At 49.9% G+C, this 275,459-nt stretch overlaps 10 protein-coding genes across 25 annotated transcripts in view; 5 read left to right on the top strand and 5 right to left on the bottom strand.

Moving 5' to 3' along the window:
• Window positions 1-5,510: 5,510 nt before the first annotated feature.
• On the bottom strand, window positions 5,511-23,062 carry CCDC102A (coiled-coil domain containing 102A). The gene is made up of 9 exons (XM_066583738.1): window positions 22,984-23,062; window positions 19,853-20,623; window positions 19,335-19,513; window positions 15,068-15,176; window positions 14,551-14,667; window positions 14,256-14,465; window positions 13,828-13,998; window positions 9,999-10,102; window positions 5,511-9,186 (listed from the first exon to the last, which is right to left on the bottom strand). The coding sequence occupies exons 2-9, from the start codon at window positions 20,396-20,398 to the stop codon at window positions 9,063-9,065; spliced, it is 1,560 nt and encodes a 519-aa protein (XP_066439835.1). The 5' UTR covers window positions 20,399-20,623; window positions 22,984-23,062; the 3' UTR covers window positions 5,511-9,062.
• A 17,112-nt stretch (window positions 23,063-40,174) lies between these two features.
• On the top strand, window positions 40,175-83,130 carry LOC136582744 (adhesion G-protein coupled receptor G1-like). Of its 5 annotated transcripts, none has more exons than XR_010787211.1 (15): window positions 51,703-51,970; window positions 55,718-55,787; window positions 61,564-61,986; window positions 68,190-68,268; window positions 69,095-69,209; window positions 69,296-69,418; window positions 69,499-69,615; window positions 70,143-70,176; window positions 70,266-70,366; window positions 73,357-73,478; window positions 77,615-77,880; window positions 77,962-78,070; window positions 78,148-78,416; window positions 80,716-81,637; window positions 82,060-83,130. XR_010787211.1 is itself a non-coding variant. In XM_066583977.1 (14 exons), the coding sequence occupies exons 1-14, from the start codon at window positions 40,580-40,582 to the stop codon at window positions 80,859-80,861; spliced, it is 2,064 nt and encodes a 687-aa protein (XP_066440074.1). In that variant the 5' UTR covers window positions 40,175-40,579; the 3' UTR covers window positions 80,862-83,130. The 5 variants fall into 5 exon arrangements, 3 of the variants coding, with proteins under 3 accessions (XP_066440074.1, XP_066440073.1, XP_066440075.1); XR_010787210.1 differs by having other exon boundaries at window positions 80,716-81,854; window positions 81,919-83,130; XM_066583977.1 differs by lacking the exon at window positions 51,703-51,970 and adding an exon at window positions 40,175-40,669 and having other exon boundaries at window positions 80,716-83,130.
• A 4,163-nt stretch (window positions 83,131-87,293) lies between these two features.
• LOC136582904 (uromodulin-like) lies at window positions 87,294-93,903 on the bottom strand. Its single transcript, XM_066584205.1, has 9 exons — window positions 93,751-93,903; window positions 89,894-89,972; window positions 89,612-89,803; window positions 89,335-89,531; window positions 88,737-88,906; window positions 88,417-88,659; window positions 88,176-88,329; window positions 87,965-88,079; window positions 87,294-87,453 (listed from the first exon to the last, which is right to left on the bottom strand). The coding sequence occupies exons 1-9, from the start codon at window positions 93,760-93,762 to the stop codon at window positions 87,311-87,313; spliced, it is 1,305 nt and encodes a 434-aa protein (XP_066440302.1). The 5' UTR covers window positions 93,763-93,903; the 3' UTR covers window positions 87,294-87,310.
• Window positions 93,839-119,775, top strand: DRC7 (dynein regulatory complex subunit 7). 3 transcript variants are annotated; one of them, XM_066584203.1, is made up of 19 exons: window positions 93,839-93,965; window positions 95,378-95,504; window positions 95,574-95,748; window positions 99,157-99,282; window positions 99,443-99,637; window positions 104,171-104,329; window positions 104,497-104,703; window positions 105,916-106,044; window positions 106,157-106,214; window positions 107,915-108,043; window positions 108,114-108,223; window positions 109,301-109,403; window positions 109,473-109,699; window positions 112,381-112,596; window positions 116,018-116,128; window positions 117,108-117,224; window positions 117,362-117,556; window positions 119,292-119,431; window positions 119,581-119,775. In XM_066584203.1, exons 2-19 carry the CDS (start codon window positions 95,383-95,385, stop codon window positions 119,669-119,671), a joined length of 2,610 nt encoding a protein of 869 aa, XP_066440300.1. In that variant the 5' UTR covers window positions 93,839-93,965; window positions 95,378-95,382; the 3' UTR covers window positions 119,672-119,775. The 3 variants fall into 3 exon arrangements, with proteins under 3 accessions (XP_066440300.1, XP_066440301.1, XP_066440298.1); XM_066584201.1 differs by having other exon boundaries at window positions 93,907-93,965; window positions 117,108-117,218; XM_066584204.1 differs by lacking the exons at window positions 117,362-117,556; window positions 119,292-119,431; window positions 119,581-119,775 and having other exon boundaries at window positions 93,906-93,965; window positions 116,018-116,170; window positions 117,108-117,218.
• A 10,746-nt stretch (window positions 119,776-130,521) lies between these two features.
• On the top strand, window positions 130,522-140,593 carry KATNB1 (katanin regulatory subunit B1). Of its 3 annotated transcripts, XM_066583253.1 has the most exons (20): window positions 130,522-130,624; window positions 130,815-130,952; window positions 131,033-131,163; window positions 131,994-132,111; window positions 133,384-133,484; window positions 133,873-133,914; window positions 133,989-134,072; window positions 136,748-136,863; window positions 136,941-137,012; window positions 137,249-137,399; window positions 137,469-137,656; window positions 137,745-137,842; window positions 137,916-137,966; window positions 139,095-139,171; window positions 139,311-139,460; window positions 139,532-139,681; window positions 139,763-139,839; window positions 139,911-139,985; window positions 140,195-140,311; window positions 140,383-140,593. In XM_066583253.1, exons 2-20 carry the CDS (start codon window positions 130,913-130,915, stop codon window positions 140,513-140,515), a joined length of 1,971 nt encoding a protein of 656 aa, XP_066439350.1. In that variant the 5' UTR covers window positions 130,522-130,624; window positions 130,815-130,912; the 3' UTR covers window positions 140,516-140,593. The 3 variants fall into 3 exon arrangements, with proteins under 3 accessions (XP_066439350.1, XP_066439349.1, XP_066439351.1); XM_066583252.1 differs by lacking the exon at window positions 130,522-130,624 and having other exon boundaries at window positions 130,780-130,952; XM_066583254.1 differs by lacking the exons at window positions 130,522-130,624; window positions 130,815-130,952; window positions 131,033-131,163 and having other exon boundaries at window positions 133,389-133,484.
• Window positions 140,594-140,665: 72 nt separating this feature from the next.
• On the bottom strand, window positions 140,666-169,760 carry KIFC3 (kinesin family member C3). Of its 5 annotated transcripts, none has more exons than XM_066583247.1 (19): window positions 169,643-169,760; window positions 158,543-158,630; window positions 151,936-152,369; window positions 150,713-150,757; window positions 150,035-150,142; window positions 149,705-149,926; window positions 148,958-149,131; window positions 148,547-148,694; window positions 147,647-147,777; window positions 147,461-147,572; window positions 147,055-147,236; window positions 145,609-145,713; window positions 145,396-145,526; window positions 142,088-142,211; window positions 141,871-142,000; window positions 141,550-141,779; window positions 141,054-141,188; window positions 140,904-140,964; window positions 140,666-140,823 (listed from the first exon to the last, which is right to left on the bottom strand). In XM_066583247.1, exons 1-19 carry the CDS (start codon window positions 169,676-169,678, stop codon window positions 140,798-140,800), a joined length of 2,622 nt encoding a protein of 873 aa, XP_066439344.1. In that variant the 5' UTR covers window positions 169,679-169,760; the 3' UTR covers window positions 140,666-140,797. The 5 variants fall into 5 exon arrangements, with proteins under 5 accessions (XP_066439344.1, XP_066439345.1, XP_066439346.1 ...); XM_066583248.1 differs by lacking the exon at window positions 169,643-169,760 and adding an exon at window positions 160,414-160,571; XM_066583249.1 differs by lacking the exons at window positions 158,543-158,630; window positions 169,643-169,760 and adding an exon at window positions 158,396-158,487.
• Window positions 169,761-181,549: 11,789 nt separating this feature from the next.
• CNGB1 (cyclic nucleotide gated channel subunit beta 1) lies at window positions 181,550-229,946 on the bottom strand. 4 transcript variants are annotated; one of them, XM_066582534.1, is made up of 41 exons: window positions 229,611-229,946; window positions 228,715-228,830; window positions 228,452-228,491; window positions 226,668-226,710; window positions 226,474-226,585; window positions 226,205-226,229; window positions 226,083-226,125; window positions 225,717-225,840; window positions 225,595-225,622; window positions 224,858-224,987; window positions 224,489-224,582; window positions 218,148-218,184; window positions 218,046-218,070; window positions 217,936-217,953; window positions 215,837-215,900; window positions 215,281-215,302; window positions 211,285-211,389; window positions 207,764-207,868; window positions 203,049-203,205; window positions 202,652-202,684; window positions 202,307-202,348; window positions 196,202-196,249; window positions 195,495-195,588; window positions 195,053-195,095; window positions 193,254-193,410; window positions 192,955-193,020; window positions 192,570-192,730; window positions 192,294-192,488; window positions 190,855-191,063; window positions 190,664-190,714; window positions 190,496-190,582; window positions 190,362-190,426; window positions 190,160-190,282; window positions 189,905-190,046; window positions 189,086-189,245; window positions 188,835-188,932; window positions 188,663-188,746; window positions 188,415-188,533; window positions 185,288-185,434; window positions 184,303-184,495; window positions 181,550-182,464 (listed from the first exon to the last, which is right to left on the bottom strand). In XM_066582534.1, exons 2-41 carry the CDS (start codon window positions 228,820-228,822, stop codon window positions 182,261-182,263), a joined length of 3,801 nt encoding a protein of 1,266 aa, XP_066438631.1. In that variant the 5' UTR covers window positions 228,823-228,830; window positions 229,611-229,946; the 3' UTR covers window positions 181,550-182,260. The 4 variants fall into 4 exon arrangements, with proteins under 4 accessions (XP_066438631.1, XP_066438632.1, XP_066438633.1 ...); XM_066582535.1 differs by lacking the exon at window positions 229,611-229,946 and adding an exon at window positions 229,393-229,411; XM_066582536.1 differs by lacking the exon at window positions 229,611-229,946 and having other exon boundaries at window positions 203,049-203,202; window positions 228,715-229,206.
• Window positions 229,947-236,308: 6,362 nt separating this feature from the next.
• SPMIP8 (sperm microtubule inner protein 8) lies at window positions 236,309-242,066 on the top strand. Its single transcript, XM_066582731.1, has 7 exons — window positions 236,309-236,483; window positions 237,328-237,484; window positions 238,495-238,556; window positions 238,629-238,803; window positions 241,340-241,401; window positions 241,567-241,631; window positions 241,703-242,066. The coding sequence occupies exons 2-7, from the start codon at window positions 237,337-237,339 to the stop codon at window positions 241,737-241,739; spliced, it is 549 nt and encodes a 182-aa protein (XP_066438828.1). The 5' UTR covers window positions 236,309-236,483; window positions 237,328-237,336; the 3' UTR covers window positions 241,740-242,066.
• Window positions 242,067-251,705: 9,639 nt separating this feature from the next.
• Window positions 251,706-264,433, bottom strand: ZNF319 (zinc finger protein 319). Its single transcript, XM_066582653.1, has 2 exons — window positions 264,202-264,433; window positions 251,706-253,563 (listed from the first exon to the last, which is right to left on the bottom strand). The coding sequence occupies exon 2, from the start codon at window positions 253,470-253,472 to the stop codon at window positions 251,814-251,816; it is 1,659 nt and encodes a 552-aa protein (XP_066438750.1). The 5' UTR covers window positions 253,473-253,563; window positions 264,202-264,433; the 3' UTR covers window positions 251,706-251,813.
• Window positions 264,434-274,518: 10,085 nt separating this feature from the next.
• The window catches only part of USB1 (U6 snRNA biogenesis phosphodiesterase 1), a 4,024-nt gene continuing 3,083 nt past the window's right edge, over window positions 274,519-275,459 (top strand). Inside the window, exons 1-3 of the mRNA XM_066582694.1 lie at window positions 274,519-274,629; window positions 274,912-275,063; window positions 275,148-275,331. Of these exons, the coding sequence (XP_066438791.1) occupies window positions 274,952-275,063; window positions 275,148-275,331 (296 nt within the window). The 5' untranslated portion in view covers window positions 274,519-274,629; window positions 274,912-274,951. The remainder of the gene's footprint in view (window positions 274,630-274,911; window positions 275,064-275,147; window positions 275,332-275,459) is intronic.

Here is a 275,459-nt window from a genome sequence, read left to right as displayed (position 1 = left end):
ACCCTAAAATACAGGATGTATTAGGCACTATATACACCTGGTACCTATATATACAGGGTGGATGAGGCACTATATACACCTGGCACCTATATATACAGGATGGATGAGGCACTATTTACACCTGGTACCTATATGTACAGGGTGGACGAGGCACTATATACACCTGATACCTATATATACAGGATGGTTGAGGCACTATTTACACCTGGTACCCTAAAATACAGGATGGATGAGGCACTATATACACCTGGTATCTATATATACAGGATGGATGAGGCACTATATACACCTGGCACCTATATATACAGGATGGATGAGGCACTATATACACCTGGTACCTATATATACTGGATGGATGAGGTACTATTTACACCTGGTACCCTAAAATACAGGATATATTAGGCACTATATACACCTGGTACCTATATATACAGGGTGGATGAGGCACTATATACACCTGGCACCTATATAAACAGGATGGATGAGGCACTATTTACACCTGGTACCCTAAAATACAGGATGTATTAGGCACTATATACACCTGGTACCTATATATACAGGGTGGATGAGGCACTATATACACCTGGCACCTATATATACAGGATGGATGAGGCACTATATACACCTGGTACCTATATATACTGGATGGATGAGGTACTATTTACACCTGGTACCCTAAAATACAGGATGGATGAGGCACTATATACACCTGGCACCTATATATACAGGATGGATGAGGTACTATTTACACCTGGTACCTATCCTGTTTCCCTGAAAATAAGACAGCATGATTTTCCAGAAGTTTTGATAATGCAAAATGATTTTTCAGGCTTTTTGAGGATGCTTGAAATATAAGCCCTACTCCAAAATTAAGCCCTGCTAACAGTTAATTTAAAAAGTCAATTTAAATACTGTCAGGGCAGCTATACATGTAAAAAAGTTAAACCTTTTTGGTTTAAAAAATTAATATAAGACGCTGTCTTATTTTTGGGAAAACAGGGTATATATACAGGATGGATGAGGCACTCTGTACACCTGGTACCTCTATATACAGGATGGACGAGGCACTATATACACCTGGTAACTATATATACAGGATGGATGAGGTACTATATACACCTGGTACCTTTATATACAGGATAAATGAGGCACTATATACACCTGGTAACTATATATACAGGATGGATGCGGCACTATTTACACCTGGTAACTATATATACAGGATGGATGAGGCACTATTTACACCTGATACCTAAATATACACCTGGTACCTCTATATACAGGATGGATGAGACACTATGTACACCTGGTACCTCTATATACAGGATGGATGAGGCACTATATACACCTGGTACCTCTATATACAGGATGGATGAGGCACTATATACACCTGGTACCTATATATATATATATATATATATATATATATAGGTACCAGGTGTATATAGTGCCTATGTAGGATGGATAGGGCACTATATACACCTGGTACCTATATATACAGGATGGATGAGGCACTATGAACACCTGGTACCTCTATATACAGGATGGATGAGGCACTATATACACCTGGTACCCTAATATACAGGATGGATGAGGCACTATATTCACCTGGTACCTATATATACAAGATGGATGAGGCACTATATACACCTGGCACCTGTAGATGATGCACAATATACATAGAGGGGGCGTTATACATGTTTTATGATATATGATAGAGAGGGTATTACATATGCCTCGCACCTATAGAGTATATACAGGATATACATGGGTGTGGGCACTATATGTGCACCCATAGAATATGCGTGAGATATTAGACAGCAGGCACTACATGCACACTTGGCATCTATAGAGTATATACAGGTTACATGAAGGAGGGGGCACTATATACAAACCTGACACCTATAGTTTACATAGGATGTATAGGGGAAAGAGCAATATATAATCCCCTTACCCCTGTAGAGTATATGTGAAATAGGTTAGGGAGGGGCACTATATACACACCTGACAATACAGAATATATAGGGCAGTATATACATCTGGACACCTATACTGGATGTATGAGGGAGCACTGCACGCCTCATACACATAGAGTAGGGGCACTAAAGATAGATAGACACACCTGACACTTATAGAATATACTAGGAGACACACCGGTGCGTTGTCTGTGTGTATATACTGGGTAATGTACCAGTGCGTTGTGTATATATATATATACGGACAGCGACTGTGATTTTCTGCTCCTGGGGGAAAAAATTGCAGCATGTTCCTTTTCTGTGCGGGCTTTACACGAACATTGAAGTCAATGGAAGCTGTCCGACCTGCAGCCCTACCAAAATGGACATTACAGAACCCCCGCAGTGCCCGCCTCGTCGCCTAATGACGGCACGGGAAAACGAAGCGTTTGAAAAAAATATATCAGTACTGCGCATCTCTGACAAAGCGCCGGACGGACCGTCCGCAGTACAGAAGACAAGAAACGACCAGTATGCGCAGACGCCGACCGGGCACAGGGTCCGATTCTGCAGCGGGATCCGGAACCGATCCGTTCGTCTGCAGGCGGCTTGGATTTCTGATCACTGATACAATGAGGTCCGCGTCCCAATCCTATACAAGGACAGCGTAACTTACAACAGACAGACAGTTATCATCCACAGTGCAGGGAGGAAAGTAAGTGACCCCTATGCAGGGCTGGATTGGAAACCCAAAGTGGCCCTGGAAAAAATTTTCAGACTGTCCTCATGTTGTGGATTGGGCCAAAACAAGCGGCCAATGGGGCAAACACAAGTAGGCAGATTGTCCCAGGCCACCATGACTACTTCAACCGCTCACAACTTGACTCTGCAGAATCTGACAGACATCTTTGATTCTTCGTTTTCCAGACCTCAACATAATTTCCCTCTCCATGCCGCCCCAGGCAGTAATATCCAGTTTTGTGCTCTCTATAGGCCCCACAAAGCAATTGCCACATTGCTCAGTAATAACGCCCCTCAAATCCCCATTTAGTAATAATGACCCTTATATACATTAACCTCTTCCCACTGCAGCCCTTTTTTTTTTCTCCTCCCCAATGTAAAAAATCCCTAACCTTTTTTGTTTTCCTGTTACACGGCCTCATGAGGGCTTGTTGGTTTTTGTGGGACGAGTCGTAATTTTCAGTGTTGCCATTTAGTGTACCGTATAATGTGGGGACAAATGGGAAAAAATGCAACTGCGCGATTTTTGGTGAGCATTTGCTTTACGACATTCATGACACAGTAAAAACAGCGACTTCTCGTTCTTTCGGTCGCTACGATTACACTATACAAAATTTATAGTTTTTTAATGTAAGGCTGAGCTGCATAAAAAAAAAGAAAAAATACATCAGCTCTCCGGCGCTGTCATCTCCCCGGAATCTCCCCCGCAGTTGCTTCAAGTCTCCTGCAGAGCTTCCTGGTCGAGACTTTGAAAAGCCCCGCCTCCAGGAAGCTGTGCCTCTGATTGGCTGGGCCAACGCTCGAGAACCAATTAGAGCCAGCACTCGATGAACCGCTGTGATTGTTTCATCGAATGCTGTCTCTGATTGGCTGAGCTGCGCGTTCAGGAACCAATCACAAGCAGAGCTTCCTGGAGGCGGGGATTTTCAAAATCCCAACCAAGAAGCTCTGCAGAAGAACTTCAAGCAACTGCCGGGGAGCTTCAGGGAAGATGCTCGGAAAACTGACAGCGCCGGAAAGGTGATGTATTCTTTTTAAAAAAGTTTTATGCAGCAAGGGCTTATTTTATGTAGGACTTCCTACTGTAAAAGTTGCATCACACCGCATGAAACCCGCATTTTTTTGTGCGACGCAACATATAGGAAGCCTCCATAGGGAAACATGGACTACAAAAAAAAGTTGCGGCAGTATAGAGCATGCTACGATTTTGTAGTGTCGCGATGTCGCAGGCTACACAACATTGTTCGTGTGGAGGAACCCCTAGGAAAGCCTGGGCTCCACCTACAGGCGGTCTGTAGCACTGCCGCATCACGGCCTAAGGTATAAGCCAACTACATGAATCTGCTGCCCTGGGTGCCACTCCGGTCTCACACAGCGGCGCCATGGCAAGAGGAAGGCAATGCCATTTGCTGTGCCTAGGATTTGGCGTGAACCGTAAGATCATCACGCGGACGGCTAATGTCGCTGGATTATTCAAAAAGTAACAAATAGTTTCTCCTGCTTCTGAGCGATCATTCCAAAGTGACGCAGCGGCCCCCCGGAGCCGAGCGCACTGCCGGCAGATACAATGTAGCCCGCATCACTGGCTGATCCGATGATCGTGCACCTCCCACCGCTTCACATTAAGCCGGGCCTGATGGGAAACCGCTGTGGCTGTGGATCGGAAACGGTTTCCAGTATCTGTTGGACAAGTTAGAAAAACCAAAATGAAGCCAAACTTAAAACAGGATTTTTTTTTGATCCCGTAATCCGCAAATTAATGTGTGATGACGCATTCAGATCCAACGAGCGCCTAAACTCGCTGCATGGGATTCATCTGTGCTGCTTGTGCAAAACTTTCTTAGCAATCATCAGACTGACGACCTCATTGAACTTGTAAGGAACACCTTAGCAGCGGCTGCCGGAGGTCGCTCACAATTCACTTCTTCCATTCTTATCTGGATATGTTGGGTGCCGTGATGATGAACCGAGGAAGACTTCACCGGGATAGTGGCAGCATGGAAGAACGATATCAAGGCTACCTCAGCCCCAACGTGATGGCGACCGCAGCCGTCAACAGAAGCTGGAAGCCCTTGTGATCAGTCTGTGCCTTGTGGAAAGACTCAAGGGAACTTCTTATTTACACCTTTTATTAATGTGAAGACGTCTCTGTAATGTCTCAGGTGTGAAGTGCAGTGTAGTTCTGTCCGGCGGCCGGCTAACGAGCCTGAAACCAGCTTCTCTATATAAACAGCCAGAACCGACTAGAACTGCAGAGATGTCTATGGAGAAGGGAGGGGGCCGAATCATTCTGCCCACAGATGACTATGGAGAAGGGAGGGGGCTGAATCATTCTGCCCACAGATGTCTATGGAGAAGGGAGGGGGCCGAATCATTCTGCCCACAGATGTCTATGGAGAAGGGAGGGGGCCGAATCATTCTGCCCACAGATGTCTATGGAGAAGGGAGGGGGCCGAATCATTCTGCCCACAGATGTCTATGCAGAAGGGAGGGGGCTGAATCATTCTGCCCACAGATGGCTATGGAGAAGGGAGGGGGCTGAATCATTCTGCCCACAGATGTCTATAGCAAGGAGAGAAAAGGCTAGACATTAATAGAACATCTGTCCGCAGCGTTTTTCAGGCCCAGTGGTGTGAATCCGCACTAAAGTAGATGTGGCGCTGGGCTCTAAGGGCCATGACCCTCAGCCGGACACACTGGCTTCATCATCACTTCCTGCTTGACCCAGCGGTGTAAGAGAAGACTCTGGGTGTGAGATGGCGCCCCCCATACCCCTCAGCAACAGTTTCCTGACACCACACGGGACGCACAGTCTATAAAAACAAGTTTATTTCCATGAACATAGCTGAACTTACAGAAAAGTATAAAAATAATCTTAAATATAAGGCACCATGCAGAGCACCCCCCAGGCTATAGGGGGACTCTATGAAGGGGGTCCTTCCTAAATCAGTTCCTGCTGACACTAAATAGAATACTGCAGAACAAGCGACATCCGCTCGTACAAATCATCTGGAGTCACATATGGCGCCAAGGCTCACCCAAAAGGGTGACCGAGGCCTTCAGTCATGCAGGTGCCTCCCATATACATAACTGGGCGGAGAACCCTGTAGATAGTGTATATTTACCTATATATGGGTCAGACATAGAATAACTCGTACAAGGAATAACTGATGTAGATTCGGGGATTACGAGATGAAGCCACCAGAAAAAACGGTGACCTACACAAATGGGGGCCAATACTCCACAGCGGTCGGAAGGTGGAAGTACATATTAGTGGTTCTAGAGTGCCAAGGTTAGGTTTATTCACCGAGGGGGTCATACAGGCCATTGTATCATATGGAACACCGTACGTCCACGGGTGAAGTATTCATCAGAGAAGACGCTGTGATCGCATAAGTCAGTTACAATCTGCTAGGTGTCCATTGGGGCTCCTTAAAACGGGACGACTATTGAGTGCAAAAGCGCCCAATAGTCTTCCCAGAAGTAGTCGCTCCTGCACTTCACACAGAAGTGATGATCACTCAGAGAATGGAGGGGGAGCAAGTGAGCTGGAGATTGCTCTGGGCCACCCTCCTCCATGCACAGTAAACAGGCCGTCGTTCATACATGACCCACGGACGGTTTTGCCCTAATGTCCACAGGCAAATTAGAATTTTAAAATCCGCACGGATGACCCGCGCCGATAGGGATGCATTGGGCACCTGCAGGTAATTAAATACCTGCAGATGTCATTTTTCCCTGACGCGCGGGTCGCACGTGTCGGAAAACACCCGCAGCATGCTCTACCTTCGTGTGGGTCCCCCGCGGCTTCCATTGAAGCCTATGGGAGCCATCCGGTCCCGCAGCAAATCGGCAGCTGTTAACTGTGCTGTGCCGCGGGACCGCGGAAAAACCAGCATTCAAAAAAAAAATTTGCACGGCGCACGTGTGTGGCACGCTGCCAGCGTGGTGAGCATATCTGCCAGGCCGAAGAAAGGAGATCCGTCCGCGACAGATGGCAGATCCGCAGCATCCGGACAGGTGAGTATACAGAATTTTCTGGCCTCATGTCTGCAGGAAAAGAGGGACCTGCTGCGGGATTCTGCATGCAGCCCGAATTTCCCCCGTGGACACGAGGCCTTACACAGGATACTCTTCGTTTGATTTTCATGCCTCCACGATCCGGACAAAAAAATTATCATTCGTCGTTCAAATTCCCGCGATTCAGCAAGATAATCGTTTAGTGTAAAAGGGCCGTCATCGTATACTCATCAACAGTCTATAGATCCATTATATACCTGCTGGGATTCTATAGTCCATCATACACCCATCAGCAAGCTGCGGTTTATTATAGACCGATTACAATATGTTGGCAAAAGTATTGAGACACATAGAAGTTGATGAAATATCCATCTGGTGTTGGGCCTCCGTTGGCCTCCATGACTGCAGTCGCCCTCCGCGGTTCCTTTACACCAAATCCCCATAGATGTGTGGAGGGATTTGTCTCCATTCCTCAAGGAGCTTCGGATAGTGCTGCAGGGGATGATGGGTATGTTGGACGCACGGATACGGCGTTCTGGTTCGTCCCGCTTGATGGGATGAGTCTGCAGACGTTCTGCTCTTCCCCGCTGCGTGCCGTATGCCATGGCGCTCGTCATGTTGGTGGAGACACGGAGCTGTACCAGAGTATTACCACAGGGGAGGTGATGCCACATCGTCCGGGATGTCTCTGTACCCAATGGTGTTGAGGGTGGCCTTCACTATAACTAATGGCCCTCGTCCTTCCCAGCAGAAACCTCCCACCATAACAGAACTGCCTCCAAACTTCACTGCTGGGACGATGTAGTCACATAGAAACTGCCCTCCAGGCAACCGCCACATCCATGTGCCACCATCCGACCGGAAGATGGTGTCCTGTGATTCATCCACAACACTTGCTTCCACTCATTTAAAGGCCAAGAACGATGATCCAAGTATCAACTGCTGTCATGTTGTGTGCAGCCGCTCGTCCGTGGTAACCCTTTACATGCCGTTCTCTACGGATGGTTCCGGTGCTGATGGATGTGAGACCCCCCCCAAGCGAGGGCGGATGATGTGTGTGATGTCTTCACAACTCCTACAAGGCTTCGCTGTCCACGTTCTGTCAGTTGACCAGTTCTTCCTTAACGTGGCGGCACCGCACACACCGGATGGTCTCCATCTCCCAATAACATGACCAACAGTGGTGATGTCCCGTACTGATTGGCTGGCAGGTGACATCCCACCACCAGACCCCATTGGAAGTCTGTCAACTCTAAACCTGGTGGCCTCTGATGGTTTCTGTACTGGGATCTGCCTATGCGATCCTCTCCTTTATACAATGGATATAAAAAGTCTGCACACCCCTGTAAGTTTTTGTCATGCTAAAAAATCCAACAAAGATGAACCATTTCAGATTCCCCCCCTTCCCGTGTGACCCGTTATCGGTACAATCCCATTGAAAAGCAAACTGAAATCAATCCTTAAGTGTGGAAAAAATTACACAAATCTGCCCCCCCGACAACTAACTAATAACTTGTGACTTTATGGCAGCATTCAGTATTTTCGGGTCGGTGTCCATCATCAGGGTACATCTTGACTTTGCAATCTTTGCCCTCTCTTCCTTGTTCACATCCACTGTACCTAATGGTCACACATCCAATTTGCATATCCCCTTCACCTGGATTTGGGGTGGGAGGGGGGAGAAGAGTGCCAATACTTTTGTCAACATAGTGTATACCTGCTGGGATAGTATGTCATATGCCTGTCAGAGGTACATAGTGCATTATAGAGCTATCATATACTGGGTGTCTATACTACACCGTACCTTATATTCACCTATTGGAGGTCTATTGGACCATAGTGGATGTGTTTAGCATTCAGGGGTATGTAGTCCATTATATGTCTATAGCATACCTGCTGGGAGTGTACAGTCCATTAAATAGTTCTATACCTGAGGTCCATTATATACTCAGTATATGGTCCCAGAAAGCTGGAACTTGTTATGAAGATGAAGAGGCCAGTCCTGCGGCTGTCAGTGCAGGTGTGCTGCGTACCTGCCTGCACACACCTGTATTCTTCCAGTGATGAGGTGCATCATGGGTAGTGGTCATACTGGGACTAGAGGTGCAGGACCTGTGATGGGAGGGTTGAGGGCTGCAGCTATCCCAGCTCTCCATCGGGTATTCTAGCACCTGGGCACCAATGGTGCAGATCAGGGTATGACGTGAGCAGAGCCGGCCGTCCAGCACTTGTGAGCACCAATGATGGAGCAGGTGGACAAGACGCTGACAAGGTGCTGCTGGTAAGAGGTATAGGCAATTACTGGAGACCGTCTGTACACGTCCTGAGACCTTCACAAAGCCACGGCTACGGCACTTGGATCTGAAGATCATCCTCATCGAGGTCACTTCCCGTCTCCCCGGGGTCATCCTTCCCAAACCGAGAGGTGCGCAGCTTCCCGAAAAGGGGAGGGTTCTGCTGCCGCCGTAGCCTGCGGGGAGACAGACAGTCATTAAGTGTCCTCGCGGGATGGAGAGAAGATATACATAATGACCCCCTCAAGCAGATAGCTTCCTAGTCGAGAGACCCCTCAAGTGCTGCGTCTATAGGATAGTGCTATACAGTCTATATCCTGTGTATATATGAGGGTATTGATTGGGTCTATATCATCTACATCCGATGCATATGAAAAGACATCAGCCGGATCTATATGGTCTATATTCTGTGTATATATGGGGCTTATCGGCCAGTTCTATATCCTGTATGTATAGGATATCTGACGACTCTATACAGTCTATATCCCGTTTGTATACAGGACATCAGCCTGTTCTATATCCAGTATGTACCCGAGGACGTTGACTGTTCTATATAGGCTATAACCCATATGTATACGAGTACATCCACTGGTGCTATATAGTCTATATACTGGGTGTATAGGACTTCTGCAGTTTCTATATAGTCAATATCAAATATGTATACAGGAGAACATCAGCCTGTTCTATATCCCATATGTATATAGTCTATAGCCTGTGTATAAGCATATTGGCCAGTTCTATATAGTCTATATCCTGTGTATAAGGATATCGGACAGTTCTATCTAGACTATATGATGCATGCTTATAATGACATCAGCTAGTTCTATATACCCTATATTCCTTATATATACACGAGGACATTGCCTATGTGTACTGAAGGAAATCGTCTGGTTGTATATAGTCTTTATCCTCTTGTATATAGGAGGATACTGGTAGCGTGCTACATGCTTCAGCCGACACGCACACGTATGTCGGTTCCCGTACATACCGGGACTGTAGATGCTCCACTTGAACCTGCAGGTTTTCGCTCAGCTCCGTCTGTTCATCGAGGGATCGCTGTAATTTTCGCATCTGATTTTGCGTCTCATCCGCCTGGGAGAAGACGAGACAGTCAGCCGGAGAGCAGACGAGGGAGCAGACAGTCAGCCGGAGAGCAGACGAGGGAGCAGACAGTCAGCCGGAGAGCAGACGAGGGAGCAGACAGTCAGCCGGAGAGCAGACGAGGGAGCAGACAGTCAGCCGGAGAGCAGACGAGGGAGCAGACAGTCAGCCGGAGAGCAGACGAGGGAGCAGACAGTCAGCCGGAGAGCAGACGAGGGAGCAGACAGTCAGCCGGAGAGCAGACGAGGGAGCAGACAGTCAGCCGGAGAGCAGACGAGGGAGCAGACAGTCAGCCGGAGAGCAGACGAGGGAGCAGACAGTCAGCCGGAGAGCAGACGAGGGAGCAGACAGTCAGCCGGAGAGCAGACGAGGGAGCAGACAGTCAGCCGGAGCCCAGACGAGGGAGCAGACAGTCAGCCGGAGCCCAGACGAGGGAGCAGACAGCCAGCCGGAGAGCAGACGAGGGAGCAGACAGCCAGCCGGAGAGCAGACGAGGGAGCAGACAGCCAGCCGGAGAGCAGACGAGGGAGCAGACAGCCAGCCGGAGAGCAGACGAGGGAGCAGACAGCCAGCCGGAGAGCAGACGAGGGAGCAGACAGCCAGCCGGAGAGCAGACGAGGGAGCAGACAGCCAGCCGGAGAGCAGACGAGGGAGCAGACAGCCAGCCGGAGAGCAGACGAGGGAGCAGACAGTCAGCCGGAGAGCAGACGAGGGAGCAGACAGTCAGCCGGAGAGCAGACGAGGGAGCAGACAGTCAGCCGGAGAGCAGACGAGGGAGCAGACAGTCAGCCGGAGAGCAGACGAGGGAGCAGACAGTCAGCCGGAGACCAGACGAGGGAGCAGACAGTCAGCCGGAGACCAGACGAGGGAGCAGACAGTCAGCCGGAGACCAGACGAGGGAGCAGACAGTCAGCCGGAGACCAGACGAGGGAGCAGACAGTCAGCCGGAGACCAGACGAGGGAGCAGACAGTCAGCCGGAGACCAGACGAGGGAGCAGACAGTCAGCCGGAGACCAGACGAGGGAGCAGACAGTCAGCCGGAGACCAGACGAGGGAGCAGACAGTCAGCCGGAGACCAGACGAGGGAGCAGACAGTCAGCCGGAGACCAGACGAGGGAGCAGACAGTCAGCCGGAGACCAGACGAGGGAGCAGACAGTCAGCCGGAGACCAGACGAGGGAGCAGACAGTCAGCCGGAGACCAGACGAGGGAGCAGACAGTCAGCCGGAGACCAGACGAGGGAGCAGACAGTCAGCCGGAGACCAGACGAGGGAGCAGACAGTCAGCCGGAGACCAGACGAGGGAGCAGACAGTCAGCCGGAGACCAGACGAGGGAGCAGACAGTCAGCCGGAGACCAGACGAGGGAGCAGACAGTCAGCCGGAGACCAGACGAGGGAGCAGACAGTCAGCCGGAGACCAGACGAGGGAGCAGACAGTCAGCCGAAGACCAGACGAGGGAGCAGACAGTCAGCCGAAGACCAGACGAGGGAGCAGACAGTCAGCCGAAGACCAGACGAGGGAGCAGACAGTCAGCCGAAGACCAGACGAGGGAGCAGACAGTCAGCCGAAGACCAGACGAGGGAGCAGACAGTCAGCCGAAGACAAGACGAGAGAGCAGACAGTCAGCCGAAGACCAGACGAGAGAGCAGACAGTCAGCCGGAGACCAGACGAGAGAGCAGACAGTCAGCCGGAGACCAGACGAGAGAGCAGACAGTCAGCCGGAGACCAGACGAGAGAGCAGACAGTCAGCCGGAGAGCAGACGAGGGAGCAGACAGTCAGCCGGAGAGCAGACGAGGGAGCAGACAGTCAGCCGGAGACCAAACGAGGGAGCAGACAGTCAGCCGGAGACCAGACGAGGGAGCAGACAGTCAGCCGGAGACCAGACGAGGGAGCAGACAGTCAGCCGGAGACCAGACGAGGGAGCAGACAGTCAGCCGGAGACCAGACGAGGGAGCAGACAGTCAGCCGGAGACCAGACGAGGGAGCAGACAGTCAGCCGGAGACCAGACGAGGGAGCAGACAGTCAGCCGGAGACCAGACGAGGGAGCAGACAGTCAGCCGGAGACCAGACGAGGGAGCAGACAGTCAGCCGGAGACCAGACGAGGGAGCAGACAGTCAGCCGGAGACCAGACGAGGGAGCAGACAGTCAGCCGGAGACCAGACGAGGGAGCAGACAGTCAGCCGGAGACCAGACGAGGGAGCAGACAGTCAGCCGGAGACCAGACGAGGGAGCAGACAGTCAGCCGGAGACCAGACGAGGGAGCAGACAGTCAGCCGGAGACCAGACGAGGGAGCAGACAGTCAGCCGGAGACCAGACGAGGGAGCAGACAGTCAGCCGGAGACCAGACGAGGGAGCAGACAGTCAGCCGGAGACCAGACGAGGGAGCAGACAGTCTGCTCCAGATGCATGAATGGCAGATCAGACTAATAACACACAAATATATAAATCACCAGTCAACAGCTGCATGACAACCTCTACGGAGCGTCTACATCAGAGAGGCTGGTTGTCAGCAGCAAAGGATGAAAAACGGTTACTGTGGCATAAGTTGTACAGATCCCATGTAATTACAATGTATCTGGGACGCCTGCAGACCCGCTCACCCTTATTTTACATTTTGTTATGTTGTGGTCTTGTTTTCATTCTGCATTCTGATAACAGATTGTTAGAAGTCTTTGTACATTAAAAAAAGAAAAAACAACATTCTGCATTGACATAAGTATTCGCACCCCTTGGTAGGACACCTGACATTTAGCTCTGCGGCTCCCATTTCTCTTGATCATATCTGAGGTGTTTCTACACCTTTATTGGAGTCACCTGTGGGAAATTCAGATGATTGGCCATAAGACCCCCCCACCTGTCTATATAAGGTCTCACCGCTCACTATGCATATCAGAGCCAAAACCAGTCCATGAGGAGGAGAACTGCCTGCAGAGCTCAGAGACAGGATTGTGTGGAGCCTCAGATCTGGAGAAGCTACAAAAACATTTCTGCTGCCCTGAAAGTCCCAAAGAGCCCAGCGGCCCCCATGATACTTACATGGAAGAACAACCAGGACTCTTCCTAGAGCCGCCGACCCCCAAACTATTATGGTGGGGGAGGGAAGACTGGTCAGGGTGGGTGGAAAGCTGAATGGAGCAAAGTACAGAGATAATGACAACCTGATCCAGAGCACAAGGGACCTCAGACCGGGCAGAAGGGTCACCTTCCAACAAGACAATGACTCTAAGACCCCAGCCAAGACCACCCAGGAGTGAGGACAACTCTGTGAATGTCCTTGAGTGGCCCAGCCAGAGCCCTGAACCCAATGGGACACCTCTGGAGAGACCTGACAATGGCTGTCCACAGCCCCCATCCAACCTGACAGAGGGCAGGAAACCCCCAAATCCAGGGGTGCAAACCTTGTGGCATCATCCCCAAGAAGACTGGAGGCTGGAGTCACTGCTTCACCAAAGTGCTGAGTCCAGGGTGTGAATACTTATGGCATCGCTGAATGGGAGTTTTTCATTTTAAAGCATTTACAAAGATTTCTACCGTTCTGTTGTCACGTTGCTAAACTCTCCGCCATGATGGGGGGGGGGGGTTGTCGGAGGTCAGTAATGCTGGTGGGTTGTGTCCATGTGAGAGGAGGTCAGTAATAGCAGATCAGACAATTTGGATCTTAGTAAATCGTGACGGCCATGTCCTCGCCCTCTGGAGGACGCCCTCCGTTACCTGGTCCTCCGCCTGCCCCAGCTCCTTCTTCAGCTCCTCCACCCGGAGGCGCAGCTTCTTCACCTCCCCCTCCAGCTGCTCCATGCGTCGGCTGGCATGCGCGAGCTCCGCTGACTTCTCATAGTGCTGCTTCTTCATCTTGGCGTGATTATGACGCAGGTCTGACAGTTCCTAGGGTTAACGGTCAATTGTAAGCAAAAGGTGACTACAGCTGAACGCAACGAGGACACCTCCAGATGGGGCAGGAAGGGATCCAGGACTGTGCAAGACCAGTCAGGGACCACTGTGTGAGCTAGGATACGTCTGGCAGGAGACGGGGGTGGCGTTGTCTCTGATCATTTGTGCACGACTATAAAATGGGACAGTTTTACAAGGACGGTGAGTTACGGTGTAATGGGGGCATTTCTTCTATATTACGTTATCCTTGCCTTGTTCTTCTCGTAGAGCTCCGCCTGGATGGACTTCAGGTCGGTGTCCAGGGCGCTGACAGTCTGTCTCCTCTTCCGGGTCAGGATCTCTTCCAGGTCTTGGATCTGAAGCCGCAGCTTCTTGTTCTCTCGTTCCAGATTGAGTTTGTCCGTCTCCAGTCTCTCCCGCCGGCCCCACTCCTCCGCGTTCTCCGCCTGGAGTCCCTCCATCTATACAGACCATACAGAAGTGTCCACATAAAAAAAATGGCAACATGACAAGGGAGTGAAAATGGCAAAAAGAGCAGACTGCTACCTCCGCCCTGAGCTCCGCCAGCTTCTTATCCATGCTGGAGCGCACCCCGAGCTCATCCTGCAGATCTTCAGAGATTCGACCCAACTCATCCTGGTGCCGCTCTCTGAGGAGGGTGACCTGGAGACAAAGGGGCACATGAGGAGCCTTGTGGGGTACGCCCGCTGCTGCCATTGTAGAGAGCCCCTCCCACAAGCAGATAACCCAGCTCACAGTCACATTCCTTTTGACTGTACATTGATAGAGCCCCTCCCATATTTTCAGATAACCCCGCCCACACATCAGTACCACTCCATGACTAAATCATTTAGTCCTTCCCCTATTATGAAACGGCCACACCCATGACTACACCTATATAGCCCCTCCACATATCATCAATTGACCCCACCCAAACATAAGTCCCATCCCTCTTGACTAAACACTGATCTAGCCCCTCCCCCATCAGATGACTCCACCCACACATCAGGCCCGTTTCCCCTGACTTAATGCCGATTGCGCCGGTTCTTTGGCGGTGTCTCACCTGGGTGACGGCCTCCTGCCTGGACTTGCTCAGCTCCTCACATTTCATCTTCCACTGGCTGATCTCGGCCTCCATCTTCTCAATGTTCTTACTTAGAATCATCTTGTCTCTATACAAAGAGGAAACATTGTAGAACGGACAGACGAGGAGCGAAGACGCCTCCCCATATGGTAATATACGGGGCCATACAGGCCTAATGACCACACATACAAAAGGTTATGTAAACACACCCTACATAGGACCTACACAGACTCTATATACACACTCTTGTAGGGCCTATATGGGATGTATGAATCTGCATATAGTGTCTAAGACCTATGCAGCCTCTATATACGCAAATTCAATATAAGACATATACAGCCTCCTGCAGAAACATCCCATATAGGGTTTATACAACCTCTATAGACACATCCCTATACACACACACCATTTAAAACCTATATAGTCTCTACATACACATACCTACATCCCATATAGGGTATCTGCATATACAGCCTATATAGTCTCTCTATACACATTCCTTATAGGACCTATAAAGCCTTATAGACACATCGTATATTAGACTCATACAGTCTCTATACACACACTATAGGGCTTTAATGCACGCACATCGAACAATATAGGATCTACGCAGCCTCTATACATATACACACAAACATACATACCATATAACACCCTTATAAGGCCTTTATATATGCACATCCCCCATAGGATATATACTGCCTCATACAGACACATACCATATGGGGCCTTTACAACCTCTATACACATCCCATAGAAGGCCTATATAGTGTGGTCTCCAAATAAACACACATCTCATTCAATACCTCTACAGCCACTAAATACACACTCCCTATATGGGATGTATGTATCTGTACATAGAGCCTGTATAAGACCGTCACACCATCTATATACACTTCCCACATAAAACCTATAACGCCTCATAATCACATCTAATATAAGACCTATACAGTCTTTATATATACACACATATATGACCTATATAGCCTAATATACCGTACACATCCAATATATTTATACATTCTCTACACACATCACATATAAGACCTATACAGCCCTTATATATCCATCCCATATAACACCTATATACACCCTTTATATAGACACATCCCATATAGAGGACCTATACAGCCTTTATATACACACACATCTCATAAGACCTATAAAAGCCAGTGACACATCCCACTTAAAACTTTAGCATGGGATGCGTATAGAGGTGGTATAGGCCTTATATGGGATGTCTCTGTATCTAGAGGCTGTAAAGTTCGTGGAATCATAGGATACTGAAGGAAGCAGCGGAGGTAATTGCTGAACCACACGCCAGAATCTGTGAAAATTCTTGGAGAACAGGAGAAGTCCCAGAAGATTGGAAAAGGGGAAATGTTGTTCCTTCCTTCAAAAAAGGGAAGAAGGTGGATCCAGGAAACTACAGGCCTGTGAGCCTGACTTCTATACCGGGAAAGATCTTCAACATATTATTAAACATTTTATATGAAAGTACTTGGATGAGAATGGAGTAATTAACCAGAGCCAGCATGGGTTTGTAACAAACAAGTCATGCCAGACAAATCTAATTTTCTTTTATGACAGTATCACCATCTGGGTCAGGGAACTGTGGTGGATATAGTATATCTAGACTTTAGTAAAGCATTTGACAAAGCATCTCATACCATACTTATTGAAAAAATGACCAAATCTGGGATTGACAAGGCAACTGTTAGGTGGATTCACAACTGGCTGAGTGATCGTACTCAAAGAGTGGTCATAAATGGCTGCACATCCAAGGGGAAGAATGTATCAAGTGGGGACCACAAGGCTCTGTCCGAGGCCCAGTGTTGGTCAGCATTGTTATAGATGATCTGGAGGAGGAAATTGATGGGAAACTGATCAAATTTGCTGATGACACAAAGCTAGGAGGGATAGATAACACTAGGGAAGAGAGAGGGGGGATTCAAAAAGACCTAGAAAATCTTGCACAGTGGGCGGCGACTAACAGAATGGTATTTAACAAGGAGAAATGCAAAGTCCTACATCTGGGCAAGAAAAATGAAGAAAGCACATACAGAATGGGAGGAATTGGGCTAAGCAGCAGCACATGTGAAAAAGACCTGGGTATACTAATAGATCATAGACTGAACATGAGTCAACAATGTGATGCACCAACCAAAAAGGCAAACACAATTCTGGGATGTATTAAGAGAAGCATAGAGTCTAGATCACGTGAGGTCATTATCCCCTTAGTCAGACCTCATCTGGAGACTTAATAGCGGTCTACAAATATCTGAAGGGCTGTCACAGTGCAGAGGGATCAGCCCTATTCTCATCTGCACAAGGAAAGACTAGAAGCAATGGGATGAAACTGAAAGGGAGGAGACACAGATTAGATATTAGACAGTGACGGGGGATCAATGAGTGGAACAGGTTGCCATGGGAGGTGTTAAGTTCTCCTTCAATGGAAGTCTTCAGAGGATGGACAGACATCTGTCTGGGATGATTTAGTGATCCTGCACTGAGCAGGGGGCTGGACCCGATGACCCCGGAGGACCTGATGACCCTGGAGGTCCCTTCCAACTCTACCATTCTATGACAAGTCTTAGACACATCCCACATAGGGGATATACAGACAGATCCCATATAGGACCTACACAGCCTCCATATACAGACATCCCATAGAAAGATTATACCACCTCTACACACACCCATATAGATACAATACAGCCTGTATATACTGCGATATACATGTCCTATATAGAACCTAAACAGCCTCTATATACTGCGATATACACCCCCCATATACTGTAGATATGATACATGTAGACTCACTAAGATGAATACACCAGACTGCTGCCTCAATGTTCATGGGCTTTACACGTCGTCCACCCCATTTGTTGTGTTAGACACTTTCTACGCCTCCCCTGATAAGTTGGTCTGACAGAAAGAGGTGTGGCTTAAAATACGCCAAAATTAGGCGTAAAATACTAGTGCGAAGTGAAGCAACCAATAGGTGGTATAAGGTGAGATAAAAGATGCGGCAGATAATTCATCCATCCTGAGCAGCTGATATGCCTGGCGCACATTTATCGCGCTGGGTGTGAGCTTACACGGTGCACCCATAACGGCACATTCACGCGGATTATACGGGGTCAGATCTACGGTGGAGTTTTCTAACGTGGATCTGACAGTTTAATCTGCGGCAGAACTCGGAGCTTGGGGGCTCTGGCACGGATTTTTATGCAAAATCTCATTCGCATTTATCGCCATTCAAAGGGCCAAATCCACCAATCGCTGCCGGACTTGTTTTCTGCGCAAATTTTTCACCAAGAGTTGACTTGCCAATTCTTTGTTTCTGCAACGTGGATTTAGTAATCTGTGCCGTACAAACAACATGGATTCTCACGGCATTGAGTAGAATCTTAAAATGTCGTAGATTTCACCGAAGAATCGGCGCCCAAATCTGCGGCTAAATGACGTCACGTCAACGAAGGCCAAAGGGGCCTCTATACAGCCGGATTATTGGGCAGACACGTTCCTCCAGATATTCGATTACCGGACAATCAGCCCATCTGAAAGGACCGATGATCGGCCAATAAACAAGTGAACGCTTATTGGTCAGCTGATCAGAGGTCCCCGTGTGACCAGCGAGACGAAGAACCGGCTTATGGGGACGAAAGATCACACTACAATTCATTCATCCCCACAAACTGAGGGCGGTTTCACATGGGCGACAAAATTGCGCAATTTTCTCGCAATGCAACAGTACTACAAACGCATGTATGTAAAGTTCATGGTTTCCAATGGTTTCCTTCACGAGCGATGTTTTGTAGGTGGCTACATTGCGAGAAAAAAAATCGCGGCATGCTCTATACAGCCATGATTAGCGATGATTTGTAGCCCGTGTTTCCCTGGGGCCTTCCCTTCTGTTGCATCACAAAAACGCCATTTTCATGCAATGCGTAAAGAAGGTAGGACTTATTTTCAGGGTAGGGCTTATATTTCAACCCTCCATCCCCTTACAAAATCGTGATATCGCACAAAGCACAGATGTGATACTGCTGCGATTTTCTCGTGGCGATATCGCTGTCGCTCGTGTTAAATCGGCCTCATTCTTGGCCCTCGTAAAAGAAATAAAATGTGCGCCGATTGACCTGCATGTTGATCGGCGCTCGTTACATCAGGCTGGATTAGTAAATCTGCTCCTATATACACAGAGCCCATATACACCCTATAGAGGCCGTCCCCGACTCACTCCCTCTCCTTTAGAAGAAGCTTCTGACTTTCGTCCATTCTCAGCTTCAGGGCGTTGATCCTGGACGCCTCCTCCTCAGTGGGGTCTCTGTCTTCCCAGTGCCGGGGTCTTGGGCTGCGGGACGAGTCTCCATTGTGCTGCTCACAGCCCTCCGGGCGCAGGTTATCTACGTCCATCTCCTGAAATCAGTAGAGGTAGGTCTGTGAGGAGGTTAGTCCTGGGGAGACGCCTCATTCACGAGTCTCCTGTGATTGCTACCAACGCTGCAGCTTGGGAATCGGTGACATCACGCCCTCCATCTACATGCATCGTGACATCACGCCCTCCATCTACATGCATCGTGACATCACGCCCTCCATCTACATGCATCGTGACATCACGGGAAAGGTGACATCTGCAATATACTGCGATCGCTCAGCGCACGTTAAGGAAAGCGAGACGCTGCAGCTTTGGAAGCAACCGCAGGAGATCTCGTTGGAGATTGCCTCTCGCACTTCCCGGGAGTTCTGTGATCTTACCTTGATCTTGAGGGGTTTCTCTGTGTCCACGTCCCGCACCGGCTCCTCCGGCTCTGGGGTCGCTTGCTCTTTGCCATGTAGTCTCTCGACCTCCCTGCGGAGTTGCTCCATCTCAGTGCAAGACTCCTGACGCTCTCTTTTCAGAGCGCTCAGCTCTTTGCTCAGGACTTCGAGGCGGTTGCGTAGCTGCACGCCCTCCTCCCGGGCCTTGTTCCGCTCGGCTCTCACTTTGCTCCACTTCTCTCTCCAGTTGGCGGTGCAGTCCGACCACCAGCGCATGGTCTTCTCCATCTGAGAGGCTCGCGCCCTGGCCTCCTCTAGCTCTCGCTGTCGGAGCTCCTCGCGACTCTCCCAGTCGCCGACAGACATAGGAACAGAAGTCTGGGGGATGGGTGATGGTGGGAGACTCTTTGGTGAAGGGGTAAGAGAGTCTGGATGTCGCACCCGCTCCGGCTGAGCACCCCCCAAACTGCAGAGGAGCTCCGAGCTCTGCAACAGCAGCGGGGAGTCCAGCAGCCGGGAGCTCGGAGCGCTGCTCTGACTCATTGTGACCGGAGGGCAGAGGCCACTAGAAGGCTGGATGACAAATGTCTGAGGGGGACAGGCTCCTGGAGACGCTGAGCCCCCTCAGACAACAGAACAAACACTACCAGCAGCCCCTCATCCTCTGTGAAAGGAGGGGTATATGGGCATCAGCTGGACACATGGAGCATCTCCTCGGGAGACGGGACTTGTATCTGGTCCTCCTTGGTGCAAACAGAAGATCGTCATCTAGAAGAAGAAGCAAAAACGTTACCAGAAAGAAGCTTTTCTAGCACATGTCTGCTGGGTACGGGGGCTGCAGAACCATCAACGTGCCCACGGAACCTCTGTCCCCCCCTATGAGCATCTACAACGGGCATCAGAACTGGAGCAATGGAAGGTGACGGCCTGGTCTGATGAACCACATGTTGCATCCTGTAGACGCCCGGGTGCGCCATTTACCTGGGGAAGAGATGGCAGCAGGATGGGAAGATGACAAGCTGGTAGGGCAGTGTGATGGGCAGTGTGATGGGCAATGTTCTACTGGGTACTTGGGTCCTGGCACCATGTGGGTGTGATACGGACCAGCTACCTAACATTGGACAGAGAAGGCCCCCTTCATGGCGGCGGGATTCCCCCGCGGCAGCGCCTTCAGTGGGATGATGCCCCCGGCCGAACTACAGGGAGTGCTTTCGGACAGGACAGAGAGAAAGGTGACAACTTCTCCTCCCAGACCTCAACAAGTCCGACCCACGGAGGACAAACCGAGCAACGTAGGGGGATCTGCTGCCCATCCCACTGGATGCCTCGGAGGTGCAGCGGAACCTCGGAGGTGCTGCAGAGTCCGAGCCTCCGGGGGTGCTGCGGAGTCCGAGCCTCCGGGGGTGCTGCGGAGTCCGAGCCTCCGGGGGTGCTGCGGAGTCCGAGCCTCCGGGGGTGCTGCGGAGTCCGAGCCTCCGGGGGTGCTGCGGAGTCCGAGCGGAGGGGGTGCTGCGGAGTCCGAGCGGAGGGGGTGCTGCGGAGTCCGAGCGGAGGGGGTGCTGCGGAGTCCGAGCGGAGGGGGTGCTGCGGAGTCCGAGCCTCGGGGGTGCTGCGGAGTCCGAGCCTCGGGGGTGCTGCGGAGTCCGAGCGGAGGGGGTGCTGCGGAGTCCGAGCGGAGGGCACAACGTGAGGCCGGGGTGTTAATGTTCCGTGCAGCGACGGCTAATAAGACCCATCTGCGTGGGGACTGGCAGCGAGGACGTCACCGCACGCCAAATACAAACATCTGCTGAGAATTCCTGCCTGCGGTTTGGCATCAGTTCTCATTATATATGGGGGCCGCGCTCCGCGGGTGACGTCACCCCACTATATATATAGGGGGGCGGCATCTCCCGTCCTGTACGGGCGTATAATGAGGAGATATATAGTACCATACAGGGTTACAGGGGGGTATATATATATATATATATATGTACTAAGTGCTGTTACAGTATACGGGGTTGTGCTGTATATAATATGCACAGATTTACAGTCAAGGTGTTCTATACAGCACTATATGGGGGGACAGGATGGGCGAGCAGCAGAGTGTACATAATGTTGGGGTGCAGTGTACATAATGTTGGGGTGCAGTCTGGGGTAGTATATAGCAGTGCAGTATATATGTTGGGCTTCAGCCAGGAAGTAGCATACAGGGGTGCAGTGTATATAATATTGGGGAGCAGCCAGGGAGTAGCATACAGGGGTGCGGTGTGTATAATGTTGGTGTATTATATAACGGGGTGCAGTAATAGAGTACTATAAAAGGGATTGCAGTGTATGTCTTGGGGTGCAGCCAGGGAGTAGCATACAGGGGTGCAGTGTATATAATACAGGGGTGCAGTGTATATAATATTGGGGTGCAGCCAGGGAGTAGCATACAGGGGTGCGGTGTATATAATATTGGGGTGCAGTGTAAATACAGGGGTGCGGTGTGTATATAATATTGGGGTGCAGTGTATATAATATTGGGGTGCAGCCAGGAAGTAGCATACAGGGGTGCGGTGTGTATATAATATTGGGGTACAGTCTGGGGGTAGTATATAGCAGTGCAGTTTATATGTTGGGGTGCAGACCAGGAGCAGTCTAGATGGATACAGTGTATATAATGTTGGCGTACTATATAAGGGGGTGCAGCTTATGTTACTGGGGTGCAGTATTAGAGTACTATATAACGGGGTGCAGCTTATGTTACTGGGGTGCAGTATTAGAGTACTATATAAGGGTGTGCAGCTTATGTTACTGGGGTGCAGTATTAGAGTACTATATAAGGGGGTGCAGCTTATGTTACTGGGGTGCAGTATTAGAGTACTATATAAGGGGGTGCAGCTTATGTTACTGGGGTGCAGTATAGAGTACTATAAGGTGCAGTGCATATCCTGGGGGTGGTATAAGGGGGTGCCGTGTATAATGTTGGGGTACGGTTTGGCGGTAGTATATAGCAGTGCGGTGTATATGTTGGGGTGCAACCAAGGAGTAGCATACAGGGGTGCAGTGTATATCCTGGGGGTACAATGTCCGGGCGGTGTCCGCCTGCCCCTCGGGCTCCCCGGCTCCGGGGCTCCGTCCTCCCGGCCGCCGCTCTTACTGACCTGTAGCCCGGATCCCGACAGCCGCAGAAACTTCCCAACTTCCCAACTTCCCGTGAGAGGCGAGCCCCGCCCGGCCCGACCGCCTCCTCCCCCGCCTCCGGGCGGCGCTGTGCCCGCTGTGGCCTCCCCCTCCGACGCACCGGCGGCGGCTGCGGGGGTCTCTGGGGGTCCCCGGGGGTCTCCGCTCGGCCTGAGAGGGTCTTTTGTGGGACTTCTTCTTATTTCCGTGTTTTTATACATTTTTAGCTGTTCCTCTTTTTCTGTAGAAAATCCGCCAATAAAGCGACCCGTCACCGCGAGAAACCGCAGCGAGAGCGAAGAAACGCCACGAAACGGCCATGTTTGTAGTAAATAGCGTGATGTGATGGCGGTACGTACCGGGATGGTGGGACGTTAGCTCAGGAGCGCCCCCACCTGTGGAGGCTGGGAGGGGGTTACACACCGGCCAACGCGCTCATGGCGGCGCAAATTATCGGCATGGGAACGAGTTTTCACAGTGAGCGCCATTTAACATTCCTCGATCTGCTGTGTCACCAGTATACCTGGAATACAGCATAGATGGCCGCACACGTATATACCGCAGGAGGCCACACACGTATATACCGCAGGAGGCCGCACACGTATATACCGCAGGAGGGCGCACACGTATATACCGCAGGAGGGCGCACACGTATATACCGCAGGAGGCCACACACGTATATACCGCAGGTCACCGCAGGAGGCCACACACGTATATACCGCTGGTCAGCGCAGGAGGGCGCACACGTATATACCGCAGGTCAGCGCAGGAGGGCGCACACGTATATACCGCAGGAGGCCGCACACGTATATACCGCAGGAGGCCGCACACGTATATACCGCAGGAGGGCGCACACGTATATACCGCAGGAGGCCGCACACGTATATACCGCAGGTCAGCGCAGGAGGCCGCACACGTATATACCGCAGGAGGCCGCACACGTATATACCGCAGGTCAGCGCAGGAGGCCGCACACGTATATACCGCAGGAGGCTGCACACGTATATACCGCAGGTCAGCGCAGGAGGCCGCACACGTATATACCGCAGGAGGCCGCACACGTATATACCGCAGGTCAGCGCAGGAGGCCGCACATGTATATACCGCAGGAGGCCACACACGTATATACCGCAGGAGGCCGCACACGTATATACCGCAGGAGGCCACACACGTATATACCGCAGGTCACCGCAGGAGGCCACACACGTATATACCGCAGGTCAGCGCAGGAGGCCGCACACGTATATACCGCAGGTCAGCGCAGGAGGGCGCACATGTATATACCGCAGGAGGCCGCACACGTATATACCGCAGGAGGCCGCACACGTATATACCGCAGGTCAGCGCAGGAGGCCGCACACGTATATACCGCAGGAGGCCGCACACGTATATACCGCAGGTCAGCGCAGGAGGCCGCACACGTATATACCGCAGGAGGCTGCACACGTATATACCGCAGGTCAGCGCAGGAGGCCGCACACGTATATACCGCAGGAGGCCGCACACGTATATACCGCAGGTCAGCGCAGGAGGCCGCACACGTATATACCGCAGGAGGCCGCACACGTATATACCGCAGGAGGCTGCACACGTATATACCGCAGGAGGCTGCACACGTATATCCCGCAGGAGGCCGCACACGTATATACCACAGGTCAGCGCAGGAGGCCGCACACGTATATACCACAGGAGGCCGCACACGTATATACCGCAGGAGGCCGCACACGTATATACCGCAGGAGGCCGCACACGTATATACCGCAGGAGGCCGCACACGTATATACCGCAGGAGGGCGCACACGTATATACCGCAGGAGGCCGCACACGTATATACCGCAGGAGGCCGCACACGTATATACCGCAGGAGGCCGCACACGTATATACCGCAGGTCAGCGCAGGAGGGCGCACACGTATATACCGCAGGAGGCCGCACACGTATATACCGCAGGAGGCCACACACGTATATACCGCAGGTCAGCGCAGGAGGGCGCACACGTATATACCGCAGGAGGCCGCACACGTATATACCGCAGGAGGCCGCACACGTATATACCGCAGGTCAGCGCAGGAGGCCGCACACGTATATACCGCAGGAGGCCGCACACGTATATACCGCAGGTCAGCGCAGGAGGCCGCACACGTATATACCGCAGGAGGCTGCACACGTATATACCGCAGGAGGCTGCACACGTATATCCCGCAGGAGGCCGCACACGTATATACCACAGGTCAGCGCAGGAGGCCGCACACGTATATACCACAGGAGGCCACACACGTATATACCACAGGAGGCCGCACACGTATATACCACAGGAGGCCGCACACGTATATACCGCAGGAGGCCGCACACGTATATCCCGCAGGAGGCCGCACACGTATATACCGCAGGAGGCCGCACACGTATATACCGCAGGAGGCCGCACAGGTATATACCACAGGAGGCCGCACACGTATATACCACAGGTCAGCGCAGGAGGCCGCACACGTATATACCGCAGGTCAGTGCAGGAGGCCACACACATATATCTCGCAGGTCAGCGCAGGAGGCCGCACACGTATATCTCGCAGGTCAGCGCAGGAGGCTGTACACGTATATCCCGCAGGTCAGCGCAGGAGGCCGCACACGTATATCCCGCAGGTCAGCGCAGGAGGCCGCACACGTATATCCCGCAGGTCAGTGCAGGAGGCCGCACACATATATCTCGCAGGTCAGCGCAGGAGGCCGCACACGTATATCCCGCAGGTCAGTGCAGGAGGCCACACACATATATCTCGCAGGTCAGCGCAGGAGGCCGCACACGTATATCCCGCAGGTCAGCGCAGGAGGCCGCAAACGTATATACCGCAGGTCAGCGCAGGAGGCCGCACATGTATATCCCGCAGGTCAGCGCAGGAGGCCGCACATGTATATCCCGCAGGTCAGCGCAGGAGGCCGCACACATATATCTCGCAGGTCAGCGCAGGAGGCCGCACACGTATATCCCGCAGGTCAGTGCAGGAGGCCACACATATCTCGCAGGTCAGCGCAGGAGGCCGCACACGTATATCCCGCAGGTCAGCGCAGGAGGCCGCAAACGTATATACCGCAGGTCAGCGCAGGAGGCCGCACATGTATATCCCGCAGGTCAGTGCAGGAGGCCACACACATATATCTCGCAGGTCAGCGCAGGAGGCTGTACACATATATCCCGCAGGTCAGCGCAGGAGGCCGCACACGTATATACCGCAGGTCAGCGCAGGAGGCCGCACACGTATATACCGCAGGTCAGCGCAGGAGGCCGCACACGTATATCCCGCAGGTCAGCGCAAGAGGCCGCACACGTATATACCACAGGTCAGCGCAAGAGGCCGCACACGTATATACCACAGGTCAGCGCAAGAGGCCGCACATGTATATACCGCAGGTCAGCGCAGGAGGCCGCACACGTATATACCGCAGGTCAGCGCAGGAGGCCGCACACGTATATCCCGCAGGTCAATGCAGGAGGCCGCACACGTATATCCCGCAGGTCAGCGCAGGAGGCAACACATGTATATCCCACAGGTCAGCGCAGGAGGACGCACACGTATGTCCTGCAGGACGCCGCACACGTATATCCCGCAGGTCAGCCAGGAGGCCGCACACTTATATTTCATAGGTTAGCGTAGGAGGCCGCACCGTATATCCCGCAGGTCAGCGCAGGAGGCTGCACACGTAAACCCTGCAGGTCAGCGCAGGAGGCCGCACACGTATATCCCGCAGGTCAGCGCGATAGGCCACACACATATGTCCCACAGGTCAGCGCAGGAGGCCGCACACGTATATCCCGCAGGTCAGCGCAGGAGGCCGCACACGTATATCGTGCAGGTCAGCACATAAAGCCGCACACGTATATCCCGCAGGTCAATGCAGGAGGCCGCACACGTATATCCCGCAGGTCAATGCAGGAGGCCGCACACGTATATTCCGCAGGTCAGCGCAGGAGGCCGCACACGTATATCCCGCAGGTCAGTGCAGGAGGCCGCACACGTATATCCCGCAGGTCAGTGCAGGAGGCCGCACACGTATATTCCATAGGGCAGCGCAGGAGGCCGCACACGTATATTCCGCAGGTCAGTGCAGGAGGCCGCACACGTATATCCCCCAGGTCAGTGCAGGAGGCCGCACACGTATATTCCGCAGCTCTGCACAGGAAGCTGCATACATATATCCTGCAGGTCAGCGCAGGAGGCGACACACATACATCCCACAGGTCAACGCCGGTGGCCGCACAGCGGACAGCGCAGGAGACCGTACACGAATATCCCGCAGGTCAGTGTGGGAGGCCGCACACATATATCCCGCAGGTCAGCGCCGGAGGCCGCACAGCGGGCAGCGGGCAGCGCAAAAGACCATACACGTATATCCCGCAGGTCAGCGCAGGAGGCCGCACCGCCCACAGTGGACAGCACAGGAGGTTGCACAGGTATATCCCACAGGTCGGCGCAGGAGGCCGCACACGTATATCTCGCAGGACGCCGCAGACGTATATCCCGCAGGTCAGCGCAGGAGGCTGCACACGTATATATCCCGCATGTCTGCTCAGGAGGTCGCACACGTAAACCCCGCAGGTCAGCGCAGGAGGCCGCACACGTATATCCCGCAGCTCTGCACAGGAAGCCGCATATATATATCCTGCAGGTCAGCGCAGGAGGCAGCACACGTATATCCCGCAGGTCAGCGCAGGAGGCCGCACACGTATATCCCGCAGGTCAGCGCAGGAGGCAACACATGTATATCCCACAGGTCAGCGCAGGAGGACGCACACGTATGTCCCGCAGGACGCCGCACACGTATATCCGCAGGTCAGCCAGGAGACCGCACACGTATATTTCATAGGTCAGTGCAGGAGGACGCACACGTATGTCCCGCTGGTCAGTGCAGCGTTCTTTACCTTCCATGGGATTTGGGAGCAGAAGACCCACCAGAGGCCTCTGTTATCTCTACCCCCCGGGCACAGCGCATCACCAGGGCTTATGAGTGTTTTGGGCTGATGGTGAAGTTCATGTGTGGAGGAGACCCCATGAGGCCACGGAACCCAGATGTCAACAAGGCAGGTAGTGAAGAGGTCCATTAACTCCTGAGATCCCGCACCTACAGATACCCCGGAGCTGTGGAGGGCATCCAGACGGGTCCACATCCTCCAGACGTCTTCTGTTTACTTGTGGGATCAATGCCACGTCTCGCTGCTCCAACGTCACCAGCTGGAGGGGTCCTGCGCTGCGGAATAAGTTGGCGCTATACAAATACAGATTATTATATATTAGCTGCTGTCCCGTGACTTTTAGCGCGTTCAGATATATTCTCACTTTGCACCATTGTGGATGCGGCATTGGAAAAATGTCGTAAAAAGGCTAAACGTGAAATTATGCTGAAGATGGTCCGAGAAACCAAACCTTGTGTGGACAGAGACCGGCTGAAGATCTGGTGGAAGCTGCTGCGCGCCTCATAGCTGATCCAGAAGAGTGTTGACATCAGGGGGACGGCTGACTGGACCAGAGCGGCGGGGGCTTATGGTGGGACCGAAGATTGGGGCGACCAGAACATGTTTAGTATCTAGTAGCCACTAAGTCCTCAGCTGTGAGGTTGTGTCCTGGCCTTACTGTCCTCGCATGGCAGTTATGAAGCAGCAGGGGGCGCTATGACACTGTTGTTGTTTTTTCCCTAGTTGCTTGTTGACTTTTCAAATAAAAATAATTGCCATAAAAGGCCCCCCTCATCACTTTTAATCTTCACTTTCTAAACTTTTATTTCTGCCTTCAGGACAACAAAGCAAGGAGCCTGTGAGAAGCAAATAGAATACTAAATACCACCCATCCAAGAAGAATATGGAGGTCATGGAAAAATCTCGTAACATCTCCATATACAGCTGAGTACATTACTTATCCTGTAAGGATCCTGAGTTACATCCTGTATTATACTCCAGAGCTGCACTCACTATTCTGCTGGTGGAGTCACTGTGTACATACATTACTTATCCTGTGCTGATCCTGAGTTACATCCTGTATTATACTCCAGAGCTGCACTCACTATTCTGCTGGTGGAGTCACTGTGTACATACATTACTTATCCTGTACTGATCCTGAGTTACATCCCGTATTATACTCCAGAGCTGCACTCACTATTCTGCTGGTGGAGTCACTGTGTACATACATTACTTATCCTGTACTGATCCTGAGTTACATCCTGTATTATACTCCAGAGCTGCACTCACTATTCTGCTGGTGGAGTCACTGTGTACATACATTACTTATCCTGTACTGCTCCTGAGTTACATCCTGTATTATACCCCAGAGCTGCACTCGCTATTCTGCTGGTGGAGTCACTGTGTACATACATTACTTATCCTGTACTGATCCGGAGTTACATCCTGTAATATACTCCAGAGCTGCACTCACTATTCTGCTGGTGGAGTCACTGTGTACATACATTACTTATCCTGTACTGATCCTGAGTTACATCCAGTATTATACCCCAGAGCTGCACTCACTATTCTGCTGGTGGAGTCACTGTGTACATACATTACTTATCCTGTACTGATCCTGAGTTACATCCAGTATTATACCCCAGAGCTGCACTCACTATTCTGCTGGTGGAGTCACTGTGTACATACATTACTTATCCTGTACTGATCCTGAATTACATCCTGTATTATACCCCAGAGCTGCACTCACTATTCTGCTGGTGGAGTCACTGTGTACATACATTACTTATCCTGTACTGATCCTGAGTTACATCGTGTATTATACTCCAGAGCTGCACTCACTATTCTGCTGGTGGAGTCACTGTGTACATACATTACTTATCCTGTACGGATACTGAGTTACATCCTGTATTATACTCCAGAGCTGCACTCACTATTCTGCTGGTGGAGTCACTGTGTACATACATTACTTATCCTGTACTGATCCTGAGTTACATCGTGTATTATACTCCAGAGCTGCACTCACTATTCTGCTGGTGGAGTCACTGTGTACATACATTACTTATCCTGCACTGATCCTGAGTTACATCCTGTATTATACTCCAGAGCTGCACTCACTATTCTACTGGTGGAGTCACTGTGTACATACATTACTTATCCTGTACTGATCCTGAGTTACATCCCGTATTATACTCCAGAGCTGCACTCACTATTCTGCTGGTGGAGTCACTGTGTACATACATTACTCATCCTGTACTGATCCTGAGTTACATCCTGTATTATACCCCAGAGCTGCACTCACTATTCTGCTGGTGGAGTCACTGTGTACATACATTACTTATCCTGTGGAGACAGTGATTGTCAGGAGTAATCAGAGAAGAGTTACCAAGATGGTGAGCGGTCTGCAAATCATGTCCTATGAGGAACGGTTAAAGGATCTGGGAATGTTTAGCTTGTAGAAGAGAAGGCTGAGAGGAGACTTAATAGCTGTCTACAAATATCTGAAGGGCTGTCACAGTGCGGAGGGATCAGCCCTATTCTCATCTGCACAAGGAAAGACTAGAAGCAATGGGATGAAACTGAAAGGGAGGAGACACAGATTAGATATTAGACAGTGAGGGGGATCGATGAGTGGAACAGGTTGCCACGGGAGGTGGGGAGTTCTCCTTCAATGGAAGTCTTCAGAGGCCGCACAGACATCTGGGATGATTTAGTGATCCTGCACTGAGCAGGGGGTCGGACCCGATGACCCTGGAGGTCCCTTCCAACTCTACCATTCAATGATTCTATGAGTAAAGAAACCTGCAGATAACTTGGACTGTGGATTGTACACATACCCCGTGAGCTCCACCGAGATGTAGGTTTGTATGCTGTGATTTTCTGCAACTGTTATTGACTTTATTGAAACGCTTAACTAAATGGACAAGATCGACTGTTCCCGGTTTTACCCCAAAATATACTCTTCTGGTGGTGGACTTTTTTATTCATCTACAAGATCCGGCCCTGGAGAAGGAACGATGGCGTCACGAGTGACGATTGGACTACAAGTAACCACCGGTTACAACCCCTGTGATCTCCCCCAGCAGTAACGTGGTCGGGTACTGAGCTACCCTTAGGGGGAGGAGATGGCAGAGCCCCGTGACAAGGCCTTTCTCTACCCCGCTGTCTCCTTGGCTGTGGACCGGCACCTCGGACGCTGCACTGGTAGATAGCCTGTCCCAGGACAGTGACTGCAATACATAATGGATCCACAGAAGGGTAGAGGTCTTGTCCCAGAACAATGACTGCAGTCCATATACGCTTGTTGTCAGTAACATCCCTCCCCTAGAAGGAGTGTATATATATATATATGTATATGTGTGTGTATTATAATACTAATCTTTATTTGTATAGCGCCAACATATTCCGCAGCGCCTACAAGACAGGGGGAACAGAAAAAAAACCACGGTTACATTTAGTAATCAGTTGATGGAAACACTAGGGGCGAGGGGCTCCAACGAGCTTACATACTACAGATAATGGGGGGATACAGAGGGTAAAGGGGCTGGAGATGTGCGCGGTATGGCGGGGTGGAGAGTGAGGGATGCTATACACACAGACAATGGTCAGGCCTATAGTGGCTGAATCGGAATGACTGCAGGGGGCGGTTGATAGTGGCTGGCAGGGATTGCAGTAAGCAAGGAGGCTCTAGTATCCTGTTGTACCGCCACTGGCTTAGATACAAGATAATAATAATAAACTTTATTTGTATGGCGCCAACATATTCCGCAGCGCTTACATAGACAGGGGGGAATACAGAAAGACAAAAGTACAAACATTACAGAACCGCGGTTACATAGTAATCAGCTGATGGAAACAATAGGGGTGAGGGTCCTGCTCCAACGAGCTTACATACTACAGATAATGGGGGGATACAGAAGGTAAAGGGGCTGGAGATGTGCGCGATATGGGGAGGTGGAGAGTGAGGGATGCTATATACAGACAACAGTCAGACATTTAGCTATGTGACGGCAGAAGCAGTATGACTGCAGGAGCGGTATATGATGGCTGGCAGGGATTGCAGTCAGTAGGTCAGGGAGCATGTTATCAGGGGGGGTACAGGGGGGTTTGTTTAGGGGATGCGGTATGCCTCCCTGTAGAGGTGCGTTTTTAGAGCACGCATGAAGTTCTGTGAGTCCTGGATCGCCCGGGTAGCCTTTGGTAGTGCGTTCCAGAGGACCGGTGCTGCTCTGGAGAAGTCTTGGAGGCGGGAATGAGAAGTTTGAATTAAAGGGGCGCTCAGTCTGGTTTCATTAGCAGAGCGGAGAGCCCGGGCTGGGTGATGGATTGAGATGAGGGAGGCAATATAGGGGGGCGCTGCGCTGTGGATGAGGGAGGCGATATAGGGGGGCGCTGCGCTGTGGAGGGCTTTGTGGATGAAGGTAGTAAGTTTAAATTGAATTCTGTATTTAACGGGCAGCCAGTGCAGTGACATCAAAAGATGTGATATAGGCATGGAGGCTCTAGCAACCTGTTGTACCGCCTCTAGCTTGGATACAAGATGTGATACGGGGGGCATTGAGGCTCTAGCAACCTGTTGTACCGCCTCTAGCTTGGATTCAAGATGTGATACAGTGGGCATAAAGGTATACAGGTTCTGTATGGTATCCTGCAGCATATCGCTCCACATTTCCTGTAGCTGAGCCTCTAGATCCTGCAAACTCAGAAGGCTGTTGAAGTTGGCGTCCCAGGTGGTCCCATATATGTTCTATTGGCAATATTCTGGCAACCAGGCAGCCACGGCAGTGTAACGATGTTGGGGGGGCTTCCTATGACCCCTTTATGTGTGCGGCCGAGCGTTATCCTGCTGCCTCTTGGAAGCACCCCCTAGCAGGCCGGTGGTGATTGGCTGACTGGTGCAATACTCACCCAGCCAACACCTGGGGAAGTGAACTCCTGGAAACCCATAGAACTACAGGTCCCAGGAGCACAACGTAACATGGAGCTGCTGGTGCTTTGTAGATGCTCCTCTCTCCTAGTTGTCTGTTGGGGATCCTGAGCCCGGTCACCTTGTGTGCCCTCATCCACTGGTCCCAACACTTCCTAACAGTCTGGTCAGATGCTCCTCTCTACTGGTGGTCTGTAGGGGGTGTCCTGAGCCCGGTCACCTTGTGTGCCCTCATCCACTGGTCCCAACACTTCCTAACAGTCTGGTCAGATGCTCCTCTCTATTGGTGGTCTGTAGGGGGCGTCCTGAGCCCGGTCACCTTGTGTGCCCTCTCACGTCCTCTGGTCCCAACACCCCTAACAGTCTGGTCAGACGCTCCTATCTACTAGTGGTCTGTAGGGGGCGTCCTGAGCCCGATCACTTTGTGTGCCCTCACACATCCACTGGTCCCAACACCTCCTAACAGTCTGGTCAGACGCTCCTCTTTATTGGTGGTCTGTAGGGGGCGTCCTGAGCCCGGTCACCTTGTGTGTCCCCATCCACTGGTTCCAACACCTCCTAACAGTCTGGTCAGACGCTCCTCTCTATTGGTGGTCTGTAGGGGGCGTCCTGAGCCCGGCCACCTTGTGTGCCCTCACACATCCACTGGTCCCAACACCTCCTAACAGTCTGGTCAGACGCTCCTCTCTAATGGTGGTCTGTAGGGGGCGTCCTGAGCCCGGTCACCTTGTGTGCCCCCATCCACTGGTCCCAACACCCCCTAACAGTCTGGTCGGACGCTCCTCTCTATTGGTGGTCTGTAGGGGGCGTCCTGAGCCCAGTCACCTTGTGTGTCTTCACACATCCACTGGTCCCAACACCTCCTAACAGTCTGGTCAGATGCTCCTCTCTATTGGTGGTCTGTAGGGGGCGTCCTGAGCCCGATCACCTTGCGTGTCTTCACACATCCACTGATCCCAACACCTCCTAACAGTCTGGTCAGTCGCTCCTCTCTATTGGTGGTCTGTCGGGGGGTCCTGAGCCCGGTCACCTTGTGTGCCCCCATCCACTGGTCCCAACACCTCCTAACAGTCTGGTCAGACGCTCCTCTCTCCTAGTTGTCTGTTGGGGATCCTGAGCCCGGTCACCTTGTGTGCCCTCATCCACTGGTCCCAACACTTCCTAACAGTCTGGTCAGATGCTCCTCTCTATTGGTGGTCTGTAGGGGGCGTCCTGAGCCCAGTCACCTTGTGTGCCCTCTCACGTCCTCTGGTCCCAACACCCCTAACAGTCTGGTCAGACGCTCCTATCTACTAGTGGTCTGTAGGGGGCGTCCTGAGCCCGATCACTTTGTGTGCCCTCACACATCCACTGGTCCCAACACCTCCTAACAGTCTGGTCAGACGCTCCTCTTTATTGGTGGTCTGTAGGGGGCGTCCTGAGCCCGGTCACCTTGTGTGTCCCCATCCACTGGTTCCAACACCTCCTAACAGTCTGGTCAGACGCTCCTCTCTATTGGTGGTCTGTAGGGGGCGTCCTGAGCCCGGTCACCTTGTGTGCCCTCACACATCCACTGGTCCCAACACCTCCTAACAGTCTGGTCAGACGCTCCTCTCTAATGGTGGTCTGTAGGGGGCGTCCTGAGCCCGGTCACCTTGTGTGCCCCCATCCACTGGTCCCAACACCCCCTAACAGTCTGGTCAGACGCTCCTCTCTATTGGTGGTCTGTAGGGGGCGTCCTGAGCCCAGTCACCTTGTGTGTCTTCACACATCCACTGGTCCCAACACCTCCTAACAGTCTGGTCAGATGCTCCTCTCTATTGGTGGTCTGTAGGGGGCGTCCTGAGCCCGATCACCTTGCGTGTCTTCACACATCCACTGATCCCAACACCTCCTAACAGTCTGGTCAGTCGCTCCTCTCTATTGGTGGTCTGTCGGGGGGTCCTGAGCCCGGTCACCTTGTGTGCCCCCATCCACTGGTCCTAACACCCCCTAACAGTCTGGTCAGACGCTCCTCTCTACTAGTGGTCTGTAGGGGGGTCCTGAGCCCGGTCACCTTGTGTGCCCCCATCCACTGGTCCCAACACCTCCTAACAGTCTGGTCAGACGCTCCTCTCTACTGGTGGTCTGTAGGGGGCGTCCTGAGCCCGGTCACCTTGTGTGCCCCCATCCACTGGTCCCAACACCCCCTAACAGTCTGGTCAGATGCTCCTCTCTACTGGTGGTCTGTAGGGGGCGTCCTGAGCCCAGTCACCTTGCGTGTCTTCACACATCCACTGGTCCCAACACCTCCTAACAGTCTGGGCAGTCGCTCCTCTCTATTGGTGGTCTGTCAGGGGGTCCTGAGCCCGGTCACCTTGTGTGCCCCCATCCACTGGTCCCAACACCTCCTAACAGTCTGGGCAGTCGCTCCTCTCTATTGGTGGTCTGTCGGGGGGTCCTGAGCCCGGTCACCTTGTGTGCCCCCATCCACTGATCCCAACACCCCCTAACAGTCTCCTAACAGAAAAATTACCAAACATGGAATTAAAAACACAACTGTTAGGCTGATTTTACATGAGCGACAATCTTGCGCAAGTTTTGTGCGTTGTGAGATGCACAAAACGTATGTGAATGAGCACTCCATTCTTTTAAATAGAGTCATGCACATGAGCGATGCTGCGAGGAAGAAAATCGTGGCATGTCCTATTTTTTTGCGGTCCTTGGAACTCATCACCCATTGATTTCAATTGGAGATTAAATACACCCAGCTCTAAGATAGTGATCTATTGGCTGCAGCAGCCCATGGTTCATAAAGCCAGCTCTAAGATGGTGATCTCTTGGCTGCAGCACCCCATGGTGCATACACCCAGCTCTAAGATGGTGATCTATTGGCTGCAGCAGCCCATGGTTCATAAACCCAGCTCTAAGATAGTGATCTATTGGCTGCAGCACCCCATGGTGCATACACCCAGCTCTAAGATGGTGATCTATTGGCTGCCGCACCCCATGGTGCATACACCCAGCTCTAAGATGGTGATCTATTGGCTGCAGCAGCCCATGGTTCATAAACCCAGCTCTAAGATGGTGATCTATTGTCTGCAGCACCCCATGGTGCATACACCCAGCTCTAAGATGGTGATCTATTGGCTGCCGCACCCCATGGTGCATACACCCAGCTCTAAGATGGTGATCTATTGGCTGCAGCAGCCCCTGCTATGTACGTCCAGCTCTAAGATGGTGATCTATTGGCTGCAGCAGCCCATGGTTCATAAACCCAGCTATAAGATGGTGATCTATTGTCTGCAGCACCCCATGGTGCATACACCCAGCTCTAAGATGGTGATCTATTGGCTGCAGCAGCCCCTGGAATGTACACCCAGCTTTAAGATGGTGATCTATTGGCTGCAGCGGCCCGTGGTACATACACCCAGCTCTAAAATGGGGACTCATTGGCTGCAGCGGCCCATAGAACATACACCCAGCTCTAAAATTGTGATCTATTGGCTGCAGCGGCCCATGGTGCATACACCCAGCTCTAAGATGGTGATCTATTGGCTGCAGCAGCTCCTAGTATATGCACCGAGCTCTCCAGGATAGTGATCTATTGGCTGCAGCGGCCCATGTTACATACACCCAGCTCTAAGATGGTGATCTATTGGCTGCAGCAGCTCCTAGTATATGCACCGAGCTCTCCAGGATGGTGATCTATTGGCTGCAGCAGCCCATGTTACATACACCCAGCTCTAAGATAGTGATCTATTGGTTGCAGCAGACCCTGGGACATACACCTAGCTCTAAGATGGTGATCTATTGGCTGCAGCAGCTCCTACAACATGCACCCAGATATCCAGGATGGTGATCTATCGGCTGCAGTGGCCCATGGTACATACACCCAGCTCTAAGATAGTGATCTATTGGCTGCAGCAGACCCTGGTACATACACCCAGCTCTAAGATGGTGATCGATTGGCTGCAGTGGCCAATGGTACATACACCCAGCTCTAAGATGGTGATCGATTGGCTGCAGTGGCCAATGGTACATACACCCAGCTCTAAGATGGTGATCGATTGGCTGCAGCAGACCCTGGTACATACACCCAGCTCTAAGATGGTGATCGATTGGCTGCAGCAGACCCTGGTACATACACCCAGCTCTAAGATGGTGATCGATTGGCTGCAGTGGCCAATGGTACATACACCCAGCTCTTTTTTTTTTTTTTTAAACAATTTTATTCAAGTTTTATAATATAGGTTGTACACAGTCACACATCGAAGAGCATACACAAAGACAAATCGGTTTTGGATGACATAAGCACGCTCTTGGGTGTGGTCAAAAAATCGCCTGGATATAAGCTGAAGTGACATTAGAAAGGGGGGTCTGGAAACCTTACATTTCAAGTAACACATTCGTGCAAGACCCCGCAAACATACACCCAGCTCTAAGATGGTGGTCTAATAGCTGCAGTGGTCCATGGTACATACACCCAGCTCTAAGATAGTGATCCATTGGCTGCAGCAGACCCTGGTACATACACCCAGCTCTAAGATGGTGATCTATTAGCTGCAGCAGCTCCTACAACATGCACCCAGCTCTCCAGGATAGTGACCTATTGGCTGCAGCAGCTCCTGGTACATGCACCCAGCTCTCCAGGATGGTGATCTATTGGCTGCAGCAGCTCCTGGTACATGCACCCAGCTCTCCAGGATGGTGATCTATTGGCTGCAGCAGCTCCTGGTACATGCACCCAGCTCTCCAGGACGGTGGACTCTGGACCACCTCTTTGGCTTCATGTCAGATGGTGGAGGAGTCATTGGGTTTGTGACATCTGACCCCACAGCGGAGGACTCTCAGCTTCCCTCTCTCAGAGCCGATATCTGATGTTGTTCACAGTAATTACTCATTAATCATGCGGCCAATTGTGTATCTGGACACAGAAAGCTTGTCTGCTCGTTATGTGGCAGCCTTCACCCATGACTACAGTAATAACCTTCTGCTGGTGGGAATGAATGGCGAATGATTAAGCCGCCCAGCGGCGTTCCCTGCCATGTGACTGCGGATACGAGGCTTTGTTCGTGGATGTGCACATTGTACGAGGTCCTTGGTGTAATTAGTGATGTGTGGATAGCGAGCGAGGGGGGGGGGGGGAGGAAAGTTCTTGGTCGCTCCTTCCTGGAATTCACCTGCAGGGCCTCAGCGTCTCCGCGTCTTCCGGATTCAATTTTTTATTAACCAAGAGGAATGTGGAGAGGAGCCAGAAAAAAAGAATAGATGGGGGAAGGGCGCGCGTCAGTCTGACCTCCACTCCCCCGCAGCGGGCAGGTGACATGAACACCTGTCAGACGCAGACTCACCTGTCGAGAGGCGGGTCATTCATTACCGGCGCCTGAGATTGGAGGCTGACCGATTACTCCTGACCGTTCGCCGTGTTGCGCTGTTTCTTGAATATACTGCTATGTGGATCATCGAAAGGCCGAATACCTGAGAAACTCGGGCGCAACTCGCGATGTGTAAATACTGGCAGAGGCTGGGAAAATTGCGCGAGATTTGTGTGTTGTGAGATGCACAAATCTCGCAGGAATATGAAACCCATTCTTTTAAATCTGGCCATACACATGAGCGATTATTTTTTTCCGCATCGCACCGCGTGCCTTTGCATCGCATCTCTTATTGTTGTCAATGAGGCCGGCGCAGCATCGCCCCACGGGATAGGCGCACGCGAGTGCGATCGAGGTCTCTCCATTGAAAACAATGGGAGACACTCTGCAATCCTCCGCCATGAACGTTAACTCCCCGCTGCGATGCGGTTTTGTGATAAAACCGCCTTACATCCGCAGGAAAATCGCATGTCGGCGAGCGCAATATCGGGCTGTTATTCTGCGATACCGGTGCGAGAAACCCGGGACGATATCACACTTACAATCCTGCAATTCCTGTTGGACGTGCGAAGCGTTTCACGCACGTAAAAATCACATCATTTCAATTTTTTTTAAAAATCGCACATAAAAATCACATCAACATGCGAGTGCGATATTTTACAACTCGCAAAGATGATATTGGGCGATTTTCAAGCAAAATTGCCCAGAAACAGGAGATTCAGCGACTGTCGGCCCGAGAAAAGAGAAATCGCTCTTGTGAATGAAATCATTGAATCCATCGTCGTTTACATGATCTGACTAGATTTCTATTGGTCAGATATCACGCGTAAAACGCGCCGTATGAATGCACAATGTTCCCACGTACCGAAAAATGGTGCATGTTGGCCGCTGCGCACAATCTGCGCCGTATTCCCAATTAAAACCGCAGCAGAAAACACGTCAAATTCCGTGATATTCGTGCAAATTGTGATTGATTTTTGATGCCGATCTGCAGCAGATTTAAGCCTTTCAATTAAATGTAGAGACTTCTGCAGTGTTGTGTACTAGAGTGCGGTGTAGTATTCACTGTGACCCCTTTATTAGACCCGCGGCCCTCTCGTGATTGGCGCTCCTGTACGGTAATTCTCCCCGTGACCCCGGAGCATAAAATTACGTGACAAGTTTTCTGTAGATCAGTTTCAGTGTGAATCCATATTAGATGGGAGAATCCAGCGATCGGAGCGACTTCCAACGAGGCCGGTCATCGGTGCTAGACTAGCCGGGGTCTCAACCGCAGGGGGGTTTACTCCTGTAACGATGTGGAGAGTCTACAGGCAATGGCGCAATCGAGGAAAACATCCCCCAAAATGGTATTCCATGGACGGAAACAACTCATCACTGAAAGGGGTCAGAGGAGGATGTCAGGAATCGTTCTGACCAACAGACTGCGCAGTCAGCTGAATACAACGCTGGAGCTCCAACTAACGTGTCCGAACGCACAACTCGCCGTTCCTCCGCACGGATGGGATATAACAGCAGACGACCAGATACAGAAAAACGAGACTCAAGCAGGCAAAAGACGGCAAAACTTGTATCACTGAGCAGCTGGTTGGATGGATCCAGATTTCTGTTGCTGATGGGAGGTTAGACTTTGGCGCAGCAGGATTGATCGCTGACCCCTTACTGTCAGCTGGTCAGAACATGTCAGCACCGCCATCTAATCTGCAGCAACTACAAGAAGCTTCTTGTCCGCAGGGGCCGATATTCCTGCAGAACGATGCCATCACCTGGTGGAATCTACACTACGAAGAATGTCCGTAGTTCTGAAGATCAATTGAGTCCAACGCTACTAGATGGGGCTGATACAGGGGCGTCGGTGTAGATTGCTGTGTAGCATGTGGAGCCGCAGCCTGTGTGTTAATGGCGATATGTAAATGAGAAGTGACTAACGATGAGTCAGTGTGTGTGCAGCACCAGATAAAGACCATCAGCCACAGTCACACATCCATGTACCGCAGGCTGACATACTGAGAACAACTAGGCTGACATAGTTATGTGAAGAGCCTGCCAGGAGGAGAGAAGAGAAGATCCTGCTAGGAGGAGAGAAGAGAGGAACCTGCCAGGAGGAGAGAAGAGAACATCCTACTTGGAAGACAGGAGAGGAGCCTGCCAGGAGGAAAGACGAGGAGAAGATCCTGCCAGGAGGAGAAAAGAGAGGAACCTGCCAGGAGGAAAGAAGAGAGAAACCTGCTAGGAAGAGGAGAACATACTTCTTGGAAGTAACTAAGACAGTAGAGGAGCCTGCCAGGGGTAAAGAAGACAGGAGATCCTTCCAGGAGGAGAGAAGAGAACATCCTAATTGGAAGAAAGAAGACAGGAGAGTAGTGTGCCATGAGGAGAGAGGAGAAGATTCTGCCAGGAGGAGAGAGGAGAGGATCCTGCCAGGAGGCGAAAGGAGAAGAACCCACCAGGAGGAAAGAGGTTTGTGAATTGCTAAAAATATAGAAATTTAACAAAGAAAGTTCTTATAGTTCACGTATGCAGCCGAGCCGTGTATCTAACCCTAACATGTGTGATACTGTCTGCTTAGCTGTGTATCTAACCCTAACATGTGTGATTCTGTCTGCTTAGCTGTGTATCTAACCCTAACATATGGGATACTGTCAGCTTAGCTGTGTATCCAATCCTGTCATGTGTGATACTGTCTGCTTAGCTGCGTATCTAACCCTAACATATGTGATACTGTCTGCTTAGCTGTGTATCTAATCCTGTCATGTGGGTTACTGTCTACTGCATCTAAGTCAATCATGTGGGATACTGTCTGCTTTGACACGGCACCCATCTGAAGGCAGGGCACATTGATGGCTCGGTCTCTGTACATGCCATGGCTCGGTCTATATGGCAGCCTGTCCTGTAGAATAGGGGTGCACAACCCCAGTCCTCAAGGCACCCGTACAGGTCATGTTTTCTGGATTTCCTCAGTATTACACAGGTGATGGAGTTATTGCCAATGCCTCAGATATTACCATAGGATATCCTGAAAACACGACCTGTTGGGGGTCTTGAGGGCTGGAGTTGTGCCCCCCCCCCCCCCCCGCTATAGTACGAGTGATGCTGTTTTGCTGGGCGTCTCGGCAGTCCTGGTTGACTCTCTCCTGCTGCCCAGCAGCTGATGGTGGTCTCCTCCTGGCACCCAGCAGCTGGTGGTGGTCTCCTCCTGGCACCTGTCATGGGTTAGGGGATGTATGGACCCTGCACACACATTTCTTCTGTGACTCAACCCCAGTCATTGGGGCCCAATGATTCTCCCCTCACCCACAATGCCAGGATTCAGGGTGTGAAAACATTCTCAGTTCCAAACAAGGAAAAATACCAGGACCCCCGGGCAGCGGCTGGGAGACCACCAGATATAGACTGAAGTCCACGATTATTATCTACAGATGGAGCACATTCAGGACTGTTCTACATTCCCCCGGAGCTTCCTGTTAGATCACTCCAAGAGCATGATGGGCAACCCTAAACAGGGGAGAAAAAGCCCAAGAGGACCTACAGAAGTGTCTACAGGCTGCAGAGACCTACAGAAGAGTCTACAGACTGCAGAAACCTACAGAAGAGTCTACAGGCTGCAGAGACCTAGAGAAGAGTCTACAGACTGCAGAGACCTACAGAAGAGTCTACAGACTGCAGAGACCTACAGAAGAGTCTACAGACTGCAGAGACCTACAGAAGAGTCTACAGACTGCAGAGACCTACAGAAGAGTCTACAGACTGCAGAGACCTACAGAAGAGTCTACAGACTGCAGAGACCTACAGAAGAGTCTACAGACTGCAGAGACCTACAGAAGAGTCGACAGACTGCAGAGACCTACAGAAGAGTCTACAGACTGCAGAGACCTACAGAAGAGTCTACAGGCTGCAGAGACCTACAGAAGAGTTTACAGGCTGCACAGACCCACAGAAGAGTCTACAGGCTGCACAGACCTACAGAAGAGTCTATGGGCTGCAGAGACCTACAGAAGAGTCTACAGGCTGCAGAGACCTATAGAAGAGTCTACAGGCTGCAGAGACCTATAGAAGAGTCTACAGGCTGCAGAGACCTACAGAAGAGTCTACAGGCTGCACAGACCTACAGAAGAGTCTACAGACTGCAGAGACCTACAGAAGAGTCTACAGGCTGCACAGACCTACAGAAGACTCTACAGGCTGCAGAGACCTACAGAAGACCCTACAGACTGCAGAGACCCACAGAAGAGTCTACAGACTGCAGAGACCTATAAAAGAGTCTACAGACTGCAGAGACCTACAGAAGAGTCTACAGGCTGCAGAGACCTACAGAAGAGCCTACAGGCTGCAGAGACCCACAGAAGACCCTACAGACTGCAGAGACCCACAGAAGACCCTACAGACTGCAGAGACCCACAGAAGAGTCTACAGACTGCAGAGACCTATAGAAGAGTCTACAGGCTGCAGAGACCTACCGAAGAGTCTACAGGCTGCCGAGACCTCTGTTCACCCTTCTGGGTGCTCTACTAGGGCAAAGACAATGCCATTCCCCAGCCCACTCACCCCCTAGGTGTCTCCACACAATTTTTGGGTGCTCTCCTTAAGGACAGACGACACCCCTATTGACCCATGTCACAAGCCAAGCCAGAAACCTACTGCACACTGATAAGGGGGCAAACACCCCGAAACAGCTGTCTGTCTATGGTTTTCTGGCTTGGTTCCCTATTACCAATCACTGTTTTACAGACTTGTTAAAAAGTCGTACATTGATTTGAAGGAATGCTGCCATCCAATAGGTGGCGCTGCAGAGGTATTGTTCCATCTTCCTTGTTTGCATAAATTACCCAGAGGAGCGTGCATGGCCTTAAAAGTCTCCTCACTTACTTTTCTCACACCCCTTCTGGGTGCTCTCCTTGGGGAGAGTCAATGCCATCCCCAACCCACTCGCCCTCTAGGTGCCGCCACACAGTTTTTGTGTGCTCTCCTTAAGGACAGATGACACTCCTCTTGATCCTCCATTGGAGAAGCACTGACCAAAGATGGTGATCATGGAAGGACACCAGGAAGAAAGACGTTGCTGGCCAAAAATACATTGTGGCTCATCGCAAGTTTACCCAAGACCACCTGGATGACCCATAATGCTCCTGGGAAATTTTCTGTGAACAGATGAGGCAAAAGGGTTAATTTTTAGCACAAATATATAACGTGAGGAAGAATAACACTGCACATCAAAACCTCATTCACCTAGGGAGCCCGGTAGAGGACACATCATGGTCCCTGCACTATGGATGATGTGTGGTACAGCTGTCAGTGTGCTGTTAGTTATATTACATAGGGGGTCACTTACTTTCCTTCGATCATCATCCACAGTGCATGGGAAAAGTAAGTGACCCCTATGATGCCACCTTCACCTCAGTCCCCAACCATAATGCCTTCTCCACCATAGCACTACTCCATCATAGCTACAATTCATTAGGTCCTCTCTCCTATAGCCCCAACCCATAGGCTCCCTCCCCCATAACCCCAGACCATGATGCCACAAGACAACGACCCAAATCACCTAGAGAATGGTGGAAAAGAAGATGATTTGCATTCTGGAATGGCCGAGTCAGAGTCCAGTCTTTCACCCTATGGAGATGCTGTGGCAAAACCTGAAGAAGACTGTGCAGTGTGCACACAAGGCATCCCAGAAATACTGATGAACTGAAACACATTTGCAGAAAGGAAGGATCCAGAATTCCTACTCAACATTGTGCAAATCTTATTTACAAGCAACAGCAAGAGGAAATGTTTGGCGGAGGTGGTGATCGCTGCTAAAGGTGGATTTACAGGTTTTTTGAATTCAGTGTTTCACTTACTTTACCTCCCTACGCTATGAATGATGAGCAGGACAGCTGTCTGTGTGTTATTAGTTACATTACATAGGGGGTCATTTACTTTCCTAGGCTCATCATCCACAGAGCAGAGGGAGAAGTAAGTGACTCCTATGATGCTACATTAACTCAGTGCCAAACCACAATGCCTCCCCCGCACCATATCTCCAAACCATAATGCCCTCTCCGCCATAGCACTACACCATGATGCCTCCTCCATCATAGCTCCAATTCATGATGCCCCCTCTGTTGTACCCCAAACCATACATTCCCCCTACCATAGCCCCAGACCATGCTGCCACAAGACAACGACCCAAAGCACACAAGTAATCACCTAAAGAATGGTGGAACAGAAGATGATTTCCATTCTCGGATGGCCAGACTATAACCCTATAGAGATGTTGTGGCAAGACCTGAGGAAGACTGTACATGCAAGGCATCCCAGAAATGCTGATGAACTGAAGACATTTGCAGGGAGTAAGGGTCTAAACAACTTGCGATTTTTGTGGTATGCGTTTTTAACATTACTAGTAAGTAAGTAGTAAGTCCTAGTGACATTCGTGTTAAAAACGAAGCAATATTACGATTGCAAGTGTGCGGGCACCCTTACAGCAAAAGGGAACTGTTTAGCGGAAGTGGTGATTGCTGCTTAAGGTGGATTTACAAGTTTTTAAATTCAGGGGTTCACTTACTTTTTATCCCTACACTAGGAATTATGAGCAGTACAGCTGTCTGTGTGTTGTTAGTTACATTACATAGGGGGTCACTTACTTTCTCCCTGTACTGTGGGGGATGAGGGGTACAGCTGTGTGTTGTTAGTTGCATTACATAGGGGGTCACTTACTTTCCTCCTGCACTGTGGATGATGAGCGGTATAACTGTGTGTTATCAGTTACATTACATAGGGGGTCACTTACTTTCCTCCCGCACTGTGCATGATGGGCGGTACAGCTGTGTGTTATTAGTGACATTACATAGGGGGTCACTTACTTTCCTCCTGTACTGTGGGTGATGAGTGGTACAACTGTGTGTTATCAGTTACATTACATAGGGGGTCACTTACTTTCCTTCTGCATTGTGGATGATAAGTGGTACAACTGTGTTATTAGTTATGTTGCAGGAACAGAGGACCCCGGACACTTGTTTCTTTTCGAAATGAGGTGTTTATTATGCCATTTCACGCCCAGCCGATATACAGCGTCTCTCTTTCTGCAGGGGGAGGAGGCTGGAAGAGCCGGGAGCAGTGCTCTGAGCTCCCGCCCCCTCTCCGCCCCTCTCCACTATTTGCAATGAGAGGAGGCGGAACAGGGGCGGGGCCAAGTTCTGGGAATTAGCTCCGCCCCTATCCCACCTCTCCTCATTGAAACTAGTGCAGAGGGGTGGTGAGGAGGCAGAGAGGGGACGGGAGCTCAGAGCACTGCTCCCGGCTCTTCCAGCCTCCTCCCCCTCCAGAGAGACGCCGTATATCGGCTGGGCGTGAAAACCCAGCCGATATACGGTCGTCTGAATGCACCCTTATATAGAAAAACTCACTTTCTCATGCAAATCTGACCGGTTCTGATTGGTTTACATGTTATCACAAACTTCTGTTCCGCCTTAATTCTCACTATTGAGCCGTCCGCTCCCGCCATCTTATGCTGCCTTTTACCTAAGATACAAATATACATTTATAAAACTAAATAGCAGAAAGCGTATTTTCATCATGTGATGACATCGTCCTATCACCGACACACTATATAGTATAAGTATACCTCCTACGTGTACAAGAAGCTACTGAAGAAGAGAATATAACTCATGGTTTATAACTTCTTTAGAAACCCTTATTCCAATCAGAAACTATGCTTTCTGGTCTTGGTTAACCCTTTACATCAAAATTTAACCATTTCCTTCCCAGGCTTAGCTACCTCCCCCCCCACCCCCACCCCCTTTGATGCTCACTACTTGCTTATAAAGTATCATCATCTTGGCCTAGGAGTCTAAACTTCACACCCCCACCCCCACCCCCACACACACACACACTTCCCCAAAATAAAAATAAAAACTTTCCCTTTATCATCAATCTTGAGAGCAATTTTTAAGATTATATTTACCACCTACGCCTCTTCCAGATGCTAACAGATGATCTAATCCCAAACGATTCTGATATTTTTCAGGGCGTATCTGATCATTCTGTTTTGCAAGTATCCTTATAGCTTTTGCCCTTTCTGGATTAAAACTCCAGACTCGGGGATCTCTCTGTGTCAGGCTATCACTGCAGTTTTCTTCCTGTTCTGTACCTGGCACTCTCCTAGCTGCCACCTCTGCACCCTGTATCATCTTTCTCCTTCCTGAACTGCTGTTGGTTCTTCAGTTGCTTCTCTACAGCTGCTTGTGTGGAGTCCGCCTCTACTGACTGTTTTGTTACTCTTTGCAACGTCTGTTACATGGTTTCCTTCACCTGCAACTTCCGAGGCCTCTTTTAGTCTCTGCTTCTGCAGTGGGCTTTTCAGGTTCAGCAACACAACTATTCGATCCCCCTGTGTTTAATCTTTGCGCTTAACATCTTGGCAAACCTTTGAGACACCGCCTTTTCCTCTGACACCTCTTTCAGGGTGCGTGTCAAGGTTAGCGCTTCTGCCTCTTTTTTACGAGCCCTTTCCTCAGCACGCTCTTGTTCAGTGGCATATCTCACAGACCTGATTTTCTCCTCAGTAAGCCCCTGTTCACGCAGCTTCTGTTTCTTCTCCAGTTTGGACACAACCTGACGTTGGTGACCAAGCTCTACAGTAATATCTTCTATTTCCTGCTGAAGACTTGTTTTAAACTTCTCAAGTTTATCACAATCAGCTGCTTTTTCTTCATACCGTTGATTTGTAGCTTCTAATTCTCTTAAAAATTTCCCCTTCTGCTCTTCAACAGAATCCAAGCATGCAGCATTCTTCTCCATTTTCTTCTCCATATCTGACACCTGAGCCTGAAGTGTTGAAATCTGTTCTGCTAGGTTTCTCTTAGTTTCTGCATCTTCCTCCAACTGCTTGAGGAACACATTTCTCCCACCCTCCATGCTCTTCAGGTGTGCACTAAGGCCAAACCTCTGGCGTGAGTAAAAGAAATGAAAAAGGAGGGTGGAGCAAGACCCAGTGAGGGTAGTGGAATATTTATGGAGTACAAAGAAAAAAAATAAAAAAAAGGAATCTATTGGAAAGCTACTTCAGAATGGTGTGCATTGACAGCATTGGGTTCATGGTGTGGGATAAAGTTAGGAAGAAAAAAAAAAAAAAAGGAGGGGGGGGGGGGAAGGGACACCTTTATGTAACCAACAAAAATGAGAATAAAACTAATTGAAAATTGAGATAAGGGGCTCACCAACAGGATGCCTAGGGGTGACACGATTCCAAAGATGTATAGAATGTGTCGGAGGTCCTGAAAATGAAGAATTGTCAGATTAGGGAAGATGTATGGATAATATATGGCAGAGGGTTCTAGCAGGGTAATTAAGTGCAGGGGGACAGTTAAATTGAACTGAGCACTGGAGGGATTTTTTTGCTCCTGATAAAGTCATACTAGGAAGGAAGGGGAAGGGGGGAGGGGGAAGGAAAGGAATTGATGTGTAAATCTAAGTTATAGGATAAAAGAGAAGTTTGCTTACCTGTGTGCAGGAGGACAGGGGAGAAAAAAAATGCTTTAACAAGGGAGCTGAGGACAAGTCAGGGGTATAAATACCTGAGAGAGAGGGCGGGAAAAATAATTCAATGTTGATAGGCTTGACTAAAAAGGGGGCGTGGTTACAGGGTGAATTTTTATTTATTTATTTCTTCTCATTTTTACATACATATACACTTATTTATTGTGTGTAGCAATCATATCATATTTCCCAATAGGCTGTACATGCACTTTAATTCTGTAGTCATTCCGTTCAGCTGAAAGCAACCACACGATTTTGAGTCCATCCGCTCTCATATTGGTATTTTACTCAGAATTGTCTTCATCCTATTTTAGCAGATATTTGTTTTGTATAAATCTCATGTTAATTTACATGTACGGATGCTCATATTCGCTCATATATATCTTATCACTGTTCAGATCGATGTTTTCATCATATATTTATTGTTCTTATTGACACATTTGTGAGACTTCATTATGTATATGAATTTTGTTCTCCCCCCCCCCCCCCCCCTCTCCTCCCCTTTCTTTGTTAATCACTCCTCCATTATCTATTTGTACTTATCACACAGTCCTATCCAGCCGAACTGACGAAGGGGTTCTTCCCCGAAACGCGTATTCCATTGCTGGTTTTTAATTTCTGAAAAATAATAAAAAAGAAGTTCTTTCCCCATCACACATTGGACTTTGATCTACATCTTCTAGTAGCTTAGAGTGTTGCGCCTCCAAACCCCTGGCGTGTCTCTTATTCCAGCAGCTTCTGAGACTCTTCACTCTGAGCTTCCATCTCCACCTGCAGTCTGTTAATCTCCTCTGCCTGGACTCCGGCACCTTCGGTGGTTTTTACTTGTGGTTTTTGAGGCTGCGTCTCTACTACATTTCTCTTGCACTCCTGTTCCCTTGATAAGTAGCCCCATCTTTTACCCCCCCAACCCCCGCCCTGTACCTATTCGGGCGTGGAGCAATTAAAGATTATGAAATTAGGAGTGTTACAATTGAATCGGGTGCAACCTGAATGGGCTACTAGTGCTTCACTTTTAGCTTTTCCATCATGTTTTCCTTGAGTCTTTCCCTAGCATCTACAGGGAAACCTGTCACCTTCACCATGAGGTTTATGCCCGTGCCACCATCCTGTCCCTATCTCCTGGATTATCCCTTCCTACAGTTAGGTCGATTGTCCACAGGCAGATCTGATTAGCAAAATCCGCTGGGTCACCCACATGGAAGATCCGCAAGTCAAGCTGTCCATAGGAATACATGGGCAGGCGCAAGTGAAATAAAGCATGCAGATTTGATTGGCGGACCTTTTTGTCTGGAGAAAAAAAAATCGCAGCCTGCTCTATTTGACTGCGGATCCCGCTCGGACGGCTTCCATTGATCCGCCACCTGTCACATCACAACACACTACATCCCCCTAAGATTCATTTTGATAACTGTTCGGAGACGTGTAGCCTGTTGTTTGCTGTGGAATACCGTCCCTGCGTGTTCATACGTACCGACTGCTTAGTATCCTCTGGATCTATATACCGACAGTAGGGGGGCCCTATTACTTGACACCCTCCACCCTGGACCGCTGTAAGGTGATCTAGCACTATTGTGTATTGGTTATTAACAACAGCCAATCAGTCAAGCTTGAATTGCATTAGTTTGATCAACCAGCCCCAAGACTGAGCATGTGATAATGTAGACAGTTTGTAGCTTTCAGCAACTAATCCTCATTCATAGTATGAGTGGGCAAGTAAACCATCCTGCCACCGTGCCCATAGACATTGCATGAGGGTCAGCATTTGGCCAACTACCCGCAGCTCTCTAGAAGGGTGCTCAGCACTCATGCGGTAACACAGAGGTGTCATGGCTGCTACCCGGTGGTCTAGGGCTCCAGACAACTTGAATCTACTGCATTTATGAAACTAAATGGCAGAAAACCTATTTTCATCATGTGATGACATCATGTGATGACATCATGTGATGACATCACCTATAGCCGACACACTGTATAGTATAAGTATACCTCCTACGTGTACAAGAAGCTACTGAGGAAGCGAATATAACTCAGGGCTTTACACTTCTATAGAAACCCTAATCTCAATCAGAAACTATGCATTCTGGTCTTGGTTAACCCTTGTCCTCAACATTTAATCATTACGTAGCTACCACAGTTACATTACATAGGGGGTCACTTACTTTCCTCCTGTACTGTGAGGGATGGGCGGTACAGCTGTGTGTTATTAGTTACATTACATAGGGGGTCACTTACTTTCCTCCTGCACCGTGGATGATGGGCGGTACAGCTGTGTGTTACTAGTTACATTACATAGGGGGTCACTTACTTTCCTCCTGCACCGTGGATGATGGGCGGTACAGCTGTGTGCTATCAGTAACATTACATAGGGGGTCACTTACTTTCCTCCTGCACTGTGGATGATGGGTGGTACAGCTGTGTGTTATTAGTTACATTACATAGGGGGTCACTTACTTTCCTCCTGCACTGTGGATGATGGGTGGTACAGCTGTGTGTTACTAGTTACATTACATAGGGGGTCACTTACTTTCCTCCTGCACTGTGGATGATGGGCAGTACAGCTGTGTGTTATTAGTTACATTACATAGGGGGTCACTTACTTTCCCCCTGTACTGTGGATGATGGTCGGTACAGCTGTGTGTTATTAGTTACATTACATAGGGGGTCACTTACTTTCCTCCTGCACTGTGGATGATGGGTGGTACAGCTGTGTGTTACTAGTTACATTACATAGGGGGTCACTTACTTTCCTCCTGCACTGTGGATGATGGGCGGTACAGCTGTGTTATTAGTTACATTACATAGGGGGTCACTTACTTTCCTCCTGTACTGTGGATGATTGGTGGTACAGCTGTGTGTTATTAGTTACATTACATAGGGGGGGTCACTTACTTTCCTCCTGTACTGTGGATGATGGGCGGTACAGCTGTGTGTTATTTGTTACATTACATAGGGGGTCACTTACTTTCCTCCTGCACTGTGGATGATGGGTGGTACAGCTGTGTGCTATCAGTTACATTACATAGGGGGTCACTTACTTTCCTCCTGTGCTGTGGATGATGGGCGGTACAGCTGTGTGTTATTTGTTACATTACATAGGGGGTCACTTACTTTCCTCCTGAACTGTGGATGATGGACGGTACAGCTGTGTGTTATTAGTTACATTACATAGGGGGTCACTTACTTTCCTCCTGCACTGTGGATGATGGGTGGTACAGCTGTGTGTTATCAGTTACATTACATAGGGGGTCACTTACTTTCCTCCTGCACTGTGGATGATGGGCGGTACAGCTGTATGTTATTAGTTACATTACATAGGGGGTCACTTACTTTCCTCCTGTACTGTGGATGATGGGCGGTACAGCTGTGTGTTGTTAGTTACATTACATAGGGGGTCACTTACTTTCCTCCTGTACTGTGGATGATGGGCGGTACAGCTGTGTGTTATTGGTTACATTACATAGGGGGTCACTTACTTTCCCCCTGCCCTGTGGATGATGGGCGGTACAGCTGTGTGTTATTAGTTACATTACATAGGGGGTCACTTACTTTCCTCCTGCACTGTGGATGATGGGCGGTACAGCTGTGTGTTATTAGTTACATTACATAGGGGGTCACTTACTTTCCTCCTGTACTGTGGATGATGGGCGGTACAGCTGTGTGTTATTAGTTACATTACATAGGGGGTCACTTACTTTCCTCCTGCACTGTGGATGATGGGTGGTACAGCTGTGTTATTAGTTACATTACATAGGGGGTCACTTACTTTCCTCCTGTACTGTGGATGATGGGCGGTACAGCTGTGTGTTATTAGTTACATTACATAGGGGGTCACTTACTTTCCTCCTGCACTGTGGATGATGGGTGGTACAGCTGTGTTATTAGTTACATTACATAGGGGGTCACTTACTTTCCTCCTGTACTGTGGATGATGGGTGGTACAGCTGTGTGTTACTAGTTACATTACATAGGGGGTCACTTACTTTCCTCCTGCACTGTGGATGATGGGTGGTACAGCTGTGTTGCTCGTTACATTGTGTTTCTCTATAGTTGTTACATTGTATCAGTAATCTGCGCAGGAATCCAGGAAGTTCCTCCGGGTTCACTAACTGCACTATTTGTTCTATTACAATAATGGCGATCTCCTGGGAGGGAAGCGACGGACGGCAGAACTCACTGAAAGTAATGGAAAAAACTCAACACGGACAGCGAGATGGAGTTGTGCAGGGAGCGCCGACGCAGGTGTGAACGCAGCCGTCTCCTGTCTGCACCCTCAGATGCGTGAAGCGCTGCGGGATATGCCGGCGCTATAGAAATAAGGAATATTGCTACCGATTGTCTATATATCCTGTGGCCATATACATTTAGTTGCAGACTCAGATTGCCCTGGGGACAGTGCTGCGACACGTATACAGTATATACAGGGGCTGCCCGTCCTCTATGTACGCAGTGGAACCTTATATCCCTGCTGTATACCAGCAGCAAACTCTGCAGTGTGAAATATCACATCGAGGTGATACTGAAACTTGTGGTTTCCAGACAGACAATGATGAGAATGTGCGAGTGATACTGATTGTGTACGGTGCATGATATTACATGTATGATATGTGCATATTACATGTATGAAGTGTATATAACATTATATGCATGTTGTGTATGTAACGTTATGTTGTATGATATGTCTATATAATTTTGTATGACGTGTATATTAGGTTACTATGATATGTTTAAGATGGTATTACATGTACAAAGTGTATAATATGTATGTTTTGTATATGATGAGTATACATAATAACTTTATATACATATGATACATATAAAACATCATATATACAACATACATATTATACATATCCCAAGCATCATATCAATATACACACATCACATATGTGTGATATGTGTATATTAGTATGATGTTTATATAATGTTATGTGTATGATATTACATGCATGTTGTGTATAATATGTGTATATAAAGTTATTATATATACCTGTATGAAGTGTTACCTTCTATACTATGTATATAGTGTGAATATAATTGGCATGTATGTATTGTCTATATAATATTGTGTATGATACATAAATGTATGATGTATATATAAGGTTATTACATGTATGAAGTCTATATTATGTTCTATGTATTTTGTGTATATAAGGTTATTATATGTATGATTGTATATGACATTTTGTACGGGTGATTCCACAGGATCGCTGCAGATGTAAGGTTGATTTCTTCATACATGAAGTGACACATCAGCCAGAATGACAAGATAGAAGAACTCTTCAGGTTTTGATGCACTCAGATGTTCCATGTGGGCGCTGCTGGCGACACCAGACGACCTGAAACACCACATGTAGTGGAATCGATAACGGAGGCTATGCCGGGCCGCGTCAGGGCAGAACGAGACGACCGACTTGTCATCTGCTGTGTCACCAACGGCGCCACGTGGAGCATCTGTAAGGGGCTCTAAACAGCCGGCACCCTTCTTTCAGATCACCCTGTATTACGCTATATGTATGATATATATAATGTATGTAATGTTGTGTGTTATAATGTATTATTTGATTATTCTCAGTAAGAGAAACCAAGTCATCTTGTGGATATGAGACCTTTTAATGGTTAACAAAAATGCATGATGTTACAGCCGCTTTCGAACGTCTCAGGGTTCTTCCTCAGGCTCTCAGGAACAGATCCGAAGATGCAGACTATGTATACACATACAAATGAGAAGGCACAGACATGGTGTGATCAGAGGCGTAAATAATGAATTAGTCCACTGATGAGGATGTGAGAGTTCTATGCTCTCTAGACTGCTGTTAGGGGGTCACCAGGCCAGCGTGTTATCTCTGCTATAGACTTCTCATAAACTCCAGTGATGCATGAAGCCTCCTGAGATGTTGATTCCTGTCTTGAGAGTTAAAGATGGTTCTACGCTTGTATTTCCAAATTCTTCTGTGACATTTGAAGTCCCCTATTAATATAGTAACCGTAATGTGCTTTGTGTTGTGTCCGTGGCTCGAAAAATGCTCGGCCGCAGGGAAGTCGGTCTTTAATCGCGTGGCGATCAGATCTCATCCTGGCCCTCAGTTTTTGTCCTGTTTTGCCAACATAAAGTCCCCAACAGGACATTTACTGCACAGGATCAGGTACAACATCAGACATGGAACATGTGAATGTCCCGGGATCTTATAGTCCTGCTGTGTGTTGGGGATTTGTATCCTGTCCGCGGTCCGTATATGTTATACTGTATGTATAATGTTTATGTCATGTTATTATATGTATGATATTTGTATGTATTTTGTGTTTGCTGACATGAAGTTGTGGCTTCTACGCTACTTGGCAGGAATTCAATGTTTTTGCTGCTAGAAGGACATCTTCGCACACTGTCTAGACTGTCTCTTACACCAGCGCTTTTTTTCCTGCACGCCACGGGCGTACGCAGCAGTATGTAATACATTGCGTATTTGCTGCGTGCCGACAATCCCCGTCCACTATCTTAGCATGTATGTGCATGTAATATGTGTTAAGATAGTGCATGCTGCGATCTTGTTTGCTCGCTGAAAAGTGCAATTGAAAGTTATGTAAAGATTGGTACCGTGTATTGAATGTGCAAAACCCACGTGCGTAATATGTGGTATATTGCGCTCATGTGAGAGAGCCCTTATTAACCTGAACTTGAGGGTTGTGAATCATTTTGCAATCAGTGATTTAGGTTTATTTGATCACGTTGCTGTTGATATATTGTAGCTACTTAGAGTATGCAGCGGTCGGAGGGGAATATTTCTGCACAGGAAGCGTTGACCTCAGAGCTGCACATATCACACCTGCGGACAAACATCAGGTTCTGTGCAGCAACATTGTACCCACAAGACAAGTCCTAGGAGGAGGGGGGGTATATAAAGTGCATAGCGCCCCCTCACTGTATGGTAGTTCACAAAGAACACATGTGGGGCAATGCAAAGGTGTAATATGTCCCATGTAATACATGACAGCAATACCCAAGTGTATGGGAGCTTTATATGTCTCCCGCCTATCCATTATCCCATGTATGGAATGAATATGGGACCACTACAACCCTCTCAGACTTTAAGAGAGGGATCATTGCCCAGGTGTGACCTCATGCATCCGGGAGGGATTATCTGATGTTACCTGTACACACCTGAGAGGGAGGAGCCTCACCGGAACCTGCCAAGACACCGCCGGGAAGAACACTATGATAGATACTAACAGCGCTGCACATATCACTGCGAAGACTGCGCTGCGGAACCCCTTGTCTTATAGAGGCGGCGTAATTTAACCCCTTCTCACCCAGAGACAGTTAAGTGTTACCTCTTCTCTTCCAAAGACTGTGCAGTTTAACTCCTTCTCTTCTAGGGACTGTGCAGTTTAACCCCTTCTCTTCTAGGGACTGTGCAGTGAACTTCTTTCTCGCAGAGACTGTGCAGCGGAAGGCATCCCCTCTCTTCCAGAGACAGCTGGAAGTGTTACCTCTTTCAGAGACTCTGCCGTGAACCCCCTCTTTTGTAGAGACCTGCCGTGAACCCCTTCTTTTGTAGAGACCTGCAGTGAACCCCTTCTTTTGTAGAGACCTGCAGTGAACCCCCTCTTTTGTAGAGACCTGCCGTGAACCCCCTCTTTTGTAGAGACCTGCCGTGAACCCCCTCTTTTGTAGAGACCTGCCGTGAACCCCCTCTTTTGTAGAGACCTGCCGTGAACCCCCTCTTTTGTAGAGACCTGCCGTGAACCCCCTCTTTTGTAGAGACCTGCCGTGAACCCCTTCTTTTATAGAGACCTGCAGTGAACCCCCTCTTTTGTAGAGACCTGCAGTGAACCCCTTCTTTTGTAGAGACCTGCAGTGAACCCCTTCCCCTCAGTCCTCCCGGCACACAGAGCTGTAATTGTCCTTGTGTCATTCACATTGTTGGTGTCAGTGAGAGACTCCCCCCCCCCCCTTCTGCAAATATTAACAAAGGTTCTTTTCTCCTCCAGCTTCAGAGCCCGGATCACCCTGGAGGATCAGTCACCATGTCCCGGCTCTTCCTGCTGCTCCTTCTGCATGGTAGGTGCTGCCATTATTCTCACATCCCTCCACCTGCACAGCAAACCCTGACCCCCTGCGCCTGCCCCAATACCTGACCCCCTGCGCCTGCCCCAAACAAGTGACCCACTCCGCTTGCCTCAAACACTGACCCCCTGCGCCTGCCCCAAACAAGTGACCCACTCCGCTTGCCTCAAACACTGACCCACTGCACCTGCCTCAAACAAGTCCGTCTCGTGATACCGTCTGCTCAGCCCTGTATCTAATCCTATCATGTGTGGTACTGTCTGCCAAACTGTGTATCTAATCCTATCATGCGTGGTACTGTCTGCTGAGCCGTGTATCTAATTCTATCTTGTGTGATACCATCTGTTTAGCCACTGTATCTAATCCTATCATGTGTGATACCGACTGCTCAGCTGCTGTATCTGATCCTATCATTTGTGATACCATCTACTCTGCCCTGTATCTAATCCTATCATGTGTGGTACTGTCTGCTAAACTGTGTATCTAATCCTATCATGCGTGGTACTGTCTGCTGAGCCGTGTATCTAATTCTATCTTGTGTGATACCATCTGTTTAGCCACTGTATCTAATCCTATCATGTGTGATACCGACTGCTCAGCTGCTGTATCTGATCCTATCATTTGTGATACCATCTACTCTGCCCTGTATCTAATCCTATCATGTGTGATACCATCTGCTCAGCCGCTGTATCTAATCCTATCATGTGTGATACCATCTGCTCAGCCCTGTATCTGATCCTATCATGTGTGATACCGACTGCTCAGCCACTGTATCTGATCCTATCATGTGTGATACCGACTGCTCAGCCCTGTATCTGATCCTATCATGTGTGATACCATCTGCTCAGCCGCTGTATCTAATCCTATCATGTGTGATACCATCTGCTCAGCCCTGTATCTGATCCTATCATGTGTGATACCGACTGCTCAGCCCTGTATCTGATCCTATCATGTGTGATACCATCTGCTCAGCCCTGTATCTAATCCTATCATGTGTGATACCGACTGCTCAGCCGCTGTATCTAATCCTATCATGTGTGATACCGACTGCTCAGCCGCTGTATCTGATCCTATCATGTGTGATACCGACTGCTCAGCCGCTGTATCTGATCCTATCATGTGTGATACCGACTGCTCAGCCGCTGTATCTGATCCTATCATGTGTGATACCATCTGCTCAGCCGCTGTATCTGATCCTATCATGTGTGATACCGACTGCTCAGCCGCTGTATCTGATCCTATCATGTGTGATACCATCCGCTCAGCCGCTGTATCTGATCCTATCATGTGTGATACCATCCGCTCAGCCGCTGTATCTGATCCTATCATGTGTGATACTGACTGCTCAGCCGCTGTATCTGATCCTATCATGTGTGATACCATCCGCTCAGCCCTGTATCTAATCCTATCATGTGTGATACCATCCGCTCAGCCGCTGTATCTAATCCTATCATGTGTGATACCATCCGCTCAGCCGCTGTATCTGATCCTATCATGTGTGATACCGACTGCTCAGCCGCTGTATCTGATCCTATCATGTGTGATACCATCTGCTCAGCCCTGTATCTAATCCTATCATGTGTGATACCATCCGCTCAGCCCTGTATCTGATCCTATCACGTGTGATACCATCTGCTCAGCCCTGTATCTGATCCTATCATGTGTGATACCATCCGCTCAGCCCTGTATCTGATCCTATCATGTGTGATACCATCCGCTCAGCCCTGTATCTGATCCTATCATGTGTGATACCATCCGCTCAGCCCTGTATCTGATCCTATCATGTGTGATACCATCTGCTCAGCCCTGTATCTGATCATATCATGTGTGATACTGACTGCTCAGCCCTGTATCTGATCCTATCATGTGTGATACTGACTGCTCAGCCCTGTATCTGATCCTATCATGTGTGATACCATCTGCTCAGCCCTGTATCTGATCCTATCACGTGTGATACCATCCGCTCAGCCCTGTATCTGATCCTATCATGTGTGATACCATCCGCTCAGCCGCTGTATCTGATCCTATCATGTGTGATACCATCTGCTCAGCCCTGTATCTAATCCTATCATGTGTGATACCATCCGCTCAGCCGCTGTATCTGATCCTATCATGTGTGATACCATCCGCTCAGCCCTGTATCTGATCCTATCATGTGTGATACCATCTGCTCAGCCGCTGTATCTGATCCTATCACGTGTGATACCATCCGCTCAGCCCTGTATCTGATCCTATCATGTGTGATACCATCCGCTCAGCCGCTGTATCTGATCCTACCACGCGTGATACTTTCTCGCACACTACATTCCTGTCATGGAAGCTCCGTGGTTCTGCACACGCCGCCTCTTGTCCTCCATAATTACAGATTCTTCTGTAGTCTAAGGGATTTTCTTGGTCGTCTCCTTCATGAAACCAGCGGCGGCTGAGACAAAGTGAGAGAGCGCTGAGCCGACTGCGAGACACTCGCTGCCCCGAGACATCTCGCTCTGACTGTGCAAAGTAAAGTGTACAAACCGAAGTGGTCTGTAATACAACACATGCCGAAAGTCTTCACACCCCCTCACTGTTGTACATGGCGTTACATTGTGGTCTGGTGTTTCCCCATCGTTCTGCTCTCAGGGCCCCATAATGACAAAGTGACAACAGAAGCCGGGAAAGGTTTCTACATATTTTGAAAATGATAACCTCCCATTCAGCGGTGCCAGAAGTATTCACGCCCTGGACACTTGGGTGAAGCTCCTTTGGCAGCAATTCCAGTCTTCTTGGTGATGCCACAAGGTTTGCACCCCTGGATTTGTGTATTTCCTGCTCTGTCCGGTTGGATGGGGGCCGTCTGTGGACAGCCATTGTCAGGTCTCTCCAGAGATGTCCCATTGGGTTCAGGGCTCTGGCCAGGCCACTCAAGGACATTCACAGAGTTGTCCCCACTCCTGGGTGGTCTTGGCTGGGGTCTTAGGGTCATTGTCTTGTTGGAAGGTGACCCTTCTGCCCGGTCTGAGGTCCCTTGCGCTCTGGATCAGGTTGTCATTATCTCTGTACTTTACTCCATTCAGCTTTCCCTTCCCCCTGACCGGTCTCCCCTCCCCCAGCATGATGCTCCACCACCAGGCTTCACTGTAGGGATGGTATTGGGCAGGTGATGAGCGGCGCCTGGTTTCCTCCAGACAGAAGTCTTAAAGGTCAAAAATTTCCATCTTGGTGTCATCAGAGCAGGGAATCTTGTTTCCGCAGTCTGAGGGTCCTACAGGGTCTTTTTGGTAACTCCAGGAGGCTTTCATGTGTCTTACCAAGACCCTTCTCCCCCTTAGTCTGGTGGGTCAGTGGCTCTAGGATGAGTCCTGGTGGTTCTTCCATGTAAGTATTATAGGGGCCGCTGAGCTCTCTGTCACCTCTGTTACTGTGGTCCTTCTCCCCCTTAGTTTGGGGTCAGTGGCTCTAGGCTGAGTCCTGGTGGTTCTTCCATGTAAGTATTATGGGGGCCGCTGGGCTCTTGGTTACCTCTGTTACTGTGGTCCTTCTCCTCCTTAGTTTGGGGTCAGCGGCTCTGGGATGAGTCCTGGTGGTTCTTCCATGTAAGTATTATAGGGGCCACTGGGCTCTCTGTCACCTCTGTTACTGAGGTCCTTCTCCCCCTTAGTCTGGTGGGTCAGCGGCTCTAGGATGAGTCCTGGTGGTTCTTCCATGTAAGTATTATAGGGGCCACTGGGCTCTCTGTCACCTCTGTTATTGAGGTCCTTCTCCCCCTTAGTTTGGGGTCAGCGGCTCTGGGATGAGTCCTGGTGGTTCTTCCATGTAAGTATTATGGGGGCCGCTGGGCTCTTGGTCTCCTCTCTTACTGAGGTCCTTCTCCCCCTTAGTCTGGTGGGTCAGCGGCTCTAGGCTGAGTCCTGGTGGTTCTTCCATGTAAGTATTATGGGGGCCGCTGGGCTCTCTGTCACCTCTGTTACTGAGGTCCTTCTCCCCCTTAGTTTGGGGTCAGCGGCTCTGGGATGAGTCCTGGTGGTTCTTCCATGTAAGTATTATGGGGGCCGCTGGGCTCTCTGTCACCTCTGTTACTGAGGTCCTTCTCCCCCTTAGTTTGGGGTCGGCGGCTCTAGGATGAGTCCTGGTGGTTCTTCCATGTAAGTATTATGGGGGCCGCTGGGCTCTCTGTCACCTCTGTTACTGAGGTCCTTCTCCCCCTTAGTTTGGGGTCGGCGTCTCTAGGATGAGTCCTGGTGGTTCTCCTTCTAAAGGATGTGAATACTTATCTCAATGCAAAATGTTAGCTTTTAATTAAAAAAAAAATTACAAAATGTTCTCCGGTTCTGTTGTCACTTTGTCATTATGGGGTCCTGAGTGCAGAATGGGGGGCACAGAAGACCACAGCATAACACCATGTTAAAACAAAAAGGTGAGGGTCCTGAAGACTTTCTGGTCACTACAGGACAGTGACCTCTCCTCTCCCTGCAATAGAGGTTAGAGGACAGATTAGGTGCTGCATATAGTTATAGATTTTATTATGGGATATCACCTCATTCCCGGTCATACCCCCCCCCCCCCTCCCCCTGGAAGTTCTCGGATGGATGAAACTTTCTCTGTGATTGTAACGTTAATATAAGTGATTACAATAACAGCAAAAGCATCATTTATTGTGGAGCACCGACCCCTTATAGGGAGGCTCTAGTACCCTGTTGTACCACCTGTAGCTTGGATATAAGATGTGATACGGGCGGGCATGAAGGCTCTAGTACCCTGTTGTGCCGTCTTTAGCTTGGATATAAGATGTGATACGGGCGGGCATGGAGGCTCTCGTACCCTGTTGTACCACCTCTAGCTTGGATATAAGATGTGATACGGGCGGGCATGGAGGCTCTAGTACCCTGTTGTACCACCTCTAGCTTGGATAGAAGATGTGATACAGGCGGGCATGGAGGCTCTAGTACCCTGTTGTACCGCCTCTAGCTTGGATACAAGATGTGATACAGGCGGACATAGAGGCTCCAGTACCCTGTTGTACTGCCTCTAGCTTGGATACAAGATGTGATACGGGCAGGTATGGAGGCTCTAGTACCCTGTTGTACCGCCTCTAGCTTGGATATAAGATGTGATACGGGCGAGTATGGAGGCTCTAGTACAAACCCCAAACTTTTATTATGCAAATGTGCACCCTGGAGTGTTAAGGGGTTAATGTTGATGGAGTATAGATGGTGGTAGATTCTGACAGTAAGGCATGCTGGGCAATTATTTAACTTAGTAAATTTATGGAGGGAGGAGTTACTGCTGGAGGGGGATTTAGGATCCTCCTTATGCTGAAATCATCTGCCTGGTGCATTATGGGGAATTTGAGGGGTTAAATAGGTTTTCGGATTTTATGTAAGTGAAGATTAATCAATATAAGTGAAAACTTCAACATGTTTCCTATAAACTTTGGGTTTCAATTCCTCACCATTTGCTAGATCTCTGCTTGCTGTCAGTGAATGAGAGCACTCTTGGTTACATTCAGAGGCCGTAGCCCTGTACATAGCTAGTCCTGCTCTCAGCTGAGGGTTCGTTACAATGCTCTGTGATATAAACACCCTGGACTCCAGCCTGATGCATGCTGCTGTGTTGAGCTCGCAGAGCATTGTCTAGACTTCAGTGGAGATGTAAATAAGTGTTCTCACTCGCTGACAGCAAGCAGAGATCTAGAAAAGTAAGGAATTGGAGCGTCAAGTCTATTAGAAAGCTGTAGACCTTTTCATCCTTCAGAGACGCCATGACACATGACTTTTACGTTAATGTCTCGCAGGATTGGCGCGGGGCACGCAAGGGCTGTCGCTCTGTGGATGGAGGACTCAGACCGGAGGTGCAAACATCCTGCGATATAGGGGCAGCTCTGGAGAAGATACGGTGACCGTGGTGGACACAGCGGAGGCTCTGGTGGTGCTTTCTCCACTTCTGCCCTCTGGTAATATCACTCTGCAGGAGCTCGCCGGGCGCTATGTATTCTGCGTGCACTGGGTTCTTGCCCTGCGCATCTTTAACTTTACGTATGGAGTGACCAAATCGTGGATCGTGCCGGCCGGCACACAGACCAGGGGTCACCTGTCCCAGGAAGCACCCCCATCATACACCTGCAACACCAACTACATGCTCATCAATGTCACCATCAATGGCCAAGCAGAGAGGACCTCCTGCAACTACAGCTTCCCCCTCCAGTACACGGACACAGGTGAGACTACACTGATGGGGACGATGGGAGTAGTAGTGAGCACTCTGTACAGACAGACTTTTTTTTTTTTCCTTTCTCTATTCTTTTTCTCTTCTCTTTCATGCTCTCTTTCTCTCCACTTCTGTTTTTCTACCTCTTCTCTCTCTTGTTCTTTTTCTTTCTCTCTTCTCTTTGCATCCTCTTTCGCTCTCTTTTTCTCTCCTCTTTCTCTCCGGCTCTCTTCCTTTTTCTTTTCTCTCTCCAGCTCTCCTCTTTCTCTTTTCTCTCTTGCTCTTCTCCTCTTTCTCTCCCTTGCTCTCTTCTTTCTCTCTCTTTTGCTCTCCTCTTTCTTCTATATCTCGTTCTTCTCTTTCTTCTATCTCTTGCTCTCCTCTTTCTCTCTCTCTCCCTCTGTCTCTCCCTCTGTCTTGCTCTTCTCTTTCTCTTTTCTCTCTTGCTCTCCTCTTTCTCTTTTCTCTCTCGCTCTTCTCTTTCTCTTTTCTCTCTTGCTCTCCTCTTTCTCTTTTCTCTCTTGCTCTCCTCTTTCTCTTTTCTCTCCTGCTCTCCTCTTTCTCTTTTCTCTCCTGCTCTCCTCTTTCTCTTTTCTCTCCTGCTCTCCTCTTTCTCTTCTCTCTCCTGCTCTCCTCTTTCTCTTCTCTCTCCTGCTCTCCTCTTTCTCTTCTCTCTCCTGCTCTCCTCTTTCTCTTCTCTCTTGCTCTCCTCTTTCTCTGTCTCTCTTGCTCTCCTCTTTCTCTTCTCTCTCTTGCTCTCCTCTTTTTCTGTCTCTCTTGCTCTCCTCTTTCTCTGTCTCTCTTGCTCTCCTCTTTCTCTGTCTCTCTTGCTCTCCTCTTTCTCTGTTTCTCTTGCTCTCCTCTTTCTCTGTTTCTCTTGCTCTCCTCTTTCTCTGTTTCTCTTGCTCTCCTCTTTCTCTGTTTCTCTTGCTCTCCTCTTTCTCTGTTTCTCTTGCTCTCCTCTTTCTCTTTTCTCTCCTGCTCTCCTCTTTCTCTTTTCTCTCCTGCTCTCCTCTTTCTCTTCTCTCTCCTGCTCTTCTCTTTCTCTTCTCTCTCCTGCTCTCCTCTTTCTCTTCTCTCTCCTGCTCTCCTCTTTCTCTGTTTCTCTTGCTCTCCTCTTTCTCTGTCTCTCTTGCTCTCCTCTTTCTCTGTCTCTCTCGCTCTCCTCCGTCTCTGTCTCTCTCGCTCTCCTCCGTCTCTGTCTCTCTCGCTCTCCTCCGTCTCTGTCTCTCTCGCTCTCCTCCGTCTCTGTCTCTCTCGCTTTCCTCTTTCTCTATCTCTCTCGCTCTCCTCTTTCTCTGTCTCTCTTGCTCTCCTCTTTCTCTGTCTCTCTCGCTCTCCTCTTTCTCTGTCTCTCTCGCTCTCCTCTTTCTCTGTCTCTCTTGCTCTTCTCTTTCTCTGTCTCTCTTGCTCTCCTCTTTCTCTGTCTCTCTTGCTCTCCTCTTTCTCTGTCTCTCTTGCTCTCCTCTTTCTCTGTCTCTCTTGCTCTCCTCTTTCTCTGTCTCTCTTGCTCTCCTCTTTCTCTGTCTCCCTCGCTCTCCTCTTTCTCTGTCTCTCTCGCTCTCCTCTTTCTCTGTCTCTCTCGCTCTCCTCTTTCTCTGTCTCTCTCGCTCTCCTCTTTCTCTGTCTCTCTCGCTCTCCTCTTTCTCTGTCTCTCTTGCTCTCCTCTTTCTCTGTCTCCCTCGCTCTCCTCTTTCTCTGTCTCTCTCGCTCTCCTCTTTCTCTGTCTCTCTCGCTCTCCTCTTTCTCTGTCTCTCTCGCTCTCCTCTTTCTCTGTCTCTCTCGCTCTCCTCTTTCTCTGTCTCTCTCGCTCTCCTCTTTCTCTGTCTCTCTTGCTCTTCTCTTTCTCTGTCTCTCTTGCTCTCCTCTTTCTCTGTTTCTCTTGCTCTCCTCTTTCTCTGTTTCTCTTGCTCTCCTCTTTCTCTGTTTCTCTTGCTCTCCTCTTTCTCTGTTTCTCTTGCTCTCCTCTTTCTCTGTTTCTCTTGCTCTCCTCTTTCTCTTTTCTCTCCTGCTCTCCTCTTTCTCTTTTCTCTCCTGCTCTCCTCTTTCTCTTCTCTCTCCTGCTCTTCTCTTTCTCTTCTCTCTCCTGCTCTCCTCTTTCTCTTCTCTCTCCTGCTATCCTCTTTCTCTGTTTCTCTTGCTCTCCTCTTTCTCTGTCTCTCTTGCTCTCCTCTTTCTCTGTCTCTCTCGCTCTCCTCTTTCTCTGTCTCTCTCGCTCTCCTCTTTCTCTGTCTCTCTTGCTCTCCTCTTTCTCTGTCTCTCTTGCTCTCCTCTTTCTCTGTCTCCCTCGCTCTCCTCTTTCTCTGTCTCCCTCGCTCTCCTCTTTCTCTGTCTCTCTCGCTCTCCTCTTTCTCTGTCTCTCTCGCTCTCCTCTTTCTCTGTCTCTCTCGCTCTCCTCTTTCTCTGTCTCTCTCGCTCTCCTCTTTCTCTGTCTCTCTCGCTTTCCTCTTTCTCTTTCTCTCTTGCTCTTCTCTTTCTCTGTCTCTCTCGCTCTCCTCTTTCTCTGTCTCTCTCGCTCTCCTCTTTCTCTGTCTCTCTCGCTCTCCTCTTTCTCTGTCTCTCTCGCTTTCCTCTTTCTCTTTCTCTCTTGCTCTTCTCTTTCTCTGTCTCTCTTGCTCTCCCTTCTTTCTTCTTTCTCTACTGCTTATGATGTGCTGTCTCTCTCTTGCTCTCCCTTCTTTCTCTGTCTCTCTTGCTCTCCCTTCTTTCTTCTTTCTGTCTCGCTCTCCCTTCTTTCTCTGTCTCTCTCGCTCTCCCTTCTTTCTTCTTTCTCTCTCATTCTCTACTGCTTATGATGTGCTGTCTCTCTCTAGCTCTCCCTTCTCTCTCTACTGCTTATGATGTGCTGTCTCTCTCTTGCTATCCCTTCTTTCTCTGTCTCTCTCGCTCTCCCTTCTTTCTTCTTTCTCTCTCGCTCTCCCTTCTTTCTTCTTTCTCTCTCATTCTCTACTGCTTATGATGTGCTGTCTCTCTCTTGCTCTCCCTTCTTTCTCTGTCTCTCTTGCTCTCCCTTCTTTCTCTGTCTCTCTCGCTCTCCCTTCTTTCTTCTTTCTCTCTCATTCTCTACTGCTTATGATGTGCTGTCTCTCTGCATTGTACTGGAGACCTTCGTTATTTTCCATTTCCTTTTTCTATGATGTCACATCTGCTGGTGGCAATTACATAATTCTCTGTACTCTGCAGTTTAGTCTCTAGTTTGGGTCCTGCGGCTGGTGGGTGCAGTGCCTCCTTCCTAAATTCTTCTCATCTTCTGCCCCCACGGATGTTCAGACTTCTTCTGCATTTAGGGCAGTGGATGCTACACACTCGCTGCTCTCCGTCCATCAGTTAGTTGCTCCCCTGCCTGTTGCTGCACCATCAACCTCCAGTGCCTGTGATTGTCCTCCTAATTTCTGTGCGGCCCTGGCCATGCGCTACATTGGTGCATTTGAGGCCCCCCTCTCCTGTGCCAGTTCTTACTGTTAATGATTTGACATTAGTGACCTTATAGTGTGTAAGACCCCCCAGTGCTGTCCCTATTGCAACCCCCTCCCTCGCTGATGTCACTATGAGACACCTGCCCCACCACTATCATTATAAGACCCCTTCCTTCATTACTGCCTCTATAAGACCCTCCTCTTCCACCTTCATCTCTATAAGACCCCGTTCCTCCACCGCAGTCCTATAAGACCCCCTTCTCTTCTGTGAGGCGTCTGCCGCTGCTCAGCACGTCTTTGGAATTGATGGTATTTCAGTTATCTGCAATCTGTGCCAAATGCCAGGCCGCCACATCCTGCCCTCCCCGCACCAGGGCATTGTGTGGGAAACTGCGGGGGAGGGCACAGGAGCTTACACTCCAAGCTGCAGTGTCTGAGCCTCCCACATCACACCCTTAAGCCTCATGCACATGGGGAAAATTGAATTGCGGATCCGTCGTTTGTCACCTGCGCGGGCGATCTGCTGCTCAGTTTGCCCATACATGTGCGTGGCGAGTCCTCTGCTCCATGCAGACACGCAGATTTTATTTGCGGACACAATGTGCCTGGATTCTGGGCAGACGGCTTCCATTGAAGTCAATGGAAGCTGTCCGTCCCCATGTCCCTTCCGCAATAAGTATTGTGGAAGTGTCGCAGGAACCGCGTCATCGCCCAGCGAGCTATGGCGCGGGGAAATCTGTACTGTGCATGTGCAGCGGCCAGCACATCCGCAATACAGAAGAAATGACAGGTAAGCAGGGTCACGGGCGGATTCTGTGCGTGCCGTGTGCATGAGCCCCAGCTGTACATCCACGATGGCCGTTCACCCAGCAGCACAGAGTATTTCAGGAGAGAAGTGTGAGAATTGGGCTTTACTCTACATTGTTACATCTGTGAAACTGGGGAATTGCAGAGCTGTGTGGTCGGATGTTATAATGGTGCGGGAGGAAGTCTGCGGGCAGCGAGATCCCTATCCGTATCCTGCTCTGCTCTGTGCAACATGTCCAAGCTGCGACTAGGAGCAAAGCAAATAATAATAATAATAATCTTCATCTGTATAGCGCCAACATATTCCGCAGCGCTTACATAGACAGGGGATACAGAAAGACAAAAGTACAAACATTACAGAACCACGGTTACAATCGTAATCAGTTGGTGGAAACAATAGGGGTGCGGGTCCGGCTCCAACGAGCTTACATACTACAGGTAATGGGGGGATACAGAAGGTAAAGGGGCTGGAGATGTGCACGGTATGGCGGGGTGGAGATGTGCACAGTATTGCGTGATGGAGAGTGAGGGATGCTATACACAGACAACAGTCAGACATTTAGCTATGCGATGGCAGGATCAATATGACTGCAGGAGCGGTTTATGATGGCTAGCAGGGATTGCAGTCAGTAGGTCAGGGAGCATGTTATCAGGCGGAGTACAGAGGAGTTTGTTTAGGGAATGCGGTATGCCTCCCTGAAGAGGTGCGTTTTTAGAGCACGCCTGAAGTTCTGCGAGTCCTGGATTGCCCGGGTATCCTTTGGTAGTGCGTTCCAGAGGACCGGTGCTGCTCTGGAGAAGTCTTGGAGGCGGGAATGAGAAGTTCGAATTAGAGGGGTGTGCAGTCTAGTTTCGTGAGCAGAGCGGAGAGCCCAGGCTGGGTGATGGATTGAGATGAGGGAGGCGATATAGGGGGGCACTGCGCTGTGGATGAGGGATACAATATAGGGGGGCGCGGCGCTGTGGAGGGCTTTGTGGATTAAGGTAATAAGTTTAAATTGAATTCTGTATTTAACGGGCAGCCAGCGCAGTGACCGGCACAGGGCAGAGGCGTCCGAGGAGCGGCTGGACAGGAAGATGAGCCTGGCTGCCGCATTCAGGATGGATTGGAGAGGGCAGAGTCTGGTGCAGGGGAGGCCGATCAGCAGTGGGTTGTAATAATCGAGCCGGGAGTAGATGAGGGCAACAATAAGCGTTTTCAGCGTGTCTATGGTGAGAAAGGAGCGGATTCTTGAGATGTTCTTGAGGTGCAGCTGACAGGTTCTGAAGGGGGAACTTGTACAGGCAGGGGAGGGGCAAAGCAAATGAAGGGGAGGGACTTGGTGCAGGCAGGGGTAGACAAAGAAAATGAAGGGGAGGGACTTGGTGCAGGCAGGGGAGGGCAAAGCAAATGAAGGGGAGGGACTTGGTGCAGGCAGGGGAGGGCAAAGCAAATGAAGGGGAGGGACTTGGTGCAGGCAGGGGAGGGCAAAGCAAATGAAGGGGAGGGACTTGATGCAGGCAGGAGAGGGCAAAGAAAATAAAGGGGAGGGACTTGGTGCAGGCAGGGGAGGGCAAAGCAAATGAAGGGGAGGGACTTGGTGCAGGCAGGGGAGGGAAAAGCAAATGAAGGGGAGGGACTTGGTGCAGGCAGGGGAGGGAAAAGCAAATGAAGGGGAGGGACTTGATGCAGGCAGGGGAGGGCAAAGCAAATGAAGGGGGGGTACTTGGTGCAGGCAGGGGAGGTGCAAAGAAATGAAGGGGATTTACTAAGTGCAGGTAGGGGAAGGGCGGATTTCATGAAAGGGGGGGACTTAGTGCAGGTAGGGCAGGGGTTGAACAAATGCAGAGAAGGGTCCCAGGGAAGAACTAGCAAGATGTTTTCTTTGTCGTAACCATGAGGAGTAATAAAAAGAATGAGTGACATGTTTCCCCTTCCCCTTATTACAGCAGATGATGGGGGTCATACTCCTTGGGTAAGTACTGATCCTTGTGCTTGCTTGCCTTGCAGATTCAGAGAATGTGGAGCACGAGATCTCGCAAGTCGCTGACTACCTGGACAAGGAGCATTTCAGTGGAAATGGACGAGTGTAAGTCACTTCCTGAGATCTGTGGTGCCGATCCTCACTTCGCGGCCTCTTCGGTCTCGCCCCCCCACATGGCGGCCTCTTCGGTCTCGCCTCCCCACATGGCGGCCTCTTCGGTCTCGCCCCCCACACGGCGGCCTCTTCGGTCTCGCCCCCCACACGGCGGCCTCTTCGGTCTCGTCCCCCACACGGCGGCCTCTTCGGTCTCGCCCCCCACACGGCGGCCTCTTCGGTCTCGCCCCCCCACATGGCGGCCTCTTCGGTCTCGCCCCCCCACACGGCGGCCTCTTCGGTCTCGCCCCCCACACGGCGGCCTCTTCGGTCTCGCCCCCCACACGGCGGCCTCTTCGGTCTCGCCCCCCACACGGCGGCCTCTTCGGTCTCGCCCCCCACACGGCGGCCTCTTCGGTCTCGCCCCCCCACACGGCGGCCTCTTCGGTCTCGCCCCCCACACGGCGGCCTCTTCGGGGTCTTGTCCCCCACATTACGGCCTCTTCGGTCTCGCCCCACACGGCGGCCTCTTCGGTCTCGCCCCCCACACGGCGGCCTCTTCGGTCTTGCCCCCCACACGGCGGCCTCTTCGGTCTCGCCCCCCAAATGGCGGCCTCTTCGGTCTTGCCCCCCACACGGCGGCCTCTTCGGTCTTGCCCCCCACACGGCGGCCTCTTCGGTCTTGCCCCCCACACGGCGGCCTCTTCGGTCTCGCCCCCCACACGGCGGCCTCTTCGGTCTCGCCCCCCACACGGCGGCCTCTTCGGTCTCGCCCCCCACACGGCGGCCTCTTCGGGGTCTTGTCCCCCACATTACAGCCTCTTCGGTCTCTTTTCAGGCTCCGCTCCTGGCTAGATACCGTGTTGTCCAAAGTGGAATTCAGTGAGGACAGACAGTATTTTGGGAAGGGTTCTCTGCGGGCCGCTGTATACAAGCTGCATTCTGCTGAGGTGGTGAGTGGAAGCGAGGTCTGCTGTGCACTTGGAACTGGCCACTGGGGGCGCCGTATAGTAATGTGCTCTCTTCTCGCCCCCTACAGCTGAGTTCTCTTCCTGATCGTCTGGGCATTTCCTTATCATTTCCAAACCAGCTGCTGGAGACGGTGGACCGCGGCGCCCGGCTGCATGTTGTCCGACTCGCTGACTCTGGAACGCTCTTCCCGGTGAGATATCATGCTCATAGTTATCACCCAGAGCGCCCTCCAGTGGGGAGACTCATGTATTGTCCTACCTCTGCACACAGGACGCTGCAAACAGCACGGTCGTCGGCAGTCAAGTGGTCGGCGTCACCCTGGAGGGAAGACTGGTGGCTAATCTTTCTGAAGACATCGTCATCACCTTCCACCATCAGCCCTTACAGGTAACTGATACGACCGGCTTAAGGTTGATGAAGACCCTGGAGCCCACCGGACCCCCTATCACAGCCACATATAAGAGCACCACCCCACCACATCCATGCTGAACATCCCCTCCCTCCCTGTAACCCCCGTCCCGATCCCTCCCGTATACATCTGGTTGTCAGCAGTGGCAGCGGCTCCGTGGTCGGCGTCGCACCTGTACAATGTGGTTTAACTGCACATGGAGCCCAACGGTCACAAGGCTGCAGATGTCACCGTTCTCGGCTCATCTGCCCCCCCCCTTCCCCGTGTGACGGGATAATATGATGGAAGGATAGACATGATAGCGCCCCAGAGATGTGGACATGGGGGGATACTGCTAAGAAACCTTTACCTGCTGGCACACTCATCCTCCCCAGGATCTCAGGGGTTAAACTCCTGTCCATAAAGGGAAGTGTATAGCATGTGTGGCCCCCCATTACTGCCCCCTATGAGCCCATTCCCCATCGCTGCAGTTATCCCTAACATCTCCCCGTCTCTTGTACCGCAGGTGAACTCCTCTCCGGTCTGCGTCTTCTGGGACGGTGAGTATCCGACGGGAAGGGGGGGTGTGCCTTGTGGCCGCATGTAGAAGGTAATGGGTAACGACGGGCGGTCCTGTCCATCCCCACAGAGTTATCGGAAAGCTGGAGGACGGACGGATGTCGCACGGAGCGCAGCGAGGAGCGCACGGACTGCAGATGCAACCACCTCACGTACTTCGCCCTGCTGATGGTGAGACATGATGAAGGATCAGTAAGGGTTCAGTAAAAGTCCAGAAATCTGCTACATCACCCCAGTACTGACCCCCGGTAATCTGCTACATCACCCCAATACTGACCCCCGGTAATCTGCTACATCACCCCAATACTGACCCCGGTAATCTGCTGCATCACCCCAATACTGACCCCCGGTAATCTGCTACATCACCCCAATACTGACCCCGGTAATCTGCTACATCACCCCAATACTGACCCCCGGTAATCTGCTACATCACCCCAATACTGACCCCCAGTAATCTGCTACATCACCCCAGTACTGACCCCCGGTAATCTGCTACATCACCCCAATACTGACCCCCGGTAATCTGCTACATCACCCCAGTACTGACCCCCGGTAATCTGCTACATCACCCCAGTACTGACCCCTGGTAATCTGCTACATCACCCCAATACTGACCCCCGGTAATCTGCTACATCACCCCAGTACTGACCCCCGGTAATCTGCTACATCACCGCAATACTGACCCCCGGTAATCTGCTACATCACCCCACTATTGACCCCCGGTAATCTGCTACATCACCCCAGTACTGACCCCCGGTAATCTGCTACATCACCGCAATACTGACCCCCGGTAATCTGCTACATCACCCCAGTATTGACCCCCGGTAATCTGCTACATCACCCCAGTATTGACCCCCGGTAATCTGCTACATTACCCCAGTACTGACCCCCGGTAATCTGCTACATCACCCCAGTACTGACCCCCGGTAATCTGCTACATCACCCCAGTACTGACCCCCGGTAATCTGCTACATCACCCCAATACCGACCCCCGGTAATCTGCTACATCACCCCAATACTGACCCCCGGTAATCTGCTACATCACCCCAGTACTGACCCCCGGTAATCTGCTACATCACCCCAGTACTGATCCCCGGTAATCTGCTACATCACCCCAATACTGGCCCCCGGTAATCTGCTACATCACCCCAGTACTGACACCCGGTAATCTGCTACATCACCCCAGTACTGACCCCGGTAATCTGCTACATCACCCCAGTACTGACCCCCGGTAATCTGCTACGTCACCCCAATACTGACCCCCGGTAATCTGCTACATCACCCCAGTATTGACCCCCGGTAATCTGCTACATCACCCCAATACTGACCCCCGGTAATCTGCTACATCACCCCAATACTGACCCCCGGTAATCTGCTACATCACCCCAATACTGACCCCCGGTAATCTGCTACATCACCCCAATACTGACCCCCGGTAATCTGCTACATCACCCCAGTACTGACCCCCGGTAATCTGCTACATCACCCCAATACTGACCCCCGGTAATCTGCTACATCACCCCAGTACTGACACCCGGTAATCTGCTACATCACCCCAGTACTGACCCCCGGTAATCCTCTACATCACTCCAATACTGACCCCCGGTAATCCGCTACATCACCCCAATACTGACCCCCGGTAATCTGCTACATCATTCCAATACTGACCCCCGGTAATCTGCTACATCACCCCAATACCAACCCCCGGTAATCTGCTACAACACCCCAGTACTGACCCCCGGTAATCTGCTACATCACCCCAATACTGACGCCCGGTAATCTGCTACAACACCCCAGTACTGACCCCCGGTAATCTGCTACATCACCCCAATACTGACCCCCGGTAATCTGCTACAACACCCCAGTACTGACCCCCGGTAATCTGCTACATCACCCCAATACTGACCCCGGTAATCTGCTACATCACCCCAGTACTGACGCCCGGTAATCTGCTACATCACCCCAATACTGACCCCCGGTAATCTGCTACATCACCCCAGTACTGACCCCCGGTAATCTGCTACATCACCCCAATACCGACCCCCGGTAATCTGCTACATCACCCCAGTACTGACCCCCGGTAATCTTCTACATCACCCCAGTACTGACCCCCGGTAATCTGCTACATCACCCCAGTACTGACCCCCGGTAATCTGCTACATCACCCCAGTACTGACCCCCGGTAATCTGCTACATCACCCCAATACTGACCCCCGGTAATCTGCTACATCACCCCAATACTGACCCCCGGTAATCTGCTACATCACCCCAGTACTGACCCCCGGTAATCTGCTACATCACCCCAGTATTGACCCCCGGTAATCTGCTACATCACCCCAGTACTGACCCCCGGTAATCTGCTACATCACCCCAGTACTGACCCCTGGTAATCTGCTACCTCACCCAAGTATTGACCCCCGGTAATCTGCTACATCACCCCAATACTGACCCCCAGTAATCTGCTACCTCACCCCAGTATTGACCCCCGGTAATCTGCTACATCACCCCAATACTGACCCCCAGTAATCTGCTACCTCACCCCAGTATTGACCCCCGGTAATCTGCTACATCACCCTAATACTGACCCCCGGTAATCTGCTACATCACCCCAGTACTGACCCCCGGTAATCTGCTACACCACCCCAGTACTGACCCCTGGTAATCTGCTACCTCACCCAAGTATTGACCCCCGGTAATCTGCTACATCACCCCAATACTGACCCCCAGTAATCTGCTACCTCACCCCAGTATTGACCCCCGGTAATCTGCTACATCACCCCAATACTGACCCCCAGTAATCTGCTACCTCACCCCAGTATTGACCCCCGGTAATCTGCTACATCACCCTAATACTGACCCCCAGTAATCTGCTACCTCACCCCAGTATTGACCCCCGGTAATCTGCTACATCACCCCAGTACTGACCCCCGGTAATCTGCTACATCACCCCAGTACTGACCCCCGGTAATCCTCTACATCACCCCTGTACTTACCCTTAATAATCCGCTACATCACCCCAATATTGACCCCCAATAATCCGCTACATCACCCCAATATTGACCCCCAATAATCTGCTACATCACCCCAAATCTTACCCCCAGTTATTTGTCCATCACCCCATCCTGGCCCCCGGTAACCTCTCCTGCTCTCCTGTTGTCCAGCGTATGTCCAGTGAGGTCATCCCGGAGGTCCATCTTGTGACGCTGTCCGTCCTGACATTTGCTGGATGCAGCATTTCTGCGGTCTCGTGCTTCTTCACAATCATCTGGATCTGCTGCTCCAGGTATTGTGTGTGTGTGTGTCTGTGTGCATGCTGACTTGTTGGGGCACCCTTACACCCCAACATTCGGAGGTGTGACATGTATGTGTGCAGTGTGTTCGGAGGTGTTACATGTATGTGTGCAGTGTGTTCGGAGGTGTTACATGTATGTGTGCAGCGTGTTCGGAGGTGTTACATGTATGTGTGCAGTGTGTTCGGAGGTGTTACATGTATGTGTGCAGTGTGTTCGGAGGTGTTACATGTATGTGTGCAGTGTGTTCGGAGGTGTTACATGTATGTGTGCAGTGTGTTCGGAGGTGTTACATGTGTGTGTGCAGTGTGTTCGGAGGTGTTACATGTATGTGTGCAGTGTGTTCGGAGGTGTTACATGTATGTGTGCAGTGTGTTCGGAGGTGTTACATGTGTGTGTGCAGTGTGTTCGGAGGTGTGACATGTATGTGTGCAGTGTGTTCGGAGGTGTTACATGTATGTGTGCAGTGTGTTCGGAGGTGTTACATGTATGTGTGCAGTGTGTTCGGAGGTGTAACATGTATGTGTGCAGTGTGTTCGGAGGTGTTACATGTATGTGTGCAGTGTGTTTGGAGGTGTGACATGTATGTGTGCAGTGTGTTTGGAGGTGTGACATGTATGTGTGCAGTGTGTTCGGAGGTGTTACATGTATGTGTGCAGTGTGTTCGGAGGTGTTACATGTATGTGTGCAGTGTGTTCGGAGGTGTTACATGTATGTGTGCAGTGTGTTAGGAGGTGTTACATGTATGTGTGCAGTGTGTTCGGAGGTGTTACATGTATGTGTGCAGTGTGTTCGGAGGTGTTACATGTATGTGTGCAGTGTGTTCGGAGGTGTTACATGTATGTGTGCAGTGTGTTCGGAGGTGTAACATGTATGTGTGCAGTGTGTTTGGAGGTGTTACATGTATGTGTGCAGTGTGTTCGGAGGTGTTACATGTATGTGTGCAGTGTGTTCGGAGGTGTTACATGTATGTGTGCAGTGTGTTCGGAGGTGTTACATGTATGTGTGCAGTGTGTTCGGAGGTGTTACATGTATGTGTGCAGTGTGTTTGGAGGTGTGACATGTATGTGTGCAGTGTGTTTGGAGGTGTTACATGTATGTGTGCAGTGTGTTCGGAGGTGTTACATGTATGTGTGCAGTGTGTTCGGAGGTGTTACATGTATGTGTGCAGTGTGTTCGGAGGTGTTACATGTATGTGTGCAGTGTGTTCGGAGGTGTTACATGTATGTGTGCAGTGTGTTCGGAGGTGTTACATGTATGTGTGCAGTGTGTTAGGAGGTGTTACATGTATGTGTGCAGTGTGTTCGGAGGTGTTACATGTATGTGTGCAGTGTGTTCGGAGGTGTGACATGTATGTGTGCAGTGTGTTCGGAGGTGTTACATGTATGTGTGCAGTGTGTTCGGAGGTGTTACATGTATGTGTGCAGTGTGTTAGGAGGTGTTACATGTATGTGTGCAGTGTGTTCGGAGGTGTTACATGTATGTGTGCAGTGTGTTCGGAGGTGTGACATGTATGTGTGCAGTGTGTTCGGAGGTGTTACATGTATGTGTGCAGTGTGTTCGGAGGTGTTACATGTATGTGTGCAGTGTGTTCGGAGGTGTTACATGTATGTGTGCAGTGTGTTCGGAGGTGTTACATGTATGTGTGCAGTGTGTTAGGAGGTGTTACATGTATGTGTGCAGTGTGTTCGGAGGTGTTACATGTATGTGTGCAGTGTGTTCGGAGGTGTTACATGTATGTGTGCAGTGTGTTCGGAGGTGTTACATGTATGTGTGCAGTGTGTTCGGAGGTGTAACATGTATGTGTGCAGTGTGTTTGGAGGTGTTACATGTATGTGTGCAGTGTGTTCGGAGGTGTTACATGTATGTGTGCAGTGTGTTCGGAGGTGTTACATGTATGTGTGCAGTGTGTTCGGAGGTGTTACATGTATGTGTGCAGTGTGTTCGGAGGTGTTACATGTATGTGTGCAGTGTGTTTGGAGGTGTGACATGTATGTGTGCAGTGTGTTTGGAGGTGTTACATGTATGTGTGCAGTGTGTTCGGAGGTGTTACATGTATGTGTGCAGTGTGTTCGGAGGTGTTACATGTATGTGTGCAGTGTGTTCGGAGGTGTTACATGTATGTGTGCAGTGTGTTCGGAGGTGTTACATGTATGTGTGCAGTGTGTTCGGAGGTGTTACATGTATGTGTGCAGTGTGTTAGGAGGTGTTACATGTATGTGTGCAGTGTGTTCGGAGGTGTTACATGTATGTGTGCAGTGTGTTCGGAGGTGTGACATGTATGTGTGCAGTGTGTTCGGAGGTGTTACATGTATGTGTGCAGTGTGTTCGGAGGTGTTACATGTATGTGTGCAGTGTGTTAGGAGGTGTTACATGTATGTGTGCAGTGTGTTCGGAGGTGTTACATGTATGTGTGCAGTGTGTTCGGAGGTGTGACATGTATGTGTGCAGTGTGTTCGGAGGTGTTACATGTATGTGTGCAGTGTGTTCGGAGGTGTTACATGTATGTGTGCAGTGTGTTCGGAGGTGTTACATGTATGTGTGCAGTGTGTTCGGAGGTGTTACATGTATGTGTGCAGTGTGTTCGGAGGTGTTACATGTATGTGTGCAGTGTGTTCGGAGGTGTTACATGTATGTGTGCAGTGTGTTCGGAGGTGTTACATGTATGTGTACACTACATAGTTGTTGCTCTCAGTAATCTAGTAAATAACCTCTGATGGCGAATAACATTATTGTATCATTTCTACAACATTATTCTGTTCCTCTTACTGAGAGTAATAACAGTTTTTACATGTTACACGTATGTTTCTTTTTAGGTGGTACATGAATGTTTTCATTATAATGTTTTACATGTATGTGCGCAGTGCAAACTCTTGGGAGGTGTTACGTGAATGTGTATGATGCAGTGTGTTCTAGCATGTTACATGTATATATGAAGTGCAGTGATACATGTTCTGACGTGTTATATGTATGCGTACAGTGCAAGGTGTTCTGAGGTGTTACAGGGATGTGTACAATGCAATGTCCATCTAGTTCAGCCTATTCCTCCCCATGTTACATGTATGTGTACGATGCAATGTCCATCTATTCCACCCCATGTTACATGTATGTGTACAGTGCATTGTGTACTGAGGTGTTACATGAATATGAATGTACGATGCAGTGTGTTGTTTGTAACATGTTGGAACACACTACAGTGTACACATTTTATATAACACCTCAGAACATCTTGCACTGTACACATACATGTACCATGTCAGAACATGTATGACTGCACCGTACACATCCATATTACATGTTAGAACGCAGCAGTGTATACATTCATGTATGTGTATAATGCAGTGATGCATGTTGTGACATGTTGCATGGATGTTCTTAATGCAGTGTGTGAAGATGTTACATGAATACGTTCAATGCAGTGATGCATGTTCTGACATGTTACTTGTATCTGTGCAGTGCCGTGTGTTCATGGATGTGTATGGTGAAGTGAGGCGTGTTCTGACATGTTACATGGATGTGTGCAGTGATGCATGGTCTGACATGTTACATGGATGTGTGCAGTGATGCATATTCTGACATGTTACATGGATGTGTGCAGTGATGCATGGTCTGACATGTTACTTGTATCAGTGCAGTGCCGTGTGTTCATGGATGTGTATGGTGAAGTGAGGCGTGTTCTGACATGTTACATGGATGTGTGCAGTGATGCATGGTCTGACATGTTACATGGATGTGTGCAGTGATGCATATTCTGACATGTTACTTGTATCTGTGCAGTGCCGTGTGTTCATGGATGTGTATGGTGAAGTGAGGCGTGTTCTGACATGTTACATGGATGTGTGCAGTGATGCATGGTCTGACATGTTACATGGATGTGTGCAGTGATGCATGGTCTGACATGTTACATGGATGTGTGCAGTGATGCATGGTCTGACATGTTACATGGATGTGTGCAGTGATGCATGGTCTGACATGTTACATGGATGTGTGCGGTGATGCATGTTCTGACATGTTACTTGTATCAGTGCAGTGCCGCGTGTTCATGGATGTGTATGGTGAAGTGAGGCGTGTTCTGACATGTTACATGGATGTGTACATTGCAGCATTGTGATATTCTATTTCCTGACAGCAAGATGCAGTCGAACCCCACGTTGCAGATCCATGTGAACCTGTTGGGGGCGGTGCTTCTCCTGGACGTCACCTTCATAGTGAGCGCCGTGGTCGGTGCCCTGGAGGAGCGCAGTCTCTGTACCAGCAGCGCCGCCGCACTGCACTTCGCTTTGCTCTGCACTTTTTCTTGGATGGCCATTGAAGGCTTGAATCTTTACCGGCTGGTAGTCAAAGTCTTCCCGGCATCTTCATTCACCACGGTGAAGCTGGCCCTGGTGGGCTGGGGTGAGTCCTGGTCATGTGACCTTTGCATCTGTCGTACGGCCTCACCCTCGGCTTAGGAGCTGACATTCGTCTTCTCCGCAGGGCTCCCCATCATTATCGTGGCTGCCGTGGTGTTGATGTACCAGGAGAGTTATGGCGTTTATAGGGTCTCTGTGGAGCGGCCATCTGTCCACAACTCCACCGCCTCCATGTAAGTTCTCCCAACCCCCGATCATGGCGGTCAGCTCCTGGGTTTCCGCCTGCTGTATCTCTGTGTCTCTCTCGTAGATGTTGGCTGACGGACCCCATCGTCCACCTGGTGCTGACTGTGACCTTCTGCGCTGCCATCCTGCTGTTTAACCTCTGTATGATGGTGGCCATGACCCGCCGCGTCCTGCGACTCTCTGCGCACACGCGGGCAGAGAAGGTCCGCCATTGTGTGACACTGCTGGGGCTCAGCTGCATGTTGGGGCTGCCGTGGTGTCTGGCCTTCTTCTCCTTCGGAGCCCTTTTCCTGCCTGTCCAGTATCTCTTCAGCATCCTGAACTCCCTGCAAGGTAAGCCCCCCCCCCCCCGTCCACGCCATTATCGGGGGTCACCTACCCCTTGGGGTCCTGAGGTGAAACCCCTCACTTCCCGGCAGAGGAGGGGCAGCAGTTCCTGTGAAGTCACAAGGCGGTATCTGTGCCGCCATCTGATATGCTTAGCCTAGATCTGGCTGGGACACGTCGGGGGTCTTATGGGGGTCTTACGGCTACAAATGTGGAGCAAAGTCAACAGCACTTGTGTATAGAGCCGTATACCAAAATACCACATAGCGCAGGTGAACAGCCGCGGGTATACAGTGCAGTGTGTACTGGGGGCCGCGGAGGGGCAGGCCGGCACCGCACGCTGAGGAAAGGTAGCGAAAACAACATCTGTCTTTGTTGCCCTGAGCAACCAATCACAGCACAGCTTTCATTTCTTACACTGCTGAGGTAAAGTGAAAGCTGCGCTGTGATTGGTTGACTGAGGTAACATGAAAGCTGCGCTGTGATTGGTTGTTATATATTATACTGGGGTAACATGTAAGCTGCGCTGTGATTGGTTGTTATATATTATACTGCTGAGGTAACATGAAAGCTGTGCTGTGATTGGTTGTTATATATTATACTGAGGTAACATGAAAGCTGCGCTGTGATTGGTTGTTATATATTATACTGAGGTAACATGAAAGCTGCGCTGTGATTGGTTGTTATATATTATACTGCTGAGGTAACATGAAAGCTGTGCTGTGATTGGTTGTTATATATTATACTGGGGTAACATGAAAGCTGCGCTGTGATTGGTTGTTATATATTATACTGAGGTAAGATGAAAGCTGCGCTGTGATTGGTTGTTATATATTATACTGAGGTAACATGAAAGCTGTGCTGTGATTGGTTGTTATATATTATACTGAGGTAACATGAAAGCTGTGCTGTGATTGGTTGTTATATATTATACTGAGGTAAGATGAAAGCTGTGCTGTGATTGGTTGTTATATATTATACTGAGGTAAGATGAAAGCTGCGCTGTGATTGGTTGTTATATATTATACTGCCGAGGTAACATGAAAGCTGCGCTGTGATTGGTTGTTATATATTATACTGAGGTAAGATGAAAGCTGCGCTGTGATTGGTTGTTATATATTATACTGAGGTAAGATGAAAGCTGTGCTGTGATTGGTTGTTATATATTATACTGAGGTAAGATTAAAGCTGCGCTGTGATTGGTTGCTCGGGGCAACAAAGACAGATGTTTTAGACAGTTTTATGTGTTGCCTGGCTAATTTGTCATGGCCCACCATGTAGAAGGCTGGACCATAGTATAATCTATACCTGCCATAGGCAGGCCTACACGTTCTCCAGTAGGCCCCAGCCTGGACCAGAGCCATAAAGGAAAAGACCCCCCATATGTACTATATATAGCTATAGGTGATAACAGCTCCAGGCTCTCCGTATATTCTGTATATGTCAATAAGTGACATCAGCTCTGGGCTTTCCCATACATAGTGTTTATTTCTATAGCTGATGCCAGCTTCATGCACGCCTATATATATAGTGTATGTATCTATGGGGGATATCAGTGCCTGGGACCCCCCATATGGGCTGTATATATCTATAGGTGATGCCAGCTGCATGTATCCCCCATATATACTGTATATGTATACAGGTTATGCCAGCTCCAGGCTCCCCATATATTCTCTATATATCTATATGTGATGCCAGCTCCAGGTGCCCCCATATATACCGTGTATATATATATATATATAATCTCTAGCTATTGACAGCTTCATCCACCTTCATATACAATAAATATATATAGGTGATACCAGCTCTAGACTGTATATATCTATAATGCCAAGTCTAGGCTCTGTTTATTATGAATGTAAATATCTAACGCCAGCTCCAGTTGTCCCCATATATACTGTATATATTTATTGGTGATGCCAGCCCTAAGCGCCCTACATATACTGTATATGTTAATAAGTGACAGCAGCTCTGGGCGCATATATATATATATATATATATATATATATATATATACATACACACACACTGTATATTTCTATGGGTGATATCCGCTCCAGGTTACTCCATATATATTGTATATATCTATAGGTGATGCTAGCTCAAGGCTTCCCGTATGTACTGTATATATCTATGATGTCAGCTCTAGACTACTCATATACACTGTATATCTCTAGGTGGCAACTTCTCAGGTTGCCCATATGTACTGTATAGGTGATGCCAGCTCTAGGTTCCTCGTATGTACTGTATATATCTATAGGTGATCTCCGCTATAACGGCCGCTCTGGTGTTTCCTTCCCTCCAGGTCTCTTCATCTTTCTGTGGTATTGTACGCTGGCACAGCCTTCTGCCAGGAGCCAGTCGCACTCCTCGGATTGTTCCAGCGCCACCCCAGCATCCCCACGGACGGAGCAAAGCCTCAGCAGCGACCACAAGAAGCTCCTGGGGTGACCTGCGGGTTAGAGGGTGGCACCCCAGACGTCATGGGCACTTTACTAAGAAGGGCAGCACTGGAAAGGCCTTGCCTGCTGGTCAGGTGTGGCCCGCTAAAGATTGTAAGCTCTTAAGGACTAAATTATATCACTGCCTGGTCCTCCGACTCATCATGGAGAGAGCATGGCAACGAGCCGCGGAGTCGGGCGGATCCATCCTGTTGGTGCTTTTCACTGTTTGTGGCATTCTGAGCATTTGGGGGAAGAGTTATGAAAATGCCTAGGAGGACAGCGGTCTCCGGTGCCCCATTGTAGCCAATCACAGCGCAGCTTGCAGGCTCATTCTGCCGTTAAACGATGCGCAGTGATTGGTTGCTTAAGTTGATAGACCGTTCTCTTTCTAGACCGTTCCGTAAATCTGCCCCTTGAGGTTTTTTTTAAAATTTTTTTACTGCTGATGTAGAAATCTCCCTCTTGTGTATTATGCCTTAATTTATAGGACTCGGTCCACCCCAAAGCTCCGCCGCATAACTGCCCACATGCAGTCCAGGAGACGTCTGGTGAGATGTGGAACGTTGTGTACGTATATCTACCATGGGAGCGAGGGCGGCGGATGAGGATGTGAGGAGGGAAAGTCCAGCAGATACGGCGTATAAATAGCTGCTGGGACCGCGGCCAATGAGATCAAATCTTCCAAGTCATTGTTCTAGAACAGAAGGCTGAGCGCTCCCTTGTAACGTTAGGATATATGCTGAGCGCTCTTATATCATCCTGGTATACACTGTGCATTCACTTGTATAGGCTGAGCGCTCGCTTGTAACGTTAGGATATATGCTGAGCACTCTGTTATATCATCCTGGTATACACTGTGCATTCACTTGTATACTCATGTTATAGGCTGAGCACTCGCTTGTAATGTTAGTATATAGGTTGAACGCTCTGCTATATCATTCTGGTAAACACTGCGTTCGCTTGTAGAGCCTATGTGCTTGCTTGTATCATTAGGATATAGGCTGAGCACTCTGTTATATCATCCTCATATACACTGAGCGCTCACTTGTATCTTTAGGCTATAGGCTGAGGGCTCTTATATCATCCTGGTACACACTGTGCGTTTGCTTGTATAGGCTGAGCGCTCGCTTGTATTGTTAGGTTATATCCTGAGTGCTCTGCTACATCATCCTGGTATACACTGTGCGTTCGCTTGTATACTCAAGGTATAGGCTTAGCGCTCGCTTGTAATGTTAGGATATAGGTTGAGCGCTCTGCTATATCATCCTGGTATACACTGCGTTCGCTTGTACTGGCTGAGCGCCCGCTTGTAAAGTTAGGATACCAGCTGAGCGCTGTTATATCATCCTGGTATACACTGTGCACTCGCTTGTATAAAGAAAAAAAGGTTTGGTACGGTGTTAGCCAGTAGAGCAAAGTGTGATTGTTCTCAGAGCGAGAAACCAAGTCCTCTTGTAGATATGATACCTTTTAATGGCCAACAAAAATGCATGATGTTACAGCGAGCTTTCGGGGATATCTTGCCTCCCTTCATCAGGCTAATGAATGAAACTACTTTGGATGGCACATAATTATAACATACAGATGCAGAGGGGAGGAGAACACATTCCTCTTGATCTAAATACATGTTCACACACAGAAATTTGGCGCTGTTTTGCACTCAAAACTTAAAACAAACGGGGCTGAGACATACATCATAAATCAGTCCACTGAGCTCATCTGAGATATCCCTGAAAGCTCACTGTAACATCATGCATTTTTGTTGGCCATTAAAAGGTATCATGTCTACAAGATTACTTGGTTTCTCGCTTGTTTACTCACGGTTTAGGCTGAGCGCTGGCTTGTAAAGTTAGGATACCGGCTGAGTGCTGTTATATTATCCTCATATACAATATGCGCTCGCTTGCATACTCACGGTGTAGGCTGAGCGCTCGCTTGCATACTCACGGTGTAGGCTGAGCGCTTGCTTGCATACTCACGGTGTAGGCTGAGCGCTCGCTTGCATACTCACGGTGTAGGCTGAGCGCTCGCTTCTATTGTTAGGTTACAGGGTGCACGCTCACCGATGTGATTGAGGCGTGGGCTGCGCTCTTAATATTATCACGGTATAGGCTCGAATTGGCTTTCGTCATTACATGCTCTCTGACATGACTGCGCCGGCATCACACTGTATATAATTAACCCCTGGTGTACACACTGGAGCACTTCCTGCGCTGGCAGCTGTATATGTTGTTCTGTACATGGATCTTATGTATATAAAGTTCACCTATCTGACATCTCCCTGTCTTGTGGTCTGTAGGCAGCACAGAATGGGTTAATTCACCAGAGCAGATAATTATAGGGAGCGAACCAGAGCTGCGGTGTATGTACAGGTGCGGCCCTACTTACGGATGAGACGGAGCGGTTAATAGGGCGACTCCCCCTCTGCAGCTGTCTCAGCGCTGCATTACTGGAGCGCGGCACAAGATGTCAGTCCTGTACTGCTGCATTACAGAGCTGCAGGATAAGGCGCTGCTGAAGACCACAACGAGCCGCGCTTATTACCCTCAACACCTGAGTTTGCGGATTCATAAGCCACATCCAAGATGGTGGTCCCACTGAGAACTGGGAGTTAAATGTTTTTTAAAAGCACAGAAACGACTGTCGGCCCGCGAATAACTGACAATTTATTAAAAACTCTGAAATTCCCCCCAAGTGCGGCGCCAGCATCATTGCTGCAAAATCCGCCATTTCGAATACGTGTGGGCGGTGCTGCAACATTTAGATGTTCCTACAGGGGGCGCCAGGCACGTTTCAACATGGCCGGGTGAGACGGGTCTTACCCCAGTGCATTGCCGGACGCCATCCGCTGACTGCAGCAACCTTCGCTATGACTAATGGCGTAAAGGGGCCAAAGAGGACCTTTCACCCGGGATGGAATTAGTCCGCGCGGACATTTCTGCGTCGCAATGTTATCCCTATTCGGCACCTGCTAAAATCCTTTTGAAAATCCGCAAGTCTTTATTTTAAGACCGCCAGATTAAATTCCTCAGCGGAAAAGCCTTCTCCTGCCGAATTACGGACGGCGGGTGGAATTGTTATTGCGGATTTCTAACCTACAGAAGATGGAATACCACAATTAAAGTCTGCGTAAAAAAAAATGCAAGAAATTCCGCCAAATGCATTCCGCAATAACAAACCACACTAATTGACTAAGGGTGGACACCCACTGGCGATATTTTCTTTCTTGCGCTGCGAGAGCTAGTGAAAACTCTCGCCTCGCAGCGCAAGAAAAACGCCGAGATACAACCGGCCTATCGCCAGTGTTTTCCATGGGGCCAGCGGCAGCAGCACTAGCCCCATTGAAAACATAGGGAGAATAGCACGGACTTCTGCTATGAATGAATAGCTAAGGGCTATCTGTCATTGGCTGAGCGCTCAAGCCAATAGCTAAGCACTAGCTGCTATTGGCTGAGCCCTCAGCCAATCAGCATAGCCCTTTCAGGAGGCAGGGATTTTTAAATCTCTGCCTGCTGAAAGTGCTGGACAGCAGTGCCGGGGAGCCAGCCGGAGGACGTGTCTGAGCGGCGGAGAGGTGAGTAATTTTTTAAAAAATTTTTTGCCACTTATTGATGATTATCGGGGAAGGGCTTATATTTCAAGCCCTTCCCCGATAATCATACTGCGGGGCTTGCCAGAAAGCACTGCTTTCAATAGGATCGGCAGCAGTGCCGATCCAATTGAAAGCAATGAGATAGCGTGCCGCGGACTTCTGCCACAGCTGTGATAGAGGATTTCTTCATCCCCGCAGGGATGAAGGAAACTCTTGTCACAGCTGTGGCAGAAGCCCACGGTATTTTCCATTTCTTTTCAATGGGGCTAGCACTGCTGCCGCCGGCCCCATTGAAGAGACTGGTGATATTCCGGGTGATGCAGTTTTTTTCCTCGCACTGCGCTGCGAGACTTTTCCTTTACTCTCGCAGCGCAGTGGAGAAAAAACCGCCAGTGGGTGTCAGCCCTAAATCTACATCTGGGCTGCATCCTGCTGACAATCCCATCCCGTGTGAAAGATCCCAAAAACGCAAAAGCGTCCGGACTGAAGAAACTGCTGAACAGGTGTGGCAGGAAAACCTACGCCGCGACTAACGGCTCCACCAATCTCAGAGAGAGGGGGGGGGGGGGGGGGTGAACAACCGCTGGCCCCAAAATACAAAGGGATGCATATGCAGCGTGATTTTACTTCATGGACAAGTCCATCCCCCTTCTAGTCGCATTTCGTTGTGGATTTGGCCGGGGTGAAGTGAATATTTGGGACCTAAAACTAAGATGGAAGACAGAGAAGCCGATCCTGAAAACGTCTGGGGTACAGAAGTCGCGTCGGGAACCTGACTGAACCCTGTGATAATTTGTGCCATTTCCTGTCTTAAGTAATAAATCTGTGGGAACGTTGCTGGCCACACCCCTCCAATTAACCCCACCCCCTTTTCAAAATTGCCAAGAAAAGTTAAAAATTTTAGTGCCAAAGTTGTGCCACTCCTTACGACTTGTGTTAAAATACCAGAAGATTTCCACCCCTGAAGTCTATGAGAAAGCCGAAATGTTTCCTTTCAATGGGCAAGGGGGGGGGGGGGAGGGTGTAAGCCGCCTCTAGCCCCCTCCCTTAGTGGCAGATACTTCTTTCTGATGCATTTGGTCATGTTTAGGTAGTGAAAGGGTTAAAGGGGGTCATCCGTTTCCTTAAAGTTAAGAACTGAAAACTGCCTCTAGGGGGCAGTGATGTAGGCAACAGGGCGAGGCTATAACCTATATACTAGATCTGGCTTCAGACAATGCCAAGCCAGAGCGGTCATATAGGAGACGGCTGACAGCCCCACAACGATGAGACAGCTGTAATAGGCGAGACCGCCACCACTCACCATTCTGAAGAGTTTGTAGCCGGAGGGCGCTGTTGGGGTGATTTGCTATTGTCAGATGTTTGTCACATGGGGCATCCAGGAGCCCTTCTGTGCTGCGCAACAAATCCATCCTACTACTGGAGCCTACAGAGACGTGAACACCCTCAGGGGCCGATCTAGACTCCTCATTCCAGCCCATCACTTCTGTCTCTACCAGAAAGTCCTCACACCCTCATTTTGCTATATGGTGGTCTTATGTTCCCCTCATCCTGCACTCCGTACCCGATAAAGACTGTAACAGAAGGGGCATTTAAAAACAAACTCCCATTCTGCAGTGCCATAAGTATTCACACCCCTGTACTTAGTATTAGGCAGAGCCCCTTTGGCAGTGAATCCAGTCTTCTTGGGGATGATGCCACAAGGTTTGCACCCCTGGATTTGGGGGGGGGGGGGGGTTCTGTCAGCTTAGATGGGGGCCATTTGTGGACAGCCATGGTCAGGTCTCTCCAGAGATGTCCCATTGGGTTCTGGGCTCTGGCCGGGCCACTCAAGGACATTCACAAGTTGTCCCCACTCCTGGATGGTCTTGTTGGAAGGTAACCCTTCTGCCCGGTCTGAGGTCCCTTGCGCTCTGGATCAGGTTGTCATTATCTCTGTACTTTGCTCCATACAGCTTTCCATCCCCCCTGGCCGGTCTCCCCTTCCCCAGCATGATGCTCCACCACCAACCTCCACTGTAGTGATGGCATTGGGCAGGAGATGAGCGGCGCCTGGTTTCCATCCACCCTGACCAGTCTCCCCTTCCCCAGCATGATGCTCCACCACCAACCTCCACTGTAGGGATGGTATTGGGCAGGAGATGAGCAGTGCCTGGTTTCCATCCCCCCTGACCAGTCTCCCCTTCCCCAGCATGATGCTCCACCACCAACCTCCACTGTAGGGATGGTATTGGGCAGGAGATGAGCGGCGCCTGGTTTCCATCCACCCTGACCAGTCTCCCCTCCCACAGCATGATGCTCCACCACTAGGCCCTTCTCCCCCTTAGTTTGGGGGGTGGGGGTGTGGCTCTAGGAAAATTCCTGGTTATTCTTCCATGCAAGTGTTATGGGGGCCGCTGGGCTCTTGGGGGACTTTCAGGGCAGTAGAAACGTTTTTGTAGCTTCTCCAGATCGGAGCCTCCACCCAATCCTGTCTGAGCTCTGCAGGCAGTTGTCCTCCCCATAGCTTGGTTTTGGCTCTGACAGGTGGGGGAGGCCTTATATCCAAACAACTGGTGACTCCACTCAAGGTGTGGAAACATCTCAAAAGATGATCAAGTGAAATGGCCGCTCCCAGAGCTGAATGTCAAGTAGAGGTTTAACATTTTGTTTTCAATGTCATTATGGGGCATCGAGTGCAGAATGAGGGTTTTTTCCCCTAATTTACATAAGGCCACAACAAAGTAAAAAAAATGGAAAGGGCTGAAGACATTTGGGGCCCTCTGTATATCCCTATACCCATCACAGGGGGGTAGAAGCTGAGGGCCAGCAGTGGCCCCTCCAGGACACAAGAGGCAGACACGACAGTAGGTTCAAGTATTTATTTAGAGCATCTGCTCCACGCCGGCCGGATCGGTGCGTTTCTGCACTCCCATTTTCTTTACAGCTTTTGCAAAGCCAACAGAACTGAGGATGAGGAGAACAATCCCTGCGGTGACGGATCCTGCGAGGACGAGCTGGCCGAGCCCTGTACGGAAGAGAAGCCGGAGGTTAGGACCTGCAAGTCAACATCTACCGCTCACGTTAAGGCAAAGCCATGCAAGCGGACCGTGACAGCGTCCGCCATAAATATATACTCCAAATGTAACACCAGCAGTGCAGGATGAGGGGCACAGGGGGTACCACATGCCACCCCGAAAAAGCTACTGAGGTAACTTTTTGGGTAAGTGTCTGGGTGGCAGGACCGTTCATCATGGCCCCAGGGGGAGGAGCTAGTGTAACATGCTACCCACCTACCCCGCTGTCACTTTGGAGGTAGTTATCACTGAGGTAGGTTCCAGTGACCATAACCCCCTTCCTAAATGGTTACATGTTATGTTGCATAGACGTGCAACCTGCCCCACAGAGCCGTTCAGAGGGGCCAAGACCAGTTCTAGACCAGACCATAAAATGTGGTCCAGAAGATGCTGTCCACAGACCACAAAGTCCCTCTCTAGCCGAGAAGCCCCTGATATTCCACCATTCAGGACATAACGTACCCGACTCCGGTTCGGCTACGCTGCTCCGGACACGTCCAGCCAGCTGGATGGGGCCACAAGACACCACCTTCCTATACGGATCACTCAGCTCCCTCCTCTGCCGTCCATGCCTGGGCTGCAGGGGACACAAAACGTGTCGGACCACTACAGCTGGTGTAGTGCAGGAGGTGATGTCCCCTGCTTAATGCCATCACAGAGCAGAAGCACTTACCTGCTGCTGGCAATGTGTGGCGTTGTGTCGGCAAAGCCAGATGCGGCAGTGCAGGTAAACCTGATTGTGTTGGACGAAGCGGAACATCTGAAGGGAGAAGCGGCTCATGGACTGGTTTTCGGCATCGATGTCAATGGTGGAGTCATTAGCAACCCTATAAAACAAGATGAGCGAACAGTAAAGCCCCGGCGCCCGCAGAGTCACCAGTTCCATATAGGAGGGGGGAGGTGGTGATGCTCACCCATCTGTGATGAGGAGATGGCGGTCGGTGCTGCCATGCTCAGCCCTGGGGGTCGCCCAGCATTCCTCCAGCCGCAGGGTGAAGTAGTCCTGTGGGCCGTGACCATGGATCTGCAGCTGGACATACAAACGACGATTCAGCGGGATGACGAGGGGGTGAGTGTGCGGCTCCAGGTACTCCGCCGTGGGGTGCAGAGTCATCGTGACATTGAACTTTCCTTCCTTCACCATGAAAGTCACCAACCTGAACAGAAAGACAAGATATGGCAGTGGTCAGACACCCATCCATGAGTCCAGGCGATGTGTCAGCACGCTACTTACGCAGCCGTAGTGACCAGCGGGAACGGCAACGAGATAACCCGGTCATAGAAATATATGCAGGAGAAGCCGATATGGATGTCAGAGGACCTGGATATCATGGAGCCGGAGACCTCCGCCCTATCCACGGCTGTGCTGACCTCATTTGTGTAGATAAGATGGCTGCCATTCACCTAGGAAGACACATAACATTCATTCTTCACAGCAGCTGTAAAGTGAGAGGTTACAGCTCAGCACTCCACTTAGTGGCCAATCTTAAAACTGCTATTCAAACAAATTTGACAAAAAAAAAAAAACAAGTGAAACCATCAGGATGAGCGTGACAGCGATTGTCTGAGGTGGTGGATTTAGAATGTGCCCCTCCTTGGCATGATTGGCATCAGACGGACACTCTTATCCCTTGATTCTTTCCACACAACCCCCTGCTCATAAGCTGCGCCCCAGCCTTAATGGCACCCCTAATTGCCAACTCTACCTATCCCTCATTTTGCCCAAAGCAAGTCGTACTCAACACCCAAAACCCTGCAAGACAATCAGTTGTCACTCATCTGCTGCCTAAAGCTGGCAGTACCCTCTAGGGTGACGACTGAGGGGCACTTACCTGGACCACGGTGCCGCACAGAGTATGGTTCTCAGGGGTCAACGTGATAGACACGTACAGCTCAGACGTGTTCAGCAGCTTACACGCCGGGTTGGATGTATGCAGCGCAGAGGAGTCCATGTTGAGCTCGCGGAGCGCACTCTTCAGGACTTGGAAGGTCATCCTGTCAGGATCACAGCTCAGCTGCAGATGGAGATCTGAATACAAGGAGATGCCATCAGAACACCCCCTGTAGGACATGGCACCCCCCTCACTGGTCACCTCCATGCTCCTATACCTTGGCACACGTCACCCACAAAGCCGGCATTACACAGGCAGTGAGGTTGTCCATTGAGCAGGTGGCACCTCCCTCCATTCTCACACACGTTGGTGGGACACGCAGCACCTGGCGTGGCATCGGGCATGGCGCTCGGCTCGTGGAGCCACGGGTAAGGATACAAGCTACGCACGCTGCCATTTAGATTGCCTTCTGATGAAGGGGAGAGAAAAAAAATGGGGATTAACAGAACGAGTAGAAGAAAGCAGCCGCCAGCGGTGGGTATAGGCACTGCCATCTCACCATCATCCGGCTGTGCACTGACCACAGTCATCAGCCGCAACACTGCGACAAACCACCAGCGAGTACACAGAGACGCCATCTACACGAGAGAAAGATGATCAGCAACTAAAGCCCCAGACATGTCATCAGGGGAGGCAACTATAGCGGGGATGGGGTGGAGAGGCAACATATAGAGGGTAACTATAGTGTGGGGCGACGTATAGGAGGCAACTACAGCGGGGGGAGGGGGGAGAGGCGACGTATAGGAGGCAACTACAGCGGGGGGAGGGGGGAGAGGCGACGTATAGGAGGCAACTACAGCGGGAGGAGGGGGAGAGGCGACGTATAGACGGTAACTATAGTATAGGGGCGAAGTATAGGAGGCAACTATAGCGGGGATGGGGGGGGATGGGGTGGAGAGGCAACATATAGACGGTAACTATAGTGTGGGGCGACGTATAGGAGGCAACTACAGCAGAGGGGGAGGAGGGGGAGAGGCGACGTATAGGAGGCAACTACAGCGGGGGGAGGGGGGAGAGGCGACGTATAGGAGGCAACTACAGCGGGGGGAGGGGGGAGAGGCGACGTATAGGAGGCAACTACAGCGGGGGGAGGGGGGAGAGGCGACGTATAGGAGGCAACTACAGCGGGAGGAGGGGGAGAGGCGACGTATAGGAGGCAACTACAGCGGGGGGAGGGGGAGAGGCGACGTATAGGAGGCAACTACAGCGGGGGGAGGGGGAGAGGCGACGTATAGTAGGCAATTACAGCGGGGGGAGGAGAGAGGCGACGTATAGGAGGCAACTACAGCAGAGGGGGAGGAGAGAGGCGACGTATAGGAGGCAACTACAGCAGAGGGGGAGGAGAGAGGCGACGTATAGGAGGCAACTACAGCGGGGGGGGGGAGGAGAGAGGCGACGTATAGGAGGCAACTACAGCGGGGGGGGGAGGAGAGAGGCGACGTATAGGAGGCAACTACAGCGGGGGGAGGAGAGAGGCGACGTATAGGAGGCAACTACAGCGGGGGGAGGAGAGAGGCGACGTATAGGAGGCAACTACAGCGGAGGGAGGGGGGAGAGGCGACGTATAGGAGGCAACTACAGCGGGGGGAGGGGGGAGAGGCGACCTATAGGAGGCAACTACAGCGGGGGGAGGGGGGAGAGGCGACCTATAGGAGGCAACTACAGCGGGGGGAGGGGGGAGAGGCGACGTATAGGAGGCAACTACAGCGGGGGGAGGGGGGAGAGGCGACGTATAGGAGGCAACTACAGCGGGGGAGGGGGAGAGGCGACGTATAGGAGGCAACTACAGCGGGGGAGGGGGAGAGGCGACGTATAGGAGGCAACTACAGCGGGAGGAGGGGGAGAGGCGAAGTATAGGAGGCAACTACAGCGGGGGGAGGGGGGAGAGGCGACCTATAGGAGGCAACTACAGCGGGGGGAGAGGCGACCTATAGGAGGCAACTACAGCGGGGGGAGGGGGGAGAGGCGACGTATAGGAGGCAACTACAGCGGGGGAGGGGGAGAGGCGACGTATAGGAGGCAACTACAGCGGGGGAGGGGGAGAGGCGACGTATAGGAGGCAACTACAGCGGGAGGAGGGGGAGAGGCGAAGTATAGGAGGCAACTACAGCGGGAGGAGGGGGAGAGGCGAAGTATAGGAGGCAACTACAGCGGGGGGAGGGGGGAGAGGCGACGTATAGGAGGCAACTACAGCGGGGGAGGGGGAGAGGCGACGTATAGGAGGCAACTACAGCGGGGGAGGGGGAGAGGCGACGTATAGGAGGCAACTACAGCTGGAGGAGGGGGAGAGGCGAAGTATAGGAGGCAACTACAGCGGGGGGAGGGGGGAGAGGCGACCTATAGGAGGCAACTACAGCGGGGGGAGAGGCGACCTATAGGAGGCAACTACAGCGGGGGGAGGGGGGAGAGGCGACGTATAGGAGGCAACTACAGCGGGGGAGGGGGAGAGGCGACGTATAGGAGGCAACTACAGCGGGGGAGGGGGAGAGGCGACGTATAGGAGGCAACTACAGCGGGGGAGGGGGAGAGGCGACGTATAGGAGGCAACTACAGCGGGGGAGGGGGAGAGGCGACGTATAGGAGGCAACTACAGCGGGAGGAGGGGGAGAGGCGAAGTATAGGAGGCAACTACAGCGGGAGGAGGGGGAGAGGCGAAGTATAGGAGGCAACTACAGCGGGAGGAGGGGGAGAGGCGACGTATAGGAGGCAACTACAGCGGGAGGAGGGGGAGAGGCGACGTATAGGAGGCAACTACAGCGGGAGGAGGGGGGAGAGGCAACGTATAGGAGGCAACTACAGCGGGAGGAGGGGGAGAGGCGAAGTATAGGAGGCAACTACAGCGGGAGGAGGGGGAGAGGCGACGTATAGGAGGCAACTACAGCGGAGGGGTAGGAGGGAGGAACGACATATGGGAGGCAACTATAGCAGAGGAGGGGCGATGTATAGGAGGCAACTATAGCGAAGGAGGGGGGGCGACGTATAGGAGGCAACTACAGCGGGAGGAGGGGGAGAGGCGACGTATAGGAGGCAACTACAGCGGGAGGAGGGGGAGAGGCGACGTATAGGAGGCAACTACAGCGGAGGGGTAGGAGGGAGGAACGACATATGGGAGGCAACTATAGCGGAGGGTAGGAGGGAAAGAGGCGACATATAGGAGGCAACTACAGTGGAGGGGGAGGAACGACATATGGGAGGCAACTACAGCGGAGGAGGGGCGATGTATAGGAGGCAACTATAGCGGAGGAGGGGGGGGGCGACGTATTGGGGCAACTACAGCGGAGGAGAGGGCAACGTATAGGAGGCAACCACAGCGGGGGGGGGGGGAGGAGAGAGAGGCGACGTATAGGAGGCAACTACAGCGGGAGGAGGGGCGAGAGGCGACGTATAGGAGGCAACTACAGCGGGAGGAGGGGCAAGAGGCGACGTATAGGAAGCAACTACAGCGGGAGGAGGGGCGAGAGGCGACGTATAGGAGGCAACTACAGCGGGAGGAGGGGCGAGAGGCGACGTATAGGAGGCAACTACAGCGGGAGGAGGGGCGAGAGGCGACGTATAGGAGGCAACTACAGCAGGAGGAGGGGCGAGAGGCGACGTATAGGAGGCAACTACAGCGGGGGGGTAGGAGGGAGGAACGACATATGGGAGGCAACTATAGCAGAGGGTAGGAGGGAAAGAGGCGACGTATAGGAGGCAACTACAGTGTAGGGGGAGGAACGACATATAGAAGGCAACTATAGCGGAGGAGGGGGGGGGGGCGACGTATTGGGGCAACTACAGCAGAGGAGAGGGCAACGTATAGGAGGCAACCACAGAGAAGGGGGGGGGGAGGGGACATGTAGGAGGCAACTACAGCGGGGGGGGGGGGGGGGGGGAGGGGACATGTAGGAGGCAACTACAGCGGAGGGGGGGGGAGGGGACATGTAGGAGGCAACTACAGCGGAGGGGGGGTGATGTATAGGCGGTACAAATGTGTATATAGTATAAAGAGATGTTGCATAGCAAGTGTATATGTGGTTTGAGGAGGCAACATATAGGAGTTAATGTATATAGTGTGGATAGGAGGCATATATGGTTTGGGGACATGACATAGGAGGTATATAGTGAGGGAAGGTGACATAGCAGGTGGTATAGTGTAGGAGGTGTATAAAGTGTTGGAAGTTGAGACACGAGGGGTATATAGTGTGGCAAGGATGTATAGAAGGTGAAGAAGTGTATATAGTGTGGAGAGGCTAGGCATGAGGGGTATATAGTTCGGAGGAGATGTATACAGCGTGGGGGCAAAGAGTTGTTTATAGTGTAGGGAGGGGATGTATAGGAGGCATAGAGGTGTTCCCTGTGTGAGCAGCTGATACACACCACATATATCATCCACCATGTGACCTCTCGGCTCCGCAGCCCCCTCCCTGCCCCCCTATAAGTAGCTACAGTCAATCATCAAGTTAACCGTTTCCTGCCCACTCCTCCCATCAATGCGCCACGCTACAGCATACTCGGACTACATCTCCCAGAAGCCTCTGCTCCAGTTTCCGGTTGTGTTGCCGAGCAACCAGACGCGCAGAGGAATACACCCGGTGAGAGCAGTCCTGCACCCCCCACCATACTATCACCCCCATCATCACCATAATATCCTGCACCCCCCATTCTATCACCCCCATCATCACAATAATATCCTGCACTCGCATCCTTCGTACTATTACCCCCATCATCACCATAATATCCTGCACCCTCCGACCCCCATACTATCACTCCCATCATCACCATAATATCCTGCACCCCCCCACCCTCCGTACTATCACCCCCATCATCACCATAATATCCTGCACCCTCCGACCCCCATACTATCACCCCCATCATCACCATAATATCCTGCACCCCCCCACCCTCCGTACTATCACCCCCATCATCACCATAATTACCTGCACCCCCCACCCTCCATAATATCACTCCCATCATCACCATAATTACCTGCACCCCCCACCCTCCATAATATCACTCCCATCATCACCATAATATCCTGCACCCCCCCTCCCTCCATACTATCACCCCCATCCTCACCATAGTATCCTTCACCCCCCCCGCCCTCCATACTATAACCCTATCATCACCATAATATCCTGCACCCCCCACCCTCCATACTATCACTCCCATCATCACAATAATATCCTGTACCCCCAATATTATCACCCCCATCATCCCCATAATATCCTGCACCCCCCACCCTCCATACTATCACTCCCATCATCACAATAATATCCTGCACCCCCCACCCCCCATACTATCACCCCCATCATCACCATAATATCCTGCACCCCCACCCTCCATACTTTCACTCCCATCATCACCATAATATCCTGCACCCCATACTATCACTCCCATCATCACAATAATATCCTGCACCCCCATACTATCACTCCCATCATCACAATAATATCCTGCACCCCCCCATACTATCACCCCCGTCATTACCAGAATATCCTGCACCCCCACCCTCCATACTATCACTCCCATCATCACAATAATATCCTGCACCCCCACCCTCCATACTATCACTCCCATCATCACAATAATATCCTGCACCCCCCCATACTATCACTCCCATCATCACAATAATATCCTGCACCCCCATACTATCACTCCCATCATCACAATAATATCCTGCACCCCCCATACTATCACCCCCATCATCACCAGAATATCCTGCACCCCCCCATACTATCACCCCCATCATCACCAGAATATCCTGCACCCCCACTCTCCATACTATCACCCCCATCATCACCAGAATATCCTGCACCCCCACTCTCCATACTATCACCCCCACCATCACCATAATATCCTGTACCCCCAATATTATCACCCCCATCATCACCATAATATCCTGCACCCGCATCCTTCGTACTATCACCCCCATCATCACCATAATATCATGCACCGCCCACCCCCCATACTATCACCCCCATCATCAGTTTTTTGCCCATGTTAGGTGTCATGGAGGCTCTGGAGGAGGTGGACGAGCGCGGACATGAGGAGGAAGAGGAAGTCTTGGGGGACGATGAGATGCGCCATATCCAGGAGCAGCTAGCAGTCATCGAGGTGATGGACCCCTCCAGGTGAGTAGTGCCCGGTACGGGGGTCCCGAAGACTCCACCATCATCTCATCTTCGGCCATCTTGTTTTAGAGACATAATTAACGGGGCGGCGGAGGAGAGACGACTCCCATCATCCTACAGCCAGAACTCCCCAAAGGAGCAGCTGCTGCTGAGCCTTGCCAAAAACTTCTGCCGCCAGTATGCGCACCTCTACCAGGACCGGGAGCCGCTGCTCACCGCGCCGCTCAACGAGTGCGGTGTGGAGGTGAGCGCCAGAACGGAAGGCGTGAGGTGACGGTCTGGTGTGTATGATGTAGGACGTGAGGTGACAGTCTGGTGTGTAAGATGTAGGACATGAGGTGAAAGTCTGGTGTGTATGATGTAGGACGTGAGGTGATGGTCTGGTGTGTAAGATGTAGGACGTGAGATGACGGTCTGGTGTGTAAGATGTAGGACGTGAGGTGACGGTCTGGTGTGTAAGATGTAGGACGTGAGGTGACGGTCTGGTGTGTAAGATGTAGGACGTGAGGTGACGGTCTGGTGTGTAAGATGTAGGAAGTGAGGTGACGGTCTGGTGTGTATGATGTAGAACGTGAGGTGACGGTCTGGTGTGTATGATGTAGGACGTGAGGTGACCGTCTTGTGTGTAAGATGTAGGACGTGAGGTGATGGTCTGGTGTGTAAGATGTAGGACGTGAGGTGACGGTCTGGTGTGTAAGATGTAGGACGTGAGGTGACGGTCTGGTGTGTATGATGTAGAACGTGAGGTGACGGTCTGGTGTGTAAGATGTAGGACGTCAGGTGACGGTCTGGTGTGTAAGATGTAGGACGTGAGGTGACGGTCTGGTGGGTAAGATGTAGGACGTGAGGTGACGGTCTGGTGTGTATGATGTAGGACGTGAGGTGACGGTCTGGTGTGTAAGATGTAGGACGTGAGATGACCGTCTGGTGTGTAAGATGTAGGACGTGAGATGACCGTCTGGTGTGTAAGATGTAGGACGTGAGGTGACGGTCTGGTGTGTAAGATGTAGAACGTGAGGTGACGGTCTCGTGTAAGATGTAGAACGTGAAGTGACGGTCTCGTGTAAGATGTAGGAGGTGCAGTGACAGTCTAGTGTGTAAGATGTAGGAGGTGAGGTGACAGTCTAGTGTGTAAGATGTAGGACGTGAGGTGACGGTCTCGTGTGTAAGATGTAGAACGTGAGGTGACGGTCTCGTGTAAGATGTAGGAGGTGCAGTGACAGTCTAGTGTGTAAGATGTAGGAGGTGAGGTGACAGTCTAGTGTGTAAGATGTAGGACGTGAGGTGACGGTCTCGTGTGTTAGATGTAGGAGGTGTGGTGACGGTGTCATCTGTAAAAAGTGAGGTGATGGTCTGGTGTGTAAGATGTAAAGCGTGAGGTGACGGTCTGGTGTGTAAGATGTAGGAGATGCGGTGACGGTCTGGTGTGTAAGATGTAGGACGTGAGGTGACGGTCTGGTGTGTAAGATGTAGGACGTGAGGTAACAGTCTGGTGTGTAAGATGTAGGACGTGAGGTGACGGTCTGGTGTGTAAGATGTAGGACGTGAGGTGACGGTCTGGTGTGTAAGATGTAGGACGTGAGGTGACGGTCTCGTGTGTAAGATGTAGGACGTGAGGTGACGGTCTGGTGTGTAAGATGTAGGACGTGAGATGACGGTCTGGTGTGTAAGATGTAGGACGTGAGGTGACGGTCTGGTGTGTAAGATGTAGGACGTGAGGTGACGGTCTGGTGTGTAAGATGTAGGACGTGAGATGACGGTCTGGTGTGTATGATGTAGGACGTGAGGTGACGGTCTGGTGTGTAAGATGTAGGACGTGAGGTGACGGTCTGGTGTGTAAGATGTAGGACGTGAGGTGACGGTCTGGTGTGTAAGATGTAGGACTTGAGATGACGGTCTGGTGTGTAAGATGTAGGACGTGAGGTGACGGTCTGGTGTGTAAGATGTAGGACATGGGGTGATGGTCTGGTGTGTAAGATGTAGGACGTGAGGTGACAGTCTGGTGTGTAAGATGTAGGACGTGAGGTGACGGTCTGGTGTGTAAGATGTAGGACGTGAGGTGACGGTCTGGTGTGTAAGATGTAGGACGTGAGGTGACGGTCTGGTGTGTAAGATGTAGGACGTGAGGTGACGGTCTGGTGTGTAAGATGTAGGACGTGAGGTGACGGTCTGGTGTGTAAGATGTAGGACGTGAGGTGACGGTCTGGTGTGTAAGATGTAGGACGTGAGGTGACAGTCTGGTGTGTAAGATGTAGGACGTGAGGTGACGGTCTGGTGTGTAAGATGTAGGACGTGAGGTGACGGTCTAGTGTGTAAGATGTAGGACGTGAGGTGACGGTCTGGTGTGTAAGATGTAGGACGTGAGATGACCGTCTGGTGTGTAAGATGTAGGACGTGAGATGACCGTCTGGTGTGTAAGATGTAGGACGTGAGGTGACGGTCTGGTGTGTAAGATGTAGAACGTGAGGTGACGGTCTCGTGTAAGATGTAGAACGTGAAGTGACGGTCTCGTGTAAGATGTAGGAGGTGCAGTGACAGTCTAGTGTGTAAGATGTAGGAGGTGAGGTGACAGTCTAGTGTGTAAGATGTAGGACGTGAGGTGACGGTCTCGTGTGTAAGATGTAGAACGTGAGGTGACGGTCTCGTGTAAGATGTAGGAGGTGCAGTGACAGTCTAGTGTGTAAGATGTAGGAGGTGAGGTGACAGTCTAGTGTGTAAGATGTAGGACGTGAGGTGACGGTCTCGTGTGTTAGATGTAGGAGGTGTGGTGACGGTGTCATCTGTAAAAAGTGAGGTGATGGTCTGGTGTGTAAGATGTAAAGCGTGAGGTGACGGTCTGGTGTGTAAGATGTAGGAGATGCGGTGACGGTCTGGTGTGTAAGATGTAGGACGTAGGGTGACGGTCTGGTGTGTAAGATGTAGGACGTGCGGTGACGGTCTGGTGTGTAAGATGTAGGACGTAGGGTGACGGTCTGGTGTGTAAGATGTAGGACGTGCGGTGACGGTCTGGTGTGTAAGATGTAGGACGTAGGGTGATGGTCTGGTGTGTAAGATGTAAGACATGAGGTGACATTCTCATCTGTAAGAAGTAGGACATGCAGTCATGGTCTGGTGTGTATGATGTAGGACATGAGGTGACATTCTCATCTGTAAGATGTAGGACGTGTGGTGACGATCTGGTGTGTAAGATGTAGGACGTGCAGTGACGGTCTGGTGTGTAAGATATAGGACGTGTGGTGACGGTCTGGTGTGTAAGATGTAGGATGTGCGGTGACGGTCTGGTGTGTAAGATATAGGACGTAGGGTGACGGTCTGGTGTGTAAGATGTAGGATGTGCGGTGATGGTCTGGTGTGTAAGATGTAGGACGTGCGGTGACGGTCTGGTGTGTAAGATATAGGACGTAGGGTGACGGTCTGGTGTGTAAGATGTAGGATGTGCGGTGACGGTCTGGTGTGTAAGATATAGGACGTAGGGTGACGGTCTGGTGTGTAAGATGTAGGACATGCAGTCATGGTCTGGTGTGTAAGATGTAGGACATGAGGTGACATTCTCATCTGTAAGAAGTAGGACATGCAGTGACGGTCTGGTGTGTAAGATGTAGGACGTGAGGCAACGGTCCCTCAACAAGATTGTTCTCTTTATGATTGGCAGAAGTTTGTGTGCTCCACGCTGTGCCCCACGCTTCTCCCGTACCCCGATGTCTATCACTGGGAGGGAGCCGCACAGTTTGTATCCAGCTGTTTGACAATGCAACCGCTGAAGCCTGAGTTTAAGCTGGTGAGAAACCGCCATTCATATGTGACCTCTGCTCTTCATTCATTTCTCCTCCGCCCATCATGCATCTTCATCATTCATGCATCTTCTCTCTTCATGTATCACCATCTTCCCTCCTCGCTTCTCTCATTGACCTTTCTCTCCACGGTTTTCTCGTTCGTAGCCTCGCCGTCTCTTCTCCTCGTTTTCAGTTCTGCGGAATCAGAAGGGAAACTGCTTTGATTTCAGCGTCTTGCTTTGCTCCTTGCTGCTGGGCGCCGGGTACGATGCCTACTGTGTCAGCGGCTACGCCACACAGGAAATGTGCCTTATGGATGAGACCCGGGAACCTTGTCCTCTTCTGACAACCACACAAGAGGTGAGATGGGTCCGACATGTTCTCACATATGCTAGAGAGCCCCAAGGGGACCAGTATGGAGGTGCCCCGCAACAGGCCCATATACACCACATACATATCACAGGCCCCGTACAGCCCACATGTATGTCACAGCCCCCGTACAGCCCACATGTATGTCACAGGCCCCGTACAGCCCACATGTATGTCACAGGCCCCGTACAGCCCACATGTATGTCACAGCCCCCGTACAGCCCACATGTATTTCACAGCCCCCGTACAGCCCACATGTATGTCACAGGCCCCGTACAGCCCACATGTATGTCACAGGCCCCGTACAGCCCACATGTATGTCACAGCCCCCGTACAGCCTACATGTATTTCACAGGCCCCGTACAGCCTACATGTATTTCACAAGCCCCGTACACCTACATGTATGTCACAAGCCCCGTACGCCTACATGTATGTCACAGGCCCCGTACAGCCCACATGTATGTCACAGGCCCCGTACAGCCCACATGTATGTCACAGCCCCCGTACAGCCCACATGTATGTCACAGCCCCCGTACAGCCCACATGTATGTCACAGGCCCCGTATAGCCCACATGTATTTCACAGGCCCCGTACAGCCCACATGTATGTCACAGGCCCCATATAGCCCACATGTATGTCACAGCCCCCGTACAGCCCACATGTATGTCACTGGCCCCGTACAGCCCACATGTATGTCACAGGCCACGTACAGCCCACATGTATGTCACAGGCCACGTACAGCCCACATGTATGTCACAGGTCCCGTACAGCCCACAAGTATGTCACAGGTCCCGTACAGCCCACATGTATGTCACAGGCCCCGTACAGCCCACATGTATGTCACAGGCCCCGTACAGCCCACATGTATGTCACAGGCCCCGTACAGCCCACATGTTTGTCACAGCCCCCGTATAGCCCACATGTATTTCACAGCCCCCGTACAGCCCACATGTATGTCACAGGCCCCGTACAGCCCACATGTAGGTCACAGGCCCCATACAGCCTACATGTATTTCACAGGCCCCGTACAGCCCACATGTATTTCACAGGCCCCGTACAGCCTACATGTATTTCACAGGCCCCGTACAGCCTACATGTATTTCACAAGCCCCGTACGCCTACATGTATGTCACAAGCCCCGTACGCCTACATGTATGTCACAGGCCCCGTACAGCCCACATGTATGTCACAGGCCCCGTACAGCCCACATGTATCTTACAGGCCCCGTACAGCCCACATGTATGTTACAGGCCCCGTACAGCCTACATGTATGTCACAGCCCCCGTACAGCTCACATGTATGTCACAGCCCCCGTACAGCCCACATGTATGTCACAGCCCCCGTACAGCCCACATGTATGTCACAGCCTCCGTACAGCCCACATGTATGTCACAGCCTCCGTACAGCCTACATGTATTTCACAGGCCCCGTACAGCCTACATGTATGTCACAGGCCCCGTACAGCCTGCATGTATGTCACAGGCCCCGTACAGCCTACATGTATGTCACAGGCCCCGTACAGCCTACATGTATGTCACAAGCCCCGTACAGCCTACATGTATGTCACAGGCCCCGTACAGCCTACATGTATGTCACAGGCCCCGTACAGCCCACATGCATGTCATAGGCCCCATATAGCCTACATGTATGTCACAGGCCCTGTACAGCCCACATGTATGTCTCAGACTCCATAGAGCCTGCATGCAGTTGGGTCCAGAAGTGTTTGGACGGTGACACTGCCTCTGAATTTGACACAAAGCATCAATGTTGCTATTTAGGAATTTGCGCCCTTTATTACATCGTCCTCAGTGTTCAGAGCCTCAGACTAATACGACACATACGGGGGGGTCCGGAAAGTCTTCAGACCCTTTCACTCTTTTTTATACTTTGTTATATTGTGGTCTCTTATTCTGTGTTCAGCACCCCATAATGACAAAGTGACAACAGAGCGGGAGAACTCTTTGTAATTATTATAAAAACTAAAACCTCCCCTTCAGCAGTGCCATAAGTATTCACACCCCTGGACTCAGTACTCAGGTGAAGACCCTTTGGCAGTGATTCCAGCCTCCAGTCTTCTTGGTGATGCCACAAGGTTTGCCCCCTGGATTTGGGGGTTTTCTGCCCTCCGTCAGGTTAGATGGGGGCCGTCTGTGGACAGCCATTGTCAGGTCTCTCCAGAGATGTCCCATTGGGTTCTGGACTCTGGCTGGGCCACTCAAGGACATTCACAGAGTTGTCCTTCCTCCTGGCTAGTCTTGGCTGGGGTCTTAGGGTCATTGTCTTGTTGGAAGGTGACCCTTCTGCCCAGTCTGGGGTCCCTTGCGCTCTGGATCAGGTTGTCATTATCTCTGTACTTTGGTCCATTCAGCTTTCCATCCATCCTGACCGGTCTCCCATCCCCCAGCATGATGCTCCACCACCAGCCTCCACTGTAGGGATGGTATTGGGCAGGTGATGAGCGGCGCCTGGTTTCCATATACCCTGACCAGTCTCCCCTCCCCCAGCATGATGCTCCACCACCAGGCTTCACTTTAGGGATGGTATTGGGCAGGTGATGAGCGGCGTCTGGTTTCCATTCCCCCTGACCAGTCTCCCCTCCCCCACCATGATGTTCCACCACCAGGCTTCACTGTAGGGATGGTATTGGGCAGGTGATGAGTGGCGCCTGGTTTCCATTCCCCCTGACCAGTCTACCCTCCCCCACCATGATGCTCCACCACCAGGCTTCACTTTAGGGATGGTATTGGGCAGGTGATGAGCGGCGCCTGGTTTCCATATACCCTGACCAGTCTCCCCTCCCCCAGCATGATGCTCCACCACCAGGCTTCACTTTAGGGATGGTATTGGGCAGGTGATGAGCGGCGTCTGGTTTCCATTCCCCCTGACCAGTCTCCCCTCCCCCACCATGATGTTCCACCACCAGGCTTCACTGTAGGGATGGTATTGGGCAGGTGATGAGTGGCGCCTGGTTTCCATTCCCCCTGACCAGTCTACCCTCCCCCACCATGATGCTCCACCACCAGGCTTCACTTTAGGGATGGTATTGGGCAGGTGATGAGCGGCGCCTGGTTTCCATTCCCCCTGACCAGTCTCCCCTCCCCCACCATGATGTTCCACCACCAGGCTTCACTGTAGGGATGGTATTGGGCAGGTGATGAGTGGCGCCTGGTTTCCATTCCCCCTGACCAGTCTCCCCTCCCCCACCATGATGCTCCACCACCAGGCTTCACTGTAGGGATGGTATTGGGCAGGTGATGAGCAGCGCCTGGTTTCCATTCACACTGACCGGGCTTCCCTCCCCCAGCATGATGTTCCGCCACCAGGCTTCACTGTAGGGATAGTATTGGGCAGCTGATAAGCAGCGCCTGGTTTCCATTCACCCTGACCGGTCTCCCCTCCCCCACCATGATGCTCCACCACCAAGCTTCACCATAGGGATGGTATTGGGCCGGTGATGAGCGGCGCCTGGTTTCCTGCAGACAGAAGGCTTAGAGGCCAGAAAATTCCGTCTTGGTTTCATCATAGCAGGGAATCTTGTTTCTCGCAGTCTGAGGGTCCTTTGGGGTCTTTTTAGTATCTCCAGGGGGCTTCCATGTGTCTTACTGAGGAGGCTTCTTTCTGGCCCCTCCGCCATAAAGCCCAGATTGGTGAAGGCTGCAGGAATGGTTGACCTTCTGGAAGTTTCTCCCATCTGCACACAAGATCTTTGGAGGTCAGCCGGAGTGACCGCTGGGTTCTTGGTCACCTGTCTAACAAGACCCTTCTTCCCCTTAGTTTGGGGGTCGGCGGCTCTAGGAAGAATCCTGGTTGTTCTTCCATGTAAGTATTATGGGGGCCGCTGGGCTCTTGGGGACTTTCAGGGGAGCAGAAATGTTTTTGTAGCTTCTCCAGATCTGCACCTCTACACAATCCTGTCTGAGCTTTGCAGTCAGTTCTGTCCTCCTCATGGCTTGGTTTTGGCTCTGATATGTATTGTGAGCGGTGAGACCTTATATAGATGGGAGGGTCTTATGTCCAATCAGCTGAATTTCCCACAAGTGACTCCAATAATGGTGTAGAAACATCTCAGAGATGATCAAGAGAAATGGGAGCCGCAGAGCTAAATGTCAGGTGTCCTACCAAGGGGTGTGAATACTTATGTCAATGCAGAATGTAAGCTTTGCATTTTTAAAAAATGTACATAGATTTCTAATATTCTGTTGTCACTTTGTCATTATGGGGTACTGAGTGCAGAATGAGGGGGCACAACTTCAACTTAAAAAGTGTAAAAGGATGAGAGGGTGTGAAGACTTTCTAGACCCCCCTGTATGTCATTAATATTCAGGATGAGATTGGACGACTCGGCATCGAGGAATAATCCACTTTGTTCCTCTCTTGTCGGTTTGCGGTTGGTCTTCCTCATCATTGATGCTTTGTGTGACGTCCATTGTGGTGATCACCGAGCCCGCCTGCATCGGTCCTGCCGTCCTCCGCCGCCCTTACAATGTGCACTGCTCAGTATATCACTTGCATCTTGTTCTGTAGAGTCTTGGAGCGTCAGCGGAGAAGCCTCGCAGGAAGTACAGCGTGCGGCCTCCTAGGCAATTAGTCAGTAAGTTTGAACTCCAGCAGAAAGCCAAAAAGGAGGCAAAGGTGCCACCCTCGCACCTCAAACAGCACGAGGAGGATGAGCGGCGCCTGGCAGTAAGTACACACAATGTTCTGATTACTAGATTCTATAACTGATGGGCGTTGGGCGCTGCGATCCCTACAGCTCACATTCTCGGACATCGGGAAGGTGACCGGCTGTAGAATGCTCTAGTACTCCAGCTCTTATCATCCATGAGTTACAGCAGAACGACTGTCCACAGGAGACGGCAGACACCCTATATGGTCGCAGAGTCCACTGCTGGGTCTTAGTTTTGGCTGGGAAGAGAGAAGTGCCGGACCATTTCTTCATCGATGCACTGACAGGCAAAGCTTACGAGACAAAAGACCAACATTTTCTGGGTATCGAGAGTCTGTGGAATCATGAAAACTACTGGGCCAACATGCAGGACTGTCGCAAAGGCTGCAAGGTACCAGGCCTGGAGTTAGGGACCGTGGTATCTGATTGCAAATGCAATGCACCATGTAGGGAGTGACAGGATGGTGCATAGTGTAGGGAGTGATGGGGATGGTGCATAGTGTAGGGAGTGACGGTGCACAGTGTAGGGAGTGACGGGGATGGTGCATAGTGTAGGGAGTGATGGGGATGGTGCATAGTGTAGGGAGTGACGGGATGTTGCAACGTGTAGGGAGTGATGGGATGTTGCACCGTGTAGGGAGTGACAGGATGTTGCACCGTGTAGGGAGTGACAGGATGTTGCACCGTGTAGGGAGTGACAGGATGTTGCACCGTGTAGGGAGTGACGGGATGTTGCACCGTGTAGGGAGTGACGGGATGTTGCACCGTGTAGGGAGTGACGGGATGTTGCACCGTGTAGGGAGTGACGGGATGTTGCACAGTGTAGGGAATGACGGGGTGGTGTACCGTGTAGGGAATGACGGGGTGGTGTACCGTGTAGGGAGTGAAGGGGGGTGCATAGTGTAGGGAGCAACGGGGATGGTGTATAGTGTAGGGAGTGACAGTGTGGTGCATAGTGTAGGGAGTGACGGGATGTTGCACAGTGTAGGGAATTGCGGGGTGGTGCACCGTGTAGGAAGTGAAGAGGTGGTGCATAGTGTAGGGAGTGAAGGGGTGGTGCATCGTGTCAGGAGTGATGGATGATGATGCGTCATGTCGGGAGTGACGGGGAATAGTGCATCGTATAGGGAGTGACGGTGGATGGTACATTGTGTAGAGAGTGACAGGGTGGTGCATCGTGTAAAGAGTGACGGGGGATGGTGCATCGTGTAAAGAGTGACGGGGGATGGTGCATCTTGTAGGCAGTGACGGGATGGGGAATGGCACATCATGTAGGGAGTGACAGGGATCGGATATCGTGTAAGGGTTTATGGGAGCTGGTGCAAAGAGCGGCGAGAGTGCATTGTGGGGGAGTGATCAGATATGGTACATTGTGTAAGGAATGAGAGGGATGATGAAATCTGTAGGGATTAACAGTGGATGGTGCATTGTGTAGGGAATGACAGGCTGGCACACCATATAGTGATTGGTAGGAGCTAGTACAGAGTGTAGGGATTGACAATGGAGGGTGCAGCGTGTCGGGTGAACATTGGAGAGCTGGGTGATTGTACAACATGGAAGTCTGTTTATGAGGTCAGTGGGGCGGCCCTTTTTGTTTTGATAGGATCTGACCTTTGACCTGGGGGACCCCTTCTGCTGGGAGTTTATGCTGCTGAGCATGGTGAAGCCTGCGCTGCTTATCCCAGACATGAATGAGGAGGAAGATGATGATGAGGAGCAGAATGGGGACCAGGTGAGCTGCCCGCTATACATATACAGGATCTCATCAGCATTACGAGGCTGAGACTCAGGGGGGTCATGAAGTCCGTCAGCCATGAAGCATTAGTGCCTGTCTTCTCTTCCAGGACCGGGCCATGCAGATGCCAGTTTCCTGGGTGCTGCCCATTGTCATGACCCCAAAAGGTTAGTACCAACACTGAGATTACAGGCCGGTGGTAAATGTATTGTGGCTCCACCAGTACGAAGTCAGAGGCCTTAGCGTCCCATATCGCACCGTTCTATGGTCGGTGGTCTTAGGTCCGTGCAGGAGCATGTAAGGCTTTCAGTAGCATATCTATCTTGCTGGCTGTGACTCAGTTCAGACCCGTGGAGCCGGCCCAAAATCGCTTGTGGTCGGGGTGGAGTGTTCATTATCTGGTGCTGGGATGGTATAGTGGCCCCTCTCTTATAGAGTAAGGCAGCGTTTCCCAACGCCAGTCCACAGGGCACCTTAACAGGTCATGTTTTCAGGATGTCCTATAGTAAGAACTCCTGTAGTAATGTGTGAAGCACTGACCTAAATACATCACTTGTACAATACTGAGGAAATCCAGAAAACCTCTTGGGGTGCCTTGAGGACTGGAGTTGTGCACCCCTGCTCTACAGGAACAGGCTGCTATATAGACCGAGCCATGGCATTTACAAAGACCAAGCCATCGGATGGGTGCCGTGTCAAAGCAGACAGTATCCCACATGATTGACCTAGATGCAGCAGACAGTATCCCAAATGACAGGAGACAGTATCCCACATACAGCAGACAGTATCCCACATGAGAATATCTGAGGCACTGACAATACCTTCATCACCGGGTGCAATTCTAAGGAACGCCACAACACCTGACCTGTTCGGGTGCCTTGAGGACTGGGGTTGGGAAACAAGGGTGTAAGGCGTCATCCATTCATCTTTAAAGGGGTTGTCCCGCGCCGAAACGTTTTTTTTTTTTTTTTAACCCCCCCCCCCCCCCCCCCCCGGTTCGGCGCGAGACAACCCCGATGCAGGGGTTAAAAAAACAAACCGGAGAGTGCTTACCTGAATCCCGGCGGTCCGGCGTCTTCATACTCACCTGCTGAAGATGGCCGCCGGGGTCTGCTCCCTCCGTGGACCGCAGCTCTTCTGTGCGGTCCATTGCCGATTCCAGCCTCCTGATTGGCTGGAATCGGCACGTGACGGGGCGGAGCTACACGGAGTCGGCATTCTGCACGAGCAGCTCCATTGAATACAGCAGAAGACCCGGACTGCGCAAGCGCGGCTAATTTGGCCATCGGAGGCCGAAAATTAGTCGGCACCATGGAGACGAGGACGCCAGCAACGGAGCAGGTAAGTATAAAACTTTTGATAACTTCTGTATGGCTCATAATTAATGCACGATGTACATTACAAAGTGCATTAATATGGCCATACAGAAGTGTATAGACCCACTTGCTGCCGCGGGACAACCCCTTTAACTCCAGGTTGCCAGGCCGTAACCAAAGCGACCCGGGCATGAGGTAAGGAACAGGCTGGTCAGTGGCTGCAAAGTACGAGGAGGGGGGCACTTACTTTTTCACATATGCGGTTACATCGTGTCTGACAAACAGAGAACATTCCAGCTTTATCCAGGAATAGTGAACAAATAGTTTTCCTTATCTCATAAGAAGGGACAGATTAATAATGCTCCTTTATAAGCCCCCTTTACAATGAGGCCACACCCACTTGGAGAGACCACTCCCCTTTCTATGTTGAGACTTAGGGCAGGGTATGAATGAAGCCCTAGTGGTCCTATGCCCACAGACTGCATTAGTGGGCTAGTAGTAATGGCAGCTGTAGGGTCTCATCAACTCTTTCTGCTGCATCCCTCCTCCAGAGTTTGAGACGCGATACCCTCAGGGGAAGAAGCTTCTAAAATACAAGAAGGCTGAGCTGGAAAAGTGGGCGCCATACCTCCGGGGGGACGGGCAGGTGTCTCGTCTTACCCAGTACCAGGACACAGAATGTAAGTTCCAATTACCTTCGATGATGGAGGGGCTTCATACTCTAACACCGGATCCCACTTTCCTTCCCAGGCTCCAAGGAGCTGGAGGTCCAGGTGTCAGGGAAACGCTGCAAACAGGACCAATCAGGCCCACCCCAAAGCCCCGCTGCCGGCGATAAAGAAAAAACACCACACACGGAGGTCTGGTATAGCTCCTCGCACGGGGACATAACTGCGCACTTTATTACAGATTACATGGGTCTTATACCCTTCGGTCACGTCACTAGGAATGGGTGATGGTCTCATTGGCTCAAATTTACCGCATAACCATATATGTGAAGTCCGCAGTTCCGCCTGAGGCAGTGTTAGTCATATACGTAGTTAAAGGGGTTGTCCCGCGCCGAAACGGGTTTTGTTTTTTTTTTAACCCCCCCCCCCCCCCCCATCCCGTTCGGCGCGAGACAACCCCGATGCAGGGGTTAAAAAAACAAACCGGAGAGTGCTTACCTGAATCCCGGCGGTCCGGCGTCTTCATACTCACCTGCTGAAGATGGCCGCCGGGGTCTGCTCCCTCCGTGGACCGCAGCTCTTCTGTGCGGTCCATTGCCGATTCCAGCCTCCTGATTGGCTGGAATCAGCACGTGACGGGGCGGAGCTACACGGAGCCGGCATTCTGCATGAGCGGCTCCATTGAATACAGCAGAAGACCCGGACTGCGCAAGCGCGGCTAATTTGGCCATCGGAGGCCGAAAATTAGTCGGCACCATGGAGACGAGGACGCCAGCAACGGAGCAGGTAAGTGAATAACTTCTGTATGGCTCATAATTAATGCACAATGTATATTACAAAGTGCATTAATATGGCCATACAGAAGTGTATAGACCCACTTGCTGCCGTGGGACAACCCCTTTAAACAGTCTTTATCTAGATACTGGGAAAATAGCCGAGCACGCGGCCTTCATATCCGGTTCTTCCTTGCGGTTTTCAAGATACATTTTGTCTTCACCTTGCAAGGCCTTGGCATATCTGATTTTTAAGGCTACATATTAAGTTTTTCTACTATAGCATAGAATTAGTATGTATAGAAAAATAGAATTAGAATACATATAAAAAGAAAGACACATAACGATATATATACATACACATACATACATACACACACACACACACACATATATATATACATACATACACACACACATATATATATATACACATACATACATACATACACATTCGTATTTTCTACCTACAAATGTATATATTTCCCTCTCACAGGACTGGTTCCAGAACCGAGAGGACAAGCTGGATAGAAGACAGAAGAGCCAGTTTGGAGTCATCACTGAGTACTTCTCTCCGGGACGCGCGGACGCTCTGAAGGGTAATGACCGTATGACGTGTGGGGTCGGTACTCAGATACTAGGCTGCTAACCTGCCTGTTATCTTCTAGTTCACACCTTCTGCTCCCGGGCGCCAGAAACAGAGCGGACAATGCTGTTCTATAGCGAGGCTCGCCTGGATGGACTACAGAGACTTGAGGAGCAACCCAAGGAGATGCTGGAGATCTTCCAGGGCCGACAGGACCTCCTGCATTACCGGCACACGCTGTATGGACAAAGGCCAAAGAAAGTGTCCATAGCTGGAGGACCTATAGAGGCCAACCCCCGACCCATTCTGGTACTTACCCCAACCCATCATATCTATGAGATAAGTGACATGGGGGAATATTGCTGCACTAGGAGGAACTAATCGATCATAAGGAGCGCAGGTTACCCTATCCCCCTCCCCAATGCTCTAACACATTGTCCTCAATATCATGGCAAAAAAAGTCATGTCACCCACTACTTACAGTTGTGAATTTCTCCAGCCAATCCCCCGGGTCTCGGACCCCTGTGTGTTGGTTGGTGTGTCTCTTTAAGGGGGAGATACTGTTAGGGTGTGCTGCTGGGATCTGTTGTTCTACATAGGTTTCCAGCAGCATAACCCCACAGGGGCTGGAATTTCTCCAGCCAGGCAATCATCACCAGTCTGCTGCTCATAGATACCAGCTCCTCTGCTAGAGGCTACTAGGCTTTCCTCTGTTTGTTCAGTGTGAACAGTGTCATGTTCCTATATGTCGGTGCATGTGCTCCATGTGTAGTGTAAACAGTCCTGTTCAGGGTGCATAATTTGCTGTGTTGTATGCAAATCCCTTGCGGTGTGAGCTTTGTTCAGTTCTGCTGAGTTTTGTTTATCATCTAGGTCGAAGTAGGTCCCTAGGTTGCAGCGCGGGGCCGTCCTTGTCGGGACGAACGCCCCGCATGCAGGCAGGTTTCATGTGGAAGTTGTCTCGTTAGAGTAGGGACCTGCAAGACAAGGACCATTGAAGTGGGCTCATGGGCTTAATTATCTTGGCCAAACTACAAATCACTACCTTGCATAGTATCTATTTACATTTGTTTATGCGTGCAGCTATGCTTGGTCATGTTTTGGGTGTTTGTCAGTTAGTGTGTTATGTCTCTCCATGAGTTATGTCTGCTGTTTCTGAGTTTCGCCAGAGTTTTGCAAGTTCGTGAGTGTGAATAACGTGGCAGAATGTACACATAGGAAGGAGTGACTAGATGTAACAGCCTGTGTCCACCCACTGATGAAGAGCCTTGCATAGAGCCAGTGGTTACCCAAACTCATAAGCATGCAATTCCACAATCCCATAGCATGGTAGAGTTGGAAGGGACCTCCAGGGTCATCTGGTCCGACCCCCTGCTCAGTGCAGGATGCACTAAATCATCACAGACAGATATTTGTCCAGCCTTTGTTTGAACACTTCAATTGAAGGAGAACTCCCTACCTCCTGTGACAACCTGTTCCACTCATTGATTACCCTCACTGTCAGAAAGTTTTTCCTAATATCTAATCTGTGTCTCCTCCCTTTTAGTTGCATCCCATTGCTTCTAGTCTTTTCTTCTGCAGATGAGAATAAGGCTGATCCCTATGCACTGTGACAGCCCTGCAGATATTTGTAGACGGCTATTAAGTCTCCTCTCAGCCTTCTCTTCTGCTAAACATTCCCAGATCCTTTAACCATTCCTCATAGGACATGATTTGCAGACCACTCACCATCTTGGTAACTCTTCTCTGAACTTGCTCCAGTTTGTCTGTCTTTTTATATTGGGGTGCCCAGAACTGGACCCAGTATTCCAGATGAGGTCTGACTAAGGAAGAGTAGAGGGGGATAATGACCTCACGTGATCTAAACTCTATGCTTCTCTTAATACATCCCAAAATTGTGTTTGCCTTTTTGGCTGCTGCATCACATTGTTGACTCATGTTCAGTCTATGATCTATTAGTATACCCAAGTCTTTTTCACATGTGCTGCTGCTTAGCCCAATTCCTCCCATTCTGTTTGTGCTTTCTTCATTTTTCTTGCCCAGATGTAGGACTTTGCATTTCTTCTTGTTAAATACCATTCTCCTTGTTTAAAACTTACATCCCAGACTTAGTGTGTCAGCTCCTTTGAGCCTCAAAGCGTAACATATATAGCTGACAGTGTCTCTTATACACATGCTCTCTGTGTAATACAGACACTACCCCATAAAACATTTCAGACGCTTCACAAGTGTAATATCACATGTAATACAAATGTTCTTGAAATATTTAATGAGTATAGACACTTCTCAAAAGTAATTTCAGACATGTAATACACACTACACTTTGTAATAACACATGTAATGTAGACTGTTCCCAAGTATAATATTGAACCTGTAATACAGATATTCTTCATGTAATATCACATGTAATATAGATGCTTATCAAACATGTAATACAGACACTACCCTGGGTAATATTTCACACGTAACACAAACAGTATAATATTACATGTAATATAGACGATTTCCAAGTGTAATATCACATGTAATATAGGTGCTTTCCCAGAGTAATATCACACCTATAATACAGATGCTTTCCATGTAGTATGATACATGCAATACAGACACTTCCCCAGAGCACCATTTAATATCACCTATGTAATACAGATGTTCTCTATGTAATATTGCACATGTAATACAAACAATTCCTCAATGTAATATTACATTATGCTTCCTCAGTGTAATATCATACATGTAATACAGATGTCCTCTATGTAATATCACAATTTAATACAGACGTTTCCGCAGTGTAATATCAGACACATAATACAGATGTTCTCTGTGTGTTATCACATGTGTAATACAGTTTTTTCCTGTATAATATCACATGTATAGTAGAAGATATCAGGGCTTCCACATACTCCACTGTCTGTCACTGAGACAATCTGCTCTGACTCTGGTTTCCTCATATTTGTGAATATCTTAATTTTACCCATTTCTGTCATTGCCAGAAAATCACGGAACGTTTCCATAGAAACACCGATAAGCCTGCCAATGAGGATGTGGCCGAGCGGATCTTCCTGATCACTGAGGATCGCATCCATGTCCGCTGTCATCGGTTGGACGATCACATCACCACATCCACCTGGGAGTTCCTGAAGCCACCAAACCTAGGAAAGAAGGGGACGAATGTGTTGCTGAGCCCCGAGACCTGCATCTCCTACCAGGTGATGAGGAGCTATCCTCTAGCTATCTTCAGCAGGAGGGGGCGCTGCAGACTGTATGAATACCGGCAAATAGCAAGACACAGGGATGTCTGCAACGTAACCCTAGTGCCTTAGGCTCCTACAAACAGACAGGCACCAAGGCTGGAGAGGAAAAACGCAGGTGACGCTTCCGCAGGTGACATGTGTCTAACACAAGATCCAACCCAAACCTGAAGCCTCTGCACCATCATACTGGTCCTCCTCTGCCTCTGTTCACACTAGCAGTTTGCCTTCGTTGAGGGCTTTAGTCTCTCTGTTCCGTTTTTGGAGGAGAGAAAAACGGAAGTAGAACTGAAAAAAAGCATCAGTTTTTTCCCCCCATTGATTTCAATGCCTTCAGTTCGCTTCCATTCTGTTTGGTTTCAGGTTTTTAACTGGAACAAATAACAAAGTCAGATCCTTTTACTTTAACTTCTGTTTTTCTCTCATCTCTTCTCAAAAAAACAAAACAAAGAGACAGAAGCCCGGGAGGAAGTTCAAACGCTAGTGTGAACTCACCCTTATTAATGTCCTAGCACTACCTTACCATCACTGCCCTACCATCATCTCACCATTGTCCTGGTGTCCTGCCACTACTGTCCCTCAACTGTACTGCTCTCCTGCCACTGCCATCCCTATATCATCCTTCCATTATCCCAGTGTCCTGCCACTATTGTCCCACCAACATCTCACCAATGTCCTGGTGTCCTACCACTACAGTCCAACTGTACGGCTCGCCTGCCACTACCATCCCTATATCATCCTACCATTATCCTGCCACTACTGTCCCACTAACATCTCACCATTGTCCTGGTGTCCAGCCACTACTGTCCCACCAACATCTCACCATTATCCTTGTGTCTTGCCACTACAGTCCAACTGTACGGCTCGCCTGCCACTACCATCCCTATATCATCCTACCATTATCCTGCCACTACTGTCCCACTAACATCTCACCATTGTCCTGGTGTCCTGCCACTACTGTCCCACCAACATCCTACCATTGTCCTGGTGTCCTGCCACTGTCTCACCAACATCTCACCAATATCCTCGTGTTCTGCCACTACTGTTCCACCAACATCTCTCACCAATGTCCTGGTGTCCTGCCACTACTGTCCCACCATCATCCTGTCCCTAATGTGATTGCTCTCAGCAATAGAAACCAAGTAATCTTGTAGATAGGATACCTTTTAATGGCTAACAAAAGTACATGATGTTAGAGCGAGCTTTCAAACCTACTCAGGGTCCTTCCTCAGACTTATGGAGCAGATCTGAAGAACCATGCATTTATATATACATACATATGAAAAGGCACAGACATGGTTCTTCAGATCTACTCCATAAGCCTGAGGAAGGACCCTGAGTAGGTTTGAAAGCTTGCTATAGTATCATGTCTTTTTGTTAGGCATTAAAAGGTCTCATATCTACAAGATTACTTGGTTTCTCTTGCTGGGAACAATCACATTTTGCTGTACTGGCTAACACAGTACCAAACTTTTTCCTGGTGTCCTGGTGTCCTACCACCACCATCTTGGTGTCGAGCCACTACCTTACTATCACTGTTCTACTATTGTCCTGGTGTTTTTCCACTACCATCCCACCATCATTATACTGGTGTCTGGCCACTACTGTCTAGGTATCCTGCTACTACCATCCCACCCTCATTCCACCATCATACTGGTGTCTGACCACCAATGTCTCACCACTGTCCCACCATCATCATACCACTGTCCTTGTGTCCGGCCACTAATATCTCACCACTACCCCACCATTGTCCTGGTGTCCTGCCACTGTCCCACCATTGTTCTGGTGTCCTGCTACTACCGTCCCACCATTGTCCTGGTGTCCTACCACCACCATCTTGGTGCCGAGCCACTACCTTACTATCACTGTTCTACTATTGTCCTGGTGTTTTTCCACTACCATCCCACCATCATTATACTGGTGTCTGGCCACTACTGTCTAGGTATCCTGCTACTACCATCCCACCCTCATTCCACCATCATACTGGTGTCTGACCACCAATGTCTCACCACTGTCCCACCATCATCATACCACTGTCCTTGTGTCCGGCCACTAATATCTCACCACTACCCCACCATTGTCCTGGTGTCCTGCCACTGTCCCACCATTGTTCTGGTGTCCTGCTACTACCGTCCCACCATTTTCCTGGTGTCCTACCTCCACCATCTTGGTGTCGAGCTACTACCTTACCATCACTGTTCCACTATTGTCCTGGTGTTCTTCCACTACCATCTCACCATCATTATGCTGGTGTCTGGCCATCACTAGCTAGGTGTCCTGCTACTACCATCCCACCATCATTCCACCATTATACTGATGTCTGACCACCAATACCTTGCCACTGTCCCACCATTGTCTTGGTGTCCAACCAATACTTTACCATCAGTATCCCACATCATCCCACCATTGTCCTGGTGTCCTGCCACTAATGTGCCACCACTGTCCCAAAAGAAGAATGGTGAATAAGACAGGACCAGGCACGTTTGCCACGATGTCAGTGCAAAGAGATCCCTGCAACCACGGATTGAGATCAGTCTCCTGAACGCCGGTGCGCTGCGTACCATCAAGCGATGCAAGAATGTGTCGCCACAAGTTATCTGCTCTTTTGTCTGGTGTGAGCCACCTCATATATGATATTCAGTGTTGAGCCTCAATGATTGGGGTTCCCCCGTAAACATCAGAGTAACGATGATAAAAATGGATGATTTCAACTAAAACGATTGTCCATCAGGTGAAACCTAACAATGAACGATTGTTTTAGCCGACCGATGGCTCATCATCATCATCATCGTCTGGGAGGAAGTCGGCTGCATTTGAATTTTCCGGCGAGTAGTCGGACAAAAGGTCTTCCCTTGACAGATGAGCCGCTGTAACGGCCAACATGGAGGCTACTGCTCTTGTGTGTGTCTGTGAAACCATCGTTCACCAGTTGTTCTCCATAGACCTCCTCTCTGATGGGTACCACCTTGGTTTGTACTCCAGTGCTCGCTGCCTCCGGTAATGCCGTGTCATCCCCGGTGCCTCTGGCGCTCATTGTCTATACAGTTGGGGAATGATCGCGGTTAGCCGCACTCACGTAAGGCGGTTCTGGGACATCTCATAGGACTGGTGCTTTATATAGCTGTCAGTAAATACCCTGAAAATGGGAAGATGGAACAATGCATGTACAGCGCCACCTAATGGAAGGCAGCATTCCTGCAAGTCAACGTCAGACCGTTTAACAGGCCTTGTAACAATGACTGGGAGTATAAACCAAAGCCGGGGTCTTCTCCAGAACGAAAAAAAAATCTGGCTCATATGCCTTCTCTTTGCCAGGATCCCATCTGCTGCCACAGGACGCTGCTGTTTCTTACATGCTCTGCTATGTGTCATCCACCAGGTGGAGCCATTGGGGAAGTTTAACACACAGCTCTACGTTTATGAGACCCTCATTCAGCTCCAGCAAGGGGAGCAGAGTGCTCAGGAGGCCGTCCGGAGGTCCGAGGCAGAGGTACATGGAGCGGGGCATGAGCTGCTGGCATAAGTGTATGATGTAGGTATGGTGATGGAGGTGACACACGAGGGGCACAGTGGCGGAGGTGACACAAGAGGGGTACAGTGGCGGAGGTGACACACGAGGGGTACAGTGGCGGAGGTGACACAAGAGGGGTACAGTGGCGGAGGTGACACACGAGGGGTACAGTGGTGGAGGTGACACACGAGGGGTACAGTGGCAGAGGTGACACACGAGGGGTACAGTGGCGGAGGTGACACACGAGGGGTACAGTGGCAGAGGTGACACACGAGGGGTACAGTGGTGGAGGTGACACACGAGGGGTACAGTAACAGATGACGGGGGTTACACTGATGGAGGCGACGTGCTACTCTGATGTGACAAATGATGGAGATAAATTCATGACTGTGAAGGGGTACATTAATACAATGGGGTCCACTGATGGATAATAGGTACACTGAGATGACGGCGGTACACTGACAGATAATAGGGTACACTGACATAATGGGGGTACACTGACAGATAATAGGGTACACTAATGGATATGAATACACTGATAGATGATGGTAGGTACGCCAACGTGAAGGGGGTACACTGAGGTTGTGGGGGTACACTGACAGATACTGGGGTACACTGACATGATGGTGGTACACTGATGGATAATAGAGTACACTGAGGTTGTGGGGGTACACTGATGGATAATAGCACACTGATGGATGATGGTAGGTATGCCAATGTGATGGGGGTACACTGAGATTGTGGTAGTACACTGACAGATAATAGGATAGACTGATGGATAATGGGGTACACTGAGGTTCTGGGGGTACACTGATGGATAATAGGGTACACTGATGGATAATGGGGTACACTGAGATTGTGGGGGTACACTGATAGTTAGGAGTACACTGATGGATGATGGTAGGTATGCCAATGTGATGGGGTACACTGATGCATGATGAGGACGTGTCCCCCACAGGTGCTGGCGATCCTGTCCCGGCGGGCTCAGGAAGAGGGGGATCCACAGCTCACTATTTCTATTTATGACACTGAACGGAATGAGAGAAGCAAGGAGCAGCGGGCGCTGCAGGTGAGGGTCAGTAAGGAGCAGCGGGCGCTGCAGGTGAGGGTCAGTAAGGAGCAGCGGGCGCTGCAGGTGAGGGTCAGTCCGGGGGGCAGCTGCTTGCCTCCGGGGTGAAGCATGTGTAGACATGATGATGTGTTTCACCACAGGAGCGTGCCCGGCAGGAGGAGCGGCAGCGGCGGGCCGCGCTGGAACTGGATTATCTGGCTCCATACCTAACGCTCCTGGGAGACCCGGAGAAGGTGACGCGACTGCAGGCTCAGCAGGTGAAGGAGGACTGCCTGCGCGACCTGAAGAACCGGCTCATTCAGCAAGCCAACCTCATCCAAGCGCGCTTCGAGAAGGTAACTGTAGGTCACAGGGCCATCTACCTTCCCAGCAGGCAAACCGTCCGAATGCCTAGTAAATACAGGCCGGACGTCTGAGGAAAAGGGCGCAGTGACCACGTATCACATGTCGTGTCTTAATTCCTCCACGACCCCGTATATTCCCCACAGACTCCTCCACGACCCCGTATATTCCCCACAGACTCCTCAGCGACCCCATATATTCCCTACAGACTCCTCCGTGACCCGGAATATTTCCCACAGACTCCTCCACAACCCCGAATATTCCCCACAGACTTCTCCGTGACCTCGTAGAATCCCCAGACTCCTCAGCGACCCCGAATATTTCCCGCAGCCTCTTGTGACCCCAAATATTTCCCACAGACTCCTCTGTGACCCCATATATACCCCACAGACTCCTCAGCGTCCCCATATAACCTTCACAGACTTCTCTGTGACCCCGGATATTCGCCACAGACTCCTCTGTGACCCCATATATCCCCCACAGACTCCTCTGTGACCCCATATATCCTCCACAGACTCCTCTGTGACCCCATATATCCTCCACAGACTCCTCTGTGACCCCATATATCCCCCACAGACTCCTCTGTGACCCCATATATCCCCCACAGACTCCTCTGTGACCCCATATATCCCCCACAGACTCCTCTGTGACCCCATATATCCTTCACAGACTCCTTTGTGACCTCATATATCCTCCACAGACTCCTCTGTGACCCCATATATCCTCCACAGACTCCTCTGTGACCCCATATATCCTCCACAGACTCCTCTGTGACCCCATATATCCCCCACAGACTCCTCTGTGACCCCATATATCCCCCACAGACTCCTCTGTGACCTCATGTATTCCCCACAGACTCCTGTGTGACCCCATATATCCCCCACACACTCCTCTGTGACCTCATGTATTCCCCACAGACTCCTGTGTGACCCCATATATCCCCCACACACTCCTCTGTGACCCCATATATTCCCCACAGACTCCTGTGTGACCCCATATATCCTCCACAGACTCCTCTGTGACCTCATATATCCCCCACAGACTTCTCTGTGACCCCATATATCTCCCACACACTCCTCTGTGACCCCATATATTCCCCAGACTCCTGTGTGACCCCATATATCCTCCACAGACTCCTCTGTGACCCCAAATATTTCCCACAGACTCCTCTGTGACCCCATATATCCTCCACAGACTCCTCTGTGACCCCATATATCCTCCACAGACTCCTCTGTGACCTCATGTATTCCCCACAGACTCCTCTGTGACCTCATATATCCCCCACAGACTCCTGTGTGACCTCATATATTCCCCAGACTCCTGTGTGACCCCATATATCTCCCACACACTCCTCTGTGACCCCATATATCTCCCACACACTCCTCTGTGACCCCATATATTCCCCACAGACTCCTGTGTGACCTCATATATCTCCCACACACTCCTCTGTGACCCCATATATTCCCCACAGACTCCTGTGTGACCTCATATATCCTCCACAGACTCCTGTGTGACCCCATATATTCCACAGACTCCTGTGTGACCCCATATATCCTCCACAGACTCCTCTGTGACCTCATGTATTCCCCACAGACTCCTCTGTTCCTTAAACTGACTCTGCAGGTGACCTGCTAATTCTTACGTGCTGCTCTGTATCACCCACACTCAGTGTATACAGCATATCCACATATCTACCCCTGCTATATAACCCTCTATATCTTACTTCAGGAGACCCAGGAGCTGCAGAAGAAGCAGCAGTGGTATCAGGAGAACCAGCCGTCCATGGACAAGAAGGACGAGGAGGCATACTTAGAGTTCTGCTCTGAGGCCATGTTCCGCATACAAATACTGGAGACCAGACTGAATAGGTGATATTATGGCGCCATTATTGCTTCTGTCATGTGATCACTACTAAATCCCGGATCAGTTCTAAAGCCTGCTTGCACTCAGCCCCCGTTTCACATGTAAATTCCCCTCATTCGTCTTCAGCTTAATTTTCATTTCTATTTCTTCTCAGACACAAGGAACTGGCCCCCCAGAAGTACCTGACCCTCGAGGATCGGCTCAGCAAGGACCCCCGACTCTGTGAGCCGCTGCTCTCTCTCTAATTTGAACTCAACATATTGTCTTCCTCTAATAACGCTCCTTATATGTCTGTATCACTGTGCTATAATAACCCCGCAAGGGATATAATAAACATCACATATCAGCACTCTCCAGATATTTATATATATATAAAGGCGAAAGCCCTCACTGACTGACTGACTCGCCACTAATTCTCTAGCTTCTCGGGTGTCATACAGATATGAAATTTGGCATGAAGATTCTTTTGGTCCTAAATAGCATAAGTAAAGGGGTCACAACTTGATTATTCAATGCTAAGTGCAAAAGTAAGTGACCCCCTATGTAATATACCAAATTAAATTCTCTTCCCGCTGTCGTACAAGATACTGGTGCATTATGTCTCCACCGGAAGCTATGGGTTGACCGGCCTTCGCTGGAGGTTACGTGGCAGTCATGCCCCTAGCTGTAATTTAGCTGCTGCTCTGTGCTGTTCCGGCCCCACAGCTAACTTCTCCATGGATTCTTTGATCTCCAAGACAGCGGCAGCGGCTAACACCCGGGACACAGCGCCAGAGACCCTGCGGGGATGGAGGTGTGATTCGGCATCGCGGCAGCAGAACATAGCGGCAGAGGTCCGCGGGGGACAGCCAGGGACTGTGACAGCAGGGCCGGGAGCAGAGATGGGAGGGTGCCAGGGAAGATGGCACTGACAGCGGAGCTGGGAGGGCGCCGGCGGGGAGAGTCACAACAGGGCCAGGGGCATAGCCGCCGCTGATGGCAGGGCTAGCGCGGACAGTGACAGCAGGGTCGGCAGGGGAGATGGGAGGCCAGACACTAGCAGCAGCAGGGTCGGCAGAGCAGATGCGCTCTCAGATGGGACACTAAACAGCGGGTTCCTACGGCGTGCATCAGCCAATCAGCATCTGTGGGTGTCACCTGCCTGCCCCCTGTAACTCAACCCAGCTAACCCAAGTCTCCACCCATACATCCTGTGGATACCTAACACATCATTACTGTTGTACGAACATGAAATAGATTTACCACAACCATTCTTTAGGTTCTAAATAGGACAAGTAAAGGGGTCACAGCTCGATTATTCTATGCTAATTGCAAAAGTAAGTGACCCCTATATAATATAACTTCCCGGTGTCGTACAAGCATGCAATTTGGTGCAACAATCTAACGCTCCTCTAGGTGATACATATTTTATTTCTCCGTTCTTCGGAAGTAACAACCACTTCATAAAATTTTCCGTATGAACAACAGGTAAACAGCAGGACCAAATTAACTCTGGCGAAGCCGCGAATATCAGCTAGTCAGTTATATATTATACAGCAGTGACCGCACCGCTCTCTAGATATCAGTTGTATATTACATGGCAGTGACATCACCGCTCTCTGGATATGTTATATATTACATAGCAGTGACATCAGCGCTCTCTAGATAGCAGTGACATCAGCGCTCTCTAGATATCAGTTATATATTATATAGCGGTGTCATAAGTGTGCTGTAGATATCAGTTATACTGCAGTGACATCAGCACTCTCCGGATACCAGTTATAGATCATACAGTAGTGACATCAGCGCTCTCCGGATACCAGTTATAGATCATACAGTAGTGACATCAGCGCTCTTCAGATATCAGTTATAGATCATACAGTAGTGACATCAGCGCTCTCCGGATACCAGTTATAGATCATACAGTAGTGACATCAGCGCTCTTCAGATATCAGTTATAGATCATACAGTAGTGACATCAGCGCTCTTCAGATATCAGTTATATATCATACAGTAGTGACATCAGCACTCTCCAGGTACCAGTTATAGATCATACAGTAGTGACATCAGCACTCTCCAGGTACCAGTTATAGATCATACAGTAGTGACATCAGCACTCTCCAGGTACCAGTTATAGATCATACAGTAGTGACATCAGCGCTCTTCAGATATCAGTTATATATTAACCTCCTTTCCTCCACAGGACGTAAGGGTACGTCATGGTAGCGGGGTACTTCCCGCAACTGGACGTACCCTTACGTCATGTGGATAGCGCGGGAGAAGTCCTGCAATGCCTTTTCATAGTGATCATCAGTGCTAAGCTGTAAGTCCTCCACAGGGACACTTTTATTTTCCCATATGTGTCAGAAGACACACAATAATTAAAATCAATAGAGCTCAAATGGGTGGATGCTGAATGGTTAGAATCTATCATTGCGCGCTGTGATCCGGAGCAGCCTCCTATGTTACAGTTGAGTAATGTGTATACACCCCTCTGTAACTTACAGGACCACGGGACCGGACAGCCAGGCCAGCATATTCTCCGTATGTCATGTTATCATGGGATTGATTTGTTAGGTTAACACCCCCCCACGCGTCACGGGATCACGTGATCGTACTGTCAGGCAAACATGCCTCTCGCACGTCACGGCATCACGTGATTGGACCGTGAGGCCGACACTTGTTCGGATTAGGAGTGGATCGTCAGGCTGACACGCCCCCTTGCACGTCACGATATCACATGATCGTATTGTCAGGCAAATATGCCTCCCGCACGTCACGGCATCACGGGATCGGACTGTCAGGACGGAGCGATGCACGCTGTGTTCCATGACACGCCCCTTGACTACGTGATCAGATGACTGGGATGCAACGTTTAAATAGGCGCATATAACTGAGTGCTATGTAAATCCAAGACATGACAGGCTACAGTGTGATTGGTTCCTACAAGATAATCCCCGCCCCGAGGTAGGCGGAGCCTCGGGTATAAGAACCCGTGGAATAGCAACACATACCATCTCTGCTCATTTTATACTCTGACAGCCTGAGAGGCTGGTCATGTTAGGTTAGCTCCATCCTGATGAAACAACCGTCTCCAAGGTTGTGGAAACGCGTTGATGGGGATGGAGGGATAGGTTCCATGGGCCGATTCCCTCCTAGAAAAATTAATCTATATAGTGGTTGTGTGTTCATCATAATGCAACCTACTTACATATCTAAAAACTGAAAACAGAGAATATCATTATTATCCTAGCTGGCAGCTGTTAGTCTATTACAACAGACAGCATATATAGAAACAGAGACCATCACCCTAAGGGGCATTGATGTAGGTGATAGCCTATAATCAATTCTAGGCTACCACCAAACCATCTATGTACATTCAATTCTAGCTCCTTATATCCCAAGGGATGAGTAGTGTATAAATGAATAGTATGCTGCTTCATCCAATGCAGCCACTATCCCTCTTCACCTTACATATGTTTTCTCTATATGAACTATTTATATAAGTGGGAGCGACAACTCTCTTGAATTGCCTACTTATAAGTAAGAGAGATAACATATTGAAAGGACATCACTATTTGGAAAAACTTACCATTATCCGTGATAGCCACGAACGGTTTCATTTGGCTGTACTCATCTCCTGCATATAATTATATGAATTACAGGAAATGAATAGCTCAGGGGACGGGTTATATAAAAATAAGGAAGTGCCACAGAATAACAAGCAAAAATAAGCTTGATATATTGAGGTTTGAGAAAATACACTTCAGACCTAGCATCCAATGGTGACATTTGCTAAAACCAGTCACCCAAACATCGTTCTAGAAAGAACATACACCACCTGAGTAATGAGGTGACAATAAAAATAAATGTATTTGTCAGGTACAATAATAGAGATAATGGACTATTGATCCCAAATATTAAACATCATTATACCGTGACCAACATAAGAACGAGAACAATTGTAGATGTCAGATCTATTTTGAGACAAAGAATTAGAGGTGTTGAAACGGATAGTGACACTGATGAGTAATATTGGATATAGAACCATCAGTAATAATTGTTGATCTTAAAGGGGTTGTCCCGCGGCAGCAAGTGGGTCTATACACTTCTGTATGGCCATAATAATGCACTTTGTAATATACATTGTGCATTAATTATGAGCCATACAGAAGTTATAAAAAGTTTTATACTTACCTGCTCCGTTGCTGGCGTCCTCGTTCCCATGGAGCCGACTAATTTTCGCCCTCCGATGGCCAAATTAGCCGCGCTTGCGCAGTCCGGGTCTTCTGCTCTCTTCAATGGAGCCACTCGTGCAGAATGCCGTCTCCGTGTAGCTCCGCCCCGTCACGTGCCGATTCCAGCCAATCAGGAGGCTGGAATCGGCAATGGACCGCACAGAAGAGCTGCGGTCCACGGAGGAAGAGCATCCCGGTGGCCATCTTCACCGGTAAGTATAGAAGTCACCGGAGCGCGGGGATTAAGGTAAGCGCTGAGCGTTTTTTTTTTTAGGTCCCTGCATCGGGGTTGTCTCGCGCCGAACGGGGGGGGGGGGGATTGAAAAAAAAAAAACCCGTTTCGGCGCGGGACAACCCCTTTAAGTCACTGACAATAAATGCTCCACCAATCTCGGATAAACGTTGGTGGCGCTAGTCACTGACAATAGACATTTAATCATCCCTGTGTAGGAAATACAAAAATGGTAGGTGGATAAGAATCTCAACAATATAGAATAGAGATCTGACTATATTGTCTACTGTGATTGAGCAGCATCCACCCATTTGAGCTCTATTGATTTTAATTATTGTGTGTCTCCTGACACATATGGGAAAATAAAAGTACGCCTTTTTTAAGTTTTATGGTTTGTGGTCCTTTCGGTGACAAGTTTCAGTAAATTTAAAAGGATTCTACTGCTACGGTGATAACTCCACAGGGACACAAATGAAAATAATGTACAAAAAAGAAAAATGTAAAAAAAACACTTTTTTGTGCTTTTTCTCATATAAGCATAAAAAAATAAAATAAAATCCCACATATTTGGTTTCGTTGTGTCCATAATGACGCGTACAATAAGTTGAACGCGCTTTTTATCCTGCATGGCAAAAAGCGTTAAAAAAAATGCTTAAAAAACAGGAGGCAAAATGCTATTTTTTAGCATTTTACCTCCTAAAAAAAATGCAATAAAAGTAATCAAAAAAGACATATATTCCCCAAAATGGTACCAATAAATACTACAGCTCGTCTCGCAAAAAATAAGCCCTCACAGAGCTCCGACCATGGGAAAATAAAAAAGTTATAGGACTTTGAATGCAGCGACTTAGAAAAAAAAGGGGGTTTTATTGCAGAAAAGTAGAAAAACCTAAAAAAAATATTGGAATTTTGGTCTCGTTGTAACAGTACCGACCCGCAGAAGAGATGGACTGTGTCATTTATGTATAATATATATTATACAGCAGTAATATCAGCGCTCTCTCCGTATATCAGTTATATATTATATAGCAGTGACATCACCGCTCTCCGTATATCAGTTATATATTATACAGCAGTGACATCAGCGCTCTCCGGATATCAGTTATATATTACACAGCAGTGACATCAGCGCTCCCAGGATATCAGTTATATATTATACAGCAGTGACATCAGCGCTCTCTGGATACCAGTTATATATTATAGAGCAGTGACATCAGCGCTCTCTAGATATCAGTTATATATTATACAGCAGTGACATCAGCGCTCTCCGGATACCAGTTATATATTACACAGCAGTGACATCAGCGCTCTCTAGATATGTTATATATTATACAGCAGTGACATCAGCGCTCTCCGGATATCAGTTATATATTATACAGCAGTGACATCAGCGCTCTCCGGATATCAGTTATATATTATACAGCAGTGATATCAGCATTCTCTCCGTATATCAGTTATATATTACACAGCAATGACATCAGCGCTTTCTGGATATCAGTTATATATTATACAGCAGTGATATCAGCATTCTCTCCGTATATCAGTTATATATTATACAGCAGTGACATCAGCGCTCTCCAGATATCAGTTATATATTACACAGCAATGACATCAGCGCTCTCCGGATAGCAGTTATATATTATACAGCAGTGACATCAGCGCTCTCCAGATATCAGTTATATATTATACAGCAGTGACATCAGCGCTCTCTCCGGATATCAGTTATATATTATACAGCAGTGATATCAGCGCTCTCCGGATACTAGTTATATATTATATAGCAGTGACATCAGCGCTCTCCAGATATCAGTTATATATTATACAGCAGTGACATCAGCGCTCTCCAGATATCAGTTATATATTATACAGCAGTGACATCAGCGCTCTCTCCGGATATCAGTTATATATTATACAGCAGTGACATCAGCGCTCTCCGGATACTAGTTATATATTATATAGCAGTGACATCAGCGCTCTCCTGATATCAGTTATATATTATACAGCAGTGATATCAGCGCTCTCCGGATACTAGTTATATATTATATAGCAGTGACATCAGCGCTCTCTAGATATCAGTTATATATTATACAGCAGTGACATCAGCGCTCTCCGGATACTAGTTATATATTATATAGCAGTGACATCAGCGCTCTCCTGATATCAGTTATATATTATACAGCAGTGACATCAGCGCTCTCTAGTTATCAGTTATATATTATACAGCAGTGACATCAAAAAAGACGTATATTCCCCAAAATGGTACCAATAAATACTACAGCTCGTCTCGCCAAAAATAAGCCCTCACAGAGCTCCGACCATGGGAGAATAAAAAAGTTATAGGACTTTGAATGCAGCGACTTAGAAAAAAAAGGGGGTTTTATTGCAGAAAAGTAGAAAAACCTAAAAAAAATATTGGAATTTTGGTCTCGTTGTAACAGTACCGACCCGCAGAAGAAATGGACTGTGTCATTTATGCTGCACGATTAACCCAAAACAAACATCTATGGCAGAATTGATGCGTTTTCTCTTCTTGCTATCTTAAAAAAAATTAATAAAAGTTTTACAATATAGTTTATGTACCCAAAAATGGCACCAATAAAAACTACAGCTCGCCACGCAAAAAACAAGCCCTTATACGGCCGCATAGACGGAAAAATAAAAAAGTTATGGCTTTTGAAAAATGGAGATGAAAATCGTTGCGTCCTTAAGCCCAAAATAGGCCGTGTCCTTAAGGGGTTAAATAGCAGTGACATCAGCGCTCTATAGATATCAGTTATATATTATACAGCAGTGACATCAGCGCTCTCCGGATATCAGTTATATATTATACAGCAGTGACATCAGCGCTCTCCGGATATCAGTTATATATTATACAGCAGTGACATCAGCGCTCTCCGGATATCAGTTATATATTATACAGCAGTGACATCAGCGCTCTCCGGATATCAGTTATATATTATACAGCAGTGATATCAGCGCTCTCCGGATATCAGTTATATATTATACAGCAGTGACATCAGCGCTCTCTCCGGATACCAGTTATATATTATACAGCAGTGACATCAGCGCTCTCCGGATATCAGTTATATATTATACAGCAGTGACATCAGCGCTCTCTCCGGATATCAGTTATATATTATACAGCAGTGACATCAGCGCTCTCTCCGGATACCAGTTATATATTATACAGCAGTGACATCAGCGCTCTCCGGATACCAGTTATATATTATACAGCAGTGATATCAGCGCTCTCCGGATATCAGTTATATATTATACAGCAGTGACATCAGCGCTCTCCAGATATCAGTTATATATTATACAGCAGTGATATCAGCGCTCTCCGGATATCAGTTATATATTATACAGCAGTGACATCAGCGCTCTCTGGATATCAGTTATATATTATACAGCAGTGACATCAGCGCTCTCCGGATACCAGTTATATATAATACAGCAGTGACATCAGCGCTCTCTGGATATCAGTTATATATTATATAGCAGTGACATCAGCGCTCTCCAGATATCAGTTATATATTATACAGCAATGATCTCCGGATACCAGTTATATATTATACAGCAGTGATATCAGCGCTCTCTCCGTATATCAGTTATATATTATACAGCAGTGATATCAGCGCTCTCTGGATATCAGTTATATATTATACAGCAGTGACATCAGCGCTCTCTCCGTACATCAGTTATATATTATACAGCAGTGACATCACCGCTCTCCGTATATCAGTTATATATTGTACAGCAGTGACATCAGCGCTCTCCAGATATCAGTTATATATTATACAGCAGTGATATCAGCGCTCTCCGGATATCAGTTATATATTATACAGTAGTGATATCAGCGCTCTCCGGATATCAGTTATATATTACACAGCAGTGACATCAGCGCTCTCTGGATACCAGTTATATATTATAGAGCAGTGACATCAGCGCTCTCCAGATATCAGTTATATATTATACAGCAGTGACATCAGCGCTCTCCGGATATCAGTTATATATTATACAGCAGTGACATCAGCGCTCTCTGGATACCAGTTATATATTATACAGCAGTGATATCAGCGCTCTCCGGATATCAGTTATATATTATACAGCAGTGATATCAGCGCTCTCCGGATATCAGTTATATATTATACAGCAGTGATATCAGCGCTCTCCGGATATCAGTTATATATTATACAGCAGTGACATCAGCGCTCTCCGGATATCAGTTATATATTATACAGCAGTGACATCAGCGCTCTCCGGATATCAGTTATATATTATATAGCAGTGATATCAGCGCTCTCCGGATATCAGTTATATATTATACAGCAGTGACATCAGCGCTCCCAGGATATCAGTTATATATTATACAGCAGTGACATCAGCGCTCTCCAGATATCAGTTATATATTATACAGCAGTGACATCAGCGCTCTCCGGATATCAGTTATATATTATACAGCAGTGACATCAGCGCTCTCTAGATACCAGTTATATATTATACAGCAGTGACATCAGCGCTCTCTGGATACCAGTTATATATTACACGGCAGTGACATCAGTGCTCTCTGGATATCAGTTATATATTATACAGCAGTGACATCAGCGCTCCCAGGATATCAGTTATATATTATACAGCAGTGACATCAGCGCTCTCCGGATATCAGTTATATATTATATAGCAGTGACATCACAGCTCTCCGGATATCAGTTATATATTATATAGCAGTGACATCCCCGCTCTCCGGATATCAGTTATATATTATACAGCAGTGATATCAGCGCTCTCCGGATATCAGTTATATATTATACAGCAGTGACATCAGCGCTCTTCGGATACCAGTTATATATTATACAGCAGTGACATCAGCGCTCCCAGGATATCAGTTATATATTATATAGCAGTGACATCACAGCTCTCCGGATATCAGTTATATATTATACAGCAGTGACATCAGCGCTCTCCGGATACCAGTTATATATTATACAGCAGTGACATCAGCGCTCTCCGGATACCAGTTATATATTATACAGCAGTGACATCAGCGCTCCCAGGATATCAGTTATATATTATATAGCAGTGACATCACAGCTCTCCGGATATCAGTTATATATTATATAGCAGTGACATCACCGCTCTCTGGATATCAGTTATATATTATACAGCAGTGACATCAGCGTTCTCCGGATATCAGTTATATATTATACAGCAGTGACATCACCGCTCTCCGGATATCAGTTATATATTACACAGTAGTGACATCACCGCTCTCCGGATATCAGTTATATATTATACAGCAGTGACATCAGCGCTCCCAGGATATCAGTTATATATTACACAGCAGTGACATCAGCGCTCCCAGGATATCAGTTATATATTATACAGCAGTGACATCAGCGCTCTCCGGATATCAGTTATATATTATATAGCAGTGACATCAGCGCTCTCCGGATATCAGTTATATATTATACAGCAGTGACATCAGCGCTCTCTAGTTATCAGTTATATATAATATAGCAGTGACATCAGCACTCTCCAGATATCAGTTATATATTATACAGCAGTGACATCAGCGCTCTCCAGATATCAGTTACATATTATACAGCAGTGACATCAGCGCTCTCTGGATACCAGTTATATATTACACGGCAGTGACATCAGTGCTCTCTGGATATCAGTTATATATTATACAGCAGTGACATCAGCGCTCCCAGGAAATCAGTTATATATTATATAGCAGTGATATCAGCGCTCTCCGGATATCAGTTATATATTATACAGCAGTGACATCAGCGCTCCCAGGATATCAGTTATATATTATACAGCAGTGACATCAGCGCTCTCCGGATATCAGTTATATATTATACAGCAGTGACATCAGCGCTCTCCGGATATCAGTTATATATTATACAGCAGTGACATCAGCGCTCTCCGGATACCAGTTATATATTATATAGCAGTAACATCAGCGCTCTCCGGATACCAGTTATATATTATATAGCAGTGACATCAGCGCTCTCCGGATATCAGTTATATATTATATAGCAGTGACATCAGCGCTCTCAGGATACCAGTTATATATTATATAGCAGTGACATCAGCCCTCTCCGGATATCAGTTATATATTATACAGCAGTGACATCAGCGCTCTCTGGATACCAGTTATATATTATACAGTAGTGACATCACCACTCTCCGGATATCAGTTATATATTATACAGCAGTGACATCAGCGCTCTCCGGATATCAGTTATATATTATATAGCAGTGACATCAGCGCTCTCCAGATATCAGTTATATATTATACAGCAGTGACATCAGTGCTCTCTTGATGTCAATTATATATCATACGGATATGTTATATATTACACAGGAGGTAATTTCACTACTGGTCTCCAGACACAAACTATTCTCCACAGTAGTGACGTCAGCAATCTTTGTATAGGAGTGACAGTGTACAGCAGTGACGTCAGAGGCCTCCAGTCTCTTTTCCCACCACACTTCTGCCCTGATTGGTTGTTTGAGATGTGCACGAGGATGCGCCGATGGGTCTGCCAGTAGCTGTCATGGCTCCCTCTTGCTCACGCACAGCCGTTACGGCTGACGTCAGAGGTCACAGGCCGCTAGGGGGCGTGGTATTTCGTTTGTTTTTTGCTTGTTGTCAGGAAACCGCTAATATGGCCGAATATTACACGATGCCGCCGGCAGAGCGGAGAGCCGGGCCGTGCTGAGGGGGCTAGCAGCTGGGTGTATGTACGGGGGTTGTAGGTGGCTATGGTAGTAGTGGGGTGTAGGGGGCTGTAGGAGTGGGGGGGGGCTGTAGTAGGGGTGTGTGTTTGTGGGGGGTCTTCAGGAGGGGGGGGGAGCTCTAGTACTGAAGGAGCCTTCTGTCAGGCGGTTTGCGCTGTGGGGGTCACCTTCTCGCTGTGTCGCCCCCAGATCCTTGGCTTCCTGCAGCGCCCCCACCCCCCCGGAGGAGGGGGGCGCCCTGAACCCCGAGACGTCTTCCTCCCTGTGATGCTCCTCGGCGCACAAACATGGCGACTTCTGGAACGACGAAGACGGCCTGGAAGCTGCGTGAGTGCGGCGGTGGCGGCGGGGGCGGCGCCGGGCTCCGGGGTCTGCACTGCACTAATGTCTCTACTGTTCTCTTACAGAAGAAATGGTGGCTCACGCCAGCAACGTGGCGGCTGTGGCCCTCGGGAAGGCGTCCGGACGACTGCTGGCCACCGGCGGAGAGGACTGCCGCGTCAACCTGTGGTCCGTCAACAAGCCCAACTGTATAATGGTGAGGAGGCGGCAGACCTGCCTAGAGTACCCCGTCCCTCCCCCCTGGTGCTGCCGGTGCCCGCTGGGCGCACTCCCCTGCCCCTCCGCCCTCTGGTGCCCGCTGGGCGCGCTCCCCTGCCCCTCCGCCCTCTGGTGCCCGCTGGGCACGCTCCCCTGCCCCTCCGCCCTCTGGTGCCGGCTGGGCGCGCTCCCCTGCCCCTCCGCCCTCTGGTGCCCGCTGGGTGCGCTCCCCTGCCCCTCCGCCCTCTGGTGCCCGCTGGGCGCTCCCCTGCCCCTCCGCCCTCTGGTGCTGCTGGTGGTAAAATAGAACATGTTGCGTTATTTGCGCTCGTATTCTGCATTTCCGAGACGCTGAACGCCGTCACCGACTCCCGCTGTTTTCAGTGGAGCCTCTCAGACGGCCGCGGCCCTCTCTCCCCGGCCCTCTCTCCCCGGCCCTCTCTCCCCGGCCCTCTCTCCCCGGCCCTCTCTCCCCGGCCCTCTCTCTCCGCCTCTCTCTCCGGCACCGCGATGTTCCAGTGGAGTCTGTCACATTTTTGGGCGTTCAGCACCTTATCAATGATGAGGCGATAAAAGCCGCCGATGCTGCGGCCGATAACTAAAGTAGAACGCAGCAAAGCAACACGATTTAAATTGTGTATCCGCCAACGTGTGCGAATACACTGAAGGGTCTTGTGGAGTCCGGACGTCAGTGGCTCAGGGAGGGGGGTGCCCGACGGCTCGGGGAGGGGGGCGCCCGACACGATGAGGGGGGAAGGTAATGTGTCTGATCTGACTACTCCCCTACCCCCATGGATGTATAATGGCTGCCCCTCTTGTGCCTGACAGAGTCTGACGGGACACACGTCTCCGGTGGAGAGCGTCCGCCTCAACGCATCAGAGAAGCTCATTGTGGCCGGATCTCAGTCGGGGTCTCTGCGGGTGTGGAACCTGGAAGAAGCTAAAGGTAAGGGTCCTATACCTGAACCACCGGGGAACATGGGCTGCACAGGTGTGTAGGGTGAGGGGTGCAGGGACTGCGAGGGGCGGGTGAGCATGGCACAGAAGCTAAAAGCAAGGGTCCTATACCTGAACCACCGGGGTACATGGGCTGCGCAGGTGTGTGTGGCGCAGGGGTGCGCGGACGGCGGGGGGTGGGTGAGCATGGCACAGAAGCTAAAAGCAAGGGTCCTATACCTGAATCACCGCGGTATATAGGCTGCGCAGGGATGCGAGAGGTGTGGGGCAAGAGTGTAACGCGAGGGGCAGGGACGTGAGGGGCTAGTGTGTGTTGCGCAGGGATGCAAAGGGGGTGGGTACATGGGTCACGTGGATGGAAGGGGGCCGGTACATGGGTCGGCCGGACACGAGGGGGCGTGGGTCACGTGGATGGAAGGGGGCCGGTACATGGGTCGGCCGGACACGAGGGGGCGTGGGTCACGTGGATGGAAGGGGGCCGGTACATGGGTCGGCCGGACACGAGGGGGCGTGGGTCACGTGGATGGAAGGGGGCCGGTACATGGGTCGGCCGGACACGAGGGGGCGTGGGTCACGTGGATGGAAGGGGGCCGGTACATGGGTCGGCCGGACACGAGGGGGCGTGGGTCACGTGGATGGAAGGGGGCCGGTACATGGGTCGGCCGGACACGAGGGGGCGTGGGTCACGTGGATGGAAGGGGGCCGGTACACGGGGGTCGGTACATGGGTCGGCCGGACACGAGGGGGCGTGGGTCACGTGGATGGAACGGGGCCGGTACATGGGTCGTCCGGACACGAGGGGGCGTGGGTCACGTGGATGGAACGGGGCCGGTACATGGGTCGGCCGGACACGAGGGGGCGTGGGTCACGTGGATGGAACGGGGCCGGTACATGGGTCGGCCGGACACGAGGGGGCGTGGGTCACGTGGATGGAACGGGGCCGGTACATGGGTCGGCAGGACACGAGGGGGTGTGGGTCACATGGATGGAAGGGGGCCGGTACACGGGCCTCGTGGATGGAAGGGGACGGTACATGGGTCGGCAGGACACGAGGGGGCGTGGGTCACGTGGATGGAAGGGGGCCGGTACACGGGCCTCGTGGATGGAAGGGGGCCGGTACATGGGTCGGCCGGACACGAGGGGGCGTGGGTCACGTGGATGGAAGGGGGCCGGTACCTGGGCTGTACGGCTGCGAGGGGGTGCCTGTGGCGGATGGATGTTAGGGGGAGCCGTGCTATGACCCTTCCCTCCTTCTCATTAGTACAGAGGACGTTGATGGGACACAAGGCCAATGTCTGCAGTCTGGACTTCCACCCTTATGGAGACTTTGTGGCGTCGGGGTCTCAGGACACAAACATTAAGGTGCAGTGTTATTAACCCTCTGTTAGCTGCTTGTTTTGGACCCACAGCACTTGCAGTCCTATCCCTGTACAGTGCCGCCCATTAGGTCCTACAGCCAGAACATAGCGCCCCCTCTGACAGCTGAATGTCCTCACACCCCTTGTGACATATGTAAGAGGCCCCAGGAAGCTACAACTCCCATCAGACAGAATATTACATATTAGACGGTGATCTATTACATGTCCTCTATGGTACCCCAAATGTCGTACTTACTCCCCCACCTTCCTGCTTGCTGACCTGTGATGAGGTGAACCTTTAATGCTTGGCCTCTGTCCCCTGGTGGTCCTGAGGTCCTAAGGTCCTAATGTAGGGGTCTCTACGCTACTGATCACCTCTCTGTTCTCTGCAGCTGTGGGACGTGCGCAGGAAGGGGTGCGTGTTCCGTTACAAGGTGAGTGCCCCCCTGACTGTTCACACTGCGCTCTTGTTGTCTTCAGCCCCTCACCCCGTCTTCTCTCTGCCCAGGGGCACACACAGGCCGTGCGCTGCTTGCGCTTCAGTCCAGATGGCAAGTGGCTGGCATCGTCTTCAGATGACCACACTGTGAAGGTAAGGGGGGAGAGGCCCGGCAGGCTACCACCGTCAAGTCAGTCCACCCACCAAACTGGGACTTCAGCAGATAACTGGATGGGGATCTACATTCATAAGAAAGAGGCGCTTGAATGGATAACGAGCTAATTAACCCTTTAGTGACCGGCCTGTTTTGCACCTAACGACCAGGCGTTTTTTTTTTTCATTTTTAAATCATTGCGTTCCAAGAGCCATAAACTTTTTTTATTTTATTCTTCGACCTAACCTCATCGGGCCTTGTTGTCTGTAGGACTAGTTGGTTCTTCTAATGGTACGTGTATGTGAACCCCCTCCCACAGAAGATGCGATTGTTCGATCGCTGGTACACTACACTGCACTACTTATGTAGTGCAGTACTGTGTGCTTTTGACCAGTTAGTAATAAGACCCTGACTGAAGCGGGGTCTGATGGGCTGGCATGCCTGGCAGATGTGGAGGTGTGCCAATGGCACGTTGCATTGCGGGGAGCCGATAGATGACAGGGAGAGATGCCTTTCCTTGCCGCCAGCTTACATGATGCCATCTCTAGTGATCGCAGCGTGGAAGGAATTTAACAGTCAAGAACGGAAATGTCTGTTTCGGGCTGTTAGTGCAGGATTCCAGCTGTCACCTGGCATCTAGGAGCTGGCTCTTCTTGGCAAGGGGGTTCTTTGCCGGTCTAATATTGGGCTGCGGTAAAATGCGGATGAAATTATTCTGGGGGGTCAAGATGTGATTACAGGGTGTGGTGGTGGAACTCTGGCTGTACCTGTATAGAAGGGAGGGGGGCTCTGGCTGTGCCTGCGCCTCAGGGTAGAGGGGGGGGGGCTCTGGCTGTGCCTGCGCCTTGGGGGTGGGGGGTGGGGGGGCTCTGGCTGTGCCTGCGCCTTGGGGGGGGGGCTCTGCCTCTGGCTGTGCCTGCGCCCCGGGGGGGGGGGGGGGGGAGCTCTGGCTGTGTCTGCACTGTTAGTGTATATGTAATGTATAGTATGGTATTTATTATTTTAACCCCTTAATAACACGGCCCTTTTTTTTTTTTCCATTTTCGTCCCCACGCTTTTAAAAAAAATCGTAACTCCTTTATTTATCCATCGACCTCGCTGTATGAGGGCTTGTTTTGTTTTGTTTTTTTTGGGCTTGCTTATTGATAACTTTATGTTATGGGTCAGTACGATTCCTGCGATACCAAATTTGTATAGCGTTTTTCTCGTGTACTAACTTTATTTTTATTTTTTTTAAAGACATTTAATTTTTTAATATTTTCTGCCGCCGTCTTCTGCGCGCACTCACTTTATTTCTCCGCCGACAGTTGTGCGGGGCTCACTTTTTGCTGGCCGTCCTGTAGTTTGCATTGGTACCATTTTGGAATACATATGACTTTTTGATTGCTTTTTATCGCTTACGGGACCCCTGAACATCGTTTAGAGGGATTTAAATGCTGTTGTCAGAATTGACTGCAGCATTTAAAGTGTTAATAGAGGCGATAAGCCATGTGGCTGATTGCAGCAGTTGGTGTCGGCAGTAATAAACAGCCTACGCTATAAAGATAGGTCGCCCCGCGATCTCTTCATACATACCCCGACACTACAGGACATAACGGTACGTCTTACAGCAGGAAGGGGTTAACAATGTATATAAATATGGGGGCTTTACTCTTTTTATATTAGACTCCTTTTTCCATCCTGATACCGATGGCTCCGGGATGAGGTTTTAGTGTTGCCCCCCTGTACCCTGATGATGGGTCCTCCGTATTATAGTCCCTGTAGGACACGAGGGGCTCCAGATGAGGCCTCTTTAGGATGTGGATTCCTACCTGGTTGTCTGCTGATCCTCAGTGAGGGGGACACCGGGCACGGGGCAGGGCGGCAGCATCCTTATTACACGGTCTAATGTTGTGTCGTGCCTACATGGTTGCCCAAAGGTGAGCCCCTCGGTTGGCGATCTGTCAGAGCCGACTTATGTATTTGTACAGTAGCCGCATCATTAAGTGGAATGAGGAGAATTTGGTTATCCTTCTGTATTGAGATGTTCTGCAGCTTTCCTCCCCTCCTTGTTTAATATGTACCTGCACATTAGGTGATATCACAATAGCTGTCTGGTCATTATATGACTTGTATCCTGCAGTTATCGCCAATATTCCTCTCCACAGGCTCCATCCCCGATTCTCAGTCTTCCCTGAGCTGGTGGGTGTAGACTGCTGCAAAGATGTCTGCATACACTGTGCACATAGAGGAGGAGGATCTCTTCTTTTCTATCTCTGAGCTGGTGGGTGTAGACTGCTCTTATTCCATCTCCATACACTGCAAACAGAGAAGAAAAGATCCTGCTCTCCTTTCTCTGAGCTGCTGCTATGATGTCTCCATACAGTGCACACACAGGAGAGCAGGATCTGTTCTTTAGCACTCTATAGTGCACTCTAACAAGTAACACCATCATGGAGGGCACTATACAGCAAGTCTAAGCAGTGTAGATGTGATTCCAGTATGTGTGACACAATAATACCAGGTGCACCAGCATGTCTCTCTGCTCCCCCCTGCCCTCTCCTCTCTATAGACTTTTATGGCCAGCATGATTCTTCCCCCTAGGATTGTTCTTTTCACTGAAGTTAATGTTGAGTTGATGATCTTTCTGTACTTTATGGGCAGGACGGTTAAGTCGTCTTCCTTTCTCTTCCAGCTCTGGGATATAAGTGCTGGAAAACTAATGACCGAGTTCACAGAGCACACGGGGCCCGTGCATATTGTGGAGTTTCACCCCAATGAATATTTGCTGGCATCGGCGAGTGGAGACCGGTACGGATGTCTCTTACTATTGAATCTTCCTCTTCTGTCCTTCGCGGACCTTTTTGATGAGAATATTTACTTTGTAGGACAGTTCGTTTCTGGGACCTGGAGAAGTTCCATTCGGTGGGCTGCATGGAGGGAGATGCCACGCCATTCAGGTGAGACACGGGAGGGGGTGGGGATGCTCCCTGGCTGCTTGTCCTATCTGCAGGAGATGAGCACCAGTATTTGGGTCTTTCTTGCATTTCATAGAAGGATAGAGTTGAAAGGGATCTCCGGGGTCATCTGGTCAATGTTAGGGGGGGGGTTCCCTCTGTCAGGCTGACCTTCATCTGGTTGCCACGTCAGGATATGAACCGTTTTGTGGTCTTCTATTTCTGGTTTTCTTGCGCAGGTCTATCCTGTTCAGCAGTGATGGTGGCTGTCTGTTCTGCGGGGGCCGGGACGCTCTACGTGTCTACGGCTGGGAGCCGGAGCGCTGCTTTGACACGGTCCCTGTGGCATGGGGCAAGGTCTCTGACCTCTGTGTCTGCAACAACCAGCTGGTAAGTGGAAGGTGCTGACCTGCAGAGCGTCTAGTTCTGGTCTTCTGATGTTTCCTTCATGCCTTGCAGCTTGGAGTTTCTAGCGTCCAGTCCGTTGTTTCCACTTTTGTGGTTGACCTAAGTCGTGTAAAAATGACCGGATCAGGGTCACCGGGTTCTCTGCCAAAAGAAATACCAGTAAGCCAGCCTACTCCAACGGGATTGTCCTTGAGACGTAACTATGAGCGGCCGTCAACCACTTGCACGAAGCCAAAGAGGTAGAGCGGAGGCCGGCAGGCAGGAATCCCCAAGTCCCGGAGTCTCCCCCATACCCATGTTGTAATGCTGGCTGCATCATTGTTGCAGGGTCAGCCCAACCAGTGATGATGAGGAGAAGGAGTGTCGAGCGGAGATCCAGAATGCAGAAGATTACAAGGAGATCTTCCAGGCCAAGAATGCCATTTGTAAGTGGATTCCCAGAATCTCTGCATCGTGGAGCCATCTTCATGCCTTCATCATAATGTCTTTTGCTTGCAGCTCGGACGCCTCCAAAGAACAGTGAACCTTTTCCAGCGCCTCCAGAGGATGGTAAGAGCATACCTACATGTCCCATTCATGATAGACCAGAGAGGACTGCCCTCATTGGTTGCGTCAGCCCCTGATCAGGCCTCACGTGCCCCCAACAGTTCATGGGGTGTGGATATCCCACAGAATTGTAATGTACGTTGATGTGCCAAAAGTCTTGGGATAGCGGTATGTAAACTGATCATGAAATGGCTTTACCTCAAGAGACCGCTCAGGGCATCTGGCTAGAATTGTTTGTGCGAATAGATAAGTAAGTGGTGGAAATCTCATCCACCTCCATGAGGCCGCACACATATCCCGCTGGTCAGTGCAGCGTTTTTTAGCTTCTGTGGGATATTGGAGCAGAAGACCCACCAGACGGACTCTTAATGCTGCAATGCCAGATACCGTGCTTGGCCTGGCCTTGTGAGGTTACTAACGGGACCCTAGAGGACTGGCATCATGGTTTGATAAGTCCTAGTACCAAATTGTTTTGGGCTGATGGTTGGGTTCATGTGTGGAAGAGACCTTATGAAGTCATGGACTCAAGTTGTCAACAAGGCGCTGTGCACGCTGGTGGTGGCTCCATGCTGCTGGGGGGGGCTCCCATGGCATGGGTTGGGTACACTGAACTGCCTAAATACATCACTGACCGGTGCCGACTGTTACACTGCTTGGTGACCATTTGCAGCCGTTCATGGACTTCCCATCATTTGTGAGGGATGTGATGTTCCATCGGCCCGAAGTTGTCCAGAATTAGACGGGCATTCTGGCGAGTTCCTATGTATGCTGCGCCTGGCACGGTCACCCAACATGAACCCAATCAAGCATTTATGGGATGTGGAGGAGAGGTCTATTCACATCGGAGATCCTGCACCTATAGATACCCCGGAGCTGTGGGGGCATCCATACGGCTCAACATCCCTCCAGACGTCTTCCATTCATTTGTGATGTCACGTTGCTGCACTTCACAGGCTAGATGGGGGTCAGCGCTACATACAGGTTCTTGTCCCATGACTTTTGGCATGTTTTTGTATAAAGTAGTACAGAGGAAAGCCTGAAGCCATGGCCTGCAGTGGTACCTGAGGACTGAGACGCTACTCTGCATCACCTATGTGTTATCAGTCCCTACTCTTTATTTTGCGCTCATAGACTCGACGGTGATGAATGAAGCTCCTCTTCCTGCAGCACCAGAAGTCATCTTCCCTATTCCCAGTACGAAGAAAAGTGTATGTAGCTTCCTGTGGGTGATATGGGGGGGGGGGCCTGGTGTGTTCCACATGAACCTGATCAGCCATGACAGTGGCGCTTGTATATGTGGGTTGCCTACAGGCTGTCAAACCTGATCTTAGTCCCTTTTTCTTTTAGCTCGAACAACTCCACAGACCTCCAGTGGCAGCGTCTACACCCACAGTGTGCCCGGACCCCCCAGCCGCTCCCGCTGTGTCCATGAACCCTCCCCTTATATCCGCGGCACGGAATGAGCCCATTGGTCTTAAAGTTGCAGACTTTCTTCCGGTAAGACCCCACCGTGGAGAAGTTGGGTTGTACCGGAGTCTTGTCAAAATCTTGCGCTTTCCTTCCTCCAGGTTGTGAAGGGCTCACCCCCCGCAGAGATGGCGGATGACGAAGCAATGTGTCAGATCCGGAAAGGCCATGATACAATGTGCATGGTGCTGACCAGCAGAATGCGCAACCTTGATGTTGTAAGAGCGGTGTGGAGCGCGGGGTACGTGAAGGTAAGAGCTGGACCATTATATGCACTGGAGCGCCACCATCAGGCAGGGAACCTATGAGCAGTGCTGTTGTTGTTGTTGCAGACCGCGATGGAATCTGCTGTGGCTGTTAATGATCTCTCCGTGGTTGTGGATCTCCTAAACATTATCAACCAGAAGGCGTAAGTGTCTTGGCCGGAGGGTTGGTGGGCGCACTTGTTGTCTCTTAATGACTGCTCACGGTTTGTCTTAGGTCTCTATGGAATCTGGACCTCTGCCTGACCGTGCTGCCTCAGATTGACAAACTGCTGCAGAGCAAGTATGAGAGGTGAGTGTTGTGGAGAGCGTCCGCCCCGCACTGACTGTCCTGCCCGCCGCCGCCCCCCACGCATATATCTATATAAGTTCGGCACTATGGAGCAATTCCAGCAACCTCATTGGTTGTTTGGGTTTTCTGATTGGCTGCTAGTGCCGAACTTGAGTGTAATATAGATATATGCGCCCCCCCCACTGACGGTCCTCTCCCACTCTCTACAGTTACATGCAGACCGGGTGCGTCTCCCTCAAGCTGATTCTGCAGAGGTTCCTGTCGCTGATTCTGGAGACGCTCTTGGCTCCGCCCTCTGTGGGTGTGGATATTTCACGGGAGGAAAGGTGAGGCCTCGCTGTGAACGCTGTGGTGTAGCACGTTTCTGCAGCCATCGCTGACCTTCTTCTCTCTGCAGGCTGACGAGATGCAAGTTATGTTACAAGAATCTGAAGAGCCTCTACGTGTTGGTGAAGAGCCGAGCGGCGCAGAGTGGCCGCTATGGGAGCACCTTCCGGGAGCTGCAGCTGCTCATGGCTGGACTGGAGTGATGGGGCGCCCCTCATGGTGTCACTTATAAACCTGTTAAGTGTCTTCTTTATAGTTTAAATTAAACAAGTGTCATTCTACACGGGTGCGACTTGTCCGCTGTGTAACGCTGCGTCGCCAACGAAAAACCAACTCAAAACATGCGAGAGGAATTACTTATAAAATACTATAATCTGTGGCTTTCTAGAAATATAGAATATCAAAATACAAATACACATGTACATAGGCAGCAGGCGAGGCGGTAACGTCACCATCTAGGAGTTGCACAAGCCGCGGTGCTGCTGTCAAGGGGGACCAATCCGCTGCCGCACTGAAAAGAAACATTGTGATTGGTCAGGGTCTTTTATACATCTGGGGAGATCCTCATCAGCCCCTTATAATGAGGCGTACCTGAGGCCGGCAGCTTCTTCCGCATGGATGTTCTTGCGCCTCGTGGGGAGGGGCTGTCACTCTGGAGAAAAGAAGGGTAGATTAATGGTCAGACATCATATCACGCGGTACCCTTGTATGGGTGGGGGGCTTTTCTGGAGCCCGTCCTACCTCAGAACTCTCAGTGCTTGCGGATGGCGGCAGTTCTATTTTTTTGCTTGGGACTCCTAGCTCCACGGATCGAACTCTCTCCCCAAACCGTAGGGAACAGAGCGACTCACTCAGGTTCTGCTCCGCAGGAGACACCTATAGACAAGTATAGAGATTGGAACTAGAGCCCACGTATGGTTTGGTGTGGTCTACAGCAGATTGTTCTCTAGCGGTTGTCATTTTTTCCTGGTGACATCATTCGGTTAACGTGATGTTGGATAAAGGCAGTAATAGGCATTCATATGTGACCCTCGCAGCAGCAGCAGCGGCGGCTCGTCTGATCATATATAGTCAGAGCAGCGCTGGTGTGGAGGTTGTACTATACTAGACGTCCTCTTACCGTTCTCCATAGACAGATGTGGCACATTGTATATTTTGGAGTTTAGGGAACCCCATGGGGATGTTCTGCTGAGTTACACGGAGGACATTGTGTGAATTACCTCCTGACTGATCTCACCTGTAGAAGCAGTAGCGCCTTCCCGTCTCGGCTGAGTGCTTCTTGCAGTAGGTACGTGAGCTTGGAGTTGCGGTACGGAACGTGGGCCTGTTGCGTTCGCAGGGCTGAGAAGACGTCACCCAAAGCAGATAGGGAGCGATTGATGCACTGAGCCTCCCGCAGGCGTTCCCCAGCTGCTCCTGACCTGGACACCCGTTCAGAGCCAGCCAGGTCCACCAGATAGAGCTTTCCTGAGAAGAAGACAAAAAGACTGATATCTGCCCCATACTAGAGGGCTCGCCAAGGCTGCAGAAGCAGCGCCACGACGCTTGCTCATGTTACCTGTTGTACAGATCCCGGTGCTGGTCTCTCGCCCCTTGGCGGTCAGGATGAGGAGGGCATGGGAACGGGAGCTGTGGGCGTTAAGATTTGTGTGTTCTGTAGCTCGTTGTTTGCGGCCAAGTTCCAGAATCTGAAAGCGTGAAAGAGACCGGTCTTATACGTGTATCATGTATCGGAGCAGTGCTGATCTGTTTCACCGGGGACATCGAGGTCTCACCTTATTTATGTCCTGCATGGTCCTCACACTGCGCTGCGTCAGTCCCGGCACATACAGCTCGCCAGCGCCTCCTGGAGCCATCTTTATATCCAGAGAGCTGTGGCAGTCGGAGCCCAGCAGATCCCTGTCAGTCACAGAGAATGGTTAGAGGAAGACAGCCGTGGGGCGGGGATGGAGGCTGCAGCGAGGCTCTACGGTAGGAAGACGGTGGCCATGGGGAGGATCTACGGTAGGAAGACGGCGGCTGTGGAGAGGCTCCCCGCTGGGGGGGCCGTGCGGAGGGGATGGAGGCCGCGGCGAGGCTCCCCGCGAGGGGGCCGCGGGGAGGGGACGGAGGCCGCGGCGAGGCTCCCCGCGAGGGGGCCGCGGGGAGGGGCCGGAGGCCGCGGCGAGGCTCCCCGCGAGGGGGCCGCGGGGAGGGGCCGGAGGCCGCGGCGAGGCTCCACGCGAGGGGGCCGCGGGGAGGGGCCGGAGGCCGCGGCGAGGCTCCACGCGAGGGGGCCGCGGGGAGGGGCCGGAGGCCGCGGCGAGGCTCCACGCGAGGGGGCCGCGGGGAGGGGCCGGAGGCCGCGGCGAGGCTCCACGCGAGGGGGCCGCGGGGAGGGGCCGGAGGCCGCGGCGAGGCTCCACGCGAGGGGGCCGGCGGCCGTGGGGAGGGGACGGAGGCCGCGGCGAGGCTCCACGCGAGGGGGCCGGCGGCCGCGGGGAGGGGCCGGAGGCCGCGGCGAGGGGGCCGGCGGCCGCGGGGAGGGGACGGAGGCCGCGGCGAGGGGGCCGGCGGCCGCGGCGAGGCTCCACGCGAGGGGGACGGAGGCCGCGGCGAGGCTCCACGCGAGGGGGACGGAGGCCGCGGCGAGGCTCCACGCGAGGGGGACGGAGGCCGCGGGGAGGGGACGGAGGCCGCGGCGAGGCTCCACGCGAGGGGGACGGAGGCCGCGGCGAGGCTCCACGCGAGGGGGACGGAGGCCGCGGCGAGGCTCCACGCGAGGGGGACGGAGGCCGCGGCGAGGCTCCACGCGAGGGAGACGGAGGCCGCGGGGACGGAGGCGGCGGCGAGGCTCCACGCGAGGGGGCCGGCGGGGAGGGGACGGAGGCGAGGCTCCACGCGAGGGGGCCGGCGGGGAGGGGATGGAGGCTCCACGCGAGGGGGCCGGCGGGGAGGGGATGGAGGCTCCACGCGAGGGGGCTGAGGGGATGGAGGCTCCACGCGAGGGGGCTGAGGGGATGGAGGCTCCACGCGAGGGGGCTGAGGGGATGGAGGCTCCACGCGAGGGGGCTGAGGGGATGGAGGCTCCACGCGAGGGGGCTGAGGGGATGGAGGCTCCACGCGAGGGGGCTGAGGGGATGGAGGCTCCACGCGAGGGGGCTGAGGGGATGGAGGCTCCACGCGAGGGGGCTGAGGGGATGGAGGCCGCGGCGAGGCTCCACGCGAGGGGGCCGGCGGGGAGGGGATGGAGGCTCCACGCGAGGGGGCCGGCGGGGAGGGGATGGAGGCTCCACGCGAGGGGGCCGGCGGGGAGGGGATGGAGGCCGCGGCGAGGGGGCCGGCGGGGAGGGGATGGAGGCCGCGGCGAGGCTCCACGCGAGGGGGCCGAGGGGATGGAGGCCGCGGCGAGGCTCCACGCGAGGGGGCCGAGGGGATGGAGGCCGCGGCGAGGCTCCACGCGAGGGGGCCGAGGGGATGGAGGCCGCGGCGAGGCTCCACGCGAGGGGGCCGAGGGGATGGAGGCCGCGGCGAGGCTCCACGCGAGGGGGCCGAGGGGATGGAGGCCGCGGCGAGGCTCCACGCGAGGGGGCCGAGGGGATGGAGGCCGCGGCGAGGCTCCACGCGAGGGGGCCGAGGGGATGGAGGCCGCGGCGAGGGGGCCGAGGGGATGGAGGCCGCGGCGAGGGGGCCGAGGGGATGGAGGCCGCGGCGAGGGGGCCGAGGGGATGGAGGCCGCGGCGAGGGGGCCGAGGGGATGGAGGCCGCGGCGAGGGGGCCGAGGGGATGGAGGCCGCGGCGAGGGGGCCGAGGGGATGGAGGCCGCGGCGAGGCTCCACGCGAGGGGGCCGAGGGGATGGAGGCCGCGGCGAGGCTCCACGCGAGGGGGCCGAGGGGATGGAGGCCGCGGCGAGGCTCCACGCGAGGGGGCCGAGGGGATGGAGGCCGCGGCGAGGCTCCGCGCGAGGGGGCCGAGGGGATGGAGGCCGCGGCGAGGCTCCGCGCGAGGGGGCCGAGGGGATGGAGGCCGCGGCGAGGCTCCGCGCGAGGGGGCCGAGGGGATGGAGGCCGCGGCGAGGCTCCGCGCGAGGGGGCCGAGGGGATGGAGGCCGCGGCGAGGCTCCGCGCGAGGGGGCCGAGGGGATGGAGGCCGCGGCGAGGCTCCGCGCGAGGGGGCCGAGGGGATGGAGGCCGCGGCGAGGCTCCGCGCGAGGGGGCCGAGGGGATGGAGGCCGCGGCGAGGCTCCGCGCGAGGGGGCCGAGGGGATGGAGGCCGCGGCGAGGCTCCGCGCGAGGGGGCCGAGGGGATGGAGGCCGCGGCGAGGCTCCGCGCGAGGGGGCCGAGGGGATGGAGGCCGCGGCGAGGCTCCGCGCGAGGGGGCCGAGGGGATGGAGGCCGCGGCGAGGCTCCGCGCGAGGGGGCCGAGGGGATGGAGGCCGCGGCGAGGCTCCGCGCGAGGGGGCCGAGGGGATGGAGGCCGCGGCGAGGCTCCGCGCGAGGGGGCCGAGGGGATGGAGGCCGCGGCGAGGCTCCGCGCGAGGGGGCCGAGGGGATGGAGGCCGCGGCGAGGCTCCGCCCGAGGGGGGCCGAGGGGATGGAGGCCGCGGCGAGGCTCCGCCCGAGGGGGGCCGGCGGGGAGGGGATGGAGGCCGCGGCGAGGCTCCACCCGAGGGGGCCGGCGGGGAGGGGATGGAGGCCGCGGCGAGGCTCCACCCGAGGGGGCCGGCGGGGAGGGGATGGAGGCCGCGGCGAGGCTCCACGTGAGGGGGCCGGAGGGGAGGGGAGGGGATGGAGGCCGCGGCGAGGCTCCACGCGAGGGGGCCGGAGGCCGTGGGGGATCTACGGTAGGAAGATGGTGGCCATAGAGACTACAGTAGGAAGACGGCGGCCGTGGGGATCTACGGTAGGAAGATGGTGGCCATGGAGACTACAGTAGGAAGACAGCGGTCATGGGGATGGCATGGAGGCCACAAAGAGCGTTCACAGGAATCTCCGTGTATGAATTGGCATCACCGCTGCAGTGACTGGTGGACTTTGCCATCTGATTGCCAGACGATGAGGATAATAATAATGTGCTTTATCGGAGTTCTGCCCCGCACTCACCTCAGTGTCTCGTTGTAGATTTCGGCCATGCTGATCCCCAGGTGATGCTCCCAGCTGCTGGATCTTTCGCTCACCTCTGACAGCAGCAGGCGTAGGGCCCTCTGGTTTATCCCAGGATTAGCCGCCGTGCCCTGAGGGACAGACATATGACTAAACACCATGTCCACCCGTATTTACCCTCCAGTAGTTGCCCTCCTCTTTACCAGCCCTTACCTCCATGCTGTACGTTTTACCAGATCCTGTCTGGCCATAAGCCAGAATACAGACGTTGTAGCCATCCAAACAGGAGGTGATGAGTGGAGATACCTCGTAAAACACCTGCAAAACAGAGTGGATCAACACCTGTCTGAACTCACCGTGACCTAAAACTCAGCACCTGTCCAACCGGCCCTCGCTACCGCGCTCCAGACCTCTGCACCTGTCCAACCGGCCCTCGCTACCGCACTCCAGACCACTGCACCTGTCCAACCGGCCCTCGCTACCGCGCTCCAGACCTCTGCACCTGTCCAACCGGCCCTCGCTACCGCGCGCCAGACCTCTGCACCTGTCCAACCGGCCCTCGCTGCCGCGCTCCAGACCACTGCACCTGTCCAACCGGCCCTCGCTACCGCGCTCCAGACCTCTGCACCTGTCCAACCGGCCCTCGCTACCGCGCTCCAGACCTCTGCACCTGTCCAACCGGCCCTCGCTACCGCGCTCCAGACCTCTGCACCTGTCCAACCGGCCCTCGCTACCGCGCTCCAGACCTCTGCACCTGTCCAACCGGCCCTCGCTACCGCGCTCCAGACCTCTGCACCTGTCCAACCGGCCCTCGCTACCGCGCTCCAGACCTCTGCACCTGTCCAACCGGCCCTCGCTACCGCGCTCCAGACCTCTGCACCTGTCCAACCGGCCCTCGCTACCGCGCTCCAGACCTCTGCACCTGTCCAACCGGCCCTCGCTACCGCGCTCCAGACCTCTGCACCTGTCCAACCGGCCCTCGCTACCGCGCTCCAGACCTCTGCACCTGTCCAACCGGCCCTCGCTACCGCGCTCCAGACCTCTGCACCTGTCCAACCGGCCCTCGCTACCGCGCTCCAGACCTCTGCACCTGTCCAACCGGCCCTCGCTACCGCGCTCCAGACCTCTGCACCTGTCCAACCGGCCCTCGCTACCGCGCTCCAGACCTCTGCACCTGTCCAACCGGCCCTCGCTACCGCGCTCCAGACCTCTGCACCTGTCCAACCGGCCCTCGCTACCGCGCTCCAGACCTCTGCACCTGTCCAACCGGCCCTGCTACCGCGCTCCAGACCTCTGCACCTGTCCAACCGGCCCTCGCTACCGCGCTCCAGACCTCTGCACCTGTCCACCCGGCCCTCGCTACCGCGCTCCAGACCTCTGCACCTGTCCACCCGGCCCTCGCTACCGCGCTCCAGACCTCTGCACCTGTCCAACTGGCCCTCGCTATTGCGCTCCAGACCTCTGCACCTGTCCACCCGGCCCTCGCTACCGCGCTCCAGACCTCTGCACCTGTCCAACCCGCCCTCGCTACCGCGCTCCAGACCTCTACACATGTGCAAGCTGCCATTGCCACCATGCCCTAGCCATTTGCACTTGGCCAACCTGCCATCGCCACTATGCCCCAGACGTTTACATCTGTCCAACCTGCACTCCTCTTACCTCTTCCTGACTTGTGCTGGGAGGGAAAACTTTGTCAAGTTCAAAACTATGGAATTTCCCTTTGTTTGAGACGTGCAAGATCCCATCGTCATGCTGGTCAAAGGTGACCACATTCTGTGCCCCTGGACCCGTGCCATCCTCAGGTGTGATTGGCCGAACACGAGTGAAGACACGGATGTTCCCTAATGAGGCAAAACAAAAGTGAATGTACTTACGTTGTGCATGGAAAGGACTGCGCGCCCCACGCCACAGCATGTCACAAGACGCTATAACCAGGATGTGTGAGGCCCCGTAACAGTCATATTCCCCGTACTACAGCATTACGCCAAGAGACGCTATGACCGGGCAATTGTGACGTCCGTGGAGGCGGCCTTATGCCATTACCAGAGGAGAGGACCCGACTCACCTCGGAGGCGCACCAGTTGGTTGTGACACTCTTTGCGCAGGTGAAGTTCTCGGCGGTATTTGGCGAGGAGCTCAGAGTTGATGTCTTGAACCCGTTTCACTCCTTGAGAGAACTGTGAACACAGCAGTGTTATTGAGTGTAATGTCAGACCCCCCACTATCCTGTCTAGGGTCCCCAACTACGCACCTCGTCTCTGGCCTCTTGCATGGCCTCGTAGAGCAGGATGGGGAAGTCTCGCACCTGTCTCTTTAGAGCATTGTAGTCATGAGTAAGAGTGCGGAGCGCTGGCTGCAACATTAGGAGATTCCTGCGGACACCTGAGACAATCCGTGAGAAGGGGAAACTCATCAAAAATGGCATCAGAAGGCCGGTTTCATACGGCTGAGAAACTCGCATGAGGTTTGTGCTTTGCGAGCGCAAGATCGGGTTTGTCTGTCTGTAGGTAGGTAGGTAGGTTGCCGGAGGAGGAGGAAAGATCCCTCAGACTTTACAGCAAAGTTATAGGAAGTATGGGCCCTGTGGACAAACCATTCACTGACGAGATGGGAGGGAAAGGCCGGTCCGCCAGCAAGCGATGGGCGGGAGGGGGAAGGCCAGTCGGCCAGCAAGTGATGGGCGGGAGGGGGAAGGCCAGTCGGCCAGCAAGCGATGGGCGGGAGGGGGAAGGCTGGTCCGCCAGCAAGTGATGGAAAACGAAAAGATAGATGGCCAACGAAGAGTGGTAGGGGAGGGGGCAATGGCTGGCACAAGAGGTGAAGTGAGTGAGGAATTGCCAGTGAGTCACATGGGGGCATACAGATGAGTCACCAGCAGGGGCCCGAGGCTAGGAAGAGGACTCATAATAGAGCAGTGTTCCCCAACTCCAGTCCTCAGGGACCGGCAACAGATCATGTTTTCACAATTTCCTCAGTATAGCACAGGCGATGTAATTATTGTCGGTGCCTGAGCCATTGCCACAGATATTACTGTAGGATATCCTGAAAACATGACATGTTAGTGGTCCCTGAGGACTGAGGGATCAGGGGAGTTCAGCAATGAAGGACCCACAATTACTGACTCTGGCTAATAGGGTTGGGTTGCACTTACCATCCAAGCTCTGATGCACCGCTTTCATCTCCTCTTGGGCTCGCTCAAATGCTTCATTCACAGCAAGTTCCTTCTCCTCCTGCAGGGAGCGGTACTCCTGCACCATCTGCTCCTGGACACTATCCAGCTCTGCAGCATACAGTGCCACCTACAGGGAAAGAGGGTGATGAGGGCAGGCACTTTACAAGGAGCCTTACGCTTTTTGTTCCGAGATCTGTTATAATGGGTGGGGAGGTTACCATTGGTCATTGACCAGACAGGGGTGTCAGCTAGAGACATGGTTGAGGGGCCCTTGTTGGAGGGAGACCTGGTATCAGCTGTAGAAGTTGTTGGGATGCCCTGGTATTAGCAGTAGAGGTTTGCTGGGAGAGCCCTGGTCTCAGCTTGGAGAGCTTGTTTGGGGGTTCTAACCTGAGGACGAAGCTTGGCCACCTCTTGTTGTTCGTGCTGTAGTTGCCTCCTCATGTCTTGTACAAGCTGGTTCTGTCTCTCCAGCTGCTCCTGGAGATGGAGGCTCCTGGCCTCTGCTTGGCTTAGAGCAGCCTTCACCTTGCTAGACTCAACCTCAACTGTCTTCACCACATACTGCAACAGAGTTATACAATACACAGATTACACAATCCACACATCTGACCTAAATATCTAGAGGAGCAAAACAATAGAGGTTAGCGTTGGGTACATATGACTGCAATGTGTATCCTGAGGACTCCCGACGATGTCCGATGACATTGGCTAGAGATAGATCATCCATGGATCAACGTTGTATGGACTTAACTATATAGATTTATGCTATACACCTGGCTCGTGCCTTCCAGCTCTGGTATTTGTGGCGATGGTGCTTTTCCTGAAGGCAGCATCCATTCCCACCAATAAAATGGTTCCTGTGCTATGTGTGGGGCCAGGTAAGACCCGCGGGGCGAGGGACAGGCGTTATTGGGGCCACATTCACCCATCTGTCTTAATCTCTAAGGAATGAGACCCAATTGTGCCTCCTGAGGATGGAGGACCAGAACACGTTGGGTAGGACTGAACCCATTTCTGCGTCCTCTGGACACTACAGGCCGCCGGTCAGGGTGGAGACGGCGATGGTCTCTCGCCAACAGCACAGACATAAGTAACATTCAGTGGTCCCACAACAGACGATGATTGACGCCAAACCTTTATCTGCGGCTGCTGCGAGAGCTGATACTCCCGTAATCTGCGGTTCAACCTCTCCTCTTCCTCCACCCTCTCACGTACGGAGTCCCTCACTCGAAGTCCAGCTTCGGCAAGCTGCTCGGCTTTCTGCTGCACCTCCCGTTGCAAAGCACAAACCAGCGCCTTCCTCTCGCTCTCGTGCTGCTCCATCTGTAGTAGACGCTCCCTCAGAGACGCCAGCTCCTAAAACACAAGAACGAAGGAACCGCTGATCACGGGACGTTTACCGGCGTAGGTAGAATGAGGCCGCGAGGGAGGTCGGCGCGGGCGACGCTACGGACGCGCTGATACCTGCTTATTTTCATAGTCCAGTCGGCTCCTCAGCCGCTGCAGGTCCCGCTTCAGACGTGCGTTCTCTGACACCAGCAGGTCATGGTGCTTCTCCAAATCTGTTCCTCCCTAAAAGTAGAAGGCCGGACACAAATGGGGCAGATTTATAAAACTAAAAGATAAACGGTCTTACTTGCCCAAAGCAACCAATCAGAGCTCAGCTTTCATTTCCAAAACATTGAAGTGTACGGCTATAGATGGAGAAACGTATCCGTCACACGCTGAACCGTAAGTGCCCCTCTATAACCTTCCAGGAAGTTGGGAGACATGGGTTTACAGGTAGGAGATCCGCACCAATGTTGCAGAGTTTGATGGGGGTTTTGGTGCAGAAATGCTGCGGAATTTCCCGCCACGGAAAGTCTGCAGCATTAACCCTTAATGTGAATGTTCCCTTTAACACTTCCAACTGCTGTAGAGTCACAGAGTCAGGAATAAAGGGCCGCATTGATCAAATCTGTCTAACAATCCCCATCTGGAGGTTTAGGAGGGGCTGCCCCATGTCCACGGCGATGTGTGACCATCAGTGTCCCCTACATGTAATGTTCCACTATGAGGAATAGGAAACCCCTTGATTATTATCTGCTCCAAGAGATCATAGATCTTTACCCCCCAGACAGATGTGCCGTACGCTGTACCTACCGGCTGGCTGTGAAGACTAGAGATCGCTTCAGCCTGGTGTTGCATCTGTAAAACACAAGTGTAGCCCATAATAGTGACTATAGCACCCACGAGGGTGACAGCACACAACCCATAATAGTGACTACAGTGCCCACGAGGGTGGCCGCACACAACCCATAATAGTGACTACAGTGCCCACGAGGGTGGCCGCACACAACCCATAACAGTGACTACAGTGTCCACGAGGGTGGCCGCACACAACCCATAATAGTGACTATAGCACCCACGAGGGTGACAGCACACAACCCATAATAGTGACTAAAGTGTCCACGAGGGTGGCTGCACACAAGCCATAATAGTGACTACAGTGTCCACGAGGGTGACAGCACACAACCCATAATAGTGACTAAAGTGTCCACGAGGGTGGCTGCACACAACCCATAATAGTGACTATAGCGCCCACGAGGGTGGCTGCACACAACCCATAATAGTGACTACAGTGCCTACGAATGTGGCTGCACACAACCCATAATAGTGACTACAGTGCCCACGAGGGTGGCCGCACACAACCCATAATAGTGACTACAGTGCCCACGAGGGTGGCCGCACACAACCCATAATAATGACTACAGTGCCCACGAGGGTGGCCGCACACAACTCATAATAGTGACTACAGTGCCCACGAGGGTGGCCGCACACAACCCATAATAGTGACTACAGTGCCCACGAGGGTGGCCGCACACAACCCATAATAGTGACTACAGTGTCCACGAGGGTGGCCGCACATAACCCATAATAGTGACTACAGTGTCCACGAGGGTGGCCACACACACAACCCATAATAGCGACTAGTGTATCTACGAGGGTGGTCACACACACAACCCATAATAGTGACTCCAGTGTCCACGAGGGTGGCCGCACACAACCCATAATAGCGACTAGTGTATCTACGAGGGTGGCAGCACACAACCCATAATAGTTACTACAGTGTCCACGAGGGTGGCCACACACACAACCCATAATAGCGACTAGTGTATTTACGAGGGTGGCCACACACACAACCCATAATAGTGACTACAGTGTCCACGAGGGTGACAGGACACAACCCATAATAGACTTCAAAACCCTCAAGGGTGGCTGCACACAACTTATAATAGTGACTATAATGTCCACGAGGGTGACCGCACACAACTCATATTAGTAGACATAATGGTGATCGCACAGAACCTGTAAGGGCACCTCACCCCTTGAAGCTTCTTGCACATCTCTTCATGCACCTTCTGCTTCGGCTCTAACATGTCCTGCATGTCATGTAACGGGGGGTCTTCCCCGCACCGACCCTCTAGCGGTCTGATTTCTGCCGGGTGCTCACAGTTGTGTCTCTTGTCAGCTTTGTCTTGCAGCTGTCTCGGTTCTGCCTGCAGTCTCATTAGTTGTACTGTGAGGTCTCTTGTGGCTTCGTGCTCAGGCCGTCTCTTCCCCTCCTGCTGCGTCCTCCTCTCTGGGACCTTTGCCATCGGCGGCCTCAGTACTCCTGCCAGCTCCTGCGTTGTGTCCCCGTCCTGAGGCCCCGGCTCCTCGACTTCTGGGGGCTCTTGTCCGCCTTGTTTCAGGGAGCCCACCATGGTCAGGGGGGCAAGAGCGCTAGAAGTATTCCCCACCACACACCACCAGCAGCCTGATGGGGACAAGATGGCAGAGGGTTAGAATAAGTGCCCCGCACCCAGGGCAAGGGGCAAACAGTGAGCCCGGACCCCCAACAGACCAAGAACATTATCCCTGTACATCCTGCATTGTATACGGACCCCCAGAAACCATATGTTGTATATGGAACCTCAGGGCTCGTACGTTCTAGATGACCCCCATAATCCATATGTTTTAACGGATGCCCCCTCAGGGCCCGAATGTTATATACGCACCCGCACCCTTAGGGCCCATACGTAGCATACACACCCGCACCCTCTGTACGTTGTATACATGCACCCCCTCAGGGCCCATACCTTGTATACGCACCCTCCGGACCTTCTATACGGATGCCCCTCGGGGTCCATACCCCGTTCACAGCCCCATCTGCCCCCAGTTAACCCCGTCAGGTGACGTCCAGCTGGTGACAGGAAGGAATAAGGAGCGGACTTTATCCGGAATGTCAGGACGTCAGTAAGGACACGAATGCCATTCCCGTGAGCGCAGCCGGAGGAATGTCTTGTCTCTCCAGATCTCAGAGCTGTGATTGTTCCTCGCAGCACCGAGGTCACCAGCCTGATTAACCATTACCTACCAGGAGAGCGGCGCCATTAACCCTCACAGCTCCTGTGCCCACCGACCCGCCCGTCACTGATCCTCATCCCATAGGGAGCGCCGCTGGGGTCCATAACAAACTTCTGACAGGCGAGAGCTCCACAGAGGGAGGAGGAGGAGGAGGAGGGAGCAGAGCGAGACTACAACCCCATCAGAGAGAGGAGGGAGAGAGCAGAGCGAGACTACCACCCCGATCAGAGACAGACGAGGGAGCGAGCAGAGCAAGACTACAACCCCATCAGAGAGAGGAGGGAGAGAGCAGAGCGAGACTACAATCCCATCAGAGACAGGGGGGAGAGAGCAGAGCGAGACTACAACCCCATCAGAGAGAGGAGGGAGAGAGCAGAGCGAGACTACAACCCCGATCAGAGACAGACAAGGGAGCGAGCAGAGCGAGACTACAACCCCGATCAGAGACAGGGAAAGGAGCAGAGCGAGACTACAACCCCGATCAGAGACAGGGAAAGGAGCAGAGCGAGACTACCACCCCGATCAGAGACAGGGAAAGGAGCAGAGCGAGACTACCACCCCGATCAGAGACAGGGAAAGGAGCAGAGCGAGACTACCACCCCGATCAGAGACAGGGAAAGGAGCAGAGCGAGACTACAACCCCAATCAGAGACAGGGAAAGGAGCAGAGCGAGACTACAACCCCGATCAGAGACAGGGAAAGGATCAGAGCGAGACTACAACCCCGATCAGAGACAGGGAAAGGAGCAGAGCGAGACTACAACCCCGATCAGAGACAGGGAAAGGAGCAGAGCGAGACTACCACCCCGATCAGAGACAGGGAAGAGGCAGAGCGAGACTAACACCCCGATCAGAGACAGGGAAGAGGCAGAGGGCGACTACCACCCCGATCAGAGACAGGGAAAGGAGCAGAGCGAGACTACCATCCCGATCAGAGACAGGGAAAGGAGCAGAGCGAGACTACCACCCCGATCAGAGACAGGGAAAGGAGCAGAGCGAGACTACCACCCCGATCAGAGAGAGGAGGGAGAGAGCAGAGCGAGACTACAACCCGATCAGAGACAGACAAGGGCGCGAGCAGAGCAAGACTACAAACCAGATCAGAGACAGACGAGGGAGCGAGCAGAGCAAGACTACCACCCCGATCAGAGACAGGGAAAGGAGCAGAGCGAGACTACCACCCCATCAGAGACAGGGAAGGAGCAGAGCGAGACTACCACCCCGATCAGAGACAGGGAAGGAGCAGAGCGAGACTACCACCCCGATCAGAGACAGGGAAAGGAGCAGAGCGAGACTACCACCCCGATCAGAGACAGGGAAAGGAGCAGAGCGAGACTACCACCCCGATCAGAGACAGGGAAAGGAGCAGAGCGAGACTACCACCCCGATCAGAGACAGGGAAAGGAGCAGAGCGAGACTACCACCCCGATCAGAGACAGGGAAAGGAGCAGAGCGAGACTACCACCCCGATCAGAGACAGGGAAAGGAGCAGAGCGAGACTACCACCCCGATCAGAGACAGGGAAAGGAGCAGAGCGAGACTACCACCCCGATCAGAGACAGGGAAAGGAGCAGAGCGAGACTACCACCCCGATCAGAGACAGGGAAAGGAGCAGAGCGAGACTACCACCCCGATCAGAGACAGGGAAAGGAGCAGAGCGAGACTACCACCCCGATCAGAGACAGGGAAAGGAGCAGAGCGAGACTACCACCCCGATCAGAGACAGGGAAAGGAGCAGAGCGAGACTACCACCCCGATCAGAGACAGGGAAAGGAGCAGAGCGAGACTACCACCCCGATCAGAGACAGGGAAAGGAGCAGAGCGAGACTACCACCCCGATCAGAGACAGGGAAAGGAGCAGAGCGAGACTACCACCCCAATCAGAGACAGACGAGGGAGCGAGCAGAGCAAGACTACCACCCAGATCAGAGACAGACGAGTGAGCGAGCAGAGCGAGACTACAACCCCGATCAGAGACAGGGAAAGGAGCAGAGCAAGACTACCACCGCGATCAGAGACAGGGAAAGGAGCAGAGCGAGACTACCACCCCGATCAGAGACAGTGAAAGGAGCAGAGCGAGACTACCACCCCGATCAGAGACAGGGAAAGGAGCAGAGCGAGACTACCACCCCGATCAGAGACAGGGAAAGGAGCAGAGCGAGACTACCACCCCGATCAGAGACAGGGAAAGGAGCAGAGCGAGACTACCACCCCGATCAGAGACAGGGAAAGGAGCAGAGCGAGACTACCACCCCGATCAGAGACAGGGAAAGGAGCAGAGCGAGACTACCACCCCGATCAGAAATAAGGGAAAGGAGCAGAGCGAGACTACCACCCCGATCAGAGACAGGGAAAGGAGCAGAGCGAGACTACAACCCCAATCAGAGACAGACGAGGGAGCGAGCAGAGCAAGACTACCACCCAGATCAGAGACAGACGAGTGAGCGAGCAGAGCGAGACTACAACCCCGATCAGAGACAGGGAAAGGAGCAGAGCAAGACTACCACCGCGATCAGAGACAGGGAAAGGAGCAGAGCGAGACTACCACCCCGATCAGAGACAGGGAAAGGAGCAGAGCGAGACTACCACCCAGATCAGAGACAGGGAAAGGAGCAGAGCGAGACTACCACCCCGATCAGAGACAGGGAAAGGAGCAGAGCGAGACTACCACCCCGATCAGAGACAGGGAAAGGAGCAGAGCGAGACTACCACCCCGATCAGAGACAGGGAAAGGAGCAGAGCGAAACTACCACCCCGATCAGAGACAGGGAAAGGAGCAGAGCGAGACTACCACCCCGATCAGAGACAGGGAAAGGAGCAGAGCGAGACTACCATCCCGATCAGAGACAGGGAAAGGAGCAGAGCAAGACTACCACCCCGATCAGAGACAGGGAAAGGAGCAGAGCAAGACTACCACTCCGATCAGAGACAGGGAAAGGAGCAGAGCAAGACTACCACCCCGATCAGAGACAGGGAAAGGAGCAGAGCAAGACTACCACCCCGATCAGAGACAGACGAGTGAGCGAGCAGAGCGAGACTACAACCCCGATCAGAGAGAGGAGGGAGAGAGCAGAGCGAGACTACAACCCCGATCAGAGACAGACAAGGGAGCGAGCAGAGCAAGACTACCACCCCGATCAGAGACAGGGAAAGGAGCAGAGCGAGACTACCACCCCGATCAGAGACAGGGAAAGGAGCAGAGCGAGACTACCCCCCCGATCAGAGACAGGGAAAGGAGCAGAGCGAGACTACCCCCCCGATCAGAGACAGGGAAAGGAGCAGAGCGAGACTACCCCCCCGATCAGAGACAGGGAAAGGAGCAGAGCGAGACTACCCCCCCGATCAGAGACAGGGAAAGGAGCAGAGCGAGACTACCCCCCCGATCAGAGACAGGGAAAGGAGCAGAGCGAGACTACCACCCCGATCAGAGACAGGGAAAGGAGCAGAGCGAGACTACCCCCCCGATCAGAGACAGGGAAAGGAGCAGAGCGAGACTACCCCCCCGATCAGAGACAGGGAAAGGAGCAGAGCGAGACTACCACCCCGATCAGAGACAGGGAAAGGAGCAGAGCGAGACTACCCCCCCGATCAGAGACAGGGAAAGGAGCAGAGCGAGACTACCCCCCCGATCAGAGACAGGGAAAGGAGCAGAGCGAGACTACCACCCCGATCAGAGACAGGGAAAGGAGCAGAGCGAGACTACCACCCCGATCAGAGACAGGGAAAGGAGCAGAGCGAGACTACCATCCCGATCAGAGACAGGGAAAAGAGCAAAGCGAGACTACAACCCTATACACCCGATACTGGCGGCGTACCCCGCTCCGTATAAGGCGTACCCGATACTGGCGGCGTACCCCGCTCCGTATAAGACGTACCCGATACTGGCGGCGTACCCCGCTCCGTATAAGACGTACCCGATACTGGCGGCGTACCCCGCTCCGTATAAGACGTACCCGATACTGGCGGCGTACCCCGCTCCGTATAAGACGTACCCGATACTGGCGGCGTACCCCGCTCCGTATAAGACGTACCCGATACTGGCGGCGTACCCCGCTCCGTATAAGACGCACCCGATACTGGCGGCGTACCCCGCTCCGTATAAGACGTACCCGATACTGGCGGCGTACCCCGCTCCGTATAAGACGTACCCGATACTGGCGGCGTACCCCGCTCCGTATAAGACGTACCCGATACTGGCGGCGTACCCCGCTCCGTATAAGACGCACCCGATACTGGCGGCGTACCCCGCTCCGTATAAGACGTACCCGATACTGGCGGCGTACCCCGCTCCGTATAAGACGTACCCGATACTGGCGTCGTACCCCGCTCCGTATAAGACGCAGCCGATACTGGCGGCGTACCCCGCTCCGTATAAGACGCACCCGATACTGGCGGCGTACCCCGCTCCGTATAAGACGTACCCGATACTGGCGGCGTACCCCGCTCCGTATAAGACGCACCCGATACTGGCGGCGTACCCCGCTCCGTATAAGACGCACCCGATACTGGCGGCGTACCCCGCTCCGTATAAGACGCACCCGATACTGGCGGCGTACCCCGCTCCGTATAAGACGTACCCGATACTGGCGGCGTACCCCGCTCCGTATAAGACGTACCCGATACTGGCGGCGTACCCGGCTCCATATAAGACGCACCCGATACTGGCGTCGTACCCCGCTCCGTATAAGACGCACCCGATACTGGCGTCGTACCCCGCGCCATGTAAGACGTACTCGATACTGGCGTCGTACCCGGCTCCGTATAAGACGTACCCGATACTGGCGGCGTACCGCGCTCCGTATAAGACGCACCCGATACTGGCGGCGTACCGCGCTCCGTATAAGACGCACCCGATACTGGCGGCGTACCGCGCTCCGTATAAGACGCACCCGATACTGGCGGCGTACCCCGCTCTATATAAGACGTACCCGATACTGGCGTCGTACCCCGCTCCGTATAAGACGCACCCGATACTGGCGGCGTACCCCGCTCCGTATAAGACGCACCCGATACTGGCGGCGTACCCCGCTCCGTATAAGACGCACCCGATACTGGCGGCGTACCCCGCTCCGTATAAGACGCACCCGATACTGGCGGCGTACCCCGCTCCGTATAAGACGTACCCGATACTGGCGGCGTACCCGGCTCCATATAAGACGCACCCGATACTGGCGTCGTACCCCGCTCCGTATAAGACGCACCCGATACTGGCGTCGTACCCCGCGCCATGTAAGACGTACTCGATACTGGCGTCGTACCCCGCTCCGTATAAGACGTACCCGATACTGGCGGCGTACCCCGCTCCGTATAAGACGCACCCGATACTGGCGTCGTACCCCGCTCCGTATAAGACGTACCCGATACTGGCGGCGTACCCCGCTCCGTATAAGACGCACCCGATACTGGCGGCGTACCCCGCTCTGTATAAGATATGTACCTGATACCAGCGGTGCGCCTGGTGGAGTCCCTTTGACTGCCGGCTGATGGTCTCATGTCTATCTCTAACAAGTAATGTGAGGAATGTGAACAGACCTGATCGCTCACCTGTTGGCCCCTCCCTCTCATTGGAGGAGGCGATACTCACCTGCGGGTCGCTGTGTGTCCCTCATATAGGGGGTCGGGCTGAAGATGTAGGGATGGGAGAAGTGATGCAGACTGCAGCCCCTGGCGCCCTGTGGAGACAGAGATATTACACTGGAGACACCCCTGCAGTGTTAGTGATCGGAGCCTGCCCCCATATGTATATAACGTGACACATCATACAAGATGTATGTACCCCTGCTGCACATACATATGTACATCACATGACACATCACACAATGTGTACCTATTCTCGCCGCGGACATACGTGTAACATGTAAATGGGCGTGTGTGAGATGTTTTGCCCTTTCCAAGGTCTTGTCCGTAGTACAAAGGAGACACAATGATAACTAGAACAGCCCCCTTCCCTCCATAAATGCCCCTTTTTCTGAGAGTCGCAGCCCGCTGCCCCCATTCCAGGGCCGCCTGTAATATATGGGGGGACATGGAGGTGACAATATTTACATACACGGCCCCCCAGCAGAGGACTGATCTCCGCCAGAACATGAGTGTAATATGACCGCGAGGCATGGAAGAACATGTAGAACACATGAGCGGTGCCTCCTGCCACCCGCTACATCACGTGTCATCGCTGTATAAAGAGCCCCCCCCATGTACGCTCTCCGCAGCGCGACAGCTGATACCCAACACATCAAATATTTAATATCTCCAACCTGAATAAGGCTTGTAACACAACAACACTGCATACAACATGCCGAGGCCATACAGGATATATACACTATATACAACAACACTGCATACAGCATGCCGAGGCCATACAGGACATCTACACTATATACAACAACACTGCATACAGCATGCCGAGGCCATACAGGATATCTACACTATATACAACAACACTGCATACAACATGCCGAGGCCATACAGGATATCTACACTATATACAACAACACTGCATACAACATGCCAAGGCCATACAGGATATCTACACTATATACAACAACACTGCATACAACATGCCGAGGCCATACAGGATATATACACTATATACAACAACACTGCATACAACATGCCGAGGTCATACAGGATATCTACACTATATACAACAACACTGCATACAACATGCCGAGGCCATACAGGATATCTACACTATATACAACAACACTGCATACAACATGCCAAGGCCATACAGGATATCTACACTATATACAACAACACTGCATACAGCATGCTGAGGCCATACAGGATATCTACACTATATACAACAACACTGCATACAACATGCCAAGGCCATACAGGATATCTACACTATATACAACAACACTGCATACAACATGCCAAGGCCATACAGGATATCTACACTATATACAACAACACTGCATACAGCATGCCAAGGCCATACAGCATATCTACACTATATACATCACATACAGGACATGGAAACTACATACAACAAACACTATATACAGGACATACACAATACACATCATGCATTACATACAGAACATGGAAACTACATGCGACATGCTGAGGCCATACAGGATATCTACACTATATACAACAACACTGCATACAACATATTAAGGCCATACAGGATATCTATACTGTGCACAGCACACACTACATACAGAACATGGAAACTACATACAACATATACCACATAAAGACCATGAACACTAGACACATACACTTTAGACAAGATGTGTAGATGTCCTGTATGTAGCGTATAGTACACATCATACACATGGCACACACTATACACATCACATGACTCTTCCAGCCTGGGCTGCTGAGTCCCAACCTGGGTGTGAGCGGAGGAGCCCTGATCCTCGGGACCCCCCACCCCACTGACAGACCCTTCACAGCCCTATACATCCAGGAGGGAAGGAGTGAGACTCCACATCAGAGACTTACCTCCCAGCAGCAGAGTCCTCTGAGCTTACTGACTGCCCTACGGGGAAAGCGTCCGCTCACCCTGACACCACACCCGCGACCTGAGACATTCCCGTATTACCCAACTCTGCCCATCCGACTACATCATGGTGACACAGAGACTGAGAGAGGAAGAGACAGAGGAACAAAGAGAGAGAGGGGAAGAGACAGAGGAAGAAGGAGAGAGGCAGAGGAAGAAAGAGAGAGATGAAAAGACAGAGGAAGAAAGAGAGAGAGATGAAAAGGCAGAGGAAGAAAGAGAGAGGAAGAGGCAGAGGAAGAAAGAGAGAGAGAGGAAGAGGCAGAGGAAGAAAGAGAGAGAGAGGAAGAGGCAGAGGAAGAAAGAGAGAGGAAGAGGCAGATGAAGAAAGAGAGAGAGGAAGAGGCAGAGGAAGAAAGAGAGAGGAAGAGGAGGAAAGAGAGAGGAAGAGGCAGAGGAGGAAAGAGAGAGAGGGAGAGGCAGAGGAAGAAAGAGAGAGAGGGAGAGGCAGAGGAAGAAAGAGAGAGAGGGAGAGGCAGAGGAAGAAAGAGAGAGAGGAAGAGGCAGAGGAAGAAAGAGAGAGAGGAAGAGGCAGAGGAAGAAAGAGAGAGAGGGAGAGGCAGAGGAAGAAAGAGAGAGAGGAAGAGGCAGAGGAAGAAAAAGAGAGAGGAAGAGGCAGAGGAAGAAAGAGAGAGAGGAAGAGGCAGAGGAAGAAAGAGAGAGAGGAAGAGGCAGAAGAGGAAAGAGAGAGAGAGGAAGAGGCAGAGGAAGAAAGAGAGAGAGGAAGAGGCAGAGGAAGAAAGAGAGAGAGGGAGAGGCAGAGGAAGAAAGAGAGAGAGGGAGAGGCAGAGGAAGAAAGAGAGAGAGAGGGAGAGGCAGAGGAAGAAAGAGAGAGAGGAAGAGGCAGAGGAAGAGAGAGAGAGAGGAAGAGGCAGAGGAAGAAAGAGAGAGAGGAAGAGGCAGAGGAAGAAAGAGAGAGAGGAAGAGGCAGAGGAAGAAAGAGAGAGGAAGAGGCAGAGGAAGAAAGAGAGAGGAAGAGGCAGAGGAAGAAAGAGAGAGGAAGAGGCAGAGGAAGAAAGAGATAGGAAGAGGCAGAGGAAGAAAGAGAGAGGAAGAGGCAGAGGAAGAAAGAGAGAGAGGAAGAGGCAGAGGAAGAAAGAGAGAGAGAGGAAGAGGCAGAGGAAGAAAGAGAGAGAGGAAGAGGCAGAGGAAGAAAGAGAGAGAGGAAGAGGCAGAGGAAGAAAGAGAGAGAGGAAGAGGCAGAGGAAGAAAGAGAGAGAGGAAGAGGCAGAGGAAGAAAGAAAGAGAGAGGAAGAGGCAGAGGAAGAAAGAGAGAGAGGAAGAGGCAGAGGAAGAAAGAGAGAGAGAGGAAGAGGCAGAGGAAGAAAGAGAGAGAGAGAGGAAGAGGCAGAGGAAGAAAGAGAGAGAGAGGAAGAGGCAGAGGAAGAAAGAGAGAGAGGAAGAGGCAGAGGAAGAAAGAGAGAGAGAGGAAGAGGCAGAGGAAGAAAGAGAGGAAGAGGCAGAGGAAGAAAGAGAGGAAGAGGCAGAGGAAGAAAGAGAGGAAGAGGCAGAGGAAGAAAGAGAGAGAGGAAGAGGCAGAGGAAGAAAGAGAGAGAGGAAGAGGCAGAGGAAGAAAGAGAGGAAGAGGCAGAGGAAGAAAGAGAGAGAGGAAGAGGCAGAGGAAGAGGCAGAGGAAGAAAGAGAGAGAGGAAGAGGCAGAGGAAGAAAGAGAGAGAGGAAGAGGCAGAGGAAGAAAGAGAGAGAGAGGAAGAGGCAGAGGAAGAAAGAGAGAGAGAGGAAGAGGCAGAGGAAGAAAGAGAGAGAGAGGAAGAGGCAGAGGAAGAAAGAGAGAGAGAGGAAGAGGCAGAGGAAGAAAGAGAGGAAGAGGCAGAGGAAGAAAGAGAGAGAGAGGAAGAGGCAGAGGAAGAAAGAGAGAGAGGGGAAGAGGCAGAGGAAGAAAGAGAGAGAGAGGAAGAGGCAGAGGAAGAAAGAGAGAGAGAGGAAGAGGCAGAGGAAGAAAGAGAGAGAGGAAGAGGCAGAGGAAGAAAGAGAGAGAGAGGAAGAGGCAGAGGAAGAAAGAGAGAGAGAGGAAGAGGCAGAGGAAGAAAGAGAGAGAGAGGAAGAGGCAGAGGAAGAAAGAGAGAGAGAGGAAGAGGCAGAGGAAGAAAGAGAGGAAGAGGCAGAGGCAGAGGAAGAAAGAGAGGAAGAGGCAGAGGAAGAAAGAGAGGAAGAGGCAGAGGAAGAAAGAGAGAGAGGAAGAAAGAGAGAGAGGAAGAAAGAGAGAGGAAGAGGCAGAGGAAGAGGCAGAGGAAGAAAGAGAGAGAGGAAGAGGCAGAGGAAGAAAGAGAGAGAGGAAGAGGCAGAGGAAGAAAGAGAGAGAGGAAGAGGAAGAAAGAGAGAGGAAGAGGCAGAGGAAGAAAGAGAGAGAGGAAGAGGCAGAGGAAGAAAGAGAGAGAGAGGAAGAGGCAGAGGAAGAAAGAGAGAGAGGAAGAGGCAGAGGAAGAAAGAGAGAGAGGAAGAGGCAGAGGAAGAAAGAAAGAGAGGAAGAGGCAGAGGAAGAAAGAAAGAGAGAGGAAGAGGCAGAGGAAGAAAGAGAGAGAGGAAGAGGCAGAGGAAGAAAGAAAGAGAGAGGAAGAGGCAGAGGAAGAAAGAGAGAGAGGAAGAGGCAGAGGAAGAAAGAGAGAGAGAGGAAGAGGCAGAGGAAGAAAGAGAGGAAGAGGCAGAGGAAGAAAGAGAGGAAGAGGCAGAGGAAGAAAGAGAGGAAGAGGCAGAGGAAGAAAGAGAGAGAGGAAGAGGCAGAGGAAGAGGCAGAGGAAGAAAGAGAGAGAGGAAGAGGCAGAGGAAGAAAGAGAGAGAGGAAGAGGCAGAGGAAGAAAGAGAGAGGAAGAGGCAGAGGAAGAGGCAGAGGGAGGAAGAAAGAGAGAGAGGAAGAGGCAGAGGAAGAGGCAGAGGAAGAAAGAGAGAGAGGAAGAGGCAGAGGAAGAGGCAGAGGAAGAAAGAGAGAGAGGAAGAGGCAGAGGAAGAAAGAGAGAGAGGAAGAGGAAGAAAGAGAGAGGAAGAGGCAGAGGAAGAAAGAGAGAGAGGAAGAGGCAGAGGAAGAAAGAGAGAGAGAGGAAGAGGCAGAGGAAGAAAGAAAGAGAGAGGAAGAGGCAGAGGAAGAAAGAGAGAGAGGAAGAGGCAGAGGAAGAAAGAGAGAGAGAGGAAGAGGCAGAGGAAGAAAGAGAGAGAGAGGAAGAGGCAGAGGAAGAAAGAGAGAGAGAGGAAGAGGCAGAGGAAGAAAGAGAGAGAGAGGAAGAGGCAGAGGAAGAAAGAGAGAGAGAGGAAGAGGCAGAGGAAGAAAGAGAGAGAGAGGAAGAGGCAGAGGAAGAAAGAGAGAGAGAGGAAGAGGCAGAGGAAGAAAGAGAGGAAGAGGCAGAGGAAGAAAGAGAGGAAGAGGCAGAGGAAGAAAGAGAGGAAGAGGCAGAGGAAGAAAGAGAGAGAGGAAGAGGCAGAGGAAGAAAGAGAGAGAGGAAGAGGCAGAGGAAGAAAGAGAGAGAGGAAGAGGCAGAGGAAGAGGCAGAGGAAGAAAGAGAGAGAGGAAGAGGCAGAGGAAGAGGCAGAGGAAGAAAGAGAGAGGAAGAGGCAGAGGAAGAAAGAGAGAGAGGAAGAGGCAGAGGAAGAAAGAGAGAGAGGAAGAGGCAGAGGAAGAAAGAGAGAGAGAGGAAGAGGCAGAGGAAGAAAGAGAGAGAGGAAGAGGCAGAGGAAGAAAGAGAGAGAGGAAGAGGCAGAGGAAGAAAGAGAGAGAGACGAAGAGGCAGAGGAAGAAAGAGAGAGAGAGGAAGAGGCAGAGGAAGAAAGAGAGAGAGAGGAAGAGGCAGAGGAAGAAAGAGAGAGAGAGGAAGAGGCAGAGGAAGAAAGAGAGAGAGAGGAAGAGGCAGAGGAAGAAAGAGAGAGAGAGGAAGAGGCAGAGGAAGAAAGAGAGAGAGAGGAAGAGGCAGAGGAAGAAAGAGAGAGAGGAAGAGGCAGAGGAAGAAAGAGAGAGAGAGAGGAAGAGGCAGAGGAAGAAAGAGAGAGAGAGGAAGAGGCAGAGGAAGAAAGAGAGAGAGAGGAAGAGGCAGAGGAAGAAAGAGAGAGAGAGGAAGAGGCAGAGGAAGAAAGAGAGGAAGAGGCAGAGGAAGAAAGAGAGGAAGAGGCAGAGGAAGAGAGAGAGGAAGAAAGAGAGAGAGGAAGAGGCAGAGGAAGAAAGAGAGAGAGGAAGAGGCAGAGGAGGAAAGAGAGAGAGGAAGAGGCAGAGGAAGAAAGAGAGAGGAAGAGGCAGAGGAAGAGGCAGAGGAAGAGGCAGAGGAAGAAAGAGAGAGAGGAAGAGGCAGAGGAAGAAAGAGAGAGGAAGAGGCAGAGGAAGAGGCAGAGGAAGAAAGAGAGAGAGGAAGAGGCAGAGGAAGAAAGAGAGAGAGGAAGAGGCAGAGGAAGAAAGAGAGAGAGGAAGAGGCAGAGGAAGAAAGAGAGAGAGGAAGAGGAAGAAAGAGAGAGGAAGAGGCAGAGGAAGAAAGAGAGAGGAAGAGGCAGAGGAAGAAAGAGAGAGAGGGAGAGGCAGAGGAAGAAAGAGAGAGAGGAAGAGGCAGAGGAAAAAAGAGAGAAGAAGAGGCAGAGGAAAAAAGAGAGAGAGAGAGGAAGAGACAGAGGAATATGAGACAGGAAGAAAAAGACAGAGGAAGAGAGAGAGAGGAAGAGGCAGAGGAAAAAAGAGAGGAAGAGACAGAGGAAGATGAGACAGGAAGAAAGAGACAGAGGAAGAAAGAGACAGGAAGAAAGAGACAGAGGAAGAGGCAGAGGAAGAAAGAGAAAGGAAGAGACAGAGGAAGAAAGAGAGAGAGGAAGAGACAGAGGAAGAAAGAGAGAGAGGAAGAGACAGAGGAAGAAAGAGAGAGAGGAAGAGACAGAGGAAGAAAGAGAGAGAGGAAGAGACAGAGGAAGAAAGAGAGAGAGGCAGAGGAAGAAAGAGAGAAAGAGGAAGAGGCAGAGGAAGAAAGAGATAGTAAGAGACAGAGGAAGAGACAGCAAGGCTTCCTACACATGGCCAAGCCGATATCGCGCTCATGAAGGTGCGATGTCCCCGCGGATGCACGGCGTTTCCCCCATCACTGGAGTGCAGCAGCGACCCTCCTGCGAGGCCTTCAGCCGGTCGGGGATCGGTAAGTGTCTCCGATTGTTTTCGGCGGTAAACCCCGCGCCGCTCGCTGTGACTTCCTGACTTATTAGAAACAATGAGCGACGCGTAGCGAGGAACGCGAAAATATAGAGCATACCGCCATATGGCTCCATTCAGAAGAATGCGGCTCATACGTCTGCGGCTCATATCACACTAATCTCACCGGCGGCATGAAAGCGAGAGAAAGAGGAGAGACGAAAGCAAAAGAGACAGAGATGGGGAAAGCAAGAGGTGAGGAGAGAGTGGGGGGGGGGGAGATGAAGAGAGAGGAAGAGATGGGGAAAGACTGAAAGAAAGGGAAGAAGAGACAGAGGGAGAGAGAGAACAAATAATAGTGACTGCAGCTCTGGATGTAATTGGAGTATAAAACACAATATAAGCACAGAAAAGTGGCTGCAGCGCTGGATGTGACTGGGGTATAAGACGTGATAGCAGAATAGAGACTGCAGCTCTGGATGTAATTGGAGCACAAGACATGATGTAACAGCAGAAAAGTGACTGCAGCTCTGGATGTGACTGGAGTACAACAGCTTATCTAGCAGCAGAATAGTGTTTGCAGCTCTGGATGTAATTGGATATAAGACTTCATATAATAGCAGAATAGTGTCTGCAGCTTTGGATATAATTGGAGTATAAGACATGATGTAATCACAGAAAAGTGGATGCAGCTCTGGATGTGACTGGAGTAAAATACATGATGTGATAAAACGGTGACTGCAGCTTTCGATGTGACTGGAGCATAAGATATGATGTGATAGCAGAATAGTGACTGCAGCTCTGGATGTAATTGGAGTATGAAACATGACGTAAGCACAGAAAAGTGGATAGAGATCTTCATGTGACTGGAGTATAAGACATGATGTAAGCACAGAAAAGTTGATGCAGCTCTGGATGTGACTGAAGAATAAGACATGATGTGATAGCAGAATAGTGACTGCAGCTCTGGCTGTAATCAAAGTATGAAACATGACGTAAGCACAGAAAAGTGGATGCAGATCAGAATGTGACTAGAGTATAAGACATGATGTAACAGCAGAATAGTGACTGCAGCTCTGGGTGCGATTAGAGCATAAGACATGATGTAATAGCAGAATAGTGACTGCAGCTCTGGATGTAATTGGAGCATAAGACATGATGTAATAGCAGAATTGTGACTGCAGCTCTGGATGTAATTGGAGCATAAGACATGATGTTATAGCAGAATAGTGACTGCAGCTTTGGATGTGACTGGAGTATAACAGCTTATGTAAGAGCAGAATAGTGACTGCAGCTCTGGATGTAATTGGAGTATGGAACATGAAGTAAGCACAGAAAAGTGGATGCAGATCTGGATGTGACTGAAGTATAAGACATGATGTAACAGCAAAATAGTGACTGCAGCTCTGGGTGTGATTAGAGTGTAAGACATGATGTAACAACAGAATAGTGATTGCAGCTCTGGATGTAATTGGAGCAGAAGACATGATGTAATAGCAGAATAGTGAGTGCAGCTCTGGATGTGACTGGAGTATAACAGCTTATCTAGGAGCAGAATAGTGATTGCAGCTCTGGATGTAATTGGATATAAGACATGATATAATAGCAGAATAGTGTCTGCAGCTTTGGATATAATTGGAGTATAAGACATGATGTAAGCACAGAAAAGTGAATGCTGCACTGGATGTGACTGGAGTATACGACATGTTGTGATAAAACAGTGACTGCAGCTGTGGATGTGACTGGAGCATAAGACATGATGTAAGAGCAGAATAGTGACTGCAGCTCTGGATGTGACTGGAGTATAAGACATGATGTAATAGCAGAATAGTGACTGCAGCTGTGGATGTAATTGGAGCATAAGACATGATGTAAGAGCAGAATAGTGACTGCAGCTCTGGATGTAATTGGAGCATAAGACATGATGTAATAGCAGAATAGTGACTGCAGCTCTGAATGTGACTGGAATACAACAGTTCATGTAAGAGCAGAATAGTGACTGCAGCTCTGGATGTAACTGGAGTATACTACAGAATTTAAATAAAGCAGAGGATGTGTAGGGGGGTCGTTTTTTCCTGACTTGTATCCTTTTTACTGACACATTAGTGGTGGTGACATTTTCCGAAAGTCGCACATGTGTAGTCTTTGTAGGGGTGTGTACTCACAGGTCCTAACGAGTCCTCACACCCAGACGCTGGAATACATGCAGCGTCCTTCTCAGGACGCCCGTGCTGATAACAAGTGAGAACATGGAGGATCTCTGGACACGGCTGAGACACGGGACCTAAGGGGACAGCAGCGCTAGACACGGCCATCACACACAATGTATCACTCTCATCATCCCTGACCCCAGGAGCTCACAATCTAATCTCCCTCTCTTTTATGATGCAGGGTGCATGGACCAATCACAGCTCCACCAGACTGCGGCCGCATACTCTTGTATCCTGTGATTGGCTGAGGGAAGGTCAGGTGACAGTCTGTCCAACTCTGATCACACGACTCCCACAAGAGATCTGGCGCTAGATGATGGCGGTCACGTCCCGCCGCTATGTGTGTAATGCATGCACAGCGTCTGCAGACAAAGCGGCCTCTCACCTGCATTGTAACCCCCGACCTCACACAAGATGGCGGCGGCGGCGGCGCTTTCCTTCTTCCCTCCATGAAGTGTCCGCTGACGTGAGGATTTAGTGTCCTCTGGTCTCTCAGAAGGTTCTGGAAGGCAGTAACGAGGAAGGAGCACAGGACATCCATCCTGCGTCCAGCTCCCCGCTGTCCTGAACGATGACGGGATCCGTCCGCACGAGATGACGCAGGTGACCTGATTATAGGATTCAGCTGTGTCCCCTGAGTAATCCTGGCAGCCATTAATCCTCGTCTCTCCTGGAGCCATCTGTCCCCTCTAAGAGGATCGAGGGCCGAGCATCGCGGATCTGACGGCACACTATGGAGGTGCGAGGGGCTGAACACGCGGCCAGCGGTTGGATCTAGCGCAGTGAGACGCGCAACAACCGACTTTCCAAACCGCTATAGTCTGTTTCACGAAGAGAATGCGGCCGATGGCGTGGAGTGTATCGCTCCGCCGTTTGTGGTTGGGGTGGCCACGTGGCCGTCGCTGTAGGCCGGAGGGGAGGTTTGGCTATCCAGTCGCTCCAATACACAACCACAGATGGCGGAGTGATACAGTCAACGCCGCCGCTATCAGCTGGGGACAGACTATATATTCTGTGCGCTGCCAAATCAGTGGAATCGGGCAGAACTCACTACTGATATAAAAAGTACAGGAGGTCCGCCCCCTGGGCAAGAGGACCCCACCCCCGCTGTGTGATAGCAGGACGGCCCCCGCTGTGTGATAGGACAGCCCCCCCCCCCCTGTGTGATGGGCAAGAGGACCCCGCCCCCACTGTGGGATAGCAGGACGGCCCCCGCTGTGTGATGGGCAAGAGGACCCCACCCCCACTGTGTGATAGCAGGACGGCCCCTGCTGTGGGATGGGCAAGAGGACCCCGCCCCCACTGTGGGATAGCAGGACAGCCCCCGCTGTGGGATGGGCAAGAGGACCCCACCCCCACTGTGTGATAGCAGGACAGCCCCTGCTGTGTGATGGGCAAGAGGACCCCGCCCACACTGTGGGATAGCAGGACGGCCCCCCGCTGTGTGGTAGGATGGCCCCCCGCTGTGTGGTAGGATGGCCCCCCGCTGTGAGACGGGCAGGACGGCCCCCCGCTGTGAGACAGGCAGGGGGACAGACCTACCGCTGTGAGACGGGCAGGGGGACAGACCCCACGCTGTGAGACGGGCAGGGGGACAGACCCCCCGCTGTGTCACGGGCAGGGGGACCGCCCCCGCTGTGTGACGGGCAGGGGGACCGCCCCCGCTGTGTGATATGTAGAAGGACATTGCATTTTCTGGTATTCTTCCTTTCTCACATTAGACTTCCTGTTCTAAAAGCCGCAACTGCATGAAACATTGTACCAAATCCCAGGTCGGGTTTTAACCTCCCACCAGAATATCGGATGAAGCTGCGCTGGGACAGACATGGCTGCTGCTGCCTTCTAGGGGGCACTTACTTTTCCTGTGTTCTGTGAATTCTCCTTATGAGACATCGCTCAGTGTGACAGATCTGCAATCGGCGCTGCCAGAGGGGTGTGAATACTTATCACTGCAGGTAGATACTGCCGTCTGATCCTCGTCACTCAGAATGCGGATCTGCAGGTTCCTGCGATGACGAGAGTGCAGCCACAGTGAAAGAATCCAACACATCAGCGTCTCACCCGAGGACCCGGCCCATACAAGCTTCCTGACACGGACGGATGCGTACAGAAACCGTAAAGTCCGCAGCGTTTTCACTTCATTTTTGTGTGTATTTAGTGCAAATTTGGTCCTTCTTGCGATTTTTTTGCGCTCTTATCCACTGTGTATTTTTAATGCTGCCATAGACTTGCATGGGCGATTTTGGCCAGCAATATGTTTGAACGCCCCAACGCAAGTCAACAGGGTTCATGCGGTCCGCCATATATATGTGAATGAGCCCCCCCATGTCTCCTGTCTTATGTACACTCCGGCCAGAAGAAGTTGTCGTTCTGCTGCAGACCCCGGCATGCGGCTCCATCTCAGGCAGATCTGTAGATGATGAGAGTTGGGGGGATTAGATGAACGGTCACCAGAGACCCTAAAAGTGGTTCCCCCTTGTCCTATAAGAGGCTCTCGGAGGTTCCTTGTGTGTAGTGACCTCTTCTTCTGCTTGTGGAGCTTGTTGGCCACCAGACGCCTCTACGACGCAGAGAAGAGATTTCACCCGTTACTAGAGGGGGGCGCATTATTGGGATGGGAGAAGTACAGTGACCGAGGAGCAATCCACAGACTAGGAGACAGCGGGGTAGAGTCTGGGCCTGGTCACGGTGGCTCCACCGTCTCCCACCCGGAGGGTAACCGGTGACATGTCCAAGAGCAGGTTAATAAAGGGCAACCCAAATATTGGATTACCTTTGGTTCTGTTTTGTGTCGTGACGCCATTGTTTCTTCCACAGCGAAGCATCCCTGGATGACGGAGTAAATCCACACACACGCGGGAACTGTTTAAGACACGGCCGGCGGAAACGGCCGGGCGACCGGTCATTATACTTAACTTCAGAAACAGTTCAGCAGCTTCTTGACAAGTGATGTGACCGGGAGGATTCACGGGACGTCAGAGTTATCTGCAGGGCCCGGTACCAAACTTATCCCTCTCTATGTCTCTACCGGTTCACATTCACGGATGGGGACACGCTGCAGAACTTCTGGGAGTTGTAGTCCCCACACTCACTAGGCCATCCTCTCGCCCTCCTCCATTCTGTGTCTGTGAGTTGAAGGTGCCCACAGACAGCCGCCTTGCACTCCTCTCTGACAGGACTGAAACAGACTCTCCTCTCACAGCTTGCAAACATATATCAAGCATCATCACATCATGGACAAAAAGATACAAAACCAGACAGTCATCCCACCTACCAGACACTTAACTCTTTCAGTGCTGCAGCTATGCAATGCACATCAATCTTGCAGCATGAAAGACACTGACAACACAATATTGAGCATACACGCCATTCAGGAGGGGCCCCGTTGTATTGGGCCACTACAGAAGCTGGATGGTCGTATCGATGAATTGTCCCCCACCGGCTGTTCTGACCACACTGTTAGGGGGTGTTGGGACCAGTGGATGGGGGCACACAAGGTGACCAGGCTCAGGACCCCCCTACAGACCACCAAGAGAGAAGACCGTCTGATCGTCTGAAAAACACCAGCAGCTCCAACTCTTTCATTGTCCGCCATCCATGCTTCATGCTCGTCGTATCACATCTTGTATCCAAGCTAGAGGCGGTACAACAGGGTAATAGTGCCTCCATGCCCATCCATATCACATCTTGTATCCAAGCTAGAGGCGGTACAACAGCGTACTAGAGCCTTAATGCCCCCATATCACTTCATGTATCCAAGCTAGAGGTGGTACAACAGGGTATTAGAGCCTCCATGCCACTTGTATCACATCTTGTATCCAAGCTAGAGGCGGTACAACAGGATACTAGAGCCTCCATGCCCGCCTGTATCACATCTTGTATCCAAGCTAGAGGTGGTACAACAGGATACTAGAGCCTCCATGCCCGCCTGTATCACATCTTGTATCCAAGCTAGAAGCGGTATAACAGGGTACTAGAGCCTCCATGCCCGCCTGTATCACATCTTGTATCCAAGCTAGAGGTGGTACAACAGGATACTAGAGCCTCCATGCCCGCCTGTATCACATCTTGTATCCAAGCTAGAAGCGGTATAACAGGGTACTAGAGCCTCCATGCCCGCCTGTATCACATCTTGTATCCAAGCTAGAGGTGGTACAACAGGATACTAGAGCCTCCATGCCCGCCTGTATCACATCTTGTATCCAAGCTAGAAGCGGTATAACAGGGTACTAGAGCCTCCATGCCCGCCTGTATCACATCTTGTATCCAAGCTAGAGGTGGTATAACAGGGTACTAGAGCCTCCCTACCAGGGATCGGTTCTCCACAATATATTCTCCTTTTGCTCTGATGCTGCGATCACTCACATCAATGTTACAATCACACAGAGAGTTTCATCCCTCCGACAACTTCTAGGGAAGGGATGTTACTGACAATGAGTGTATCATACAGAGCTTTGTCCTGGTATCGTATACAACACAGACACATACACTGTCATTGTCACTATTCAAGATTCCATACGATGCAGGAAATGTGATAAAGCTGTGGGTGAGAAAAGGAAACGGTGCAGCTGATATAATCAGAAGACCGCAGACAGAACATGAAGGAACGAAACCACGGACGTTCTCATCCGTCCCACGCAGAAGGCAGCCCAGAGCAAAGAAAGTGCCACTCTGCACTTTTCTATCTCCCTATAAGCCCAGAACAGGCGGAGTGGTACGGCATAGTGTATACATATACACAAACCCACACACATATATACACATATACATATAAGAAGTGTGCCCACCATGAACCCTGGTACAAGTGTCAGTAAGAAGTGTGCCCACCATGAGCCCTGGTATAGTTATCAGTAAAAAGTGCGCCACCATGAGCCCAGATAATGGTATCTGTAAGAAGGGCACCCACCATGAGCCCGCGTACAAGTGTGAGTAAGAAGTGTGCCCAAGAGTCTTGATACTGGTGTCAGTAAAAAAGTGCGCCCACCATGAGCCCCGGTACAAGTGTCAGTAAGAAGTGTACCCACCATGAGCCTTGATACTGGTGTCTGTAAGAAGTGTGCCCACCATGTGCCCTGGTATAGGTGTCAATAAGAGGTGTACCCACCATGAGCCCCGGTACAGGTGTCAGTAAGAAGTGTACCCACCATGAGCCTTGATACTGGTGTCTGTAAGAAGTGTGCCCACCATGTGCCCTGGTATAGGTGTCAATAAGAGGTGTACCCACCATGAGCCCCGGTACAAGTGTCAGTAAGAAGTGTGCCCATCATGAGCCTTGATACTGGTGTCTGTAAGAAGTGTGCCCCCACCATGAGCCCCAGTATAGGTGTCAGTAAGAAGTGTGCCCCATATGAGCCACCATATTGGTGTCACTAAGAAGTGTGCTCACCATGCGCCTGGTACAGGTGTCAGTAAGAAGTGTGCCCACCATGAGCCCAGGTACAGGTGTCAGTAAGAAGTGTACCCACCATGAGCCTTGATACTGGTGTCTGTAAGAAGTGTGCCCACCATGAGCCCAAGTACAGGTGTCTGTAAGAGGTTTGCCCACCATGAGCCCTGGTATAGGTGTCAATAAGAGGTGCACCCACCATGGTACCTGGTACCTGCATTGTTGTACTATAAGCACAGATACAAATATCAGTAAGAAGTGTGCCCACTATGACCCCCGGTACAAGTGTCAGTAAGAAGTGTGCCCACCATGAGCCCCAGTATAGGTGTCAGTAAGAAGTGTGCTCACCATGACCCCTGTACAGGTGTCAGTAAGAAGTGTGCTCACCATGAACCCCAGTACAGGTGTTAGTTAAAAGTGCGCCCAACAAAAGCCCCGGAACAAGTGTCAGTAAGAAGTGTGCCCACCATGACCCCCGGTACAGGTGTCAGTAAGAAGTATGCCCACCATGAGCCACGATACGGGTGTCAGTAAGAAATGTGCCCACCATGAGCACTGGTACAAGTCACAGTAAGAAGTGTACCCACCACGAGCCTTGATACTGGTGTCTGTAAGAAGTGTGCCCACCGTAAGCCCTGGTAAAGGTGTCAGTAAGAAGTGTGACCGCCATGAGCCCCAGTATAGGTGTCAGTAAGAAGTGTGCCCCCCATGAGCCCCAATATTGGTGTCACTAAGAAGTGTGTTCACCATGCGCCCCAGTAGAGGTGTTAGTAAGAAGTACACCCACCGAAAGCCCCTAGACAAGTGTCAGTAAGAAGTGTGCCCACCATGAGCCACGATACTGGTGTAAGTAAGAAGTGTGCCCACCATGAGGCCCAGTAGAGGTGTCAGTAAGAAGTGTGCCCACTATGAGCCCCGGTAAAGGTGTCAGTAAGAGGTGTACCCACCATAAGCACTGATATGGGTGCCAGTTTGAAGTGACCCCACCATGTACACCATGCTGTCAGTGTGCCCACCATGAGCTCTGGTATAAGTGTCAGTAAGTAGTGTGCCCAACATGAGCCCTGATACTGGTGTTAATAAGAAGTGTGCCCACTATGAGCCTCAATACAGGTGTCAGTAAGACGTGTGCCCACCATGAGCCCTGATACTGGTGTCAATAAGAAGTGTGCCCACCAAGAGCCCCGATACAAGTGTCATTAAGAAGTGTGCCCACCATGAGCCCTGATACTGGTGTCAGTAAGAAGTGTGCCCACCATGAGCCCTGGTAGAGGTGTCAGTAAGAAGTGTGCCCACCATGAGCCCTGGTAGAGGTGTCAGTAAGTAGTGTGCCCACCATGAGCCCCGGTAGAGGTGTCAGTAAGAAGTGTGCCCACCATGAGTCCCAGTAATAATAATAAAATAATAATAGTGGTATTTGTATAGCGCCAACTTATTACGCAGCGCTTTCAGGTAATTATTACTTAATTACCCCCCACCAAGTTGGGTTCTCATTTTACCGACCTCGGAAGGATGGAAGGCTGAGTCAACCTTGAGCCGGCTACCTGACGCATGTGGGGATCGAACTTGCAACCTCCAGGTCGTAGGCAAGAGCTTACACTCTGCACCACACGAGGCTCATGTGGTAGAGGTGTAGAGGTGTCAGTAAGAAGTGTGCCCACTATGATCCCCGATACAGGTGTCAGTAAGAAGTGTACCCACCATATGCACTGATATGCGTGTCAGTTTGAAGTGACCCCACCATGTACCCCATGCTGTTGTCTGTGTGCCCACCATGAGCTCTGGTATTCATGTCAGTAAAAAGTGTGCCCACCATGAGCCCTGATACTGGTGTCAGTAGGAAGTGTGCCCACCATGAGCCCTGGTACAGGTGTCAGTATGAAGTGTGCCCACCATGAGCCCCGATACAAGTGTCAGTAAGAAGTGTGCCCACCATGAGCCCCGATACAAGTGTCAGTAAGAAGTGTGCCCACCAGGAGCCCTGATACTGGTGTCAGTAAGAAGTGTGCCCACCAGGAGCCCTGATACTGGTGTCAGTAAGAAGTGTGCCCACCATAAACCCTGATACTGGTGTCAGTAAGAAGTGTGCCCACCATGAGCCCTGGTAGAGGTGTCAGTAAGAAGTGTGCCCATCATGAGCCCTGGTAGAGGTGTCAGTAAGTAGTGTGCCCACCATGAGCCCCGGTAGAGGTGTCAGTAAGAAGTGTGCCCACCATGAGCCCCGGTAGAGGTGTCAGTAAGAAGTGTGCCCACTATGACCCCCGATACAGGTGTCAGTAAGAAGTGTACCCACCATATGCACTGATATGCGTGTCAGTATGAAGTGACCCCACCATGTACTCCATGCTGTTGTCAGTGTGCCCACCATGAGCTCTGGTATTAGTGTCAGTAAGAAGTGTGCCCACCATGAGCCCCAGTACAAGTGTCAGTAAGAAGTGTGCCCACCATGAGCCCCAGTAGAGGTGTCGGTAAAAAGTGTGCCCACTATGACCCCCGGTACAGGTGTCACACTATGTGGCCCTATAGACTCAGAGAGCCTTTTTATAGGTCAAGGGTGGAACTATGTTTAGGACCTGAGATGGCAAGATTGTTCATCTAGTTACCACAACTCTCATCATTTGCATATCTGCCTGGAATGGAACCGCATGCCGAGTTTTGAAGTACAAATAAGAAAGATGGAAAAATACCTTTACGGCGCCATCTATTGGATGGCAGCATTCCTGCACTTATAACGAGTCTCAACAATGATTGGGAATATGAAACCAAGCCAGAAGACCAGCACAGACAGACTGTTCCCGGGTGATTACCTCTCCACAGTGTGCAGCAGGCTTCTGGCTTAGTCTGTGAGGGGCCTATATGCAGGTCAGAAGTGGCGTTGGGTCTCCTAAAGGAGTTTTGCAGTAAAACGACAACCTCTTCTGTAGAGCTGTACTGTGAGCCCATATATCCCACGGACCCCCGTCATGTAGAGCCGTACTGTGAGCCCCCATATATCCCACAGACCCCGGTCATGTAGAGCCGTACTGTGAGCCCATATATACCACGGACCCCCGTCATGTAGAGCCGTACTGTGAGCCTCCATATATTCCACAGACCCCCGTCATGTAGAGCCGTACTGTGAGCCCCCATATATCCCACAGACCCCCCCGTCATGTAGAGCCGTACTGTGAGCCCCCATATATCCCTCGAACCCCCCGTCATGTAGAGCCGTACTGTGAGCCCATATATCCCTCGGACCCCCGGGGGATATATGGGGGCTCACAGTACGGCTCTACATGACGGGGGTCTGTGGGATATACGGGGGCTCACAGTACGACTCTACATGACGGGGGTCTGTGGGATATACGGGGGCTCACAGTACGGCTCTACATGACGGGGGTCTGTGGGATATACGGGGGCTCACAGTACGGCTCTACATGACGGGGGTCTGTGGGATATATGGGGGCTCACAGTACGGCTCTACATGACGGGGGGGGGGGGGGTCCTGTGGGATATATGGGGGCTCACAGTACGGCTCTACATGACGGGGGTCTGTGGGATATATGGGGACTCACAGTACGGCTCTACATGACGGGGGGGGGTCTGTGGGATATATGGCGGGTCACAGTACAGCTCTACATGACGGGGGTCTGTGGGATATATGGGGGCTCACAGTACGGCTCTACATGACGGGGGTCTGTGGGATATATGGGGGCTCACAATACAGCTCTACATAACGGGGGTCTGTGGGATATATGGGGCTCACAGTACGGCTCTACATGACGGGGGTCTGTGGGATATATGGGGGCTCACAATACAGCTCTACATAACGGTGGTCCATGGGATATATGGGGGCCCACAGTACGGCTCTACATGACGGGGGTCTGTCGGATATACGGGGGCTCACAGTACGACTCTACATGACGGGGGTCTGTGGGATATACGGGGGCTCACAGTACGGCTCTACATGACGGGGGGGGGTCCGAGGGATATATGGGGGCTCACAGTACGGCTCTACATGACGGGGGTCTGTGGGATATATGGGGGCTCACAGTACGGCTCTACATGACGGGGGTCTGTGGGATATATGGGGGCTCACAGTACGGCTCTACATGACGGGGGTCTGTGGGATATATGGGGGCTCACAATACAGCTCTACATAACGGGGGTCTGTGGGATATATGGGGCTCACAGTACGGCTCTACATGACGGGGGTCTGTGGGATATATGGGGCTCACAGTACGGCTCTACATGACGGGGGTCTGTGGGATATATGGGGCTCACAGTACGGCTCTACATGACGGGGGTCTGTGGGATATATGGCGGGTCACAGTACAGCTCTACATGACGGGGGTCTGTGGGATATATGGGGGCTCACAGTACGACTCTACATGACGGGGGTCTGTGGGATATATGGGGGCTCACAGTACGGCTCTACATGACGGGGGTCTGTGGGATATATGGGGGCTCACAATACAGCTCTACATGACAGGGGTCCGTGGGATATATGGGGGCTCACAGTACGGCTCTACATGACGGGGGTCTGTGGGATATATGGGGGCTCACAGTACGGCTCTACATGACAGGGGTATGTGGGATATATGGGGGCTCACAGTACGGCTCTACATGACGGGGGTCTGTGGGATATATGGGGGCTCACAGTACAGCTCTACATGACGGGGGTCTGTGGGATATATGGGGGCTCACAATACAGCTCTACATAACGGGGGTCTGTGGGATATATGGGGGCTCACAGTACGGCTCTACATGACGGGGGGGGGGGGGGGGGGTCTGTGGGATATATGGGGGCTCACAGTACGGCTCCATTTTTTTGTGATAAATCAGGCCTCGCCTAATTTCACCTCCGCCACGAATAACTTGTCTTCCCACTGATCACATGACACGTGCCGCGCGGACGCTGAGAGCTTGCCATGTGCTGATATCTGTCGCAGATTGCAGCCCAATGTAGTGAGGTGAAACCGGCGGCGAGTCCGTGTCATGCAAATCCCCCAGCGGTTTCACCATATTTGGACTTATTTGGACTTACCTTTAAATTGTCCATCCTCGTATACACCGCGACCCTTATCGGATATCAGTTGTGGAGAGACATGACTGCAAGTTGGTTGGTACAGTCACCATGGCAACTGTATAATGGCCACCAAGTGTTCTACGCAGAAACTATGAAAAAGGGACCGAAGGTCAAAAAGCTCTGGGCATCGTGTGCCATCCTGCGTGCAGTGGCATCTGCATACCTCATGGCAGATCTGGCAGGGATATACACCTAGAGGAAAGATTTTGGTAACACTACAATTCCCAGCATGCCCTGAAGGTCTCTACCTGTTGCATGCTCAGAGTTATAAGTTATCACTAGCATTGGCCTGTTCCAGCCCAGCTTCACTTCAGGAGGAAGGTGGCATAGCAGGCAGTGACCGATAGGGGGCATGACAGGCAGCAGACTGCCCAGGGCAGTGCCTGAAAACCTGGGACAGCTGGTAGCTGGGATATGCACCACATGATGGCGCTCTACCCTTAGTTTGCATTTGGTAGGGTCCATTCTGAAAACCAACATCTCATGGGGTAGATGGGCCTTATTACTGCTCTCAGCTCACTCTGGTGTTGTGGTGTGTTGGTATACAGCGCCACCCAGTGGCCGGTAACATAACTTCATCCTGGAAATCGGAAAGATCGTGGTGAGAATAGATCCATAAAGCCGCATGCGTTCACAAAACGCTGAGTTCGAAATCACGGCATTTTACTGCGATTTCGAGCTGCGTTTTTTTTAACGCATTGTGCAGCGTTTTTTAATGTACCCCATCATTAGGATGGGTGATTAGGTGCGTTAAAAAGCTCTAAAACATGCAAAAATAGAGCAGGCAGCGCTACAAAATAACTGCGTTAGAAATGCCGTGTTCGAGCGCAGGACTGTGAACCGCCCTGGAATCGATGGGAGAGCTGTACCGCGGTAAAGGGGCTGTCTGAGAGTGGCTTAAACCCCTGAAAAACCAGATTATGGCTTTCTAAACTCTATTCTCCTATGACATCAGCAGCCACAACCACCACTTCTGCAGCCCATAGAGCCACAACCATCACTTCTGCAACCCTTACAGCCACAATCACTTCTCCTGCAGCCCTTACAGCCACCACCACTCCTCCTGCAGCCCTTACAGCCACCACCACTCCTCCTGCAGCCCTTACAGCCACAATCACCACTTCTGCAGCCCTTACAGCCACAATCACCACTTCTGCAGCCCTTACAGCCACAACCACTCCTCCTGCAGCCCTTACAGCCACAACCACCACTTCTGCAGCCCTTACAGCCACAACCACCACTTCTGCAGCCCTTATAGCCACAACCACTCCTCCTGCGGCCCTTATAGCCATAACCACTCCTCCTCCGGCCCTTACAGCCACAACCACTCCTTTTGCAGCCCGTACAGTCACAAACCACTCTTCCTGCAGCCCTTACAGCCACAAACACTTCTCCTGCAGCCCTTACAGCCACAACCACCACTTCTGCGGCCCTTACAGCCACAACCACCACTTCTGCGGCCCTTACAGCCACAACCACTCCTCCTGCAGCCCTTACAGCCACAACCAATCCTTCTGCAGCCCTTACAGTCACAACCACTCTTCCTGCAGCCCTTACAGCCACAACCACTTCTTCTGCAGCCCTTACAGCCACAACCACCACTTCTGCGGCCTTTACAGCCACAACCACTCCTCCTGCAGCCCTTACAGCCACAATCACTACATCTGCAGCCCTTACAGCCACATCCACTCCTCCTGCAGCCCTCACGGCCACAACCACTCCTCCTACAGCCCTCACGGCCACAACCACTCCTCCTGCAGTCCTCACGGCCACAACCACTCCTTCTGCAGCCCTTAGAGCCACAATCACTCCTCCTGAAGCCCTTACAGTCACAACCACTCCTTCTGCAGCCCGTACAGTCACAACCACTCTACCTGCAGCCCTTACAGCCACAACCACTTCTCCTGCAGCCCTTACAGCCACAACCACTCCTTCTGCAGCCCTTACAGTCACAACCACTCTACCTGCAGCCCTTACAGCCACAAAGTTCTCCTGCAGCCCTTACAGCCACAAACAGTTCTCCTGCAGCCCTTACAGCCACAACCACCACTTCTGCGGCCTTTACAGCCACAACCACTCCTCCTGCAGCCCTTACAGCCATAACCACTCCTCCTGCAGCCCTCACGGCCACAACCACTCCTCCTGCAGCCCTTACAGCCACAATTACCACTTCTGTAGCCCTTAGGGCGAGCACCCACTGGCGTTTGCGTTTTCCGCGGGAAAAAAACGCAGCGTTTTCGCCGCGTTCCCCGCGTTTTTCCGCCCGTTTTCCGCGGCGTTTTTCGCGGCGTTTTCGCGGCGTTTTCGCGGCTTTTCCATTAATTTCCATGGAGAAAAATAAGGACACATATGCAACTGACAGCTCCTATGTTAAAAACGCAAACGCAATGCAAAAAAAACGCCAGTGGACAGGAACACATGTTATCTCTATGCCTGTGCAGGAAAAACGCAAAACGCAAAACGCAAAACGCAGGTAAAAAAACGCCAGTGGGTGCTCGCCCTTACAGCCATAACCACTCCTCCTGCAGCCCTTACGGCCACAACCACCACTTCTGCAGCCCTTACAGCCACAACCACTCCTCCTGCAGCCCTTACAGCCACAACCACTCCTCCTGCAGCCCTTACAGCCACAACCACTCCTCCTGCAGCCCTTACAGCCACAACCACTCCTCCTGCAGCCCTTACAGCCCCAACTACCACTTCTGCAGCCCTTACAGCCATAACCACTCCTCCTGCGGCCCTTACAGCCACAACCACTCCTTCTGCAGCCCTTACAGCCACGACCACTCCTTCTGCAGCCCTTACAGCCACAACTACTCCTTCTGCAACCCTTACAGCCACAACAATTTCTTCTGCAGCCTCCACAACCACTCTTCCTGCAACTCCAGCTGCCCCTTTTGCAGCTTTCATGGCCTACCACCAGTCTTGCAGCTGGTGAGGAGGAATGTAGCTATGGGGGTACAGAGATAGCAGTCACAGTCAAACTCTGGGGTCTAAAAGCCTATCTGTAAATAAGAAAACACTGGTTTTATAATGTTACATAGGAGGTGAAGGCCATAGTACAGATACTGCATTGGGGCCAGGAGCGTCCAGTTACGGCAGCTATGTCCACAGGAACAGTGATGGTCACTGGGATGCAAGAGAAGATGGGGTTTTGCTTGGAAGCTGGAGGAGTAGTGGTTGTGCCCTAGTTCTTCTTGCCATGTGCAAGGCCAGTCTGTGCGCTGGCAGATGTCCTCCAAATATCCAGCAGTAGAGGCTCCCGCCTTGTCGAGCAGCACGATGATAATAAAGGCACAAGGCGCCTGGAGCATTACTTTTATTTCAAAAATAGAATTTTAGCATCTAAAATAACTCACATTCGATGTGAAACTGTGCTCTACCGCGTCCGGCGTAAAGCTGCGCTCAGCTACATCAGGAAGCAGCTGATCCAGGGAGATGTGACCGCCACCACTGCCTCAATCTCTGGATGAGCGCTACTGGCAGCGACTGTTTTCCGAGTTCATACCTCTATCTCGTATCCCTCTGCTCCCTCATGGCAGGTGGAAATCATCCCCATGACCAAAGGGCAGCGCTTGCTCTACAGAACATGATCACCTGCTCCATGTCTTCCCGCAGCTGGAGGATGTCGTGTACAGCAACCTCCAACTAACTAACTTGGAAAAATCTGGCCACGCCACCAGTCATACAGACTAGTAGGACCATCGCGTCCGCAGCCAGGTCAAGTGCTGCATCCTCCAACAGGTTTGATACAAGTCTGTTCTCTAGTCCTGGAATAGCATGGCTAGACCTGGGGGCACAACTCCACCTATAGGACACTAAGGGTAGGCTATAGGTAACCCTGCATGTTCTGATGCACATTGACTATGTGCGCCACCTCCACATGTGGAGGATTCATGTTCAAGGAACGGCCCACAATCCTCACATTGAGCCTACGGAGCTCTAAGTACTAATTGCAGATCACAAGCTTCCAGGCTGCCGCCATCTTGATCTGTGTCTCTATCCTTCTTCAGTCACACTGTCACTTGTCCTCCTCGGGGGCGGTGACCTCCACAGACAGGATCTGTTCCTCTCCCCGCGGGGATGGACTGACTCTTATACATACAGTGCTGTCTGTAGACTCTGCAACAATCTCCACGGGTTCCTCCTCCTCTGGCTTAATGGGGGGTATTGGAGAGCGTCGGTGCACAGGGGATCCTGGCGGAACGGGGCTGGTTCTTGTAGGCTGCAAGTGACACAGGTAAAGGTAGATATTCCCTCGGGATCTTAATAGCAGTCTTGTATTCAGTTATTACACTACACAGCCATCAGCCGGTCCTGAAGGACCGAACACCTGACTACTATTAAGAGGCTCTGGTCCTGTACTCCCCCCGGCCACAACCCATTCTGACTGTAAAAGTGACAGCTGTCCTCTCGACCATCAGTAGTCTCCTTTCTCCTACTATCCTCTGTACTATCAGCAGAACTGTCTCTCCTACTATCTTCTACATCACCAGTAGCCCACTCTCACCTACTATTCTTTGCACTGCCAGAAGCACCCTCTCCCCTACTGTCCTCTCCAGCATCAGTATCCCCCTCTCCCCTACTGTCCTCTCCACCATCAGTAGCACTTTCTCCTCTAATATCTTCTACAATACCACTAGACCCCTCTCCCATATTATCCTATCCACCGCCAGTAGCCCCTTTACCCCTACTATCCTTTCCACCACAGTAGTCCCTCTCTCTTACTATCTTCTACACCACCAGTAGCCCCCTCTCCCCTACTATCCTCTCTACCACCAGTAGCCCCCTTAGACCTAATATCTTCTCCACCTCAGTAGTCTCCTCTCCCCTACTATCTTCTATACCACCAATAGCCCCCTTTCCCATACTATCCTCTGCACAATAAGTAGGCCCCTCTCCCCTACTGTTCTCTACTCCACTAGTAGCCCCCTGTCTCCTACTATCCTGTACTCCACCAATAGCCCTCTCTCCTACTATCCTCTGCACCACTAGTATCCTCTTCTTCCCTATTCTCCTTTACAGCACCAGTTGCCCCTCTCCCCTACTATCCTCTCCACCACAAGTAGTCTCTTTTCCTCTACTATCCTCTCAGCCACAGAAGTCCCCTCTCCCTTACTATCCTCTACTCCACCAATAATCCTCTCTCCCCTGTTATCCTCTACTCCACCAGTAGCCCCTCTTCCCTACTATCCTCTACTCCAGCAATAGCCCTCTTCCCTATTCTCCCCTACACCACCAGTAGCCCTCTCTCCCTTACTATCCTCTACTCCACCAATAGCCCTCTCCCCTACTATCCTCTACTCGACCAGTAGCCCCTCTTCCCTACTATCCTCTACTCCAGCAATAGCCCTCTTCCCTATTCTCCCCTACACCACCAGTAGCCCTCTCTCCCTTACTATCCTCTACTCCACCAATAGCCCTCTCCCCTACTATCCTCTACTCGACCTGTAGCCCTCTCTCCATTACTATCCTCTTCTCCACCAGTAGCCCCTCTTCCCTACTATCCTCTACTCCAGCAATAGCCCTCTTCCCTATTCTCCCCTACACCACCAGTAGCCCTCTCTCCCTTACTATCCTCTACTCCACCAATAGCCCTCTCCCCTACTATCCTCTACTCGACCAGTAGCCCCTCTTCCCTACTATCCTCTACTCCAGCAATAGCCCTCTTCCCTATTCTCCCCTACACCACCAGTAGCCCTCTCTCCCTTACTATCCTCTACTCCACCAATAGCCCTCTCCCCTACTATCCTCTACTCGACCTGTAGCCCTCTCTCCATTACTATCCTCTACTCCACCAGTAGCCCCTCTTCCCTACTATTCTCTACTCCACCCATAGCCCTCTCCCCTACTATCCTCTACTCCACCAGTAGCCCTCTCCCCTACTATCCTCTGCTCGACCAGTAGCTTTCTCTCCCTTACTATCCTCTACTCCACCAGTAGCCCCTCTTCCCTACTATTCTCTACTCCACCCATAGCCCTCTCCCCTACTATCCTCTACTCCACCAATAGCCCTCTCCCCTACTATCCTCTACTCCACCAGTAGCCCTCTCTCTTTCTTACCTCTACACCAACAGATTTTTTCCGTTTTAGTTGGTGTCTTATTTTAGATAGTCCTTTGAAACCCATCCTCTCTGTGGCAAAGACAGCAGCTTTCAGCAGCTTTGGGGTCCCTGGTCTTGGTGGGATAATATGCAGGAAACCCTTCTCCTGCTGATTGTCGTCTTTTGGTTTATTGCTGTTTTTAAGCATTTTCCTGTAGCAAGAAAGCACAGATCATTAGGCACACTAATTTCTCAATGGCTGGCCAGGAGTCCTGGCCATGAGTCCCATAACTGGCACTGTCCCTCCTCCCATCTGGAACTCTCGACATCCCTCCGTCTCCATTCTAGAACTGGTGCTGTTCCTTTTCTTCCTTCTCCTACTCTCTAGGACTGGCGCTGTCCTTTTTCCTCCTCCTCTCTAGGACTGGCGGCGTCCTTTTTCCTCCTCCTCTCTAGGTCTGGCGCCATCCTTTTTCCTCCTCCTCTCTAGGTCTGGCGCCATCCTTTTTCCTCCTCCTCTCTAGGTCTGGCGCCATCCTTTTTCCTCCTCCTCTCTAGGACTGGCGCCGTCCTTTTTCCTCCTCCTCTCTAGGACTGGCGGCGTCCTTTTTCCTCCTCCTCTCTAGGTCTGGCGCCATCCTTTTTCCTCCTCCTCTCTAGGTCTGGCGCCATCCTTTTTCCTCCTCCTCTCTAGGACTGGCGCCGTCCTTTTTCCTCCTCCTCTCTAGGACTGGCGCCGTCCTTTTTCCTCCTCCTCTCTAGGTCTGGCGCCATCCTTTTTCCTCCTCCTCTCTAGGACTGGCGCCGTCCTTTTTCCTCCTCCTCTCTAGGACTGGCGCCGTCCTTTTTCCCACCTCCTCTCTAGGACTGGCATCGTCTTCTCCTCCTCCTTACTAGCGCTGGTGCCGTCCCACTTTGGCTCTCTTCAGTTGTCCTTAGGTGTTACTTGTGACTACAGTACGAGTGAATGATAGCAACTGGTAGAAGTCATTGCTTTTACTCACTTTGCTTTCCTTCGAAGAACCTTCTGAGACTCCGGGTAGTGGGTGAGGATGTCATTCAGATCCTTCTTGTCCAGGATGAACAGGTTGGTGAATCCATGAGCTACTACATTCGCTGTTCGCCTGTTTCCTCCGCCGACTGCCAGCAAACTAAAGACGCAAAACATGTAATTGCACTATTAATCTGCAACTATGGAGATCTGACCTCCCCGATGTGGACACACAGTACTTGCCTCATGGGGATCAACAACCCTGGATATCTTATTAAAGAATATGGCTAATTCAAGATCTAGAAACCCTCAGGGAAGACATAGTGACGTCCTGCAGATCCTGTCCTTCGGATTCAGGCCCGGGAGACTCTAGGAGACAACAGCTGACTACTCTCCCATATGGATGCAGTTACTTCTTACACTTACCTGATTTCTACCACCTATAGGTCATAATTCCGCCCCACTATGGATCTGGACAGAGTCATCACTAATTACGCCCCTGTCTCTGTGTGCTCTGGATTTACGCGCCTACCCACAAATCCACAGAAAACACGTGTCCGATGTCTCATCCCTCGCTGGAGTATTTATTCTCTAATATTGTTTCTTCTATCTTACCTAATCCCACTGCTCCCAACCTACAAACTAACCATTTGCACTGGTGGTCTTGAGGGGTCTACTGTATCTCTGTAACTTTATTTCAAGCCCACCAACTTTAGTCTTGCACAATTAACCCATTCTGTGCAGTCTTCCCTCGCACGTTATATTCTGCAGCACTTGTGATATAACTTGTACCTCTTCCCCATATATCCCGTGTATCATATCAGCTTATACTCCTCTCTGACTCAACCTCCTCTGTAAAGGAAACTACAATTTATGAATAATTGGGAACAAGACTAGAGATGAGCAAGCGTACTCGCTAAGGGCAAATACTCGAGCGAGTATTGCCTTTTGCGAGTACCTGCCCGCTCGTCTCAAAAGATTCGGGTGCCGGCGGGGGTAAGCGAGAGTTGCGGGAGTGAGCAGGGGAGAGCAGGGTGGAGAGAGAGAGAGATCTCTTCCCCGTTCCTCCCCGCTCTCCCCCGCCGCCCCCCGACGGCACCCGAGTCTTTTGAGACGAGCGGGCAGGTATTCGCAAAAGGCAATACTCACTCGAGTATTTGCCCTTAGCGAGTACGCTCGCTCATCTCTAAACAAGACCTTAATTTGCCCGTCACTACCCAGGCAGAAACACCACAGTACAACTATTACCAGGAGAAGTCATCCGGAGCCCCTAGATGAGACCTCCACAAAAGTCCTGCATAGAACTCATCTAGGATCCACAGAGGGGCCCGATGGAAATCCTGCCAGCAGTTACATCTAGGAGTAACAGACACAACGCTATGCGTACGGATACCATGGGGCAGGCCTGGATAAAACATCTTGAGAAACTTGGTCTTCGTCACTTTATTTAATGTTTTTCTAGGGTCCTTGTGCCTTTTTTGGCAGTTCTTGCTTGGTTAGATCATAGTGATTGTACTTTAAAGGCTAACTCTAGCGAATACATATTTTTCCATGCCTACCCCCTTAACCTGTTACACTCTGGAGGTCTCCTCCATGTATTGAAGTCACTCCCATGCAGTGCAGCCCCCCCCCCCAGTCTGATGCTTATCAGGCACCATCTTGAGAGTGAGATATTTTACTTTCACTTTCAATAATTTCCATGATGCATCAGCGCAGCATTAGTTAAGGCTATACAATGTTTGCCTGCATTACCTAAATAAGCTACAGCCCGTAAGTATACAGTCAGGAGGATGAGCTGTGATCTCCTCTACTATACCTGTGTGACAGGAGCTGTACTCTCTTTCAAGAAAGAGTGTAGATACCAGCAGCACTTCCTTGTAAATCACCTATTGGTGTGAGGAAGTCCTTGGTGCAAAGCTTAGAAGTGGGAGCCCGACTCCTGGGTTCCAAAGTCCATGTAGTCAAAATAGATCTAATGAGAGCAGCAACAAGTGGCTAAAAGTCTATGCATCATAATCGCTGCTTCTTTATTGAAACCGCATAGTAAAAGGTGGACCTTCTGCTATGTGGTTTCAATAAAGAAGCATTGATTGTGATGCACAGACTTTTAGCCACTTGTTGCTGCTCTCAGGAGCTGTACTCTCATCATCAGTAACTGTGACAGGAGTGCCCGTCTTGCCCTTTAGGCAATTTCTGTTGCAGGACCATCTAATTGCATCAGACAGACTGAGAAATTGACTAGAAAATGAACACATAACCTCAAGTACATCTGAGCTGGTCAGAACTGAGATCACATGACCATCGAAGGAGAAAGAGGAAACTTCAGAGAGAAAGAAAGAAGTAACTAAGGTAACACTAGCCATCTTAGATGTACTGGGGGGATAGGGACATAATGGATAAATAAAATAATTTCTGGAGTGGCCCTTTAGCCCCAGAGGGTGACCTGCAACTGTCTGCTATAGATCCATATTCTGCTGTATGTTCATATGATTTCTTTGGTGACTATCGTCACGTTCCACGCTTTCCCAGCACTTGGCCAGGTTGCAACTGTAAGGAGTCGCTCTACTTCTACTTCCTCAGTCTAACATTCAATGCTGGATGGAGTCTAAAACAAACCCGGACTCAGTCCTATATACCCCAAAATACAAACTGCCACCACTGACTATATCATAATATAAGGAGGTCAGATGCCCAGATTATGGTACCAAATGGATGCACATGGTACGGTGCCAAGTAGACGACTCCGCCCCCCTTTATGTTTACATTTGTTGGCAGTTCTTTACAGTCCGATGGATGCTGTTTGCAGGGCCAGGTCTATAGGCCTTGTATGCATGATCTGTTCTTTAGAGACCAAAAACCTGTTCTGCACAATAACCAATCTGTCAATGTCCATTTGATCCAGCGGGGCTCAGGCAGCTCCTACACAATATGACATCACTTATCAACATGACATCACTTATCAATATGACATCACTTATACAACTCATCCAGGACTAGACATACCACATCGGTGATGGGACACAACTGGCAACTATTGCAGCACGTGATGTAACATGCAGATTTCTGGTGAGATATGCTTATGGATACCCCCCGCGTGGGGATATCTGGCGTGATGACCAGAAGTAACTTTTCTCACTTGCCTGATTTCTCCAAATACAGACCCGGCCTTTAGGCTGACCAGCACAGTCTGTCCATCGGGGCCCCCCAAGACCTGCACCTGACCAGCTTTAATGATGTACATTTCACGTCCAATCTCCCCCTGCAAGAGAAGTCATGCATTGCAATTTGGAAAAGTCCCAGAGTCCCCCCCCCCCCCCGAGGTATTATCTAGTGATATCACAGCCCATGCAATGACATCATGTAAGATTAAAGGGCCGGCGCAGCTCACCTTCTTACACACATAGTCTCCTGGCAGGTAAACCACAGAGCGGAGTCTTTGCAGCATGTCGTAAATCATCTGACGGTCACAACCCTGAGAAATGTAATGGAGACATTTACCCAATGGCAACTGCAGTGTGCTGGCTACAGACTGTGGATGCAAGAAACGCCGCTGCCATTACCTGGAACAGACCAACTTTACTGACAATGTTGTAATTTATATCAATGGCGAGATCCAACCTCATCTTATCAGGAAGTTGTACCATCAGCTCCGAATCATCTAGACCAACATAAGAGAGAGTTGGTTTAAGGCTCCGAGTTGGGACGCCCACGTCCGCCCATCACTGGATGACCACACTGGTGACTAATACACTAAACGATTATTAGCAGGCTGATAAATATCAGGCCAGGTAAAGACAGGTGCAGCTCTTACCCAGCATGCCCTGGGACTGCCAGGTGTAGTCATACCACATCTTTACACGGTGCTGGACAGGACGGGGTATCTTGTAGCAGTTCATGTACTTTACGGTGCTGTCCATACAGCTGCGGTAATATGTCTGACCAGCAGTGGCTGCACCCACAACGTCCCTCATCTGTAACACATGGAGAGCACGCTAACTACATGACGTAATGGAGTGAGGTCATCGCTCCTCCATGGTTCAGTATACCAGCTCGGTACATGGAGAACAATCTTCTTTTAGAGGAAGCAGGTATAGGAAGGAGCTGGCTTAGAGGCTGAGGGCTCAATAAACACGCACAAGATGGAGGGACAAGGCCAGGTTTTATAGCATGTCCAATCTGGAACAGGGCAGAGCTAAAGCAGGGACTGGATAGTAAAAGCTGGGAACAAGGCTAAGGTCATGCAGGGGAGCTGTCCAAAGGGCTGAATGACTCAGCAGGTAGAGCTGCTGCTTCGAGTATAGGAGCTCCTGGGATCGAGTCCTGTCACTGAGGGGGACATCACTTACATTCCCCTAATGATGTCACTGTGAATGGACCACTGGCCGAGCGGTCAGCACTCCATTTATTTTAATAGGGCTGATGGCACTAGCCAAGCGGCCCCTACTCAGTTATCTCCACAGTCTCACTGAAAGAGAATAAAGCACTAGTGCAGTAACCCTGCAGTCAGGAGTATGGGGCACGCAGGACCCCATTCTTGAGATCAGTGGGGGTTGTAGCACTGCAACGGTCAGCAAGTTATCCCTTATGGATAATGCATAACTTGTAATCTACAATGTATGTCGCCACTTACCTGACCGATCATTACAGAGAAGGCGAACACACCCATGAAATAATTCAGCAGCTGGAACCAAAGCTCAAACAGCGTCGTTGGGTCTGGGAGGCCTCCGATGGTGATGAGGGTCTTCACAGCCCAGTAATAGCAGCGGATGTAACTATAAAATATGACATTGTGAAGGAATTTAGCAGAATGTGGGCAGCCTGGACTGCAGAGCTAAAAATCGTGTATTACGTGGGTACAGGGACAAATGGCGCAGGAGCCGCTCACCTGTTTCCCTCTCCATCAAACACCCATTTGGTAGACTTAATGCCCTCGTAGTCGGAGGCCCAGTAGTAGAGGCACGCGTTTATGTGCAGACAGTACAGCAGGTAGAGGGTAGTGCGGATGACTCTGACAACAGACAACAGGCAGCAGATGTAATCTCAGGTCACTGACCATAGCAGTCGAGCTGTGGGGGATGGGCACTGACCTGTAGATGTACGCTTTACTTAGAATTGACTCCAGACGGGTGTTGAATTCAAAGAAGACCATGTACTGCAATAGAAGACAATGCCGGTTATTAACGTCCTGTGCGTGCGGCACGGCGCCTCCACACTCACTCACCTTGAGTAAACGGGGAAATCGCAGAATGGATTTCACTCCGACTTTAAAGAAGAGAAGATCCAGAGGGATGAGGGAGATCATGTCCATCTGCAAGGACACAACCACCAACATGTCACACCGGCCTTTATAACAGTATAACACCCCTCCTTATAGAATCCAAGCACTTACCTTAAAGCGCTCAGACTTGATATAGTGTTGACGCATTTCCTTCTTATCTATCTGTAGAGAACGCAGAGATAATAGAGAGGATTATACAAGATGTATATATGTATAATGTACATATATAATATGTACAGGGATGTATAGACAACAAGTGGCGCTAATCATTCCCCAACACCGTTGTCACTTCCGTTACTTACTATGATGTCACCACCTCGCACAAACTGTAGCCGGACCTGGAAGACGGCAATATCCAGCAGATAGATGAGGTCACACAGATAGTCCATCAAGAGCCAATAGTAGATGTTTGTGGGCGTCTGATAAGGGAAAGCCCAGCGCACTGGGATCAGCCAGCAGTTCCAGTTCCACGCCAAAACCACGAAGAAAAGCCACAGGACATACATAGGGTCTATGGATGAGAAAAAGGAATGAGGAGTGCAGAGTATTTACAGGACATACATAAGGTCTGCGGGCGAGAGAAAGGAATGAGTACGCAGATGGCTGTGCAGTCGGCGTGGTACATGGCTGCGTAGTCAGGGCGGGACACAGTGTTGCAATGCTCAATCCATATTCATTGTCCTTGTACATGAAGCACTTTATGGTCATTGCTGAAAGAACTCTGTCTCTGATACACCGTCAGCAATTTAGGCGTGTATCCCCAGCGAGTACTGAGGAAGAGGTTCACAAACCTCGAAGCGTGCATACAAACTGGTTTTAACCCCTTAAGCACGGTACATGTATGGCACTTGGTCCTGGGCTTTAATCCCGCCCAATAGCAGATGTACAGCGCAGGATTAAAGCCTCCTCTCCTGCAATCATACAGAAGCAGGTTAGATTCTTAGCTGTCAGTTACAACAGAGGACCCAGAGAAGAAGGGAGAAGCGGTTTCTACCTTCTCCTTTCTCAGGCACATAGCACTCAATGAGCGCTATGCACTAAAAAGTGAAAGTGGAAATCTTTCTTCCACTACGCAACCCAGCAATCACATGACCACTGGGAGCCCCCTAGCACACCAGAGCTGCAGGGTCCTAGCAGACCCTGATCAGCTCTGTTAGTGACTACTGTAACTGGGGCTACTATGGATGTGGCTCCTATGGATGCCCCAGCTACAGTGGAAAAATGTGTAATAAAAAAAAGACCACGTGAATGACCCCCAGAAGTCTTACACGAATTTGTGAGGTGACCTATATAGTAAAAAAAAAATAGTTACTAAAATAAGTTAAAAAAAATTACAGAATAAAATAAAAATGTATACATAAAAATAAAATGACCCAAAGCCGATGGCAACCAAAACCGTCACCGTATGCAACCTCTAATCCCAAACCATACATATTATATATCAAAACATCTGAAACAAAATGAGGAACCCGTTCCCATACTTTATTTTAGCATAAATATACTAATTTAAGAAAAAAAATCTATAAATGTTAAAAAAATTATTTCTTTTAGCTTTTTACTTCCAATAAAATAAATTAATAGTGAACAAGATATTAAAAAATAGCCCTACATGTCATGGAAAAAAACGCAGAAAAAATAATTTTGGTAGCAAAATAAAAAAAAATAGGGCAGTAAAACCACCAGATGTGACCAGAGAGCCCATAGTAGACCCAGCAGCCCCCCATTTCCAGCTAAACCTTACTGGTCAATGGATCGATGTTGGCTGGGAACTTGTACTTTTGGAGGCGCTCGCGCCAGGGTCGGGTCTTGAACTTGCAGCAGAGCATTTCACAGGAATGCTCCTCCACTTTAGCCTCCTCGTCTTCTGGCTTCTTCACCTCAGGAGGAGGAGGAGGTGGAGGTGGCGGCGGCGGTGGAGCGGATTTTTTAGATGGTGCTACAAAAAAGGAAATGCAGACATTGAAGAGTTAATGATTCTACAGTTATCCATCACGCCGGCCCTTCATCAGAGACTCACATGAAGCTGGACTCTCGTCCTCAGAAGACATCTCGGGGTCTAGGAGTCGTTCCTTCACTCGCTCTGTCCTGTCCTTGAAGAGGCGCACCAACTCCTGCAGCCGCTCTGTGATGATAGCGCTACTGGCCTGGCTGACGGCGGATGCAGAGCGTTCAATACCCCTGAAGCCATAGACAGAGGACAAGAGTCAGAACTGACAAGATAGTCTGGCTAACAGAGCGAGGACCACCAAGAAAACAAGCCGGCATCTGTGGCTACATTGAGCTGAAGACTTATCTAATTGGAGGAGACGGGAAGAGGAGCCAGAAGACCCACTGCAAATCTGGAAGAAGTCATGAGGAAGGAGATAAGAGCTGAGGACAGCGCCCCCTCTGGACACACTTACTCTTCTTCTCCTGGAGCATCTAATGCATCGTCCGCGTTTTCCGCCTCGGACTGTGTCTTCTTCCGACTGTAAGAACAATGTAAGGAGTGACGGCTGTACAGCGCTGATGGACATGTATAGGGTGACCAGAAGCATCATTATGAGCTCTACAGATGGGGCAATATCAGAGACTGGGGGTCATCTAGTCAGAAGTGACTGATAGACCTGACAGGAGAGGTCAGGACAAATGCAAATTCTGGTCAATAGTTGTCACATGACTTCCTGGCATTGGGGACTGCTGCAAACTGAGGAGTCATTACCTCTTTGCTGCCAGTGACGTTCCCGGGACAGTCAGAGTCCTCTGTTTGTAGGGTGAAAGGGGGGGTTTAATAGGAGTCTCCAGTCCTAAAGCTTCTGTGACGCTGCCAGAGTCCACGTCCTCAATGCTGACCGCAGGGTGACTGAGGGACATGATATCTGGAAGGGGCAGACACATGAAGAGTCATACACTGACACTATAGACACATAATGCATCATACACTGACACTATAGACACATAATGCATCATACACTGACACTATAGACATATGAGGCATCATACACTGACACTATAGACATATGAGGCATCATACACTGACACTATAGACACATAATGCATCATACACTGACACTATAGACATATGAGGCATCATACACTGACACTATAGACATATGAGGCATCATACACTGACACTATAGACATATGAGGCATCATACACAAATACCACATGACACAGTATACATATGAAAGTCACTATATTGAAAGGCCATTTCAAATCACAAAGCCATAGAAGAATTTGGGAATACAAGTTTATAACCATCTTTCACACTGTGAAACTTGGAAGAATGAGAAATCTATAGTAGATATAACACACAGGCCTGGTGACCCCCTAACACCAATTCAGAGACCATAAAACTTTTACATCCTTTATCAATGGACTAATTAAGCGTTTACTCCTCTACACACCCTGTTCTAGAATTTTTTAAGAGCAAATTAATCACACCATGTCTGTGTCTTTTCATATGTATTTGTATATAAATGTATGTGTCTTCAGATCTATTCCATAAGCCTGAAGAAGAATCCCAAGAGGCTTGAAAGCTCGCTGTTACATCATATATTTTTGTTAGCCATTAAAAGGTATCATATCTACAAGATTACTTTGTTTCTCTTGCCTAGAACAATCACATTATACACTGACACTATAGGCACATGAGACATTATACACTGACATCATAGACACATGAGGCGTTATACACTGACACCTACAGTTCCTCAGCTGTTGTGGAACTAGAATTCCCAGCATGCCCTCACAGTCTCTAGCTGTTACATGCTAGGAGTAGCAGTTTCAAAATAGCTTGGGAGCAACAGTTTGGAGACCACTACTTCAGACCACGTGACTGTCTACAGAGGCCACCACCACTACTACTCCCAACTTCTGTGGCTGGCCGTTCCATCACCAGGTGAGGACGCCGTTCATACTGTCCTGACTGTTATGAGGGTCACATTCATCACGTACAGCACTACGGCGTCTACCTTTGGCATGGTGGGGGGAGTCGCCGTCCCCCTGGAAGGTGGGGTTCAGCACCCCATCGCTGCAGCTGAGAGGGGCAGATGGGGCTCGGTAGTAGGGAACATTAGGAAGCTCATCTAAGGTTTCTAGGAAGGCGGCTTGTGAGTGGCGCCCATCATGGACACGAGCAGGCATCAGTCGCGAGAGCTCTACGTCAGCACTGCGGTGGGACATGACAGCGGAAGCTACTGAACAAGCAGAGTGCTGCACCTAAACGAGTAGGAGAAAGCGTAAGAGGAGGAGCCAAGCTCATGCACACGTCACAACCACACCCACTGCGCAATACTGAAGACATCCCTGATCCACAGTCTCACATCCTCTCTTCTCTGTGTGTCAGTGTGCACTGTAGCTTTGGCATTCTATTCATGAAGCAGTACTGAGGAGGATCAAAGCTAACAGTGCCTCGCAGACAGAAGAGGCAGGGAATCATGGGAGGAGGTCTGGGCTCTGCTGATGGTTGAGCTGTGAGGACGGGCGGGGGGGACGATCAGGAGGCGGCAGCACCTTACCTGAATGCTCAGGTGAGAAGATATCAACTGCGAATTCCAGAGCCTGAAAAACACACGGACAGTGCATCAACATGAGAGCCACCATGACGGAAGGACGTCACATGAAAGTAAGCGTGGCAGGAGGATGTTGTGACATCAGAGATGCCATGGCGGGGAGACATTGTGACATGAGGGTGGGAGACGTTGTCATAGCACAGCAGCCACGATGGGAAGACATCATCACATAGGAACCACCATGACAGGAGGAGGTCGTAACGTTACAGCTGCCATGGCGGGAGGACATCACATTAAAGACAAGAGGACGTCACATCAGAGCCACCACGGCGGGAGGACATCGTCACATCACAGTGGTCATGATGGGAAGGCATTGTCACATCTGAGCCGCGAGGACAGGAGGAAAATCATGGCTTACACAAACTCCACAGACTGGACGCCGCGTTACCTGCACGTATTCCGTGCTCACCGCTTCTTCAACCACTGGGGGCGGCAGAACGGCCGTGTCCAGACATTCTGGGGGTCCACGCACCGTCACCTGACTGAGAGAACGCTGACATTACCAACCAGTCACCACGCTACAACATCGACCAGTTCCCGCGACACATTTACTGACCCCCTATACATCACCTACTGACCCCCTATAAATCACCTACTGACCCCCTATACATCACCTACTGACCCCCTATACATCACCTACTGACCCCCTATAAATCACCTACTGACCCCATATACATCCCCTACCAACATTACTTGACCCCTGTATCACCCCAATAGTGATGGCCCCTGTACTTCCCCACCGAAAGTGCTGACCCCCTGTACCCCCCTCCTTCACAGTACTGACCCCCTGTACCTCCCCCCCTCCTTCACAGTACTGACTCCCTTTACCCCCCTCCTGCACAGTACTGACCGCCTGTACCCCCCTCCTTCACACCCCCTGTACCCCCCTCCTGCACAGTACTGACCCCCTGTATTACCCCTTTGCACTGTCCGGATGGGAGATGTGATGATGGGATTGCCGCGCACTTGATCCTGCAGCCTCCTCTCTGTAGAGGGCGGTTACTAAGGCAGCCGTAACTAGGGGAGAGCTGGTGTTGCTAGGAGACGGCTGCCTAGGAGCTGTACCTAATGACGTCTTCAGTGGCGACTACTTACTGCGTCATCCGGGTCTCCTCATCACTGTCACAGCACGACATCTGCAGCCTGAGGAAGAAGAACGTGACTGACGTTATACCATCTACATCTCCAGACATCACACTTATACCTCCCCTCATCATCCCTTATACCACCCCTCATCATCCTCTATACCTACCCTATACCTCCCTTCATTATCCCCTATACCACCCCTCATCATCCTCTATACCTACCCGATATCTCCCTTTATCGTCCCCTATACCACCCCTCATCATCCCCTATACCACCCCTTATCATCCCCTATACCACCCCTCATCATCCCCTATACCACCCCTTAACATCCCCTATACCACCCCTCATCATCCCCTATACCACCCCTCATCATCCCCTATAACTCCCCTCATCATCCTTATACCACCCCTCATCATCCCCTATATCACCCCATATCATCCCCTATATCACCCCATATCATCCCCTATATCTCTCCTCATTATCCCCTATGCCTCCCCCCATCATCCCTATACCACTCCTCATCATCTCCTATACCTCCCCTAATCATCCCCTATACCTACCATCCCATATACCACCCCTAATCATCCCCTATACCTCCCCTCATCATCATCCTCTATACCTCCCCTCATCATCCCTTATACCTTCCTCATCATCCCCTGTACCTCCTCATCCCATATATCTCCCCTCTCCCAATGTTATACATCCCCTCTCCCCTCATCATCCCTATACCACCCCTTATCATCCCCTATACCAGCCCTCATCATTCCCCATACCAACCCTCATCATCCCCTATAACTCCCCTCATCATCCCCTATACCACCCTGTATCATCCCCTATATCTCTCCTCATTATCCCCTATGCCTCCCCCCATCATCCCCTATACCACCCCTCATAATCCTATACCTCCCCTCATAACCATCCCCTATACCTCCCCTCATCATCCCCTATACCACCCCTCATCATCCCCTATAACTCCCCTCATCATCCCTATACCACCCCTCATCATCCCCTATATCACCCCATATCATCCCCTATATCTCTCCTCATTATCCCCTATGCCTCCCCCCATCATCCCTATACCACTCCTCATCATCTCCTATACCTCCCCTAATCATCCCCTATACCTACCATCCCATATACCACCCCTAATCATCCCCTATACCTCCCCTCATCATCATCCTCTATACCTCCCCTCATCATCCCTTATACCTTCCTCATCATCCCCTGTACCTCCTCATCCCATATATCTCCCCTCTCCCAATGTTATACATCCCCTCTCCCCTCATCATCCCTATACCACCCCTTATCATCCCCTATACCACCCCTCATCATTCCCCATACCAACCCTCATCATCCCCTATACCACCCCTCATCATCCCCTATACCACCCTGTATCATCCCCTATATCTCTCCTCATTATCCCCTATGCCTCCCCCATCATCCCTATACCACTCCTCATCATCTCCTATACCTCCCCTAATCATCCCCTATACCTACCATCCCATAAACCACCCCTCATCATCCCCTATACCACCCTCATAATCCCCTATACCTCCCCTCATCATCCCTTATACCTTCCTCATCATCCCCTGTACCTCCTCATCCCATATATCTCCCCTCTCCCAATGTTATACCTCCCCTCTCCCCTCATCATCCCTATACCACCCCTTATCAACCCTTATACCACCCCTCATCATTCCCCATACCAACCCTCATCATCCCCTATGCCTCCCCCCATCATCCCTATACCACTCCTCATCATCTCCTATACCTCCCCTCATCATCCCCTATACCACCCCTCATAATCCCCTATACCTCCCCTCATAACCATCCCCTATATCTCCCCTCATCATCCCCTATACCACCCCTCATCATTCCCTATACCACCCCTCATCATCCCTTATACCTCCCTCATCATCCCCTATATCTCCCTTCATCATTCCCTATACCTCCCTCATTATCCCCTAAACCTCCTCCCCTCCTCATCCCATATACCTCACCTCATCACCCCCTATATCTCCCTTCTTCAGCCCTTTACCTCCCCTCACAAGCCCTTGTACCTCCCCCTCCTCCTCATCCCATATACCTCCCCTCTCCCAATGTTATACATCCCCTCTCCCTATATTATACCTTATACCTCCCCTCTCCCCTCATCATCCACTATTCCTCCACTTATTATCCTTATACCTCCCCTCATCAGCCCCTATATCTCCCTTTATAAGCCCTATACCTCACCTCATCATCCCCTATACCACCCCTCATCATCCCCTATACCACCCCTCATCATCCCCTAAAACTCACCTCATCATCCCTATACCACCCCTCATCATTCCCTATACCACCCCTCATCATCCCTTATACCTCCCTCATCATCCCCTATATCTCCCTTCATCATTCCCTATACCTCCCTCATTATCCCCTAAACCTCCTCCCCTCCTCATCCCATATACCTCACCTCATCACCCCCTATATCTCCCTTCTTCAGCCCTTTACCTCCCCTCACAAGCCCTTGTACCTCCCCCTCCTCCTCATCCCATATACCTCCCCTCTCCCAATGTTATACATCCCCTCTCCCTATATTATACCTTATACCTCCCCTCATCATCCACTATTCCTCCACTTATTATCCTTATACCTCCCCTCATAAACCCCTAAATCTCCCCTCATAATCCCTATACCTCCCCTCATCAGCCCCTGTACCTCCCCCCTCCTCCTCACCCCATATACCTCCCCTCTCCCAACGTTATACAGCCCCTCTCCCTACATTATACCTTATACCTCACCTCATCATCCCTATATCTCCACTTATTAGCCATATACCTCCCCCATCATCCCCTATATCTCTCCTCCTCATCCCATATACCTCCCCTCATCATCCCCTATATCTCCCTTCATCAGCTCCTGTACCTCCTCCTCATCCCATACACCTCCCCTCTCCCAACATTATACCTCCCCTCCCCCCTCATCATCCCTATACCTCCACTCATCATCCCCTATACTTTCCCTCATCAGCCCTTGTACCCCACTGATATACCTCCACTTATCATCCCTATATCTCCCATCATCATCCCCTATACCTCCCCTCATCATCCCTATTCCTTCAGTCATCATCCCCTATACCTCCCATATCTCCCCTCTTCATTCCCTATACCTCCCCATATCAGCCCCTGTGCCTCCCCCATCCTCCTCATCCCATGTACCTCCCCTCTCCTAACATTATACATCCCCTCTTCCTACTTTATACCTTATACCTTCTCTTTCCCTTCATTATCCCCTATACCTCCCCACTTCCTACATTATACCCCATACCTCCACTCTCCCTATATCGTTCCCTATGCTTCCCCTCTCCCTACATTATACCCTATACCTCCCCTCTCCCTATATTATACCTCATACCCCCACCCTCCCTACATTATAAACTGTACCTTCCCTCTCCCTCCATCATTCTCTATATCTCCACGCTCTGTAAATTATACCCCATAGTTCCCCTCTCCCAATATCATCTCTCATACCTCCCCTTCCCTATGTTATACCCCATACCTCCCCTCTACCTACATCATCCTCTATACCTCCTCTCCCTACATCATCCTCTATTCCTCCCCTCTCCCTACATCATCCCCTATACCTCCCCTCTCCCTACATCTTCCCCTATATCTCTTCTCTCCCTACATCATCCCCTTTACCTCCCTTCTCCTACATTATACCCTACACCTTCCCTCTCCCTATGTTATATCACCGCCCTTCTCCCTACATCATCCCCTATACCTCCACCCTTCCTACATTAAAAAACTGTACCTTCCCTCTTCCTCCATCATTCTCTATATCTCCACACTCTGTAAATTATACCCCATAGCTCCCCTCTCCCTACATCAACTCCTATACCTCCTCTTCCCTATGTTATACCCCATACCTCCCCTCTACCTACATCATCCCCTATACCTCCTCTCTCCCTACATCATCCTCTATTCCTCCCCTCTCCCTACATCATCCCCTATACCTCCACTCTCCTACATTATACACTATACATCTCCTCTCCCTACATTATACCCTATATCTCCCCTTTCCCTATGTTATACATTATACCTACCCTCTCTCTACATTATACTCCATATCTTCCCTCTCCCTACATTATACCATATACCTCCCCTATTCTTACATCATCCCCTTTAACTCCCCTCTTTTTACGTTATGCCCTCTACCGCCCTTTCCCTATGTTACACCCTGTACCCTCACTCTCCCGCGTTATACCCTGTACCTCCTATCTCCCTACATTATACCATATACCTCCACTCCCCCTACGTTATTCCCTTTACCTCCCTTCTCCCTACACTATACCTCTCCTCTCCCTACATTATACCCTCTACCTCTCCTCTCCCTGTACCCCCACTCTCTCTACGTTACACCCTGTAACTCCCCTCTCCTTACATTATACCCTATAGCTCCCATCTTCCTACATTATACCTTATGTCTCCTCTCTCCCTACATTATAACCTGTAACTCCCCTCTTTATATATCATACCGTATACCTCCCATCTCCCTACATCATCCTCTATACCTCCCCTCGCCCTACGTTATACCCTATAACTCCCCTCTCCTTACATTATATCCTATTCCTCCCCTTTCCCTACATCATCCCCTATACCTCCCTTCTCCCTAAGTTATACCCTGTACCTTCCCTCTCCCTATTTTATATTCTGTACCTTCTCTCTCCCCACGTTATACCCCTATACCTCCCATCTCCCTAAATTATAACCTATACCTTCCCTCTCCCTACATTATTCCCTATACCTCTCCTCATCATCACCTGTATCTCCCCTTTCCCTACGTTATATCCTGTACCTCTTCTCTCTCTACATTATACCCTGTACCTCCCCTCTCCTTACATTATACACTATACTTCCCACCTCCCAACATTATACCCTATGCCTTCCCTCTCTCTACATTATACCCTCTACCTCTCCTCTCTCTACATTATACCATTTCCCTCCACTCTTCCTATGTTGTACCCTGTACTTCCCATCTCCCTACATTATACCATATACCTCCCCTCTCTCTATGGTATACCCTGTACCTCTCTTCTCCTTACATTATACCCTCTACCTCTCCTCTCTCTACATTATACCCTGTACCTCCCCTCTCCTTACATTATAAACTATACCTCCCACTTCCCAAAATTCCTTCTCCTTAAGTTATACCCTGCACATCTCCTCTCCCTATGTTATACCCTGTATCTCCTCTCTCCCCATGTTCTACCCTGTACCTCCCATCTCCCTACATTATACCCTATACCTCCCCTCTCTCTACATTATACACTATACCTCTCCTCATCATCACCTGTACCTCCCGTCTCCCTACGTTATATACCCTGTACCTGCTCTCTCCCCACGTTATACCCTGTACCTCCCCTCTCTCTACATTATACCTTGTACCTCCCCTACTCCTACATTATACCCTATATGTCCCCTCTCCTTACGTAATACCCTATACCTCCCCTTTCCCTATCTCTTCTCTCTATCTACGTTATATCTTATTCCTCCCCTCTATCTACGTTATACCCTATTCCTCCCCTTTCCCTACATTACCCCCTATACCTCCCTTCCCCCTACAATATAACGTGTATCTCCCCTCTCCCAATGTTATACCCTGTACTTCCCCTCTCCCTACATTATATTCTATACTGCTCCTCTTTCTCCACGTGATACCGTGTACCTCCCCTCTTCCTACATTATACCCTTTATTATACCCTTTATCTCCAATCTCCTACATTATACTCTATACCTTTCCTCTCTTTACATTATACCCTGCACCTCACCGCCCCTGAAATCATAACCTGCAGCTCCCATGAGATTGTACCCTATACTTTATCACCCCCAAAATCTCACCCTTACTACCTCCCCCCGACATTATACCTTATACTTCATCTATACAAATATATAATTCATATAATATATAAATCACCTTTATATGCTGCATATACCCTATATCACACCTCTATCACTATATCCTGTATCACGCCCGAATGCTATAACCCTTAGAATGTCCTCTACACCTCGGAGCATTATATCCTATATGTGACTAATGTGGAGCCCCAGGAGGGGAGCTGAGGCTTCTTACTCTGATTCATCTTCATCTTCCTCCAAGATCCAAGAAAGCCTCCTGAGGAGAGAGAACAAGACCACATAAAGAGACGCTCTACAACCGAGAGACCAGATTAGGACACTTTATATCCAAGAGTCATCATCAAGAAAACACCCCACATTCTGGAGGCAACATAAGGAGGCGCTGGAGGCGGAATAACGAGACGCCCTACATTCTCAAAACAATATAAAGAGAGACTTCAACATAAAGAGACACCTTACATTTTGGAAACGACATAAAGAGACATTCTACAAACAATATAAAGAGACTCTCTACATCCAGGACAAGACATAGATATTCTATAGATCATGCATTACTCACTCGTTCTCAGACTCCATTACTTCTCTTTCAATCCTAGGTCAGGAAAATACAGAATTAGAGTTCAGGAGGAAGAGAAGATACTGGGTGTGTGTGTGACCTCTCAGCCACGTCGTGTGGGGTCACTTATTTCCTAGGATGACTGTGGATGAGTGTGGAGCGGCTAAAGGTGCACTAAAGCCTGGCTTTTATGTAGTGACAATGACTATCTCTGGACTTTCTATATACTACCAGGGCTTTCAGCTGTTTACTCCACCAGGGTCTTATTTTTGGGCAGTCATTTCCCGCCCTCATGCCACGACTGTCTTAAATGCCACTGATTACAGGTGATAAGATATGTGTGGCAGGGGGGACAGATTCTGTCTCCAGTGGAGATAACCCCTCACATTATATTCCGTACCCTTTCCCTTCCTCGGGATCTTGTGTTCTTGGGGGTGAGACGGGGACTTCAGTTTGTGTTTCGACTTCTTCTCCATTCACGTCTGGCACAGCCTCATCTTCGAGGTGGGACTTTATGTCCTCAGTCACCAGGCTTCTGTCCTCTGGCTGCTCCGCTACTGGTGAAAGAGATAGCAGGACCCAATTATTGTGGAGTCCAAGGGTTCAGGACGTGTAATATATAAAATATGCAATTAGGAGATGGTACAATACTTCTATAGCACCACCAATTGGAAGGCAACATGACTAAGGATGTAAGCCAAACTAGAGGCTACTCCAGAAGGACATGATAACCAATGCAGACAATTGTTTGGAGGTTCTTCACTCTCGTCAGTGTACAGTGGGGTTCTGGGAGGCCTCTAAAGTGGGTCTGGGGGAAGTACTGAATCTCTTTGATCATTGGGGAAGCTACCTTCTAATAGGTGGTGCTGCAGAGCCTTTGTTCAATACCATTTGCATATGCTATTTCCCATAAGAGCCTACCTGGCCTATAAGTCTCCTAAGTACTTGGCGCTCTCCACAAGGAGAAACAGCACTTCTCTAGATAAGAAGCGCACGTGTGGACAGTCACTCCCTAGTGTGGTATTGTCAAATGTGTCACCCAAGTATAGCAGACTGAGGTATGATCACAGCTAATCCGGGGCAAGGGGCATGTCAAGAGAGTGCAGGAAGACAGAAGTTCTGATAAGGATTGCATAGAGCTCAGTGAGTGCCATGTGTGTATACAGTATGACAGGTTGGGTGAAAAGATTGAGGAGCGGTCTGGTGTGGGGTGCAGGAGTTCTTTATTAAGTTGTTATATGGCTGTAACCCCGGCCACTTCATATGTGGTGTGATGGGTCACCCAACCCTTTTATATGACACTAGGACACAAAGATTGTCATCAGCTACTGCTCTCTCCATCTACATATACAAGGGGTTATACAATATATGGAGTAATTCTCTCTCTCTCTAGCCAGGCATCTCACTACCTGATCACCAGAACTCCTCTGGTCACTCACTTTTTGAAACAAGCAAACCTAAACAACTGGGTAATCTACAGGAATCCTGGGAGACTTATCCTCTCCATCACCATGTGAAGGCCACACAGCTGTGGCAGGACCCCTTGACTATGACACTAAGTGATCTTTGTGTCTTCTGTACCTTCTCCTTCCTCTTCGAGACAATCCAGTGCAGCAGCTTCAGGGATGAGCCCCTCATCATACAACGAGGCCTTGGCTACACTATCATGGGCGTCACAGTGTGGGAAGCAGTGACCATCGTCATGTCCTTTTCTATCTGGCATGGCCGCCTCTTCAGCTTGGGCCTCTGCAGCCACCATTTCTTCTCCTTCATCCACTGTTCTTACTATATCATCTTCATTCAGTGTAGTCTTGTCTTGGGTCAGTCCATCACTTTGTCCATGAATGACCCTTTCCTCGGGGTGCTCTATGGGAATGTCCATGTCGTCATGTTGGACGTCTTTCTCCGTGTGCGGTGTGGTCTGAGTGTCTCTCTCTTCAGTTTGGGTTGGTATGTCCTCATCATATGATGACTGCCTCTGGTCAGTGCTCTGACACATGCTGTCCTCTGTTTGGGTCTCTCTTTCCTCAGTCTGAATCCTCCAGTTCTCCATTTCGGTGCCATCATCTGTTGGAATGTCGTCTTCTATTTGTCTTTTGTCTTGGTTTTCCACCAGAGGCTGCCATTGTTGTTGTTCTGAGGCCTGGTCTGTTACACTTGGATGTTCTTGCCTCTCAGTTTGAGGGAATGTGTCTGTCATCTTGTTTTCTGTGGCATCTTGTAGGAGATGAGGTGAGGTAGCATCATGTGGTTGGATGGCTTCCTCTCGGCTCTCTATCTCTGGTATGTGAGATGTAGCATCATCTTCATTTTTCCCTTGCACCATCTTGTTTCCTGTTTCCATCTGACTTTGTAAGTAACCAGTTTGGTGACATCTAATGGCACCCCCCTGGTGACTCTCGACTTCCTCGTTAACATCTCTGTCTTTTAGTTCCTCTTGTCCTGTCTGTGATCTGTTCAGGTCAGCATTGGCCATAATGACATTATCCTCTGCCTGAAGCCCAATTGTATCTAGATCTTGAGTCTCTGGCATAATTGATTGCTGTTGAACAAGTTTTTCATTTTCACAGGGAGTAATCTTGTCTATGATGTCAACATATTCTTGACAGTATTCCTCTGATTCGCCTTGGCTTTTTTCTTGCTTCATATCATCTTGTGGATGACATCCAGTCTGAAGTTGACTTCCTACATCCTTTGCCTGAACATTCACTTTACTTATATGATCAATGTTTGCTTGTGTTCCTTCCTTTTGGTCATATTCACCTGTTATGTTCTCTGATATTGGACTTTCTGCACATTTAATTTGACTACATTCATTGAGATATTTGACATCTTCATATCTTGAAGAGTGATCAAGGCTCAGACACTGCACTTCCTCTTCATGTCTTGGAAATTGATCAAGGCTCTGGCAATGCACATCCCCATCATGTCTTGCAGACTGTTCATGGCTCAGACACTGTACTTCCTCTTTGTGTCTTGTAGACATGTTGAGGCTCATACACTGAACTTCCTCTTCATGTCTTATAGACAGTTCATGGCTCAGACACTGCACTTCCTCTTCATGTCTTGCTGACTGTTCTTTGCTCAGACACTGCACTTGCTCTACATGTCTTGCTGACTGTTCTTGGCTCAGACATTGCACTTCCTCTTTGTGTCTTGCTGACTGTTCTTGGCTCAGACACTGCACTTCCTCTTTGTGTCTTGCTGACTGTTCTTGGCTCAGACACTGCACTTCCTCCTCATGTCTTGCAGACTGTTCGAGGCTCAGACACTGAACTTCCTTCTCATGTCTTGCTGACTGTTCTTGGCTCAGACACTGTACTTCTTCCTCATGTCTTGCTGACTGTTCTTGGCTCAGACATTGAACTTCCTCTTCATGTCTTGCTGACTGTTCTTGGCTCAGACACTGCACTTCCTCTACATGTCTTGCTGACTGTTCTTGGCTCAGACACTGCACTTCCTCTACATGTCTTGCTGACTGTTCTTGGCTCAGACACTGCACTTCCTCCTCATGTCTTGCTGACTGTTCTTGGCTCAGACATTGCACTTCATCTTCATGTCTTGCAGACTGTTCGAGGCTCAGACACTGAACTTCCTCCTCATGTCTTGCTGACTGTTCGAGGCTCAGACACTGAACTTCCTCCTCATGTCTTGCTGACTGTTCTTGGCTCAGACATTGCACTTCCTCTTCGTGTCTTGCAGACTGATTGAGGCTCAGACACTGCAATTTCTCTTCGTGTCTTGCAGAATGAATAAAGCTCAGACACTGCATTTCATCTTCATGGCTTGCAGACTGATCAGGGCTTTGACACTGCATTTTCTCTTCATGTTTTGTAGACTGCGGAGGGCTTGAACCCTGCACTTCATGCATTTCAGAATAGTCTTTCTGATTCACGTTACTGAGCTCATTCATCTGTTTGCTGAACATTTGGAGTGCATGGTCCTTCATCTCCACGGTATTAACTGGACTGATGCCTTCACTGTGCTCCTGCTCATGGACTTTATGTGTGTCTTGCCGCTCCTCTGAGATGTTTGTCTCACATTGGATTTGTTCCTGGTTCTTTGATATATCCATGCTGCTTCCACCCTGGTCCACCTTCTCTGTCGTGTTGAAGCCTCTGCTCTCCTCTTCAGAGATCTTGATGGCACCTCTCCCTGGAAGGGAGGAGCAGGGCACGGGGTTAACCAGGTTGTTCATAAGCCAGTCACAGCGGCATCTACTACAAGCTTATATGAGTCGGCATTGTTTAGAGCATGGGCACAGAAATACCCACAAGTACCAGATGTCTCTGTCTTATCCCACCCGTTACCAATCTGGCTGCAAAGTGTATCAAATAGTGGAGTGAATGGATCCTGTGGGAGAGATATTTCTGGAAATGGCTCAAGCCTGGAAACTGGGTGCAGACTGAGGAAGTGTGGCTCCAGTGTCAGGTCAGCAAGAGAAGTGAGAGATGAGAGGTGTTGGGACTTTATGGTAGCAAGTTTAGGTTGTTCTGGTCTGAATGCCTACTCAGTCATCCCTCTCACTATGTGAGTCGGGAGGGGTATTGTCTCTCCTTGAGGAGAGCACCTAGAAGGTGAGTGAGGTGACTTTTAAGGCCATGCATGCTCCTCTGGGTAATATGCAAATAAGGAAGATGGAACAATACCTCTGCAGCGCCACCTATTGGATGGCAGCATTCCTTCAAATCAATGTCAAGCACTTTATACAGGTCTTAACAAAGTTTGGGTATGGAATCTGGCTTGGTTTTCAATTCCCAATCTTTGCTAAGACCTGTAAAAAGTGTTTGATATTGATTTGAAGGAATGCTGCAAACCAATAGGTGGCGCTGCAGAGGCATTGTTCCATCTTCCTTATTCTCACCATGTGAGACTCTAAAGTCTTGCATAGTGAGAGAGTACGTCTATATCGTCAAGTAGTCTCAAGTAAGAGTCTACACCAAGCAGCCTGTGTCATGTAGATGGCAATGAGCCCCTAGACGTCCTCTATGCTTGTTATGTGGTCTAACAGGCTACAATCATGTAACACGTCATGGATGACAATGCTTTCTCTGCAGCTTCCAGGCACAATACAGACAATCAGCAGTTTCAAGCAGTAATAAAGGTGGGACCTACCATCGAGAGGCTGCTCTGCGGGGTCTCCATCTGGTAGGGGTTCAGTGCTCACAATTTCCTCCACATAGAGGGGTTCTGGCTCAGCATTTGGAGGTAGATTACAGACTACAGGAAAATAACAATTAAAGATTAAGTTGGTCTTTACTGGAACTAGAGACAAACGCAATATATGCTAAAACCACAGACACGGATATATTACAAGATTCGAAAGCCAACATCCACGGAATATGATGGATCCACAACCCTACGGGTCAGACAAATACTAGTAGATGAGCATTTAAATGGTCCGACAATAGCTGGGTGATGCAGAAGTGGGCACACCACCTGCCCCGCGGCCGTGGTGATTAGTAGCAGTCGCCAAGCGAGGGTTGTAGTGAATACAAGGTGAGTAGACCAGCAGGCCGAAATCATCTGCGAATCCGCAACTGATTTGGAGTCAAAGTCCACACCAATGGTTTCTGATGTGGAAATGCTGTGGATTTTAACGCAGAATTTTCCACTCCGGAAAATCTGCAGTAAAGGAAGGGGGTTAGCTCTCACACAGACGGGCTGCAGCAGTAAGAGGTTAGCTGTCACTCAGACGGGCTGCAGCAGTAAGAGGTTAGCTGTCACTCAGACGGGCTGCAGCAGGAAGGGGGTTAACTCTCACACAGACGGGCTGCAGCAGGAAGGAGTTAGCTCTCACACAGACGGGCTGCGGCAGTAAGAGGTTAGCTGTCACTCAGACGGGCTGCAGCAGGAAGGGGGTTAACTCTCACACAGACGGGCTGCAGCAGGAAGGAGTTAGCTCTCACACAGACGGGCTGCGGCAGTAAGAGGTTAGCTGTCACTCAGACGGGCTGCAGCAGGAAGGGGTTAGCTCTCACACAGACGGGCTGCGGCAGTAAGAGGTTAGCTGTCACTCAGACGGGCTGCAGCAGGAAGGGGTTAGCTCTCACATAGACGGGCTGCAGCAGGAAGGGGTTAGCTCTCACACAGATAGGCTGCAGCAAGAAGGGTTTAGCTCTCAGACTGACCGGCTGTAGCAGGAAGGGGTTAGCTCTCACACAGACGGGCTGCAGCAGGAAGGAGTTGGCTCTCACACAGACGGGCTGCAGCAGGAAGGGGGTTAACTCTCATACAGACGGGCTGCAGCAGGAAGAGGTTAGCTCTCACACAGACGGGCTGCAGCAGGAAGGGGTTAGCTCTCACACAGACGGGCTGTAGCAGGAAGGGGTTAACTCTCACACAGATGGGCTGCAGCAGGAAGGGATTAGCTCTCACACTGGCCGGCTGCAGCAGGAAGGGGTTGGCTCTCACACAGACGGGCTGTAGCGGGAAGGGGTTAACTCTCACACAGACGGGCTGCAGCAGAAAGGGGTTAACTCTCACACAGATGGGCTGCAGCAGGAAGAGGTTAGCTCTCACATAGACGAGCTGCAGCAGGAAGAGGTTAACTCACACAGACGGGCTGCAGCAGGAAGAGGTTAGCTCTTAAACAGACGAGCTGCAGCAGGAAGGGGTTAACTCTCACACAGACGGGCTGCAGCAGGAAGGGGTTAGCTCTCACGCTGACCGGCTGCAGCAGGAATAGGTTAGCTCTCACAGAGACGGGCTGCAGCAGGAAGGGTTTAGCTCTCACACTGACCGGCTGCAGCAGGAAGGCATTAGCTCTCACACAGATGGGCTGCAGCAGGAAGGGGTTAACTCTCACACAGACTGGCTGCAGCAGGAAGGGGTTAGCTCTCACACAGACGGGCTGCAGCAGGAAGTGATTAGCTCTCACACAGTCCGGCTGCAGCAGGAAGGCGTTAGCTCTTACACAGATGGACTGCAGCAGGAAGGGGTTAACTCTAACATAAGCTGGCTGCAGAGTGAAGGGGTTAGCTCTCATATAGATGGGCTGCAGTAGGAAGGGGTTAATGCTCACACAGAGGGTCTGCTTCCCTTGTTTGGGTTGCAGTAAAGGGGAATATGTTAAAAGACATCCAATACGACAATCCTACGGTTGTAGATCGGACTATAGCGCCCTTGTGGGTTACTGTTTGGAGGTGAAACTACTCTGGATGGAGACGTAGATTGGACCAGCACACACCACACAAGGGGGCGATACAGCGCCCATCCCTGAACATTTCTTGAAATGTAAACATAGTGTTGTCTGTCGGGGCGGAGAGAGACCCAAGTAGGGAAACGGGAATTAAGATGGATTTATTAGTTAGACATATTGGAACTGAAGGGTCTTAATAGGGATTTCAGGATCGGCATCCTGGCGTGACCCAGGATAGAAGGGACGCCCGCTGCAACTAGGAGGGCAATACATGAGCTTTTATTAAATATGAACCCAGCATTACTACAATTGGCTTTTCGGCCAAAATTTTTTGATTCGGCCGTTAGACCAGTTCCTCATGATTGAATCGATGATAACGAGCACGATATTTGTTTCTTAGGTGTTACTTTGCAATGATTCCATTCCTGCTACATTTTGAAATATGTATAAAATCGGTAAAAATCAGAGGTGTTCATATTTCAGTAACTGAACGTGGTAGGAGAAAACGGAATGTATACTTGGAATCAGCATGAAAAGTTGGTCTAGAAAAATATGTTTATTACAATGAGAAAAAAACATTTTATTTGGTGGACCAGTGTAATTGTTCTTGTTGTTCTACACAAGAATGAGCATCGCTCGGTGAATGGAGGCAGTGCGCTACGGGGATCGTTCTGGCCAACCACCTGCTTGGTGAATGGAGGTGGCGCCCTCTGGGGATCGTTCTGGCCAAAGACCTGCTCAGTGAATAGAGGCGAAGTGTGCCAGGGATCGTTCTGGCTAACCACCTGCTCAATGAATGGAGGTGGCGCACACCCGGGATCGTTCTGGCCGACCAACTGCTCGGTGAATGGAGGCGGAGTGCGCCAGGGATCATTCTAGCCAACCACTTGCTTAGTAAATGCAGACGGTGCGCTCCAGGGATCGTTCTGGCCAACCACCTGCTCGGTTAATAGAGATGGAGTGCGCCAGGGATCGTTCTGGCCAACCACCTGCTCGGTTAATAGAGATGGAGTGCGCCAGGGATCGTTCTGACCAACCACCTGCTCGGTGAATAGAGGCGGAGTGCGCCAGGGATTGTTCTGGATGATCACCTGCTCATTGAATGGAGGTGGCATGCTCCAGGGATCATTGCCTGTTTACATGGTCAATCCGTTGTTCATTTTTCTACATTCTCGTTCATCATTCCGTCGGGGCATTCACACTGAACGATTTATCTGCCCATGTTAAAGGGATCTTTCTCTCAAACTACTGAACCAATACAGACAGCAGACTGTAATCAGCATGCGACTATCCCTATCTTAAGATGTCCTCAGAGAAGGGCTGCAAAAAGAAGATGGTGACCAATTTGCCTTTATTGTTATGTATGGGATTCAATGAATTGAGGGGTAATAATTGAGCACTGTGGAATGTTGTGTCTTGGGGAAGCTTTCTCTGCAGCTTCCAGACGCAATGCAGACAATTAGCAGTTTGAAACAGTACTGAAGGTGGTACCTACCATCAGGTGGCCACTCTGCGGGGTCTCCAGCCGGCAGGGGTTCTAGGCTCATAATTTCCTCCACATAGGGGGATTCTGACTCAGTATTTGAAGGCAGAATACAGACTGCAGGAAAATAACGATTACAGATTTGGTTGTGGTTCTTCACTAGAACTAGAGACAGAGCATACAATGGCGGAGGAGCGGACTGCCTGTGCCAGTTCTGGTGTGTGTCCATGCACCAGGCTACTGTGCTGCCATCCTGCTACACATTGAACCCCGACATTGGGCACTCGCAGTTTTATCATTAAGTCATTTCTCAGCTGACTATTGTCTTAGTATATTTTATAGGGTGGAGTCGCATGTAGAGCTCCCAATATAATGTACTACCATAAAATGACATGATAGAACTGAGGGGGCGCACTAGAGATCATTGCACACTGTGTTGTTATTGAGCTCAATGTATGCAATGAGCTCTTGAGCTCCCTCTAGTGGCCGCAACAGGAAAACAATTCTATTGTGCAGCTATTGGGAGTTATGTATCATAAAACCCGATCCAAACCTTCAAACATCCATTATGACATTAATCAGCAAAGAATTCTAAATCAACATAATCAGAACCTGAACCCAGCAGCGGAGCAGGGGACAAAATTAAAGAACACAATGCCACCCCACCCACTATGGAACAAAGGCAGAACGTGAAGCTCCTGTATAACAGCACTCCTACCTATCGTGTGGCAGGTGTAATACTGGGGTCTTCTTATGCTTTTGGGGTCTTTCAGACATAAAAAAAAAACCCGGATGCAACCGCTATCTCTGCTCCCCTCCCCATTTATAGCAAGACGTTTGGCTGTAGAGCTGACACAACAGAACGACACAACAAGACAAAGTGCACAAACTTTATTGTATAATTTCCAAGGTAGAAACAAATGCTGCCAAAGTTCTCCTTCTCACGTGTATTATCTAGTGAGGACAGGACGCGGTCATAGCTGGGGAAGGTGGATCATTAGTGATTATCAAAGTGCAGCAATCATTATCAGGGGTACAATGATGACTATCAAGGATGAAGTGATGAACATGAGGGGTGTAGTGATGATTATTGACAGCAGTAATGACCATGAAGAATGCAGTGAGGAGCAATAATGACCACCAAGCGTGGTGCAGTGATGACCATCAAGGACATAATGATGAATATCAGTGGTGCAGTGATGACCATGAGGGGTGCAGTGAGGAGCATCAAGAGCAAAAATGACCATCAAGGGTGCAGTGATCACCACCAAAGATGCACTGTTGACTATCAATGGTGCATGACTATCATGAGGGGTGTAGGGATGACTATTGACAGCAGCGATGACCATAAGGTGTGAAGTGAGGAGCATCAAGAGCAAAAATGACCATCAAGGGTGCAGTGGTGACTATGAAGGGTGCAGTGATGATCATGAGGGGTACAGTGATGATCATGAAAGATGCAGTGATGACTATTGACAGAAGCGATGACCATGAAGGGTGCAGTGAGGAGCATCAGGAGCAAAAATGACCACCAGGGGTGCAATGATGACCAACAAAGATGCAATGATGACTATCAGTGGTGCAGTGATGATCATGAGGGATGCAATGATGACTATCAATGGTGTAGTGATGATCATGAGGGGTACAGTGATGATAATGAGGGGTGCAGTGATGACAACTGACAGCAGTGATGACCATGAGGGGTGCAGTGAAGAGCATCAAGAGCAGTGATGACAATCAAGCATGCAATGATGACTATCAATGGTGCAGTGATGACCATGAGGGGTTCAGTGAGGAGCATCAAGAGCAATAATGACCATCAAGGGAGCAGTGATGACGATCAAGGATGCTATGATGACTATCAATGGTGCAGTGATGATCATGAGGGGTGGGGTGATGACTATTGACAGTAGCTTTGGCCATGAGGGGTGCAGTGAGGAGTATGGAGAGCAATAATGACTATCAGGGGTGCAGAAATGACCATCAGGTGTGCAGTGAGCAGTATAGAGAGCAGTAATGACCATAAAGGGTTCAGTGATTACAATTAGGGTGCAGTGAGGACTATCAAGGGTTGAGTGATGACCATGAGGAGTGCAGTGATAACTATTGACAGCAGCGATGACCATGAAGGGTGCAGTGAGGAGCATCAAGAGCAAAAATGACCATCAAAAGTGCAGTGATCACCACCAAAGATGCACTGATGACTATCAATGGTGCAGTGAGGACTATCAAGGGTGGAGTGATGACCATGAGGGGTGTAGTGATGACTATTGACAGCAGCGATGACCATGTGGGGTGCAGTGAGGAGCATCAAGAGCAAAAATGACCATCAAGGGAGCAGTGATGACGATCAAGGATGCTATGATGACTATCAATGGTGCAGTGATGATCATGAGGGGTGGGGTGATGACTATTGACAGCAGCTTTGGCCATGAGGGGTGCAGTGAGGAGTATTGAGAGCAATAATGACCATCAGGGGTCCAGTAATAACCATCAGGTGTGCAGTGAGCAGTATAGAGAGCAGTAATGACCATAAAGGGTTCAGTGATCACAATCAGGGTGCAATGAGGACTATCAAGGGTGCAGTGATTACTATGAGGGGTGCAGTGAGGAATATCAAGAGCAATAATTGCGATCAGGGATGCAATGGTGACCATGAGGGGTGCAGTGAGGACTATCAAAGGTGAAATGATGACCATGAGGGGTGCAGTAATGGCCATCAGTGTGCAGTGAAGACTATCAAGGGTACAATGATGACCATGAGGGGTGCAATAATGACTATCATGGGTGAGTGATAAATACCCTTTATATTATTAGAATCTAAGGCTATGTCTTGGTTGAACTTGATGGACTTTGTCACCACAGATGATCAGTTGGGCCACTTATATGGGGGTAAGCAGCCTTCTGTGTGTCTGTAGTGTACACTAGTGATATCAGTGCAGCGTTAGAAGGTGGTCGTGACTCTAGTGCTGCTACTAGTGTGTGACTACAGCTGGAGAGGAGGTAGATGATTCGGGGTGCAGGGACAGGACACGGCTCCAGCGTCTTCTGTTTTCCATTTGTTTCAGGGGTAATTAAACCCCACTCCCCTCTGAAACAAAGGAGAAGAGAAAACGATTAGCAGGGAATGCGCTGCCCCCGAGACACCCCGCCCGGAGGATGCCCCCCATCACACCCCAGGCCTCCTAGGACAGGGGAACATTATGGAGGACAGCCTCCATCACATCCCATCCCTATGTCTGTTTATGTACCTATCTGGATACCACACTGATTATTATATGGTTGATAACTGATGTAAAAGGTACCACCGATATAACATGTGCACATCTGCTGGAAGGCAGTTATACCTGCACCACTGATATAACATGGGTACATCTATTGGTAGATAATTACAGCTACCCTGCTGATATAACACGTGCGTATCTGCTGGTAGGTAGTTATACCTGCACCACTGATATAACATGGGTACATCTGTTGGTTGGTAGTTACAGCTACCCTGCTGATATAACAAAGGCACATCCTCTGGTATGTATCTAAAGTTTACCGCTGATATAACATGGGCACATCTGTTGGTAGATAGTTATTGCTGCACTACTGGTATAGCATAGGCACATCTGTGGTAGATAGTTATAGCTGCACTTCTGGTATAACATGGGCACATCTGTTGGTAGATAGTTATAGCTGCACTGCTGGTATAACAAAGGGCACTTCCCCTGTTATGTAGTTATAGTTGGATAGCTGATATAGCACAGGCACATCTGCTGGTAGGTAGTTATACCTGCACCACTGATATAACACGAGCACATAACTATAATGCACTGCTGACATAACATGGCCACATTTGCTGGTATGTAATTATAGCTGCACTGATATAACATAGCTGGACTGCTGATATAACATGGGCACATTGGAAGGTATGTAATTATATAGAAATGTATTTCATTACTGGCATATACAGTGAACACGCTATAACAGATAGAAGCATGGAGAGACAGAGGGGGTACTTACTTTCTGTTACATTGTGAGAGTCCTGTTAGAGAGGGAACATTCATTATTATCATATCATACACAGGGCACCTGCTATATGTGTGTCTATAGGTGAATGATGAGATTGGTTATGTACAGCGCCTGTATGCTACATGAGGCAACGAGGCACCAGGAGAGAGATGCAGGGAGGGCTTGGAGTGGGAGATGGAGGACGTCAGAGAGTTAGTATGGAGGGCTCTCCTCATGAAGAGCGAATATCTTGGATGTTGGGCAATGGAGGCATAAGAGTGAAGTGATGGTGGAGTCTCAGAGTTGGCACTTCCTTCATGGGTGGGAAAGAGCAGCGATGGGAAGAACAAGGTCTCCTTAATGGCAGCCAATTGATGAATGTGTTCAGCGCTCACCCAGGAACATAGCGCTAGCGGAAGCAGAGGTGGTTGTTACACCCTGATTATGTGTTTGTGGGGGTCATAAGCGGACATCTGTATTACATATGTGTTCGGTGGAGGCCCTGGTGCCGTATTACATGCTGGCTGTGTACTCTGTGCTGTCTAATGTTATACTGATGGCTATATACCTGTTTTGTCACTACTGGTTGTGGAATAACCTTCTCCAGACCATGACTGATCCAGCTCAGCACCCTGGAAGAAAACCATATGTGATGTTAGCACACTCACGACCTCATGATACCATGTAACCTCACACAATGACATCACCACACCCCATGACTTCACACAATGTCATACTCGCATCACATGACCTCACCAAACCCTTTAAGACCTCATACTATGACATCACCACACCCCATGACCGCATGCAATGACATCACCACACATGATGACTGCACACAGTGATCTCACCAAACCTGATAACCTCATTCAGTGACATCACCACAACTCATACCCTCCCATCATCAATGACATCATCACACCTCTTGGCCTCATACAGTGACTTTAGGTACGTTTACATGGGACGATTATTGCCCGAATTATGACTGGAAACAGTGAATTTGGCCGATAATCTTCCTTGTACTTGTGACCACCGACAGGACACGGAGAAATCGCTCACCTGGGGGAGTCATTTCGATTTCAGCAGAACTATCAACCAAGCGACTGTCAGTCCGTGGAAACAGGAGGCGCTCAATGTTTGATGCAGAATAGAAAAATGGGTGGAGCAAAACACATGTGGTAGGAGTGGCCAAAAAAGGACAAGGGCCGTATGGGTTTGAAGTGTACAAGTTATTACGCAGGTGCTGCCGACCAGTGGGTGAACAAAGAGACAAAAAACTGGTGGCTCAGCATGGGGCTCGAGAAGCAATTAAATTGCTATAATGATTAGGCTCAACTTCTCCTTTATTTGGTGATGTAGACAACCAGCAATAAAATACACGTTTTGGGGCAAGACCCTTCATCAGTTCAGCTGGTGAATACTTCTCCAGTTCTGACCGCTGCACCCTCCATCCCCTTATTCTTTCCCGGTAGTTGGGACCTCGTGTTCATCATCTTCTGACTGCTGAACTGATGAAGGGGTCTCGCTCCGAAACGTGTCTTTTAATGCTTGTTGTCTATATCACCAAATAAAGGAGAAGTTGAGCCTAATCACTATAGTAATAAGATTGCTTCTGGAGCGCCGCACCACCAGTTTTGGGCATCTCCGTTTACCCATTTATGTGGAGCAGTATCTGGTGCGCAGCACCTCCATAATAACTTGGACGGCCCTTGTCTTTTCGTTGTTTGAGTGACTCCTGTCTACAGTGAATGGAGGCGGGCGACTTGGAACGATCCTCGGCCACCCCGCCTGCATTCACTGGAATGAAAAGTCAGGTATAATAGTTGGACAGAAGTGATGGGATGACTGGCAGACGGTTATGCACCCAACAGTCGACACGTGTAAAGAACCTTGATGATCTCACACAATGTCCTTACCAGACCTTTTATCACATCGCACAATGACCTCATCAAGAGCCTTAAATCCCATGTCAATAGATAAGTCCCCTCACTGTGGGGAATTATGAGATCAGACCTTTCAGTTGTCTACCGTCATCATCCAATCACATGCAAACCAATCAGATTGGATGATGATGATGATAGAGAATGTGTCACAGCGGGAGAGCACCTAGAAGGTGGGTGAGTGAGGAAACTTATAAGGCCATTCATGCTCCTATGGGTAATATGCAAATAAGGGAAATGGAACAATACGTCTGTGATGCCACCTATTGGAAGGCAGCATTCTTGCAAGTCAGTGTTAGACTCTTTATACAAGCCTTGTAACAATGACTGGGAATGGAAACCCAAGCCAGAATCCATACACAGGTTCCTGACCCATGTCACAGGCCTCTCGCTAGCCAAGCCAGAAACCTACTGCACACTGATGAGGGGCAAAGACCCCGAAACAGCTGTCTGTGTATGGATTCTGGCTTGGCTTTCAATTCCCAGTCATTGTTACAAGGCTTGCCTTAAGAGTCTAACACTGAGTTGCAGGAATGCTGCCTTCCAACAGGTGGTGCTGCACAGGTATTGCTCCATCTCCCTTATTTGCAGAATGTGTCACGTAATACCTGGGACAAGGAGCCATCACGTGACCATAGCCAGTGCGGCGGCCTGATGTGTGACCCAGGCGTGTGCAGCTTACATATGTACAATACATACAATCACGGGGAGGAGACGTGTGACTTACCCGGTGCTCTCAGCACTGCTGCATCCCGGCACATGCAACAAGAAGGAAGAGAAGCGTCATGTCACACATGTCACCCGGAGACACAAGTGGTATAAGGCCGGTGCACTTACCCGCTCCTAGACTCCTTCCGGGTCGCTGCAAGAAAAACACACAGAACCTCAGTGCAAATCCTCCCCAAACATGAGACCAGCCTGCTTGTCCTGAGCCCTTACCTGCAGGGGGCGCCTCCTCCTCTTTAGGGATCTCCACCTGTTCATGAAAAACAGAAAAACTAATTGTTATCATTCCAAAATGACCAATTCTCCTGCCCTGTAACATAGTATGTTGGGCTGAATGAAGACAGTGTCCATCTAGTTCAGCCTGTTTCCACCCCCCTCCTGTTGGTCCATAGGAAGGGAAAAAAAACAATGAGCCAATTTAGCTCATTTGGAGGAGAAAAATTCCTTCCTGACTCCATAATGGCAGCCAGAGAAATCCCTGGACCAACATTTGGGATCACCAACCCGCTGGTGACCTAAGGTCTATATCCTGTAATATCATAGCGGTCTAGGAAGGCATCTAGTCCCTCTTAAACTCCTCTATGGATTTTGCCATCACCACGTCCTCAGGCAGAGAGTTCCACAGTCTCACTGCTCTTACAGTAAGGGCTCCTACCCACTTGTGTTTTTTTAACGCTGCGATATCGCTGCGTTTTTTTAACACGAATGTCAATGGGACTTTCTAATTTTTAAAAACGCATCGCACAAAAATAGCGAAGCACAAACTAGTGATGCGTTTTTAACATTAGAAAGTCCCATTGACAATTGCTTAAAAAAAACGCAGCATTAAAAAAGCACAAGTGGGTAAGAGCCCTAAAAAACCTACTTCTGTGTTGGTGATGAAACCTTCGTCCCTCTAGATGTAGCGGATGCCCTCTCGTTACCGTCGCAGTCCTGAGTATAAACAGATCCTGGGAGAGATCCTTGTATCGTCCCCTCATGGATTTATACATAGTTATTTGGTCGCCCCTTAGCCGTCTTTTCTCCGGGGTGAATAATCTCAGTTTTGGTGCCTCTCGGGGTATTCCAGTCCCGTCATTCCATGTATTAGTTTAGTTGCCCTTCTTTGAACCCCCTCCAGTACTGTAACATCTTCCCTGAGCACCAGTGACCAGAACTGTACGCAGTATTCCATGTGAGGCCTGGCAGGTGCCTTATATAGTGGGAGGATAATGTTCTCGTCCCTCACCCCTATACCTCTTTTAATGCACCCCAAGACTTTATTAACTTTTGCAGCAGCTGACTGGCATTGATTGCTCCAGTTAAGCCTACAGCCCACTAGTATCCCCAGGTCTTTTCCCTAGCAGTACCCCATTTAGTGTATATTGGTGACATCCGTTTCTCCTACCCATGTGCAGAACCTTACATTTATCCACATTGAACTTCATTTCCCATCCCCCCCCCCCCCAAGCCCCCGGCTTATCTCGGTCCGTTTGTAGCCGCACATTGTACTCCGTTGTATTAATTATATTGTATAATTTTGTGTCATCTGCAAATATTGATATTTTATTGTGCAGTCCCTCTATCAGGCCGTTAATAAATATATTGAACAGAATGGGGCCTAGTACTGAACCCTGTGCCCCCCCCCCCCACTAGCGACGGTGGCCCAATCAGAGTACGAACCATTTATTACCACCCTCTGCTTTCTATCTCTGAGCCAGTTCTTTACCCATCGACCCACGTTTTTGTCCAATCCGAGCTGTCTCATTTTATATATCCACCTATTATGCGGCACGGTGTCAAATGCTTTAGAGAAACCCAGATATACGAGATCAGTAGACTCTCCCAGGTCCAACCTAGAGCTTACTTCATCGTAGAAGCTGATCAGATTGGTCTGACATGATCGACCCCTCATGAACCCATGCTAATGAGGAGTTATACCATTGTTTTCCTTAAGGTATTCTAGAATGGCGTCTCTCAGAAACCCCTGGAATATTTTTCTAATTATTGAAATGAGACTTACTGGCCTGTAGTTACCAGGCTCTCTTTTGGGCCCCTTTTTGTATATTGGAACCACATTGGCAATGAGCCAATCCAGTGGTACAACCCCATCTTGATAGTGTCCATAAATATAAGAAATAGTGGTCTAGCTATCACGTCACTTAGTTCCCTTAGTACCCTTGGGTGTATTCCATCTGGGCCCGGCGATTTATTGATTTTAATCCTTTTTAACCGACTCTGCACTTCCTCCTGTGTTAGGAATGCAATATTTAGCAGGAGGTTCGTTTTATTCCCCTGCATCTCTTGTGACATTTCATTTTCATTCGTGAATACACTTGAAAAAGAACTATTTAATAGATTTGCTTTCCCCCCATCGTCTTCTATGGTTTCTCCTGCATTATTCGTTAAAGGACCAGTGCTCTGTTACTGTTTACATAATTGAAGAATAGTTTAGGGTTATCTTTGCTCTCTTTGGCAATCAGTCTTTCTGCCTCCTCCTTAGCAATTTTGATATTTCCTTACATAATTTGTTTTTCCCCTGTATGATTTTAGCACTTCTTCGCTGCCTTCTTGTTTTAGTAGTTTAAACGCTTTCTTTTTTTCGTTTATTGCCCCCCTTACAGTCTTGTTGAGCCACAATGGCTTCCTTCTACTTGTAGTTCTTTTATTTTTAAAGGGTATGAACTGCTGACATGAGGTAATTAGGATGTTTTTAAACTTCTCCCATTTGTTGCCTGTACTGTTATTTTTGAGGACATTGTCCCAATTAATGTTGCCAATAGTAGTTCTGAGCTGAGCAAATTTTGTTTTGCTAAAGATTAGTTTTTTTGTCACTCCCTGATAGGGCTTCCTATTGAATGACAGCTGGAAATTAATCATATTGTGGTCACTATTTCCCAAGTGCACCTGCACCCCCGTGATTCTGACCGGTTTTCTAGTTATTAATAAATCCAGAGTGGCCCTCCCTCTAGTTGGCTCCCGCACAAGTTAGGTAAGGTGGTTATCTTTAATTGCTCTCAATAACTTATCACGCTTGTGAGATTTGCAGGTTTCGTTATCCCATATTATATCCGGATAATTAAAGTCCCCCATTATAATAACTTCATTGCGGTTTGACACCTCTTTTATCTGCCTTAATAGTAAGATTTCAGTTTCTTCTGTTATTTTTGGTGGCCTATAGAAACCCCTCTTTCAGGATTGTTATTTTTTTCCTCCCTGTATTTCTACCCACAGTGATTCCACGTGTTCATCTTCTACACCTATATCTTCTTGTAGCCTTAGCATTATGATTTAACATACAGACCCCTCCTCCTTTATGGTTTCCACGGTCTCTTCTGAAGAGATTATAGCCCTGTAAATTCACCACCCAATCGCACTTATCATCAAGCCATGTTTCCATCATTCCCACTATGTCGTAATTTTCATCAGACATTCTCGCTTCATGCTCACCCACTTTACCGATCAGGCTTCTTGCATTCGTTGCCATACAATTTATACAGTTGTTGTTGTTATTTGTATTCATTATACTACTTATGGTCCTGTTCTGTCAATTCTAACTGTACTAACCCCTCCCCCTGCTTGATCCCCATTCCCATTACTTAGACCCAGGTCGCTAGCTACACTGACTACCCCCTGTTTCTCTTTTTGCCCTACCCCCAGTTCCTAGTTTAAACACTCCTCCAATCTTCTCCCCCAGCACAGCTGAACCTTGCCCATTGAGATGCAGCCCGTCCCCACGGTAGAGCCTGTAGCCGAAAGCGAAGTCAGACCAGTTCTCCAGAAACCCAAACCCCTCCTTCTTACACCAACTCCAGAGCCACTTGTTTACCTCCCTAAGATCCTGCTGTCTTTCTAGTGTGGCTTGTGGTGCAGGTAGTATTTCCGAGAAAACTACCTTGGAGGTCCTCGCCTTAAGCTTGGATCCTAGGTCCCTGAAATCCTTTTTGAGGGCCCTCCATCGACCTCTAATTTGTTTACTGGTGCCAATGTGTTCCATGACCGCTAGATCCTCACCAGCCCCTCCCAGTAATCTGTGAATCCGATCCACGATGTGTCAAACTTGAGCGCCAGGATGACAACATACCATTCGACGATCCCTGTGTTTATGGCAGATTGCCCTATCTGTCGCTTATAATTGAGTCCCCCACCACTAGGACCTGTCTAGTCTGCCCTGCACTCCCCGTCCCCTTCTAATTGGAGCAGTCATACTCCTGGCGTTCAGAGGGAATGTCATGTTGAAGCGGTGATAGCTCTGTAATGGTATTCCCCTTATCTGCCAACTTTGCAAACTTGTTGGGGTGTGCCAGTTCAGGACTGGCCTCCCTGGTTCTCTTCCATTTACCCCTTCTAACTTTCACCCAGCTAGCTGCCTGCTCCCCTGCCTTTCTGAACTACCATCCGCCCCCGCCTCTACCCCAGCGAGTGCTCAGTGAGCAGCAAACTCCTTTCCATGTTATCAATGGCTCTCAGTCGCTCATTTAGATCCAGGATTTGGGCTTCCAAATGTGCTTGCACAACAGTAAGACCCTCGATCGGCTGATCAAGGACCGTATACATTGCACAAGTAGCACACTGGATGACATTGTCAGGCATGGAGCTCATCCTAATGGGGATCTACAATTTACTTACAGAAGTAGTGAAGATTGACTAGACCACACTCCAAACACGCCTCTGCCCACTCGCAACCACTCTCGCTCCTCTGTCCATTCCCAACTGCTCATGCTCTTCTGCCCGTTCGCAACCGCTCATGCTCTTCTGCCCATTCACAACTGCTCATGCTCCTCTGCCCGTTCGCAACCGCTCATGCTCCTCTGCCCGTTCGCAACCGCTCATGCTCTTCTGCCCATTCACAACAGCTCACGCTCTTCTGCCAGTTCGCAACTGCTCATGCTCCTCTGCCCATTCACAATTACTCACACTCCTGTGCCTGTTCGCAACTGCTCATGCTCCTCTGCCCGTTGACAACAGCTCACGCTCTTCTGCCAGTTCACAACAGCTCACGCTCTTCTGCCAGTTCACAACAGCTCACGCTTTTTATTTTATTATTCTTTTTAAATGCTCACACACGTACTGCTTGCTCTCACTCAGTCACACAATTCTGCTTCACTTACACCTCACACACACCCTATATACATATACACAGTATCCCTTCCCCTGTCCTGTAAATATATATGTACAAATACACTGATCCCTCACTATATTGCGGTACAATGACTGCGGCTTCAGTGCATCGCGGATTTTAGATAGACCATATAGAATTCTGTTTTCGCAGAGTTTTTTGCTATATGGTGGAATTTTGCGGTACATACAGGAAGTACAGTACGCCACTAGTGCTTGCCAACGCGAGATTGTACATGGCACACTATTGGCTGATGGAATGTGTTCTGTATCGGGTGCTGATTGGCTCACTGATCGTAGCATCGGTCTGTTTGTTCACTTTTGCAATTGTTTGGCAGTTCACCCGACAGATTGATTTGTGTAAACATAACACCGCTACTTTGTTGATTTTCTCGTATCCCGGGGGTCTCTGGAATGTAACCCCCACGATAGACGAGGGATCACTGTACACCGCGCAGTACCACTACTCCTGTCCTGTATATATAGAGAGAGTATTCAAAAAGATCTAGAAAATCTTGCACAGTGGGCGGCGACTAATCGAATGGTATTTAACAAGGAGAAATGCAAAGTCCTACATCTGGGCAAGAAAAATGAAGAAAGCACATACAGAATGGGAGGAATTGGGTTAAGCAGCTGCACATGTGAAAAAGACTTGGGTATACTAATAGATCATAGACTGAACATGAGTCAACAATGTGATGCAGCAGCCAAAAAGGCAAACACAATTCTAGGATGTGTTAAGAGAAGCATAGAGTCTACATCATGTGAGGTCATTATCACCCTCTACTCTTCCTTAGTCAGACCTCATCTGGAATACTGGGTCCAGTTCTGGGCACCCCACTTTAAAAAAAAACATAGACAAACTTAGCAAGTTCAGAGAAGAGTTACCAAGATGGTGAGCGGTCTGCAAATCATGTCCTATGAGGAACGGTTAAAGGATCTGAGAATGTTTAGCTTGCAGAAGAAAAGGCTCAGAGGAGACTTAATACCTGTCTACAAATATCTGAAGGGCTGTCACAGTGCCGAGGGATCAGCCCTATTATCATCTGCACAAGGAAAGACTAGAAGCAATGGGATGAAACTGAAAGGGAGGAGACACAGATTAGCTATTAGACAGTGAGGGTGATCAACGAGTGGAACAGGTTGCCACAGGAGGTGGGGAGTTCTCCTTCAATGGAAGTGTTCAAACAAAGGCTGGACAGATATCTGTCTGGGATGATTTAGTAAATCCTGCACTGAGCAGGGGGTTGAACCCGATGACCCTGCAGGTCCCTTCCAACGCTACCATTCTATGAATATGAATATATATATATATATATATATATATATACACATATACACACACACTGCACAGTACCACTTCTCCATATATATATGTAGAAAGGACAGGAGAAGTGATATACATATATATTACATGGTGCCACTTCTCCTTTCTGTATATATATGTCCACACTCACCTCCACAGGTTTAGAAGCTGCAAGTGGCATCTCTGGTTGTGGCACCACTTTTCCCAGTCCTTGCTTGAGCCAGTTCAGCACTCCACTCCCAGGACTGCAAGACAAGGTCAAGTGAGACCACCAGGGGGTCATTATGCAATAGTGGGAGATGTGGTAATGATTAGAAAAGTCTTCAGCCTAGGGCGAGGAATCAGTGTGAGGAGGTGGTGAATCGAAATGTGGGAGCAGGGAATCAGAAAGAGGGAGCGGGATAATGGCACGGCCATACTAGAGAGCTATCATGGATTATTGTTTTTCTCTCCTGGGCTCACACCGTGCTGGAAGCCAATTACACAGAGATTCCCTAATGAGGCACCTTTATGGCTGTACCTTGAATCTGATGGTTTGTCCACTGCTGCAGCTTCCACTTCTACATTTGCTACTGGTTGTACCTCAGCAGGGACAGGTGGGCTCGCCGGTGCAGGAGCAGGGACTGGGGATGGTGGAGCAACGATTATTTCTGCCGCAAAAGAAAGTGGAATTGGTAGTATGCCACCTTATAACCTCCAACTGTCACATTATAACCCCCAACTATCACAATATAACTTCCAGTCCCCTCCTGTCACGTTATAGATTCCTCCAATCACATTATAACCTCCAGTTTCCTCCTAGCACATTATAACATCATACTGTTACATTATTGCCTCCCGCTTTCTTTGTCACATTATAACCTCCTTCCTTCCAGTCTCCACTCATCACATTATAACCTCCAGTCTCTACTCGAAACATTATACTCTCCTCCTGTCACACGATACCATTTTCTTTTCACATTATTACCTCGTCACATTATAACATCCTCCTGTTATATTACAGCCTCCTCCCATGACATTATAACCTCCAGTCTTTACTCATCATATAACAGACTCCTCCTGCTACATTATAACCTCCTCCTGTATATTACACCTTCTTGTGTCTTCCTGTAACATTATAACATCTTCCTGCTACATTATAACATCTAGTCTCTTCCTATCACATGATAACCTGCACCCAATCCCCCTCTGGTGCTATATAATCTCTGTCTCCACCCACATAATGTCTTTGCCCATCTTCCGGGCGTTGGCACCTACCTTCCACCTTTTCTGGCTGTGGCTTTTGCTGAGAAAACAGAATGAAGCAGCAGGTAAGATGGATGCGGAATATCACCCCGGGGTCTATATATTACATTACCCCTGGGCACACAGCCACCTACCTGCTCCACAGTCACAGCACTGGGCTCAGAGCTGGCACCTGCGCTCGCCCGCAAGCCAAATGCTGGCTGGGGGATGACCTTCTCAAAGCCGTGCGACAACCAGGACAGGACCCCCAGGGAGGAGCTGTAAGTAAATGTCACAGTGAGTGGCGGTGACGGCAGATCTACCAGCGTTTCCCCCGTAAATATCAGTCGAGGAGTCTCCACTTTATCCGGCCGTTTCATAGGGAACAGTGGCTGACTGATGACTCAGCCGCCATTACAGCTTCTCCTGATTTGTACCCATACAGTGGCAGATCCCGCACCCCAAAGAGTGGGTGACTCCAAGCCATGCATTTACTGGGGATGTCTTACTCATGCCGGTACCTGTCGCTCTTTTCTGCCGGGCCATTCTCTGCGACTTTTTCCACTATAAGGAAAAACAAAGAAGTGAATGGCAGAGCCTATGCCACGGATGAGGTCGCCCCTTCATCTCCACCACTTCTTACCTGCTTCACTCAATTTCTTCGCATTCTGGAACAGAAACAAATGAGATGTGTCTATAAATTAAAGTAGCGCCCCCTGCAGGCAGTAATAATGACTAATGGGAAAGGGGCTGTAGCATTCTGGACAATCACACAGCAAGGTGACTGACACCAGGTACTAGCTCCATAACCTCTAACTTATCAGGATTCCTATGACAGACAAGCAGAACATCAGCAAGACCAAGGTCGTTATTATCCAGCTAGGCTTACAACGAGGATGGGGTGTCTACTACCTGTTCCACCATCGACTCCTCCTTGTTTACTCTTGCCAGAATGGGACTATCCACCGGCTTAGGGACTACCTTCCCCAGTCCTTGTGCTAGCCAACCAAGAACTCCACTGGAACTGCAAGACAAGATGGGGTCTCCTAGTTCCACAAGGTACAGAGTTACAACAACCGATTCAGTCAATGAAGAAGAGAACTCACCTCTTATCAGACATTGTGTTGGTGTCTGCTGCTTTTGAATCAGCTGCAAGAAGAAAACAAGAGCAGAAACAATCTGACACTAGTAGAGCCACGATATATCACCAAATAACCATGTAAGACCAACAGTCTAACCAGATAAACATGCCAGACCAACTGTCTAACCAGATAGCCATGCCAGACCAACTGTCTAACCAGATAGCCATGCCAGACCAACTGTCTAAACAGATAGCTATGCCAGACCAACAGTCTAAACAGATAGCTATGCCAGACCAACAGTCTAAACAGATACCCATCACAGATAATTTACATAACCAGATAACCATCTTGGACCAACTATATAACCATCCAAAGCAAACTAGATAATCATCCTGGGCCAACTATATAACCAGATAACCGTTTCGGGGCCAACTATTTAAGCAGATAACCTTCCCGAACAAACTATGCTAGTATAATCCGATAACCACCCTGTGCCAACTATATGACCATTCTGGACCAACTATATAGCCGTATAACAATCCAAAGCCAACTAGTTAACTGGATATCCATCCAGAGCCAACAATGTGAACAGATAATAATCCAGAGCCATCTATATAACCAAATAACCATCCAGGAGCCACCTATTAACCAGATAACAAATCCAAATTAACTATACCAGTTTAACTAGAGAATAGAGATGAGCGAGCGTACTCGGATAAGCGGTACTCGCTCGAGTAATTGGCTTTATCCGAGTACCGCTGTGCTCGGGGCTAAAGATTCGGGTGCCGGCACGGAGCGGGGAGCTGCAGGGGAGAGCGGGGAGGAACGGAGGTAAGATCTTTCTCTCCTTCTCTCCCGCCCGCTCTCCCCTGCTCCCCGCTGCGACTCACCTGTCAGCCGCAGCGGCACCCGAATCTTTAGCCCCGAGCACAGCGATACTCGGATAAAGCCAATTACTCGAGTGAGTACCGCTTATCCGAGTACGCTCGCTCATCTCTACTAGAGAACCTTCCCAGAAAAAACTAAAGAGCCAGATAACCATCCTCAGCCAACTACAGAAAAAGGTAAACATCCTACGCTAACTATATAAAAGATAACCATTTTGAACAAACTATATAACTAGATAACTATCCCAAACCAACTATATAACCAGATAACCATCCCAGACAAACTATATAAGCAAATAACCATTCAGGACCAGCTACATAACTAGATAATTATCCCAGGCCAACTGTATAATAGTATAACCATCCTAGGCCAACTATATAACACGATAACCATTCCAAACCAACTATATAACCAGATAATCATCCCAGGCCAACTGTATAATGAGATAACCATCCCAAATCAACTATATAACCATAAAAACATCCTGGGACAACTACATAATCAGATAATCATCCCAAGCTAACTGTATAATGAAATAAAAAGCATGGATCAACTACTTTTACTAGGTTACCACCCTGCACCAAATATATAACCAGATAATCATCCAGAGCAAATATATAACCAAATAACCATCCCGAGGCAACTGTATAACGAGTAAACCATACCAAACCAATTATATAACCAGATAACCATTTCAAACCAACTATAAAAGCAGCTAACCATCCTGGACAAACAATATAAGTAGATAACTATCCTTGGCCAACTACATAACCAGATAATCATCCCGAGCTAACTGTATAATAAAATAACAAACCGGGGCAAACTATTTTTACCAGATCACCAAATATAAACCAGATAATCATCCTGGGCAAACTGTATAACGAGATAACCATCCCAAACTAACTATACAACCAGATTACCTGAAGGGTTTGTGGTCCCTTTCTGTGAACAGCTCATATTCTGAAATATAAAAAAAGTAGATGATGAGGGGAGCTCACACCAGGTCCCTTCAGCTGGGGGCCCCTTCTAATGGCTGCAGCCGGGCCCCTCCAGCACAATGGTGGCCATGTTGGGAGGGAGGGTGGTAAACATTATATGCCCTCCAAGATCTTCTGGCTTATAGACTCTGGATGGGGTCTCACCACTTGTACTAAGGACCCCCTAGTGCCATCCCCCTACTCACATCATCACACTGGGAAAAGGGTCCAGGGCTCGTGTCCTGCCCATCGAGAGAACTCTTTTTAGGGGTCTCTGGAGGTTGTGGGATCACTTTATCAATCCAGCCGAACATTCTGTAACCTGCAGGAGATCAACGCAATGTAGTTCTGTGGCTCTAAGATTAAGATGGCTTCACACATGAGGGGATTAGATACAGCACACGGTATCACACATGAGGGGATTAGATACAGCACACGGTATCACACATGAGGGGATTAGATACAGCACACGGTATCACACATGAGGGGATTAGATACAGCACACGGTATCACACATGAGGGGATTAGATACAGCACACGGTATCACACATGAGGGGATTAGATACAGTACACAGTATCGCACAAGAAGGGATTAGATACAGTACACAGTATCACACATGAGGGGATTAGATACAGCATACAGTATCACACATGAGAGTATCAGATATATAGCAGACAGTATCACACATAATAAGCTTAGATACAGTGGCTCAGCAGACAGTATCACATATGATAGAATTAGATACAACGGCTCATCAGAAAGTATTACATGATAGGCTTAGATACAGGGGCTCAGCAGACAGTATCACATATGATAGGATTAGATACACAGCTCAGAAGAAAGTATGGCATAGAATTAGATACAACGGCTCATCAGAAGGTACCTCGTTAGGCTTAGATACATGGGCTCAGCAGTACCTCACTCTCTCATTAGTGTCAGGGCTGCAGTGAATATTGAGCGCTCGCCTGGATATCATTGACATTTACTTCTGTCAGCATCACTTTGATCAGAGCCTTATAATATCCGAATCATAATCATTGGCAAACCCCCCACCCCCCACTTCCCAGATCAGGCAGGTAAGATGCCCCCCGCATTATTTACCTGGTGACTCCTGGCACCGGAGCTCGCAGTTCTTCCGTTGGCTCTGACAGCCGCGGCGTCCTTGACCAAATCCCTCTTCTGCTGAGCCAGCAAAGTCCCGTCTGATCTGGTCAGTGCCACCGGATAAATGGATTTCACACTGTCCCTAATAGCTGAACGCTGTCAGACGTGCGCAACTAATCCCCATCATCACCAACCCCCGCCCTCATACACAGAGGCCCTCGCTCTTGGGGCCCAACCACACAGTCTTCTGCACCATCCATTTCACGTACAAAGTGTATCCCGGCCGGACCGCGAATCTGCGGACCGAATGCGGAGCAACAAATGCACATACGATATATATAAGAATGGCGGCGAGGCTGTGCGTATGATTATGGTGACCAGATTTTCCCAGGGTCAAAGCGGGACAAAAGGGTGTGGTCAGGGGCGGGTCTTACCACAACGGATGATTACCTCTGTCGTTATAAAAAGTACAGGGCCGTTTCAAAAAAAGACAGGGAGCAAATTCTGTAACATTCCCGCATCCAAAAAGCAGTGAAGATCCATTGACTAGAAATCAGCAGCAACTGATTTCATACTATGCGGCGCTCCGAGGGCTTTCCGCTGTCAGCGCTCCACAGCTTCCGGTTCCCAGCGGCCTGGTCAGGTGCGGCTCTGCTGGTCAGGTGAGGCCACTACAGGCTGCAGGGAACCATTAGCCAGGGAGCGCTGACAGCGGGAAGCCCTCAGAGAAGGTGAGCGAGAAATCTGCAGCTGATCCAATGGAATGGATTTTGACTGTTTTTAGATGCAGAAATGCTGCGGAACTTGCTGCGGATATTCCGCAGCGTTACTGCCACGTGTAAACATACCCTAGGTCAGCTTGAGGTATGCTGCCATGTGCAGAGTGGCCTCAGTAGTAATAGTGACCCCCACAGTGGCCTCAGTAGTAATAATGACCCCTACCGTGGCCTCAGTAGTAATAGTGACCCCCACAGTGGCCTCAGTAGTAATAGTGACCCTCACCGTGGCCTCAGTAGTAATAGTGACCCCCACCGTGGCCTCAATAGTAATAGTGACACCCACAGTGGCCCCAGTAGTAATAGTGTCCCCCACAGTGGCCTCAAAAATAATAGTGACCCCTATATTGGCCCCAGTAATAATTGAGTCCCCCACAGTGATCTCAGTAGTAAAAGTGTCCCAGAGTATTATTCTTGTTTTCTTATTTGAGCGCACGGGCATATTGTCTCAGTTGTGATAGTGTCCCCTATATCAGCCCCAGTAGTAACAGTGACTCCTACATCAGCCCCAGTAGTAATAGCGACCTCCTGAGACCAATATACTTACCTCCTCCTCGTCTTCAAAGTGCTGCTGTTCCTCTGCTCGGCGTTGCTGTGGGCGGAAATATGTGCACCTGGACTACAGGATAGGTCAGGGAAAGCTGTCCTGCTTAGGGACCCTGGGGAAAGCAGGACACAGGGTCCCAAAGCGGGACTGTCCCGTCTAAATCAGGACGTTTGGTCACTTTAGTATAAGAATGAGGGCTCTGCATATAAGAATGGTGGTCGGGCTCTGCCTATAAAAATGGGGGCACGGTTCTGCCTATAAGAATGGGGGCTGGGCTCTGCGTATAAGAATGGGGGTCGGGCTTTGCATATAAGAATGGGGGTCGGGCTCTGCCTATAAAAATGGGGGCACGGTTCTGCCTATAAGAATGGGGGCTGGGCTCTGCGTATAAGAATGGGGGTCGGGCTTTGCATATAAGAATGGGGGCCGGGCTCTGCGTATGAGGGTCGGGCTCTGCATATAAGAATGGGGCCGTGCTCTGCATATAAGAATGGGGGCTGGGCTCTGCGTTTAAGAATGGGGGTCGGGCTTTGCATATAAGAATGGGGGCCGGGCTCTGCGTATGAGGGTCGGGCTTTGCATATAAGAATGGGGCCGTGCTCTGCATATAAGAATGAGAAGCGGGCTCTGCGTATAAGAATGGGGGCTGGGCTCTGCGTATAAGAATGGAGGCCGGGCTCTGCGTACAAGAATGAGGGCCTGACTCTGTGTATAAGAATGAGAGCCCGGCTCTGCCTATAAGAATGGGGGCTGGGCTCTGCGTTTAAGAATGAGGGTCTGGCTCTCTATATAAGAATTGGGGTCGGGCTCTGCATATATGAATGGGGCCGTGCTCTGCATATAAGAATGAGGGCCGGGCTCTGAGTATAAGAATGCGGGCTGGGCTCTGCGTATAAGAATGGGGGCCGGGCTCTGCGTACAAGAATGAGGGCCTGACTCTGTGTATAAGAATGAGAGCCCGGCTCTGCCTATAAGAATGAGGGCCGGGCTCTGAGTATAAGAATGCGGGCTGGGCTCTGCGTATAAGAATGGGGGCTGGGCTCTGTGTATAAGAATGAGGGTCGGGCTCTCTATATAAGAATTGGAGCCAGGCTCTGTGTATAAGAATGAGGGCCGGAAAACTCCCCCAAATATAGATCTTTACATTGTGCCTAATAAACATATATAACTGCTGGTCCTCCTGGCTACCTACTTCATTTCTCTACCCCTCTACACCCCTAACTTTTTGCCTTTCCTTACCCACTTGGGGGGTATATCATGGATATACCACTTACTCGAATGTCGTGACTTTTTGTAGTGCTAATTGTCTAGACATGCGTGCCGCTCCACTGAGGCCGAACTGCAAATCTTTCTAAAAATTACAAATAAAGAATTTATAAAAAGAAAAGAAAAGAATGAGGGCCGCGTTCTGTGTATAAGAACAATGGCTGGGCTCTGGGTATAACAACGGGGACTGGGCTCTGCCTATAAGAATGGGGGTCTGGCTCTGTGTATAAGAATGGGGGTCTGGCTCGCGTATAAGAATGGGGGCCGGGCTCTGCGTACAAGAATGAGGGCCTGACTCTGTGTATAAGAATGAGAGCCCGGCTCTGCCTATAAGAATGGGGGCTGGGCTCTGGGTATAACAACGGGGACTGGGCTCTGCCTATAAGAATGGGGGTCTGGCTCTGTGTATAAGAATGGGAGTCTGGCTCGCGTATAAGAATAAGGGCCGGACTCTGTGTATTAGGGCGGACACCCACTGGCGATATTTTCTATCTTGTGCTGCGAGAGCAAGTGAAAACACTCGCCTCGTAGTGCAAGAAAGACGCCGGAATGAGACCGGGATATCGCCAGTCTTTTCAATGGGGCCAGCGGCAGCAGCGCTAGCCCCATTGAAAAGATATGGAAGATACCGCAGACTAGTGCTTAGCTATTGGGTGAGCGCTCAGCCAATTACAAATAGTGCTTAGCTATTCATGAATAAATAGCACTATCTTAGCTATTCATGAATGAATAGCTAAGCACTAGCTGTTATTGGCTGAGCGCTCAGCCAATCAGCGAAGCCCTTTCAGGAGGCGGGGACTTTTAAATCCCCGCCTGCTGAAAGTGCTGGATAGCAGTGTCGGGGAGCCAGCCGGAGAGCGCGTCTGAGCGGAGGAGAGGTGAGTACTTTTTTAAAAACTTTTTTAACCACTTATTGATGATTTTTCAGGGAAGGGCTTATATTTCAAGCCCTTCCCCGAAAATCATACTGCAGGGTTTGCCATTGTACTTCTACACAGAGCATGACCCCCATCCTTATATGCAAAGCCTGCTACAGTAACTTAGTATGTAAGGCCAAAAAAAGACATATTTCCATTTAATTTAGCCTATTACCCCACAATATTGATCCAGAGGAAGAAAAAAAAACAATGAGGTAGAAGCCATTTAAGGGAAAAAGTTCTGGTAATTGGAATAATTGGTTCACCAACCCTTCTGAAGTTATTAGTTATATAACATAGAATATTGTAACGCTTAAGAAAGTAGTCCAGGCCCCTCTTGAACTCTTTTATCGAATTTGCCATCACCTCGTCGTCAGGCAGAGAGTTCCATAGTCTCACTGCTCTTACAGTAAAGAACCCCCCTCTATGTCGGTGTACAAGCCTAGATGATGACAGAGATCTCTGTACTGACAGCTAATATATCTATACATAGTTATTAAAGCGCTCCCTTGTTACAGACCTGTGTATAATAGATGATGGGAGAGATCTCTGTACTGACCCCTGATATATCTATACATAGTTATTAGAGCGCCCCCTTGTCACAGTCCAAGGTATAATAGATGATTAGGGGGAGATCTCTGTACTGACCCCTGATATATCTATACATAGTTATTAGAGCGCCCCCTTGTTACAGTCCTGGGTATAATAGATGATGGGAGAGATCTCTGTACTGACCCATGATATATTATACATAGTTATTAAAGAGCCCCCTTGTTACAGTCCTGGGTATAATAGATGATGGGAGAGATCTCTGTACTGCCCCCTGATATATCTATACGTAGTTATTAGAGCGCCCCTTGTTACAATCCTGGGTATAATAGATGATGGGAGAGATCTCTGTACTGCCCCCTGATATATCTATACGTAGTTATTAGAGTGCCCCCTTGTTACAGTCCTGGGTATAATAGATGATGGGAGAGATCTCTGTACTGACCCCTGATATATCTATACATAGTTATTAGAGCGCCCCCTTGTTACAGTCCTGGGTATAATAGATGATGGGAGAGATCTCTGTACTGACCCCAGATATGTTATACATAGTTATTAGAGCACCCCCTTGTTACAGTCCTGGGTATAATAAATGATGGGAGAGATCTTTGTATTGTCCCGATATATTTATACATAGTTATTAGAGCGCCCCTTAGCCGTCACTTTTCTGAATAACGCAAATTTGATAACCTCTCTGGATATTGTAGTCCACCTATTACATTTATTAATTTAGTTGCCCCCTTTGTACCCACTCAAGCTCTGATATGTCCTTCTTGTGTATTGATGTCCAAAACTGCCCACAATATTCCATGTGGGGTCTGACCGGTGACTTGTAATGAGAACGAGAACAATGTTCTTATCATGCGCCCCTAGAACTATTTTGATGGGCCCCCATTCTTATATGAAGAGCCTGGCCGCCATTCTTATATGTCATTTACGATTGGTGATATCATATATGGGGGTATCACTAAAAATACTAAGAGATACTTACCGTATTATGCCAGAGCATTATTGTCAGTAGTGCATCAGCACCCGCAATCGCTGCCCACTACTGGCTGAGTTAAAGAGGCTCCACCCCCAATCGCCTAGAATGCTGTCAGTCACTGCCGGGTTCCTGTCCTGATTGTGACAGCACAAGAGCGACTGATCTAACCGTGTCCTAGTACTGAAAATGACATATAAGCCAGGGCATCTAATGCCCATGCCGTCAGTACATGCCAACTCTGATCCTGGCTAATAGAGATGGCACTGAGCAAATACAAAAGGCCTGGAGGGATTTGTGATTTGTAAATTTTCCATTTTTGCAATCGTCTTGTACAAACCCAAAGACAACTCAGCACAGAGATGAAGCACAGGGATGGGCATTAGTTGGTGAGGGGCTTACAACTCATGCACATATGCAGGGCGGGCACCAAGCAGGTGAGCATTCAGGACTGCAGGGCAGTCTGTGGATGTAGCCCTCCTTGTAGTGGCAGACATAGTGGCCCACGGAGCGCCGGAGGAAGGAGACGAGCTGCGGCAGCAACACCAGTAGCCTGGGGGTTAAACCAAGCAGAGGACCCACAGAATGCAGCAGGAAATGCTTAGCGTCCATTGCTGTTAACTGATGCCCAGTGAGGAGTGCAGGACGGGCCACGACATAGCCAAGGGGCGGGGATAGGGGCTCACAGAGGGCATTAGGATCAGGAGACGGGAGACTGCAGAGGACGACTTTTAGTAAAACTCATCAATAGCCATTATAATGGGCCACAACAAGCCACCACGCTAAAGGTCGTGCCAGGGAAAAGTGACCAGTAACCTTTACCATAGCAGCCGCAATACCATGCCCAATCAGGATACCTCGTCTGCCCAGTTTTTTCAAAAACTGGTTTTGGAGAAATGGAAATGCCTTGTCACGGGGCTCCACCATCTCCCACCCTGAGGGTAGCACTGGGCCCATTCAAGGTGCCGCTGGGGGGAATTTGTACAGGGGTAACTTAATACGTGGTTTACCTTTAACAGTCCTTTGTCACGGGTGACGCCACCGTTCCTTCCTCTGCGGTGAATCCGGATGATGAAATAAATGGTCCTCGCACACAGGGAACGTTTACATAGCAAACCTGGGAATGGTCAGCAGAGCTCCTTTACTTGGAAAACTATTTACAGTCCAACCAAAGTCACCAATTTACGCCAGCAGGAAAATTGTGCAAAATCACAGAGAGGCGCGACAGGGAGGAAAGCACAGGACAGCAGAAGAAGCTACAGTCCCAGTTATCTGTAGGGTTCTGTTCCCAGTACCAACTCCATTACACTCGCCAGCTCTTAACCGGTCGGCACCCACATTTGGCAGGCAGGCACTCCACTCTCACTCCTCTCCTCAGTGGTTCAGGATACCACTGGCATCTCCTGGGTAAAGCAGACCCAGGGAATGCTGAGGATACCTTTCAGCCTTCAGCCCACACAGAACTGATGGTGTCTGTGTGGCTCAACTGCAGCTGCACAAACGCTCCTTACTCTTGCAAGTCCAGAACAGAAGACCTTGCACAACACCTTGCAATTACATATAAGAAGCACGATCACGTGACAAACAACAAGATACATTTCTCAGACATCTCACATACCAGACAGTTAACCCATTTTTTTTTTAAGTCGGACAACCGTTTTAACCCAGGTCAATATATAGTGGCAGTACATGTGAGTGGTATACACGGACAGGACTGATAATGTGCCCAGGGCTCTGTGATCGGAGACTCATATTACCGCCTGGACAGGACACAATAACCATGGAGACTGCAGCCGAGCAACACTGCAAACAGAGGAGCAACGTCTGCAGGAGGTAAGCATATACCATGCACTTCACACTACGCATATGAAATATTATTCACATCTAGAAGTCTATAGACACATGGAACATGTATGATACTGACAAACTCCACATCTAGAAGTCTATAGAAACATGAAAAATGTATGATACTAAAAAAGCTTCACATCTAGAAGGCTATAGAAACATGGAACATGTATGATACTGACAAACTCCACATCTAGAAGGCTATAGAAACATGGAACATGTATGATACTAAAAAAGCTTCACATCTAGAAGGCTATAGAAACATGAAATATGTATGATACCGACAAACTCCACATCTAGAAGGCTATAGAAACATGGAACATGTATGATACCGACAAACTCCACATCTAGAAGGCTATAGAAACATGGAACATGGATGATACTGACAAACTCCACATCTAGAAGGCTATAGAAACATGGAACATGTATGATACTGACAAACTCCACATCTAGAAGGCTATAGAAACATGGAACATGTATGATACTGACAAACTCCACATCTAGGCTATAGAAACATGGAACATGGATGATACTGACAAACTCCACATCTAGAAGGCTATAGAAACATGGAACATGTATGATACTGACAAACTCCACATCTAGAAGGCTATAGAAACATGGAACATATAAGATACCAAAAAGCTTCACATCTCGAAGTCTATAGACACATGGAACATGTGTGATGCCAACAAGCTTCACATCTGGAGGTCTATGGACATATGGAACATGTATGTTACTGACACTATAGGCCTTCCTCTGTTCGGTACTTGGCTTTTGGCTGTGGTAATAGTACCAGGTCTGTGAAGTGTAAACCGTATCACATTCCCCCCAGGTCTCCGTCATGGACAGGTCCTCTGTGCACCAGCTGGCGGGAGTAAAGCACACCCTGTACCACCCCCGGCTGCCCACCCTGCGCAGGATGGAGATGGACAGTATGGCGCACAAGCTAAGTGATGAGCACTCGAGGAGCAGCACGCCCTGCGACCACCGTGAGGGGCCAACAATCCACGTCACCTTAAATGCTGCCTTATACAGGGGGCTCCATGACACAGTAGCCGCCTCTGAGGCCGCCAACACACGCTTATGAAAGCTGTCTAAAAGACAATCTTTGTTGCCCCTGGCAACCAATCACAGCACAGCTTTCACTTTACCTCAGCAGTATGAGAGATGAAAGCTGTGTTGTGATTGGTTGCCAGGGGCAACAGCTTTCATAAGTGTATGGTGCCAGGATCAGAGGTGGGCTGCTGTTCCATGGCCCACCCTGTAGTTTAGTTATCCGAGACGCCTGCGTGGGCGGAAAACATCAGCGGCCGGCATGTTGTGAGGCTTCATGTCAAACTGTTGTGTTTTAGAGCGTTGGGGAAAATTTACTAAACCTGGCATTTCTGATGTCGGGCTTAGTACAATTTCCCCCGACGCACGGTGAGCTTAATACATGAAGAGCTGCGCGCCTCTTCATGTACTTCACAGAAATGTCGGGACCAGGCGAACACTTCTAGCGGGATTTCTGGCGTAAATTACGCAGAAATCTGTCGGTCTGGGTGACCCCGCCCCCTCCAACAAGCCCTGCCCACTTACTGCAAAAGAGTTGAGTCCGGGCCAGAAGGCTGATAAGTCGCAATATTTTGCGTAAGTTGCCCATGTGCCAAGTTTTATGACTTTTCTATGCCAGTTTTTTGGCATAAAGCCTTCCTAAATGCCGCCTGTGGTCTTCTGACAGCTCTGCCTGTTGTTCCACGGTCCACGGATGTATCCCCTGCTGTGACAGATATATGACACATCACCGTTGTCGCCATCGTTAGCCACATCACAAAAAAGATCAATGGTGTCCTATAAACAGTCCCCCTTATACGGAACGCCATTGTCAAGTATGTGGGGTATAAGGCGCTCCAGCTATATGTCTGCAACCCTCCTTCACCTCTACAGTGATAGTGAGCGCTATAGCGGGGAGCCGCGTGTGAGCGCAGCATGACCGTGTCCTCTTATCTCTGTGGCGCAGGAAACTTCGCGGATGCCAGGATGACCACGTATACCCACGCCAGGCAACTCCTGCCATCCCTGGTGAGTGCGTCGCAGGTAAAACCTCACTACCCCGAGCGTCCAGGATTGTTAACCTCCTCCCGTCTCTTTCAGGCGATCACAGACACCGGCAGGCGGCTCACACAGCGACGGACAGATAGTAACGCCACGGCGCAATTTCTAGAATGGACTCCAGAGAAAGAGAGAACCGGTATGCTGGCCGCGGAGGGTAGCGCCACGTGTACCGCAGCTCCCAGGCACCTGCAGCTGACCGATCTAAGGAGAATGGGTAAGGGCTCGTTAGTCATTTTTTTTCCTGTTCCGTTAGAAGCGCAGAGAAAGGGAAATAAAAATTGGAATTAAACGGTTCCATTTTGTTACCCATTGATTTCAATTGTTTTATTAAAAACAGAAATATTGCCGTTTAATTCCGTTCCGTTTCATTTCCATTATTCCCAATGAATCGTGTCGTCGGTTGCGCTCTTTGTTCAGTTGGAAAGACGGAAATGAGACAGAACGAAAATAAACGGAAATATTTAGGTTTTTAATGAAAATCCAAAGAAATCAATGAGGAACAAAACGGAACCGTTTGATTGTTATTATTTCCATTCTTCTGCTTCTCTAGTGGAACAGAGAAACAGAAATGATTAACTGCCGCCCGTGTAAACGAGCCTCAATGATAATACTACACATATGTAATAATACCCACAGGCTACACATCTAGAGGTCAATAGAGGTATAAAACATGTATGATACCAACAACAAGCTGCACACCTAGAGGTGTATAAACACATGGAACATGTATGATACTGGCAAACTGCACACCTGGAGGCCTATAGACACATGGAACATATATGATACCAATGAGCTACACATCTAGAGGTCTATAGACACATAGTACATGTATGATATTAACAATCTCCATAGATAGAGGCCTATAGACACATGGAACATATATGATACCAATGAGCTACACATCTAGAGGTCTATAGACACATAGTACATGTATGATATTAACAATCTCCATAGCTAGAGGTCTATAGACACATGTACACTAGCCTACCAAAAGTATTTGGACACCCTTATCAGTAGAGGGATTGTGTGTTATTAGCATGTCATATGTCCTGAACCATGCTACATAAGAAGCAGACCCTTGTCAGCCATAGTCTGTGATGTGAACTGTACACTATTGAATATACACGTTATGCCGTCCATCACAAAGCATCAGCCCGTCTACAGCGGTTTAAGAGGAGCGTCGTCATTGGACAGTTGAGCTATGGAAGAACGTTCTTTAGAGAGACAACTCACCTTATTCCATTTTCACATGGGGTGGCCGTACCCGGGTGTGGAGGATCCTGGGGAACGCCTTTTGCCTGAGTGTCTTGTGCCACAGTTAGCTACGGCGGAGGTTCTGTTATGGTCTGGGGATGTTACGTGGCATGGTTTCGGTCCGTTGGTTGTAGTGACAATAACCATGAACACGGAGGTGACCCTGACATTCTAGACACTAATGTACTGCTGACAATCTGGTAACACTCTGGGAATGGTCGGCCATACTTCCAACTAAACAAGGCGCCTTGTCACAAATCCAATGCTGCTTTACGTTGGTGTGAGGATATGGATGTTCCACCATTGGACTGGCTGCACAAAGTCCCGAACTAAACATCTCTGGGCCGAACTGGAACGTCAGATCAGGTAATATGAACTGCATCCATCTTCTTTGAGAGAACTTGCTAGACATTTGCTAGATGGATAGAGGGAAATACCAGCTGAACTGTATCAGATGTTAGTAGACTGTATATCACGGAGAGAATCCAATGTTATCAGGGCCAAAGGAGCCCCAATGCGTATTACCACATGGAAATAAATACTACTTTTAATTCTTGCTTACATCGCCAATTACTTTTGGTAGGATAGTGCATCTAGAGGTCTATAGACACACGGAACATGTATGATACTGGCAATCTCCACATCTAGAGGTCTATAGACATACGGAACATGTATGATACTGGCAAGCTCCACATCTAGAGGTCTGTAGACACACGGAACATGTATGATACTGGCAAGCTCCACATCTAGAGGTCTATAGACACATGGAACATGAATGATACTGACAAGCTCCACATCTAGAAGTCTATAGACACATGGAACATGTATGATACTGAAACTCCACATCTAAAAGTCTATAGACACACAGAACATGAATGATACTGACAAGCTCCACATCTAGAAGTGTATAGACACATGGAACATGGATGGTACTGACAAACTCCACATCTAAAGGTCTACAGACACACGGAACATGTATGATACTGAAACTCCACATCTAAAAGTCTATAGACACACGGAACATGTATGATACTGACAAACTCCACATCTAAAGGTCTATAAACACACGGAACATGAATGATACTGACAAGCTCTACATCTAGAAGTGTATAGACACATGGAACATGAATGATACTGACAAGCTCCACATCTAGAGGTCAATAGACACACAGAACATGTATGATACTGACAAGCTCCACATCTAGAGGTCTATAGACACATGGAACATGAATAGACACATGGAACATGAATGATACCAACAAACTCCACATCTAGAGGTCTATAGACACATGGAACATGTATGATACTAACAAGCTCCACATCTAGAGGTCTATAGACACATGGAACATGTATGATACTAACAAGCTCCACATCTAGAGGTCTATAGACACACGGAACATGTATGATACCGACAAGCTTGCACAATCTGTATGACGCAGCATTAGGGTGAGTCCAATCCGATATCGTGATGCTGATATCACATCTCCTATTTGCAGATTTGGGGTTCGGTGGTCATGCTGTGCGATTCCTGTACCCAAAACTAACTCATTCTTGGAGGGTAAGTGATACGTTTCTTACCTACATGTACGGAATGATAGTACTGCAATGAAAACCACGTCTGACTGTACGATGTATGGGGTGAGGCAAGTCATGGTGGACAACGGGGAACATACATGATCTGCACTGGGTGCTAATATAAGGTCACACCTTTACCCTCCCGTAGTTCTGCCTGGATCATAACCCATCTCTGGATGAGTATGGACAGAAGCCGGTCCCTGTAGAGACAACGTAAGTCTGTACCCTAATAACCCCAGTCCCCCTGATTCTCCATATAACCGCCAGTCCTCTTTGCACCACAGGAATGTCTTTCGTACATCCGGACCGGCCTACAGATGAGAAGAGCAGCAGTCCTGAGTCCTGGCACCTGGAGAAGAGGACCACACATTCACATCCGCATCCCAGAAGACCATATGGCCTCCAACCCTATACACTCATAGCCATCTCCCAGAAACGGTGCATTACGTGTTGGACACCATAATTATGAGGGGGCAGTGATAATGTTGTTACGTAGTAACCCATCCTTATAGGGAAAGAGTCCTCAGACTTCTCTGCGTGTCCTACGAGAGAAGAGCACTGTGCTGCCAAAAAACACGACACATCCGTATGACTGCAGCGCACGTCACAAGATGGCGGACGCACCGGTAAATAAACTGGTATGGCAGATGTCGGCTTGCTTGGTGGTCTCTTGCATTGCCATAGACATGCACGTTACATGACCTACAGGGGGCACTCTAGGGGAGAACTCTACGATCGCAATACAGAAGTTACTTTACATCTTGCCATGATATAAAATGCCCCGTTATCATACAGAAGAGAAGCCACCATGTTCAGGTCCCCAGCGGTGCGGATACAAAGCCGTCACTATTTGAAAAGTATTTCAGCTTTGACAATGATGATTTTTGCTTATTTTTTGCACATGTATATTCCCAAAAGGAGCAAAAATACGGTATATACGAGGCATATCTGCAGCATACTACAGTCTTATCATATGGCGTGCAGCAGAGGAGGGAAGGATGTCATTCAGTCTGACAACAGAGAGTGAAGGAGCAGCCACTCCTCATGACAGACCCACGGCTGCCCACCAGACACGGACCACCAGACAGATCTGCGGAAAAGTCTCATCTGATGTATTTGGAGTCCCCTCAGTCCTTAGATGAAGTTGTTGGTAATACTTGTAAAGTTATGTGGGCCAAACACATTTACCCCCAGTCAATCCCTGTAATATTAAATACTCCGGTATAAAAAAGACAAAAGTATTTAAGAGGTGATACCTCTATTGGCTAAACAGGGAACTTCTATCTGCAAGCGCTCGAGTCTTACTAATGCCTCTTCATCAGCACGGCCTGTCTTTATACATCACAGGGATTTGTTTCTGGCTAATTTTTGCTCTACACCCGATTAATGGAAGCCCAGATCACAGATCAACAGATGCTTAGATCACAGATCTATAGAAACTCAGATCACAGAAGCTTAGATCACAGATCATCAGAAGCTCAGATCACAAATCAAAAGAAGCCCAGATGAAGAGACGTTCGGATTACAGATAAGTAGACATTATTTACTGTAACCCAAAACAAGGACAGTGACAGACAAGTGTTTAGAGATCTGAAATCACTATTGTATTGCCAATTTATGGCATTGTAATCTTCTCAGGACAAGTCAGAGATCTATCAGTAGATCCCGATCTACTGGTTGCCTATGTAGACTAGAGACCTTCAACCCAAACAGAACCCTACATCAGGCGCAAATCTACACTCCACATCACAGGAACATATAGCGGTCCCATGCACAATTAGGTCCAGTCCTTCATGCTTAATGTTCAGAGCCGTCAGATCACCTCTCCAACATCTCAAACCCTTCCATCTCCACATCATTCTCCAACCCAAAGCATGTCTCTCTGATCTCTCCAGCTACGATCCACTTGTCTGAGCTGCACATGTGGTCAGTCAGGTTGCAATGAATAGTTTTATCTGAGGTCATTGGAGAAGGAAGACAAGATGGACACAGAACCTTTCTTGGGTTGTCTGACCCTAGAGCTGGTCAGGATAAGTCTCCACATCTGGGAGGATCCCAGATTGTTCATGGCTCGGGCTGACGTTTCCCTTATTGTCAGTTCGTGCTCTCAGCACCTTACAAGTCCCACCCTGCAGCCATTATTTTCTTCTATCTGCCTCCCCCCTCCAAGAAGGAACCACGTCTCCTATCTTCTAACAGGTTGTTGAGGCGGGGGGGTGGGGGGGGGGGGGGGGGGGGTCAGTTTGTGAAACACTTCAGACACCTTCCATAAATTCATATCTTCTGAAATTCTTGCACCCTTAGAGAATAACTTACTCTAGAAGCCATCATGTCCTACATCTTCTGCCAACCATAGGAAAAGAGTTTAAAGATGCCTGAGAACCGTCCGCAGCACACAGATCACTAGTGTAAAGCAAGGGGTTGCAACTGTGACTCGGCCCCATACATTGTAGGACCACCAAGGTCCACGGGCTGGCTGTGGGTGGTGCTCAGGGTGAAGACTGACCATTACCCCAGAAACCAGCAGGGGATGTAGCAGGGAAACCGCAAAGAAACACCTTAGCCTAACCAATCCTCCAATCACCTGCTCACCCTCGCTACCCTACTACTCCTAGCTACAGAGGACATATCCCCCAACCTTGCCTCACCCCATGATACTCTCTACAAAAATCACCCCCCCAATTATACCAAAGCACCCTACTAGCCCATCCACTAGCCCAAGCCCCCACCCCCTGTTCAAATGCACCCTATGGAACCCCCAATCCGCGTGCAACAAACTCCCAACTATCCACGACCTCTTCACCATTAAACACCTCAACCTGCTCGCCCTCACAGAAACATGGATACAGCAGTCCGATTTCACCTCCCCCACTGCATTAGCCTTTAATGGCCTGCAGTTCTCCCACACCCCCATATCGAATGACAGGCGCGGTGGGGGAGTAGGCGTCCTCCTCTCACTCACCTTCCAGTCATTCTAAGTCCATACCCTACAACTCTTTTGCCCACTGTCCCTGCGCGTTGCAGTCATCTACCGGCCCTTAGGTCCAACCTGCCTGTTCCTAGACCACTTTGCTGGCTGGCTCCCCACTTCCTATCCTGTGAAATACCAACCCTCATCCTTGGTGACTTCAATATCCCTACTACGGTATTGACCCCAGCTACTCATCAGCCTCCCAGCTTTTCACGCTCACTTCCCTCCTCGGCCTAACACAACTCTCAGATTCCCCCACTCAGAGACATGGCAACACTCTTGACTTAATTTTCCTCCGCCTCTGACTTTACTAACTCCCCCTTTCCACTCTCGTATCATAACCTCCTCTGTTTCTCCATCAGGCACCCTAGCGCCTCCCCAGACGCTCTTATATATCACACCTCTAGGAACCTCCAGACCGTCCGCACCCAACATTTCGCTGAGACAATCCAGTCCTCCCTGTCCCCTATCTCTCTCCTCTCCTGCCCTAATCTGGCTGCCGAACACTAGCACACCACACTCAGGCATGCCCTGGTTGAAGTGGCACCCCGCATGACCACGGCAACCCGGGCTCACGTCCTAAAAGTGTTTCATCCGGCGGTGCTCTAGGTGCGCTAAACGGCTGTTGAGAAAATCAAAGCAGCCTGCAGACTTCCTCCACTTCAAATTCATGCTTAAAACTTATAACCTCACCCTCCACCATGCCAAACAAGTTTATTTCACCTCCCTAGTCTCCTCCCTGTCCCACAACCCCAAACGACTCTTCGACACCTTCCACTCCCTCCTCAGCCCCAAAGAACAGGTCCCTGTGATGGATCTCAGTGCTTTCTCTCTGACAACTCTCTTCTCGACCCCCTCCAGTTCGTTTTCCGCACCATAACACTCCCTGCTAATCCTCCTTGACCTTTCTGCTGCATTTGACACTGTTGACCATGACCTCCTTCTCACTATGCTCCGCTCTATTGGTCTAAAGGACACTGCTCTCTCCTGGTTCTCCTCCTACCTCTCTAACTGCTCTTTCAGCATTTTCTTTGCTGGCTCTATCTCCTCTCCACTTCCTCTCGCTGGTTGGGGTTCCCCAGGGCTTGGTCCTAGGTCTCCTCCTCTTCTCTATCTACACAGCCCCAATTGGACAAAACATTCGCAAATTTGGCCTCCAGTACCATCTCTACGCTGACAACATCCATCTATACACCTCTTCCCGTGAGATCTATGAACCATTCCTCCAAAACCTCACCAACTATCTGTCTGTTGTCTCTAACACCCTGTCCTCCATCTTTCTCAAACTTACCTCTTAAAAATTGACCTGTTCTTCCACCCTCAACCAGCCAACCTCCCCCCAACATCTCCGTATCAGTATCTGGCACCACCATAACTCCCAGACAGCATGCCTGCTGCCTCGGGGTCACATTGGACTCTGACCACTCCTTTACCCCCTATATCCAATATCTGGCCAGAGCATGCCACATGCACCTCAGAAATATTGCTAAAATCCGGCTGTTCCTAATCACGGACACACTAAAGACACTTGTCGCCCTCATCCACTCGACTACTGCAACTCGCTACTCATCAGCCTCCCCCGCACCAGACTCTCCCCTTTCCAATCCATACAAAATGCGGCAGCTAGGCTCATTTTTCTATCTAGCCATTTCTCAGACGCCTCTGCACTATACCAGCCATTGCATTGGCTGCCTATCCACTGCAGAACTAAATTTAAACCCTTCACTCTCACCCACAATGCTCTCCATGGTGCCTCGCCACCATACATCACTTCCTTCCTGTACATACACCACCCAGCCTGCACACTCCGATCGGCTAACACACTCAGACTAAACACCCCTCTAATACGAGCCTCACATGCTCGCCTCCAGGACTTCCCCAGAGCTGCACCAATCCTTTGGAACGCTCTACCCGAAGGCATCTGGTCAATCCCTGATGCACGAAATTTCAGACGTGCCCTAGAAAAGCACCTCTTCAGGGAAGCATACCAAATCTCCGGATCTGGTCCCCCTGCCCCTCCCTATGGCTCCCCACATCTTCCACCCTGCCTATTGCGTATGACCTGTAATCCTGTACCTCCTTACCATCCCACCCAATTTGCTTCCTAATAACTGATTTCCACATGTAATTCCCATACTGCCTGTGTTCCCCTGTGCCTTATCTCACCCCTCCCCACCCTGTACCTGCTGTATCACCCCCACCCCTTTGTTTCAAACTGATTGTATATCACATGTAATCTGCTGTATTTGTCTGTGTTCTCCTGTATTTGAAAGCGGTGCGGAATAAGTCTGCGCTACAAAAATAAAGGTTATTATTACTATTAGATGGTATAAGTTATAAATCCCCTTGTATATAGTGATATAGACCATGCTGGTATAACCTGGGTATCTTCTGTATATAATTACATATGCACAGCTGGTATACCTTATACATCCTGTATATAGTGATATTGACCATGCTGGTATAACCTGGGTATCTCCTGTATATAATTATTTATGTGCAGCTGGTATAAGTTATACATCTCCTGTATATAGTGATATGGAGCATGCTGGTATAACCTGGGTATCTCCTGTATATAATTATATATGTACAGCTGGTATAAGTTATACATCCTGTATATAGTGATATTGACCATGCTGGTATAACCTGGGTATCTCCTAAATATAATTATATGTGTACAGCTGGTATACATTATACATCTCCTGTATCAAACTACTAACGACCACTTGTCTGTATGTATGTGCGTGCTTCTCATGCTCCACCCCTGGTAACATCATCACTCCGCCCCCTGGTGATGCCATCAAAGGCCCTACAACATATATAAAACACAGAGGCTGACTGACAGAAGAACAGCACAGTTGGGGCTCTTGGAAGGGGACGACAAAAATAACAAAATGAGAATACAACTAAGCCGTTATTAGCTCAAAAGACGCAACTCAGCGGTCCTGACAGAAGACATTGACCTACCTCCACTACAGAGATCACAGGTCCTTCAGCCCACCGGGTGATGTCACTGCTGTGGGAGGAGCCAAGCTGTGTGTGAGAGGTGTGGGGATCATAATGCATGTACCATGTAGCAGAGGTGTGTGTGTGCATGTACCATGTAGCAGAAACACTGGGACTATAATTTTCTACATAACTCAGCAGTCCTGACAGAACACATTGACCTACCTCCACCACAGAGATCTGGTGGGCTTAAGGACCTGTGGTGATGTCACTGTTCTGGGAGGAGCCAAGCTGTGTTTGTCTTGTGTGGTAATCAAGCTACTGTGAGTGTGATGTGCCACCAGAAACACTGCTACTATAATGTCCTAATAATTACTAGTATAGTGATATGGAGCATGCTGGTATAACCTGGGTATCTGCTGTATATAATTATATATGTACAGCTGGTATAAGTTATACATCCCCTGTATATAGTAATATGGAGCATGCTGGTATGACCTGGGTACCTCCTGTATATAATTGTATATGTACAGCTGGTATAAGTTATACATCTCCTGTATATAGTGATATGGAGCATGCTGGTATAACCTGGGTATCTCCTGTATATAATTATATATGTACAGCTGGTATAAGTTATACCTCTCCTGTATATAGTGATATGGAGCATGCTGGTATAACCTGGGTACATCCTGTATATAATTACATATGTACAGCTGGTATAAGTTATACATCCTGTATATAGTGATGTGGAGCATGCTGTTATAACCTGGGTATCTCCTGTATATAGTGATATGGAGCATGCTGGTATAACCTGGGTATCCCCTGTATATAATTATATATGTACAGCTGGTATAAGTTATACATTTCCTGTATATAGTGATATGGACCATGCTGGTATAACCTGGGTATCTCCTGTATATAATTCTATATGTACAGCTGGTATAAGTTATACATCCTGTATATAGTGTTATAGAGCATGCTGGTATAACCTGGGTATCTCCTGTATATAATTCTATATGTACAGCTGGTATAAGTTATACATCTCCTGTATATAGTGATATGGAGCATGCTGGTATAATCTGGGTATCTCCTGTATATAATTATATATGTACAGCTGGTATAAGTTATACATCTCCTGTATATAGTGATATGGAGCATGCTGGTATAACCTGGGTATTTCCTGTATATAATTATATATGTACAGCTGGTATAAGTTATACATCCTGTATACAGTGATATGGAGCATGCTGGTATAACCTGGGGATCTCCTATATATAATTATATATATACAGCTGGTATAAGTTATACATCCTGTATATAGTGATATGGAGCATGCTGGTATAACCTGGGTATCTCCTGTATATAATTATATATGTACAGCTGGTGTAAGTTATTCATCCTGTATACAGTGATATAGACCATGCTGGTATAATCTGGGGATCTCCTGTATATAATTATATATGTACAGCTGGTATACATTATACATCCTATATATAGTGATATGGAGCATGCGGGTATAACCTGGGGATCTCCTGTATATAGTGATATAGACCATGCTGGTATAACCTGGGTATCTCCTGTATATAGTGATATGGAGCATGCTGGTATAACCTGGGTACCTCCTGTATATAATTACATATGTACAGCTGGTATACATTATACATCCTGTATATAATTTCATCCACAGCAATATAAAAGACTCATCACAAACGATCCAGAATGTTCGATTACAGGTGTTCCTGCCAATGGCGGCACCCCCAATTATTAGGTTTACAGTCAATTACTTTTTGACATGGGTGATAAACAGTAGAGCTTAAAGTTTGTGCAACTTTCAGAATTGTCCATATTTCAGCTTATTTTGGCCTACACTTACATCAGATTGTCACAGAAGACCTAAAAGCAAATAAAGAACCAAATCAAGCAAAGGAGTCCAAATCTTAGACTTGGCCATTTATTTCTTGAGAAAAACGCTCCAATATCCCGTCTGTGAGTGCCGAATGTATGTGAACCTTTGCTTTCAGTATCTGGTGCTGACCCCCTTGTGCAACAATAACTGCATATAAACGTTTCTGGTCATTGTTGGTTAGTCCTGCACCAAGGGCGTATATATATATATCACAGAGGGAGGCCATGCGACTGCTACGGGGCTCATGGAGAGAGGAGCCATCCCTTCTGCTGCTGCTGGGTAGTATATATAGGGCCAGGCCCTTCCTCCAACTGCATGCTCATCTAAAGGTTCACTAACATATGGGATTATTGGGTCATTTTCCTCAATAAGTAACTCTAATATTTTTTGTTTATTGGTTTAATTCTTTGATTTCTTTCTCTTTATTTTCTTGAAGGACTTTTGTGAAAATCTGATGTGGTTTTACGGCAAAAAAAAAAAAAGCAGAAATATGGAAAATTCTGAAGGGTCACTTTGTAGGTTCTAAATATCCGGACTGATCGTGTAAACGCCCCATATTGAGCTTCTTTGTGATGTTTTTAATCTTATCGTACAATTTGCTGGATGATCTAATACGCGGGGCGGACACATCAGCAAACTTATTCCACAGCACTGACCTGCTGAACCCTTTATAGATGTATTGTGTAGATGCCCTTATATAAGATGCAGTCATGGCAGGCAAATGCTAACTGCCCACGGGGGCAAACCAAGCAGTGACTAGAATGCCCAGCCTCACCGACACGTCTATAACCCCGACAAGACAGCAGCAGCGTATATAATCTATACACTCCCATCAGCAGACATTATGAAGCACAACGCAGCAATTTTGCCCGAGACACCAAAAGTGTGATATGTATGCTGGCATATCACAAGACCGGCCGATCACCCCCATCATGTACCATCAGAGGACGGGCCGATCACCCCCATCATTTACCATCAGAGGACGGGCCGATCACTCTCATCATTTACCATCAGAGGACGGGCCGATCACTCTCATCATTTACCATCAGAGGACGGGCCGATCACTCTCATCATTTACCATCAGAGGACGGGCCGATCACTCTCATCATTTACCATCAGAGGACGGGCCGATCACTCCCATCATTTACCATCAGAGGACGGGCCGATCACTCTCATCATTTACCATCAGAGGACGGGCCGATCACTCTCATCATTTACCATCAAAGGACGGGCCGATCACTCTCATCATTTACCATCGGAGGACGGGCCGATCACTCTCATCATTTACCATCAGAGGACGGGCCGATCACTCCCATCATTTACCATCAGAGGACGGGCCGATCACTCTCATCATTTACCATCAGAGGACGGGCCGATCACTCTCATCATTTACCATCAGAGGACGGGGCGATCACTCCCAGCATTTACCATCAGAGGACGGGCCGATCACTCCCATCATTTACCATCAGAGGACGGGCCGATCACCCCCATCATTTACCATCAGAGGACGGGCCGATCAGTCTCATCATTTACCATCAGAGGACGGGCGATCACTCTCATCATTTACCATCGGAGGACGGGCCGATCACCCCCATCATTTACCATCAGAGGACGGGCCGATCACTCCCATCATTTACCATCAGAGGACGGGCGATCACTCTCATCATTTACCATCGGAGGACGGGCCGATCACTCTCATCATTTACCATCGGAGGACGGGCCGATCACCCCCATCATTTACCATCAGAGGACGGGCCGATCACCCCCATCATTTACCATCAGAGGACGGGCCGATCAGTCTCATCATTTACCATCAGAGGACGGGCCGATCACCCCCATCATTTACCATCAGAGGACGGGCCGATCACCCCCATCATTTACCATCGGAGGACGGGCCGATCACTCCCATCATTTACCATCAGAGGACGGGCCGATCACTCTCATCATTTACCATCAGAGGACGGGCCGATCACTCCCATCATTTACCATCAGAGGACGGGCCGATCACTCTCATCATTTACCATCAGAGGACGGGCCGATCACTCTCATCATTTACCATCAAAGGACGGGCCGATCACTCTCATCATTTACCATCGGAGGACGGGCCGATCACTCTCATCATTTACCATCAGAGGACGGGCCGATCACTCCCATCATTTACCATCAGAGGACGGGCCGATCACTCCCATCATTTACCATCAGAGGACGGGCGGATCACTCTCATCATTTACCATCAGAGGACGGGCCGATCACTCCCATCATTTACCATCAGAGGACGGGCCGATCACCCCCATCATTTACCATCAGAGGACGTATAATGATGAGAGAACAGACAGCGTGCAGCGGCTCGGGGGGCAGGTAGTGTGGTGGTCTCTAATGCATACATTTAGCACAGTATTATGCATATTTACGGTCTAGCGGCGATACAAGCGCGGATATGTAACACACACGCGTGACAGCTGCGTCCATGGAAACACTTCCTCCGTATACACTGCTTTATTAGGACAGGAGTATACAGGCTGGACTGGTAGTCGGTGTGGAGGGGCACTAGCGTCATATACTCAACAGTGAGTCAGGGCAGACACGTGGCCACCTGGAAGGCGCCGTCGGCCGTGTGCTGCGCGCTGTGTTCTTGCAGCTGGTTGAGTTCGTGGAAGCGTTCGCCGCACCATAAGCACTTGTAATGCTGCTCTCTGTTGTGGACGCTCTGGTGTTTGTTCAGATGTTCCCTCTGTTTAAAGCTCTTATCACAGGACGGACACTTGTAGGGCTTCTCGCCCGTGTGCACCCGGCGGTGTCTCTGCAGGTCGGACGCGTATTTGAACCGTTTCTCGCAGTCCGGACATTTGAGCGGTTTATCCCTGGCGGGGTCGCAGCGGTGCTGCACGAACTCCGAGGAGGAGAAGAAGCGCCGCTCGCAGGCCGTGCACCGCAGGGGCTTCTCCGTGCAATGGGCGGCCTGGTGTTTCTGCAGCGCGGACGCCCGCTTGTAAGCCTTATGGCACACGCTGCACTGGAAGGGCCGCTCCGTGCCGCTCTGCCCGCACTTGTGCCGTAACAAGTCCTGTGATTGGTGGAAGCCCTGCTGGCAAGCGTTGCACTTGAAGACGCTCTCGGCCCCGTGCTGACTAAAGGCCAAGCCTTTGTCACAAAAGGTGCAATTATCGGTCTCCTCCGCCTTGTGCGTCCGCCGGTGCCTCATGAGCGCGTACTGCTGCTTAAAACTCATCTGACACAGGTCACAGTGGAACGGGCGCTCCTCGCTGTGCGTCCGCTCGTGCTGCCTGAGGTCTGAAGGCCGACGGAAAGTCTTTTGACAGGCGCTGCAGCGAAAGGGACGCTCGCCGGCCGGTGTGCAAGGGTGCTGCAGTAACTGAGAAGACTCCTTGAAGCGCAGCTGGCACGTCTGGCACTGGAAGAGCTGCTCGCCCGAGTGGGCGTACATGTGCCGCAGGAGGTGGGAGCGATGCTTGAAGCTTTTCTCGCACACGGTGCACTTGTAGGGGCGCTCGGAGCTGTGGGTGCGCTTGTGGTGCACCAGGTGTGAAGACTGGCTGAAGCTTTTGTCGCACAGCGTGCACTTGTATGGCTTCTCCCCGGTGTGAACGCGCTCGTGGCGGGACAGTTCTGACAGGTGCTTGAATGGCTTGTGACACAAGGTGCAGATGAAGGGTCTGTCAAGGGATGTCGTGGCCGGCACAGGAGGGGGCGCTGTGGGCAGACAAGCTCTCTCCGCCTCTGGAGACTTGTATGTCTTCTCACAAATGGAGCATTTTAAGGAGCTGCCATTGTGGGCGGTGTGATGCTGAGCCAGCGAGGTCAGCAGGGAGAAGCCCATCTTACAAACCCCACAGACAAAAGGCTTCTGCTCCACCTGCGTGCACTGGTGCTCAAGGAGGTCGGTGGCCTGGTGGAAGATCTTCAGGCACTGGGTGCACTGGAAGGAGCGCTCCTGGCTGGCCGAGGGCATGCACTGGTGTTCTTGCGGGTTGGCCAGGTGGCTCAGGTCATGTCCGCACAGTCCGCACTTGTGCAAAGGCTCGCTGGGGGGTAAGGGAGGATGCTGGAGCCCAAGATCGGATTGCACCAGAATGCCGTAGACGGCACAGCCCAAGGGGTTATCGGCAGAGGCTGGGTTGGCGATGGGATGCTCACCAAGTGCGATGGGATGCTGTGGGGTCTGCTGCTGGGATGAAGAAGGGGCTTGCGCAGGAGCCCAGCCCTCTGACATGCTGGGTGCCAGGACACTGGGCTTCAACAGGGTGAGCGGGTACCAGGCGGACGGGCGTCCTCTGCCCAACCTCACGGCATCTGATGAAAATCTGCAAAGAGAGAACAAGTCTAAGCAGAAGCAAATGAGAACCCAAGATAAGCTCATTAACCCCTTAATGACTCGGCCTTTTTATTTTTTTCAAATTTTGGTTTTTCCTCCCCACTTTCAAAAAAATCATAATTTTCTGCCCACGTTGCTACCTGAGGGCTTGTTTTTGTGAGACGAGTTTTATTTTTCAATACAATTCACAGAGGCAGAGGGATACAAAAGACGGTTCCACACTGGGAAAGAACCCGGAAAAAGGAGGTGAAGGTGGCCCCCCAGGAGTTTAGTATGGGGCAGCACTGCCTATCCAGGGCAGTCTGATAATGCAGACTAATATGCCTTTATTTGGATGTATTTAGAGGCGAGTGTCCAACTGTATCCTCTTAGACGAGATAGTTAGGGGCCGGTGACCCCACTGTAGGCGGTAATCTCCAGATAGTGTTTAATAAACAAATATTTAAACCCGGAGAAAGGCCCCAACTTATAGATTAGCACCGATGCAACGACCAATTCGATGAGGGGCGAGGGACACCAATCATTAATTATAATCGGTTCTCAATAGACTAAGGGTTCCATTTGATCTGCGACAATTCCCTGTTATATAAATAAGGGTTAAAGAATGACGACCGGTCAGATGTCTGTCAGGGAGCACCAATACATGGTTACAATCGGTTCTCATGCAGAACTTAGTTAAGAACCAATTAAACATTGGTTCTTAGTCAGAGAGCGCCGGTCGATGATTGTGCTGGGTTCTCGTACACGATTAGTTCAAGATTGGTTCACAATTGGTTCGATGTCAATCGGAGGCCCCCAAAAAATGGTTAAAATGGGTTCTCATGCACGATTTGATTCAGAACCGATTAAAAATTGGTTCTTAATCAGAGATCACCGGTAGATGATTATACTGGGTTCACGTGCAAGATTAGTTCAAGACTGGTTCAAAAATTGGTTCAACGCGTTTCTGTCTCATATAGGCTCATCAGGAACCTTGATACATTAATGGTGCCATCTGATAGTGAAGGTGTAATAGTCCGAATTGTTTCTAACACCCTTCGTATCTTTGGTTAAATAACCCGTGATGCTTCTAATGCCCTATACTCTAAATGATGCTGTCGAGTGTTCATATTAGGGGTGCCCTTAGGTCTGGGCAAATGGGCCAATAGTAAGTCGCCCAATTTTTGAACCAGTCTTGAATATTGAGTTTTATTTTTCAGTGGTACAATGTAATGCACTGAAGAACGGTTAACCCCTTAAAGGGGTTGTCCCGCGCCGAAACGGGTTTTTTTTTTTTCAATAGCCCCCCCGTTCGGCGCGAGACAAACCCGATGCAGGGGTTTAAAAAAAAAAACGGATAGTACTTACCCAAATCCCCGCGCTCCGGTGACTTCTTACTTACCTTGCGAAGATGGCCGCCGGGATCTTCACCCACAGTGGACCACAGGTCTTCTCCCATGGTGCACCGTGGGCTCTGTGCGTTCCATTGCCGATTCCAGCCTCCTGATTGGCTGGAATCGGCACACGTGATGGGGCGGAGCTACGAGGAGCAGCTCTCCGGCACGAGCGGCCCCATTCAGAAGGGAGAAGACCGGACTGCGCAAGCGCGTCTAATCGGGCGATTAGACGCTGAAATTAGACGGCACCATGGAGACGAGGACGCTAGCAACGGAGCAAGTAAGTGAATAACTTCTGTATGGCTCATATTTAATGCACGATGTATATTACAAAGTGCATTAATATGGCCATACAGAAGTGCTGAACCCCACTTGCTTTCGCGGGACAACCCCTTTAAGGATGCGGCCTATTTAGTCCATAAGGACGCAACGATTTTCATCTCCACTTTTCAAAAGCCATAACTTATTTTTCCATCGGCACGGCCGGATGAGGGATGTTTTTTGCGTGGGCAACTGTAGTTTTTATTGGTACCATTTTTGGGTACATGGACTATATTGTAAAACTTATTTGCTTTTTTTGAGAGCAGAAAGAAAGCACATCAATTCAGCTATTGTGGGGTTTTTTAAATTTTTTTTTTTACTGCATTAATCATGCAGCATAAATGAAATGATACTTTTTTTTCTGTGCGCCGCTACGATTACGACAATACTAAAAATTCTTATTTTTATTTTTAGGTTTTTCCACAATAAAAACCCTTTTTTGGAAAAAAAAAATATTTTTCTACATAGCTACGTTCAAAGTCCTATAACTTTTTTATTTTCCCACGGTCGGAGCTGTGCGAGGCTTGTTTTTTGCGTAACAAGCTGTAGTTTTTATTGGTACCATTTTGCGGTACATATGGCTTTTTTGATCTCTTTTATTTAGTTTTTTTTTGGGAGGCAAACTAAAGAAAATAAGCATTTTGCGTCAGTTTTGTAGTTTTGTTTTTTGCCGTGCAGGATACATAGTGTGCTCCATTTATTGTACGGGTCGTTACGGATACGATGACACCAAATATGTAGGATTTAAAAAATTTTTATTTTTTTTTAATACAAATATGGGAAAGAGCACAAAAAGTTTTTTTTGTAAGTTTTAAAAAAAACTATTTTCCTCTTTTTTTGAACACTTTTTATATCCCTGTAGGGGACTTGAACCATAACAGGTATGATCGCTATGATATCACTTGTATTAGCGATCATAGGCAATGGCAACCCAATGGCCCTCCGCGATTAGAGCACGGGGGTCCGATGACGTCCCAGAGGAAGGGATCTACATAGACCGCAACATGTAGGGCGTTAAATGCATAGATCAATGTTCTCCTTGATCTCGGGTGTTGCAGCGGGAGGTCGGCTATCGGTAACAGCCGTCACCCTCTGCGGGATGGCACGGGCTCTGCTTCTGATCCCACGCCATCGCCATGATGTAAGTTTACATCCTATTGTATTAGAGGGGTCTTCCATGGAGAATACAGCATGTGCCCACTCAGCTGACCGGTTGGGGTTCCAAGTGACGGACTCTGGCCGATCAACTATTGATGACCTATCCTGAGGATACTCCATCAGTAGCATTCTCCCTGGAGAACCCCTTTAAGTACAACCCTGCCATGATGTAACCGTAGGTCATATAGTGTTAAGGGGTTAAAAACATTTCTAAAAGGAGGGAAATGGAAAACGAACTTGCAATTTTGTTATCTTTGGGGTTATTGTTTTTAAGGTGCACAAATTGCACCAAAAATAACCTAATTGTATTCCGTGGTTCCGATCGCAGCGACGCCAAATTTATTAGTTTTTATTTTAGTAATACTTTTATAAAACAAAGTATTAAAAAAAATCACCTTCTGACCGCCGTAACCTTGTTATCTTTCCGTCGGCGGGGCTGAATGAGGGCTCATTTTTTGCGTGACGATCTGTGATTTCTACTGGTACCATTCGGATTGGTTCTGACGATGTTCATAGTTAGGGATACGTAATGCGTACATTTCATAGATCGGACTTTTATGAACGCGATGATATCAATTATGTTTTGGTTTTTTTCAATGTGGAAAAAGGAAGGTTTTTAAATTTTATATTAAACTACTTTTTTTCCCCTTAAAAAAGTCCCTTAAGGTGACTTGAACTTGCGATCGTTCGATTGGTCATGCAATATAATGCAATACCATAGTATTTCGTTACACCGTATTCTGACGAGCAATCTATCAAGATGCGTCACAGTCATCATTCATGCAGCCCTGGGGACATACAGAAGGCCCTGAACTGTCATGACAACTGAATGCCACCTCGCCGTTTCATCGTGAGGGGTTCGGGATCCCAAATGGTGGACATTTAAAGGGTTAACAGCCACGATCAGTACAAACACTGACCACAGCTATTGTGGGTTGGTGTCAACAGTCAATGACAGACGGCACCCGCTGTGTATGGAGCGGGATCAGTTTCTAAATACTACACAGCAGGAAGCGGGTACTGTTATATAAGGGGATCAGGGGATATTATTATATGGAGGATGGTACGCAGATCAGTCATAACATTAAAGTGCCGTGTGTACATGAGGAATAACACTATTACTGTCAATTGTATGGCTGGTATTCTGCATCTATCACCAGTTTTCTCTTCTGCAGGCTCCATCTCTGATTCCCAGTTCTCTCTGAGCTGGTGGGTGTAGACCGCTGCTATGATATCTCAGTACACTGCACATATAGAGAGGAGGAGATCTTGCTCTCTTGTGAAATAAAACACTTACTAGAAGCATCAGCACTATCGATGTCTCTCTTTCACTCTGCAGATTCCTCCTCCTCTCCATAGACTTCTTTGGACACCATGTAACCATACCCCTAAAGCTAGGGTCACACAGGGCGGATTCCCGACGGAAATCCTGCGATTTGGCCGCAGCGAAAAACCACGAGATTTCCGCCGGGAGAACCGCCGTGGAAAAACCCGCGGCGGCTTTGAAGCGGCCCGGCCGCTTGCTCTTCCGCTGCGGCCGGCGCTCCCATAGAGGAGAGCGCGGCCGCAGCGGAAAGAAAAAAAGAATGGACATGCTGCGGTCGGCAAAGCCGCGCCGCAGCTGCGGTTTCTGCTGGATTAAACGCAGCGGATTGCCGTCCCGTGTGGACGAGATTCCTGAGAAATCTCGTCCACTTGGCTTTCTAATACCGAGATTAGCGGCCGCAGGCGCATTTGCCGCGGCGAAATTCCACACGGAATGTCCGCGGCAAATCCGCCCTGTGTGAACCCAGCCTAAATGAGCTGATATTTCATCTTGTATCTCACGATGGATTTTAGAAACACAAATGTAGCAAACTCTGAACTGACACTCGGAGGAGTTATACTAAAATCTGAAGTAATCCCCTATCTACCGGATAGGGAATAACTTTATGATCAGTCGGGGTAAACGCCGTTCTCACAATTCTGTATATACACCTATACTATACCATTTATGGAAATACTACAGCAGGGGGGTTATATTATATAGAGGATGGTATGTACAGTATATATCAGACAGCATTGGAGTTATCATGGTATGTCTGGTATGGATGGTCTGTCTATACACTCACTGTCAAAAACAATCCAGCCCTTTGAAGGAGTTGTCATTTTGCTGCAAAACTTGGCATGGAGTTACATCTCAAGCAAATATGTAGATGATTAGAGTTGTGGCGCGATTAGAATGGAATGTGAGAAGCTGGACAGTCGTATCGATGAATTGTCCCCCCACCGGCCGTTCTGACCAGACTGTTAGGAGGTGTTAGGACCAGTGGATGGGGGCACACAAGGTGACCGGGCTCAGGAAGCCCCCTACAGACCACCAGTAGAGAGGAGCGTCTGACCAGACTGTTAGGAGGTGTTGGGACCAGTGGATGGGGACACACAAGGTGACCGGGCTCAGGACGCCCCCTACAGACCACCAGTAGAGAGGAGCGTCTGACCAGACTGTTAGGAGATGTTGGGACCAGTGGATGGGGGCACACAAGGTGACCGGGCTCAGGAAGCCCCCTACAGACCACCAGTAGAGAGGAGCGTCTGACCAGACTGTTAGGAGGTGTTGGGACCAGTGGATGGGGACACACAAGGTGACCGGGCTCAGGACGCCCCTTACAGACCACTAGTAGAGAGAAGCGTCTAACCAGACTGTTAGGAGGTGTTGGGACCAGTGGATGGGGGCACACAAGGTGACCGGGCTCAGGACGCCCCCTACAGACCACTAGTAGAGAGGAGCGTCTAACCAGACTGTTAGGAGGTGTTGGGACCAGTGGATGGGGGCACACAAGGTGACCGGGCTGAGGACGCCCCCTACAGACCACTAGTAGAGAGGAGCGTCTAACCAGACTGTAAGGAGGTGTTAGGACCAGTGGATGGGGGTACCTAAGGTGACCGGGCTCAGGACGCCCCCTACAGACCACTAGTAGAGAGGAGCGTCTGACCAGACTGTAAGGAGGTGTTGGGACCAGTGGATGGGGGCACACAAGGTGACCGGGCTCAAGACCCCCCCTACAGACCACCATTAGAGAGGAGCGTCTGACCAGACTCTTAGGGGGTGTTGGGACCAGTGGATGTGTGAGGGCACACACAAGGTGATCGGGCTCAGGACGCCCCCTACAGACCACCAGTAGAGAGGAGCGTCTGACCAGACTGTTAGGAGATGTTGGGACCAGTGGATGGGGGCACACAAGGTGACCGGGCTCAGGAAGCCCCCTACAGACCACCAGTAGAGAGGAGCGTCTGACCAGACTGTTAGGAGGTGTTGGGACCAGTGGATGGGGACACACAAGGTGACCGGGCTCAGGACGCCCCCTACAGACCACCAGTAGAGAGGAGCGTCTGACCAGACTGTTAGGAGATGTTGGGACCAGTGGATGGGGGCACACAAGGTGACCGGGCTCAGGACGCCCCTTACAGACCACTAGTAGAGAGAAGCGTCTAACCAGACTGTTAGGAGGTGTTGGGACCAGTGGATGGGGGCACACAAGGTGACCGGGCTCAGGACGCCCCCTACAGACCACTAGTAGAGAGGAGCGTCTAACCAGACTGTTAGGAGGTGTTGGGACCAGTGGATGGGGGCACACAAGGTGACCGGGCTGAGGACGCCCCCTACAGACCACTAGTAGAGAGGAGCGTCTAACCAGACTGTAAGGAGGTGTTAGGACCAGTGGATGGGGGTACCTAAGGTGACCGGGCTCAGGACGCCCCCTACAGACCACTAGTAGAGAGGAGCGTCTGACCAGACTGTAAGGAGGTGTTGGGACCAGTGGATGGGGGCACACAAGGTGACCGGGCTCAAGACCCCCCCTACAGACCACCATTAGAGAGGAGCGTCTGACCAGACTCTTAGGGGGTGTTGGGACCAGTGGATGTGTGAGGGCACACACAAGGTGATCGGGCTCAGGACGCCCCCTACAGACCAGCTCCAACATTTTCATTGTCCGCCAGCCAGATACAGGGGGCACCACCGTTACACCCTGTGTCTGTCACAACCATTTGAAGGTTCTTGGCTGAGGGACATTTGGTCTCGCGGCCCCCATTACATGTACGGCCTCTGACACCCACCGTCGCCTCCGTTTGCAGTGATGTCATGAACAATGAAACTGGACGCTACGGAGGGGAACCGGGTGTCTTCAGCGATGAATCCAGGTTTAGTTTGGTTACTGATGACGGCCGTGTTCATCAAGATAAACACGGACACATTCATGTCTGGAGACCTCAGGGTGAGCAGCTTTGCTGTGAAGTGGCACACTGGCCTCACTGCTGGTGTGATCGCCTGGGGGACTTCTTGTATCCAAGCTAGAGGTGGTACAACAGGGTACTAGAGCCTCCATGCGCCCCCCCCCCCCCCCCCCCCCCCCGCCAGTATCACATCTTGTATCCAACAGCTGCCCCGCCCCACCAATGAGCTGCTCATATGGGTGGCTCTCCTTTCCTGCTATAGAGCCGGTAGCTGTGTGATAAAGGAGGAGAGCCGCCTGTACATACAGCTGATTGGTGGGGCAGAGGAGCAGCAGCCGTTTGTACAGGCAGCTCCCCTGCTATGGAGCGGACATGATCCTTATCACAAAGCTGCCGGCTCCATAGCAGGGGAGGAGAGCCACCTGTAGGAATAGCCGATTGGTGAGCGCCGGCGGAAACTGCTGCTGCTCCCCCACCAATCAGCTGGAAAACAGGGTGACAACCATTAAGGCCCATTTAGACACAACAATTATCACTCAAGTTGCTCAAAAGACATCTGTTGTGCGATAATTATTGTGTGCATTCACACGGCAAGATGATCGCTCAAACGGCAGTGTGACAGTTTAGAGCGTTCACTTTGCTTAAAGGGGTTGTCCCGCGGCAGCAAGTGGGTCTATACACTTCTGCATGGCCATATTAATGCACTTTGTAATATACATTGTGCATTAATTATGAGCCATACAGAAGTTATCAAAAGTTTTATACTTACCTGCTCCGTTGCTGGCGTCCTCGTCTCCATGGTGCCGACTAATTTTCGGCCTCTAATGGCCAAATTAGCCGCGCTTGCGCAGTCCGGGTCTTCTGCTGTCTTCAATGGGGCCGCTCGTGCAGAATGCCGCCTCCGTGTAGCTCCGCCCCGTCACATGCCGATTCCAGCCAATCAGGAGGCTGGAATCGGCAATGGACCGCACAGAAGCCCTGCGGTCCACAGAGAGAGAGAGGATCCCGGCGGCCATCTTCAGCAGGTGAGTATGAAGACGCCGGACCGCCGGGATTTGGGTAAGTACCACCCGGTTTGTTTTTTTAACCCCTGCATCGGGGTTGTCTCGCGCCGAACGGGGGGGGGGGGGGGGGGTTAAAAAAAAAAAAAACCCCGTTTCGGCGCGGGACAACCCCTTTAAGTGTGTAAATGAAGGCTCACTCTGTATGCAGAAGACAAGCGAGACCGCTATGTTATGTATACAGCTGTTGTCTTCTCAGAGCGCTCAGCTGGTGTACAGCTGAGCGCTTTGAGCCAGGTATGCAGAACACAGCTGCAGTGCTGTCTTCTGCATACTCCTACTGTGTTCTCGGAGCGCTCAGCTCGCACTCTGAGCGGGGTAAACAGAAGACAGCTGGACCGCTTGTCTTCTTCATACTCCGGCTGTGTTCTCCAAGTGGGATACAATAGTATCAGCGGTATCCCGCTAAGAACTCATCGCGCCGCACTGATAAGACTCAGCGCTCTCTTTCAGCTTACTGAAAGACAACGATGAACAACTCGTTAACGGGAAATGCACGATGTCTGCGCAGTTAGACCCAACGATTCGCGCTCAAAAGACTCGTTGGGTCTAAATGGGCCTATAGGACCCCCATTAAACTGTCAGTCACCTCTCCGATAATCTGGAAATCCTGATTAGCAGATCTGCCTAGTTATGCTGAAATGTACCCCCCATACCTCACCATAATGAGACGTGGCACACAGGGTTCCTGGAAAGTTGTGTGACAACTATTGGAATCATCATGGCATTGTCACTCAGCTCTTCCAGGATCCTGAATGCCAGCTGCACAGTTGGATCTTTTACCCACTAGCGTTTTTTTACTGCAGATGTCAATGGGGCTTTTTAATGTTAAAATCGCATCGCACAAAAACCACCGAAGCGCAACCGTGTGGTTTTACGTTAGGGAGTCGCATTGACACTTGTAGTTAAAAAACGCAGCGATGTCGCAGCGTTAAAAAAAAACGCTAGTGGGTAAAAGCCCCGACGCCAGCGTTTATACCGCATACAGCGCTATAATTAGTAAACCTGGCATTCAGGGCTCCTGGGTGACAAGTAATAAGACCGCCATTACATCTACACTCGGCTGTCCCTGGATCCTGAACGGCAGGCTGACAAGTGGTATATACTTCATTCGGCGGCGGTACTACGGCTCTTCATGCCTCCTGTAGTACCCCACTGCCTCGTCTGGGGGGGGCAGACTATTGTTTTTAAACTCTAAAACCTAGGTGCATCTTATTATCACGTGCGTCTTATAGAGCGAAAGATACGGTGTATATATCACACAGCGGGGGGTATTATATAGAAGCTATGTATCTATCATACAGCAGTGGGGGTATTACCGCTATATAGAAGATGGTTTGTATATATCACAGAGCAGTGCAGGTTATATTATTATATAGGGGATGGTATGTATAGTACATACAGCAGTGGGGAGTTATTATATGGAGGATGGTATGTATATATTATACAATAGTGATGTTATTTTATAAAGGATGGTATGTATATATCATGAAGCAGTGGGGGTTATATGGAGGATGGCATGTATATATCATACCGCAGAGAATATTATATAGAGGATGATATGTATATATCACACAACAATGGGGCTATTATATAAAGGATGGTATGTGTATATCACACAACAATGGGGTTATTATATAAAGGATGGTATGTGTATATCACACAACAATGGGGTTATTATATAAAGGATGGTATGTGTATATCACACAACAATGGGGTTATTATATAAAGGATGGTATGTGTATATACAGCAGTGAAGGTATTATATAGAGGATGATATGTATCACACAACAATGGGGTTATTATATAAAGGATGGTATGTGTATATCACACAGCAGTGAAGGTATTATATAGAGGATTGTATGTATATATCACACAACAATGGGGATATTCTATAAAGGATGGTATGTGTATATCACACAACAATGGGGTTATTATATAAAGGATGGTATGTGTATATCACACAGCAGTGAAGGTATTATATAGAGGATTGTATGTATATATCACACAACAATGGGGATATTCTATAAAGGATGGTATGTGTATATCACACAACAATGGGGTTATTATATAAAGGATGGTATGTGTATATCACACAACAATGGGGTTATTATATAAAGGATGGTATGTGTATATACAGCAGTGAAGGTATTATATAGAGGTTATGTATCTATCACACAGCAGGGGGTATTCTATAGAAGATGGTATGTACATATCACACAGCAGATGTAGTATATGGAGGATGGTATGTGTATATACAGCAGTGAAGGTATTATATAGAGGTTATGTATATATCACACAGCAGATGTAGTATATGGAGGATGGTATGTACATGTCACACATCAGTGGGGGTATAGAGGATATGTATCTATCACACTGCGGGGAGGGTATTATTGTTATTACATGGGTGACAGTTGGAGTTATCCGGATTAGGCCACAAGCCGGGGACTTTCCTGAACTAGCCGCCGCTGCCTCCCCCGACCCCCCGCACGTTACCTGTATGGCGCTGGGGACCGGCGGGGCCTGCGGGATGAGGGAGGAGGAGGCAGGCGGATCCGGGCGGCTGCGGTCCGGGGGCAGAATGTAATGGGAGGAGCCGAGAGGACCGCCCCCTACCGGAGACCGGGGAGGAGGCCGGAACACCGAGCGAGAGACAGAGGAAGGCAGAGAAGAGAGGAAAAGACAGAGGATGAGAAGGAAAAGAGAGAGAGGAGACAGAGGAAGATAAATAGAGGAAGAGACAGAGGAAAAGACAGAGAGAAAGAGGAAGAGAGAGAGAGAGGAAGAGAAGGAAGACAGAGAGAGGAAGAGAGAGATAGAGGAAGACAAAAAGAGAGGAAGAGAGATAGAGGAAGAGAAGGAAGACAGAGAGAGGAAAAGAGAGATAGAAGAAGACAGAGAGGAAGAGACAGAGAGAAAGAGGAAGAGACAGAAAGAGAGAGGAAGAGAAGGAAGACAGAGAGGAAGGAAGAGACAGAGGATGACAGAGAGAGAGGAAAAGACAGAGAGAGGAAGAGAAGGAAGACAGAGAGAGGAAAAGAGAGATAGAGGAAGATAGATAGAGGAAGATAGATAAAGGAAGAGAAGGAAGACAGAGAGAGGAAGAGACAGAGGAAGACAGAGAGAGAAGAGACAGAGGAAAAGACAGAGAAAAAGAGGAAGAGAAGGAAGACAGAGAAAAAGAGGAAGAGACAGAGGAAGACAGAGAGAGAGAGAGAGAGAGGAAGAGAGAGAAGAGACAGAGGAAAAGACAGAGAGAAAGAGGAAGAGACAGAGAGAGAGGAAGAGAAGGAAGACAGAGAGGAAGGAAGACACAGAGAGAGGAAGAGACAGAGGAAAAGACAGAGAGAAAGAGGAAGTGACAGAGAGAGAGGAAGAGAAGGAAGACAGAGAGGAAGGAAGAGACAGAGGAAGACAGAGACAGAAAGAGAGAGGAGGAAAAGGAAGACACAGAGAGAGGAAGAAAGAGGGAAAGGAAGAGAAGGGAGACAGAGAGAGAGGAAAAGAGAGAGAGAGAAGAGACAGAGGAAGATAGAGAGAGGAAGACAGAGAGGAAAAGACAGAGGAAGACAAAAAGAGAGGAAGATAGAGGGACAGGAAGAGAAGGAAGACAGACAGAGGAAGAAAGAGAGAGGAAGAGACAGAGGAAGAAAGAGAGAGAGGAAGAGAAGGAAGACAGAAAGAGAGGAAGAGACAGAGAGAGAGGAAGAGACGGAGGAGAAAAAGAGAGCAAAGGATAGAAAGTAGAGAGGAGAGTGACAGCATGAGAAAAAAGAGACAGAGAAAAAGAGAGGGGAGCATTCACACGGCGTCATTTACTGCTCAGGGGGTTCCCTTACAGCTGCCGAAGACTGAACAACCGACTGGGAACAAAGAGAACCACTCGCTGCCATTAGTGAGACGGACTCCACTCTGGTGTCCATTTGACAGGGCTTCCATTATGTCTGGGGTGTAAAGTAACGCAGTCGCTGCGCGGTTGTGTACTCCGATATAAGGGAAATGAACGGACACCAAAGTGGCGTCCATCTGACTAATGGCAGTGAATGGTTCCCTTTCCATTCGGGATTCTGTCAGGGGGCTGTTTTGGGCAGCTGGAACTGCCTGACATAGTAAATAACACTGTGTGAACACTTCTCTCTCCTTCCTCTCACCTTCCTCTCTATTACTCTATCCTACCTCTCTCTTCCTCTATCCTTCCTCTCTCTTTCCACTCTCTTCATCTATCCTTCCTCTCGCCTTCCTCTCTCCTCCTCTCGCCTTCCCTTCTCCTTCCTCTCTCCTCTCGCCTTCCCTTCTCCTTCCTCTCTCCTCCTCTCGCCTTCACTTCTCCTTCCTCTCTCTTCCTCTCGCCTTCCCTTCTCCCTCCTCTCTCTTCCTCTATCCTTCCTCTCCCCTTCTCCATCCTCTCTTCCTCTCTCCTTCCTCTATCCTTAGTCTCTCTTTCCTCTCTCCTCCTCCCGCCTTCCCTTCTCCTTCCTCTCTCCTCCTCCTGCCTTCCCTTCTCCTTCCTCTCTCCTCCTCTCGCCTTCCCTTCTCCTTCCTCTCTCCTCCTCCCGCCTTCCCTTCTCCTTCCTCTCTCCTTCCTCTATCCCTCTATCCTTCCTCTCTCCTCCTCTCGCCTTCCCTTCTCCTTCCTCTCGCCTTCCTCTATTCTTCCTCTCTCTTTCTTACTCCCTTATGCTGTATAAACAATCCCAGAGCTAGAGGAAGAGAGAAATTGGAAAGAAAGATAGCAAGAGACAGAGAAAGAAGAGAGTGAAAGAGAGGAAGGGAGAGACAGAACGTGACAGAGAAAGAGATAGAAAATGTGAGATAGGAAGAGAGAAAGACAGGCAGGAAGGGGGAGAGAGGAAGAGATAAGAGGCAGAGAAAAAGTGAGGTAGGAAGAGACAGGAACGGGCAGAAAAAGAGATGGAGAGGGAGAAATAGACAGAGGGACTGAGACAAAGGGACAGAATAAAGAGAAGAGAGAAAATAAGAGTGGAAGAGAGAGGGAGAGAACTAGAGAGAGGGACAACAAGTAGGAGATAGGAATAGACATAATAAAAAAGACAGGAGGGAGAGGAAGAAAGAGAGCGGAAGAGGAAGAAAGAGAGGGGAAGAGGAAGATATAGAAGAAGAAAGAGACAGACTGAAAGAAGAAGTAAAAGACAAAAAAATAAGGAGAACGGAAGAGAGAAAGGAAGAAACACATGGAGGGAGAGAAAGAGGGCGAGAGAGACAGTACTAGACAGTGGCAGAGAGGAAGAAACAGAGCAAAAAAGATAGAGAAACGTGGACAGAAAGAGAAATAGACTGAAGGGCAGAGAGGATTAGAGAGACAGAGCAACAGACAGAAGGACAGAGAAGAAGGCTGCCTGCACACAGGTGGATTCGCATTGCGGTATCCGGAGCGAGCGTCCACCTCCGGATTCCACAGCAAATATGCCCATAGCATGCTATTAAAAATGCTTTTTCCTCCATACGAGCAGAAAACAATTGCGATTTTCTGCTCGTGGAGGAAAAAAATCGCAGCATGTTCTATTTTTACACGGATTCCGTGCGGACAGCTTCCATTGAAGTCAATGAAAGCCATCCAATCCGCAGCCCTTCCGCAATGACATCGCAGAAAGGTCGCAAATGCAAGAGTTAAAAAAAATTCTGTGCTGCACATGTCAGACGGTGAGCCGTGCGGACCATCTGCAAGTACAGGTGAAGAAAAGAAGAGAAAGCAGGTATGCGCAGACGTCGCTACTTCCACAACCGGATTCCACATGCGGAATCCAATCTGCCCTTGTGCAGGCGGCCAAAGAGACAGGAGAGAGTGGGGAAGAGAGATAGAAAGGAGGGAGAGAGAAAAGGAAAAGAGAGGAAGAATCAGATAGAGGAACAGACAGATGAAAAGATAGGGGAGACAAAAAGGGAGAGCTATAGGAAATGAGAGAGGAAGGAAGACAGACAAAAAGAGGAAGAAAGAAGAAGTGCGAGAGCGGAAAAAAGAGGGAGAGAGGAGAAGAGAAAGATAAAGACAGACAGGGAAAGAGGAAGAAAAAGGGAGAGAAATGACGACAGTGGGAAGAACAGAGAGAGAAAGTATAAAAGAAAGAGGTAGGGAGAAAGTGGAAGAGACAGAGAGAGGAAGAAACAGATGGAGAGAGGAAGAAAGAGAGGCAGAGAAAGGAAAAACAGAGGAAGAACACTGAGAAAGGAAGAGGGAGAGGGATTGCAGGGATGGTTATATTGGGGTACACAGTAGGAGTAATTATGTCAGGGCACACACTGGGGTTAGGTATATCAGGGTACACATTGGGGGTAGTTATTTCAGAGTACACTAGTGTATTTGTATGAGAGTAAACAGTGGGGGTAGTTATATCAGGGTATTTAATGGGAGGGGGTATTTATATTGTACATAATGGGGTAGTTGTATTGGGGTATACAGTGGGGCAGTTATATTGGGATACAAAGTGTGAGAGTCAACAGTGAGGATAGTTATATTAGGGTACACAGTTGGGGGTATTTACAGTATATGAGAGTGAACAGTGGGGGTAGTATTTTGGGGTATATTGTGTGGGGGTATTCATATGACACTACATAGTGGGACGTGTTGGAGTATTTTAAATTTAGAATTGCAATAAGGCTACCAGGATCTGAGTTCTCTCATGTGTCCAAATGAACGATGATCATTGGAGAAAGAACAAGAGACATCAACTGTGTGGAGTCACCTCTGCGCTCTTTCTGAGGGGCTAGCCCAGTGTTCGCTTTATTATTAGCGCAAATAGAACAAAGAAAGGCATACTGTGCAATCACCGTAGACAACTCCCCAAACATAACAAATCATTATAAAGTCTAACACTGACGTATGCTTCCATTTTTATCTTAAACTGATGAGTACAAGAATGTGGATACAGCGACTAGATACGGTCTCCAAAAACGCTCAAGCCCCCACTACAAGGACTCCCTGCTTTCATGAGCTTTGGACTAAGCTGTATTAATAACAAATGTAACACAAAATACTTAATTACTTTCACATGTCCCCCCACCCCTTTTGATTAGACTGTTATTCCCAAACTAGGAATATCCCATGGGCTAGTCCCACAGGGAAGACTTCAGTGCTTCACCTTAAGGCTGCATTCACACGAACGTATATCGGCTCGGTTTTCACGCCGAGCCGATATACGTCGTCCTCATCTGCAGGCAGGGGGGAGGATGGAAGAGCCAGGAGTAGGAACTGAGCTCCTGCCCCCTCTCCACTCCTCTGCACTATTTGCAATGAGGAGAGGCGGGATGGGGTGGGGCTAAGTGGTGAGAATTAGCCCCGCCCTCGTCCCGCCTATCCCTATTGCAAATAGTGCAGAGGAGGCAGAGAGGGGGCGGGAGCTCAGCTCCTGCTCCTGGCTCTTCCATCCTCCCCCCCTCCCGCAGATGAGGACGACGTATATCAGCTCGGCGTGAAAACCGAGCCGATATACGTTCGTGTGAAAGCAGCCTAAGGAGGACTTATCTTCACTCCATTCCCCAATTTCAGAACTCCTCTGGGTTAGGAAAACCTTGAGCGCTGGACGGTGCAGTTTATATTGTAAGGGGGTGGGCATCTTCACAGGGTATTCCGTTGGACGTACAACTTTGGTAACTCATTTGATTTGTCCCTCATAATGTAGGAAACAAATGTAGCAACTCATTTTTCAGGTTTTTTCAGCGTTGTACTCCAGGAGCCAGAACTTTTTAATGTTTCCGTCGGCAGCCGTACAAGAGCTTGATTTTTTGCTGGATAAATAGTATTTTTTATGGCATCCTTTTTGGGTTCATATAATGTTTTGTATGACTTTTATTCATTTTTTAGAAGGGGGATTGGGTAAAAAAAAAAAAGAAAGTCTACCATTTGGTTTTTGGAACACTTTATTTTTAAAGATTTGCTTTCGTGTTGCCGCATTCCAAGAGCCGTAGCTCTGTAAGGCCTCATGTCCATAAATGGATTAACAAAACCCGCGCGGGTCTCCTGCGTGTGCTATCCGCGCCCATAAGGAAACCGCGGGAAAGCAGGAATTTAAAAAAAAAAAAGAGACAGCACGGCACATGCGCACGTCCCGAGTGCATCCGCCATGCAGAAGAAAGAGGCCTGCACTGAGGAGAGCCCCGCAGCGTCCGGGCAGGTGAGTATAATGTATTTTCTGGCCTCATGTCTGCGGGCCCGTGGATATATGGCCTAAGGGCTCGTTGTTTTTTTCGTGATGAACTCTTGTCTTCATTTATCCAATTTTTGGGAACATCTAACATTTTGATTGCTTTGTATTCCATTTTTTTCTAGATGCAAGATTAACAAAATCTGCAATTCTGACCCCTGATATATCTATACATAGTTATTAGAGCGCCCCCTTGTTACAGTCCTGGGTATAATAGATGATGGGAGAGATCTCTCTACTGACCCCTGATATAATATACATAGTTATTAGAGCGCCCCCTTGTTACAGTCCTGGGTATAATAGATGATGGGAGAGATCTCTGTATTGTCCCCTGATATATCATACATAGTTATTAGAGCGCCCCCTTGTTACAGTCCTTGGTATAATAGATGATTGGAGAGATCTCTGTACTGACCCCTGATATATCTATACATAGTTATTAGAGCGCCCCCTTGTTACAGTCCTGGGTATAATAGATGATGGGAGAGATCTCTGTATTGACCCCTGATATATCCATACATAGTTATTAGAGCACCCCCTTGTTACAGTCCTGGGTATAATAGATGATGGGAGAGATCTCTGTACTGACCAGTGATATATCTATACATAGCTATTAGAGCGCCCCCTTGTTACAGTCCTGGGTATAATAGATGATGGGAGAGATCTCTGTACTGACCCCTAATATATTATACATAGTTATTAGAGCGCCACCTAGTTACTTTCCTGGGTATAATAGATGATGGGGGAGATCTCTGTACTGACCCATGATATATTATACATAGTTATGAGATCGCCCCCCCTGTTACAGTCCTGGGTATAATAGATGATGGGGGAGATCTCTGTACTGACCCATGATATATTATACATAGTTATAGCTCAGGGGAAGCCATCCTTTTTTTTTAACTAAATAATCCCAATTTTGATAACCTCTGAGTATTGTAGTCCATCCACTCCATTTATTACTTTTGTACCCGCTCAGAAGAAGAACAATGTTCTCGTCATGCGCCCCATGATCCGATTTGCCTTGGCAGCAGCTGCCTGACGCTGGCTTCTCCAGTTAACTAAAATCCCCATATTCTTTTCCCTGTCAGTGTTCCCTGGTGGTGGCATGTATTTCCTCTGCCCATGTGCAGAACCTTACATCTATCAGTGTTAAACCTTATTTGCCATTTGTGTTAATATATTTAGTTTTGTATCATCTGCAAATATTGATATTTTACTTCTACCAGGTCATTAATAAATATATTAAAAAGGATAGAGTCCAAAACCGACCCCTGTGGTACCCCACTAGTAACGGTGACCCAATCGGAGTATGCACCATTTATACCCCCCTCTGCTTTCTATCACTGCCCAGTTACCCCCTTACCCACATTCTCGCCCAGACCAGGCATTCTCATGTTACATACCAACCTTCTATGCAGCGCAGGATCCAATGCTTTGGAAGAGTCCAGATACACAAGATCCAGCGACTCCCCGGTCCGGTCTAGAACTTACCTCCTGGTAGAAGCTGATCAGGTTGGTGTGACGAGCGATCTCTCATAAACCCTCTGGATTTCTGTAAGGTATGAACCTCTCACAGTAAAGGCCTGTTTACACGCAACAATTATTGCTCAAAATTGGTTCAAGCGACCGAAAGTGACCGCTAATTGTTACGTGTAAACGCGGGAGGTCATGCACTTTTCTTTGAACAATGGATTTCAGCCCACATAAAATCCATCATTGAAGCTGCTGACAGACTGAGCGAATTCCTTCATCTAGATGCAATTCGCTGGGTCTTTCACAAGACTCCATGATGGATTTGTTTTGTTACCATGCGGCGGCTGCCGTTTGGTGTGGTGTGTGCACTTGTGGGTCCGGGCGGCGACGTGCGCGCAGACGCCTGTGAGTGCAGCTCTATGCATGAGCCCATGGTTATGGGATTCTGCTGGGAGGTAGCGCCTCCCTCTCTCCTCCCCGGGGCGCAGGCTTCTGTTTATAAGGCTGGCAGTGAGGTCCATTCACTGCCAGTTATTGGTTTCGGTCACTGTGTTTGCTTCCTGCTCTGTCAGTCTCCTGTGTTCAGCTTGTTTGCTTTATCTGCCAGGTTCTCCCATCTTCCTCGGTCTGCTTGTATTTCCTGTTGGTTTTCTTTATCTGCCCTTCCTGTCGGTATTCTACCCTGTCCCATCTTGGTACGCCAGCGTACCTCCTCGGTCCCTAGCGAGAGTGGGGACCGCTGCCCAGTTGCCTGCCTGGGGTTAGCCAGGAGTGGAGGCAAGTAGGCAGGGACAGGGGTTGCGGGTAAGTTCTAGGGCAGGGGTCCCCAACTCCAGTCCTCAGGGGCCACCAACAGGTCATGTTTTCAGGATATCCTATTGTAAGAACACCTGTGGCAATGTCTGAGGCACCGACAATAATTGCATCACCTGTGCAACACTGAGGAAATCCTGAAAACATGGCCTGTTGGAGGTCCCTGAGGACTGGAGTTGGGGAACGCTGTTCTAGGGCACCCGGGCTGGCGTATCATCGGGTAGGATACCGTAACATGTTTACTTTGCATACACAATGAGTCCATTGATTATGGAAGGCAAACAGATGTTGAGAGAGGACAATGGAATCCCTCTGGGCAGATCATCCCTCATAGGCCTGGCTGCTGCTGAGTTTACTTTGCTAATGAGGGAAATTAAGTAATTATCCACAATTGACATCGCCTAGCGACGGAATAAAAAAAATTTGAAAAAAAAAATCTGCGCTGCGACTGTCCAATGGTGAGCCGTCTGGACTAACTGCAATACAGATTGATCTGGATTATGGTTTTCTCCAGCAGGTTTCGGGGTATTTTGTAGCTTCCAAATTGTATAGTGTGCACACATCATCGACCAGATCAGACACAAGCTATCAGTCTCATATCCAAAATGGCTCTCTGGGCAGAAACACCCAGACAGCCCCTTTTATTGTAAAGCATAACACCTGCCCTTTAATGGGCGTGCAACAGATTACATCAGTAACATATAGGATTCTCATTTGTTGGAGCATATAGAATCCCCCCTCCTTCCTGCCCACCTTCTCTCAACTCCAATGTATAAGCAAGTCTTTGTCTTACAAACGTGCTCAAACCTGAAACTGAAAGTAAGTATCTCTTTGTTGAAGAAGATTCTGTGTGGGGGGATGGGAAAGGACTGGGAAAACACTCAAGATGAACACAAGCAATAACATAACACTGTGTAATGTTATGTTATTTCCTTATGCAGCAGAGTTCCACATTAGGCTGAAGTCACAAAACACATATCTTTTCACCATGCCATTGTCCAGCAATTACTATAATGAAATTATGCAGTCATTAGCCTCTAAGAGTTAAAGTCACTACAGCTGCGTAATACCTCTAGTTTAGCACAAATCAATAGACATTTTACACTGACTAATTATCATGTCTATCACAAGATATAAACATTTCAGCGCCGCTGCCGCCCGTGGTCGGAGCCAGATTCCTCTGCGGGCTCCTGCATGCGGAACCCGATTCATCCGAGTGCGAGCGGCCTGAGGGAGGCAGGGAGGGATTTATAGATATATATTTACATATATGCAAAAATTTCAAATAAGCAATAATTAAATAAGTGACTCTTCCCAAGTCCCGCACGTCTGACAGAGGACACCAAGCGGACAGCCGCACGCTCGCTCAGGTCCTGCTTCATATAGCGCTTATCTGTAGCTTCTGTTCCTCTGGTCTCCAGAAAGGACTCCCAGCCTTCAAGCGTTGATCTTTACTGACCCCCCGAAGAAGTGCAACACACAATACTTAATACGGGGTAGTTATATTGGGGTACACAGTAAGCGGGGGAGTTATATTGGGGTACACAGTGGGCGGGGGAGTTATATTTTGGTACACAGTGGGCGGGGGAGTTATATCGGGGTACACTTTGGGCAGGGTAGTTATATTGGGGTACACAGTGGGCAGCGTAGTTATATCAGGGTACACAGTGAGCAGCATAGCTATATTGGGGTACACAGTGGGCGGGGGAGTTATATTGGGGTACACAGTGGGAGGGGTAGTTATATTGGGGTACACAGTGGGCGGGGTAGTTATATCGGGGTACACTTTGGGCAGGGTAGTTATATCGGGGTACACAGTGGGCGGGGTAGTTATATTGGGGTACACAGTGGGCGGGGTAGTTATATCGGGGTACACAGTGGGCAGCGTAGTTATATTGGGGTACACAGTGGGCGGGGTAGTTATATCAGGGTACACAGTGGGCAGGGTAGTTATATTGGGGTACACAGTGGGCGGGGTTGTTATATTATCAGGGTACACAACAGAGACTAGTTTTATTGGGGTACACTCTGGAAGTATATATACAGGAGTATACAGTGTAGGGGTATTTCTATCAGGGTACACCGTGGGGGGTAGTTGTTTTGGGGTACACTTGGTGACTGGAGAGGGTCACGCATCTACTAGGGTGGTCGCTCTTCCATCCATTGAGGAGAGCGTGGTGCAGCTTCTGTCAGCGGCTTCCATCATCTGGACCCTCAGGAACAGACAGCAGATGTCTTCATTCTCACAACCTGCATTTCCTCTAAACTGCGAGCTCTGAGTACCAGCAGGGCAGGTCACGTGACGCGGGCGGGGAAGACGGGCGGAACCTGAAGTAAGTATATTTGTTGCAGGGGGACATGTTACAGCACAGCGCAGCTTCCGGGGCGGGGTCAATCTGGCGCTAGTGGACTACAGCAGCTCTGAGGATGAGGGAGACTCGGCGGAGCGGCGCGGGAATGTGACGTCAGCAGCCAGGTGCTGCAGTGTGATAGATCAGTATATATATATATACACGGCTGTGCTATAATAATATTATATGTGGTAGTGCTGCTGTATATACGGCCACAGTACTGTTATGTTATATATGGACGTAGCACTGACCGAGACATATCCGCTGCGGTCGCGTTGTATACGGTGTGGCGGTTATTGGGCGGCCGCGGTGCTTTTATGTTACATTATAATACGGACGTTATAACTATTGGCCCTTTTGTGCAGTGGGACTGAACCTAATCTGATCCCTTTTTCCCGTGTCCGCAGACCGCCATGTCCGCTCCCCGTCCCACCATCTATACTGAGCATGTTCCCGGACGCAGGCGCTGCGCAGCTCGATGATGTCAGCAAACATGGTGGACGTGTGCGGAGCTTCCGTCATGAGCGCGGAAACTGGGCGTCCTATGTGTATGCGGCACGTGAGTGTTAGGGAGGCGGAGCCTGCAGTGATGGGTGGAGCTGGCGGCAGTCTCCGCTCCTTACCGTTTCTTCTTATCTTTCAGTCCACCCCCGTGAGGAACTCTGGGAGATGCTGGAGGAGCTGCGGTCTGTGGCCAGGAAACATGGCGTCGGCCTGACCAGAATGGAGGAGCTGCACGTGAGCTTGTCGCAGACGGTCGTCCTGCGTCACCACTGGATCCAGCCGTTCGTGCAGTCGCTCAGGGACCGACTTTCTTCTGTGAGACGGTCAGACTTTGTGGGGGAGGGGCAGCGGGAGTTTGGCTTCTAGCATAGTCCACATTAATTGTAGGGGCTGCTTGTGTGTTCACTACAAGCCGTATGGCGGCTCACCTGCAGTCATGTCACATTAGGGG

The sequence above is a fragment of the Eleutherodactylus coqui genome, chromosome 11 (assembly GCF_035609145.1).
Source record: "Eleutherodactylus coqui strain aEleCoq1 chromosome 11, aEleCoq1.hap1, whole genome shotgun sequence".
Classification (NCBI taxonomy): Eukaryota; Metazoa; Chordata; class Amphibia; order Anura; family Eleutherodactylidae; genus Eleutherodactylus; species Eleutherodactylus coqui.
The sequence above is the reverse complement of the archived record's forward strand: the minus strand, read 5'-3'. Positions and strand labels throughout refer to the sequence as shown.

Bases quoted from the DNA above. Each gene is read 5' to 3' on its own strand.
- KIFC3 (XM_066583247.1), bottom strand. From the start codon at position 169,678: ATGTCTCATAAGGAGAATTCACAGAACACAGGAAAA. The intron at 150,143-150,712 runs GTAGGTACAGCG...TTCTACTTTTAG, and splicing joins CTAGTCTTCACAGCCAGCCG to GGAGGAACAGATTTGGAGAA. The intron at 145,714-147,054 runs GTAAGAGGAGTG...TCTGTTTTGCAG, and splicing joins CCAGCACAAGTCAGGAAGAG to GTGTTTTACGAGGTATCTCC.
- KATNB1 (XM_066583253.1), top strand. From the start codon at position 130,913: ATGGCGACTTCTGGAACGACGAAGACGGCCTGGAAGCTGC. The intron at 133,485-133,872 runs GTGCAGTGTTAT...TGTTCTCTGCAG, and splicing joins CTCAGGACACAAACATTAAG to CTGTGGGACGTGCGCAGGAA. The intron at 133,915-133,988 runs GTGAGTGCCCCC...CTCTCTGCCCAG, and splicing joins GGTGCGTGTTCCGTTACAAG to GGGCACACACAGGCCGTGCG.
- SPMIP8 (XM_066582731.1), top strand. From the start codon at position 237,337: ATGGACAGGTCCTCTGTGCACCAGCTGGCGGGAGTAAAGCACACCCTG. The intron at 241,402-241,566 runs GTAAGTGATACG...ACCCTCCCGTAG, and splicing joins AACTAACTCATTCTTGGAGG to TTCTGCCTGGATCATAACCC. The intron at 241,632-241,702 runs GTAAGTCTGTAC...TTTGCACCACAG, and splicing joins CCGGTCCCTGTAGAGACAAC to GAATGTCTTTCGTACATCCG.
- DRC7 (XM_066584203.1), top strand. From the start codon at position 95,383: ATGGAGGCTCTGGAGGAGGTGGACGAGCGCGGACATGAGGAGGAAGAG. The intron at 106,215-107,914 runs GTTAGTACCAAC...TCCCTCCTCCAG, and splicing joins CATTGTCATGACCCCAAAAG to AGTTTGAGACGCGATACCCT. The intron at 112,597-116,017 runs GTGATGAGGAGC...GTCATCCACCAG, and splicing joins AGACCTGCATCTCCTACCAG to GTGGAGCCATTGGGGAAGTT.
- CCDC102A (XM_066583738.1), bottom strand. From the start codon at position 20,398: ATGAGTCAGAGCAGCGCTCCGAGCTCCCGGCTGCTGGACTCCCCGCTG. The intron at 14,668-15,067 runs GTGAGACACCGC...CTTTGTCTCCAG, and splicing joins GGCAGGAGGCCGTCACCCAG to GTCACCCTCCTCAGAGAGCG. The intron at 10,103-13,827 runs GTAACGGAGGGC...GTCTTCTCCCAG, and splicing joins TGGGGCAGGCGGAGGACCAG to GCGGATGAGACGCAAAATCA.
- LOC136582744 (XM_066583976.1), top strand. From the start codon at position 51,863: ATGGCGATCTCCTGGGAGGGAAGCGACGGACGGCAGAACTCACTGAAA. The intron at 68,269-69,094 runs GTAAGTCACTTC...GTCTCTTTTCAG, and splicing joins TTCAGTGGAAATGGACGAGT to GCTCCGCTCCTGGCTAGATA. The intron at 69,419-69,498 runs GTGAGATATCAT...CTCTGCACACAG, and splicing joins ACTCTGGAACGCTCTTCCCG to GACGCTGCAAACAGCACGGT.
- CNGB1 (XM_066582534.1), bottom strand. From the start codon at position 228,822: ATGTTCGGCTGGATTGATAAAGTGATCCCACAACCTCCAGAGACCCCT. The intron at 226,586-226,667 runs GTGAGTTCTCTT...CTTGTCTTGCAG, and splicing joins AACACAATGTCTGATAAGAG to TTCCAGTGGAGTTCTTGGTT. The intron at 218,071-218,147 runs GTAAGGGCTCAG...TTTTTCTTGCAG, and splicing joins GGAGGAGGCGCCCCCTGCAG to CGACCCGGAAGGAGTCTAGG.
- LOC136582904 (XM_066584205.1), bottom strand. The intron at 89,532-89,611 runs GTATAGGAGCAT...CCTTGTATTCAG, and splicing joins TGTGGGTGACGTGTGCCAAG to ATCTCCATCTGCAGCTGAGC. The intron at 88,907-89,334 runs GTAAGTGCCCCT...GTGTCTTCCTAG, and splicing joins TGTGCGGCACCGTGGTCCAG to GTGAATGGCAGCCATCTTAT.
- ZNF319 (XM_066582653.1), bottom strand. From the start codon at position 253,472: ATGTCAGAGGGCTGGGCTCCTGCGCAAGCCCCTTCTTCATCCCAGCAG.